The 288,358-nt window shown below is 36.0% G+C and overlaps 1 protein-coding gene across 8 annotated transcripts; it reads right to left on the reverse strand.

The window, feature by feature from the left end:
• Nucleotides 1–23,272: 23,272 nt before the first annotated feature.
• On the reverse strand, nt 23,273–231,916 carry LOC143224777 (uncharacterized). 8 transcript variants are annotated; one of them, XM_076453068.1, is made up of 4 exons: nt 231,431–231,916; nt 225,959–226,104; nt 97,236–97,294; nt 23,273–30,360 (listed from the first exon to the last, which is right to left on the reverse strand). In XM_076453068.1, exon 4 carries the CDS (start codon nt 30,355–30,357, stop codon nt 29,662–29,664), a length of 696 nt encoding a protein of 231 aa, XP_076309183.1. In that variant the 5' UTR covers nt 30,358–30,360; nt 97,236–97,294; nt 225,959–226,104; nt 231,431–231,916; the 3' UTR covers nt 23,273–29,661. The 8 variants fall into 8 exon arrangements, with proteins under 8 accessions (XP_076309183.1, XP_076309179.1, XP_076309178.1 ...); XM_076453064.1 differs by lacking the exons at nt 225,959–226,104; nt 231,431–231,916 and adding an exon at nt 189,254–189,290; XM_076453063.1 differs by lacking the exons at nt 225,959–226,104; nt 231,431–231,916 and adding an exon at nt 177,784–178,198.
• Nucleotides 231,917–288,358: the final 56,442 nt, after the last annotated feature.

Here is a 288,358-nt window from a genome sequence, read left to right on the forward strand (position 1 = left end):
TACTCACTAGTACACACATACATACAGTTGCAGACACATACACATTCACACAGGCACATTCACACAGGCACGCATACATACACCCATAATATCACCTAATGACACTGAACTAACGTAGCACACGTTTTGCTTTGCACCGAAACAAAAATAAATGTAAGAGCATGAAAATGTAATTGATGAAATAAAATTAACGTTATCCCAAGCTTCTTCTAACAAGGCTACGCGACTCCCCTGCCAGGGATTCGCGACTCACCGGTTGGGAACCCCTGCCGTAGACTTACCGCTGTACTAGCGGGGGGGGGGGCGTTTTGCTTCTGAAATGACGAATAATTCAGGCCTAACGTAAGATGTTTAGTTACTGAAGCGCCGCCCTACCGGATAATTTGACAACTGTTTCATGAATTTAACTAACGCACGAGCAGAGAAAGAAGATGCGTTGTTTGCAGTTAAGCACAATGCTATACAATGGGCTATATGTGCTCTGCCCACCACGGATATCAAAATTCTGTTACTAGCGTTGTAATTCTGCAAACGTAATTGCTGTGCCACTGAGGAGCAAAAAGAGAATAGTAAAAAACATACGTTTTGAACGAGATCCTCCATAGGTCTGTGCAGCAAGAGATTTACGTCTTTACATTATGTCGTAAAGGAATCAACTGCAGATAGTTAAAATGTCCATCGAACAGTTTGGTAATGTAGAACTCGAAAAATTCGGATTAACAGCGCAATATGCATTAGTGGAAGTTACACTGTTATTTTCAATATCTTTCCGAGCTTTTAATTATCGTAGTAACACTTTTTGTTTGTGAAATGTTATGATCTAACCCACTATTCGTTGGCAAGAAAGTAATCCAAGAGTTGGCGGTGGATGCCTTTTCTCTAGTCTTTCGCTGCTAAATTAGGGACGGCTAGAGCAGAAAGCGCTCGTGTAGCTTTGCGCGAAATTCAAACGAAACCAATGCATGAAGGCTGGACGTGGTTTAAGTAATCTGAGGATCCGTGGTTCGCGTCTTGTTGTCGAAGAATCTCATAATAATCAGATTCAACTATTCAATTGGAGTAGTCCAACAGTTGGTTGTAGGTGCTATTGACTCTCTGCCTTCTCTCTAGTTTGCTACTTCAAAGTCAGGGCAAGAGTACACAACCCTTCTGTAGCTTAGCACGAATATCCGAAAGAAACAACTAAGTTGGTTGTTTGTTTTTTTAATGGTATCGAACGTTACATTATAACGCCCCCACGGCTGTAAGGGTGAATACGTTTATTATGACGACGAAGACATTTTAACCCATGACCCTCAGATTACAAGTCGAGCGCCCTAACCACCTGACCATGCCGAGTCCAGCTAGGTTGCATAACTTGAACTTAGAAAGGAATCAAACCATTACTTTCAGCGTTTCTCGAATATAACATTACGAATTTTTACCTTTAAGGGCTGATCTTTATGTCAGATAAACAATTTTAACATCACATGAAAAACGATTCAAACATTCCTTCATGACTGCTGAAATAACCACTTTAAAAGGATGACGAAAATATTAGGAGTGAGTGTTTTACGGATAGCAAAGCCACAAAGGGCTATCTGCTCAACCCACCGAGGGGAATCGAACCCCTGATTTTAGCGTTGTAAATCCGGAGACATACTGCTGTACTAGTGGGGAATATTAGGAAGGAGTTAAAACATTCAGTTGGCTGAATATCCAAGACTAGAATATTAAGAAAGTATTCTAAATTCCACGAGTTTCTGCTATTCAAATCACTCACCAGGTGGATCAAAGCACTGAGAAAAGTGTTCCGATGTTACTAAAGGCATTATGTTTGTATAAAGTATATAATCCAACATATAATTTTTTCTTTGTTTCCCTTTTTGTAAATATTATACCAGAGTAATGTTCCATTAATCAAAACGTTATTTACTAACAAGGGGCGAGTGAGGTTCACGAAACAAGGAAGTGGAAAGTAGAGATAATGATTTTAACTACTGCCAAAAATGTTAATAAAAAATCCATTGCTTGTATTTAATCACTCGTGTGAATTTAGAGATGGGAGATTCTGATTAATGACGGGCCCGGCATGGCCAGGTGGTTAAGGCACTCTACTCGTAATCCGAGGTTCGCGGGTTCGAATCCCCGTCACACGAAACATGCTCGCCCTTTCAGCCGTGAGGACGTAACCGATACGATCAGTTTCACTTTTCCTTGGTAAAAGAATTAGCAGTGGATGGTGATGACTAGCTGCCTTCCATCTAGTCTTACACTGCTAAATTAGGGACGGCTAGCACAGATAGCCCTCGTGTGGCTTTGCGCGAAATTAAAAAACAAATTTAAAGTACGGTACAAGCTCTTTCAACTATTTCCCTGCTACTTCAGAAATGTACGTAAGAAATGCTTACGTACCATGATTGATCCTTATTGTGTCGAATTCGTATAAATAAAACAGTGAACTTTCGTAGTCAAAGATCCTCATACGATTTCCTTAAATGATGAATAAGTTATGTCCTAATTAATTACCTTTCCCATTAATTGGATTTAAAGCTATTCCCAATTTTATTTTGTGGATGGCAATAATATAAATAGTTCGTGTGTTTTTTTTTCCGGACTAAATATTGGAATAAAATGGGAAAATACATATAACAAGGTTAACAATATAGCAGGGATTTGGATTCATCATTCTCATTGAATATTTTTACGGATATTCAACCAGTTGTGTTCATATTAGTCTTAACTTATATCACAATGAGATAAATGCTGAAACAAATATACTGTGTGTGATAAAGGTGTCTATAGCATACTGGCGATAATGAAAAGAAAATGATATAATTTACTTTAGTGTGTAAGTGACGTGGTATAAATGTTCATGAAACTAGACATACTGTATATATAAATGGAATGGACAAAAAGAAAAGAGGCCTTCCTTGAAAATGTTGTTACATGTTTTATCATATATAAGAACTATATAAAACTAAATGTTTTTTTTAGAATGCATTCGACGAGATCTGTTTCAATATGATCCTAGATCCTAATTTTATCACTGATTTTTGTAAATACCCGAACTTTTAATGATTTCAGTTACATTTTATTATTAAAATTGTTGTGTACCTGCTATAATACTATAATATATTTCATCTTATTCCAATTGGCCTGCAAAATGATTGGAATGCGTTGTGGAAGGTTTTATTCCAATGTCTGTAAAATTCCTCTGAAATATATTCTCGAGTATAAAGAAGTTCCATAATTCATAACTAGAGGTTGGTTGTATTTTATTTATTTGATATCCAACTGACCCTCAGTGGAACAGTGATAAAGTTGTAGACTTACAACACCAAAATCCTGGATTCGATTACCCTCCATCGACACAGCAGGTAGCCAATTGTGGCCTTGCTTTATAGAAACACAAATCCAAACTGGATCAGTAATTTCTAGGTCTAGATTTCATGAACACAGTCCATAATCCTCAACACTGCATCGGACTATTTTACATCGCAAGTACAGTTTGTTGCAGGAAATTATTACGTTAAAGAAATGAAACCACCTCTCGTCACTCGTCTTCTATAAGTTACAGCTTGACGTATTAGTATTTCATCACACTTTCCCGTGTCTATACTTCCACCGACTCTCGCCAAAGTTTCTACTCCAATTGCTGAGATGAACCCCCAAACCTGAACTGACCCACTTTCATGATTAATAGTTGGTATATGATCTTCTAGTCACGTGCAGCCTTCATAGATTTGAAGTTTAGATTCACAGATATAAAGAACTTGGAGCTGTTCTTATGCTCGTCTCATATTGTCATCTATAGCTTTTACGTAATAAAGGTCTTTTTGACAGCCACTCGTCCTTTCAAGTCATCACTCACTATGGATCCTCATACAATGTAAGAACGGACATCTGATCTACCTCTGACAATTCTTTTAGTTATTACGTGAACTCCTGTTTTCTGTCCCTTTAAGAAAATAACTTTCAAGTATAGTTCATTTTAGTGAGAGACATTTCTTTGGTTCGACCACACCTCAACCTGCTTGCTATTGAGTAAGTTCCTTTATATTTCTATATTGTTTCTTGGACTGCACGTCTATAAAAGTCAGTTTTGCAAGCACGTTGGCTATAATTTTCCCGATGAAATTCTTTGCATTTTAGTGTATAACCATTCTGGACAGAAAAATGTGAAATGTTTAACCATACAACGATAGGGAATTTCATGTGTCAGCAACGTTTTTCATTATTGAAGTTAAAATAACAAGTCCGAAATTATATATCGTATGTCATTGCCTGTACTTTGAAGTTCCACATTATATTCAGACCACATTTCATCCAATTAGGAAAGTAGGACCTGTATACTTTGCTATGGAAAGTTTATTTCGAACATTTACAAGAACAACCACACTCGCAAAGGATTTATACGTGATGCTAAATGAACTCATTTTCAAGTTGATTTGTGCAGACGTTTTAATAATTCGCAACTGTGAAGGAACCTCAGAAATATATAATTATCTCTGTACGTGGAAAGAATAATAAGGGTGTGTGTGTTTCCTTTTAACAAAGCCACATCGGGCTATCTGGAATAATAAGTGACAATCTTGCGTTTCACCAACTAATAGAGAACTAATTCGAATTTTCTCTTTCAACTAAACTGGGCACAGAAGGCATTAAAGAAGTTAACTCTTTGTTAACTTGAAGATGACCTAGGAATGTTGTTCTCTGTTCATCAATAAAACTGTTAATACTCGAACCAGCCGTTCTGAGATACGTTAAATAAGTGTTTAGTAAGCTTCTTGTAAACTCGTTTTACAACGACTCTATATTATAACAAAAGTAAAAAGCTCAAGGTAAAAACTGTAAGCGCTGAAGTTTCGAATTTTGCACAAAGCTACTCTAGGGCTATCTTCTTCAGCCGTCTCTAATTTAGTAGTAATAGATTAAATGGAAGACAGCTAGTTAATACCACCCGCCGTTAACTCTTGAGCTACTATTTTATAACGAATAGCGAGATAGATCGAAACATTATAACGCCCCCACGGCTGAAAGAGCGAGCGTGTTCGGTGTGACTTGGATTTGAACGCGCGACCCTCGGATTACGTGTCGAGTGCCTTAACCACCTGGCCATGCCGAGCCGAATGCGCTTATTATGGAAAATATTAAGTTTTCTTAATATCACGTTTTGATTGGACCGCATTTTGTTTCATGGATATAGATACTCGTCACTGGTATGTTACATCATCTGTTTTATTAGCGATTTGATAAAATTAGAGGGCGCTACATGAATTACATACATACAGTTTCTTAAAGCAACAGAACAGTACAAGTAATAGTTACAACATTTCACTCGCACAGAAAGGTTGTTATATACAGTTCATGATTTTCCCTTTCTCTAAGTCCCCCGGATATCAGAGCGATATCTCTTTGAACTTAAAGCTAGAAATCGGGTTTCGATACCTGTGGTGGGCAGAACACAGAGAGCTCATTGTGTAGCTTTGTGAATAACTACTAAGAAACCCCTGCCCCCAGTGGCACAGCGGTAAATCTGCGGACTTATAACAATAGAATATGGGTTTCGATACCTGTGGTAAGCAGACTACAGACAGCCCAAATTTTTTATAGATCGCACTTGACATAGAGACAGAATAGGTTGAGTCGAGAATCGAATCACAGTAGTTTTTTGTTAAGCTAATGTAAGCAGTTCAATTATTTATTTTTATCTAACGCAAAGCTCTCTCCATTTTAAGCCTTGTGGAAAAGGTAAAATTTAATCCAGGTTGTTCCAATTGCTGGTTTCAAATTGACTTCCTTTGTATATGGTCCGGCATGGCCAAGAAGTTAAGGGGTTCGACTCTTAATCTGTTGGTTGCGAGTCCGAAACCCCTTCACACCGAAACATGCTAGTTTTTCAGCCGTGGGGGTGTTATAAAGCGACGATCAATTCCATTTTTGGTTTGTAAATGAGCACTACAAAAGTTAGCGGTGGGTGGTGACGACTAGGTGCCTTCCCTCTAGTCTCACACCACTAAATTAGGGACGGCTAGCGCAGATAGCTCTCGTGTAGCTGTGCGTGAAATTCAAAAACAAAGAACATCACATTACGTTGCGGAAGAAACGTTAATATGGATTATATAGATGAAGATTTCGAAGCCTGTTGCTGTCGCAAGTCCCTACCATGCGACATTTTCGCTTCCAAAGATAATATTAAAGTTTCTTTCTTTAAAATTATTAAGTTTTGACGTTCTATTAATTAGTTAAAACATCTCACAATACAGTAAAACTTTGTTATACGGTACCTTTTCGCACACATTCATTACGGGTTTGTTTTCTTCTTCGAAGGCCTGGCATGGCCTAGCGCGTTAAGGCGTGCGCTTCGCAATCCGAGGGTCGTGGGTTCGCGCCCGAGTCGCGCCAAACATGCTCGCCCTCCCAGCCGTGGGGGCGTTATAATGTGACGGTCAATCCCACTATTCTTTGGTAAAAGAGTAGCCCAAGAGTTGGCAGTGGGTGGTGATGACTAGCTGCCTTCCCTCTAGTCTTACACTACTAAATTAGGGACGGCTAGCGCAGATAGCCCTCGAGTAGCTTTGTGCGAAATTCCAAAAAACAAACAGAACTTCTTCTTGGAAATTCTGAGAATGGTTTATATAACAGTACAATTGTACTTGTGACCATGGTTCATGCTGGTGAATTTTTTTTCATCATTGTAAGATACACACGCAGCTGCCTTTGTAATGTTTTCATATTTGCGAACTAACGAGTTCAAAATATCCAGAGCAATGATTACTTTCAATGATTAGACTGACAGTGAACGGTTCGATCGATTCTCCTCTAGTCTTTCCTTTGGTCGTCTATGAAACATAGACGACTGACGCCGTTTCTTGTTAATTAAACCATTGGCCACTTTTACCATCGTCCGGTAATATATATACAGTTTCCCAACACATCTATTTCGTTGTATGGAAGACGAGAACGCCGAGAGCTCGAGACTCAATTTCCTTTTCCAACTGTTTTTTTGTGGTCGTCTTGCTGAATCATGTATAATATGTAATGCAATTTTGTTAGACGAATTCTAAATAAGAACAAATTCCGTTTTCTTGTCACGCTGATGAAATTATTATATTTTATGGAATTAACGGCTTCCACAGGTAAACATATCTTCTTTGCCCTTTAACCCCTGGAGAGAAGAAATCTGCCTTTGGACAGATTTAGTTAGTTTGTATTGTAATTTAATTTAGTTTTTATCATTATTATTCAGCACGCATTTTGTCACCTACTGTCATCGAACAAATGAGTAATATTTTTTTTGAAGACTTAAAGGATTTAAGTGTAAACAAGATCACGATTTGTTTCACAAAATGCCCACTGGACTGTTAATAAAACGTATGTGATTTTATAACTGATACAACTGCAAGTAACGAAATACAAACATTCTGTTATGGTTGGTATTTAAAAGAAAAATAAATAAATTCTCGACCTCGCATAGCCAGGTTGGTTAACTCACCCGACTCGTAATCTGAGGGTCGTTGATTCGAATCCCCGTCACACTAAAGATGTTTGCCCTTTCAGCCGTGGAGGCGTTATAATCTTACGACCAATTCCACTATTCGTTGGTAAAATAGTAGCCCTAGAGTTGGCGGTGGGTAGTGATGACTAGTTGTCTACCCTATAGTCTTTCACTGCTAAATTAGAGACGGCTAGCGCAGATAGCCCTCGTGTAGCTCTGCGCGAAATTCAAAGGTAAACAAATCTTTTTTTGGTTCGAATTTCGTGAAATGGACAATATTCTTTACATATAAATATGATATGCATATATTTCCATATTAATTACCCAAACTGTTTCAACTTGAAGAAACCTGCTAGCTGTCAAAAGGTTACTGTTTTATATTTAGTAATAATGAAATGATTAATAATATTAATTAATTGTAATATTAATTACATTAATAATCGTCTTAAAGAGCAATAAAGTGTTGAATAATTAATAGCTTAACAGTCACAAAACTATAACATTTAATGTATGTTAATAGAATTTCTATAGACCTGTTTTAAGTTATTACCACTGCTACATGTATATTATGTCAATTGTTGGTTTTGTTTTGAATTTCGCGCAAAGCTACACGAGGGCTATCTGCGCTAACTGTCCGTAATTTAGCAGTATAATCTAGAGGGAATTGCAGCTAATCATCATCACCCAATGCCAACTCTTCGTCTGCTCTATCACCAACAGAAAGTGAGATTGACTATCACGTTTTAATGTCCCCGTAGCTGAAAGAACGATCAGGTTCGGGATAACGACGATTCGAACCCGCGGCCCTCAGATTACGAGTCGAGCGTCCTAATCACCTGGCCATCCCGGGTTATGGCCAGGTGGTTGAAGCGCTCGACTCCTAATCTGAAGGTCGCAGGTTCAAGTACCAGTCACACCAAACATGCTCGTCCTTTCAGCCGTAGGTGCGTTATAATGTGACAGTCAATCTCATTAATCGTTGGTAAAAGCGTTGGCGGTGGGTGGTGCTGACTAGCGGCCTTTCCTCTTGTCTTACGCTGCTAAATTAGGGACGGCAAGCGCAGATAGCCCTCTTGTAGCTTTGCTCGAAATTCAAAACAAAACCAAAACCAACGATATTGATCAATCATTGATTACGATCAAAATACGCGATAAACGTTTTGTCGATTACACTCAAATAATACAGAGACCTTAATCATTGTTTCGTCAGTTGAACATTTTGAAAAAAAAACTCCTTGCATTTACGTCAAATAATACGTTTAACTTATAATATTTATATTAAGATGAATTAATGCTTATGCAATTTTCCCCTTATTAATGTCATTGAATTATCTCTTCTTTGTATTTCTTTTAAATAAAGTTTTTCAGAATCCTCGTAACAATGGGCCATCTAATAAATAGGTTTTATTACCAAGACCTCTGTTATTTATATAGATATTTCTTTGGATTAGAAAATGTTAATAAAGTAAGTTGTAAAGTCCTAACCGTACATTCCCTGTCACTTTGCTTGTTATGGATCGATTCCATTAATTTCGTATCTCGACAATGCTTACTTTTGAGAACAGGTAAGCCGTAGCACGGTATAAGAATTCGGCGAAATATATGGCTCATCCCCCGAGGCAGAGTAGACATCTTTATGGTGCTTTGCATATTAATGAATAATTAAAGGTTTTCACTACCTATATTTCTATATTAATAAATATGGATTGCGTGACATTAGGCTACAAATGGTATTTTCTACTTTGGAATTGCTACTTAAACTCCAAACGAAACTGGAGTGAAGCTCCTGTCAACTAATGGTCATTGTTGTTCCTCATGCTTGATGACATTTCAACGAAAAGTGTTGTCATATAAACACTGGAGTTACTGTACCAACATCTCCACACTTGTGAAATATGACAACACTGGGGTTACTGTACCAACATCTCTACACTTGTGAAATATGACAACACTGGAGTAACTGTACCAACATCTTCACACTTGTGAGGTATGACAACACTGTGGTTACTGTACCAACATCTCCACACTTGTGAAATATGACAACAATGGGGTTACTGTACCATCATCTTCACACTTGTGAAATATGACAACACTGGGGTTACTGTACCAACATCTCTACACTTGTGAAATATGACAACAATGGGGATACTGTTCCAACATCTCTACACTTGTGAAATATGAAAACACTGGGGATACTGTACCAACATCTCCACACTTGTGAAATATGAAAACACTGGGGTTACTGTACCAACATCTCTACATTCCTGAAATATGACAACACTGGAGTAACTGTACCAACATCTTCACACTTGTGAAATATGACAACACTGGGGTTTCTGTACCAACATCTCTACACTTGTGAAATATGAGAACACTGGTGTTACTGTACCAACATCTCCACACTTGTGAAATATGACAACACTGGGGTTTCTGTACCAACATCTCTACACTTGTGAAATATGAAAACACTGGGGATACTGTACCAACATCTCCACACTTGTGAAATATGAAAACACTGGGGATACTGTACCAACATCTCCACACTTGTGAAATATGAAAACACTGGGGATACTGTACCAACATCTCCACTTGTGAAATATGACAACAATGGGGTTACTGTACCATCATCTTCACACTTGTGAAATATGACAACACTGGGGTTACTGTACCAACATCTCTACACTTGTGAAATATGACAACAATGGGGATACTGTTCCAACATCTCTACACTTGTGAAATATGAAAACACTGGGGATACTGTACCAACATCTCCACACTTGTGAAATATGAAAACACTGGGGTTACTGTACCAACATCTCTACATTCCTGAAATATGACAACACTGGAGTAACTGTACCAACATCTTCACACTTGTGAAATATGACAACACTGGGGTTTCTGTACCAACATCTCTACACTTGTGAAATATGAGAACACTGGTGTTACTGTACCAACATCTCCACACTTGTGAAATATGACAACACTGGGGTTTCTGTACCAACATCTCTACACTTGTGAAATATGAAAACACTGGGGATACTGTACCAACATCTCCACACTTGTGAAATATGAAAACACTGGGGATACTGTACCAACATCTCCACACTTGTGAAATATGAAAACACTGGGGATACTGTACCAACATCTCCACTTGTGAAATATGACAACAATGGGGTTACTGTACCATCATCTTCACACTTGTGAAATATGACAACACTGGGGATACTGTACCAACATCTCCACACTTGTGAAATATGAAAACACTGGGGATACTGTACCAACATCTCCACTTGTGAAATATGACAACAATGGGGTTACTGTACCATCATCTTCACACTTGTGAAATATGACAACACTGGGGATACTGTACCAACATCTCCACACTTGTGAAATATGAAAACACTGGGGATACTGTACCAACATCTCCACTTGTGAAATATGACAACAATGGGGTTACTGTACCATCATCTTCACACTTGTGAAATATGACAACACTGGGGTTACTGTACCAACATCTCCACACTTGTGAAATATGACAACACTGGTGTTACTGTACCAACATCTCCACACTTGTGAAATATGACAACACTGGGGTTACTGTACCAACATCTCCACACTTGTGAAATATGACAACACTGGTGTTACTGTACCAACATATCCACTTGTGAAATATGACAACACTGGTGTTACTGTACCAACATATCCACTTGTGAAATATGACAACACTGGTGTTACTGTACCAACATCTCTACACTTGTGAAATATGAAAACACTGGGGATACTGTACCAACATCTCCACACTTGTGAAATATGAAAACACTGGGGTTACTGTACCAATATCTCCACACTTGTGAAATATGACAACACTGGGGTTACTGTACCAACATCTCCACACTTGTGAAATATGACAACACTTGGGTCACTGTACCAACATCTCCACACTTGTGAGGTATGACAACACTGGGTTACTGTACCAACATCTCCACACTTGTGAAATATGACAACACTGGGATTGCTGTACCAACATCTCTACACTTGTGAAATATGACAACACTGGTGTTACTGTACCAACATCTCTACACTTGTGAAATATGAAAACACTTGGGTCACTGTACCAACATCTCCACACTTGTGAAATATGACAACACTGGGGTTACTGTACCAACATCTCCACACTTGTGAAATATGACAACACTGGGGTTACTGTACCAACATCTCCACACTTGTGAAATATGACAACACTGGTGTTACTGTACCAACATCTCTACACTTGTGAAATATGAAAACACTTGGGTCACTGTACCAACATCTCCACACTTGTGAAATATGACAACACTGGGATTGCTGTACCAACATCTCCACACTTGTGAAATATGAAAACACTGGGGTTACTGTACCAACATCTCCACACTTGTGAAATATGAAAACACTGGGGTTACTGTACCAACATCTCCACACTTGTGAAATATGACAACACTGGGATTGCTGTACCAACATCTCCACACTTGTGAAATATGACAACACTTGGGTCACTGTACCAACATCTCCACACTTGTGAAATATGACAACACTGGGATTGCTGTACCAACATCTCCACACTTGTGAAATATGACAACACTTGGGTCACTGTACCAACATCTCTACACTTGTGAAATATGACAACACTGGGGATCCTGTACCAACATCTCCACACTTGTGAAATATGAAATCACTGGGATTGCTGTACCAACATCTCCACACTTGTGAAATATGACAACACTGGGGTTACTGTACCAACATCTCCACACTTGTGAAATATGACAACACTGGGTTACTGTACCAACATCTCTACACTTGTGAAATATGACAACACTGGGATTGCTGTACCAACATATCCACACTTGTGAAATATGACAACACTGGGGTTACTGTACCAACATCTCCACACTTGTGAAATATGACAACACTGGGATTGCTGTACCAACATCTCCACACTTGTGAAATATGACAACACTGGGATTGCTGTACCAACATATCCACACTTGTGAAATATGACAACACTTGGGTCACTGTACCAACATCTCCACACTTGTGAAATATGACAACACTGGGATTGCTGTACCAACATCTCCACACTTGTGAAATATGAAAACACTGGGGTTACTGTACCAACATCTCCACACTTGTGAAATATGACAACACTGGGATTGCTGTACCAACATCTCCACACTTGTGAAATATGAAATCACTGGGATTGCTGTACCAACATCTCCACACTTGTGAAATATGAAAACACTGGGGTTACTGTACCAATATCTCCACACTTGTGAAATATGACAACACTGGGGTTACTGTACCAACATCTCTACACTTGTGAAATATGACAACAATGGGGATACTGTTCCAACATCTCTACACTTGTGAAATATGAAAACACTGGGGATACTGTACCAACATCTCCACACTTGTGAAATATGAAAACACTGGGGTTACTGTACCAACATCTCTACATTCCTGAAATATGACAACACTGGAGTAACTGTACCAACATCTTCACACTTGTGAAATATGACAACACTGGGGTTTCTGTACCAACATCTCTACACTTGTGAAATATGAGAACACTGGTGTTACTGTACCAACATCTCCACACTTGTGAAATATGACAACACTGGGGTTTCTGTACCAACATCTCTACACTTGTGAAATATGAAAACACTGGGGATACTGTACCAACATCTCCACACTTGTGAAATATGAAAACACTGGGGATACTGTACCAACATCTCCACACTTGTGAAATATGAAAACACTGGGGATACTGTACCAACATCTCCACTTGTGAAATATGACAACAATGGGGTTACTGTACCATCATCTTCACACTTGTGAAATATGACAACACTGGGGATACTGTACCAACATCTCCACACTTGTGAAATATGAAAACACTGGGGATACTGTACCAACATCTCCACTTGTGAAATATGACAACAATGGGGTTACTGTACCATCATCTTCACACTTGTGAAATATGACAACACTGGGGATACTGTACCAACATCTCCACACTTGTGAAATATGAAAACACTGGGGATACTGTACCAACATCTCCACTTGTGAAATATGACAACAATGGGGTTACTGTACCATCATCTTCACACTTGTGAAATATGACAACACTGGGGTTACTGTACCAACATCTCCACACTTGTGAAATATGACAACACTGGGGTTACTGTACCAACATCTCCACACTTGTGAAATATGACAACACTGGTGTTACTGTACCAACATATCCACTTGTGAAATATGACAACACTGGTGTTACTGTACCAACATCTCTACACTTGTGAAATATGAAAACACTGGGGATACTGTACCAACATCTCCACACTTGTGAAATATGAAAACACTGGGGTTACTGTACCAATATCTCCACACTTGTGAAATATGACAACACTGGGATTGCTGTACCAACATCTCCACACTTGTGAAATATGACAACACTTGGGTCACTGTACCAACATCTCCACACTTGTGAGGTATGACAACACTTGGGTTACTGTACCAACATCTCCACACTTGTGAAATATGACAACACTGGGATTGCTGTACCAACATCTCTACACTTGTGAAATATGACAACACTGGTGTTACTTTACCAACATCTCTACACTTGTGAAATATGAAAACACTTGGGTCACTGTACCAACATCTCCACACTTGTGAAATATGACAACACTGGGGTTACTGTACCAACATCTCCACACTTGTGAAATATGACAACACTGGGGTTACTGTACCAACATCTCCACACTTGTGAAATATGACAACACTGGTGTTACTGTACCAACATCTCTACACTTGTGAAATATGAAAACACTTGGGTCACTGTACCAACATCTCCACACTTGTGAAATATGACAACACTGGGATTGCTGTACCAACATCTCCACACTTGTGAAATATGAAAACACTGGGGTTACTGTACCAACATCTCCACACTTGTGAAATATGAAAACACTGGGGTTACTGTACCAATATCTCCACACTTGTGAAATATGACAACACTGGGATTGCTGTACCAACATCTCCACACTTGTGAAATATGACAACACTTGGGTCACTGTACCAACATCTCCACACTTGTGAGGTATGACAACACTTGGGTCACTGTACCAACATCTCCACACTTGTGAAATATGACAACACTGGGATTGCTGTACCAACATCTCCACACTTGTGAAATATGACAACACTTGGGTCACTGTACCAACATCTCTACACTTGTGAAATATGACAACACTGGGGATCCTGTACCAACATCTCCACACTTGTGAAATATGAAATCACTGGGATTGCTGTACCAACATCTCCACACTTGTGAAATATGACAACACTGGGGTTACTGTACCAACATCTCCACACTTGTGAAATATGACAACATTGGGATTGCTGTACCAACATCTCTACACTTGTGAAATATGACAACACTGGGATTGCTGTACCAACATATCCACACTTGTGAAATATGACAACACTGGGGTTACTGTACCAACATCTCCACACTTGTGAAATATGACAACACTGGGATTGCTGTACCAACATCTCCACACTTGTGAAATATGACAACACTGGGATTGCTGTACCAACATATCCACACTTGTGAAATATGACAACACTTGGGTCACTGTACCAACATCTCCACACTTGTGAGGTATGACAACACTTGGGTCACTGTACCAACATCTCCACACTTGTGAAATATGACAACACTGGGGTCAACAATTTTTAGTTTAATAACTAGAGGGGAGGTGACAAGTCAGCATCAGTATACCTCCCACAATCTACGCTTTTGAGATTGACTGACACTCTTATAACTCTCCCAGAGCTTAAAGAGCAGAGAATATTTGGCTGTACATTACAGATTCGATCTTTATGGCACGACCAACCCACGATTTTGTAATCTTAAAGCGTAAATACTTCCAGAACAAAAGAAATTGATTATAAATTAAGACGTGATATTCTACTTGAGAAACTGGCGACAAATCTATTGGTTGGTTGTTATTTTAATTTTCATTCATTCTCCACTTAAGTTCGAGATAAAAGGAACACAGGTAATTAATTTTCTTGCTTTCAATGTTGTCAAATAAGTCTGTACGTTATTCTAAGTCCTATATTCTGAATACCCCTTTTTGCATACGAAGCACAAAAATTTATGTTGGTCTAATATCGGTTTTATCAACCAGGTTTTTTCCAATTGATTTTTTTTATTGTTGTTGAAGACGTATTTTTTCTGCATTTTTGTTATAACAAGAAAATATCTTTTGTATAAAAACAACATTTTAACTACTAGCTGATTAATTAGTTCTAGGAGATACATCGAAGTATAAGCTTTTCAATAGTTTAAGACTTACTTTCATTGACTAGAAACAATTATATTAAAATGACGATCAAGGCCTAAAGTGTTAATTTAAAATCATGTTATAAGGTAGTCTTAATATTTTAATAAAATCGTGTCACAAGGTAGTCTTAATATTTTAATAAAATCATGTTACAAGGTAGTTTTAATATTTTAATAAAATCATGTTACAAGGTGGGCTTAATATTTTAATGAAATTATGTTACAAGGTAGGCTTAATATTTTAATAAAATCATATTACAAGGTAGGCTTAGTATTTCAATATAATCATATTACAAAGTAGGCTTAATATTTTAATAAAATCATATTACAAGGTAGGCTTAGTATTTTAATATAATCATATTACAAGGTAGGCTTAGTATTTTAATAAAATCATATTACATGGTAGGCTTAGTATTTTAAAAAATCATGTCACAAGGTAGATTTAATATTTTAATAAAATCATGTTACAATATAGGCTAATATTTTAATAAAATCGTGTTACAAGATAGGCTTAATATTTTAATATAATCATGTTACAAGGCAGGTTTAATATTTTAATATAATCATGTTACAAGGCAGGCTTAATATTTTAATAAAAATAATGTCACAAAGCACGCTTGATATTTCAATAAAAATCATGTTACAAAGCAAATTGGTTTTTTTAACCAAACGTGCGTAAAAAGAAAGCATTTCATGTTTATCTTTTGCTTCTTAGAAGTTGTATTCTTGGACGCTTATAACTCTTAAAGTTGTGGTCCGATTTATAAGATGAGCACATCACAAATAACTCATTATGCAGTTTTGCGATCCAAAGCAGACAAGATAGAAAACATCACAAATCGCTTCTTGAAAGATGTTTCTTTCAGTGCTGTTCCCTAGAGGATCGGCTATAAATCTATGGACAAACGACGCTAAAGTCCAGGGTTCGATTCCTTGTGGTAGACAGAGAACAGATAGTCAACTCTATAGTTTTGAACTAAAACAAAACACGACTTTCTTAGTACTAGAATAACTCAGTTTGACAGATGTATGAAATACGAAAGTATACCTGAATCTATTTGTATAGATGGCTCTTTCTGACAAAACTTATCAGAATCACCTTATTCTCTAAATTCTGTATTTTGGGAACATTTTACACCCACATTCCATAACTTAAGCTTGTCGCCTCTTATAATTAATTGAAGTTGGACAGGTTTAGACCAAATTAAGCTCCAATAAACAATCCAGTTAGTTACTTTGAGCCAGACCTTGCATGGCCAGGTGGTTAAAGCGCTCGACTCGTAAACCGAGGGCCACGGGTTCGAATCCCCGTCACACCAACCATGCTTGCCCTTTCAGCCGTGGAGACGTTGTAATATGACAGTCAATCCTACTATTTGTTGGTAAAAGAGTAGCCTATAGGTTGGCGGTGGGTGGTGATGACTAGTTGCCTTCCCTTTAGTCTTACACTGCTAAATTAAGGACGGTTAGCGCAGATAGCCCTCAAGTAACTCTGCACGAAATTAAAAAAACAAACAAAACAATACTTTAAACCTAAGTTTTAAGAAAGAACAACTCAAGACGCATACTAGATAAATTTAAGAAAAAAAATTGCGATTTCTTATGGGAATACAAACAAATTTCTCTTGTTTTATTTAAGTTATTCGTAACTAAGTGTAGTATTTGTCATCTGGACGAAAGTTAGTTAAATTCATGTTTAATGAAAGATTATCTTAAGACATGAATAATTCCTTCCATTATATGTAACTGTAAGAGAAAAAAAAAAACTCCCGTCAAAAGTACGAAACAAAACATAAAAGTGAAAATTTGTATGTACCCCTGCATGGGTCTTATAAACATGCAAAGTAGTTACATGGACACGCGATAGACAAATAGTTCATTTATATTTATATATATTATTATTGTACTTTATATGACTAAACTTCATTTGATATAATAACTATTAAATACGATTATCTTTATTAAGTTTGTTTGTTTGTTTTTATTTCGCGCAAAGCTACCCGAGGGTTATCTGTCTTAGCCATCCCTAGTTTAGCAGTGTAAGACTATAGGGAAGGCAGCTAGTCATCACCACCCACCGCTAACTCTTGGGCTACTCTTTTACCAACGAATAGTGGGATTGACCGTCACATTATAACGTCCCCACGGCTGAAAGGGCGATCATGTTTGGTGCGACCGGAATTCGAACCCGCGACCCTCAGATTACGAGTGGCACGCCTTAACACGCTTGGCCATGGCGGGCCATCTTTGTTGAGACTACAAGAAAGATACGAGTGAAAACAAGTACGATTTATTTAAGTACCTAGTAATTGCACAGAAGGACTCATCTAATTTTTTTTTTTTCTGGATGTCTCTCTTTTCTTTTATCTTTTTCCAAAAGCCACGGATCAAAGTTAGTTGCCGTCAGTTCTTTGATTTATTACATTTGATGAAATGCATTAATCAGTTTTGATAATTTAACGAAGTGCTTCGTGGTATGTGTATTTTAGCTGGTAAGTAGTCAGAGTTAATTACAGCTATCTCTCGAAATGTGTAGTGTTAAAGAACGTTACTCCTAATCAATATACGATGAAAATATCTCGTTTTCTTAGTTAGGTTCTCACACACACAGTGAAACTTTCCATCTTTCTTACTTACGGCGGGTTGGAAAGTAACAGTTAATCCCACTATTCGTTCGTAAAAGAGTAGCCCAAAAGTTGGCGATAAGTGGTAATGACTAGTTGCCTTTCTTCCAGTCTTAGACTGCTAAATTAGGAACGGCTAGCGCAGATAGCCCTCAAGTAGTTTTGTGTGAAATTCAAAGCAAACCACACCAATTATTGTTTGCTTTTATGTTTACCACAAAGGTAGCTAAGCCTAAACGTGCTCTTCTTAATTCCTATTAAGAAAGTGTTTTTGATTGTTAGTATTTTTTTATGTTCACTACAAAGGTAGGTAAACCTAAATGTGCTCTTTTTAATTCATATTAAGAGAGTGTTGTTTGTTGTTGGTATTTTTTATGTTTACTAGAGGGATAGCTAAGCCTAAACGTATTCTTCTTCATTCGCATTAAAAAGTGTTGTTAGTTGCTGGTATGTTGTTATGTTTGCTAAAGAGGTAGCTAAACCTAAACGTGCTCTTCTTAATTCGTATTAAGAGAGTGTTGTTGGTTGTTTGTTGTTTTTTAAAGCAAATATAGGTGCCACTTTTGTGTCTTACATATTACATGCTACTTTTTTACTGAGATTAGCGTAAAACTGAAAGCTAACAATTAGAGTTCCCACCCTTTCAGAGAGACTTGGATTAAACTACTTTTACTGTATCCTATGTCTCGTAAATTTCGTTCGGTCCCTTAGTTTACCCCAGGTTCAGTGGACATAAGTGAAATATTGATGTTAGTATAGACGTAGCGTTGAGCTATGCAGCTAAGCTTAGTTGTTAAACTTATTCCCTCGAGATTTATTCGTTACAATTTGCTGTCGGGTTGTTTGATGGTACTGTGGCTTCGTTCACTCAGATCAAGGTGCCTCACGTCGCCACTAGTTTGTTTAGCCAAGTAAATAAAACAACACAATAAAATCACTAATCTCTTTACTCAGTTTATTTTCTAAATAATAATAACATTTGATGACATGGGGTAGTTTTAAGTAAGAACAGTGTCCAATCAATACTGAATTATTTAGATAATAAATTTATTCATGAGGCCTAAGAATCGTGTTATGTAACCTCGAAATAATTATTTGTTAAGCGTAAAGTTACATAATAGGCTATTTGTACCGTGCCCACCACAGAAATACCACCAAATGCTTTAAAAGTAATAAATAAATAAAATATTATACAAAAATAAAACGTTTTAGTTTTTAATCTTTGGTAAAATTTGTTTCTTTGTTTGTTTTTTATTTCGCGCTAAACTACTCGAGGGCTATCTGCGTTAACCGTCCATAATTTAACATTGTAAAACTAGAAGGAAGGCAGCTAGTCATCACCATTCACCGTTAACTCTTGGAGTACTCTTTTAGCAAAGGATAGTAGGATTGACCGTCACATTATAATGTCTCTACGGCTGAAAGGGCGAGCATGGTTTGGTAGGAAGGGGAATCGAACCCCCTTGACCGTCAGACTACGAGTCGAGTGTCTCCTATCCACCTGTAAGGAAAGTCATTACTTTTATTTGAAAGTTGATACAAAATGTTTATATATCCCTTTGACTTTCCCCCCAGAATGTTAAGACAACTCCAAGTGGAACAACAATTATTGCACGTTATGAAGCATTTCGATAGTTCATCCAAAGTGAACACGAATTAAAATTCCCAGTGTGTACACGAATAATGGGACATTACGTCATGAGCACCATTGTGAATCTAGGGATAAGAAACTTCAGTGTCTTAGATACTTTAGAGACAGGATATCGATGTCCTCTGCTCTAGTTAGACAAAACCGACAACCACCATGGACGATCATCATTGATATTCAGAGAGAATGATGATCTGGATGATAAAATAGTGTTTGATGTGGGATATTAAAAAGACGTATGATGAATACAGTAGAACAGTGTACAGTCACCAGTGTAATTCTTTTCTACCTGCTGCAATGAACTAGGCCTTTACAGTGGAGGTCAGAGCCTATTGGAGTAACTCCTAGAATTGTCTCCTAGTATTGAATTAGGTTTATTTTACATTTCTTTTCAGATCGAAGGAAATTTTAAATTAAATCAAAGTTAATTGTTTTTGCCTATAATTTAGGAAACAAATTACAAATAAGCCATTCTTGAAATGTTGAGTTGACGTGTGTTCGGGAAAAACAGAAAATGCCATTCATTATTCATTAAAATAAAAATATCAAAATAGCTGCATTCATAAATTATATGAAAACGTGTAAGTAAGGTATCAACTGACCGACGGCTACACGTGCACAGTAACACAAGGTTGAGAGAAAGAGTATTTTAGTTCCAAAATTGAGTTTAAAAAAATATTAACCGTCGAGTAGGATTAAACTCATCCTGGAATTGTTTGTTTGTTTTTTGTTTTTGAATTTCGCACAAGGTACTCGAGGGCTATCTGCGCTAGCCGTCCCTAATTTAGCAGTGTAAGACTAGAAGGAAGGCAGCTAGTCATCACCACCCACCGCCAACTCTTGGGCTACTCTTTTACCAAGGAATAGTGGGATTGACCGTCACATTATAACGCCCCCACGGCTGAAAGGGCGAGCATGTTTGGCGCGACGGGGATGCGAACCCGCGACCCTCAGATTACGAGTCGCACGCCTTAACACGCCTGGTCAGGCCGAGCCACATCCTAAAATTAAACTTATTCTGATACAAGCACATCCTATGACTACACTTGTCCTGGTACAAACGTATCTTAAATATCTGGATGTAACACAGTCATTAAAGATTATTTTCTGCAACTTATTCAGAGATGTCAGCAAGAGATCGGGGGGATGAAATGTAACATTCAGCTTTGTCCTAAATATGCTCAGTGAAACTGAGCTCCGGTAATTATGCTGGTCAAATAATTCAATGTCGTGTCTCTCAAAGAGATTTGGAAAGACACGAACATAAAAAATTGTTGCATCATCACGTCGACAGATTCCGCTAGGATTACGTAGCACACATGATGACAAAACTCTCATGTAATTGTCTCTGGGTATCATTTATAATTATTGGACAACATGTAAATTATAGAATGAAAGGACTCTTGTCCATCATGGAAATTCAAAAGTATGGAGTAGGCTTAAACGACAACGACATTCAGATACATCCTCTATGATGTTCTGAGGAAATTAAATGACCCAGACACACAAACTATTCCACATGGGTCATCTTACACTGTCGAAACTATTCTGAGCACAACCAAGCGCCCTGTCTATTTCTTGTTTACATTGTTACTCGCACGTAAATATAGAAAAACATATTTTACCCTTTCGTGGTCTTCTTTTTGTTTTCTCTTTCCATTCACAGCTTTCCTGTTTACATCTGATTTCGTTATTTATCGTGGTACATATGGCAGTTTTTGTCATATCCGTATAAATTTGAAGGTGGCTAAGCCCTTACCATTATTGAAAAAAATTTGTTAGTTATAACACAGCCTGATATTTGTTGACTGTAAAATCGTCTTTCTCCTGACTTTGTCTGTCAACAGTGATTTTGAACTAGAATTTTCTGCAAGAAACCTTTCGGTTGACGCTATGAATAGTCTGTCAAAGAAGTTGCTCTCCTTTCCCAGTGGCACAACGGTATGTCTGAGGGCTTATAACGCTGAAAACGGAGTTTCGATACCCTTGGTGAGCTGAACACAGACAGTCCATTGTGCAGCTTTACACTTAACTACAAACAATCAAATAAATTGTCCTCCATATTGACCCTTTTGACCATAGTTGTATCGCATCCTTTTGTAAATCAGAGACAGGGATTTTATCTTGCATAACAACATCTATATGCTTCATAGATCAAATATATTACTTTTATGTTGATAAGTATGTTTCTCTACATCCAATTAAATCAAAAACTGGCATAAGGAACATTTCTATCTACCTTCATAGTTTTCTTTGGGGTTCTGGAACCCTCATATTTAAGTTTAAAAGTCTCAAACCCTTGCTGCAGCTCTTCAGGTTTAAGCCTTTCAGGTAATTTTGGTAAAGTTTTTTTTTCCGTTATTCATCCTGTGTTACGACAAACCCCTTATTGAAACCAAAGCCTTTTCACATATGGCGATGAAGATAAAGTCAGTGTAATAGCTTCTACAGAATATAAAAATGAAATATATTCGATTGACCTCACTAACATGAACTGTATTATATAGCTAAGTATTGGTTATGTCGGTGAATTGTATGTATGCTGTCTTCGAGAAACTCAAATTAATCTCCTTTGTTGTCGATTAAACTCGCTTTTTTTTAATAATCTGTCACATCCAATCCAACAAAGTTTTATGTCTGTGACTTCTTCCTTTCCCATGTACTTCATGTCTATTTCTTTTGAATTTCGTGCAAAACCAGACGGAGGCTATCTGACTAGCTGTCCCTCATTTAGCAGTGTAAGATTACAAGGAAGGCAACTAGTGATCACCACCCACCGCCAACTCTTGGGCTACTCTTTTACCAACGAATAGTGGGATTGACCGTCAAATTCTAACGCCCCCACGGTTGAAAGGGCGAGCATGTTTGGTGCAACCGGGATTTGAACCCGCGACACTCAGATTACGAGTCGAACGCCTTAACCACGTGGCCATGCCGAACCACACTTCATATAATCTGAAGAAATACTGTTGAACTTCATTTCTTGTTAAATGAAGTTGTATATGCTAATTTTGTTCATTTAAATCTTTCTTATTTACAACACGGACATGTGGATAAACGACTTTGGTATAGTGTGACAAATGTTTATAATTTGTGTTTTGCAAGATATATAAACATAGTCCATTAATGCAACATGTATCTATATATTTTATTGACAACATTCAGAAATTCAACATACAGTCTATATGCTGAACAATATGGATACAATAAACATTACACGTAGCACAAAGTTAACTCCTATATTCCCGAACAATAAAAATATATCCATGTTTTTATATATTTACACACAATTATATATATATATATATAGTTTTTTTTATTCAGATTTGGCAATAATTGAATGATCAAATGGAAAAATAAACCCACCTCGACAGTTAAATATAGTAAGAAACAGGTGGAATCGCTTATATTTTTAAGGGCGGGAACCTTGTCTGGTCAGTATTCGAACTGCACACTATACTCATATAAAAATAAGAGGAAAAAATTAGCGGTTTCATTTATGACACGTTGAATTAGAACAAAACAAAGTTAAACCTCTAGACAACGGTTGCTGTATCTAATGGATACGAAGTTTTCAAACTACAGGAGAATGAATATTCTATATTTAAAATTAGAAAACAATCGACAATATTTTCAGTGCGTTATGTTCTATATCTTCTCCTGCCTTTATTATAACAAATTTTGGTATCTAATAATATTCAATAACATAAAATCATTTTAAACTACGATACTTTAAAACGATTTTAGTTGGTTGGTTGTTTGAAACAACAACTGTTATGTGAGAAAGAAATAGACGATATACAATAATCAGCTCTAAGTGAGTACGTTATACGATGTAACATCAAATACAAAGTAAGATAGATCTTAATGAATCCTATCGAGTGTAAAATACTCTGCACTTTGTAAGTGTGAAAGAAATAGAAGAAAAATCTATTTTTTTATGTTGTAATTCTAGTAACTAAGCAGCGAATTATTGAATTATGTTGAAACTGACAACGTGTGTGCTGCTTGTATTATATTTTTGGTCCACGTGTGTGTTGTACAACCAGTTTACCTAACAAGTTGCAATTTTAAGAGTGAAAATTTATTTAGGAATAAAAAAATAAACTTGTATTTAATTCTATAGGTGCTGTCAAATAAATTATACTTTTCTTTAGAATATTTTGTAGATTTAGTGGTTAGTGTTGAAACGTATAGATTCAAAATTTCAAAAATATTTACTAAGAAATAAGAAGATAAACATTTTTTCAACTGAGAAAAAAACATAAAACATTGTTCCATATATGCTAGAAACATTTATATTTATACAAAGTAAATCTTTGTATGAAAATAATGTTCACGAATCACTAAACGATTACTGGAATGTATTTATTAAGCCTAAATTTCGGCAAAAATACCCATGAAGATATTAATACTGCTTTATAGTTAAGTATCTATCAATGGTGAGCTAATATATTTATCGACGCATCCTTTAACGTCGTCCCTTGTTAAACTACCACATATTATAATATTTGAGAATGAAACACATTTTGGTATATAAATTAAATATATTAAAATACTTAATGTCCTCAATCTTATATCTAATCTAACTGAAACACGAAGCTCACTCTTTCACAGCGAGGTTTCTAGGCTAAGAAACCTTATTAACTGCGGCATCTATCGGTAACTGACGATTAAAAAATACGTCAAATATTAATATAATTAGTTAAAAAAAAAACAAATTTATTTACTTCAAAATTGTCAACAGTTTTCACCATATGTTAGAATAACAGCATTTCGAATTCAACAATAACTTAACGATTTTAAAATTGTTATCTCAACACATTAACACAAATAAGAATCATTAACTTTTCAATCGTATAGAAAATTTACAAACAATCAATAAGTTCGCATCTTTACTTGTAGAAAATACAGCTAACCCCCTGACTCCATATAAATTTAAATGGAAATAAGTTATCTAATACAAGATATACAAATACAAAAATGAAGAGGCTGAAAGTACATATTTTTATGGTTCGAATCTCTATATTCCAACTAGTTTTAGTTTTAATAAATATATTATTCCTGTCGATATTAAAACTCTCATTTCAATGTCGTTCATAAAAAACATATAAATAATTACTATAAACCAACCTGACGTATCTCCTTACAATAGAAATAAATTACATAACATAAAACAATAAATAAAACACTGCCACGTGACGTTTAGTCTTCTAGTCTATTTCTTCAAGAGCTAGCTGTATTTAATAACATATGGTACAAGTGAATATCTAATTCAACTGAACTTTGTCCCCAGTGATTTTACCGACCAATTACGTTTTAATATCAAACATGTTTTCCTCAATAATCACAGTTTAATGTCTGTCTTTATGAACAATTACAGTTTAATGTTAAACGTGAAACGTGTTCATTCACAATAATCAAAACACTTGAGTTTCATGTTTGTGTTGCATCTAACCTTATTCTATGACACTAGTGAACTTCTGCCTTTTCCAGTGCTAGATCATTGAACCTATACATAAATGAATCAAACTGAATCTATCTCGAAAACAAAAGTGCTAGAAAATACCTGTGGAAACAGATAACAGTCTAATCCAGGGTTTTCTCTGACATTAAATATATTGTTATTAAGAAATCGAAAGATGAACGTATAAATAGATCTGAATAGTTTCGTATATTAACACTTAGATTACCAACATGGATATATTACACGTATTAATCCAGTTTTATAGAATAAATATACTATTATATTATAGAGAAATAATAACATACTATTTTATAAGAATTATATAACGCAGAGCGGAAGGTCTATGAAATATAAGAGTTGGATACATAACTGAGCCGCGTTGGCTGAAAAAATTAATGTTATCTTGAGAATAAGAGAGTTCACTCTTACAACAGCTTTCATGGGTTGTAATTCATATTAAAACCATTGCATTTCTAAATAAACGTCAGCTGATTCTATCCAATAGTGACATACCTTGAATTAGCAAAAAAATTGATTAGTCCACCATCTTGTCATGACTTGCGCAGAAGGAGCACGAAAATGTCCCTAGTTGTACGTGAAATATATTTTATGTTATAAGATAAGTCTCTTGATTTTGAGTACTCACTGCTTAAGACACGTATTGTGAGAATTAAGATTTATGTCGCTTGGACACAGAACAACTTCTGTTAGAAAGGTGGCAGTACGGTGAAAGAAACAATAGATTCTAGTGAAAAATAAACAACAATACCACATATTATCACTGTTTCGTTTTGGTTTCGGTTTTTGAGAGGGTAACTTACATTTAACTTAGAAATAATCTTAGAACATTATACTGAGAATGGTGGAAATTATCTTACGTGCCATTAAGAACATTATACTGAGAATGGTGGAAATTATCTTACGTGCTATTAAGAACATTATACTGAGAATGGTGGAAATTATCTTACGTGCCATTAAGAACATTATACTGAGAATGGTGGAAATTATCTTACGTGCCATTAAGAACATTATACTGAGAATGGTGGAAATTATCTTACGTGCTATTAAGAACATTATACTGAGAATGGTGGAAATAATCTTACGTGCCATTAAGAACATTATACTGAGAATGGTGGAAATTATCTTACGTGCCATTAAGAACATTATACTGAGAATGGTGGAAATTATCTTACGTGCCATTAAGAACATTATACTGAGAATGGTGGAAATAATCTTACGTGCCATTAAGAACATTATACTGAGAATGGTGGAAATTATCTTACGTGCCATTAAGAACATTATACTGAGAATGGTGGAAATTATCTTACGTGCTATTAAGAACATTATACTGAGAATGGTGGAAATAATCTTACGTGCCATTAAGAACATTATACTGAGAATGGTGGAAATTATCTTACGTGCCATTAAGAACATTATACTGAGAATGGTGGAAATTATTTTACGTGCTATTAAGAACATTATACTGAGAATGGTGGAAATAATCTTACGTGCCATTAAGAACATTATACTGAGAATGGTGGAAATTATCTTACGTGCCATTAAGAACATTATACTGAGAATGGTGGAAATTATCTTACGTGCCATTAAGAACATTATACTGAGAATGGTGGAAATAATCTTACGTGCCATTAAGAACATTATACTGAGAATGGTGGAAATTATCTTACGTGCCATTAAGAACATTATACTGAGAATGGTGGAAATTATCTTACGTGCCATTAAGTACATTATACTGAGAATGATGATATTAGTTTTATTAAACAGAGAAAAGAAACTGTTAAGATTAAACAGCTTTACGTTAGACAAATAAAAATGGAAAAACGTAACATTGGCCTGATATGTTAAAGCGATATAGAAGTGTTTAGATGTACCTGCCACATGAAGTCAAAAAAAAAAAAAAAGACAACACGTGAACGCCTTCACTTGAACACCCAGACATTTGTGCAACAATTACCTTAATAATCAGAGCGAAAGAAAAATTATCTTCCATTCAGTAAAAACCCAATAACCATTTACTCTGTGTTGTTTTTCTCAGAATCTTCTCCAGATGTGTGTCGTTTCTTTGCGGATAAAATATGCTTATCCATATTATTTGAAAGTACGTGGATAAAAAAAAACAAACTGTATGCGCCATATTGTCCATCGTCATCAAGAATATTAATTCTGAACTGTCCAATGTCCATCTTCAAATAACAGAATGTCACAGGACAACGACTAAAGCTAGAACAACAAACCATACAACAATGAACATTCATATGATAATCACATGTGGGGCGCGTGTTCTCTCTAACCTTCCAGCAAATATTTTAAAATAGTAACACTTCATTAAGCTCAGTATGAGCTAATAGTGTCAGCTCAGTGTGTACGCACTTTTTTTTATACCTCCTGCAACGTAAAATATTCCAAGAACAGGAAAAACCAGTCAGTGAGCCATCATTTTCTTCTGTAAGTTTTGTTTCTCTATTTACCGCCCTCTACTGGCTTTTAAACACTTATGCTAATAAATAAAAAAACAACAACTTAGTATCACTTCAATTCAATAATCGTGTTTGAGAAAAAAATGTAAAATGGAACGTGGAACGTTGCGGCCCAGTAATTTCAAACAATACTCTTACAGATACTAGAATATACATTTCTCATATAACGATAAACGCAATTGTTTAAAGGACTAAAAATTCTACAGCATATTGAAACAGATGAAAAATTAACTCAGGAAATGCATTATCAGGACTGCTGATATGGATATTAACACTTTAATTAAAATAAAGTACAGAACAACGTTTCGACCTTCTGAGGTCATCTTTAGGTTAACAATGTGTGCCATTTCTTTGCGAATAAAAGATGCTTGTTCCTATTATTTGAAAGTGTGTGGTAATAAAAACTGTATGCGCCATATTGTTCATGCTTGTTTGGCTTGAATTTCGCGCAAAGCTAAACGAGGGCTATCTGCGCTAGCCATCCCTAATTTATCAGTGTAAGATTAGTGGGAAAGCAACTAGTCATCACCACCCACCACCAATTCTTGGGCTACTGTTTTACCAACGAATAGTGGGATTGACAGGCACATTAGAAAGCCCCCACGGCTGAAAGGGCGAGCATGTTTAAGGCGACGGAAATTCGAACCCGTGACCCTCGAATTACGACCCGAACGCCTTAACCCACCTAGCCATGCCGGGCGTATTGTTCATGTTAACCTGAAGATGACCTAAGAAGGTCGAAACGTTTTTCTAAACTTTATTTTGGTAAAAATGTATTCTCAAGACGGCTGGTATGGGTATTAACACTTACAAACTGAACTTAGTCAGCGAATATAATTTTTTTAATAACACGTATGATATAATTAAGTCTTTATAAATAAACATACGTTATTCAAAACCTGATTACTATTTTCAACTTGTTATTCGGTTACGAATACAATGATGATGGCAAAAAGCTTTCACGTCTAACACGACCATAATGATGTTGATATGTAAATATTGGGTTAAGGACATGAGCTTAAATAATAATTTTATGAAGTTCTACCTCACTCCAATTGTTTTTTCCCTTTCCTTTCGTTCTGATGTTTCTCAGGAGGGTAGCAACCACAATACTTCTACCTTTTAAACAAAACTTAAACCTTCGTTATACCATTGAAAAGAAAGTCAATTTTTAAATTATATATTTCTCACACTCTTCTAAAAGCATGCAACCTATAAAAGTCGAATGTAACACAATGATTTCATTTCCATAACACATTTTTGAATATCAAAATAAATGTGAACGTTAGTCGTGGCATTGAGACTTGACCCTGACGATTCTCATGAAGAATAACCACATATTTATTTTCATTTCTTTTTTTTTTGTAATCTTTTCAAACTGACCTGTGAACCGTTTTGCAGTTAAAGAGTTTGGTAATCCCGAAATGAGCATAGATCTCATAATCAGTGACCTCTTCATATTTCAACTTCATGTTTCGTGTGAAGGATGACAACACACCGTTATTTATTTATGTTTTTTATCCTTTGAAAATGACCCACGAGAAAGACAATTCTGCAACTAAAAAATTTTGTCAGCCCGAGAAGGAACGCCAGCATTGTATTCAGTGACGTGTACTTCCTCTAGCGCCTCGTGATGGTTAGGATTAATTTCTTGAAGAATCAACGTGCTTTGTAATTGAACTTCTGCGTCTCCGTGGTCATCCGCGTTGTTGTTGCTGTCTAAGTTTGTTGATAACAACTTGTAGGGCTTACTCTCACCTCTCATGTCACAAACAACATTTGTTAGGGCCATTATGTAGTTTTTTGCAAGTGTTAGAGTTTCTATCTTAGACAATTTTCTTTCCATAGTAACATGGGGTATAACTTCTCGAAGGGCTTGAAAGGCATCGTTTAAACTGTGCATGCGCATGCGCTCTCGTTCGTTGCTCTCCAAACGCCGAAGGTTTCGTTCCCGTGCATTTAATGTCTGTCGTCGCCTACGTCCGTTCGATGCCGACGTCCTTTGTCGTTTTGGTTTGGTTGGCGTGGCAACCTCGGAACTCGAGTCAGTAGATTCACTGTTAGGGGAAGGATCCTCTGCCGAACCAGATGGCCGCTTGGTGACGCTGCGTGATTTTTCTTCGTTTCGTAGATCGTCTGTAGAAGGATAGTTGTCTATGTCAGTTGTCTCATCTGGCCAGAAACACCTGTCTTGTGTTAGTGATTTTATCTCGCCTATTGCCGAAGTCATTTCTTTGTTTCGAGACTTCACCATTTCCTGCAACACCAATATCAAACATATATGTTTGTTAGTGTAGAAACAGAGAACTGTGTGACATTAATGGATTCATACACATTGAAATGTTTACCCTGAAAAATACGGACAAATTACGAACAAAACAAAGGCTCTAATTTAAACGTTATTTTCGACAGGTTCAAATTTTGCTGTTGCGTGAAGTGTGCATGACATCTGTAACTCTACGCATTCTAACTTAGTCCACAACAAGGTGAAAATGAAAAAACTTAACAATTGGTAAAGTCGCCCTTTTATCCCATATTTAAAAAAGCAAAGACTCAAACTCTGTAAAAGAACTTCACTGTCCTTCCCAGTGGCACAACGCTAGAAACCGGTTTTCGATCCCCGTGGTGGGCAGAGCACAAATAGCTCATGGTGTAGCTTTGTGCTTAATTACGAGCAATAACTTTACGGAAACAAAAGCTGTAAAAGTAACTGGTCACAGTTAAGTGTTTAGAACTCCCTATATGTCAAGTGTTAGCGGTAACTCACCATCCATTGCAAATAGTATCTGTAACAGTTGCCCTATAACTATTCCCATGGTTACTTTGCTGTATATCTGAGGATATATTACACTAAAAATTAGGCACAGCGCAGATTACCTATTTTGTACCTAGCCTTGTGTTTGACAATAGGTAAAACAACCTCGTAGAAGCGAAAACAGTTTAACTTCACAGTAAATGAAATACAAGCAGCATCGAGACTTGTATATCTTTTTAAGATGCCACGGATCACACGACAAGCTGACAGTATTAAAAAAAAATAGGGTTATGGTTAGGTGCTTAGAACTCCTAATATCTAGCGTTGGCCGTATATTATCATCTATTGCAAACAATATCTGAAGCAATAGCTCCATAAACTGCACCCTTGTGGCTGTGTAGTAATTCTGAGGGCCTGTTACGCTTCAAATCGAGCTCCATATTTTGTGTTATTATTGAAAAGCCTAGAAGAAGAAAAAAACATAAAGACAATAACAACTTATATTCGATAATTATTTTCTAAAATTTCTTCTGCTCATTAAACGTCAGTCTCTATGTTAAGTAAACGATGCAAAGAAAAGGAAAAAAGTACCTAAAAAAAAACGGTAAGAAATAAACCCACAAATTCTCATATTTCGTCAGCAAAGAATAACATCAAAATAACACGTTTTATTACAGGAGTTAACCAAGAAAAATTCATGGTGGATCGTGTACACAGACCTTCGAATTTGAACGTGATAAAAATTGTTTTTGGTTTCAATAACGGATTTCAAAATTTCTTCGTTTTGTTGTTTATATCACATAAGGATTTATTTTTTTACAGATCTAGAAGAAGAATAAAAAAACTCTTACTTAGATCAAATTATTATTTCATTTATCATAATGAAAACTTTTATTGTTATTTTTCTGAACAAAATACAAAGAAACTGAAGGAAAGGGAGAACGTTGATGTTAAACGAACACGTATCATCATTCAACCTGATCTGTTTGTGTGAAGTCTACGTCTTTTAGTCCTAAAATTACGTGTTGTGGTCTTTCTTTCATGTATCCCATCACACCAGACATGCTCGCCCTTTCAGCCGTGGGGGCGTTATAATGTTACGGTCAATCCCACTATTCGTTGATAAAAGAGTAGCTCAAGAGTTGGTGGTGGATGGTGAAGAATAGCTGCCTTCCCTCTAGTCTTACACTGCTAAATTAGGGACGGCTAGCACAGATAGTCCTCGTGTAGCTTTGCGCGAAATCCAAAACAAACAAACAATCTGTTATGCGCTGCAGTATAACGTTTTATGAAAACTCTGTACATGGTAGAGAAAAACAGACACCATTTTCAGTTTCAGCGTACAGGAATCAGAGTTGCATGAGTAAAGACTTCAAGAGAATAAAACCATCGCAGATCTGTATTATTAATTTGTTGTTTTTGTAATTTTGCGCTAGCCGTTCCTAATTTAGTAGTGTAAGACTAGAGGAAAGACAGCTAGTCATCACCACCCACCGCCGACTTTTGGGCTACTCTTTCTCTAACTAGTAGTGGGACTGACCGTCACTTATAACGTCTCCACGGCTGAAACGGCGAGCGTGTTTTGATGTGAAGGTGATTCGAGCCCGCGACTCTTAACTTGCGAGTAGAGCGCCCCCTAATCACCTAGTCATGCTGAACCGTCTTATTACTCGTCACTAAAATATGTAAAAGAATCATTAGTTTAATAAGTAATAAGCCTAATAATTACGTATCTAATGTTACAGTTTAGATTAAATTATATAGGGCTAGGCATAGCATTGTGATTAGCGTCCCGTGCTACGAACTGTGAGGTAAAAACATTTTGACACGATGTCTTTGAACACTCTCAACGCTTTCAGTTGTGGGCGCGGTATAGAAGTGGCACTCAGTCAGTTACGATATTCAGATTCAAATGGTTAAATAAACCTCTTGGGGGAGGCGAGTGATGTTTCTGTATGCCTTTCCCTCGAAAAAAAATTGAATTACGAAATAATATTCTTGAATCCAATTGGTCAATTTTCCCACGCATGCGTAATTTTCTCTTCGCTTGAAAATCCCAATTATGAAGCTCATTTGTGAACTAATGTTTATATGAAGTTGAATCAAGACAAGAATATCTTTGTACCTCTGGTCGGCTGGTAAAGATGTTAACACTTTAACTAATAAAGCAGAGAACAATGTTTCGACCTTCTTAGGTTAACAAAACCTGTTGTTAACCTGCTTTAATAGTAAAAGTGTTAATACCCATACCAGCCTTCCTGAGATACATTTTTATTTTAAGTGGATTTCTTATCATCACGAGAATACCTTTTTTGGTGAGCCAATGTTTACATGAAATTGAACCCTGACACCAATATCTTTCTATTGTGAACCAATCTTTAAACGAAGTTGAACCAAGACACCAATATCTTTGAATGGTCAACCAATCTTTAAGTGAAGTTAAATCGAGACGTATAATGCCATTGTACAATTTATTTAACTTTCGTGGTGTATATTAGTGTATAAAAGACCTTTAAGTAACGAATAACTTTATAACACCTAATTTGTTATTTTTATTTTGCCGTTTCGCTTTCCAGCTTCTTTAGGAGACTTTTACTAGAAATGCAAGCCGTATTTGACAGTATAAACCTTTTAATTAACACTCCTACGAAAAGACGTTTCTAGTCCTAATTTCTCCAAGCCCGTTCCCCTGGCTGTGGTTTCGCTAGATAGTAGATAGGGACAGTGGGAATCTCGTTAATCCATTCATTAATGGATTTAAATGGCAATTTCATTTAAATACAAAATTATTAGCCTAATATTAATAACCTTTCAAGTTGCTCTGGGGCCTATTAGGCCCCACTTTTCGTAGGAGTGTTAAAACATTTAAAGCTTTCTACTGTGAATTACGATTTGTGTATTCATGGAAAACGCACCCGGAGATGCTGTTGAGTGAAACGTTTCTACAATGTTGCGTTTATAATTATGTCTTGTGCCGAACATGTTTACAGACGTGTAATTTGCAGTACTTATGCAGTTTACTGATATGGTATAAAGTCTAAGATTGAAAACGTTGGTTTCGTTCGGCGTATCCGAAGTAACAATCCGTTTGATCAAGTTTACGTTTTTGAAACTGGGAGTACTGTGTGTTCCGGTCGACAATGAAATCAAACAAGCCGCATGCGAAATTCTGATTTAAGGCGAAAATAATTAATTATCCTTAATTAAAAATAGGATTTAAATAGTTCCTTCCTCGTAAGAAATGAGTTCCGTTCTTTCTGCCCTCTAAAATTACCATCCTTTACCTCAAAAAATAATGTATTCATAATTTTGAATAGACCAATGAGATTCATAATTTTGAACTGACAGACCAATGAGAAAACAACTAGTCAACAGTACCCACCATTATCTCTTGGTCTGCTTTAGTTTATCGAGTTGTGAGATAAGATGGTTGTTTGTTTAGTATTAAACACAAAGATACACAATGGGCTATCTGTGCGCTGCCCACCCCGAGTATCGAAACTCGGTTTCTCGTGGTGAGATAAGATGGTTACTCATATTAAACAGCTTTAAAAGATGGAGCGTGATTTTGCGGTAATAGGGCTCAAACTTTGAATCTTCGCACTCGTAGTTTCTTAAACTAACTACCAGGCTACATGTATTCTTTATATTCGATTTTAAAATTTTTCACTCACGTAACAAAGTGTTCGCAAAACGCTTAATGTTCTGAGAAAAACTAAACAAAAACGACTTTCATCAAATCCAGAAAACAGAAGCGCAAGTCAATAAGATATAAAATTTATTTTTTAAACTTGAAAGTGACGTGTGTTGAGAACACATGTTCCGAACGTTTGAGGAATACGACATCCTAACCTTTACTTACAGAAAGGTCAACAAACAAGCAACAGAAAGGGCATCTAAAGTCTTATTAACCTAACCTGAGGAACGCAACGTGAGCATATAGACAAGACTACGTGTCAAGATAATCTAACATAATGAACACCGCAGATTCTTTTCTTAGCGCTGATAGCTTCATAATGTTCTGAGGAGGGGGGAAGCGAGGTGAAAGTGATGCGCAGAATTACATCGAGGAATTAATATAATATGCCATTTAAGTGCAAGATACGTTATTATTGGAATCACCTTCTCTGCTTGAAACGACCAGGGCTCGTGCTTACTAATGTCTCTATAATGCGCTGAGCATTAATAATGGTTTAGAATCTAAGGTTTAAGAACAAGCAAGGACAGAGACGATTTATCACTCCATACATAGATACTTTCACGTTTAATAATAGTTCATAAAAGTTATCCTTAAATATTCCAGCTTTACGAATAATTTCTGTCGGGGAGGGGGGTAATGAGAGTGGTGTAAAACGTAACACCATGTTGTCAAATCAAGATAAAAGAGAATAAAAATAATATATAAATAAAATAATATTTTAAGAGAAAAAACAGTCAAACAAAATTACGAGGTAATAGTACAAATAATTTTCTGAATATTGGAATATCTAGTTAGTATAGATATCTGAAGTGTTGGTAACTCCAATAGCTCATAGCAAATTGAATGAAACTAAAATAAGATAAACTTATATCCAATCTGCTAAAGGGAAAAAGGAATACTTGTATATTATCACGAAACTGATTCGGTAACTTTATGTACGTATACAAGCTAGTGTTTCAAAAGAGAATTAGTTTATTTGTGTTTTTATTTCTCCATTTTCCTCTAATTTAGGCCCGGCATGGCCAAGCGTGTTAAGGTGTGCGACTTTTAATCTGAGGGTCGCGGGTTCGCATCCCCGTCGCACCAAACATGCTCGCCCTTTCAGCCGTGGGGGCGTTATAAGGTTACGGTCAATCCCACTATTCGTTGGTAAAATAGTAGCCCAAGAGTTGGCGGTGGGTGGTGATGACTAGCTGCCTTCCCTCTAGTCTTACACTGCTAAATTAGGGATGGCTAGCACAGATAGCCCTCGAATAGCTTTGTGCGAAATTCAAAAACAAACAAACAATCCTCTAATTTAAATTTTCACTTACTGCGCATGTGTTGAAACAAGACAGATACCTCATACATCGGTAATTATCATTTATCGTAGTTAATGCATATGTTTCAAAGCGAATTGAAACAATAATAACTTATCACTAGGTTATTCAATAGATTTTAGCGTTCGAACAAATTAACAGAGACAGTGGTTTCAAACAAACTCGAGTTTGCGAGAGATAAAATTGGTAGCTATATATCTATCTGTGTAAACCTGTTTTTGTTAATCCGAGTTTAAAGCTCAAAGAATATGCTGAAGGACAGTCGAGAATATTACCGTTGTAAAGAAAACAGATCGTATAGTTCTGTAAGAAATGGACATTTCTAAGCTTCCAAAACAAAAGTATGTCGACGTTATTCGTCATAATCCTGCCAGTACACAGCACGCTCTATGTGCTTCCAGTAATCAAGGAAAACTGACACTTAAAACTTAGTTACACATGTTAATAACGTAAACGTGAATTAACACACGTACATACTTAATGTGCGTGTGGTTTTAACAGCAAAACACATCGGGCTGTCTGTTGAGTCCACCGAGGGGTATCGAACCGCTGATTTTAGCGTTGGGAATCCGTTGACTTACTGCTGTACAAATGGAGGGCTTTTACTTAGTGACGACTAGAAAGTATAAATAAATACAATTTTTAGCATTTTTTTAAGTAACTTATATTTATGCAGTAAGAACTATTTTTAATAGCTTTTGTGCCAAGCTAATTGACGGCAATCTATACCTAGACAACCCTAATTCTGAATTGAAAGACAAGAGGGAAATCAATTAGTCAAAAAACCCCATCATTATCTCTTAGGCCACCCTGGCCTTGTTTGGCAGAATAGGGTGATATGAATTTTACTCTTATAGTGTACCTGCTGCCCCAAAAGTGCGTGATGGGACGCAACCCACGAATTCTGTGAGTCACAATCTAAGAACGCTGACAATCAGACTGGTCCTTTTAATATTTCGCATGATGCAACACGAACAGCTTTCTGGTCACTGGAACATTTTCGAAATAAAATCCTAACACCCAATCATATACTTTTGTCAAGGCTATTCAGACAGTTAGAGTAAAAATTACGCTCATAATCCCGCGTCACACGTTATAATTCGCTGTCACCTGTCTCCGCTGCCTAGTACGATTGTTTTGTTTGTTTTGTTTCGCGCACAGCTTCTCGAGGGCTATCTGCGCTAGCCGTCCCTAATTTAGCAGTGTAAGACTAGAGGGAAGGCAGCTAGTCATCACCACCCACCGCCAACTCTTGGACTACTCTTTTACCAACGAATAGTGGGATTGACCGTCACTTTATAACGCCCCCACGGCTGAAAGGACAAGCACGTTTGGCGCGAAGGGGATGCGAACCCGCAACCCTCAGATTACGAGTCACACGCCTTAACACGCTTGGCCATGCCGGGTCATGTGTTTAATCAACTAACGCGAGTATCTGAAGTTAAGATGTTCCAGTTGGAAGATCAGTTTCTACTTTATCATAACAAATAACACACTAAAAAAAAACCAATTAGGCCCAAATTATTCAAAAACTAAAGTTCTAAACATATATTACGTAAAACTCTATCTTAGATCAGATCTATACGTGACAGTTTCCAAGGAAAGTTATACAAGAAACCAAAGCTTACTTGGAAGTTAGTCTAGAAATAATTACTTAAATGTAACTAATGAATGAAAATCATTAAATAATTTAAAAAAAATAACTAAAAGTTACTTAGAATTTAAGTTTTGGTTTTGTTCGTTTCAGCCTAGAAGAAAGTTACGAGAGAACTGAAAGTTGACTAAGTGTTATGAGTGAAGCTGACCTGACTTAACTCATCAACTAAGTTGACTGGAACTTACTTAAAACTAAAGATCAAATGTTAAGTTACTTAATAATTCAAGGTTTAAAGTCACTTACACAGAAATTGTAAATTAACAGCCACTTACTCAGGAACCAACGATTGACAATCACTCACTCAGAAACTAAAAATTAAGAGTCAGTTACTCAGGAAGTAAAGATGGACAGTGAGGAATTCAGAAATTAATAGTTGACAGTTAGCTGTCCAGGGGCTAAAGTTACACGAAGCTGAAAGCTAATTATCAAACATGAATTACATTATTTGAAACTATCGGTTTTCTTTGGAACTTAAATTAGTTTTATAACTCATGAAATAAATTCTAAATATATATTTGTAGTTTGGATTCCTTGAAAAGCTACTCGAAGGATATCTGTGCTATCCATTACTAATTTAGCAGTAAAAACAAACAAACTAGAGGGAAGGCAATTAGTCATCACCACCCACCGCCAACTCTTGGGCTACTATTTTACCGAACAATAATGGGATGGACGGTTATATTATTTCACTGTTCGAAGTTATACACAAAATTACACAATGAGCTATCTGTGCTCTGCTCACCACGAGTTTCGAAAACCAGTTTCCAGCATTGTAAGTCTACAGACATATTGCTGTTATTTTTAACTTCCCTCACATCTGTAAGGGTGAACATGGTTCGTGGAACGGAGATTCGAACTCTCGACCGTCAGATGGGGAATCAAATACCCTAACCACCTGGCTACACCTACATATGTATGATTTAGAAGCCGACTGTATGTAATTATTAAAAACACAGGATTATCTACGAGTGAGTTATTTTAGATTTGAAAGTTTTAGGTTACTGTTTGTTTGTTTTTGAAATTCGCACAAAGCTACTCGAGGGCTATCTGTGCTAGCCGTCCCAAATTTAGCAGTGTAAGACTAGAGGGAAGGCAGCTAGTCATCACCACCCACCGCCAACTCTTGGGCTACTCTTTACCAACGAATAGTGGGATTGACCGTCACATTATACACCCCCACGGCTGGGAGGGCGAGCATGTTTAGCGCGACGCGGGCGCGTACCCGCGACCCTCGGATTACGAGTCGCACGCCTTACGCGCTAGGCCATGCCGGGCCGCATTTTGATTGAAGAAGACGAGTTGGAAACGACAGAGTTCCGATAAATTAATGCAATTTCTCTTTTTTTTTCTTTTTTAAAGCAAATTTTTAGTCTGCCCAATTGATAATTTTTGTTCCGAACAATACTGAAAAGAACGTGGTTTTTATAGACCTGAATTTGTAAAGAACATTCCGGATTCGCTGTGTTCATTTGTTGTTGTTACTAAGCGATGACATACGTTTACTGCGAGTGTCGAAAACTTACAGGAAATCCGCAAAGAGACAACTGTTTTTTGAAATGATTTACGTAATAGTTAGTAAGGCCCACAGTTCCTAAACGTTTCATAATACCACATTAATTCAGTACATCTCTCTTACCGTAGTATATTTTAATTAGTATCAGCAGTATTCTATTAATCAGTAAGAAAGACGACGCGCTGTTGAATATTATTTGTTTCAGTGACATCTAGTGTGCCGCTTAGATCTTTACCACATATAACACACAATGGTTGGTTGGTTGATTGATTTAGAGCAAATCCACGCTGGATTACTTACCGTGTCCACAGCGAGAATCGAACCACACATTTTAGCATTCATTTTAAGTCCGGAAACTCGCAGATTGAGTTCTTCAAATAAACACTTTTGATGCTACGATTCTTTTCCTTAACTTCTTTCATTACGAATAATTCTTGATTTCTATTGTCAAAAATATTTGAATTTAATCTGCCATTTCATCTATGGGGTCGTTATAATGTGACGATCAATTTTACAATTCGTTGGAGAGTAGCTCGACAGTTAGCGGTGGGTGGTGATGACTAGCTGCCTTCCCTCTAGTCTTACACTGCTATATTAGGGACGGCTAGCGCAGATAGCCCTCGTGTAGCCTTGCGCGAAATTCAAAACCAACCAATCAACAACCTTATTGTGTAAGCACTATCTTCAATAAAAGCCAATCAGACTTTGAGGTTTTTCGAAAGTTAATACTCACTGAATAATTAAAAACAAGTTTTTTAGAGTTAAATATGACATAACGTGTATCTGGACAAGCAATGATAATTGTGCAAAAGTTTGATTCATTGTTTCTGTCAGAAATTAAAAGAATAGACAAAACATGCTGTAATTCAGAAATGTATGATGAAATATATATGGTACCAGTAATTATGTATTCAGTTATATACATTAATTACAAGAGTAATGATATTTAAATCAAGCATAAGGGTTATTATTGTTTTCTTAGTACAAAGTTACATAACGGGTTATCTGCATTGTGTCACCGCAGGGAATCGAACTCCAGATTTTAGAATATGAGTCCGTAAACTTATCAACGATCCACTATGGGAAGAAAGAAGCATTTGTTTGTTTGTTTTAGAGCAAAGCTATCTGCTGTATCCACCGTACGGAATCGAGCCGCGGACTTCAGCGTTGTAAATCGCTGGACTTACCGCTGTCCCACTCGGGGACAGGTAAGGGATGTACGACTACCAGGAAAACTTCATGATATGTCCAACGAATTTTATATTTGAAATATTCAATTTTTCAGACATGTTCTGAAGTTTGTTCTCATAACCATAAGTTCACGCGTATCATTCACTCATTCCCTCCCGTATGATCTGCCCCCACCCACCCACCCACGCACCCACCATCACCCTCTACCCCAGCGCACAATTGACTTCTAGGCTTCATCTACATCATGCGGGCGATTTGAAGAAAATATATATATATATATATCAGCTGTTATTGTTATGGTTAGTCAGCTACAGTACTAAAGCAGGTGTCTGTTTCACATGTTCAAATAGAAAAGACATTAAAATCACATTTTACACTGAGGTAAGACCATTTCTCACTGTGTGCGAATGTTATTACCCGACGGTCTACATGTGAAAATTTCGAGATTACATTTTACAAAGCGAAAAATATGAGAAGTGAGCTCCTTGAGAGAAGGCTTATAAGATTATCGTGTACTTTCTTTCTTTTATCATTCTTTATTTGTTCGGCTTAGACATGTACTTGTAGGGATCAGCTATTTAATTCCAATTTTAGATTTTTAAGTATTTTCGTTTCTTTATCCTCCAATGAATGTAGGTCCTTTCCGGTAGGAACATCAGTTATTACTAAAGATTTTGTTGTTGTTTTTTCACTGGTAAAACATTGTTTAAAGTAAAGAAGAAACAATAGCCTCGTGTAATTAGAAAATAATAAAAAAAATCATTTTTTAGAACACTACAAGTACAGCTGATGGTACCGTTAAGAGAAATGAAATCTTAACCGTCATCACATCTGTGTGCTTTTCGATGTTTAAGCCAGTTGATTCACGAAAATTTGTTTGTAGCTTGAGCACAAAGCTACACATTGTGCTTGTCTGCACTCTACCCATAACAAGCATCGAAACCCAGCCTCTAGCATTGTAAGTCTTCAAACATAGCGCTATACCATAACTAACAAAATACATGCATTATACTATAATGGAGTTCTTGCTTATATGATACCGTGAAAACTTTTTTATTACGCGATGCCAGCCCCCAACTTCGCGAAATATGTATTCTGTGAGCATGTAAATTTGCAATAGAGGTCACGATTTTCCCGTTTCCTTTCCGTTTCCCGTCACGGAGAACTTTATTTTTCTCCATTCTTATGGTGCAGATATGACGTCATGAATACGTCATACGCGAATCTAATACATGCACTGGCTCCACGGGAAATTGGCTAGTGTACTTTAAATATGATCTAGGTATCAATATCTAGCTTATAACATTGGCACGTACTTCATATGCCCCGCTATTCCAATTTCCAGGTATTATATGGGCCAAATTTTAACAAAGATTATTCACACTGCATCTACTAATGTACGAATTTTAGGGCCTATCTTTAATTAAGTATAGAATGAATCAATTAGATACAAAATGGTTGATATTTTGTCACGAACAGATTAATATAAAATTTAAATATCTTTACATTTTAAATGTAATAAAACATTGCGTTGCTTTGTGTTCTAACTTCAAACATAGTATATACTGACTTTGCTTGTTTGTTACTTACTCCAAAGCTACGCAATGGGCCGTTTCAGCTCTGTCCACTATGAATATCGAAACCTAAATTTTTAACATTATAGACCCAACTGCTGAACTGCCGAAGGGTATTTGTACTGGTAGATACAAAGACGGAAACGTTTGGAAATGGTTTTAACGTTATTTTACAATTTTTTACACGATGAAAGGTTTGGTCATTTCAAGAAACTTAAAACTGAAATTTAAAAATGAATTTGTACAAGTGCGATCAGAAATTTACGGTCACATTATGCTTCCCCTGTAATTCTAAAAGAAACACGGGCGCTTCTATTTACCTCTCCTGTCTCAGGACATTTCGAGCTCAGCATTTTATTGAATTTCCAATCCAGACACGTGAACACTAACGAAAACTTACATTAAGTGCAAGCTTTTATTTACAGTGCTTCAACCAACTTACTGAAAGGTGTGACCCAGAAAGAATGCTCGAAGCAAATTTTACTGTTCCATATACAAAGGCATCGTAAAATACGTAACACTGCAAAACTGGAAATGTAATAAAAAAACATTAACAAATGCGGAATCTACGAAAGTCACGATCACGCATATATATATAACCTTGTACGTTGCCAATTCAACTCGCCAGTTGAAGGCAGCTAGTCATCACCACCCACCGCCAACTCTTGGGCTACTCTTTTTATCAACGAATAATGGAATTGACCGTAACATTATAACGCCCCACGGTTGAAAGGGTGAGAATGTTTGGTGCGACGGGGATTCGAACCCGCGACCCTCGGATTACGAGTCGAACGCCTTAAACCACCTGGCCATGCCGGGTCGTTTGGTTAGTCAAAGGGTAGCCTCAGAATCGGCGGAGGATGGTGATGACTAGCTTCCTTCCCTATAGTCTTTCACTGCTATATTATGGACGGCTAGCGCAGATAGTCCTCGTGTAGCTTTGCGCGAAGTACTCTTACATTCATCATACGTTATAACCTTCCCCTTTCCTGGCTCAAACGTTTACGACCCCAAAGAAGTTTTACACTCTCAAAAATGTGGTTATTTTCCAACCAAAGCCAGCTTTCTATACAGATAAAGTAAAAGCAAAAGTTAATCCAGTAACAAGTATAGCTAATATAATTTTCCTTTCTTACGTGATGACGAGAAACCTCCTCGAAGTAAAAATATATCTCAAGACGGCTGGTATGGGTATTAAAACTTTTTATTACAATAAAGTAGTGAACAACGTTTCGAGCTTATTAGATCATCTTCAAATTAAAGTGCTAATACCAATAACAGTCGTCCTGATGATACATTTTTACTTCAAGTGGGTTTCTCGTCATCACGAGTTTGCAATTGTTACAAGTAATATTATAAACATGTCCTCCGAGATTTTTTATCGAAATCCAATCACTTTTCACCGAGTTATAAAAGTGAAAATAGTGTGAAAAATTGGGCCCCATATCAGCAGATAAGGATTTTTTTTTATTTAGTCATCTTTGCTGTGACCTTGATCATCCAAAACTACTCACTTCTGAGTTTGGTCATGATCCAAGTATATATCAATTTTTGTTTAAAGCCGTTCAGCTGTTTCCGAGAAATCTTGCTGAAACCACAGCATGCGTGAACTTCGTGATTAAGGCCTTAGATTCGCAACTTACAAGCTACGGGTTCCAATCCAAATGTGTTCGTCTTATCAGTGGAAAAGGCATTAGAATGTGACAGTAATTCTCACTTTTCATTGTTAAAAGAGTGACCAAAAAGTTGGTGATGGGTGGCGGTGTTGACTAGCTACTTCTCTATTCTAACCCTAAGAAAGGGTTATCGCAGACAGCCCTCGAGTAGCTAGCGAGCTTCGCGTGAAGTTCAACAAACAACCAAACTGAATGGTGTACAATGAGAAGTCTAAGATGGTGTGATGTAGTAACACTTACTTTACGTTGATACCACCGCCTAAAACACCATCTTTAAATGTATATCACGAAGCGTTTTCTAAATACCAAAAAGTTTAATAGTTCTGTTCAAATGTATTCGAAAATAGCACCATAGATTCCTCAGCATTTCTGTGTGACGATTGTTCCAGCTCAATAAGTCCCAGGCCCGGCATGGCCAAGCGTGTTAAGGCGTGCGACTCGTAATCTGAGGATCGCGGGTTCGCATCCATATCGCGCCAAACATGCTCGCCCTTTCAGCCGTGGGGGCGTTATAATGTGACGGTCAATCCCACTATTTGTTGGTAAAAGAGTAGCCCAAGAGTTGGCGGTGGGTGGTGATGACTAGCTGCCTTCCCTCTAGTCTTACACTGCTAAATTAGGGACGGCTAGCACAGGTAGCCCTCGAGTAGCTTTGTGCGAAATTCAAAAACAAACAAACAAACAAACAATAAATCCCTTGCTGGTAGAGCGGTTAGTCTATGGATTTACAACGATAAAATCAGGGGGTTGATTCCCCTCGGTGGACTCAGCAGACTACCCGATGTGACTGTGCTATAAAAAAACACACACCCAACTCGATAAATATCAACACCATTATTGTTTGTTCGACATTAAGCACTTGATGTCAAAGTGTTACTGCTTTATTTCCCTTTGATTTCGTAAATAAATCATTCGAGGAGATTGTGATGATTTAGTGATTCTTGGTTAATAACTCTTGGCTACAAAGGCTATGTCAAATACTTTGTTTATTTCTTTGGTTGGGTTTAACGGCACAAAACAAAAACATTTGCGGCTAACAGCCTGGGTCAAAAAGACCTTCCCTTTCTGTAAATAAATGAAAAAGTAGTTTCGCCAAAAAACTTAACTCATAGTCTATGGGTCACAAGTTCGAATCCCCTATCACCAAACATACTTGTCCTTTCATCTGTGGAGGTGTTATAACCGGTTGCCTGACCTTTTGTTTGTTGGTAAAAGCGTAGCCCAAGAGTTGGCGGTCGTCGATATTCACTAGCTGCCTTTACTCTAATCTATCACTGCTAAATTAGGGATGGTTAGCACAGATAAACCTCGAATAGTTTTATACGAAATTCAAAACAAAACAATCTCCCGTTTTTTTCTTGACACTTTACTATCGTCACTTATATTTCAAAATTCTCTCTTTCTTAATTATCACAGAATTATTATACTTAGAAATTTCCACGACTGAATTTTCACTGTAGACGCGCATATTTTGGCAGCATAGAGAATATAAAGTTTATTTATAGCTCGTACTAAAAACAAATCAAAGCAACATTGGTAAGTTTTCATTACGTAAAATTCTATTATTGTCCTTTAGTTACGTGGTTGCACTTACACAAAAGCATTCTGCTTCATGGAATGTATTCTATCCGTTCATGAGCGTTTTCCATCACGTTCGAGAAATTAAGACAGTTCAAACATATACGTTAGCATTGTCTCTGAGACGGACGGTCAGATGCACATAATCATGAACCTCTATTCACCCAGTCGCCCTCTGTTTTTGTGCCACCATATAATCTGTCGTTAATTAATATGGGTGAATCGACGATCCTGGTATTTGTAAAGGGAGCGCTACGTAATTAACATACGGGTCTTAGTCTCACTTAATGAACCAGCCCCCTAAACACAACGCTGTTTTTATTTATCTTTATTATAATTACATTTAAAACCTAAAGTTGAAGGCTTTGTTTATTTGTTGTGAATCGCAAAGCTACACGATAGGATATTTGTGCTGTGAGAACCACGAGTGTCAAAACCTAGTTTTTAATGTCACATATCCAATCACTTACATGCAAGTCACAAGCGTGAGGGAGAACTTTGAAATGCAAAAACGCAATTTTGTTGAGAGATTTTGGTCAACCATTACTGACTTTTGAATTTCAAGCTACCAAAAAGTTAACAATTTAAAAGACTATTCGACAATAAGATAGACCTTAGTAAATGACTCATTTTAGAGAAAACGTAATTTATTGACGTAAAATAAAACTAATGTAATTACAAGTATAATTTATCTAATGTTTTGGAATCGTTAAAAAAGATAGAGGTACTAAATACAGAACTGTAATTTGTAATAAACAAATAACTGAAATACAACAAACAGGAACAGAAGTAAATGAATGGTTTTTATTCCATTCTTTTGAATTTCATGCAAAGATACACGATGGCTATCTGCGCTAGCTGTCCCTAATTTTTCAGTGTAAGATTAGATGGTTGGCATGGCATGGCGTTCGACGCGTAATTTGAGCGTCGCAGGTTCGAATCCCTGTCGCACCAAACGTCCTCGTCCTTTCAGCCATGGGGCCATTATAATGTTACGGTCAATCCCACTATTCGTTGGTAAAAGAATAGCCGAAGAGTTGGCGGTGCCTTCCCTCTAGTCTTACACTGCTAAATTAGGGACGGCTAGCGTAGATAGCCCTTGAGTAGCTTTGGGCGAAATTCAAAACAAACAAACAAAAGACTAGAGGGAAGGCAACTAGTCACCCCATCCCACGCACACACCAACCCTTGGGCTACTCTTTTACCAACGAATAGTGGGATTGACCGAACGTTATAACGCTCACATGGCTGAAAAGGCTAGCATTTTTGGTGTGACGGGGATTCGAACCCTCAACTCTCAGACTGGGAGTCGAGCGCCCTATCTACGTGGTCATGCCGAGCCTGAATAGTATGTAATACAAGTTAAATCAGTCATCTTAAAGTAAACTTAAATCAACTGGAGAGTATGTGTTATAGGTGTAAGAATAGCTTTCATATACACTGTATATTTTATCAGTTTCATTGAGAAGGTTTAGAAGTTTGAGAAAGAAATGAAATGTTCTGTTCCGATTGAATAGGTAGATGTTTTTCGGCCTGTTTTAGAATATTTTCCAAAGGTACAGATATACGCACGAGTTTTGGCTTGTTTTATCTTGTTTTTTTCCAGACGGAACTTATATAAACTCGTGATTAATGAAAGGTTACCTAAGGACATGAAAAATTCCTTCCCTCATTTGTGATGGTCAAAAACGCCCATCGGAGGTGCGAAACACAAAACGTAAAACCACTATTTTTTATGTATCTCCGCACGAACCCAACAACCTTTTGTGCCAAATTTGATGAAGATTTGTCCTTAAGGGAGTTATAATAAAAAAACACAAAACTGAAAAATTGTATGTACCTCGGTATGAACTTAACAATTCTCCATACTAATGATTGTAGAGATCCATTTACACCCTGCGAAGTATTTACTTGGACAAACAACAGACAATATTTATTGAGACACGCAAGTGCACGTGCTTTATTTTTTATCTTCTCCTCACAACACACAGAATAAAATAGTGGAAGGTAAATTATATCGTAAATTAATACAAAAAAAACATTTACAGAAATTGGAAGACATCTAAAAATTCGACATAATCTTAGGCACACGAGATTAGGGTTAGTAATGAAGTTAAAATGAGACGCGCATTAAAAAGACAACGAACATATATCGATGTATCAGCAGATATTAAGTCATTCTTCTAGTGACAGTAACTAATCGTGCTAAAATCACGCTGTGCTTTTGGAAGACAGTATTTGGTTCAGTGTTACGTTCTTCATAATTTATGGATAATATTATTATCCAGTATTTTGGCAAAGAACCAAAAGTTTTACGCGACCATATTCGAACACAAACATCCAACATCCTATCTTCATCAAGATCCTTATAACTACGGAAGTTAACTGACTGGAGACACATCGAGTGTGATTCTCTGTCTGAGTAGAATCATCAAAACTGATGGAAGATGAGAAACAGGACAAAAAAGAGATTGAACAGTAACAAAAACGTGGTTTTGCTAAGGAGAGAATGGACTGTAAAATGGTATTAAACCTCCTTTTGAAAGAATAGAATGTAATCAGCTGATATCTAAGAAAAATTTTGGAAGCAGGAAAAGAAAATTCTTTGCTTGCTTTTTGAATTTCGCACGAAGCTACTCGTGTGTTTATGTTTCTCTTATAGCAAAGCCACGTCGGGGAAATCGAACCCCTGATTTTAGCGTTGTAAATCCGGAGACATACCGCTGTACTAGCGGGGGACGAAGCTACTCGAAGACTAGTTGCTCTGACCATTCTTAACTTAGAGGTGATAGACTAGAAGGAAGGAAGCTAGCCAACAACGCCCACTGCCAATTCTATGGTTACTCATTACGAAGAAAAGGTGGATTTGTCATTATATTATAAAACTCTCAAAGCTGATAAAAAATCGAGTCATGTTTGATGACGGAATTCTCAAACTGAAAGTGCAGGAAGTGGTTCGATTTTTGTTCTTGTGGAATTTTAACTTTAACAGAATGCGTGAGTTTAGGAATCAGTCAAAAGTAATCATGGCTGTGAAAGTTTTCACAAGTATCAAAACCCAATTTTTAGGGCTATAACACTTCAGATCTCTCTATGAGTTACTGGGAGAAAAAAAAACTACAAAAGGCATCTGGAATACATCCATATTTAATTGGTGTGGTTTGACTGAAAGTATTTAAAGAAATATTAAATGTGGGGTTTACTAAATTATGTTTCCAAATTTTCCGTTTACATATTGCAAAAATATATGTTGTTTTTTTATTTTTAATTTCAAATAAAATAAGTAAAAAATTAAAACAGTGTCGCATGATTAACAATACCCTTAATATACCCCTTCGTACGTTTGGTAAGTCATTACGGAATTGTTTGGAATATATGCATATAGTGATCGTTAAGTACACAATTTGGTTCGATATGTTTTCTTTACGGATGATATCTGGTGATAAGCAGTTGTCACAGCTGCTATGATAGAACCGAGGACTAATAATCTATCAGCACTGTACGCATCGTATTATTAATTTCAAGTTAACAGAGATTTTTCAGAGAGTGAAATCCCGTTTAATGATAAAAGGCCTTTTACTTGTGAATGACCGATAATTAATTCGTACAACTTGGTATAGTAGCAAAGTTTGGTCACAAGCAGCGGCAGCAAAGTCACCAAATATTCTAGAATCAGCTTTAATAAAAATCGTAAAACTGGTTGTTGAAGCGTAACACGTCAAAAGGGTTTGCGAAGGACAACACCTTAAAGTATCCTGCGGCATTGGAGTCCTTACCCCCCCTCGAAAAAAAAAAAAGAAAAAAGTAGCTATGAGAACAATATTACGACTGAAATCCGTAAAATTCATCCACTTTCCAAGATTTCGTAAAACGAGTATCTTCCAAGATTGAATGACTTTGATAAAATTTAGTCTCTTAGAGTTTTAGTGTAAACAATTTTCTTTAGTTATAACGAATAACTGGAATTTGAAAATTATAATAACCGAGAAAACCCTACCTAAACTGTATAATACAGCGCCATCTCTCTGATTTTAAGATTGAAACGCAATATAATTAAAAGTTGATCATAATTATCTTATTTTCTTTTACAATTTATTTTGATAGATGTTTATAGTTTGCATAATATATATGTAGTCCCCAGTGGCTCAACGGTGACTCTGATGGCTTATAACGTTATAGATCGAGTTTCGACCCATAGTAGACACAGCAAAAATAGTTCATTTTGTAGTTTTGTATCTAACGACAAACAAACAAAAATATTATGTTAAATGGCTTCGAGATCTTGAAGGTGTGGTTATTCTTTCCCTGAAAGGATATCTGAGGCCACCTGGAGGGGCCATCTATATTAACCACTCGTACCACTGAATAGTAGTGTGTTATCTGTCATTCAGTCAGTCAGTCAGTAAATACAAAAATTACATCACATAAGGGACGCTTAACGTTACAATTTTGTACTATCTTGACGTCAGTAAAACCTGCGCATGTTATGAATCACGAGAAGAATTTTGCATTCTGTAGGGTACAGTACAGCATTACACATGAACTTCATAATCGAGAAATAAATATGCATTTGTTAAACTTAGATGGAATTTTATTTACTTTTGAAACAAAACGGTTTGGAGGATACTGCAAAGAACGTCTAGTTTTATAATGGTAAAATCTGTCACACTTTACTTTGTTTCCATGGATACACTTCAAGATTTGCTTAATACCATATATTGTATCCACTTTCGTTTTCCATCGTTGTTTATCGATTAAATATGCTTACTGACAATAAAGTACTTAACTATCTCTCAGTTTTCAGTTGCAAAAGGTACGAAATTAAAATGTTAAAAGATTTTTAGTTGGTTAGAGGGTGTGGATGGGATGAGTGAGAGGGGAAGAAGATATTTCTCCTTTGGATCTCGTTACGACTGGTAAATTGCCTACATTACTACTGCTGTTAATATGTAAGGGTAACATACCCCCCAAGGGTAAATGTTCTCAATTTTTGGAGTTGGGAAAGGCACCATGGAGTTGAAAAGACACCAATATTGGATGCTTTAAAACTTTTATTCATTACTTTAAGAGCATGGATGGAGCTAATGTCACCTTAACACTCGATAAGTCTCATACTCTCTGATAAGTTGTTGTTTGTTAGTAAGAACAAAGCTGCAGAAAGAGCTGTCCACCATGGGTTGGTTTCTGGCGGTATAAGTCCATAGACGTACCGTTATGCCACTGGGAGAGGGTTACAAGTCTCTGAGAGAACTCCTTCAACCAAAACAGTTGACCATCAGTTTATCTTAGGTATACATGTATGACTTTTTTGTGTGTGAAAATTTATAGCTTTCCAAAACAGACTGGTTACAGTGAACATCAAGTCATCTCCAGTTTATCCATAAATAAGTTTGTTTCTATGCAAGAATTTCCTTTTTTTAACTCCCTTTTGTACTTTACTCCGAAGTTCTAACCTTGGTTTAAAAGCTGGGGTGCGTGAATGGGGCGGTAGAGAAAGATTGCTGTATCCTGTTTAATTTTCCATTCCATAATGCCCCCTGGAGACCATCCGGTGACTCACTGGACAGTTTGAATGCCTTTTACGCAAGATGCAAGGGTTAGATTTCCGTGGAGAAATAGCGCAGATAGCTCTTTGTGTAGCTTTTCGTTTAAGATAGCATTTAGTATTTATAATACTAAATACAATAACAAGTACCGGCGATACTGCTGCTCCCTGGTGGGCAGTTGCATATTCACATAATGCAGATGAGCTGACGTGGACTTATGGTTAGGGCGCTCGACTTGCAATCTGTGGATCACAGGTTCAAATCTTCATCACCGAACAAGTCTTCCTTTTAGCCGTTTAAAAGTGATAGCCAATCCCAGTAACTCTAGGATTGGTAGTGGGTAGTGTTGACTAACTTTACCTGTAGTTTATAATTATTAAATCAGGAACGGCTAAAGCAAGTAGACCTCGAGTAGCTGCAAGCAAAATTTATAAGAAAAAAAAAGCCTTATTCTGTTATTCGTTACCGCTTTGGCAGTTAATATGAAACAAATATGTTTAAACACATGCAAATTAAATATTTGTATACTAAACAATATCTGCTACGTCTTCTAATCACTAAAAGTTCAGAGGTCAGAAATTGATACACAAACCACATCAGGTCAGTTTCATGTAACTCATAGTTAACGACACAGTATCTCTTTTCGTGTTTATTTTTTAGTTTTAATTACAATTACTTGTTATAACATTAGTCTGTATTTCATAATTCGACATAAATCTCAAGGTAACCCTTAATCCTGACAGTAAGAAAACCTGGATAAATTACAGTTCGTTAATTACTCACAGTAAAAACATATTCTTTTGTGGTTGTTGATCCGTCGACTTCGATCTTCTAACTGGATTAGGAAATATATAAAAATCTCTTTTTGTTTTCTATTTACTCATTTCTTGACACATATAATACAAAATTCCTGCATCAAGGTCACAGTAAGTGTCCAGGTCGTCTTATCACTTTATCGGTTCGTTTACCTTTAATACAAAACTCCTGCATCAAAGAATTGTATTATCTCTTGACTCATTGGTTAACACGTGTATTTCAAACTTCCACATGTCTTCCCTCTGTGAATAATAGCCCCTCCCCCACAGGCAAAGCAGTACATCTGCGAACTTACATTGCTATAAATTGAATTCCATACACCTGGTGGGCAGAGCACAGAGAGCCCATTGTGTAGCTTTGCCCCTAACTTCAAACAGCAGCAATCTTCAATAATAATATAGAAATCTTGAAATAAAATTCCATCCTAACAGTTATTTCATATTTCAAAGAACCCTTACTAAACATGCACAATACACTTTCTCCAATAAACAAGCGCACTACATTTTCTTTTATAAACAGGGACACTACACTTTATTCTATAAATAAGCACACCGTATTTTCTTCAGTAAACAAGAACACGACACTCTCTATATTAAACAAGCACACTAGCTTTTCTCTAATAAACAAGCACACTAGCTTTTCTCTAATAAACAAGAACACTACACTCTCTTCAATAAACAAGCAAACTGTACTTTCTTCAATAAAATAGCACAGTATAGTCTCTCACACTTCACAATCTAATCAATGGTAAGTAGTTAAAAAAGAGACTTTAGTTTTCTTTGTCCTTGTTTCTAATCAATACAGATGATAGTTGACGTAAAGAAGGCACGATAAGGTTTACTCCCTTTACAACAACTGATTCTAATCTTAACAGAGGGTATTATGGGTTGTATTATCTTTATTTTTAGATAAATCGATGTATGCAAGAACGTTTACTCCTGTAGCGAATGAGCCGCTGGTTTTACGTTATTTTGATAAATGCTAAGAACAAACTCTACAGGTACATTAATTAATTAGGTTAATCCACGTTTCCTCCTCCAAAGATCAAGGATGGAAAAACGTTTTAAGAGACAAACCATAACCCTCCAAATAAGGCCTGGCATGGCCAAGCGCGTAAGGCGTGCGACTCGTAATCCGAAGGTCGCGGGTTCGCGCCAGCGTCGCGCCAAACATGCTCGCCCTCCCAGCTGTGGGGGCGTATAATGCTACGGTCAATCCCACTATTCCTTGGTAAAAGAGTAGCCTAAGAGTTGGCGGTGGGTGGTGATGACTAGCTGCCTTCCCTCTAGCGTTACACTGCTAAATTAGGGACGGCTAGCACAGATAGCCCTCGAGTAGCTTTGTGCGAAATTCAAAACAAACAAACAAACAAACCCTCCAAATATATACATATTTCATCTACAAATACTGACCCCAAAGTTGCATAGCGGTATGTCTGCGGGTTTACAACACTTGAATCCAGATTTTGATACCCGTGGTGGGCAGAGTATACATAGTCCACAGTGCAACTTTGTGCTTTACAAACAATACTACAACAGCTACAGAGAAGTTAGGTCCAAAAAAGGACAACGTTAATGAGCCAAATCGCTGTTTGAAATGGTATGAAAACGCTAAATCACCAACTAACAGTACGCGTAACAAGAAAACAAAAAAAAATGTTTATATCCTTACTAGATTAGGAACATTTTGGTCTATCCCTGAGATTTAGAATTGTTTGTTTTGAAATTCACGCAAAGCAACAAGAGGACTATCTACGCCAGCCGTCCCTAATGTAGCAGTGTAAGACTAGAGGGAAGGCAACTAGTCATCAACACTCACCGTCAACTCTTGGGCTACTGTTTTACCAATGAATAGTGAGATTGACCGTCACATTATAACAATACCATGACCAAAAGGGTGATCATAGTTTGTTTTAATGGGGATTCGAGCCCGGGACTCTCAGATTACGAGTCGAGTGCTCCATAACCACGTGGCCATGCCTGGCCGTAGTTTATGTGAAATGGATATAATCAAATAAGGCAAGTTAGCAGTGCTTGTTTTTAATTATAATTATTTCTCGAAAGCTAATAATAGAACAATACGATCTTATGCAGTTTAAGCTGTAAACACAGGTGTGTTAAAAAGCAGAGTTATGGATTCCTTTCTTTGTTTTTGAATTTCGTGCAAACCTACACGAGGGTTATCTGCGCTAGCCGTCTCTAATTTAGCAGTGTAAGACTAGAGAAAAGGTAGCTAGTCATCACCTCCCACTGCTAACTCTTGGGCTACTCTTTTAGCAACGAATAGTGTAATTGGTCGTCACTATATAACACCCCCATGGCTGAAAGGGCGAGTATGTTTGGTGCGACAGAGATTCGAACCTACGACCCTCAGATTACGAGTCGAACGCCTTAACCCACTTGGCCATGTCGGGTCAAAGTTGTGGAGTACAATATATACAATATTTAACTGAATATCCGTATATATGTTGTTGTGGATTGTATAAAGAATTGGGCTACTCTTTGTTTTAGGTGGTTACGTGATATACTAATAATAACAATACGTGATATAAAACATTATCACTGCTACGTATAACATAAAAATAAACAAAGGGTCGTTACATATCACAGAGAAAAGTAGACATCCTTATATACTCTTCGAAAAAAGAAACGCAAAAGGCAAAATTTGAGACAAATTGTTAGCAAGTTTATTCCGGGTAGTTCTGTATGACATGTGTGAAACTTTGCACATTCACTGCTGAACATTTAAAGTCTGCAAAGGCGAAGTCCACGCTCACTAGTTGAAGTTTAACGTCACTCAACGTCAATAACGAGTATGCCCCCCGTGAGCATCAATAACTGCTTGACATCTCCTGCTCATGGAAACGATGAGATGACGAATCACATCCTGTGGAATGGCTGTCCACTCAGCTTGCAAAGCTGCTGCAAGCTGAGGTAGAGTCCGCGGTTGAGGTTGTCGCCGTCGCAGACGTCGGTCCAACTCGTCCCAAAGATGTTCGATGTGGTTTAAATCTGGTGATCTGGAGGGCCAGGGAAGAACGTTGATGTTGTGGTGTCTCAAGAAGATAGTGGTGAGTCGGGCTGTGTGAGGACGGGCGTTGTCATGTTGAAAAACGTCGTTGACGTTCACCATGATGGGTTGCACATGGGGCCTAAGAATCTCGTCGACGGTTGCGTATGGTCTGATCGGAAATCCTACGCAGCCCTGGTATGGTTGAGGCAGTAGACGTCGCAGTGGTGGTCCTATCCCGAAGGTGACGTGACCGGATGTAGCGATCTTGTGTGGGCGTAGTCACACGAGGTCTGCCAGATCGTGGACGGTCACGAGTTGATCCATGTTGTTGGTGACGATTCCATACCCTTGTGATGGTGCTTGGGTGGACATTCACAGCTCTGGCAACATCTGATCGAGATTCGCCTGCTTCCAAGCGACCAATGGCGTTGTTGCGTTGTGCTTCAGTCAGTCTTGGCGTAACTGTATTGCGTGTCGGTGGCTTAACACTGAGCTATGGAAACCGAGAACCCGTCACTTTTATAGGGATTTTGCACATGTTGCACTTGCAGAACATGCAGATCTCTCAAACAAATTTATTGGACACGAATGCGTTTTGGCGAAAAATCCGATGTTTTCCTCCGTTTTCAAAGTGCACAACTTTTATTGTCATTTTGGTCTGACAATCAGTGCCTTAACACGTGTAACATCACATACTCTGAGCTTGTAACGTTATTACATATACTTCTCTTTAAAATAACAAAATATCCCTTTTACGTTTCCCTTTTTGAAGAGTATATTTAGCATAAAATTATCAGTCAGTGTGTTTCATAGAGAAATTATCGGGCTTTTTATCAAAGTTAGCAACTATAGACTGTTGTATGTGCATAGAAAGTAGGTCCGTTTGTGTTAGCACAGACACTAACAATCCTTGCGTATAACATAAAAGCTAACGAACTCTTTGTGTATAACGTATAAACCAGATCCTCCTATGTGTAGCATAGAAACTAGCAATCATTGTGTGAAACATGGAAACCAGCGACCACTATTTATAGCATAAAAACTAGCAGGTATTGTTCATAACATGAAAGCTGGCGATAGTTGTATGTAATAATAACAAGCGACGCGTAGCCTATTGAACAACAACTACACGTTACGCAGAAAAACATCGATACATTTGTTTAATGAAATGTTTACAGAATCGGTTAAAATGCTGCAGTATTATTATATCACTCAGAGAAAACGACATGAGGGCAACATTTGTTTTATAAAATATAAGAACAGCTTTTCTGTAAAATTGAGAAATGACAACTGGACACAATGCTTGAAGTCAATACCAGATATTTAATACGATTTTCCACTCTCACGCTATGCTAAGTAAAAATCGGTTAACTTTATTTAAAAAAAAAGTCTATGAACCCTAACTTTGTGGATAGTCTTATGATTTTGATTCTTCTTTTAGAGGTATCTAATAATATCGCTTTAATTAAAATCCACCTACAGAGTCTAAAGGTGGAAAATGTGTCTCCTCAAGCCTTTTTAAAACACATATTTTGCCTACTGCCACCAGGTGGCTGATAAATATATATTTTATTTTGAGTTTAATAAAATCGTAATAAATTTTCATGCGAAAGATTTCAACTGGTTATTTGTTATCCATTTCTCAATGTAAGGGGTTAAAGAGCTTAACCTCAATATGACCTAGGAAGGTCCAAACATTGTTCGCTCCTTATCAGTAAAGGTGTTAATACCCATACCAGCCGTTCTGAGATACATTACTTAATAAATGAGCCTATTCTGTGTTTATTTGCTATCTATTCTTACAAAATTATATCTGTATTTTTTGCATTTTTCAGTGGTGATAGGTGACTAAATCTGTATGTTTCCTATTTGTTCGTATGAAGTCACTTGTAGTTATACTGTTTAGAGACACTATAACAGTAATAAATTGAGTGACTCATACTTTCTACTATTACTAGAACATTTGTAACTATTTAGTCAGTAACCATGTCCACTCAAACGTTATAAAGTGACACTGATAGGAGGAACTCTTCATAAACATGGGTTACTAAGTTCAAACATCCAAACTCTTTAAGGTTGCTACATTATAAACCACGTAAGGAAGTTGTTTGTAGGTTCATGCGTGTGTGGACTTACATCTAACACTGATTGCTGTAAAAACATAAGCTCGGAAACATTTTCAAAACAGAAGCTATCTAAGTGAGCCCATGGCTTCTGGAAATCGCACAAGTACATCTGTACTCAGATAATTAACACAATTATATACGACTGTAACACTGAGTTGAATCTTTCTATTCAATTGCTTAACTAACGTTTTCTCAGACACAATGTTAAACCTTGAGGTCAATTAGACGTTAATCTAAACACATTCTTTATAGAATTAGTATATGGTGAAATTAATCCTGCGGTTTTCTTTGTGGTAAATTGAAAGCAGTAGCCACTGAATAACTATTATTACTGTTATTGACCACTGTTATTCAAACTGTCCAACTTTTCCGCGTGCAATGAACGTTCAGAATTTAAAAATGGAAACTTTTGACGTACATATCAAACTCTTGCAGATACATAAAAAAAGTATAAGCACTCTCTTGAATAAAAATATACTGGCACAGTTTAGAGACACTACATCAGTAACAAACTACTGATACACTTTAGAGACACTACATCAGTAACAAACTACTGATACACTTTAGAGACACTACATCAGTAACAAACTACTGATACACTTTAAAGACACTACATCAGTAATAAACTACTGATACACTTTAGAGACACTACATCAGTAACAAACTACTGATACACTTTAGAGACACTACATCAGTAATAAACTACTGATACACTTTAGAGACACTACATCAGTAATAAACTACTGATACACTTTAGAGACACTACATCAGTAACAAACTACTGATACACTTTAGAGACACTACATCAGTAATAAACTACTGATACAGTTTAGAGACACTACATCAAAAACAAACTGCTGATACACTTTAGAGAAACTACATCAGTAACAAACTACTGGTACAGTTTAGAGGCACTACATCAGTAACAAACTACTGGTACAGTTTAGAGACACTACATCAGTAATAAACTACTGGTACAGTTTAGAGACACTACATCAGTAACAAACTACTGGTACAGTTTAGAGACACTACATCAGTAATAAACTACTGATACACTTTAGAGACACTACATCAGTAACAAACTACTGATACACTTTAGAGACACTACATCAGTAATAAACTACTGGTACAGTTTAGAGACACTACATCAGTAACAAACTACTGATACACTTTAGAGACACTACATCAGTAATAAACTACTGATACACTTTAGAGACACTACATCAGTAACAAACTACTGATACAGTTTAGAGACACTACATCAGTAACAAACTACTGGTACAGTTTAGAGACACTACATCAGTAATAAACTACTGGTACAGTTTAGAGACACTACATTAGTAACAAACTACTGGTACAGTTTAGAGACACTACATCAGTAATAAACTACAGATACAGTTTAGAGACACAACATCAGTAATAAATTACTGGTACAGTTTAGAGACACTACATCAGTAATAAACTACTGATACAGTTTAGAGACACTACATCAGTAATAAACTACTGATACAGTTTAGAGACACTACATCAGTAACAAACTACTGATACACTTTAGAGACACTACATCAGTAATAAACTACTGGTACACTTTAGAGACACTACATCAGTAACAAACTACTGATACACTTTAGAGACACTACATCAGTAATAAACTACTGGTACACTTTAGAGACACTACATCAGTAACAAACTACTGGTGCACTTTAGAGACACTACATCAGTAACAAACTACTGATACAGTTTAGAAACACAACATCAGTAATAAACTACTGGTACAGTTTAGAGGCACTACATCAGTAACAAACTACTGATACACTTTAGAGGCACTACATCAGTAACAAACTACTGGTTCAGTTTAGAGGCACTACATCAGTAACAAACTACTGGTACAGTTTAGAGACACTACATCAGTAATAAACTACTGGTACACTTTAGAGACACTACATCAGTAACAAACTACTGATACACTTTGGAGACACTACATCAGTAATAAACTACTGGTACACTTTAGAGACACTACATCAGTAACAAACTACTGATACAGTTTAGAGACACAACATCAGTAATAAACTACTGGTACAGTTTAGAGGCACTACATCAGTAACAAACTACTGGTACAGTTTAGAGACACTACATCAGTAATAAACTACTGGTACAGTTTAGAGACACTACATCAGTAACAAACTACTGGTACAGTTTAGAGACACTACATCAGTAATAAACTACTGATACACTTTAGAGACACTACATCAGTAACAAACTACTGATACACTTTAGAGACACTACATCAGTAATAAACTACTGATACACTTTACAGACACTACATCAGTAATAAACTACTAATACACTTTAGAGACACTACATCAGTAACAAACTACTGATACACTTTAGAGACACTACATCAGTAATAAACTACTGATACAGTTTAGAGACACTACATCAGTAACAAACTACTGATACACTTTAGAGACACTACATCAGTAATAAACTACTGATACACTTTAGAGACACTACATCAGTAACAAACTACTGATACAGTTTAGAGACACTACATCAGTAATAAACTACTGATACACTTTAGAGACACTACATTAGTAACAAACTACTGATACACTTTAGAGACACTACATCAGTAATAAACTACTGATACAGTTTAGAGACACTACATCAGTAACAAACTGCTGATACACTTTAGAGAAACTACATCAGTAACAAACTACTGATACACTTTAGAGACACTACATCAGTAATAAACTACTGGTACAGTTTAGAGACACTACATCAGTAACAAACTACTGGTACAGTTTAGAGACACTACATCAGTAATAAACTACTGGTACAGTTTAGAGACACTACATTAGTAACAAACTACGGGTACAGTTTAGAGACACTACATCAGTAATAAACTACTGATACACTTTAGAGACACTACATCAGTAATAAACTACTGATACACTTTACAGACACTACATCAGTAATAAACTACTGATACACTTTAGAGACACTACATCAGTAATAAACTACTGATACAGTTTAGAGACACTACATCAGTAACAAACTACTGATACACTTTAGAGACACTACATCAGTAAAACTACTGATACACTTTAGAGGCACTACATCAGTAACAAACTACTGGTACAGTTTAGAGACACTACATCAGTAATAAACTATTGATACACTTTAGAGACACTACATCAGTAACAAACTACTGATACACTTTAGAGACACTACATCAGTAATAAACTACTGATACACTTTAGAGACACTACATCAGTAACGAACTACTGGTACACTTTAGAGACACTACATCAGTAACGAACTACTGGTACAGTTTAAAGAAACCACATCAGTAATAAACTACTGGTACAGTTTAGAGACACTACATCAGTAATAAACTACTGGTACAGTTTAGAGACACTACATCAGTAATAAACTACTGGTACCCTTTAGAGACATTACATCAGTAATAAACAACTGATACACTTTAGAGACACTACATCAGTAATAAACTACTGATACACTTTAGAGACACTACATCAGTAACAAACTACTGATACACTTTGGAGACACTACATCAGTAATAAACTACTGGTACACTTTAGAGACACTACATCAGTAACAAACTACTGATACAGTTTAGAGGCACTACATCAGTAATAAACTACTGGTACAGTTTAGAGACACTACATCAGTAACAAACTACTGGTACAGTTTAGAGACACTACATCAGTAATAAACTACAGGTACAGTTTAGAGACACTACATCAGTAACAAACTACTGGTACAGTTTAGAGACACTACATCAGTAATAAACTACTTATACACTTTAGAGACACTACATCAGTAACAAACTACTGATACACTTTAGAGACACTACATCAGTAATAAACTACTGATACACTTTACAGACACTACATCAGTAATAAACTACTGATACACTTTAAAGACACTACATCAGTAACAAACTACTGATACACTTTAGAGACACTACATCAGTAATAAACTACTGATACAGTTTAGAGACACTACATCAGTAACAAACTACTGATACACTTTAGAGACACTACATCAGTAATAAACTACTGATACACTTTAGAGACACTACATCAGTAACAAACTACTGTTACAGTTTAGAGACACTACATCAGTAATAAACTACTGATACACTTTAGAGACACTACATCAGTAACAAACTACTGATACACTTTAGAGACACTACATCAGTAATAAACTACTGATACACTTTAGAGACACTACATCAGTAACAAACTACTGGTACAGTTTAGAGACACTACATCAGTAACAAACTACTGGTACAGTTTAAAGACACCACATCAGTAATAAACTACTGGTACAGTTTAGAGACACTACATCAGTAATAAACTACTGGTACAGTTTAGAGACACTAAATCAGTAATAAATTACTGATACACTTTAGAGACACTACATCAGTAATAAACTACTGATACACTTTAGAGACACTACATCAGTAATAAACTACTGATACACTTTAGAGACACTACATCAGTAATAAACTACTGATACACTTTAGAGACACTACATCAGTAACAAACTACTGATACACTTTAGAGACACTACATCAGTAATAAACTACTGATACAGTTTAGAGACACTACATCAAAAACAAACTGCTGATACACTTTAGAGAAACTACATCAGTAACAAACTACTGGTACAGTTTAGAGGCACTACATCAGTAACAAACTACTGGTACAGTTTAGAGACACTACATCAGTAATAAACTACTGGTACAGTTTAGAGACACTACATCAGTAACAAACTACTGGTACAGTTTAGAGACACTACATCAGTAATAAACTACTGATACACTTTAGAGACACTACATCAGTAACAAACTACTGATACACTTTAGAGACACTACATCAGTAATAAACTACTGGTACAGTTTAGAGACACTACATCAGTAACAAACTACTGATACACTTTAGAGACACTACATCAGTAATAAACTACTGATACACTTTAGAGACACTACATCAGTAACAAACTACTGATACAGTTTAGAGACACTACATCAGTAACAAACTACTGGTACAGTTTAGAGACACTACATCAGTAATAAACTACTGGTACAGTTTAGAGACACTACATTAGTAACAAACTACTGGTACAGTTTAGAGACACTACATCAGTAATAAACTACAGATACAGTTTAGAGACACAACATCAGTAATAAATTACTGGTACAGTTTAGAGACACTACATCAGTAATAAACTACTGATACAGTTTAGAGACACTACATCAGTAATAAACTACTGATACAGTTTAGAGACACTACATCAGTAACAAACTACTGATACACTTTAGAGACACTACATCAGTAATAAACTACTGGTACACTTTAGAGACACTACATCAGTAACAAACTACTGATACACTTTAGAGACACTACATCAGTAATAAACTACTGGTACACTTTAGAGACACTACATCAGTAACAAACTACTGGTGCACTTTAGAGACACTACATCAGTAACAAACTACTGATACAGTTTAGAAACACAACATCAGTAATAAACTACTGGTACAGTTTAGAGGCACTACATCAGTAACAAACTACTGATACACTTTAGAGGCACTACATCAGTAACAAACTACTGGTTCAGTTTAGAGGCACTACATCAGTAACAAACTACTGGTACAGTTTAGAGACACTACATCAGTAATAAACTACTGGTACACTTTAGAGACACTACATCAGTAACAAACTACTGATACACTTTGGAGACACTACATCAGTAATAAACTACTGGTACACTTTAGAGACACTACATCAGTAACAAACTACTGATACAGTTTAGAGACACAACATCAGTAATAAACTACTGGTACAGTTTAGAGGCACTACATCAGTAACAAACTACTGGTACAGTTTAGAGACACTACATCAGTAATAAACTACTGGTACAGTTTAGAGACACTACATCAGTAACAAACTACTGGTACAGTTTAGAGACACTACATCAGTAATAAACTACTGATACACTTTAGAGACACTACATCAGTAACAAACTACTGATACACTTTAGAGACACTACATCAGTAATAAACTACTGATACACTTTACAGACACTACATCAGTAATAAACTACTAATACACTTTAGAGACACTACATCAGTAACAAACTACTGATACACTTTAGAGACACTACATCAGTAATAAACTACTGATACAGTTTAGAGACACTACATCAGTAACAAACTACTGATACACTTTAGAGACACTACATCAGTAATAAACTACTGATACACTTTAGAGACACTACATCAGTAACAAACTACTGATACAGTTTAGAGACACTACATCAGTAATAAACTACTGATACACTTTAGAGACACTACATTAGTAACAAACTACTGATACACTTTAGAGACACTACATCAGTAATAAACTACTGATACAGTTTAGAGACACTACATCAGTAACAAACTGCTGATACACTTTAGAGAAACTACATCAGTAACAAACTACTGATACACTTTAGAGACACTACATCAGTAATAAACTACTGGTACAGTTTAGAGACACTACATCAGTAACAAACTACTGGTACAGTTTAGAGACACTACATCAGTAATAAACTACTGGTACAGTTTAGAGACACTACATTAGTAACAAACTGCGGGTACAGTTTAGAGACACTACATCAGTAATAAACTACTGATACACTTTAGAGACACTACATCAGTAATAAACTACTGATACACTTTACAGACACTACATCAGTAATAAACTACTGATACACTTTAGAGACACTACATCAGTAATAAACTACTGATACAGTTTAGAGACACTACATCAGTAACAAACTACTGATACACTTTAGAGACACTACATCAGTAAAAACTACTGATACACTTTAGAGGCACTACATCAGTAACAAACTACTGGTACAGTTTAGAGACACTACATCAGTAATAAACTATTGATACACTTTAGAGACACTACATCAGTAACAAACTACTGATACACTTTAGAGACACTACATCAGTAATAAACTACTGATACACTTTAGAGACACTACATCAGTAACGAACTACTGGTACACTTTAGAGACACTACATCAGTAACGAACTACTGGTACAGTTTAAAGAAACCACATCAGTAATAAACTACTGGTACAGTTTAGAGACACTACATCAGTAATAAACTACTGGTACAGTTTAGAGACACTACATCAGTAATAAACTACTGGTACCCTTTAGAGACATTACATCAGTAATAAACAACTGATACACTTTAGAGACACTACATCAGTAATAAACTACTGATACACTTTAGAGACACTACATCAGTAACAAACTACTGATACACTTTGGAGACACTACATCAGTAATAAACTACTGGTACACTTTAGAGACACTACATCAGTAACAAACTACTGATACAGTTTAGAGGCACTACATCAGTAATAAACTACTGGTACAGTTTAGAGACACTACATCAGTAACAAACTACTGGTACAGTTTAGAGACACTACATCAGTAATAAACTACAGGTACAGTTTAGAGACACTACATCAGTAACAAACTACTGGTACAGTTTAGAGACACTACATCAGTAATAAACTACTTATACACTTTTTAGAGACACTACATCAGTAACAAACTACTGATACACTTTAGAGACACTACATCAGTAATAAACTACTGATACACTTTACAGACACTACATCAGTAATAAACTACTGATACACTTTAAAGACACTACATCAGTAACAAACTACTGATACACTTTAGAGACACTACATCAGTAATAAACTACTGATACAGTTTAGAGACACTACATCAGTAACAAACTACTGATACACTTTAGAGACACTACATCAGTAATAAACTACTGATACACTTTAGAGACACTACATCAGTAACAAACTACTGTTACAGTTTAGAGACACTACATCAGTAATAAACTACTGATACACTTTAGAGACACTACATCAGTAACAAACTACTGATACACTTTAGAGACACTACATCAGTAATAAACTACTGATACACTTTAGAGACACTACATCAGTAACAAACTACTGGTACAGTTTAGAGACACTACATCAGTAACAAACTACTGGTACAGTTTAAAGACACCACATCAGTAATAAACTACTGGTACAGTTTAGAGACACTACATCAGTAATAAACTACTGGTACAGTTTAGAGACACTAAATCAGTAATAAATTACTGATACACTTTAGAGACACTACATCAGTAATAAACTACTGATACACTTTAGAGACACTACATCAGTAACAAACTACTGATACACTTTAGAGACACTACATCAGTAATAAACTACTGATACACTTTAGAGACACTACATCAGTAATAAACTACTGATACACTTTAGAGACACTACATCAGTAATAAACTACTGGTACAGTTTAGAGACACTACATCAGTAATAAACTACTGATACAGTTTAGAGACACTACATCAGTAACAAACTACTGATACACTTTAGAGACACTACATCAGTAATAAACTACTGGTACACTTTAATGAGACTATACTACAGCAGTAATAAACTACTGATACACTTTAGAGACACTACATCAGTAATAAACTACTGATACACTTTAGAGACACTACATCAGTAATAAACTACTGATACAGTTTAGAGACACTACATCAGTAACAAACTACTGGTACAGTTTAGAGTCACTACATCAGTAATAAACTCCTGGTACAGTTTAGAGACACTACATTAGTAACAAACTACTGGTACAGTTTAGAGACACTACATCAGTAATAAACTACTGATACAGTTTAGAGACACTACATCAGTAATAAACTACTGATACACTTTAGAGACACTACATCAGTAATAAACTACTGGTACACTTTAAAGACACTACATCAGTAACAAACTACTGATACACTTTAGAGACACTACATCAGTAATAAACTACTGGTACACTATGATTTTACCAGCTTCAACGAGGCCCTTTGTCACTGGAATACTCTATATATGATTTTACCAGCTTCAACGAGGCCCTTTGTCATTGGAATACTCTATATATGATTTTACCAGCTTCAACGAGGCCCTTTGTCATTGGAATACTCTATATATGATTTTACCAGCTTCAACGGGGCCCTTTGTCATTGGAATACTCTATATATGATTTTACCAGCTTCAACGGGGCCCTTTGTCACTGGAATACTCTATATATGATTTTACCAGCTTCAACGAGGCCCTTTGTCATTGGAATACTCTATATATGATTTTACCAGCTTCAACGGGGCCCTTTGTCATTGGAATACTCTATATATGATTTTACCAGCTTCAACTAGGCCCTTTGTCATTGGAATACTCTATATATGATTTTACCAGCTTCAACGGGGCCCTTTGTCATTGGAATACTCTATATATGATTTTACCAGCTTCAACGAGACCCTTTGTCACTGGAATACTCTATATATGATTTTACCAGCTTCAACGAGGCCCTTTGTCATTGGAATACTCTATATATGATTTTACCAGCTTCAACGAGGCCCTTTGTCATTGGAATACTCTATATATGATTTTACCAGCTTCAACGGGGCCCTTTGTCATTGGAATACTCTATATATGATTTTACCAGCTTCAACGAGACCCTTTGTCACTGGAATACTCTATATATGATTTTACCAGCTTCAACGAGGCCCTTTGTCATTGGAATACTCTATATATGATTTTACCAGCTTCAACGAGGCCCTTTGTCATTGGAATACTCTATATATGATTTTACCAGCTTCAACGAGACCCTTTGTCATTGGAATACTCTATATATGATTTTACCAGCTTCAACGGGGCCCTTTGTCATTGGAATACTCTATATATGATTTTACCAGCTTCAACGAGACCCTTTGTCACTGGAATACTCTATATATGATTTTACCAACTTCAACTGGGCCCTTTGTCACTGGAATACTCTATATATGATTTTACCAGCTTCAACGAGGCCCTTTGTCATTGGAATACTCTATATATGATTTTACCAGCTTCAACGGGGCCCTTTGTCATTGGAATACTCTATATATGATTTTACCAGCTTCAACGAGACCCTTTGTCACTGGAATACTCTATATATGATTTTACCAACTTCAACTGGGCCCTTTGTCATTGGAATACTCTATATATGATTTTACCAGCTTCAATTGGGCCCTTTGTCATTGGAATACTCTATATATGATTTTACCAGCTTCAACGAGGCCCTTTGTCATTGGAATACTTTATATATGATTTTACCAACTTCAACTGGGCCCTTTGTCATTGGAATACTCTATATATGATTTTACCAGCTTCAACGGGGCCCTTTGTCACTGGAATACTCTATATATGATTTTACCAGCTTCAACGGGGCCCTCTGTCATTGGAATACTCTATATATGATTTTACCAGCTTCAATTGGGCCCTTTGTCATTGGAATACTCTATATATGATTTTACCAGCTTCAACGAGGCCCTTTGTCATTGGAATACTTTATATATGATTTTACCAACTTTAACGGGGCCCTTTATCATTGGAATACTCTATATATGATTTTACCAGCTTCAACTGGGCCCTTTGTCATTGGAATACTCTGTATATGATTTTACCAGCTTCAACGAGACCCTTTGTCATTGGAATACTCTATATATGATTTTACCAGCTTCAACGAGACCCTTTGTCACTGGAATACTCTATATATGATTTTACCAGCTTCAACGGGGCCCTTTGTCATTGGAATACTCTATATATGATTTTACCAGCTTCAACGAGACCCTTTGTCACTGGAATACTCTATATATGATTTTACCAGCTTCAACGAGGCCCTTTGTCATTGGAATACTCTATATATGATTTTACCAGCTTCAACGGGGCCCTTTGTCATTGGAATACTCTATATATGATTTTACCAGCTTCAACGAGACCCTTTGTCATTGGAATACTCTATATATGATTTTACCAGCTTCAACTGGGCCCTTTGTCATTGGAATACTCTATATATGATTTTACCAGCTTCAACGAGACCCTTTGTCACTGGAATACTCTATATATGATTTTACCAGCTTCAACTGGGCCCTTTGTCACTGGAATACTCTATATATGATTTTACCAGCTTCAACGAGGCCCTTTGTCATTGGAATACTCTATATATGATTTTACCAGCTTCAACGAGGCCCTTTGTCATTGGAATACTCTATATATGATTTTACCAGCTTCAACGAGGACCCTTTGTCACTGGAATACTCTATATATGATTTTACCAACTTCAACTGGGCCCTTTGTCATTGGAATACTCTATATATGATTTTACCAGCTTCAACTGGGCCCTTTGTCATTGGAATACTCTATATATGATTTTACCAGCTTCAACGGGGCCCTTTGTCATTGGAATACTCTATATATGATTTTACCAACTTCAACTGGGCCCTTTGTCATTGGAATACTCTATATATGATTTTACCAGCTTCAACGGGGCCCTTTGTCACTGGAATACTCTATATATGATTTTACCAGCTTCAACGGGGCCCTCTGTCATTGGAATACTCTATATATGATTTTACCAGCTTCAATTGGGCCCTTTGTCATTGGAATACTCTATATATGATTTTACCAGCTTCAACGGGCCCTTTGTCATTGGAATACTTTATATATGATTTTACCAACTTCAACTGGGCCCTTTGTCATTGGAATACTCTATATATGATTTTACCAGCTTCAACGGGGCCCTTTGTCACTGGAATACTCTATAAATGATTTTACCAGCTTCAACTGGGCCCTTTGTCATTGGAATACTCTATATATGATTTTACCACCTTCAACTGGGCCCTTTGTCACTGGAATACTCTGTATATGATTTTACCAACTTCAACGGGGCCCTTTGTCACTGAAATACTCTATATATGATTTTACCAGCTTCAACGAGACCCTTTGTCATTGGAATACTCTATATATGATTTTACCAGCTTCAACTGGGCCCTTTGTCATTGGAATACTCTATATATGATTTTACCAGCTTCAACTGAGCCCTTTGTCATTGGAATACTTTGTATATGATTTTACCAACTTCAACGGGGCCCTTTGTCACTGAAATACTCTATATATGATTTTACCAGCTTCAACGAGGCCCTTTGTCATTGGAATACTCTATATATGATTTTACCAGCTTCAACGAGACCCTTTGTCATTGGAATACTCTATATATGATTTTACCAGCTTCAACGAGACCCTTTGTCATTGGAATACTCTATATATGATTTTACCAGCTTCAACTGGGCCCTTTGTCATTGGAATACTCTATATATGATTTTACCAGCTTCAACTGGGCCCTTTGTCATTGGAATACTCTGTATATGATTTTACCAACTTTAACGGGGCCCTTTATCATTGGAATACTCTATATATGATTTTACCAGCTTCAACTGGGCCCTTTGTCATTGGAATACTCTGTATATGATTTTACCAGCTTCAACGAGACCCTTTGTCATTGGAATACTCTATATATGATTTTACCAGCTTCAACTGGGCCCTTTGTCATTGGAATACTCTATATATGATTTTACCAGCTTCAACTGGGCCCTTTGTCATTGGAATACTCTGTATATGATTTTACCAACTTCAACGAGACCCTTTGTCATTGGAATACTCTATATATGATTTTACCAGCTTCAACTGGGCCCTTTGTCATTGGATTACTCTATATATGATTTTACCAGCTTCAACTGGGCCCTTTGTCATTGGAATACTCTGTATATGATTTTACCAACTTCAACGGGGCCCTTTATCATTGGAATACTCTATATATGATTTTACCAGCTTCAACTGGGCCCTTTGTCACTGGAATACTCTATATATGATTTTACCAGCTTCAACGAGGCCCTCTGTCACTGGAATACTCTATATATGATTTTACCAGCTTCAACGAGGCCCTCTGTCACTGAAATACTCTATATGTGATTTTACCAACTTCAACGACGCCTTAAGCGAAAAATGGGATAAAGGACTAGGTCAGAGATCATTAAGGGTTGTGACATAGTTATCTGTAATTTGGACATGTTGGCCAGAGGGAGGAAAACAAGTTTGTAGCACCTGCCACCTATTGTAAACTACTCAAAATGGAATAGTGAGGTTGACTGTCATACTTCTAACACTCCCACTGTCACACAGTAGTAACTGGGTGTGGTAAGATGGCGAACGCTTTGCTTTAGTGTAGTCCTGGCTCGTTCCTAATAATACCTATGTATATAAATCAGAACTAAAACGTTTACAATGAGACTTAAAAAAACAAACGAGTCCTAGTTATCAATTCTTTCCGTTACGAGCTGACACCAGTTTACAACTAGCTCTGAAAGTTTTTGTTGTTGTTGGATAATGCACTCAGCTTCTAATCTGTAACAGGGCTTAACTGATTCTTTGTTGCTGCTAATTAATTCGGTATCTGCGTTTAGATTATGTCTGATAGATGGAATATCCATCCGCAAAGCTTTTGGAAGCTACGACCACAAGTATTTTCCATAGATACTAACTAGAACTGGTAATGAACAATTTTTGTTTTCTATTATCTTTGTAAGAGTTTTGTCTTTGGTTCGTATTAGTTTCATTAGTGATTTATAGCGCTGCTTTCACGGTCTATTTACAGTTAAGGTAATGTATGCACCAGAACTGATGATTGACTTATGTATATTCGTGTCAGTGAAAGGTATAGACGAGGGCCATCTAACCCAACCCAACTTTTTAGAAATAATTTAGTCACTACTGGGACTAACTTTGTACTAATACACTAGTCACTACTGGGACTAACTTTGTACTAATACACTAGTCACTACTGGGACTAACTTTGTACTAATACACGAGTCACAACTGGGACTAACTTTGTACTAATACACTAGTCACTACTGGGACTAATTTTGTACTAATACACTAGTCACTACTGGGACTAACTTTGTACTAATACACTAGTCACTACTGGGACTAACTTTGTACTAATACACTAGTCACTACTGGGACTAACTTTGTACTAATACACTAGTCACTACTGGGACTAACTTTGTACTAATACACGAGTCACAACTGGGACTAACTTTGTACTAATACACTAGTCACTACTGGGACTAACTTTGTACTAATACACGAGTCACTACTGGGACTAACTTTGTACTAATACACTAGTCACTACTGGGATTAACTTTGTGCTAATACACTAGTCACTACTGGGACTAACTTTGTACTAATACACTAGTCACTACTGGGACTAACTTTGTACTAATACACTAGTCACTACTGGGACTAACTTTGTACTAATACACTAGTCACTACTGGAACTTTGTACTAATACACTAGTCACAACTGGGACTAGTCTAATCTTTCAGTTATTGCAACTTATATCACCTATACAGCGTATTACTGTTTGTTTGTGTTTTACAAACACACTTCGCAAGTTGGCGCAATGTGAAACATGAATAAATAATTAATTCTATCGAATAAATTTAAACCATCGCTCATACTGAGCGAACAAGCAGTAAACTTGTTTTAAAAGTCTTCGCACAAAGCTACACATCGCTATCCCTAAGTTTGTACTAATAAGCTAGATCTAAGGCAGTTAGACAACACCACCTATCATCGACTCTCCACTGATCAGATAATGACGTTTATACGCACTTACAGTCAAAAGTGTGACTGCGAACCGTGTGACATTGGATTCAAAGACCCGAGCACGCTAGCCACAAGATCACACTCGGTTCCTAACGCACGAAAACAACATAAACAAATCTCCCCAAAATACTTGAATTTCAAGACTTTAACGTACAATACAATATGTAACTGTCCTTCAGTTGTTTTGAATTTCATATCCTTTACATCAGTAAGTAAACAAAAAACTAGTACAAAGAAACATGTAAAGTGTCCACCACGATGCAGCCCAAACGTTATCTCATAGACGATGATAGATTAACTTTCGAGTTTAACTAGAACATTGGGTAAAATTCAAATGCCTTTTATATTCGAAACATAATTTCTCAGACTTCACAGAAAAAATACTCTATAATCGTCTGAAAACGTGCATGATATTGAAATGTTTGCCGCCAGACGTGAATATGGATTAACACCACGTGATTGTTACAGGTGGGAAAAAATCTCAATTTATAGCTGGCATAAATGGACTTGAACAGAATACATAATACAAAACATCGCGTCTTTAACGCAAAACTATGCATCACAACATACTGGTAAGAAATGTATCGTGAGAAACATACTAACGGACTAGTCATTAAATCTCAAAGTAACATTTTGACAGTGGAAGTGGGCATTTATTTCATAATAAGTGCAAAGTAAGGAACGACCAGTTCTAAAAGTAACTTATAATGATGAAAATTCCTTGTGTAATTTAAAAACAATAATTAATTTAAGCTTACTTCTGACAATTTTATGACTCATTCTCAGGTTTAAACGAGCTCAAAACGTTAACAGAGGTAGGTTAAGTTACTTTTAGACCGTCATCACTGGATGTGTGAAGTGACAAAATAGTCATTAACATGTGAGGTAATTAGAACGTATCATCTAGCTCAATGACACGCACGTGCTACAAAAACATCCAATTATTCTCGATTCAGTATAGTCTATACTCGTTCAATGAAGAGCGGTAGAAGCTGGCTAGCAAGTTAACCCTAATGATTAGGGTAAGTACTGGTTAGTAAATTAACCATGATTACTAGGGTAAATACTGGTTAGGAAGTCATGTAACCCTGATTATTGGGATAAATACTGGTTAGGAAGTTAACCATGATGATTAGGGTAAGTACTGGTTAGTAAGTTAACCCTGATGATTAAGGTAAATACTGGTTAGGAAGTTAATCCTGATGATTAGGGTAAGTACTGGTTAGGAAGTTAACCCTGATGATTAGGGTAAGTACTGATTAGGAAGGTAACCCTGATGATTAGGGTAAATACTGGTTAGGAAGTCATGTAACCCTGATTATTGGGATAAATACTGGTTAGGAAGTTAACCATGATGATTAGGGTAAATACTGGTTAGGAAGTTAACCATGATTACTAGGGTAAATACTGGTTAGGAAGTTAACCCTGCTGATTAGGGTAAGTACTGGTTAGGAAGTTAACCCTGATGATTAGGGTAAGTACTGGTTAGGAAGGTAACCCTGATGATTAGGGTAAATACTGGTTAGGAAGTTAACCCTGATCATTAAGGTAAGTACTTGTTAGTAAGTTAACCCTGATGATTAGGGTAAATACTGGTTAGTAAGTCAACCATGATTACTAGGGTAAATACTGGTTAGGAAGTTAACCCTGCTGATTAGGGTAAGTACTGGTTAGGAAGTTAACCCTGATGATTAGGGTAAGTACTGGTTAGGAAGTTAACCCTGATGATTAGGGTAAGTACTGGTTAGGAAGTTAACCCTGATGATTAGGGTAAATATTGGTTAGGAAGTTAACCCTGATCATTAAGGTAAGTACTGGTTAGTAAGTTAACCCTGATGATTGGGGTAAATACTGGTTAGGAAGTTAACCCTGATGATTAGGGTAAATACTGGTTAGTAAGTCAACCATGATTACTAGGGTAAATACTGGTTAGGAAGTCAACCATGATTACTAGGGTAAATACTGGTTAGTAATTTAATTCTGATGGCATCGGCTTCAACACCTTTAGTAAATGTCTTTGGGTTAATTCTCTACACATATCCTGAATATATATGTATTCATACATACTCATTACCTGTGTGCGAGCATTCAAAAGGAAAACACTATGGCCGAACAACCTTTATGGTATGAACGACTGAGTAAAATGTGTCTCGAGTAGAAACAGTCATCTATTGGGTTAAGTAATTCACGTGCGGCTTCGCAGTCGTGCTTGGCAATCTCATCTGCGCATGAAGTAGTTGTTTTACACGTGTAGTATTTCGAATCCTAGGCTAAAGTAATGGGTTTCTGACTTACGAAAAACAGTATGTAGTAAGGCTACTATAACGAGTGATTAAAAAAAGTAAGACAGGGAAAGTTATAAAAAAAGATAAACTTGACTAAAGTGTTGGAAGCCATTACTGAACCGATGGTTCCCTTGGCGCTGCGTGTTTATTAATTTATATTAGTTTAGCACGTTTGTAATTTAACTACGAGTTACAATACTTAGTTTTCAAAAGAAGGGAAGACAAGCAGAAGAGGAAACAGCCACGGAATGTGAGAGTAGTGAATATGTAATGACTAACGTGGAAAGAAAGGTTTTAAAGAAAATACTCAAAATAAACGTGAGAAAAGAGAAAATACAAAACATACTATCCATTTAAAGCAAACAAAAAACTGGATGGGAACTAATATCACAAGATCGTGCCACGTGCCGAGAATATGCAGCAGACCAGTGTTCAAATGGCATTTGCTTAGGATAGTACAGACAAAACTTAAGAAAGAAAATCACGTTTTCTTGGCATCTCAGCTTTTCTCTCCTGATTTGTGCACAAAATATATCCATGGTCAAAACTGATTTTTCCCCAAACGTTTCCTTTCTGATCGCGTGTATTTTGTTCGAACAATTTCCTGCAAACTTGAGACTCGGAAGAGTAAACGTTAATAGCATGCTATATTTCTTTGCACACCGTAGTTTCGACAAGAACCCCCTGCAGCGTCTACGTCAGCACAACTGTACACGCGTCCTGCAATGTTGCGTGTTATGGTGACTTCAGCGACTGACGTCACTGTATTATAGCGAAGGTTGTTTACGGTTCTCACTGGCTAATTTAGACGTCTAGCTTTTCGCTAGGAAACTCTTTAACCACGTTAAGACAATATCTGATTTTTCATTTACTTTAGAAATTCCCTCTCAAAGTAATCTTCAATAATAAAATTGACTTCTATACTAGATTTTTTCTGTTAATAATAAATTTCATACCGCACTAAAAAATAAAATTTCCAATTTACATTTAATAAATCGTGTATATCAAGATACTTTAACATATTTAAAGTTATTTATATGTTTTCGCTGATTTTAACGCAAAGCAGCTTAACGATACAGAACCTCAGGAGACGCGCAGGATAAAGAAAATATCTTCTGTGTCTTATCAGCTTGTTCCTCGAGATTTGTGTACAAATTACGGCGATAGTAAGGACTGGATCTTCCAGACACCTATTATCCAACATATATAACCACATTAATTAGGACTAAGCCAGTAACATAATTATAGATACAAAGATATAAGTGTTGTTTTATTCTTATGCCAGTGTTCAAGCGAAAGGCAATGGGTAAAATGGGCTGTGTGAAATTGTTTGTCGCAGGAATCCAACCTCAAATCCTAGTTTAAAAAGCCATCAATCTTACAGTTAAGCCATCGAAGAACATAGCTTATAAGGCAAATCTTAAATAAATTTATCAGTGTATTTTTTCAGCTTTTTCACTAATCAACTTAATTACTGATTTATAATCTCTATCCCAGTGGCTCATGGGCTAAGACTTGTGGTGGGTACAGCACATATTGTCTTGCTTTGCATTTAACAACAAACAAAAATTTATAACACTCTTAATATTTACCTTTTACAATAAAATATCCTTCCTGTACTTGTGCGTTTTTTTCTTGTAGCAAAGCCACATCGGACTATCTGCTGAGCCCACCGAGGGGAATCGAACCCCTGATTTTAGCGTTGTAAATCCGTAGACTTACCGCTGTACTAGGGGAAGGCTGTACTTGTGCAAGTTTTGATAACTTCGAATAAACCGAAATTGAAACCTTATAATCTTACTCAATATCTGCTTCACAAAACATGTTATTCAATGTACGTGAGGCTAGGTTTATAAATCATCTAACAAGTTAACTCTCATATTTTAGATCAGATACAATGAGTTTTATTAGGAAACATGTTTTATCCTTTCGGAGACCCAAAAATAATACTTCGACTCTAACTACGTTCATGTCGTCATGGTACTAATGAAAATAGTAGTCGGTTTGAGTTGTCTTACAATCCATTCTTTGAACGTCAGGACCACGACGATTTTTACAGGAGAAACATCACTCACTAAGCAAATATAATAGCTATTTCTATCACGACGGGATATATGTATTACAAATATTACAAAGGTCGTAAGATATAAACGTATTTCGGGAATGAAAAATATTACTTATAAATAGTGTAAGGTAAACAATAGAAACGCATGTAAAGATAGTGTTCTGAAAGTGGTTATTGCTAACGAATTAAGTAACCAGAAAAACAACGACCACGGATAGAGAACTCATAAAAAATTATAATAAATGATTCATCTCGTCTTTTATTACCTCAAGGTATTAGATATCTGCTCAGAACTTACGTAGTTTTCTTATAAATAAAACAATCTAAGCACAAATTATCCGATAGGTGATCAAATGAATTAAGCCTAAGACAATACGATAATATTATTACCAATATAAACTTAAAGTATTGTTTTCTTATCTCAGTGTTTAAGTAAAGGCGATATATGTATGTATACATATATATGACATTTAATCAAAAAATGTCGTAATTATTAGTTAACGTGTTAATTTACACTGGCGTGTGTTTGTGTGTTTTCTTATAGCAAAACCACATCGGGTTATTTTCTGAACCCACCGAGGGTAATCGAACCCCTGATTATAAGGTTGTAAATCCATAGACTTACCACTGTACTAGCGGGAGGCGTTCATACTCACACGCCTACATTTATCTTTCTTCCAAATGTTTATATTTAGAACAAATTTACTTTTGTCGTCTTTGCTGGTCTCCCTGAATACAGCTGTAAGTCCTCGAAATTACACCCCTAAAATTAGGGGTTCGATTCCCCGCGGTTGGCACAACAGATAGTCTGATATAACTTTACTAAAATAAGAAAAAACCACACACATGTCTTTTCTGAAGAGCCATGGTAATATACGAAAGGTCTCGTCGGCAGTGGATGTAGAAAATGTAATGTAGTTAGAATATTATCACTCGTATTTTCTTTCATTCCGTCCGGCCTGGCCAGGTGGGTTAAGGCGTGCGACTCGTAATCCGAGGGTCGCGGGTTCGCATCCGCGTCGCGCCAAACATGCTCGCCCTCCCAGCCGTGGGAGGGTTATAATATGACGGTCAATCCCACTATTCGTTGGTAAAAAAGTCGCCCAAGAGTTGGAGGTGGGTGGTGATGACAAGCTGTCTTCCCTCTAGTCTTACACTGCAAAATTAGGGACGACTAGTGCAGATAGTCCTTGAGTAGCTTTGCGCGAAATTCAAAAACAACAAGTTTTCAACTCCGAAATTATTATTAATAATTACTCTGATTAGGTATGACAACACGGTCATTTGGTCATTAAGATCGTCATATGATGTAAAGCAAGCGACGTAGTCGATACCATTGAAAATAAATTGACGTAAAACATATTATTGAGTTTTGCAGCCAACATAGTCGCGTACCTCGCCTACTCGCTGAAGTGAGGCTTAGCTATGAGCCACACATCTGATCATAATTAGAGATTAAAGTTCATATCTCTAAGTCTTAAATGTAATATATGATTGTGTGTGTGTGTTTTCTTATAGCAAAGCCACATCGTGTTATCTGCTGAGCTTACCGAGAAGAATCGAACCCCTGATTTTAGCGTTGTAAATCCGTAGCCTATCGCTGTACTAGCAGTAGGGAGGGCGTATGCTTGTGTAACATTAAGATTGCACATTTCTATTTGTAGTGTTCCCGGTATTATTTTGAAAGCTCTAATTAAGTGTATGTGGCATAAGGCTAGACGACAGTGTTAATAACCCCCCTAGAGTTCAGGTATAATTGTTCGTGATTCAGGGCTATTGACCACAGGTAGGTCGGTTATTAAACAGAGCCCTCTGTCACAAGGGCTTGGTTCCGCTGTGTAAACCACAAAACGTAATTGACTGTCACTTTTATAAATCATCCTCAGCTAAAAGCATGGAAATCGCTTAGCAACGTTACTGATCGAACCTTGGACCCTTCGATGCACAACCTAGCACGTGTACCATTTTTCGGTTTAGTACTTCGACTGAAGAATTAGTTGCGTCTTTAAAAACCCTTCAGTATTAAATATTCATTGGGTTATACGCAATAAATTAAAAACACCATCTGTCAGTCATGCTGTAACTAAACTAAATAACAGTGAATTAAAATCTGTTTCAACATTTCCTTCCTGAGCCGTTTGCTATAACAGGAATAACAAAAACTCCAATAAGTAGAACTTAGAAAATTTCATCGATATTAAGACATCATAATTTTTTATATGTATTATATCTGGGAACCACCCAGTGGCAAGTCTGAGAACTTATAACGCTAAAAATCTGGTTTCGATACTAGCGGTAAAATACGGCTCATCTTGTAGTTTTGCGCTCAAAAGCAAGCGAACAAACGTATTTATGAACGTTGTACTGAACTTTCGAGAACCAGTTGGACAAAAGTTTTGGATTTTTCTTTGTAGGTGGCTTGTGTTTGATAGTTTGTTTTTGAATTTTGCGCAAAGCTACACGAGGGTTGGCTACGATAACAGTCCCTAATTTAGCAGTGTAAGACTAAAGGGAAGGCAACTAGTCATCATCACCTACCGCTAACGCTTGGGCTACTCTTTTACCAGCGAATAGTGTGATTAATGGTAACATTATAACGCCCCCACGACTGAAAGAGCGAGACTTATGTTTTATAGCCACCAAACAATTTTAGTAACAAATATTCTACAGTTATAATGGTACAAGATTTTAATCACTTAGGAAAACGTAGAATTCCTTGGATTTCACTGTTGGAAATCCGTACACTATTTTCAATAATGTCGTGATTTGTTTCTGAATATCGTTAGTCAGCAGGGTTGGGACTTGCGTCTAAACAAGAACGTTTCTGACATACGATCTTTGTCAGGCTTCGCCGCCTTACAGCACAGCTCGACTTCATATAAAGAGGAAGGAACATTTAGAACGAACACCCTGAAACCCATTAACTACGTGTTTGATAATAAATACTGTTAGAATCTGCACATAAATAGTAAGTGTAATTTATGTCATATGTATATGTTTCTGTGCATGCGTCGTTAAGAAACAAACAAAAACGTGATTATTTACAAAATCAAATAATATTATAATCGACAATCAACAAATCAGAAAGACAGTGACGTATTATGGTGTTTTGATCCATACAATGTGACGTGTACATTGTTCATAACTAAACAAATACATTTAATTTGGTTTAATATTGAAAAGAAGTATTTGTTAAACTGCTTCTGAACTGGAAAAAAGAGTGTATACAACTAAACAATGTGTAACGTTCAGTGTGTTTCTAAACCAGTATGTCCTAAAGAGGGAGCCACGGTGTGTCTCGGGTGGGCCTTAAGCGTTTTCTGGAAGGACTCCAAAAATAGACCGAAAACAAAGATGTCGAATTAATTTTAATTTTAAGTAAACAATAAGCCAATAAATATTATGTTGAATTAATTAAATAGTAAAGTATGTCGAAAAGAGATATTATTGGTTTTATTACGGTTTCGTGTTTCAATTACCATACTAAACTAATGGAGGGGCATTTTAATGAATTGTTTAGGTTGTAGGGTCTCCAACCTTTTTGTTTACATCAAGGAAACGTCAGATTCAAATAGTTTGGGAACTGTTACTCTAGAGTCTAAAGTATGTTCCGTGAAAAGAACTTTGGGGTCAGAAACAGTGGGGTTATTAGAATTTGAAATGTCTGGACACAGAAAGATCACTGGTACTTAGACATCCACCAACTTGGTCATCTAGCCTTGAGCTACTTTTCTAACATACAGTTTACTAAGTACATTACATTTAACGCTGTAAAGCATATAACCTCGTGTAAATATGGAGCATCTTAGCATGTCCAGGTGGTAAAGGCATTCAACTCGTAATCCGCGGATTCGAATCCCCGTCACACCAAACATGCTCGCCCTTTTAGCCGTGGGGGCGTTATAATGTTACGGTCAATCGTTGGTAAAAGAGCAGCTCAAGAGTTGGCAGTGGGTAGTGATGACCAGCTGCCTTTCCTCTAGTCTTGCACTGCTAAATTAAGGACGACAAGCGCAAATAGCCCTCGTGTAGCTTTGCGCGAAATTTAAAAAAACAAACAAAACCAAACTAAGGTATGTAGCACCCTGTCTCGTTGAAAAGGTAGATGGAGCTATATACTGTAGTTCGAAGATACGTGTAACTGGCTACCCTACAATACACTGGTTTCTGATGACATCCTGATGCTTATCTTATTGTACTTTGGAGTGTACGAAATTATTTTTAAGGTGGTGAAATGGTGGGATAAATTATCAGTAAATTATGAATGTTTTATTCGTTACATTCTTATTTAGGGTTAAGATAATATCAATGATGGGAATTCTGATTATAATAATATGAACGTGTAATTTTTTATTATATGTAATTATATGTAATTGTTTTCATTATATTTGTCAGTTAATAAGACAGCAATAAGGAATATGGACTTATGACCCCTGCTAGGATACCGGTAAATCTTCGGGCTTACAACGTTAAAATCAGGGGCTCAATTCCCCTGGGTCGACACAGCAGATAGCTGCCTCGTAGGTTTGCTCTAAAAAAACAAGGAAGCTTTATAACCAGTTTAGGTCCGGCATGGCCAAATGGTTAAGGCACTTGACTCGTAATCCGAGGGTCGCGGGTTCGAATCCCCGTCGCACTAAACATGCTCGCCCTTTCAGCCGTAAGGGCGTTATAATGTGACAGTCAATGCCTCTATTCGTTAGTAAAAGAGTAGCCCAAAAGTCGGCGGTAGGTGGTGATGACTAGCTGCCTTCCCTCTAGTCTTACACTTCCAAAATTAGGGACGACCAGTGCAGGTAGTCCTCGAGTAGCTGTGCGCGAAATTCAAAACAAACCAAACCAAAATACCCAGTTTATATTGGATTGTTGCCCACAGAAACAACAACCAACCTCTCTAACATTTTTTGCTGAGAACGATGAAAAATGTACAATCTTACCAAGTAAATGGGTAAAACACTACTGCAACTTTGTGCTACGCAAAAGTGGAGCCATGGCAGATCGTATAATGCAAACTAAGCCTTGCGCAGAATTCTTACCTCCGGTGGTATATATTAAGCCTTATTTTAATGGGTGGTATTAAGTGCACTTAACCTTTGACCCAAATCAGGAGAAGCAGGACGTAATTAAAAACTTAACAAGAGTTTCAGTGACCTTTCATGATACTACTAAAATGATATACAGTAGGAATAACGAACAGTTTAACCATTGTGCACCTGTGAGTATCATTCAAAGGGTAACATAACCTTTGTGATTCTTATTAACCATTGTGCACCTGTGAGTATCATTCAAAAGGTAACATAACCTTTGTGATTCTTAGAAATAAATGTATTTCATCCATTGTTTTCTTAAACCGAATACACCAAGGTTTAGATGGAATAATGTAACTCTTTGGTTACTTTTTATGATCGTTTTTCTACAATCCACTGTTCATCTTCCATGACCTATCTATAACCAATCTTGACTAATAAGAACACTATGTTTGTTCCATGAACCATCTAGAGCCAAACATAGTTAATAACAACCTTATCTTGTTTCACGTGATCATCTAACCCAACTGAGATAGTAATAATACTATGTTGACTCATATATATATATATATATATATCTACAGTTTGCAATAACCGAAGCTGACTACATGATATATATATCTACAGGTTGCAATAACCGAAGCTGTTACTTTCTTTGGTATTAAATGAAAGTATTATACGGTTACGTATAAAAACTCAATGCTTCAAAGTATTTTATGTGAATCTGTTTCTATATATACATTTACGTATAACAGAAGCTTTGAATGAGACAGCCATATCCAAAGATCAATTGGATAAGGCCTGGCATGGTTAGATGGTTAAGGCACTCGACTCGTAATTCGCGGGTTTGAATCCCTGTCACAACAAACATGCTCGCCTTTTCAGCCGTAGGGGTTTTATAATGTGACGGTGAATCCCACTATTCGTTGGTAAAAGGGTAGCCCAAGAGTTGGCAGTTGCTGGTGATAACTAGCTGCCTTCCCCGTAGTCTTACGTTGCTAAATTAGGGACGGCTAGCGCAGATAGTCCTCGTGTAGCCTTGCGCGAAATCCAAAAACAAACAAACAATCCACAGGATGTAAAAAAAATCGGTTAAACTATGAACCGTGGATAACATTTGTGTGTTTTATAAAATGTTAAACTTGTTCAGTAATCAAACCTTAACAACATTTTAAGAGCTAAATGTCACGTGATAACTCGTATGCCTTGTTCGTATCGACACATACACATGTAAAAAGGTTTGTACCAACTTGTATATTTTTCGCCACGGCAATATTAAAGTTCCGCGAAATGAAAACTCTTAGAAAAATAACACAAACAATACGCACGAAAGAAATAAACATGGCGTTATGTAGTATATTCTAACAAACAACTGTGTTGCGAAAGTCGAAATTATACACCTTGCTGTTTTGTAGCGATGAATAGAAACTATATAAATTCCGGGAGAAAAATTAAACTTTAGAATGACGTATTTATACGTTTATCATTACGTACTAAATAAAACTAAACCACTACGATTGCCCTTGCAAATTATATAACAAGTACACTTGTCGCTGAGCAACGGCTTTAGTTCTATTACTAGCAATCCAAGATGGGAAACAGTACGGAATGAGGCAACATAGTCCTCTTGGTCGCTAGGGTCTCTAACAGCCATTGTTTCCATAGCAACAGAAAGTGGTGTAGTTGTTGGCAGGAGGATATGTTTATTATTATCTCGAACACAGAGAAAAAAATCTCGAATAGGTTGTTATATCAGTTAATTTGAAAAGCGAGAATTTTTTTATTATATAATCAAAATTGTTGTATCCCGTAGAAAATAAACGTAATATCGAATCATAGGACGTGGTACATACTGGTAATATTTATTTGTGGTGACGAGAAACACATTTGAAGTAAAATCGTATCTCAAGACGGCTGGTGTGGGTATTGATGTAGAATACAACGTTACGACCTTGTTAGGTCGTCTTCAGGTTTACCAGTTTCTCTCTTTGTTAACCTGAAGATGACCTAAGAAGTTAGAAACGTTGTTCGAAACTTTATTTTAATTTCTTTGTTTGTTTTTGCATTTCGCACAAAGCTACTCGAGGGTTATCTGTGGTAGCCGTCCCTAATTTAGCAGTGTAAGACTAGAGGGAAGGCAGCTAGTCATCACCACCCACCGCCAACTGTTGAGCTACTATTTTACCAACGAATAGTGGGATTGACCGCTACATTATAACGCCCCTACGGCTGAAAGGGGCGAGCATGTTTGGCGCGACGGGGATGCGAACCCGCGACCCTCGGATTACGAGTCGCACGCCTTAACACGCTTGGCCATGCTGGGCCCTTTATTTCAATACCTGTACCAATGGTCTTCACATACATTGGTAATAGTTGTGTTTAACCATCGGATCGTGTTGGTTCTAAAATATGAACATGGAACTAAAATGTTCTAGCCTGAGCAGTGGAAACCAAGTTTCATTTCTATGCACAACTATAATGAAAAGGCCAAAGCTTGCACTCTTGGAATATGTCACATGACATACAAGTAGCGGGGATAAACAGAAATCAGATGTCAGTTTCCCAGTGAACTTCGTAACGCCTTGATATCTAAGCCTACACAACAGGACGTAAAACGGAAATATTTTGTTGAAGCTCGAATACACGATCATAAACAAATATGTGGTATAAATTAGAATGTACGACCATGTTTTACAAAAAAAGCTGCCAATTGAAAAACACGTCTGTTTATTATTCTCGTGTATATATACTTTAAGAATATCCATAATTTTTGAAATCGCTTGTTTTAAGATATCTCGAACAATAAGAAACACTCATTCACTTCACTTACTTCCACAAACTTTCAGAATCTCAGATGTATTATAATAATTTATAGCTTTGTCATTAAATGTACAAACTGTTATGGCTGGATGTAGTATATATTCAATACGAATTGTTAGAATCTGACATATATTTTCATAACTTATAACTTTTCTCTTTGAATATATACTGTTATCGTAAGATGTAGTATGTATTCAATACAGAATATTAGATTCTTCGATATATTTTGATGAGTTATACACTGTTGGGCAAAATCTTTAGGCCAATGAACATAAAGACAAAATATGCATTTTGCGTTGTTAGACTCAACCACTTACTTAAATAGAGCTTCGAAAAATGAAAATAAGAAAAGGGAAAATAAAAATAAAAAACTTTTTTAGCATTTAATAGGGAAAATGTGAACACTATGAAATTATCATAAATAATAGCTGGTCAAAAGTTTAAGACCATACTGAAACGAAGCGTTAATCAATAAACACGTAACGAAATTTAGTCATTAGTGTTCAAGCATTAGCGTTGTCAACATCTCCCACTAACATCTCCTGTGTAACATTGGGTAAAAACATGGCAAAGGCTAAAAGGTTGACAGAGTTTGAACGTGGCAGAATTGTCGAGCTGCAAAAGCAAGGTCTCTCTCAACGGGCCATCGCTGGTGAGATTGGGTGTAGTAAAACTGTTGTTGGCCGTATTCAATACAGAAGGCTAGATTTGTAATTATATTTTGATAACTAATAACTTTATCGTTGAATGTATACTGTTATAGTAAGATGCTGTGTACGTTCAATAAAAAATTTTAAAATGTCAGATATAAATTGATGAGTTATAGCTTTGTCTTTGAATATATATTATATTGGTGAGATAGAGAACATATTCAATAGGATATGTTTGAATCTTAGATATATTTTCATAACTTATACCTTATCATTAAATATACACTTCTACGGTGAGATATGCTATATATCCAATATAATATGTTAGAATCTTACATATATTCTGATAACTTCTAGTTTTGTTATACAATATATTCTGTTATGATGAGATATAGTATATATCCAAATGAAAATGTTAAAATATTATATTTATTGTGATTACACAGAGTTTTGTCATTAAATGTATACTGTTTTATCTCCTTATAACAGTACATATTTGATACAAAATGTTAGAATCTTACGTATATTTTGATAGGTTATAGCTTTGTTATTCAGTATATACTATTATGGCGAGATAGAGTATATACTAAATACAAAATGTTAGAATCTTAGATGTATTTTGATAAGTTACAGCTTTGTTACTGAATATATACTGTTATGGTGAGATACAGTATATACTGAATACAAAATGTTAGAATCTTAGATGTATTTTGATAAGTTGCAGCTTTGTTACTGAATATATACTGTTATGGTGAGATAGAGTATATACTAAATTCAAAATGTTAGAATCTTAGATGTATTTTGATAAGTTACAGCTTTCATATTGAATAGAATATGTTATGGTTAGATGTAGTATATATGCAATATATTATTTTAGAATCTCAATCATACTTTTATGGTGAGGTACACTATATATTCAATACGAAATATTAGAATCTCTAATGTATATTTGATGACATAGCTTTGTTACTATATATATATATACTGTTATGTTGAGATATAGTATATACTGATTACAAAATATTAGATACATAGATACAGTTTGATAACTTATAGGTTTGTCATTCAGTATATAGTGTTATGGTTAGATGTACCGTATATTCAATACAAAATGTTAGAGTATTAGATATATTTTGATAGCTCATAGGTTGTCGTTCAAAATACACTGTTATCGTTATATGTAGTACATATTCAAAACACTAGGATCTTAGATATATTTTGATGAGTTATAGCTTTATCATTGAATACATACTGTAATGGTGAAATATGGTATAAATTCAATGCAAAAACGTTAGAGTCTGAGATATACTTTGATAACTAATAGCATTGTCAACGAATTTATACTGTTATATCTCCTCGTAACGGTATGTATTCAATACGAAATGTTAGAATGTTAGAAGTATTTTGAGACCTTATAGTTTTGTTATTGAATATATTCTGTTATGTTTAAATGTACCATATATTAGATACAAAATGTTAAAATCATAAATATATTTCGATAACTTATAACTTTGAAATTGAATAGAATATGTCATGGTTAGATGTAGTATATATTCAATGTGTTATTTTTGTATCTTAGTTATATTTTAATAACTTTGTTATTGGATACATATTATTATGGTGAGATATATTATATATTCAATAAGAAATATTAAAATATTTGATATATTTTGATAACTTATAGCTTTGTCTTTAAATATATACGTTTATAATTAGATATACTATATATTTGATACAAAATGTAAGAATCGTACCTACACTTAATGAGTTATAGCTTTCTCGTTTAATATATACTGTTACGATGATATATAATAATTATTCGATACGAAATGTTAGAATATTAGATTTATTTGGATAACTTTGAGCTTTGTCACTGAATATATTATGTTATCATGAGATATAGTATACATTAAATACAAAAGTTAGAATCTTAGATATATTTTGATAACTTATACCTTTGTCATTAAATGTATGCTTTGATGGTGTTATAGACTGTATATTCATTACAACATTCTAGAATCTTACACATATTTTGATAAATTATGACTTTGTTATGGAAAATATACTGTTCTTGTGAGATATAGTGTATATTGAATACAAAATGTTAGAGTCTTAGCTATATTTCGATGAGTTACAACTTTGTCATTGAATATATACACTTCTGGCCAAAATCTTTAGGCCAATGAACATAAAGACAAAATATGCATTTTTCGTTGTTAGACTCAACCACTTACTTAAATAGAGCTTCGAAAAATGAAAATAAGAAAAGGGAAAATAAAAATAAAAAACGTTTTTAGCATTTAATAGGGAAAATGTGAACACTATGAAATTAGTCTAAATACTAGCTGGTCAAAAGTTTAAGCCCATACTGAAACGAAGCGTTAATCGGTAAACACGTAACGAAATTTAGTCATTTGTATTCAAGCATTAGCGTTGTTAATATTTCCTGTGTTACATTGGGTAAAAAGATTGAGTGCAGTAAAACTGCTGTTGCAAATTTCTTAAAAGACCCTGAGGGATACGGAACGAGAATTTTAAGTGGTAAGCCCAAGAAAATTTCGCCGGCGTTGAGCAGGAGGATTCGACGGGTTGTCCGGCAAAACACCAGCCGATCGTCGAACCAGATTAAGGCCCTTACGAACTCAGAATGCAGCTCAAGAACAATAAGACGGTATCTACGAGAAAAAGGCTTTAAAAATCGTAAACGTTTTCAAAGGCCACGCCTCCTTCCACACCACGAAACAGCTCGGTTAAACTTTCCAGAGAAGCACCAAACATGGGACGTAGAAAAGTGGACGAAGGTTTTGTTGTCTGATGAGAAAAAATTTAACCTGGATGGTCCAGATGCCTTCCAACGTTACTGGCACGATAAGAATATCACACCGGAGACATTTTCTACATGACATAGTGGAGGAGGTTCCATCATGATCTGGGGTGTTTTCTCCTTCCATGGAACAATGGAGCTCCAGGTTATGCAGAAGCGTCAAACAGCAGCTGGCTACATTGGCATGTCGGAGAGAGCATCCTTATTGACTGAAGGCCCTCGCTTGTGGGGAAATGACTGGATCTTTCAGCAGGACAACGCTGCAACCCACAATGCTCGCAGGACAAAGGAATTTTTCATGACGAATAATGTGATTCTTTTGGACCATCCAGCGTGTTCGCCCGAACTGAACCCCATTGAAAATGTTTGGGGTGGATGGCAAGGGAAGTCTACAGAAATGGACGTCAATTCCAAACAGTGCATGATCTTCGTGAAGCCATCTTCACCACTTGGAATAACATTCCAGCCAGCCTTCTGCAAACGCTTATATCGACCATGCCAAAGCGAATGTTTGAAGTTATTCGCAATGACGACCGTAAAACTCACTACTGAGACCTCTTGTTGGGCATTTCCTACCCTGTTTAGGACTTTTTTTTGGTATGGTCTTAAACTTTTGACCAGCTAGTATTTAGGCTAATATCATAGTGTTCACATTTTCCCTATTAAATGCTTAAAAGTTTTTTATTTTTATTTTCCCTTTTCTTATTTTCATCTTTCGAAGCTCTACTTAAATAAGTGGTTGAGTCTAACAACATAAAATGCATATTTTTTCTTTATGTTCATTGGCCTTGAGATTTTGACCAGCAGTGTGCTGTTATGGTTAGATGCAGTACATATTAATTGCAAAATGTTGGAATCTTAGATATACTTTGACAACTTATATTTTTGTCATTCAATAAAATCTGTTTTGGTGAGATATAGTTTATACTGAATACAAAATTTTAAAGTCTTAGATATATTCTGATGACTTATAGCTTTGTTATTGAACATATTCTGTTATACTTAGATGTACTATGTATTAAATACAACATGTTAGAATCCTAGAAATATTTTGATAACTTCTAGCTTTGTTATTAAATATGTACTTTTATGGTGAGATATACTACATATTCAATACAAAGTTTGGAATATGACATATATTTTGATAACCAATTGATTTATCATTGCATATATGCTGTTTTGGTTAGATGTAGTATATAGTCAATGCATTGTGTTAGAATCTTTGACATATTTTGATGACTTATAGATTTATCATTAACTATATACGTTTATAATGACATACATTATATATTCAATATAAAATGTAAGAATGTTACACATATTTTGATGAGTTATAGCTTTATCATTGAATATATACTGTTGTGGTAAGATGTTAGAATTTTAGGTATATTTAATAACTTATAGCTTTGTCATTGAATATATTCTATTATTGTGAGATATATTCAATAAAATATCTCAATTACAAATACCAGTGATCTTTCAACACACATATTTGATCATTTTCATAAACTGGCTTTCTTTTCTAATAGTACGTAGGCTTATTTTACCATTATATTAACATGTCTATTCTCTAAGCATTACTTGGTATTTTTGGAAGCATAAAGTACGAATGAGTTTTATTTTACGATAAAAATTATAATTTCATTGTTATATTTTTCCAATCAATATTTTCTTCTCTTCAATTAATATATTACTTACATGGCCAACTGTTTCACAGGTGTCGTTTATTTTCGGGGCACTTGATCTTATAAAACGTTCCGTTTGTACAATATACGTGACAGAATGTTATATTACGTTAGTAAAATAAATAAGTGATAAAATATTGTTTGTTTGTTTCTTTTAGGCCTGGCATGGCCGAGCGCGTTAAGGCATGCGCTCGTAACCTGAGGGTCGCGGGTTCGCATCCGAGTCGCGCTAAACATGCTCGCCCTCCCAGCCGTAGGGGCGTTATAATGTGACGGTCAATCCCACTATTCGTTGGTAAATGAGTAGCCCAAGAGTTGGCGGTGGGTGGTAATGACTAGCTGCCTTCCCTCTAGTCTTACACTGCAAAATTAGGGACGTCTAGCACACATAGCCCTCGAGTAGCTTTGTGCGAAAATTCAAAACAAACAAACAATTGGTTCCTTTAGAATAGAGCACGAAGCTGCATAATGGGCTGTCTATGGTCTGCCCACCACGGCTATCGAAACTTGGTTTTTAGCGGTGTGAATCTGCAGACATACTGCTGTGCCATTGGGAAGTGATAAAATATGAAAAGACACCCACGTTAATTAATTAAAGTTGTATTCACGAAGAAATGATTTATCTTGTCATCTTGGCCACACAACAGTTTCAAAACGCTACACTCAACTTCACGAATCTTTTATTATGAAGTGAGCTTCTTACATTCTAAATTGTGAATAAACGTTTAGGGTTAAATTAAGAAAAATTGTATTTATAGTCGTAGGACAAAATAACATTTAGAGTAAAAGGTCAACATGAAATAATAATCAGTGATGTCGAGAAAACTCACTTGTAGAGAAATATATATGTAAAAACGGCTCGTTTGGGTTGAGAAAATATTTTACCTACGTGGAGGAGCGAACAACGTTTCGACCTTCTTCGGCCATCGTCAGTTTCTCAACCCAAACGAGCCGTTTTTACATATATAAAAGGTCAACATGCAATATCAGAACTACGCTTCTGTTGTAAAATTAGATCTCGTAATATATTTAACTATTATATATTCATGTATGTATATTTCCTTATTAAAATTCACGCATAATTTTGCTCTTTGTTTAGTTTCAATTTTGCATAAAACTATTCGAATGTTAGTTACAATTGTCCCCAATTTTAAAGTGATAAAGTAGGGCACATGGCAGCTAGTAAACACTTACCCAGCGCAACTCTTGGGCTACTCTTTAATGAACGAACAGTGCCACATTCACCTTCACAACTGAAGGGGCAAGCATGTTTAGTGATGATGACTCGAAACCACGATCAGCAGGTTATGAATCGCGTGCCCTAACAACTAAGCCAGGTCTCACACAGGCCCGGCACGGCCAAGTGGGTTAAGGCGTTCGACTCGTAATCCGAGGGTCGCGGGTTCGAATCCCGATCGCATCTAACATGCTTGCCCTATCAGCCGTGGGGGCGTTATAATGTGACGGTCAATCTCTCTATTCGTTGGTAAAAGAGTAGCCCAAAAGTTGGTGGTGGGTGGTGATGACTAGCTGCCTTCCCTCTAGTCTTACACTGCTAAATTAGCGACGACTAGCGCAAACAGCCCTCGAGTAGCTTTGCGCGAAATTCAAAACAAACAAACAAACAAGGTCTCACATAAAATAATTTCATGAATTAATTTAAAAAAGAGGAAGATAAAGCCGTACGTTTGGCGCACTTATCAATTCTAGTCTCTACTTTTCAGAGTTCTGTGCTTCCAACACTTCTCTTACTGTTTCACCATTAAATACTAAAGTTCTTGTTATTATTTTTGTTTCACTGAGGCAAGAGTTTAATGCAGTTGTACAGAGTAGACTTTATGTTCTCGGGTAGTTGTACAGGTGGCTCTCTGCTGAAACTTCAATACTAAGCAATTATGGAAGTAGTTATGAGGGTGTAGTCACTGGATCTTGTAGAGCTTCTCGACGTCTAAAAACTTATAACGCTAAAAATCGTGTTTCGATGCCTGCAGCAACACAAAACAAATAGTCCATTTTATAGGGTAGTGCTTAGAAACAAAAAAACAAACCCACAGATTCTCCTAGTTTTTTCTTATCTTGGAATCCAAGAATTTGTTTGAAACCTTTCTACTGAAAGCCGTATACAAATGCATATTCAAAAAGATTTTCAACACAATTATAGAATACGTCAAATGAAAATAAACTGCAGGCCGTACTCCAGAAGTTAACGCTTCGACCCAGTTCTACTTGAAGGATATTTGACTACAAAACTGTGCCAAGTAACGTACGAATGTATCATAAACGTGGCGTAGTTTCTTTATGAACTAATATTCATCGTATAATGACGGAAACTGGAAACGTTAGTTTGTAGAGATTTACGTTTAAATATTAATTCACGTACTTACGTAATACAACGTAATACCTGTACACGAGTTCTGTACTGAAATTAGAGAATGTTATGAATAGCCAAACCCGTCAATAAATCAAGCAAGATATCACTATAAGGGACATGAGATTGAGGTATTGGTATATATTGAGGTATTGGTCTATATTGTATAGAAATAGTTACACTGTGAATCAGATGAAAACGTATGATCGTAGAGGTGACTGCATCTCAGATGAAGGACGTATATATTTGTAATGTTGTATTTACGCCACCCTAACAATATGTGTGTTCATAATGTTGTATTAACGCGACCCTAACAATGTGTATTTTCATAGTGTTGTACTAGTGCCTAATGCCACCTTAATAGTATGTAGGTTATTAATATTGTATTCATGCCATCTAAACAGTATGTACGTTCTTAATGTTGTGTTCGTGTTAGCTTAACAGTATTACGTTCTTAATGTTGTGTTCGTGTTACAGTATGAACAGTAGGTATGTTCATAGTGTTCTACTGATGCTACCTAACAATATGTGTTCACAGTGTTGTATTTATGCCACTTTAAATAAAGCTACATCATTGTAAACTGTCAAAACGTGATGTTCTTAAAAACAACATCACAGTGTGAAATATAAAGACATCACGTGCTTGGTGCACTGACTATAGATCTATAACAAAGAGTCCATGTAACCACTTATGGTTACATCAAGAACGTTTACAAACTCTACATTTCAGGGTACAGTATTACAATAATTTCCAAGTTCACTATATGAGACCTTACAACAGGAAATATTTATATTTGGATCAAGATCACAGTAACAAGAAAACTAATTTCATCTTACTAAAACACAATGTATCATTTCGCACATTTCTCCTACATACTGGATGGGAATTTCTCATAAGAAATAATTATACATCAGTCAAGTGCTCAGTAACAAGAAAATGAATTTCATCTTTTAAGAACACAATTTACCATTTCTTACAATTGTTGTAAATAATGGATGGAAATGTATCGCAGGAAATGATCATATTTTGATCCGGATAACGGAAACACGAAACCTAATTTTATCTTTCAACAACACAGTTAATCAATCACTTATTACATTTGTCCCATATACTGGTGGGAATTTATCGTAGAAAATATTTATAATTGAATCAGGTTTACAGTAACACGAAAACTAATTTCATCTTTCAACAACATCCTTTATCAGTACTTTCATTTGCTCTCTCTCTCTATGTTTATATATATCTGTGTGTGTGTGTGTTTTGTGTATACATGAAACTAATTTTATCTGGCTGTCTCTTGAGGGTCAAAGCTTATTTCTATCCAGAAACGTAATCGAATAGATATTCACAAATTAAGAGACTTCTAATTATCTGACTGTTCTTTTTATAAGTCGTCATCAAACGTGTTGTATTTTAGGACATAAAGCCTAAATAACTACAATACCTTATTGTAGGAATTTCATGTCGTACTTAGAGGTACACTTAACGCTATTTAAGTTTCAGTTTCCATTATAACAACACAGTTTGTTTGTTTTTTACGACATGCTCTAATAAACCATTCACAATGTCGTAATATGTATTGTCACACAAAATATCAAAAAGTAAGACTGATATCATTGCATTCACTGTTTCGCGAGTTATTTGTTGTTTTATTTGAGAAAGAACAGGTGTTTATTATTAGTTGACTTTCAGATAAAGCTTAGCGTGTGTATGAAACGTTTGCACTCTATTTTACTAGAATTGCGATGCTAGTAGCGGATATAAGCTTGAATACACACCTACATGGCATGATAGTGGGTATATATATGGTTATATATATATAATATATGTGAATATAGAGGGCTTTTGTAAAAAAAAAAAAAAAACGTACCTTGAAAAACCTTTACATCTAGTTGAAAACAGAAATCCTGTTTCTGTGATAACCACTGTTCCTCTATAGATGTTTATATTGTTTATCGTTGAGTCGGTTTACTCTTACTAAACACGCCACCTGTGATGTTCGTCCTAATTTTTGAACTAATACACTAATGGGAGGGCAGCTAATCAATACTAACCACAGCTAACTTCTGTGCTACTCTAACGAAATAGTGGTATTTGACTGTTACTCTTATAACGAGCCCGTTGCTTCATAGTGGAATCTGAAAGCAAGAAGTGAACCATCAGATTTAGAGAACTCCTTCTACCTGAACAGAAGTTTAACTCTTTGATGTGTATTTCCTCAAAAGTAAAAATAAAATAACAATTCTGTTTAATGATGGAAACAGGGGATTGAATATGATAAATTTCCTGCCAGGACGCACGTGTCAGCACTAGCTCAATATTTATGTTTTCAGAAACTAAGAGTTCCGGCATGGCCAAGCGTGTTAAGGCGTGCGACTCGTAATCTGAAGGTCGCGGGTTCGCATCCCGGTCACGCCAAACATGCTCGCTCCTTTTAGCCGTGGTGGGCGTTATAATGTGACGGTCAATCCCATTATTCGTTGGTAAAAGAGTAGCCCAAGAGTTGGCGGTGGGTGGTGATGACTAGCTGCCTTCCCTCTAATCTTACACTGCTAAATTAGGGACGGCTAGCACAGATAGCCCTCGAGTAGCTTTTGCGAGATTCCAAAACAAACAATCAGAAACTAAGCTGACATTTAAGAGAAGATAAAACTTAGAATACGATAGATCTAGTTATTTATGAAACCAAATCCCAACCAATAGCTTAGCAGTAACTCTTATAAAGCTACAAATCGGGTTTCGATTCTCGTGGTAGGCACAGGACGAGTGACCCATGGTGTAACTTTGTGCTTAACGGGAAACAAAACATGGAAGCAGCGTAAATGTCATTGTTGTTTATCAGTGAATTAACATTAGACGTAAACTCTCCAAATAACTAATTTCCTGAAATGACTGAAAATTTCCAGTGCTCTTTACGAGCTCAGGTTTCTGTCCCATTATTTATCCGTCTGTCTGACAGTTTTTAAAATACCTGTTTTCATTTGTCAATCAACTTTATTTCATTTCTGATTGGTTTAAAAGTGAATAAGAACAACTTCGTCCGACTGTAATTGGTCCATACATTTATAACTTCCTTACTCACCGCCCTCATGAGACTGGAAAACGAAACTAATAAGTCATCACATTTATACAAGGTGTAATAATTTTGTGTTTCAAAATTTCCTGATCTAGTCTTTATTCATCTTGTTTCTGACATAGTTTTATTAACATACGTCAGAATAAAAATGCTCTCAAAAATCTACATTCGATTCAATAGCGTACATTGCAATACGACACCCAGCTTTCGTCTCATATCTACAATTTATTTCATGGTGTTGGCTTCAAAGAATCTACCAAAACGGGAATTTATTTTGCTTTATATAATGTGTATTTTTGTAACTCTTTTACTGAGGGCGAATCGATTTATAGGGTGGAAACGAACCTGCCGCTACGTCTTTCCTCTGAAATGGTTTTTCAAGATAACTCGCCTCTTCAGCTAAATCCTCGTAACTCTTTAACTACGTCCCAGTCTCCTGTCAGAAAGGCAGAGGTTTTGTTTGAAATAAACTGTAGGTGCATAGATCAACAGCGTTTCCTCGAGGTAAAAACATTAATTTAAATAGACCTGATTAAAAAAATGGCAAGTCCCTAACGTCAGTTTCGTGATATACCTACATCACGACGTCTGAAAGAAAATTTTGGTTGTCGGTGATTGAGAAAATAATTATATAAATGTTACATGTTATGTTAGGTATATTAGAGAGATTTCTTTTCCTATATATATTATTTTTTAAAATGGTAATAGGTGCTTCTTTCGGTATTTTTTTTTTTTTTTAAATTTCGCACAAAGCTATTCGAGGGCTATCTGTGCTAGCCGTCCCTAATTGAGCAGTGGAAGACTAGAGGGAAGGCAGCTGGTCATCACCACCCATCGCCAACTCTTGGGCTACACTTTCACCAAGGAATAGTGGGATTGACCGTAATATTATAACGCCCCCACGGCTGGAAGGGCGAGCATGTTTGGCGCGACAGGGATGCGAACCCGCTACCCTCAGATTACGAGTCGCACGCCTTAACCCACCAGGCCATGCCGGGCCCTCTTCCGGTATTCAATTTCTCTTAAAGAATACTCAAGTGAAGCTTACTTATTTGTAATGTAAAACATACATTTATGTTATAAACGATTCATATTTCAGCTTTTAAGGAGAGATGAGGTGAAATAGGAGTGAAAAGGTTATCATAAAAAAAAAAAAAACGCTATGTCCTCAAACAACACTCAAGACATTTCATGTCTTTTGTTTACGCGTTAATTATTGTAGACGCTAGTTAGAAGATAACTGACTTCTCTGTATGTAAACACGTAATGTTTATTTACACGGTTTTATAGCTGAAAGTTATGTTGTTGTTGCTTATTAAGAAATTCATTAATAAGTGAAGTAACTTCTACGTATTTTACGTAAGTCGAAAGGTTAAACCTTGCGTACATCAATCACATCACATTACAGTTTACAAAATGTGATACTCTGCTCTTAGGGCAAGTTTCTCTGATATTTCGAGTTAACTAACGTCCATTGAATGATACTGTATCATACAATCTAACGTCCATTGAATGATACTGTATCATACAATCTCAGTTTAATACGCTATACGATCATCTAAGTCGTATTAGTAAGATTTTCATACAATTAGATACCAATTATTTGTTAGTTTTATCCTACGTTTAGTAGGCTAATGTGGCGCCTATCTTAAGGTAAATGTTAAAAAGAACCATTTTCTGTGTTAGAATTGGCTAGAATTCGATCCTGGGTCTCCATTAAAAGCTATCCTAACAAACGTATTTGAAAGTTTTCAAGAAGAGCATTCAAGTCCCGTTGACTGTTTAATTAATTCTTTTATCAAATCCTGCTGTCTGTGTTATTAATTATTTTATCAAGTTCTGCTGTCTGTGTTATTAATTCTTTTATCAGGTCCTGCTGTCTGTGTTATTAATTCTTTTATCAGGTCCTGCTGTCTGTGTTAATAATTCTTTTATCAGGTCCTGCTGTCTGTGTTAATAATTCTTTTATCAGGTCCTGCTGTCTGTGTTATTAATTCTTTTATCAAGTTCTGCTGTCTGTGTTATTAATTCTTTTATCAGGTCCTGCTGTCTGTGTTATTAATTCTTTTATCAAGTCCTGCTATCTGTGTTATTAATTCTTTTATCAAGTCCTGCTGTCTGTGTTATTAATTCTTTTATCAGGTCCTGCTGTCTGTGTTATTAATTCTTTTATCAAGTCCTGCTGTCTGTGATATTAATTATTTTATCAGGTCTTGCTGTCTGTGTTATTAATTCTTTTATCAGGCCCTGTTGTCAGTGTTACTAATTATTTTATAAAGTCCTGTTGTCTGTGTTACTAATTCTTTTATCAGGTCCTGTTGTCAGTGTTACTAATTATTTTATAAAGTCCTGTTGTCTGTGTTACTAATTCTTTTATCAGGTCCTGCTGTCTGTGATATCGATTCTTCAGCTGGATGTATAATTTTGTTTTGTTTTTCTCATGTGAAATTCGTATCCTGTTATTTCGACATTTGTACAATTTATTGTATGGTCTTATTTGCCGTCTTGGGGTATTGAAGATAGTTGGTAACACAATGTTTGATATATTTATTATGGTCCTAAATTACGCTTAGGTAATCATATAGGCTACTACTAAAGAAAGAGATTCAAAACCAGTCGTGGCAACCTTACAGTAAGTATTTAATACTGTATTAATATATATGTAAAAACGGCTGGTTTGGGTTGAGAAGCTAACAATGTTTCGACCTTCTTCAGTCATCGTGAACCCAAACCAGCCGTTTTTACACATCTATTATTCTCTAAAAATGGGTTTTCTCGTCATCAAAGATTAATACCGTATTACTTAGCTCTGAATTTGTGATTTGGACTAAATGAATCTAAAACACGAATCATCTAATAGATTAAACTGAGGGTACAGTTAACATGCTTAAAACTTTTAAAAGAAAACAGGGCCGACAGAAATGTATAAAATGCTTACGTAGCAAGGCAAATAATATTTTCTTATTTCAGGAAAGACGTTTAGCAATAAAATATTTCGTATTGAAACAAACACGACGATATAAAATAAAGCCTAACTGGAAAACACATCTTTTTATAGGTCTGCGGAGAATAAAAATTAAAAGAAAAATTTTTTTTCCCTCACTCAGATAAAAGTACTTGAAGGACAGTAAACCATCATTGGAAAAAAACCAAAACAAAACTAAAACCTGATTGTATACATTTTAATGTTAAATGTTAACTCACCGTTGGAAAACGATCCTGGTGTTCAAATGAGTCACGCTGTAGGAAATGTAGTAGGAAACCTGCGAAAGAAAACGAAAATGACTCACGTCTTAGGCTTATTTCCTGATAATACGTTCTTGTCCTTTAAAAAAAAAACAATAAATGTACACAACGCGCGGAACACCACGCGATGGCGAGTGTTGTAGTCGTTTTCTGTGTGTGTTGAGAATGAACGGGATTTGGACAAGCGCGTTTGATACTGCTCTCATTCAGGTGCTCCCAACCAATCGCATTGCGTGAAATGATGCGACGTCATCACCTGTGGATTAGCGTCAAAAGGAGGTGTTCGAGAGTGTACTCAATTTATCGGGCGTTTGGATTCTCTTTGAAGAGATAATTGGCTAAAGAAAAGAGAATTTGGTATTCAAGGTAGGGTAATATCTTGGTCCACTTGTCTTCTGTTCCAATAATACACATTTCCTTTAAATACATCCTGCGTTCACAACTATTTATAACTTTTTAATCGGAAATATATGAAAGTTTGGAAAAAGCAGAAACATGAAATTTTAATCATTTAAAAAAAACTGGTATATCAATACGTGATTGTATCAACCAGTTTACTAATCAGTGAATATATCAGTGGGTTTACTAATCAGTGAATAAATCAGTTGATTTACTAATAAGTGATTTATTAACTGGTTTACTAATAAGTGAATGTAACAATTGGTTAACTAAAAAGTGTTTGAATCAACTGGTTTACTAATAAGTGAACATATCAACCAGTTTACTAATAAGTGAACATATCAACCAGTTTACTAATCAGTGAACATATCAACCAGTTTACTAATCAGTGAATATGTCAGTTGGTTTACTAATAAGTGAATGTATCAACAGATTTACTAATCAGTGCTTTATTAACTGGTTTACTAATAAGTGAATGTATCAACAGATTTACTAATCAGTGCTTTATTAACTGGTTTACTAATAAGTGAATGTATCAACTGGTTTGCTAATAAGTGTTTGTATAAATAGGTTTAGTAATAAGTGATTTATTAACTGGTTTACTGATAAATGTTTGTATAAACAGGTTTACTAATAAGTGATTTATTAACTGGTTTACTGATAAATGTTTGTATAAACAGGTTTACTAATAAGTGATTTATTAACTGGCTTACTAATAAGTGAATGTTTCAATTGGTTTACTAATAAGTGATTGTATAAATTGGTTTACTAATAAGTGTTTATATAAACAGGTTATTAATAAATGATTTATTAACTGGTTTACTAATAAGTGAATGTATCAACTGGTTTACTAATAAGTGTTTGTATAAACAGGTTTACTATTAAGTCAATGTATCAGTTGGTTTACTAATACGTTTTTGTATAAATAGGTTTAGTAATAAGTGATTTATTAACTGGTTTACTGATAAATGTTTGTATAAACAGGTTTACTAATAAGTAATTTATTAACTGGTTTACTGATAAATGTTTGTATAAACAGGTTTACTAATAAGTGATTGTATAAATTGGTTTACTAATAAGTGTTTATATAAACAGGTTATTAATAAATGATTTATTAACTGGTTTACTAATAAGTGTTTGTATAAACAGGTTTACTATTAAGTCAATGTATCAGTTGGTTTACTAATAAGTATTTGTATAAACAGGTTTACTAATAAATGTTTGTATAAACAGGTTTATTAATAAGTGATTTATTAACTGGTTTACTAATAAGTGTTTGTATATACAGGTTTATTAGTAAATGAATGTATCAATTGGTTTACTAATAAGTGAATGTATCAACTGGTTTACAAATAAGTGTTTGTACAAACAGGTTTACTAATAATTGATTTATTAACTGGTTTACTAATACGTGAATGTATCAATTGGTTTACTAATAAGTGTTTGTATATACAGGTTTATTAGTAAGTGAATGTATCAACTGGTTTACAAATAAGTGTTTGTATAAACAGGTTTACTAATAAGTGATTTATTAACTGCTTCACTAATAAGTGAATATATCAGTTGGTTTACTAATAAGTGGAAATATCAGCTGGTTTACTAATAAGTGTTTACGTCAAAAGGAGGTGTTCGAGAGTATACTCAATTTATCGGGCGTTTGGATTCTCTTTGAAGAGACAATTGGTTAAAGAAAAGAGAATTTGGTATTCAAGGTAGGGTCCACTTGTCTTCTGTTCCAATAATACACATTTCCTTTAAATACATCCTTCGTTCACAACTATTTATAACTTTTTAATCGGAAATATATGAAAGTTTGGAAAAAAACAGAAACATGAAATTTTAATCATTTAAAAAAAACTGGTATATCAATACGTGATTGTATCAACCAGTTTACTAATAAGTGACATATCAACCAATTTACTAATCAGTGAATATGTCAGTTGGTTTACTAATAAGTGATTTATTAACTGATTTACTATTAAGTGTTTGTATAAATAGGTTTACTAATAAATGATTTATTAACTGGTTTACTAATAATTTAATGTATCAGTTGGTTCACTAATAAGTGTTTGTATATACAGGTTTATTAGTAAATGAATGTATCAACTGGTTTACAAATAAGTGTTTGTATATACAGGTTTATTAGTAAATGAATGTATCAACTGGTTTACAAATAAGTGTTTGTATAAATAGGTTTACTACTAAGTGATTTATTAACTGGTTTATTAATAAGTGTTTGTATAAACAGGTTTCCTACTAATTGATTTATTAACTGGTTTACTAATAAGTGAATGTATCAATTGGTTTACTAATAAGTGTTTGTATATACAGGTTTACTAATAATTGATTTATTAACTGGTTTACTAATAAGTGAATGTATCAATTGGTTTACTAATAAGTGTTTGTATATACAGGTTTATTAGTAAATGAATGTATCAACTGGTTTACTAATAAGTGTTTGTATAAACAGGTTTACTAATAAGTGAATGTAATATTTGGTTTACTAATAAGTGAATGTAATATTTGGTTTACTAATAAGTATTTATATAAACAGATTTACTAATAAGTGTTTATATAAACATGTTTACTAATAAGTGTTTGTATAAACAGGTTTATAATCAGTGCTTGTATAAACCGGTTTACTAATCAGTGCTTGCATAATCCGGTTTACTAATCAGTGTTTGTATAAACCGGTTTACTAATCAGTGCTTGTATAATCCGGTTTACTAATCAGTGCTTGTATAAACCGGTTTACTAATCAGTGTTTGTATAAACCGGTTTTATAATCAGTGCTTGTATAATCCGGTTTACTAATCAGTGCTTGTATAAACCGGTTTACTAATCAGTGTTTGTATAAACCGGTTTACTAATCAGTGCTTGTATAAACCGGTTTTATAATCAGTGTTTGTATAAACCGGTTTACTAATCAGTGTTTGTATTATCCGGTTTACTAATCAGTGCTTGTATAATCCGGTTTACTAATCAGTGTTTGTATAAACCGGTTTACTAATCAGTGCTTGTATAATCCGGTTTACTAATCAGTGCTTGTATAAACCGGTTTACTAATCAGTGCTTGTATAATCCGGTTTACTAATAAGTGTTTGTATAAACCGGTTTACTAATCAGTGCTTGTATAATCCGGTTTACTAATAAGTGTTTGTATAAACCGGTTTACTAATCAGTGCTTGTATAAACCGGTTTTATAATCAGTGTTTGTATAAACCGGTTTACTAATCAGTGTTTGTATTATCCGGTTTGCTAATCAGTGCTTGTATAATCCAGTTTACTAATCAGTGTTTGTATAAACCGGTTTACTAATCAGTGCTTGTATAATCCGGTTTACTAATCAGTGCTTGTATAAACCGGTTTACTAATCAGTGCTTGTATAATCCGGTTTACTAATCAGTGTTTGTATTATCCGGTTTACTAATCAGTGCTTGTATAATCCGGTTTACTAATCAGTGTTTGTATAAACCGGTTTACTAATCAGTGCTTGTATAATCCGGTTTACTAATCAGTGCTTGTATAAACCGGTTTACTAATCAGTGCTTGTATAATCCGGTTTACTAATAAGTGTTTGTATAAACCGGTTTACTAATCAGTGCTTGTATAAACCGGTTTTATAATCAGTGTTTGTATAAACCGGTTTACTAATCAGTGTTTGTATTATCCGGTTTACTAATCAGTGCTTGTATGATCCGGTTTACTAATCAGTGTTTGTATAAACCGGTTTACTAATCAGTGCTTGTATAAACCGGTTTACTAATCAGTGCTTGTATAATCCGGTTTACTAATAAGTGTTTGTATAAACCGGTGTACTAATCAGTGCTTGTATAATCCGGTTTACTAATAAGTGTTTGTATAAACCGGTTTACTAATCAGTGTTTGTATAAACCGGTTTACTAATCAGTGCTTGTATAAACCGGTTTACTAATCAGTGTTTGTATAAACCGGTTTACTAATCAGTGTTTGTATAAACCGGTTTACTAATCAGTGCTTGTATAAACCGGTTTACTAATCAGTGTTTGTATAAACCGGTTTACTAATCAGTGTTTGTATAAACCGGTTTACTAATAAGTGTTTGTATAAACCGGTTTACTAATCAGTGTTTGTATAAACCGGTTTACTAATCAGTGCTTGTATAATCCGGTTTACTAATCAGTGTTTGTATTATCCGGTTTACTAATCAGTGCTTGTATAATCCGGTTTACTAATCAGTGTTTGTATAAACCGGTTTACTAATCAGTGCTTGTATAATCCGGTTTACTAATCAGTGCTTGTATAAACCGGTTTACTAATCAGTGCTTGTATAATCCGGTTTACTAATCAGTGTTTGTATAAACCGGTTTACTAATCAGTGCTTGTATAAACCGGTTTTATAATCAGTGTTTGTATAAACCGGTTTACTAATCAGTGTTTGTATTATCCGGTTTACTAATCAGTGCTTGTATGATCCGGTTTACTAATCAGTGTTTGTATAAACCGGTTTACTAATCAGTGCTTGTATAATCCGGTTTACTAATCAGTGCTTGTATAAACCGGTTTACTAATCAGTGCTTGTATAAACCGGTTTACTAATCAGTGCTTGTATAATCCGGTTTACTAATAAGTGTTTGTATAAACCGGTGTACTAATCAGTGCTTGTATAATCCGGTTTACTAATAAGTGTTTGTATAAACCGGTTTACTAATCAGTGTTTGTATAAACCGGTTTACTAATCAGTGCTTGTATAAACCGGTTTACTAATCAGTGTTTGTATAAACCGGTTTACTAATCAGTGTTTGTATAAACCGGTTTACTAATAAGTGTTTGTATAAACCGGTTTACTAATCAGTGTTTGTATAAACCGGTTTACTAATCAGTGTTTGTATAATCCGGTTTACTAATAAGTGTTTGTTTGTTTGTTTGTTTTTGTACTTATTATTTTAGTGCCTCTTGGATTCATTAAACATTGAAGAGTTTTCTTATATGAAACACGTGACACGCACGGTGAACTAGAACAAGATTTCTACTGATTCTTTTGCTTATTGCAACCTACATCCCAATAAGTTTTCTTGTGTTGACAGAAGTGTTTGAAAGTACTCCATGGACACTTCAAGTAAAACAACTAATCAAACCGTGAACGTTTTAACTAGTTGTAAAGATAAAAGAGTGACAACCAAAGTCAAGATTTATGAACATTACAAGTTACTAAGTCTTTTCTTCTGATTGCTTTCACTTTACCAGAACAGAGTCCCGATATTTTTAATTTGTCTTTAAAATTTCCATAATCAGAATTATAAAAAATGCTTAATGTAAATGAAACCTAATGACAACTTTTAAACCTGCATTTCTGAAAGCTGTTTACGTATTTTGATTTACAAACACGACAATTGTTTTACGAGTAAATTAACATGTGAAATTGCGTCAGACATCAATAAAGTTTCGGCCCGGCATGATAGGTGGTTAAGGCACTCGACTCGTAATTCGAGGGTTACGGGCTCGAATCCCCGTCACACCAAACATGCTCGCCCTTTCAGTCATGGAGGCGTTATAATGTGACGGTCAATCCCATTATACGTTGGTAAAAGAGTAGCCCAAGACTCAGCGGTGGGTGGTGATGACTAGGTGCCTTCCCTCTAGTCTTACACTGCTAAATTAGGGACGTCTAGCGCAGATAGCTCTCGTGTAGCTTTGCGCGCAATTCATAAAACAATTGCATCAAGAAATCAAAGAAGAGAGAAGAGAGATGCTGGAGAAAAGTGTGATCTTTCACGAGGACAATCCCACGAATCGAGAGTTGCTCTGAACGCCATCTTTGATGCTGACTTCGAAATGCCAGCTTTTCTCACCATATTTAGCTTATATGTGTTTGTATAAACAGGTTTACTAATAAGTGAATATAATATTTGGTTTACTAATAAGTGTTTATATAAACATGTTTACTAATAAGTGTTTGTATAAACAGGTTTATAATCAGTGCTTGTTTGACATTTTTGTTTTCACTAATCTTTCTAAAAAATCGAATATTTTATTTTGCCAATGATCTTTTGGTCCAGTCTTGTGTTGAAGACGAAGAAGAAAAGCTCCTGGAGGGAATATTATGTTGAAAAATAAATCATAGTCCAACTTGTGTATCTTTTGTTTACAGGCCAGGTCATGAAATTTTCGGATGTGATGTCATGTGTTTGCAAATACAAAGAGAAATTCACCCTTCATTAGAACGATTTGTGTATGCTAATGAAGCGGCGTGTTAGAACAGTGTGAAAAGTGGTGCCAATATACCATCGACAGACGACATGTTAAGCATATTTCGACGGGGAAATCCGACATGTGTAAACCTACGACTGGAGGTTAATGTCAGAACCCTTTTCGAGAAGGAATATTCGTGTAGTGAAATTACTCAGTTGTTATTATAACGGACGAGTTATGCATTGCGTGGTATTTTATATATAGTTGTCAAAAGATCTGAAGCTATCAGTTGTCTTTGTTCTTAACTGAAGCTCTTTGGCAGTTGTTCATTACATGTAACATTTCGTTATTAGAGCCCTCGAGCTTTCTGAAAGTTTCCACAAAAATCTCGCATAAACAGGAAAAAAAAAATTATATGATATGAAAACGTGTGTAAAGACAAGTCTGAAAGCGAGTCAGAGATGGAAATAATAACACGTTTTATGTTACTGATACTAACAATGGTAACTTTGACTTGAAATACGAACCATATTCAGGGAGCCAACATCATTCAATATCGCTTCATTTTGTAGTTTCAAGAGCATGGCTTTATCAGGTTTACCTTATCGATCTAATATACTAAACAGTTGCGATCGTAAGTATATAGTAAAGCACAGACAGTAGCGATATCGTAAGACCAGTTTTCACACCAGAGACACCATCTGAATTACATTCGCTACTATTCTACAGTTTGTAGTTTTTTTACCTCTTCACTCTAAATTAAAGTAGACGTATTTTGACATGCGGTAACTCAAAATGACCTCTGACTTATTTCATATATAAATAGGGTACTTCTTACGTTCGACTCCTTTTTAATGGCTTCATGGTTTGCTTCCGAGACACTTTGTCTCATTGTTCTAGATTAGAAACACTATGAGAGAGCACTTTTGCGAATATATTTAGCTCCAAGTGCTCACACAAGATTGCTAATAAAAACTCACTGCCTTAGAGAATCAACTGACGATCAATTTTTAACTTTCCTTGAAGACAGGGTACATAGCAAGCAATAACGATTAAAGCGCCACCTATACTAATATCCTATAAGCTTCCCACACGCTGTAAAATCTATACAAGGAATTCTAGATTTTAATCTTATAATTGCTGTGTATACAATCATGGGATTCAATAATCAACTACTTGTTTTGTGTGGGTTATATTCTTCCATGTATTTTCTTCATAATACATGTCTAATATTCCGAATTGTGAATTCCTTTCTTACCATGCTATTATGGACTAAACAAAATATATTTAATTTTAACAATAAAACTCATTTAAACAAGAAACACGCGACAAGTATGTAGACTACAAGGTTTAATTTCTTGCTATATCGTCGTGATACTAACTTAGTCTAGAACAATCCTAGAAGAACTGACACGAACGTTAAAGATCGAACATGCAAAACAAAAAAGGTTTGTTACATTTAGCACAAAATCAATACATATGTGTATGTATACATAAGTCATAACTTAATAATTATACAACTATAATAGCTTCATTACACTACTTAGACCATAATCGTCACACATCCTGTTGTAGAGAATACATATTATTACCATTTTATAGGACTTGGCGTGCTACATACAGTCATTTGTTTTGTCTCGATATTCAGTATCTTAGCAACAGGTCTCCTTGACAGTATTAATAAGTTTGCTGTTGAGATATGAGAAAGATGTGTGTGTATATATATACTCTTCTCTTAACTCTCGAAACTGACAAAACCACGTGTCTTTCATGCGCCACGTTGTTCTTTAACACAACCCTTCCCACATTTACGTCATTTCTTTAATAAATTCATAGCAATATAATTAATGGTTTCTGAGTCAGGATAATATCCTAAAGCTCTTGCTTTTGTGTTAGCAAGTTCCTTTTTACTTCTAGGTGTTAAAAAATGAAGATGTGGAAAACTTAAAAAATGTCTCATATAAACTCCAAAACTGTATATATATATATATATAATAATCATATATTTTTAAGACAAAACGAAACACATTAAAATTAGACAAAATACGTTGCATTTAAAAGAAAAAAATATTATAGGGTCCAAGCTATAACGTGGGATTATAAAATGTATCCTAGGTTTTGGAGGTGATTGATGAAGTAGGACCCACATTGCGGTGGGGATACACTGTTTATCAGTCTTATCCTCCAATTCGCTAGTCTCACATAAAAAATAGACACAATTAGATTAGAAATAGGATAGCGAGATGTGGGTGCTTAAACCCACAATGTCTCACATCTATTCACCTTTCACTGCCTGCACACAATTGTGGAAAGGTGACTGCTCTCCCAATTAAAATAAGAATAACAAAAACATAAAGATAAAAAGTTCTAAATGACCTTATTTTTAGTTTACAACAAGGTCACTTAAGAATTTGGCACTACTTTATGCGGATATCCACCTTGAGCCACATATAAAAGCACGACAGTCACAGTAAACTTTGTATACTGATTTGGTTCAATGTCGTGTTAGTTAGTGCCTCTACCATAACGGGAACAGGAATGCTAACTTCAAGAGGTAAGTTTCATCTAACTTACCCCAAATGGTAGTACCTTATTTTTTTATTTTATTTTATTTTATTTTTTCATCTTTTATGTTTATCTTTTTCTCATTCTTATTTTAATTTGGGAGACCAGTCACTTTCCCACAGCTGTCTGCAGACTGTATGAGACTAGCGAATCGAAAGTTAAGACTGATAGACGGTGTATCCCACCGCAATGTGGATCCTACTTCTTAAGTCACCTCCAAAACCTAGGATACATTTATAATCCCACGTTGTAGTTTGTACCTGAGGATCATTTTTTTTTAAATATGCAGCGTATTTTGTTTCATGTTAATGTGTTTTGTTTTGCCTTGATAATTTATGGTTATAATATAATTAATCAGAGGATGGGAGTTTCTGTTTTTAACGCAGTCCTTTCTCATGATTTTGTATACTTATTTGACTTCATTTGGGTGTAATTATTTAATTTTACTAAAATATATACACTGCTGGCCAAAATCTTAAGGTTAATGAGCATAAAGAAAAAATATGCATTTTGTGTTGTTAGACTCAACCACTTATTTGATTAAAGCTTTGAAAGATAAAAATAAGAAAAGAGAAAATAAAAGTAAAAAACCTTTTTTAACATTTAATAGGGAAAATTTGAATACTATGAAATTAGCATAAATACTCGCTGGTCAAAAGTTTAAGACCATACTGAAACGAAGAGTTAATCGGTAAACACGTAACGAAATTTATTCATTTGTGTTCAAGCGTCAGCGTTGTCAACATCTCCCACTGACATCTTCTGTGTTACATTGGATAAAAACATGGCAAAGGCTAAAAAGTTGACAGAGTTTGAACATGGCAGAATTGTTGAGCTGCAAAACCAAGGTCTCTGATAAGATTGGGCGTAGTAAAATTGCTGCTGAAAATTTCTTAAAAGACCCTGAGGGATACGGAACGAGAATTTCAATTGGTCGGCCCAAGAAATTTTCGCCGGCATTGAGCAGGAGGATTCGACGAGTTGTTCCAAGACACCAGCCGATCGTCGAACCACATTAAGGCCCTTAAGGACGCAAAACTCAACTCAAGAACAATAAGACGGTATCTACGAGAGAAAGGCTTTAAAAACCGTAAACGTCTTTAAAGGCCACGCCTCCTTCCACACCACGAAACAGCACGGTTAAACTTTCCAGAGAAGCACCAAACATGAGAGGTAGAAAAGTGGACGAAGATTTTGTTCTCTGGTGAAAAAAAAAATTAACCTGGATGGTTGAGATGGCTTCCAACGTTACTGGCACGATAAGGATATCCCATCGGAGACATTTTCTACACAACACAGTGGAGGAGGTTCCATCATGATCTGGGGTGCTTTCTCCTTCCATGGAACAATGGAGCTCCAGGTTATGCAGAGCCGTCAAACAGAGGCTGGGTGCATTGGCATGTTGGAGAGAGCATCCTTATTGACTGAAGACCCTTCTTGTGTGGAAATGACTGGATCTTTTAGCAGACAAGGCTGCAATTCACAATGCCCGCAGGACAAAGGACTTTTTCATGGGGAATAACGTGATTCGTTTGGACCATCCAGAGTGTTCCCCCGAACTGAACCCATTGAAAATGTTTGGGGGTGGATGACAAGGGAAGTGTATAGAAATGGACGTCAATTCTAAACAGTGCATGATCTTTGTGGAGCCATCTTCACCACTTGGAATAACATTCCAGCCAGCCTTCTGCAAACGCTTATATCGACCATGTTAAACGAATGTTTGAAGTTATTCGCAATGACGGTCGTGCAACTCACTACTGAGACCTCTTATTTGGCATTTCCTACCCTGTTTAGGACTTCTTTTTGGTATGGTCTTAAACCTTTGCCCAGCTAGTATTTAGGCTAATTTCATAGTGTTCACATTTTCCCTATTAAATGGTAAAAAAGTTTTTTATTTTTATTTTTCCCTTTTCTTATTTTCATCTTTCGAAGCTCTACTCAAATAAGTGGTTGAGTCTAACAACACAAAATGCATATGTTTTCCTTATGCTCATTGGCCTTAAGATTTTGGCCAGCAGTGTATATATCAGTATGTGCTGGAAGAAAAACTTTTGCTGTTCTATAAAATTATACGTTAATGGAACAAACATCTCAGTTGGTTATGAAAAACTCAGAAAGGTTAAATAAGAGTTTTAGTTCCAGCAGAAAACAATATTCGTTATATTCTATTAATATTGCAGTAATAGAAAATAATAATAATAGTGCTTTTCTTCAGTACATACATTCTATTGAGTGGCGTATGAATTTTACAAATTCATTTTATTTTACAAATAAATATACCAATGTTATTTCTCTTGTACCTAAGTATTTTACAATAAAAATGTTAATGTTATTCATGTTGTAGCTATTTATTTTACAATGAAAATGTTTGTGTTATTTATATTGTTGTTATGTATTTTACAATAAATGTGTTGATGTTACTTCTGTTGTAGCTAAGTATTTTACAATAAATATACCAATGTTATTTTTCTTGTACGCATGTTTTTTACAATAAAAATATTGATGTCATTTATTTTGTAGCTACGAATTTTACAATAAAAATTATAATGTTATTTCTATTGTAGCTACGAATTTTACAATAAAAATGATAATGTTATTTCTATTGTAGCTACGAATTTTACAATAAAAATGATAATGTTATTTCTATTGTAGCTACGAATTTTACAATAAAAATGATAATGTTATTTCTATTGTAGCTACGAATTTTACAATAAAAATGATAATGTTATTTCTATTGTAGCTACGAATTTTACAATAAAAATGTTGATGTTATTCATGTTGTACCTATGTATTGTCTCAACAGTAATTTTTAGAAAAATCTACCTGTTCGTCTACCAACCGAAATCCCGAAGTATAAAAATATAAAAATAGAATAAGAAAGAAAAACGTAAAGACATGTAATGCAAAAAAAGTTCTGTTTGGATTAGGCGCCGTAGGGAGACAGAGAAGGTGTCCATATAAAAATAAACAAATCAAAGATCTAACGAAAAATTGGATCAAGAGAAACTGAAAAGCAGCATGTGACTCGAATGCACCTGAAAGTTTTGGTTTCGTTTTCCTCAATGTTCTTGTTTTCTGTGTGTGCAGAATATTTCTTCACATTCAATGGGTTTATATTTAATGTACCATTTGATTTATTTCGTTTATACAGAACTAAAACTGAGATGTTCGTCTATATTCGCGCTGTTTATGCTACCCTCGATACGTAAAACCTCATTAAAAATTGTAGACGTTGAAGTATATGACACTCAATTTAGTTTAGCAGTACGTTAAACAATACCTAAATCGAATTTGTAGCCTCAACTGATAAGCTTATTAGGAAAGGTCTTTAATATAAGAATGCAAGTAATATCCTACTAGCTGATCTCAAACAACTTATTTTCCCCCTCAATTTATTCTGCAGCTTCTGTTTTAACGTTAATATAAGAAAAACAATTCGGTGCTTGTACACTGAAACTGTGTGTATTTGGTACATTACACATTCTGTACTGTAAGGATTTTAAAACCAAAAAATTAAGATTTAATCTCAACACCTTAACGGTTATCATTGGTCTATTATTCGTTTGGCATCCGATGGCCCAACGGTAAGTCTAAGGGCTCATGACGCAAAAAATCGAGTTACAATACCCGCGATGCGCAGATGACAGACGACTCATAGTGCAGCGTTGTGTTTAAAAAAAAAATTAGTTACTTGTATCCTGTTCGTGGATTATTACAAGTTACATTTCCAACACATAAGTATCTTCATAACAGTAGAAAAAGGGCCCACATGGCCACATGGGCTTAGGCGTTCGACTCGTAATCTGAGGACCGCGGGTTCTAATCCCCGTCGCACCAAACGTGTTCGCCCTTTCAGCCGTGGGGGCGTTATAACGTGACGGTAAATCCCATTATTCGTTGGTAAAAGTAGCCCAAGAGTTGGCGGTGGGTGGTGATGACTAGCTGCCTTCTCTCTGGTCTTACACTGCTAAATTAGGGACGGCTAGCACAGATAGCCCTCGAGTAGCTTTGTGCGAAATTCAAACCACACCAAACCAGGAGAAAGGTAATAACAGCTGTTTCTGTAACCCATATGGGAGTCAAAAATCTCAATCTGTAACCCATATGGGAGTCAGTTATCTCAATCTGTAACCCACATGGGAGTCAGTTATCTCAATCTGTAACCCACATGGGAGTCAGTTATCTCAATCTGTAACCCATATGGGAGTCAGTTATCTCAATCTGTAACCCACATGGGAGTCAGTTATCTAAATCTGTAACCCACATGGAAGTCAGTTATCTCTTGTTAGGGTCACTTATCGACTGTGTTAAAGTAAAGCTTGCTTTATAATATGTGAACAGACAATCTGGTGGATAAGAAAGAGCGAATAACATGCGTATATAAGTTTGTTTGTTTGTTTTTTTAATTTCGCAAAAAGCTACTCGAGGGCTATCTGTGCTAGCCGTCCATAATTTAGCAGTGTAAGACTAAAGAGAAGGCAACTAGTCATCACCACTCACCGCCAACTCTTGGACTACTCTTTTACCAACGAATAAGTGGGAGTGACCGTCACATTATAACGCCCCACGGCTGAAAGGGCGAGCATGTTTGGCGCGACGGGGATGCGAACCCGCGACCCTCAGCTTACGAGTCGCACGCCTTAACACGCTTGGTCATGCCGGGCCTCGTATATAAGAAACCGCCATGGCACCAAGCCTATTTAAATCTGTTTTTAATAATATCATGTTTCAACTCTTTTTCTTTGTATGAATAACGTATTAGGTGGTCGTATGTAGGTTATAACAAACAACAAAATAAAGTTCCTGGTTTTTAAACTGGAAAAAAACATAAATTCCTCAAAAAATATTGAGTATTCCCATTCGAATCTCGAAAAGGTTTCACAGATGTATTAATTATAGACCAAACACTCATCTAGTCGAAGAATTATGCTCTCAATTTCTTGTTCAAAGTTTCCTTAGCGACCACTTTGTTTTTTTGTTGAGACTTTCGTAGAAGACCCGAACTTTAAATGATGCTCAGTGTCAAACCCGTTTTCCGATGGCACATTAGCACCGAGTTCCCTGGTTAGCATAAAAATAGCAGAGAGGGTTGAAAATGTCTTACAGACATTACAAATCAATATCTCATTCATTCGAAAACTGCTGCTGTGATAAGATAACAAATAGATCACTGTTTAATTTTAGGAGCGTGCTTCCAATATTTTTAGAAACTTTAGTAAAGAATTCTACATACAAAGATTTTATCTTTTCAGGGTGTGTGTAGGTGTCGCTATATTTCAATCATTTACATGTTTTTTACTCTCATTGTTTGCTGGAAATGTGGCCTTATAATGTTTTATATTTTATATAAATGACCTAAGATAGTCATTTAAATACATCATTATTTTCGAACAAATCACAATAAGAAGAAATGTTTTAAACATTCTCTACGTAAAAAAACGTTCTTGTTTTTTTTACTAAGATGCACTTCAGGACAGATTTTCTGTATATTCTGGGCCGGCATGGCCAGGTGGTTAAGGCACTGGACTCGTAATCTGAGGGTCGCGGGTTCGAATCCCCGTCGCACCAAGTATGCTCGCTCTTTCAGCCGTTAGAGCGTTATAGTGTGACGATCAATCCCACTATTCGTTGGTAAAAGAATAGCCCAAGAGTTAGTCTTACGTTGCTAAATTAGGGACGACTAGTACAAATCGCTCTCGTGTAGCTTCGCGCGAAATTCAAAACAAACCAAACTATATATTTCTTATCGCATATTATATCTTACTGGCAAGTTATTAGCAGCAGGACACAAGACGACGTGTAGTAATGACTGCAGCACGAGAGACACCACGATTCACGTCACATCATTAATAACGAACAAGGTGATTACTACTACATTGTATTCCTCGAAAGTTAAGTGACTTTCTCAATAAAGTAAATGCTGAAGAACAGAAGATATGGAATACGGGTGTTTAAAAAAAGTATCCATTCCTTGTAACTAAATTTCTCTTGTCGTTTAACACTATAGCACAACTTTACAATACAACAAATATTATAGAACATACTGGACTAGGCCTGGCATGGCCTAGCGCGTTAAGGCGTGCGCTTCGTAATCTGAGGGTCGCGGGTTCGCGCCCGAGTCGCGCCAAACATGCTCGTCCTCCCAGCCGTGGGGGCGTATAATGTGACCGTCAATCCCACTATTCGTTGGTAAAAGAGTAGCCCAAGAGTTGGCGGTGGGTGGTGATGACTAGCTGCCTTCCCTCTAGTCTTACACTGCTAAATTAGGGACGGCTAGCACAGATAGCCCTCGAGTAGCTTTGTGCGAAATTCCAAAAAACAAACATACAAAATAAATTAACAACATCATACAAGTGTCAACTATTTCAAGAGACTCATTTTATAAAATGTTGATAAAAGTTTCTAAATTAGAAAATAACCAGAACTGACTGAATTTCTGGAATTTCGGGTAAAACAAAACGAGAAAAGTGAACCAGTTGTTGATTAATATAATTATAAAGATTAAAGGTTGTCGTAGAACTCTATTTAATTAGTATCCATTTACCGAACTGTTGTGAACATGTTTGTAGTTTGTTTGTTTTTAACACTGCTGATTTGCCCATTGACGACCATCTACTATGGTTTGGATAATACATGTCTCACCTTTGTATGTGACATCTGAACATAACTTTTATCTATATTTGTTTTCTTTTGTTAACCATATAAATTCTGCGGTACGTGGGGTACTTCCAACCAACCTATAACATACAGGAAGTATATCAAAATGTCTCGGATTTAGCATAAGCTCTAAATTATATAACAAGTGTGAAATTTTAAAAATAAATCTTAACTATTGTAGGTTGAGGGACAGAATGACAAGAAACCCACTTGAAGTCAAAATGTCGAGACGGCTGGTGTGGGTATTACAACTTCAAATGAAATGGCTGGTGTGGGTATTACAACTTCAAACGAAATGGCTGGTGTGGATATTACAACTTCAAACGAAATGGCTGGTGTGGGTATTACAACTTCAAACAAAATGGCTGGTGTGGATATTACAACTTCAAACGAAATGGCTGGTGTGGGTATTACAACTTCAAACAAAATGGCTGGTGTGGGTATTACAACTTCAAACGAAATGGCTGGTGTGGGTATTACAACTTCAAACGAAATGGCTGGTGTGGGTATTACAACTTCAAACGAAATGGCTGGTGTGGATATTACAACTTCAAACGAAATGGCTGGTGTGGGTATTACAACTTCAAACAAATTAGAGAACAACGTTTCAACCTCCTCAGGTCATCACCAGGTTAACAAAGAGAAACCTCGTTGTGCTTAGTGATAACCATTGTATTATCTCACTGCCGGTTTTATCTTATCACTAATACATAAATATTCACATTTGTACAGAACAACCTATTTTAGTACAATTCCTAATGCTTTCATACGTACGTATTTAATCACTCATATACTTAGTTATACATCTGCTGAGTTTATGAAACACTCTCAGTATTAAAAACTGATATTTTAGGTCATTATTTATACCATATTTCTGTGTAGATTTCGGAAACATACCTTTGCTTTTTACTCTATAAACTATTCTCGGTATTACAAAGACGGGAAAAGAAAGTAAATCGTATATACTTGTAGCAAATAAAAGAAAGAAAAAATCTGCTAGTGGTTGAGCTGACCTGTTTTTGTGGTTTCTCAGCCTGAGGGTCTAAACACGGGAGGGAAACAAATTAGGTTAATGTTGACTACTTACCCATAATTCCGGAAAGCGCATCCTCGAACCATTACCACTTACAAAAAAAAAAGTTAAACCAGAGGTATCAGCAGTTCGTTGGCACCCATACTTGCAACAGATTTATAAAAAAGAAAAGTGCTAATGGGCAGTCCTTAAGCACCCATACTTGCAATATGTTCAGGAAGTTAAGGGTGCTATGTAGAAAATTGGAAGTCCTACAGACGGTTCATATAGCTCTTTACAACTCATAGTTACTAATAGATACGAACGAAACGTTAAGAAACACTGATAACTAGCTTCCAGTGGCACCCCTACGGACGCTAAAAACAACATTCATGGGAGGCAGGACTGAGACGCTAGAAACAGGGTTTGGACATTCATGGTAGGCAAAACACAGATAATCCATTGTGTAGGTTTGTGCTTAACTTGAAAACAAGCAAGCACTCTAGAAAACCCAAGTGTGTTTGTACTGCCAGATGTGGATTATTAATTACTTTTATTCTCTTCGTTCAATATTAACATAAAGAACATAAAATATGTTTAACTTTGGAGAACACCAGATTTAATTTAAATTCTGATTCTAAACCAACATAAACGTTCCTACGAATCCTAAACGAATTAATACCAATAAACAGAATACTAAATAATTTACTTATTTAAATAAATATTGGGCTGCAATCTTTAATATTCCCTGACTCTAAAGTCATGATGATTTGTTGGAGCCATGCGGAGATAAAGAGGAGTTACCGTTTTTGTTTTTAGTACAATTCATATCAGTGAAAAACTTCTTACAAAGCTAGAGAACTTCCATCCAGGGGGCGTGTACTCACTCCAGCTGGTCGTTAAATAAATCATTACTTTGAGACTGTTTGGTTCGTGTTGAGTTTCGCGCAAAGCTATCTGCGCTAACCGTCCCTAATTTCGCAGTATAAGATTAAAGGGGAAGGCAACTAGTCATCACCACCCATCTCCAACTTTAAGCTACTCTTTTACCAACGAACAGTGGGATTGGTCGAACTTTATAACGCCCCCACGGCTGAAAGGACGAGCGTGTTTGATGTGACGAAAATTCGAACCCGCGAACTAATAAAGGAGTAGCTTTAGTTACAAAACTACATTATACATTATATAATTTTATAACTAATATATTAGTGGAAGTTATTTGGTAAACTACACTTTTTAAATGCACTCTGCTCGCATTTGTTCTGAAAAGTGTTCGTAAATTTTATGCTCCGCAAAGATGTTATGAATTAGTAAAAATATTACGTTCGTACACAAAGGAAGGCGTCTAAACACGAAATAAAATAAGTAAAAGAATAGCGAAGAAAGCATGGGAAGGTAACACACGAGTTAGCACTACAGAATATCTAAGTGTCTTAGGATAATTATAGCGGTCATGTACTTTAGAGTCATGGCCCGGCATGGCCAAGCGTGTTAAGGCGTGAGACTTTTAATCTGAGGGTCACGGGTTCGCATCCCGGTCGCAGCAAACATGCTCGCTCTCACAGCCGTGGGAGCGCTATAATGTTACCATTAATCCCACTATTCGTTGGTAAAAGAGTAGCCCAGGAGTTGGCTGTAGATGGTGATGACTAGCTGCCTTCCCTCTAGTCTTACACTGCTAAATTAGGGACGGCTAGCACAGATAGCCCTCGAGTAGCTTTGCCGCGAAATTCAAAAACAAACAAACAAACAAACAAATCATCATGCCAAATTTGGTTAATATTCATTGACGGGGGGGGGGCGAAGTAGTGATAAAGCAACACCCCTGAAACAAGTCTATATGTCTTTCATTAGACCCAACAAAACTCCATACCAAATTTGAAGATCCATCTAAACGGGGAAATGTTGTGGTGAGAAACGACCATGAAAACCTGCAAAATGAAAAAAAAATGAAAATTTGTTTGTGTCCCCCTCGCGTGAAGTTCCACACCGATTGTTGGTGAAGCTCTCTATCCACACTCAGCGAATTAGTTACATGGACATTCAACAGACAGTACTATTACATTTATATAGATTACAAACTTTCAGTGTTGTCTCTAATCGGGTTTCATTGTATATCATATTTTATGTGGTATATTTTAAGGATATTTTCTTTATAATTTATAACTGTACGAGGGCTGTTCAAAACATACGCGGAATGACGTCATAAAACAAAATGTACTTTATTTAGAAGTTCAGGTCTAGGACTCCTTCAAAGTACTCTCCTCCCCAACGCACACACTTATCCCAACAGTGTTTCCACTTGTTGAAACAGTCCTGGTACGCTTCTTTTGTAATGTCCTCCAGCTCCCTCGTCGCATTTGCCTTAATCTCGAGAATCGTCTCAAATCTTCTTCCTTTCAAGGGTCTTTTGAGTTTGGGGAACAAGAAAAAATCGTTAGGAGCAAGGTCAGGTGAGTGGGGGGGGGGAGAACAGTGATCGAGTATTTGGCCAAAAATTCACGAGTTCTGAGGACTGAATTTCGCAGCAACGTGGTGCATCTTCCATTTTTCGGTCAAAATCTCGTAACAAGATCCAACTGATATCCCACACTCTTCAGCAAGCTCCCTGACAGTCAGATGTCGATTTGCCCGCACCAGGGTGTTGATTTTGTCGACGTGTGGGTCGTCAGTTGACGTGGAAGGACGTTTAGGACGCTCATCATCTTCAATGGACTGTCGACCATCCTTAAAACGTTCATGCCACTTGAAACATGCCGTACACTTCATAGCAACATCACCGTAAGCCGTGTTAAGCATAGCAAAAGTTTCAGTCAAAGATTTTCCAAGTTTAACACAAAATTTCACAGCAAGTTGTTGCTCCTTCAGGTCATTCATTCTGAAATCCGCCAAACGAAAAAATCGCACTTCACTTAAAACCGCGTAGCTAATACACAAATAAAGATATCTGCAATTGGGAAATGACATCGTAATCAGCTGATCTGTGCGAACCTAGCGACACCAAGTGGATTCCCCTGGAACCAACTGGAGCCGCGCAATTCAAACAGTCTGCGTATTTTTTAAACAGCCCTCGTATAAGGTTAGAACAGATTCTTGTCACTACTCTGAATAGGTCTTCAAGATAACGTGCTGCCAAATATCACCATTTCTGAGTTCATCTTTTTGACCACTAGGTCAAGATCAATTAAAGTGTCCAGGACTTCAGACATAAGCCGAGCTTGCTTGTACTAATATAGTCATTTTTATTCCTAAAGCAACAAGTTATTAACGCTTTGTTCCAGGATTGTTTTCCAGTGAATTCCACGACAACTTCAAAATGTTGTTGACATAGGCACATAACATGTCACATATTAGCTCATAGAGCACAACGTGTAGAAGTGACACAAGTCCTCATTGGAGCATGCCATAAATATTGAATACACCATAGAGCATAGCGCCTCAAGAGAATGAATAATAACATCGTTCTGTGATGGAACATATCAGAATTTGTGTATCTATTATTTCTGGCTGTTGAATAACATTAAGAGTTTCTTTCTCTTATCCTAAGTAATACATTATCGATTCGTTTCATATTGCTTAGGCGAAAGTGTTATTTGCCATTGATGAAAGTAAAGTGGTAAACGATATACAAAGATTGTGTTTTTGTTAACTCATGAGCGTTAGCTCTTAGTGTGACATGTATCGAACTAAACAAACACCAAACTCTTCGTCACTGGCATGGTGTAATAAGATAGTGTTATAACATGGTGTCATAAGATGTAAAGAGAAAGCAAAACTATTGTTATTTATTGTTTGTCTGACAAAGCAGTTCTTTAGTCCTCGTGGGAAACTTTTCAAGGAACAAAATGTATGAAAAATTTGTCTGTTGAAAAGCATACAAAAACCTATTATTATCAATATATTTTTCGAATAGAATGTCCAAACAACATATCCTTTGTAAGCTGTTTCCGTTAAAACAAGTTGATAATGCTCAGACACGTAATTGGTAATTGGAGTTATTGTAGCCATGGCATTTATTTATCAGAGTACTATGTTAAATTTTCGTGTGGTCGTTCATAAAAGTAAAAAGAAGAAATGATTACATTTTATACTTTTGTTTATATGAAGTTAAGCAGAAAACACACAATGGACTCTAAGTAGGCCCGGCATGGCCAAGCGTGTTAAGGCGTGCGACTTTTAATCTGAGGGTCGCGGGTTCGCATCCCCGTCGCGCCAAACATGCTCGCTCTTTCTGCCGTGGGGGCGTTAGAATGTGACGGTTAATCTCACTATTCGTTGGTAAAAGAGTAGCCCAAGAGTTGGCGGTGGGTGGTGATGACTAGCTGCCTTCCCTCTAGTCTTACACTGCTAAATTAGTGACGGCTAGCACAGATAGCCCTCGAGTAGCTTTGTGCGAAATTCAAAACAAACAAACAAGACTCTAAGTTTTCTGCTCACCATGGGTATCGAAACCCAGTTTCTAGTTAAGAAGCTGGTGATGATTGTCACACCTCTTGTCTGATTTAATCGTATCGACAAATAGAATACAACTGAGGCGAGAGAGAGAAAAAAAAAATAGGTGTGGCCAGATGGTTAGTGTGCTCGACTTGCAATCTGAGGGTCCCGGGTTTAAATTCACATACCAGCAGACATGTTCGCCCTTTCAGCCGTGGGAGCATTATAATGTTACGCTTAAACCCCTTATCGTTGGTAAAAAAGTAGCCCAACAGCTTTTTGCCGTGGTTTGTGATAACTTGCTGCCTTCTGTCTAGTTTTAAATTGCTAAATTAGGGATGACTAGAGCTGATTGAAAAAAAAAAACAACAGACAGAAAAAATATGGCGAAGAAGGTTTACTTTAAAATTATGTTACGTAAAGACTAATTAATGAAAATAAAATTTCAAAAATCAACAAGAAAAAAGAAACTGGGGAAGTTTACAACAGGCTCCAAGAGAGAGAGTTTGGTTTTGGTTTTGTTCTGAATTTCGCGCAAAGCTACACAAGAGCTATCAGTGCTAGTCGTCCCTAATTTAGCAGTGTAAGGCTAGAGGGAAGGCAGCTAGTCATCATCACCCACCGCCAACGTTTAGGCTACTCTTTTACCAACGAATAGTGGGATTGACCGTAACATTATAACACACCCACGGTTGAAAGGGAGAGCATGTTTGGTGCGACGGGGATTCGAACCCGCGATCCTCAGATTACGAGTCGAACGCCTTAACCCACCATGCCGGGCCCTAATGGATAATAAGCCCTGTACATTGTCTAATGGACAATAAGCCCTGTACATTGTCTAATGGACAATAAGCCCTGTACATTGTCTAATGGACAATAAGCCCTGTAGATGTTCTTAACAATCAAATAGTCCTAGTAAGTAGAGACAGAGATCAGAATATGGGAGCAGTGGCAAAGAATTAGAAAAGTTTTCAATAACTTAATTCGAACTTTCGGTTTGTATCCTATAAACGTCGTCATTAGATGCTGTTTGTGTCTCTTTGATTCACTGTTGGGAAGGTTTTTCAAGAAATGCCAAACAAAGTCTTTCAACCCACGACGTAAGAAAAACCTGAAGAAAAAATGCAAAGGAACACGGTACTTTTTTTATCTAATCGCAATAAGACATCCCTCTAACATTTTTGTTAAGTGTGCGAATAATATCTGAGTTATAGAAGTTAGAATAATTCTTTAAAGAGGTAAACGTATACATGGTTATATTGTAATGGAAATAATTATGAAAACACACAACTGATGCACGTAGATGAGCTATAAACAACTACAACTACATCGTATTAGTTAAGGAAGACCATCATTACAGAAGTGGCGAAATAAAAGTAAATACATTGTACAGTCGTACAACACTATGTATGTAATATTCTTTCAACTGTCCTGTATTACTCTGCACAGGTCAGAGAAATTGTTTACTTAACAGTTGACCATTTTGGTTTTTACTCACGCCTACGAAACCTCAAAATGTTCATATCAGAAAGTGTAGACAAAGCCTTAATTAAATGTGTTTCATCAGCACCTTCGCTGTAAGTAAACCGTATCACCACATCTTTGCAAACTTTAGATGATTGGCTCGTAGAAATATGAGCCTCCACCCAATTGGTGGTATTCTTGATTGAACGACATGATAGATCAAAATCTGCCTGTACTTGTCACCAGTCAAGGTGCCATCAATCTTGTACTGACCTCCCTCATTGCTTCACTGTATATGCTGTGTATCGAGTATAATAGTTTTGTCCATCTAACAAAATGGTTGTTGCCAAATACGTGTAATTGAAAGATGTTACTCTTTGTGGTCAGGAACCCATCTACAACTTCTTTCTTAGTTAATTTTTCTCAGCAAGAGTTTTCAAACAGATAAAGAGCAAAGTCGTTGACAAGATCTGTCTGTGCTCGATTGTCATCTTTTGTCTTAATATCGCCTTTGGAGAGTTTAGTTTCTTACCTCAACCACTTCTATTATTACCAAAGTCAGTTTTACCTAGCCTCTTCATTTCTTGAATGTATCTCATAATGAAACATGAGCCTTGCCGCAATTTTCCCAAACAGAACAGCATCGGTCAACCAAACATTCGACTTCTATGGCCTTGCGATGCAGTATTTCATTCTTGATTGGAAAACAAATGGACGTTGTTCGACTTCTTGTACTTGTACACGTTTTATACTAGATTGGCACTTTATAACCAAGTGGGTGGAAAACAACCACAGAGGAAAGTAACAACAACAAATATCTGTACATTATTGTAGTTCATTTTCACACACTATAAGCTTTGTGTTTTATACCCTTTTGTTTCTCAACGAATACATAATTATTTCTAATGCTGTCTCGTTCTGGCATGGCCAAGCGCGTAAGGCGTGCGACTCGTAATCCGAGGGTCGCGGGTTCATGCCCGCGTCGCTAAACATGCTCGCCCTCCCAGCCGTGCATAATGTGACGGTCAATCCCACTATTCGTTGGTAAAAGAGTAGCCCAGAGTTGGCGGTGGGTGGTGATGACTAGCTGCCTTCCCTCTAGTCTTACACTGCTAAATTAGGGACGGCTAGCACAGATAGCCCTCGAGAAGCTTTGTGCGAAATTCCAAAACAAACAAACAAACCAAACAATTAACTAAAAATAAATAGCGTTGGTTCTTTCGCAGAACAGATTTGTTTGTTTGTTTAGAAATAAGCACAAAGCTACACAATGAGCTATCTGTGCTCTGCCCACCGCGGGTATCGAAATCCGATTTTTACGAGTGCGAGTCCGCTGACGTGTCGCTGTGCCGCTAGAGGGCAACGAAATATAGGCAACTAATGCAGAAGAAGTAAGTCACTTCGTTAAACTAAAGATGTGTGTGTGTGTGTGTGTGTGTGTGTGTGTGTATTGATGAGATGCAAAGGTTTTTTTGGTTTGTTTTTAATTTCGCACAAAGCTACTCGAGGGCTATCTGCACCAGCTGTCCCTAATTTAGCAGTGTAAGACTAGAGGGAAGGAGAGTTAGTCATGACCATCCACCGCCAACTCTTGAGCTACTATTTTACTAACGAACAGTGGGATTGATCGTAATATTATAATGCCCACACGTCTGAAAGGGGCAAGCATGTTTGGTGTGACGGGGATTCGAACTCGCGACCCTCAGTTTACGAGTCCAGTGGCGTTATAATCCTCCAAACTTACAACTGAACCAGTGAAAAGAGGGGGTGGTGGCATATTCTAAGATAATAAGTTTATTTTATCTTAATTTATAACCACATCTATAATGGTTACTTCGAGGACTCATAGCATGTTCTATAATCTTAACTTTTGTTTCATAAACGGCATTAATCTAAATATTTCTAGAACTGATTTTTAAAGAATATGATCTGTTTTTTATTCTATACAATCGGTTTTTATTTAACTTGGTCATCTTTCTTTATCCATCAGTTTCATTGTCGTTCTTAAAGTTATGGATGAATATCTGGAAAAAGAAAAACGTGATGAATAAAAATTCCGTTTTTTTTTTCCTTTTTTTTACGTATATTTAAGGTAATTTTGAGCAGAAGGATTAAACGATGAGTAGAATTCTAGATGGCGCCTCTGTAGATAAAATATTGACTAAAAAATGAACCATAATTATTCATGTCACTACTCCGAATGCTTCTCTAAACACGACCATGCACTATTTCCCACAGAAATCTTTGATTCGGTCGGCAGTCTCTTCTTCACTTCATACTTGGCCTAACATCGAGCGATTTTAATCAGCGACGGTTTCTGCATGGCAAAACTTCAGTAGATAAAAATTATTCAATTTTATTCCTTCGCAATATGTCTTTGACAGACGGCGCTGTTATACTCGAACAGCTCTGTAGCAAAGGAACTTGCTCGGTGACCATAATGGCTTCGGTAAAAGCACAATCTATCTCATCAGTAATGACCTGTTACAGAGACACACAGAAACGAATCAATCTTCGTAGCAGTTCAGATGTCTCGTCAGATATTTCATTTCGTGATGACGAGAAACCCAAATGAAGTAAAAATGTATTCTAAAGACAGCTAGTATTGGTGTTAAAATAAAGTACAGAACAACGTTTCGACCTTCTTAGGTTAACTTAAGGTTATATTTTCTCCAACTATACGTTACAACAAATTCGCAGAGAAACATCACATACAACTCTCCATATAATACATCTAGCACGAGCAACGACTACTAGGTCGTGGTATGCAAATTATCTCGTGTTCAGTACACAGTAATGGAAATTGAGCTGTCACGTTGAACACTTCGCTTCTTGTCTCACTCTTCATAGTTAATAAACCGCACGGTAAACATATATGTATCATCTCTTTAGACCATTGTATTACTTTCGTCGGTTGACTACGCTGGCTTCTCAGTAAGCTATGTAATTAATGTCAGTTTGTTTGTTTATTTGTTTGAATCTCGCACAAAGCTACTCGAGAACTATCTGTGCTAGCCGTCCCTAATTTAGCAGTGTAATACTAGAGGGAAGGCAGCTAGTCATCACCACCCACCGCCAACTCTTGGTATTAATGTCAGAGTTCGAAATTAAGATGGGCTAAATAAAATAGGGTTTGGGTTTGGGTCTCGGGTTTATAATGGAGCGTCTGATGCAGGACACCTGATGACCACAATAAACCGCTTTGTTTACACTGTTCTGTCTGATGCAGGACACCTGATGACCACAATAAACCGCTTTGTTTACACTGTTCTCTTCCTGGGCTACATAACAATAGCGCATGAACAGAAACGTAAAATTAAAAATAACATTTAAATGCACTTGATCTACACAGATGTATATAAAAACGAACGAAACATCTATAAAAGTCGGAATACACAAAAATTTAAACTAACAAGTAAACACAATTATCGTCTTAACATGCGAAAAAGAACGCTACGGATACCTCGCCTAATATCGCATTATGGATATCTCGTCAAACAGCACATTACGGATACTTCGTCTATCAGCAAGGCCACGCATGGGCAGGTGGTTAAAGCGCTCAACTCGTAATCTAAAGGTCGGGCATTTGAATCCCTATTGCATCAAACAAGCTCGCCCTATCAGCTGGTAGGGCGTCATAATGTGACGGTCAATCCCGCTATTCGTCGATAAAAGAGTAGCCCAAGAGTTGGCAGTAGGTGGTGACGACTAGCTGCCTTCCCTCTAGTCTTACATTGCTAAATTAGGGACGGCTGGCACAAATGACCCTCGTATAGCTTTGCGGAAAATTCCAAAAACAAGCAAACTATCAGCACATTATGGAAACCTCGTCAGCTTTTCGTACTCTACAAAACGCACCACAGTAGGTAGATGTTTGCAGAGCCCCGACCATCGTAATGACATTCTCTTATTATCCAACAATAACGCTTCTGATCAAGTTACATGAGGCTCTAAAGAAATGGCTGAAACCTCCACATGAGGCACATTAAGGTTTAGTATCACCCCAGAAACTGTTGAGTCCTGCACAACTGAATATCTTATAAACAGTTCACACTTAGCAACAACAAAAGACTATATAATTAAAGTTACAAGATAAAGATCACAATTGCTAGAAAAGATTAAAATGCAATTTTAATTCGAAAAAAAAATCAAATTAAGGAGGTTGAATTCTGTTTCTGAGTCAAATAAAAAACTAAAACTTAATAAATTAATTACTTGTGTTTGTTTTTTCATATAGCAAAGCCACATCGGGCTATCTGCTGAGTCCACCAAGAGGAATCGAACACCTGATTTTAGCGTTTTGAATCCGTAGACTTACCGCTATACAAGCGTGGGGAATTAGTTGAGTGATCAGTAAAAACAGCTGTGTAATTACATCCAGGGTACGATTGACACCTAAAATGTCATACCGAGTTTCTTTATCAATACTGATAAAATAAAAACCACAAATGTTTTCAAAGAAAGCCCTGAACAAAATGAGATCATGAAGTGAAATTAAAGTGATTGTTTGTATTATTAATTAACAATTATTTGATTTCATCTAGCGTTAGGTGGTTAGACAGTGTATAAACTCGCGATTTGTGAACGACGAAGATACGCAAGGCCAGGTGGATTAAGGCGTTCGACTCGTGGTTTGAAAGTCGCGGATTTGAATCCCTGTCACACCAAACATGTTCGCCTTTTCAGCCGTAGGGGGCGTTATAATGTGACGGTCAATCCCACTATTCGTTGGTAAAAGATTAGCTCAAGAGTCAGCGATGGGTGGTGATGACTAGCTGCCTTCCCTCTGGTCTTACACTGCTAAATTAGGGACGGCTAGCGCAGATAGCTCTCGTGTAGCTTTGCTAAAATTCTAAAAAAAATAAAACAAACAAACATATACGCGAAATACACAATCGTTTTATCATTGTTTGTTTACTTCGCGAAAATCAACAAACGGTTAGCAGTGACAACCTGTGAGTGAGTTTAGTAACAAATTATAAAATTGTAACAAAGGAGACAATCTGAATACAATTGACTTAAGTTCTGTAGATACATCTTCACGGCGATACAAGAAATACAAAAGAATTACTCTGAATTTTGTATTCCTTGACATTACAAAGGTCCATTACAATTTGTTTGTTTGTTAGACACATTTGTCGCTAAGCAACTGGAGGAACGTAGGGTAAAATTAGATCTTTAGATCCCCGCCAAATATTTTCTGACCTTACAGCTTGATCCCCGCCAACTGTTTTCTGACCTTACAGCAAATCAAACACTTGGCCACGCCCGGATGTGAAGCGTGATCAGTTGTTCTATTACAATACCAGAAACCAGTTAATCAATGGCCACCATGTTTCCAACCAATAGCGACATTCCAGGCAACTTAAATAAACACTATTAGCCAATCAGTTTAACTGGAATAACTATGGAGTACGTTACATTAGTGTTATATCGAATAACTATCAAGTACGTCACATTAGTGTTATATCGAATAACTATGAAGTACGTCACATTAGTGTTATATCGAATAACTATGAAGTACGTTACACTAGTGTTATATCGAATAACTATGAAGTACGTCACATTAGTGTTATATCGAATAACTATGAAGTACGTCACATTAGTGTTATATCGAATAACTATGAAGTACGTTACACTAGTGTTATATCGAATAACTATGAAGTACGTCACATTAGTGTTATATCGAATAACTATGAAGTACGTTACACTAGTGTTATATCGAATAACTATCAAGTACGTTACACTAGTGTTATATCGAATAACTATCAAGTACGTCACATTAGTGTTATATCGAATAACTATGAAGTACGTCACATTAGTGTTATATCGGCGACTCACAAAACGATTCTCATTGCCGACACCATTTCAAACGTTCTGAATCTGCGCAAACCTATCTGTTCGAAAGCGCATTCCAGTCAGCTTTGTCTCTCAAAGTTCTGACTCCACCAGAGGCCGCCACAAATCATTGTCTGAGATGTTATTTCATAAGTTCGTTGTAAGGTTATGCTGGTGGTTTGTTTGTTTGTTTTAAAATGGCATTTAATCTTAAAATTAATAATACTTTTCTTAGACACCAAATAATTTCTGGATCGATGACTGTTTTGGTCACATAATTTTTTAACGTCATCAACGTTACTTTAAACTGAGATAATAGGCTTAGCTTATTCGTTGTTGTTCTAAGTCTCATCCAGATTCCGAAGCGATTTTCTAAGAAAAACTTAAAAGCTAAGCTTGCAGACGAAACTCTTTAAGTGTGAAAGGCCCTGATTGATCAAATCAAGGTTTAATTATTTATAGAATGGGAAACGAATGCCACTTTATCTTATTTACTTGTCGAAAGGGCAAAGCTACACATTGGACACTGCTCTTCCAAGCGTGGGTATCCAAACCCGATTTTTAGCTTTTTCATTCTCAAACTTATCGCTCTGAGGGGCTATAGTTTAGTTCAAAGATATATAAATATTTACTTTATTCGTGCTCATATCTAAGATATTTTATATGTGTTTTATTTCTTGTGTATATCTAAGTTATATCGGTATATATCTGTTCGTGTTAATATTTAAAACATGTATATATGCGTATGCTTTAGTTTCTATTTATATCTAATATATATTCCTTATTATAATGACGCTTGCGTCCAGAACCTAGATGTAGGAAACTGCTACACCAGTCACCACCAATCATAACTGGGTATTATTCTTATAACTAGGCAGTATATTTATAGCTCACCAATAAATAAAACAATTGAAATTTACCCAGAAATTAAAGGTTTCAAATTTCGCCAATAAAAATCAAAAAAATGGAATTTCAAATATATAACAATCAAAAGCAAACTTTAAAAAACATATTTGTTTTTCTTTAGTGAAAAACTCACGAGTGTTACACCAGAAAAATAAAACCTACTCTGTGACGTAATGGCTCGTTTTTAAACTAAGATTTCAATAAACTCAATTTTCCCATGGATGGTGAACATTACTGAATGTCAACTATAAACACGTGGTTGTAGAACTGCCAGATAGTTCCAGGAAAGCCACAGGTCCAACAATTTGTTTGTTTGTTTTTAGAATTTCGCACAAAGCTACCCGAGGGCTATCTGTGCTAGCCGTCCCTAATTTAGCAGTGTAATACTAGAGGGAAGGCAGCTAGTCATCACCACCCACCGTCAACTCTTGGGCTACTCTTTTACCAACGAAAAGTGGGATTGACCGTCACATTATACACCCCCACGGCTGGGAGGGCAAGCATGTTTATGCGACTCGGGCGCGAACCCGCGACCCTCAGATTACGAAGCGCACGCCTTAACGCGCTAGGCCATGCCAGGCCAGGTCTAACAGACTTCCGCATGAAGGCGGATGGTATTTCTGCTAATATTCTTAAAACTGTTATGTTACGTATTGTTGAAATCGATATGTTGTATCAACACATAGTAAACGTATGTGAAAAAAAGTTACTCCATGTAACATTTGTAATTAGAATATTTTCTCTCTTTAAAATTTCAAAGCATCACATTTTTTCCATTGCAGTGAAGACGAAAAAGATTTACTTGTAACTAGGAAACGAAAATACGTCACGAGTCACCACGGGAAGCCAATTATGTTGTTTTCAATGAACCGAACACACCTTTTGAAGTTAATATACTCAGCTTATGAGGCATAAGAGGATATTTATTCCGGGTAAGAGAGTATATTGACCCCTCGATATAATGCATAAGAATTCAAGTAATACGCTTTAAAAATTCGAAGATTTAGATTGCTTAATCGCACTAAGTGCTTTTCAGGCATTAGCGTATCGATTTTTATCGAAAAAGCTCTGAAGTTCTGTATTTTTCATTACCTTAAAATAAATGGTATCTCATAAAGCATCGCCACGTCCTAGTTGAAAAGCCACAGTAGCCACGGTCGTTATTGTAATCTACGGACGTTTGGTTGAAACCGTTTTGAAACCAATTACGAAGCTTAGTCATTGAAGGAAACCTTAACGTATTTTATAATTATTACTTATTCCTACCTTCTCACCAGGTTTGGGTACTCTAAACGGGTTCGGGTGTTGTTGTTTTTCCCTTCCAGGATTAATTCATTCATTTGTTAAGGGAAAATTTGAAACTGTTCATCAGTGTTTATTATTTCGCTTCAACAGGGCATCGGGGATCCTTATTTCGGGTTCTTATCATCTATTTATTTTGAGATCCTTTCATTTGTATTTATGGCAAAGATACCAGAACTATTTGCCACAGTCTTTAATTTTGAAGTAATTTGGGTCAGATGAAAGGCAAGCACCATCTTGTCACCCAATATTCCCGTTAAAGTACTGACTGTTACTTTTACAACGGATTCACAGCTTAAAGGTGTGGGATTCGAATTCCTCTCGGCTCAGAAGTTCCGACATTCAAAGAGAACTCGCTTCCATTCTTGATGGTCCGGTATAGTCAGGTAGTTAAGGCGCTTGACGCGCAATCTGAGGGCCAGGGGTTCGAATCCCCCATCACACCAAAAATGTTAGCCCTTTCAGATGTGTGGGCGTTATAATGTGACAGTCAATCCCACTATTTGTTGGTGGAAGAGAATCTCAAGAATTTGTCGTGGGTGGTGATGACTAGCTGCCTTCCATCTAGTCTTACACTGCTAAATTAGGAACGGCTGGCGCAGATAGCCCTCGTTTAGCTTTGCGCAAAATTACAAAATACACCAACCATTCTTGACATAAGGAAAACTTATAATACTCGATCAATTCGTAACTTTAAACGCACATTTTGTATAGGACGAATAGCCACTTCATAGCATGATGATCCGAAACTGTGATTTTTGTGTTTTAATATAATTACTTAATAGAAAGGCCTGGCATGGCCAAGCGCGTAAGGCGTGCGACTCGTAATCCGAGAGTGCAGTGGGCTAACAACCTACTCACTTAAATACTTGTTGAAGAATCCGCAAGCGATTGCGACCCATGTTCCTAGATGGAATCTAATGGTGATAACTAACTAACTAACTTAATAGAAACAATAACATGAACAGAGTTCAAAAAGAGTTCAAAGCCACATCCGGCGCTCTCCTGAGTCCACCGAGAGAAGTCGAACCCCTGATTTTAGCATTGTAAATCCATAGATTTAGCGCTGTACCAGCAGAGGACGTTACCCGTCTGTTATAGAGTTAACGTTTCTGTGTTTAGGGCCCGGCATGGCCAAACGCGTAAGGCGCGCGAATCGTAATCCGAGGGTCGCGGGTTCGCGCCCGCGTCGCGCCAAACATGCTCGCCCTCCCAGCCGTGGGGGGCGTTATAATGTGACGGTCAATCCCAGTTTTCGTTGGTAAAAGAGTAGCCCAAGAGTTGGCGGTGGGTGCTGATGACTAGCTGCCTTTCCTCTAGTCTTACACTGCTAATTTAGGGACGGCTAGCACAGATAGCCCTCGAGTAGCTTTGTGCGAAATTCCAAAAACAACAAACAACAAATTCTGTGTTTAGTATGACAACATTAGCTGATCAGTGGAAGAAAACGAACGCTAGGTTATATGAAGTAATCGCCCAAGAAAACTACAAGCTAGAAGCTGTGATAAAATTAATAACTTCATTGTAGCGACAACTGGGTGACAACTCAATACTTACACTGCTGAATTTTATGTTGCACATGTTTCAGTGTAGAGCTGAGCAGGCTGTTAGAAGCTACATTTTATCAGTGTGTCGCTGGACAGTTACGTTATATTTGCGACGGAAGTTTCATTAAGTTTGATGTCTTTCCTTTTAAGTAGAAAGTGTTTTGGCTGGAAACATTAGTTGTTGGTTTTTTTTTGGTTTTTTTTACCAACGCTGTGAATGTCAGCTTCTGGGCCACCTACCGGCACGTCAGGGATTACTACAGTTGTAGCACTGTGAGTGAGTTCAGTTAGCCATATATCATTGTAAGCGACAGATAAGCTAATAGCGTGCACGATAACAGACTCGACAACCGTCATTTAAAATATGTCAGTCTCGTATACAAAACTAAATGCAAGTTCAGAAAGATAAAAAATGCTGATTTATAAGTAATTAAATAAAACATGACAAAAAGCTATAAAACCTGTTTCAAATTTTAAAATACTTAAATTTATGATAATGTATAAAAAGTTACTTTGCCTTGTTTATTTGCTTGTTTTAGTGCAAAGCCATCGTGGACGATTTTGCGCTTTGTCCACAGTGAGAATCTAACCCCAGATTTTAATGTTGTAAATCTCTAGTTTTCCCGCTGGCCTCACTAGAAGACAATATTTCGAGAGCAACGTAACTAAAACCTTGCCTTCAATTGGCTAATAATCGTACACGTTGTTACTTTTAACTATCCATCCCAATAAAGTTCTATGTGTGACTTATATGAGAGAATTAGAAATGTCCTTTGCTGAGAGAGCGGTAAGCCTTTGGATTTACAACACTAAACTAAGAGGTTCGATTCCTTCCGGTGATAGAGCGGATAGCCTGACGTGGCTTTGCTATGCAGCATCGACACAAACTGAGATATATCTCTCATTAATGTTCTGTGAAGTAAACCATGTGACTTCTACACTCAAAAGATAATTTTCGTTGAGAACGTGAGGCATCTACTTATAAAGACATAGGAATATTTTGGAGGAAGACAGAGATTCAGATAGAAACAATCAAACCCACCAAATACAAAACTACGTTATTAGTTCAAACCATCCTTCTCAAGTGATTGGTAGTGGACGATTCTCATAAACGAATATATTTTCCAAACAAGTAGATAAGCATTATATTTCAAGTAGTTATTTGATCATTTCTCACTTAATACTGAACTACTTTTAAGTTATATGATATATTGAAAGTTCTTGGATATGTTAATATTAAGCAGACTTATTTCTTTATTGTCTTCACTCATTTCTCGAAACACACATATAGAACATTTAATAAGTTTGTTATTCGTATCTATCCAAGAGTTTCCAGAAGCTAACATATAGCACATGATATAATCATCCATTAGTAAGTAAATGATGCAGTGACGTAGAACTGGTCATCGATCCTATTAAAGCCACATGGGACTGGTTGTCAGTCCTACTAAAGTCGCAGCAATATTCTGCACACTCAACAGCAGATGTGTTGATGATGTAAACTGTCATTATCCTTTTCCGGAAGGAACAGTGATATCTAGAGGTTACCTTTGATGGACGAATCAACTTCACCAACCACATTATCGCATTGATAACTAGAATTACCAAAGGCATCAATACACGAACAGTTGCAGCAGGAAGTACAGCTGAAAGACAGTTGTGCACTCCATCATGGATTATGCACCACCAATAATTAATGTGAGCGTTACGCAGTCAGATAAGAATAGAAAGACACAAAAGGTTTAAGGCTGCTCACAAGATGCACTTCAGCCACAACTATTAAGACTCCATTATACCATACAACACTCAGTAGTATCACAAAGCACCAAGAATATTACAAACGAAATTCTTTACTAGTTACTAGGTTCTTGCAAGGTAAAGAACCTGTACTTCGTCAATTAACCACTGTTCATTTCAACAGGGAGACATCAGCTCCACAACTAGCCTGCATACACCAATCAAGAAGGAAATTGCTTAATAAGTGTCTCAAAAGATAGTCATGGGTGAGTGAAGGCTTTTAAATCATTAGTGAGGGGCCCGTCATGGCCAGGTGGTTTTGGCACTTGACTCGTAATCTGAGGATAGCGGGTTGGGATCTTCGTCACACCAAACAGGCTCCTCCTTTCAGCCGTGGAGGCGTTATAATGTGCAATCCCACTGTTCGTTGGTAAAAGAGTAGCCCGAGAGCTTGGTTTTAAGTCACTAAATTGCTTATTGCGTTATGGAAATAAAAACAAAGAAACATTAGAATCAAACGTACTAGGATTTTTGATACTATCGGATATTGTCAGAGTACTTAAGTATTGGTATTCATTGATACTTAAAAAATATTTGCGGGTGTTATTTGTTTGTTTTAGGCTAAAGCTATCCACCATTAACCCCACATCTGACCGAATAGTTCGATTTGACTATCTTTCTTAATAGCGCATACAGTTTTTTACAGTAAAGGGCCAAGAACCACAATCCTCTGATTAACAGCCTGAAGACAACAACCATCCGATTACTAAACAAAAGAACATCAACCAGTTTTTACGCCAATTTTCACTCCAGGAACTACAACAATCGGTGTACAAAACAATATAATTTCAGGAATGAAGCACTAAGGAGCCATACAAATGAAACACTATGGAGCCATACAAATGAAACACTATGGAGCCATACAAATGAAACACTATGGAGCCATACAAATGAAACACTATGGAACCATACAAATGAAACACTATGGAGCCATACAAAAGAAACACTATGGAGCCATACAAATGAAACACTAAGGAGCCATACAAATGAAACACTATGGAGCCATACAAATGAAACACTATGGAGCCATACAAATGAAACACTATGGAGCCATACAAATGAAACACTATGGAACCATACAAATGAAACACTATGGAGCCATACAAAAGAAACACTATGGAGCCATACAAATGAAACACTATGGAGCCATACAAATGAAACACTATGGAGTCATACAAAAGAAACACTATGGAGTCATACAAAAGAAACAGTATGGAGCCATACAAAAGAAACACTATGGAGCCATACAAAAGAAACACTATGGAGCCATACAAATGAAGCACTATGGAGCCATACAAATGAAACACTATGGAGCCATACAAAAGAAACACTATGGAGCCATACAAAGGAAGCACTATGGAGCCATACAAATGAAACACTATGAAGCCATACAAAAGAAACACTATGGAGCCATACAAAAGAAACACTATGGAGCCATACAAATGAAACACTATGGACCCATACAAATGAAACACTGTGGAGTCATACAAAAGACACTATGGAGCCATACAAAAGAAACACTATGGAGTCATACAAATGAAACACTATGGAGTCATACAAATGAAACACTATGGAGCCATACAAAAGAAACACTATGGAGCCATACAAATGAAACACTATGGAGTCATACAAAAGAAACACTATGGAGCCATACAAAAGAAACACTATGGAGCCATACAAATGAAGCACTATGGAGTCATACATATGAAGCACTATGGAGCCATACATATGAAGCACTATGGAGCCATACATATGAAGCACTATGGAGCCATACAAATGAAACACTATGGAGCCATACAAAAGAAACGCTATGGAGCCATACAAAGGAAGCACTATGGAGCCATACAAATGAAACACTATGGAGCCATACAAAAGAAACACTATGGAGCCATACAAAAGAAACACTATGGAGCCATACAAATGAAGCACTATGGAGCCATACAAATAAAACACTATGGAGCCATACAAAAGAAACACTATGGAGCCATACAAAGGAAGCACTATGGAGCCATACAAATGAAACACTATGGACCCATACAAATGAAACACTGTGGAGTCATACAAAAGAAACACTATAAAGCCATACAAAAGAAACACTATGGAGTCATACAAATGAAACACTATGGAGTCATACAAAAGAAACACTATGGAGTCATACAAAAGAAACACTATGGAGCCATACAAAAGAAACACTATGGAGCCATACAAAAGAAACACTATGGAGCCATACAAATGAAGCACTATGGAGCCATACAAATGAAACACTATGGAGCCATACAAATGAAGCACTATGGAGCCATACAAATGAAACACTATGGAGCCATACAAATGAAACACTGTGGAGTCATACAAAAGAAACACTGTGGACCCATACAAATGAAACACTGTGGAGTCATACAAAAGAAACACTATGGAGTCATACAAAAGAAACACTATGGAGCCATACAAAAGAAACACTATGGAGCCATACAAATGAAGCACTATGGAGCCATACAAATGAAACACTATGGAGCCATACAAATGAAACACTATGGAGCCATACATATGAAGCACTATGGAGCCATACATATGAAGCACTATGGAGCCATACATATGAAGCACTATGGAGCCACACAAAAGAAACACTATGGAGCCATACAAAAGAAACACTATGGAGTCATACAAATTCACATGTTGGGATAATATATTGAACAAAATGCTATAACCACATCCTTATATGTTCTACCACTAAAGTCCCGCTTTAAGATTCTCAAAGATAAAATAATACAGCAAACAGCCTTTATTCCAGATAAGAAAGCACTTGGATACGACTTTAGTTTATTCCAAATATTACATTCAACAGGATGTTTTTGTGTTTTCACACAACAACCAGGTATAATATTTTTGTGTTTTCACACAACAACAAAGTATAATATTTTCGAAATTTTACAAGAAATTTCTCTTAGTCTTCTTTCAATAATAACTCAAACCACCAGAAAATCATTGAATTGCAACTATGAACAAGAGTGTCTACTATTTCACCATCTCTGACTTCCAATGTAGAAACATAAGGAACATTTAATGCAACCACTAGGGAGGGATACATTGTAGAGATCACTGTCAGGAACACCACCAGCTCTGAGGGTGCTAATATGTTTCAGCGCAAAACCACATTGATGTATCTGATCGGGCCCTACATGGAAAGATAATTAGGGCTGAAGGTTGGAGGTTTAAATCTCCGTCACACCAAACATGCTTACCCTTTTAGCCGTGGAGGAGTTATAAAGTGACGGTCAGTCTTACTATTCGTTGGTAAAAGAGTAGCCTAAGAGTTGGTGGTGGGTGGTGATGACTAGCTGCCTTCCTTCTAATGTTACACCACTAAATTACAAATTTGTAGCGCAAAACTACACGAGGGCTATCTGCACTAGCCGTCCCCAATTATGCAGCGTAAGGCTAGACGGAAGGCAGCTAGTCATCACCACCACGCCAATTCTTAGGCTAATCCTTTACCAACGAATAGTGGGATTGGCCGCCACATTACAACGCTCCAATGGCTGAAATTATTTCCGTGTAGAGAAGTTAATATTAGAAACTAAAGATGAGTTTATCATGCCAGTACAAAACTGAGTACAACCTGGTAGAAGTAAAGGTATGTTTATCATGGTTTATCCCATCTTTAAAGTTTTTAAGTAATTAGAGAACATAATCACTCCTCTACTATATTTTAAAACTTGTAAGCAAGTATTCCTTTAGATGCTGAACAGGTAAACGTACATTTTGATAAATAAGGTTTCATTGTTTGTTTGCTTTAGTGCGAAGCTGAACAATAGGCTCTTTGCGTTATGACCACCATAAGGATGTGAACCTCAGGTTTTAGCGTTGTACGTCCTTAAGAGGCGGATAAAAGTTTATAAAAAGCGTTGCTTCCTCACATAATATTTAGTAAAAATGTGAATCATTTTTCTAACCCACAAAAAGAAAAAATTAAACCTGAACAAGTTGTTATGAACTTTCTAAACACTTTGAAAAAGTCTTTTTACTATTTATACAAAACAAAACAGCACTCCGAAGGTTTTGTTTTTGGTTTCTCTTCATTGGTGAATCAGTTGGAAGTCAAACGCTATGGCTTTAGGTTATTTACAAGCAAATTCCACGTGGAGCCGAGCTAACACCTGTTCAGAAGCTCACGAATTAGTGTTTATTCCAACCACTATCCTGCAATGTCTCTTGGGTTATTTTTCTCCGTGCAGATGTGACGATCACGTGCACAAAAGAGAAAAGACTTTATGTGAACCGTTCTTTACATTTTTTACTGGTTTAAAATTTAGAAGGTAATAAATAGCGTACGAATTGTGCATGAAGTGAATTATAAAAAAAAATCATATATTTTAAAAAATCGAAGCATATATCAGAGAATAAATGTGCATTCTGCTTTGCAAAATGTTCTATTGTCTATATTCACATTGGTACTATTGTCATCCAGGTGGGTTAACGCGTTCGACTCGTAATCTGAGGGTCGCGGGTTCGAATCCCGGTTGCATCAAACATGCTCGCCCTTTCAGCCGTGGGGTCGTTATAATGTGACGGTCAATCCCACTATTCGTTGGTAAAAGAGTAGCCCAAGAGTTGGCGGTTGGTGGTGATGACTAGCTGCCTTCCCTCTGGTCTTACACTGCTAAATTAGGGACGGCTAGCACAGACAGCCCTCGAGTAGCTTTGTGCGAAATTCAAAAACAAACAAACAATCATTTTCGCGCAAAGCTACTCAGGGGCTATCTGCGCTAGCCGTCCCTAATTTAACAGTGTGAGGCTAGAGAGAAGGCAGCTAGTCATCACCACCCACCGCCAACTCTTGGGCTACTCTTTTACAAATAGTGGAATTGATCGACACATTATAACGTCCCCACGACTGATAGGGCGAGCATGTTTGGTGCAACGGGGTTTCGAACCCACGCCCCTCGGATTACGAGTCGAACGCCTTAACCCACTTGGTCATGCCGGGCCCGTACCGGTTGGAGATCTATTGATTCGACACCGATAATTTTGATGTGGGTGGACGGAAATACTTCGAGAAAATGTACTTAAACTACCCGTCTATAGGTACTGAAACCTGATTTCAGCACTATACATCTCCAGACTTACTGCTGTGCCACTGAGAGAGAGCGTTTTAAGTTCAATCACATTAAGCTATCTTCTGCAACATTTTACGATCTACTGTTTCCTCCACTGGGAATCGAACCTCTGATTTTAGCGTTATAAGTCATTAAAACTACCGCTGACGATCAAAATGACCAAAATTAATGTTCTTGTCATCTCAGCAAACGTTTCGACATCTACGATACCAGTCATATCTAAATTGTGGTTTAACTTTGTGATGTTGAACTAAGACTGTTTATTTCAGAACGTATCCATATTAAACTACCCACCGGGTCCGCCGCGGGGAATCGAGCGTCTGATTTTAGCGTTATAACTTCTTAGACTCACCGCTGTATATAAAAAATACGAAGTATATATATTTTTTCTCTCTCTTTCGTGAATTTACATTTAATTAGTCATAAATATGTATTGAAAAAGCATCAGATACAGTGTATGTCCATTTAAGATCAAAAGACAAACTTCTGAGTGATGTCCCGTATACACTTTACATTATTGTCCGTACCCATTAATACGATGAGGAATAAGAATAGACCATGTACAGTTAGAGCTGAAAGTTTGAATGTCTTTACTCCATCTAAACCTCTTTGATTGTATACTCAACATGATTAAATTAACTGTTTTTAAAATATCATTTGCTACTTAAAAATGTATTTTTGTATTTCTGCCCACGGATTTGTAAATCACAAACATGGTAAATTGAACAAAAAAAAAATGTAGAGGGCCTAAACATTAGAGCCTCCTACTAGACAAGCTTGTATTTAATATGTGTAAATTGATTAGATTAGGCGACAGAAAGTGCTTACTGTCGAAAGAGACCGCCATGTAGCTAGATGGCTGCTCCAGGCGGCCCTAGAACAAAGTCCCTGCTGTCTCAAGTGTGAGTGGGCGTGTTTACTCCGTGGCAGGATAAGTAAGTAAATACATGCTGTGGTGGTGTTAGTTCAATATTATCAAGGCAAGCCAGGCGTTTCAAGCATTTGTGTCACGTGACGTCTCTGAAGTAGAGATTATGTTGTGTGAGGCAGCCTTCTTACAGACGGAATAGATCTTTTTTTAGCTACTGAGCAAGTTAGTGGACTTAGGCTATTTAAATACATGTATATATAGAATATAGAATACATACATATATGTATATATATATTTGGAAAAGTTATCTCTTTCGTTTTCAATCTATTTTTTGTTATCAAATAGAATAATAAAAGATGGCTGTGTGTCCGAAACAGAAGAAAAAATGAAAGGAAAATACCACGAAAAAAAAATGAAACACCAGTGAAGTCATATGTACGTTATATCAACCAATACAGTAAGTGTTAGCTCTGAGATCCGTTATTGAGAATGTATAAAATAAATACTTCTTTAGGTAAAAAGTAATTTTTCCAAAATATCTGATGAAAATAAACATCAAAATTACTGAATTTATCTTCTGGTATTCGACATGTCTGCTAACATGTTTACTTAATTTATCTTCTGGTATTCGACATGTCTGCTAACATGTTTACTTAATTTATCTTCTAGTATTCGACATGTCTGCTAACATGTTTACTTAATTTATCTTCTGGTATTCGACATGTCTGCTAACATGTTTACTTAATTTATCTTCTGGTATTCGACATGTCTGCTAACATGTTTACTTAATTTATCTTCTGGTATTCGACATGTCTGCTAACATGTTTACTTAATTTATCTTCTGGTATTCGACATGTCTGCTAACATGTTTACTTAATTTATATTCTGGTATTCGACATGTCTGCTAACATGTTTACTTGTTATCGATGGAGTCTATAGCAGTTATTTTTCAAACAACTGGATTTCTAGTGGTTTCCATTAGCTATAAATTAGAGTTCTAGTGTTTTTCACTAACTGTCGACTAGGCTTCTAGTCACTTCAACTTCCTGTCAACTTCTAGTGACTTCCACTTACTGCCGACTATGCTTCTAGTCACTTCAACTTCCTGTCAACTTCTAGTAGCTTCCACTTACTGTCGACTTCTAGTGACTTCCACTTACTGCCGACTATGCTTCTAGTAGCTTCCACTTACTGTCGACTTCTAGTAGCTTCCACTTACTGTCGACTTCTAGTGACTTCCACTTACTGCCGACTATGCTTCTAGTAGCTTCCACTTACTGTCGACTTCTAGTGACTTCCACTTACTGCCGACTATGCTTCTAGTAGCTTCCACTTACTGTCGACTTCTAGTGACTTCCACTTACTGCCGACTATGCATCTAGTGACCTCCACTTCTGTCGACTTCAAGTGACTTCCACTTGCTGCCGACTATGCTTCTAGTGACCTCCACTTCTGTCGACTTCTAGTGACTTCCACTTGCTACCGACTTCTAGTGACTTCCACTTACTGTCGACTTCTAGTGACTTCCACTTACTGTCGACTTCTAGTGACTTCCACTTACTGTCGACTCCTAGTGTCTTCCACTTACTGTCGACTCCTAGTGTCTTCCACTTACTGTCGACTTCTAGTGACTTCCACTTACTGTCGACTTCTAGTGTCTTCCACTTACTGTCGACTTCTAGTGTCTTCCACTTACTGTCGACTTCTAGTGACTTCCACTTACTGTCGACTTCTATTGTCTCCCACTTACTGTCGACTTCTAGTGTCTTCCACTTACTGTCGACTAAGCTTTTAGTTGCTTCTACTTCCCATTGTTCAGTAGCGTCACCTGTCGAGAAGTATTCTAGTGACTCTCGCATGTTATCGCACGTGATTTTAGGAGTTACTACTTATAAAATAATTACTAATAACTTTTCCTTATCAACGACTGGGGTTCTAGCGGGTTTTACTTGTTATTGACTAGGATTTCAAAGGGTTCTAGCTGCAAATGATAGGCTTTCTTACGTAAAGAGTTATACTTCCTAATGATAAGACTGTATTTTACTTGTTATCGAATTAATTAATACAGTTTTACACACAAGTTTCTGAACGACTCTATTCAACCAAAGAAAAACAGGGAATCCAGAAGGCTTTTTAAACCTAGTTTTCTATGCTGTTTGTGTATCAAATTTCATGTGGATTCACAACTTTGTTACTTACTTCGTCCCGAAAACAAACGAGTTACCATAACAACAACATCGATATTTTAATCAATAATCACTGCTTCATTCATGTAAATAAAGGGGGGAAGAGAGTGATTATATTAACATATTTACATTAAATACATAAAACTGTTCAACATGATACTGACGGGTGTAAGTACAAAACATACAGTAATTTCAGTGTTAGGATGGTTATGTAATACAAACGAGTTGTCAGTCACTTCTATAGGTGACTACAGTACTGTTGGTGACACTTTTGTGAGTAAACTAGGAACATTGAACTAATACACGATGTTGTGTCAATAGTAGTAAAAACACATCTTATTACGTAGGCGTAAGTCTGCCACCGTTATAGGCTACAAATATCACGACAAAATATAGTTCTTACCATAATTATGGCTTCTCAATGTATATAGTTTAGTTTATATAGGTTATATAGTTTCTCTGTCATTGAACAATCTTAGTTTCATATGAAGAACTCAGTTCTGCAGAACTCAAACTTTAAAGATTTGCTTTTATTTTTCTTCTTTCTGTCCATTCAAACAAACCTACACTTCTCCTACGAAGAAATCTGTCTCCTAATATAATGGCGTATCTACACTTTTAATATAAAGTACAATGACGTATCTACACTTTTAATATAATATACAATGACGTATCTACACTTTTAATATAATGTACAATGACGTATCTACACTTTTAATATAAAGTACAATGACGTATCTACACTTTAAATATAACGTATAATGACGTATCTACACTTATGCACGTACATTCAGTTTCATACCATTTTCACTTTTTTTTCTGCTGGTTTCACATCTACTAAAGGCAGAAATTCCGAATTTTTAGCCGAAAAACAAAAGAGTTGGACTTTTAACATTTAAGATGGCCCGGTAAGGCACTCGACTCGTAATGTCGCGGGTTCGAATTCTCGTCGCACCAAACATGCTCGCCCTTTCAGCCGTGGGGGGCGTTATAAAGTGACGGTCAATCCCACTATTATTTAGTAAAAAAGTAGCCCAAGAGTTGGCGGGGGATGGTGATGACTAGCTGCCTTCCCTCTAGTCTTACACTGCTTAATTACGGATGGCTAGCGTGATAGCCCTCGAATAGCTTTGCGCGAAGTTCAAACCAGATTAAACCAATATGAAAAGCACACAAACAAAACAAATTAAGAGTATTATTTAACTTTAAGGAATATGTGTGCATGATAAATATATATACAACTTATAATGAACACTTTAATATTTTAATTCTATATTCGATGTAATGTGACGTCACTGATGGTGTTAGAAATCGCAAACTTAATACATATATATAAGAGGGAGCGTATAAAATAAGAGATAATAGTTACTCAGTAGAAGAGATAAAATGCCCGGCATGGCCAGGTGGTTAAAGCATTCGATTCATAAATGAGGGTCACGGGTTCCAGTCCCCTAACGAGACGCACATGGAAACGTAGGCTTCTCTTAATGTAAATGGCCCGATATGGCCAGGTAGTTAAGGCACTCGACTCGTAATCTGAGGGGCGCGGGTTCGAATCCCTGTCACACCAAACATGTTTACTCTTTCGGCCGTGAGAGCGTTATAATGTGACGGTCAATCGTACTATTCGTTGGTAAAAGAGTAGCTCAAGAGTTGACGGTAGGTAATGATGACTAGCTACCTTCCCTCTAGTCTTACACTGCTAAATTAGGGACGGCTGGCACAGTTAGTTTTCGTGTTGCTTTAAGCGAAATTCAAAACAAACCAACCCAATAGCCAGGTGGTTAGGGCGCTCGACTTGCAATCTGAAGGTTAAGGGTTTGAATTCCCATTACACCAAATTTGAGACCCTTTCAATTGTGGAAGCGTTATAATGTTACGGTCAATGTTGATAAAAGAGTAGCCCGAGAGTTGGCAGCGGGTGGTGATGACTAACTGCATTTCTTTTAGTCTTACACTGCTAGGGACGACTCACGCAGATAGCCCTCGTGTAGCTTTGCGCGAAATTCAAAACAAACCAGTTCAAATTTTAACGTAAACTCACAAGCTAAGTATAAGAAATTTTATTTCGCATATCTGTTTCTTCATATTCACGTTTAACAAAATCCTTTACCAAATATAATAGCAGCATTTGTTATTTAACAAGAAACTGTTTAAAAGATTGAACAACAACACAGAAGAACTGTTAACAAGAGTATTACGCCTGGCGATGTTTGTTTTCACTACTGCTGAAAAAAAATGTTAGTCTGTGATAAAACTCGGGAAAACTGCCTATAGACTTTTCAAGAAATTCGCCATCTCTTCACTAACACGCGCAGATTAAAACGTGCGTAGAAATTCGGATTTAAAATTAAATAACACACCAGAGACACTGAATGGAGAAAGAATAGATAATGTTGAACCTTCTTTAACATTCTCTGGTCGTCAGCTGTCACCGACGTATGAAGGGGATTATGGGAACTTTAATACTGTCTGCGACTGGTTTTTAGTCGGATGCAGATGTTAAACAAGTGTAATAGATACCGACAAATCATTACTACCCTTCCTGCAGTTTTTACAGTAAAATTTACTGGCGTTCTACTTTTTTACTGCATTATTTAAATACTTCTATTATGGATTGAGAAATGCGTTATTATTAGAATAAACGATATGTTCATAGAATCCTAAACGCTTAGCATATTAAGTTCTCAGGCCTAACGACCAGTGAATCAAAGACTTAAATATTATGTAATGGATCATTTCGGGATACCTAACAGGAAAAAAAAAAAGAACCCGAGACTTAAATAAGACACAGTGATTTATAAAGTTGCCATGCATTATTGATTTGTAATTAAGTGGCCGTGTTAACTTTTCTCAAAGGTTGGTTTCGTTGGGATTTGATTTTACGAAACCCAATTTTTTAGCATCTTAAGCCTGCGGGCTTATCGATGTGCTAATTTTGTTTGTTTCTTCCTTTAAAAACAATCCATTCTTTACTGAAAGTGTGTGTGTGTGTATATACTCTGATTACACAAATTACTTCAGTCACTATTAATCACCTTAATATATATATAATTCGTTGTAGAATACACTGTATCCTATAAAGGAATAGCATACCCCCCCACAGCGTAACCAAAAGACTGAATATAGTATCGAGATTTATAAAAAGAAAATCACATCCATGTGGACCTTAATCTTCATACTTTTCTTAAAACCTCTTATTTAGAATTAATTACGATAATCTATATGTATATAATAGGCCTGACATGGCCAGGTATTTGGGCGCTTGACCCACAATCTGATGGTCGTGGGTTCGAATCCCCCTCCCACCAAACGCGCTCGCCCTTTAAGCCGTGAGGGCGTTATAAAGTATCGCTCAATCCCACTATTCGTTGGTAAACGAGTAGTCTAAGTCTTAGCGATGAGTGGTGATGACGTCCCTCCAGTCTTACACTGATACATTAGGGACTGGTAGCGCAGATAGCTCTTGCGTAGCTTTGCGCGAAATTAGAAACAAACAAACAAACTATATGTATATAAAACAGAGATGTCTGTCTGGTTTCGCAAATTATTTTTGAGAACTGGTTCAACTTTCAATTAAATTTGGTAAAAGAATAATCTCAAATATGTCGAGTTTATTTTATGGACGAAATATCTCTCCTGCTGATGTTGGATGGTGTTACAGAAACTATCTGTTTCTCCCATCATTATTTGTTTGTTTGTACTTAAACATGAAGCTACAAAATTTCCTATTTGTGTTGCAGACAACACGGGTATCGAAAGCCCGTTTTTAGAGATAGAATTCCACTGGGGAACGAGGGAATACTCTCATTATAAAGTAATGTAACTCAAATATAGTACACGACTTTCGCGCTGTGTTTGTTTGTGTAATATTTTCAAAACTACTCGAGTAATACCTGCGTTAGCCATCCCTAATTTAGAACTAATCTAGTAGAGAAAAGACGATTAGTCAATGCTATTCCCCGCCAGGTGGCCGAACTGTTTGCTTGTTTTTGAATTTCGCACAAAGCTTCTGGGGGGCTATCTGTGCTAGTCGTCCCTAATTTAGCAGTGTAAGACTAGAGGGAAGGCAACTAGTCATCACCACCCACCGCCAACTCTTGGGCTACTCTTTTACCAACGAATAGTGGGATTGACCGTCACATTATAACGCCCCCACGGCTGAAAGGGCGAGGTGGACAAACTGAGAGTTAGAGTTAAGACTAATCGGAGAAAAAGAATTTCATTATTGTTTTTATATAACACTAAAATTCAGATTTCGCTGCCATACGATACATATAACCCACTGTGAAGCCTTGCCGTATTTATTTCACATGAATATACTGAAGAATGTTCTTCAAGAAATAACAGTAGCTACAGGCAGAATCGATTGTCAATGCTGTCATATTTCTTGTTTGTTTCTTTTTGAACACCCAGACAAACTGCGGTTGGACATCATGAGTAACAGAAAACTTCCACATACTAATTAAGCCAGGATTTGACATAAGGAATAAAAACAACACCCACATTATACTCAGCCGGATCATAGCACCAAAGCATACATCCATATTCTAATTAAAGTGAGTTTTGACAGCATGGTCAACATCATGCATCCACATTCTAATTAAACCGAGTTTTGACATCATGGTCAACAGCATACATCCACATTCTAATTATACTGAGTTTTGACATCATGGTCAACAGCATGCACCCACATCCTAATTAAACCGAGTTTTGACATCATGGTCAACAGCATGCACCCACATCCTAATTAAACCGAGTTTTGACATCATGGTCAACAGCATGCACCCACATTGTAATTAAACTGAGTTTTGACATCATGGTCAACATCATGCACCCACATTGTAATTAAACCGAGTTTTGACATCATGGTCAACAGCATACACCCACATCCTAATTAAACCGAGTTTCAACAACTTACTTTATTACAAATAACTTAAGATAGCGATGCTAATTATTATTAAAATTCTATTTACATTGTAGGTCCACTCATACGTACTCTTATAACAAACTTTTAAAAACCACTGAAATCAAACACAATAAACATTTAGCACAATGACAGAACGAATCGCTGGTACCTTCCTTCTCAAGTTAAAATAATTATGTAAGAGTAGAACACGTTCTGAAGATGATAAAGTTACTTTGTTAGGTGTCAGATAAGTGTGTGTTGATGCGCGGTAAAAACTATAAGGTATCTTGCATTTCCAATGACTATGATCAAAACGCTATTGAAGAAAATCACTTTTACAATTAAACTCAACAGACTGCGAAGCCAAGCTTTGTAACGCCAACGTCTTCACGTAAAACTCAGTTTTGATCATCTGTTTTATAATTCAGCAAACCACTGTCCTACGTTTTGAAAATTCCTTGTTATAATTTATTGATTTTGAACAAATCGCATGATACGCGCAACGTCTGGAACAGTCTTTATTCGAGAAAAGTAAAACAAAGCTAGTATTACAATGATGTATCATTGGTTAACATCTGTCAATACGGCTTTGTTGAGAAAAATGTAAATTTAAATGTTTTACTCACTTAAGAAAGTCCGAAAATCCCAAACAAAATACAGAATTAAAAAATAATAAAGTGAAAGAAAATTATTTTAACACAATTTTGTGATACACTCGAGTTAAATAAACAAGCTAATGTTACGTATTTCTAGTCACATTTCTACGACAACACTAGCGTCATCTGTTATATCAAAATGAAGTTAACAAAATATTCATACTGGTATTCATATTTGTGTAACGATACTTCAAATCTTTATACTTTTATATCACTTCTACGTCAAGTAGACATATATAAAAAGCTATGTCACTTCCCCTTATTTCGCTCTACCAAATGCACATATTAGTTTTTGTATGTAAAAACTCAAGTCATTTTTTAGTTAACTACCATAAACAACCATTCAAGTAATTCAAAAACCTATTACAATAGAGACTCCAAATTAAGCCTACAATACGTAACAATAATTATAATATACACCCTTAGCCTTACTTTGAATGAATTACCACGTTTTCCGGAGAAATGTGTTTGATTTTTTTTTAAATTTGCACAACGCTAATCGAGGACTATCTACGTTAATAAAATCAATTGACTACAGGAAAGGCAGCTAGTGAACATCAGCCACCGCCAACCCTTGGGTCACTTTTTGTTTGTTTTGAATTTTGCGCAAAGCTATACCAGGGTTATCTGCGCTAGCTGTCCCTAATTTAGTAGTGCAAAACTAGAAGGAAGGCAGTTAGTCATCACCACCCACCGCCAACTCTTGGGCCACTCTTTTACCAACGAGTAGTGGGATTGACCGTCACATTATAACTCCCCCACAGGTGAGAGGGTGACCATGTTTGGTGTGGCAGGAATTCGAGCCCGAGACCTCTAGATTACGAGTCAAAATGCCCTAACCACGTGGCCATTCTGGGCCTTTCTGGAAAATTGCACGTAATTTCAATGTAAATCCGAATAAACTGTATTACATTTAGGACAGTAAAATGAATTAAATGTTCTGATGCGCCATATATTGGATGAGAATGTAGGATAGCAAACGTAAGTTACTTATATCGGACTCTTACTGTTCTTTAACTTTACTGTTTTACGCTTCACACTTCTCTTCATGATGTCTTCGGTTTGATAGGATGAAAAGAATGCGGAAGATAAACTCATTCCCTTATCTTTCATTTATCTTCTAATATGATAACAAGAAATGACGTCATACACACAGGTGGGGATTTTATCTTCCAAATCTTCAAACGTTGAAAGACCACCTCTGTTGATTTAAATTAACCTTGTGGTGCTCCTAATCGTCATAGGTGTTCTGTCACAAAGATGTTTATTTACAAGTAGATTTTAAATGTTCAATAAAAACGTGCAGAGATAATTGTTTTCTTCCACAAACAAACACTAATTACGTTTCTACTTATTTCAGCAGGGCGTCACTCTCACATCCAGAGTGATTTTAAAAACTTTTTTTTTCTAACTGTATATTATTTTTTGTTTACCTTTCTGTAGTGCCTCTCCAGATGACCAATTGTAAAAGCGAAGACTTAACGCTAAAAACCAGGTTTGTATACCGTAATAAGCAGAACACATATATCCCATTGAAAAGCTGTACGCTTAACCATAATCACATAAATTACGTTTTCTTTGTTTCGAACTGGTTATACGTCCTGATATGCATTTGTAATCACATTATATTACATCGAGAACATGGACTCAACTAACTAGATAAATAGTATCTAAGAATGGAACGTTAGCCTTCCATTTATGAAGAACCACCACGCAAGTTTTACAGGAAGTTTCTATATACAAATATGTCTCCGTTTCTCTCTAAAGCAAAAGATAGAATAAAATGTGGAATCTGATAAAATGGGGTCGTTATTTGGGTCACTTTTCAAGTTTTTCAACCTTCGTGACTCATGGAACAAACTCGCGAAAAATAAGTTATTTGAAAACAATATCTCTGTTTATCTGTTTGTCCGCTGTTTGCTGTTTAGCAAAAGTTATAGATGTGGTAGTCAACTAACACAAATAGCCTCATCTTTGAACCCCTACTAATTGATTATTATCCTCAGTTTATCATGATGTATTAATACATATTTTTTTAATTTACTAGGACTTATTCAAGTCCACGAAGTAAAAATATTTTCTTATTTTCTACAGTTCCTGTAAACCAAATAATGACGTCTGTAGATTTCACACTTGGAAATGGTTTCACTGTTTAAACACTTGTGACGTCTGTAGATTTCACACTTGGAACCATGGTTTCACTGTTTAAACACTTGTGACGTCCGTAGATTTCACACTTGGAAATGGTTTCACTGCTTAAACACTTGTGACGTCCGTAGATTTCACACTTGGAAATGGTTTCACTGTTTAAACACTTGTGACGTCTGTAGATTTCACACTTGGAAATGGTTTCATTGTTTAAACACTTGTGACGTCCGTAGATTTCACACTTGGAAATGGTTTCACTGCTTAAACACTTGTGACGTCCGTAGATTTCACACTTGGAAATGGTTTCACTGTTTAAACACTTGTGACGTCTGTAGATTTCACACTTGGAAATGGTTTCATTGTTTAAACACTTGTGACGTCCGTAGATTTCACACTTGGAAATGGTTTCATTGTTTAAACACTTGTGACGTCTGTAGATTTCACACTTGGAAATGGTTTCACTGTTTAAACACTTATGACGTCTGTAGATTTCAAACTTGGAAATGGTTTCACTGTTTAAACGCAAGTGTTTGATAGTTCCTTTGTTTGTTTGTTTTTTAAGTACTTAGTTGTCAATAATACACTTCTAAGCGGCATGAGACTGACCTTCTAGTTAAATTATAAAAATAGCTGAGTAAATGTCGAGATATCAAATCTCTTGAAAATTCTATTAAACGTGATACTCCTGCTGATGATGTTAAAAACATGAAACAAAACGAACACAGGTGTTACATTTCAAAGACATCAACCATGCCTAGAAAAGAGTACTTCATTTGTTGACCACTGGAATTAATTGTATAAAACATTACTGGTAAGTAGTGTTTTACTAACTGGCCAATGGAGTTACCAGTGACGTCAATCATGCCTGGAAAGTAGTATTTAACTCTTTGGCCAATGGAGTTACCAGTGACGTCAATCATGCCTGGAAAGTAGTATTTAACTCTTTGGCCAATGGAGTTACTAGTGACGTCAATCATGCCTGGAAAGAAGTATTTAACTCTTTGGCCAATGGAGTTACCAGTGACGTCAATCATGCCTGGAAAGTAGTATTTAACTCTTTGGCCAATGGAGTTACTAGTGACGTCAATCATGCCTGGAAAGTAGTGTTTAACTCTTTGGCCAGTGGAGTTACCAGTGACGTCAATCATGCCTGGAAAGTAGTATTTAACTCTTTGGCTATTAGCGTTATCAATAGAAGGATTAGAAGTTTTGGAAAGCTCTATCCTTATCACTTCATTTTACTTCACATATAAAGTATCTATGTAGGATTTCTCTCCTCATAAACAAAAGCTGATAAAACAAACTACGATGGATTTATGGCACACGGATAAAGATTATAAATTATTACGTCCGTTCAAACATGTATGGCTTACTTGGCAATTTATACCAGACAAATAAATTTATTCTGTTATTAAAACCAAGAACTTCACTCGGATCTAAGCATCCTCAAAACTGACCCAAAATAGTTCTATGGCTTCAAATTCTTACCTCTTACTTTAAAAATATTTTTTTTCAAAATGTGAAGCCTCCCAGTGGCACAGCAGTATATCTGCGGACTAGTGTTGGGCAGAGCACAGATAGCCCATCGTTTAGCTTCGTATTTGACAACAACCGAACCGGAATGTGAAATAATTATTTTTGTGTATATAAAACAAGTTGCATTACTTTTAGTTCTTTACAGTTGCCCGCGTCGGGCTAAACATGCTCGCCCTCCCAGCCGTGGGGGTGTATAATGTGACGGTCAATCCCACTATTCGTTGGTAAAGAGTAGCCCAAGAGTTGGCGGTGGGTGGTGATGACTAGCTGCCTTCCCTCTAGTCTTACACTGCTAAATTAGGGACGGCTAGCACAGATAGCCCTCGAGTAGCTTTGTGCGAAATTTCCAAACAAACAAACAAATCTTTACAGTTACCCTTAAATTATGTGCCGACAAAATCGCAAAAACTATTTAACCAAGAAACGAAATTTGCCATATATACCGGATCACACTACCTTAGAAATACCATAGAAATATAAACATTAAAGTGTGTGTGTGTTTTTCGTATAGCAAAGCCACAAAGGGCTATCTGCTCAGCACACCGAGGGGAATCGAACCCCTGATTTTAGCGTTGTAAATCCGGAGACATACCGCTGTACTAGCGGGGGGCAAAACATTAAATGTAGGTGTTAAAACATGAAGTTGTCTTAATGGGAAATCAATAATAGATCTGAGACAGCTAAAATAAAACGTGGTTAAAAACGTGTACTGACAGAAGTTACACGTAATTCAAAGTAACGATGCGTTGACATTTGTGTAATTTATTTAAGTTGAAATTTTAATTTCAAGGTTATTTTATTATATTACATTGAAATTGCGGTTATAAACAGCTGCCTGAAGAACTACTTTTTGGGGCAAGTTAGAACGAAGTAAAATAATGCATAGCGGGGATCGTTTTCTTTCTCCGATATTTGTATCATATATTACAAAACTATTGACACTTTTAGAAACAGTGCTTTAGCTATTATTTAATGGGACAATGAATTATACTGTTAGATTCACTGCTAACTTGTACACATTAAAAAAATCCACACTCTTCAAACACTTAACTGGGACTATTTTCTTCTTCCGCCAGCCTGTACAGCATATAGAGGACTTCAGATTTCTGACTACCCTCACATATTTGATTTTTTTTATTCATTATTATTCCGAGTTCCTGATCCGAGGGGTAATGAGTGTCACGTGTTATATATTACACCTGGTTTACAAAATATCTACTCATTCCAACCTCGTTACGAAGCCTAGTGTTTTATGTAATTATTGTCGTGGACCCCTGTTGAGCCATCAGTTTCAAAATATCAGTTGCCGTCCTTTCCCCCTTCTTAAAGTCGTATCTGCGTATAACGAATGTGTGTCTATATAATAGAGATATCATCATTAATTTAGAGCAACTGGTGTGGGTCGTTATTACCAACGAGGAGTTGATAGGTTATGGCTCGTATATATGCCATATAGGGTCGTTAAAATTCAACAAGTAGCTTGCCAATACTGCGGGAAAAAAATTATGATTATCCCTGGTGTGTAAGTAACCGAGAGGACGTATTGGACTGATGCTTGGTTGTGTTAGCACACCTGTCAGGTAAGTATAGTTTTAAGTGATATTATATTGGTGGATCTTAGTTAAATGTAGTTATCCTGGGACAAGAAGTGCTCGTATTTATTCTTTATCCACAACAAATAAAAAGTCTCCGTTTGAGTACATATGATTGTACTTGAAATCTGTATCTCTGGTATGTGATTAACTCAGCACATATTTTACACGTCTTTACGAAATGTGGAACGACATTACCATAGTGTGTAATTGGTTGTGGACTGTAATAAGCAATATATACTACACGTTTCTACAGCTAAATTAAATGAGTTATTTTCAATTCAGTATGTTAAGATCGTGAATGACAGATGAATAAGTAACGCTCTAATTAGTGTCCACGTTGTGGATAAAGTATGAATGAGTTATGTGCTAATTACTGTTTACGTCATAGATACAATATGAGTGAGTTATGTGTTGATTAGTATCTATGTTGTAGCGTATTTGAGATATGTTTCATTTTGTGCTCATATTGGAGCTAGAACCTGGGATGAGTGTTTATTTTTTATTTAATATAGGTCTGTCGTGAAAGGAAGTCGGCCTGGGTTATGCTTCATTTAATGTTGAATGTCGTGAATAAAAGACGTCATGTGGCATGTTCGTTTAGTATGTCGTGAATAAAAGACATTTGAATTATATTCATTTAATTATTTTGTTGTGAATAGAAGACATCATGAGTTATGCTTAATTTAGTGTATGTACGTCGGGAACAAAAGACGTCTCGAGTTATGTTTCATTTAATATATGTATGTCGTTAATATAAATCGTACTGAATTATGTGTCGTTTAATGTCTCTATACCATAAACAGATATTGGTATAAATTTGTTTTATTTAGTGTATGTACGTCGCTAATATAAGATGTAGTGAGCAATTGTTCTTACCATAAACTGTTACTTCAGATTCGCTAGTTTTACCACAGGCCCAGCATGGCCAGGTGGTTAAGGCACTCGACTCTTGATCTGAGGGTCGAGGGTTCAAATCCCTGTTACACCAAACATGCTCGTCCTTTCAGTCGTGGGGCATTATAATGTGACGGTCAATCCTACTACTCCTTGGTAAGAGAGTAACCCATAAGTTGGCGGTGGGTGGTGATGACTAGCTGCCTTCCCTCTAGTCTTACGCTGCTAAATTAGGGACGGCTAGTGAAGGTAGCCCTCGTGTATCTTTACGCGAACATCAAACCAAACCAATAATTTTTACCATGAAGTGTATACGTTTGATTCAATAGTTATCATGAACTGTGTACTTGTGATTTGATAGTTATTATCATAAACCTTCTGGTTCTTCGTGAGTCGATATTTTATATTGTTGTATGAATTAATACCACATTCTAAGTTCAATTAAAATAATCTGATTAACGTAATGAACAAGTGAATAGTTTGTAAAACAGACTGTTTGTTAAGAACTTACCGTTTTTAATAATTGGTTTACTTTTAATAGTTCATTTAGTTTGTATTTTTAATAATTCATTCTTACAACTTAAGGATTTGTGCCAGAATGGATTTTTTCTTTAAAAACTTTCGATAAAAATTGATTTTAAAAATATAAATATAACGTATCTAGCTGCTTTAAGGCATTGATTTCCTCACTAGAGGGTGCTATTACACGTTTCCCAGACACTGAAAGTTCAGTAAGTGTACAAAATATTTTTATTGTATTAAAACTTTTAAATTTCACATACATAGTTGAAAATCCAATTTATTTCTAGAAGGCATTTAGATAACTAAGTCGTTTGTTTGTTTTGTTTTCGAATTTCGCACAAAGCTACTCGAGGGCTATCTGCGCTAGCCGTCCCTAATTTAGTAGTGTAAGACTAGAAGGAAGGCAGCTAGTCATCACCACCCACCGCCAACTCTTGGGCTACTCTTTTACCAACGAATAGTGGGATTGACCGTAACATTATAACGCCCCCACGGGTGAAAGGACGAGCATTTTTGGTGCGACCGGGATTCAAACCCGCGACCCTCAGATTACAAGTCGCACGCCCACGCTAAGCAATAGGCTATGCCTAACACAAGTATTTGGGTAAGTGCTGGTGACTAGATGCCTTCCCTCTAGTGAATCAATTGAAAATTAGAGAGAAAGTGAGAGAAAAAACAAACGTTATTTATTATTTCTACGATAGATATTTCTATACTAGATGTTAATAAACGTTTAATTGAAATAATTATTTTCACTCCGAACTATTCTGATGGCTTATTTTTTTATTGACACAATTACCATGGATCTGTTTATGAATATTTCTTATAATTAAAATATTATGATTACAATTATCAAAGTCTTATAAGAACTGACATATACCATTATTGGCTAAAAACATTTAAAACTTTCAACCAACACGAAGAGTCTCCCGCTGGTACAGCAGTAAGTCTACGGATTTACAACGCTAAAATCAGAGGTTCGATTCTCCTCGGTAGACTCAGCGGATAGCCCGGTGTGGCTTTGTTACAAGAAAAACACACACAAAGACAGACACACATGCACAAACACAAAAGGAATTTTCTTCTGAAGATGATATCAAAATTATAAGTAGCGCCATCTTCCGCGAATAAAACATTACAGTACTGTTAATTTCATTTATTGTAAATTACATATAACATTGAGACTTTTTAACTCAGGTAATTCAAATAAACAAGACATTTTGAGAGAGTATTTTTTAATTTAAACTTTATATACATGTTTTCTGTTTTTGTTTCTATGGGTAACTGAGACGCTGTTATAATTATCAGTTCTAATAAACTAATTAATTGTTATATTTATTTGAAATGTGGTTAGTTTTTGTCACTTATTTTTGCTGTTATATTGTTGTACCGATTTACTAATAACCAGTCTATAATTATATCACGATATGTTTAAGTTAGAGGGATTCAAAAGGGGTTTCGATTTCATTAAAAAGTAAAACGAACTGCTGCACGTGTTATAAAATACAACTGTCATGTGACGAATGTATTAAAACTATAAGTCAGTACAATAAGAGGTTTTAACTCATGGCACATACGTATGAGTTGGGGAACAAATAAATCAAGTAAAACATAACTTAGGAAACAATTAATAAAATTTACGAAAAAAATGTAAATTATGGAGACAGTTGAATATATTAATTGAAAGAAAAGCTATTATCTTCCATGTTTAATTTCTTGACTAGGTATTTAAGTTGTTACAAGGGTATAGAAATGCAATTTCACATTTATTATTAAGAAACCTGTATTGAAAGTGCATATCATGTTTCAAATTCCATACAACTGCCAGCATTGGCTGGTGCTAAACATGCTTGTTACGACTTATTGCGCGTGAGTAGAATTTTATGGAAAGAACAAGATTAGAAATGTTTATTCGACACAATATTTGTGACTCTTTTATAAACATATCCCAAACGTAGGAAAAAAACAAACATGTAATTTTAAAGGCATAAATTGTTAAGCCTCTTTAACAACATATAATAATCGTACGTTGAAAACTATGAATTTTTAAATCTAAATTTTCTTGTTAAAGAGATTTTAACGGGTTTTGTAAAACGTGTATATGTTATTTTAAAATCGTGAAGAAAAAATCGGTGATTTTTTTTTTGTACTGCGTGAGTATGACTGAGGGAAGGTTAAAATGAGGAATTCGTGAATTTTAAAGTAATATTATCTGACAATATTCAACCAATTTTGTGTTTTGTTGTTCACTTCCAGATGGAGACGTAAAACACTCGTGCGGAAAACGGCGAGCTTCGCAAAATCCTTACGCGCCATTATTACAATAACACAAAAATTTTTTGTAACAGTTTAAAGATGAATTATAATCAAACGGGAGGACGCATCAAATGAGGCACATGTCATGTGTATTACAGCTATAAATGATTTTGTTAGGATATGAAACAATCACTTAGTTGTTAGGTTTTTGCATTAAAAAGGCTTAACAGTGATAACAGAAAATACAGTTACCTATGTCAATACATTTCAACAGGCTACCTATAATAACCCAGAAATGAGCATACACATTACATAAGGAAGTATTGTAGTTTGAAATTTTAATAGTTAAAAACGTGCTTTAATTGCAACAGCTATGGGGTTAACCCTCCAGGCATGGCATTGCTGTTTGGGTGTGAGGGTTTTCAGGTTCGACTGCAAATAATAATAATGGAATGCCACACATTTAACTAAGAACGTACCGCTTTCTATCTTTTTTTTTTATTATTTTTCGGCTCGGTCAGTGTCTACGATCTTGTAACCTGGAATTAATATTTTATTACCAGCGTTCTGTCACAACACATTAAAATGTTTTAGTTGTAGCTAAACTCGTTAACTTTAAAGAAACATGTATTTCATTAACATACCAAACAGTTTTTGTGCCTTTTCGGTAGAGGGCGTTACATTCTTAAATATTTTGTGAAAACGGCACGTGGTTAGGACTTAACCATACTGTGCGTAATAGTATCAATAAATATATTGATGATGTTATTCGAAAACCTAACGTCAGACATTTTTGAAAACTGCAATATATTAATGTTATTTTACTAGATATTCAATAAATAATATATAAATCCACTTTTTTGTAATTTTTTTTCATCCATAGTGACTTATTCGTTGAGCTTTCCAGTTATCTGGCACAGGCAGAAACTTGCATCGCGTTTTTTTGGGTAACATTCTTACTGCGCATGCTCACAAGGCTCCTTGACAGCAGAATTATCTCGTTACAAGATTTCGGTGTATGTGGTTAAAATTCTTTCGTATTATTCAAGAAATCCAATAGTTTGAGTCTCTGCTACGTAAAATATTCTCTATTTATCGTAAAGTCTTATGGTCGGATGTGATTCAGGCTTGAATCACATTTCCCTAGTTATAATTAATGTTTCTTTGGCTTAGAGACAATTAATGATTATATGACGAAAATAAAAAACTTTATTGTGGAATAGTAAGCACATGTTTCGAGTTATCTCAAAAATTATTGTAATGCTACATTACCAGTTTTACTGTATTTATTACAAGTTTTCCTTAATAAATAGAATTCACGTAAAACCAGTTGTTTTGTTTCTCCAATTACGTTTATTGAATTTAAATGCATTTATTTTTTGTTATATACCTGTTTCTTTGTTTAGTTTTGCGCAAAGCTTCTCGAGGGCTATCTGCTTTAGCCGTTCATAATTTAAAATTAATAAATCAGGAAAGACAAATAGACGACACTATCCACTGTGGCGATTTTTTTTTTATCAACGAAAAGTAGAATTGATCGACACATTATAACGTTTCCATGGCCGACAGTGCAAGCATGCTCGGTGATAGGATTCGAACTTGCGACCCACAGGTTGCGAGTCGAGTGTCCTACCTGCACGAACATTACTCTCTAAATATTCGAATAAATGGTACAGTACAGAATTTTGCTTTGTGCTAAATTAATATAGGGCCACATGATTAATAAAATGCCCCACTTCCATCCTGCCAATCATGCTACTGTTTGACTTCATTGATGTAAAAATTACATCGAAATTAATGTCTCAGTGAATATGCAAACATTTTTATTTTATTTATTTTCCTTCCTTTTGTGCGTTCTGTCTGTAGCAGGTGCCATTCTGCGTAGTTTGTAAGAAAAAAAGCTGTTTTGTAAAGTTATATATCTGCAAATTCTTGCAAATAACTTGATGAATTTACGATTTTTCAATGAAAATGCGATGCTGTCTATTGCCTGTCAGTACTACTAATAGAAGTACATTATGAAAAAAAAATAGAAAGAGACATATCCGTAAGCCTAGTCAGGCACAGCCAGGTGATTAGAACGATCGACTCGTAATCTGAGGGTCGCGGGTTCGAATCCCCGTCACACCAAACATGCTCACCCTTTCAGTCATGGGGGCATTATAAAGTTACGGTCAATAGTTTGTTAAAAAGAGTAGCCCAAGAAGTGGTGGTGGGTGGTGATGACTGTCTATCTTCACTCTAGTATTGCACTGCTAAACAAGGGACAGCTATCGCAGATAACCCTTGTGTAGCTTTGCACAAAATTCAAAAACAAACAAACCTTTTGCCCAAGATGGCTATTATGAAAGACGAACGATTTCAGACGTATCTCTTACGTCACAAATAAACGACAAGTTTCCTCACTAAACGAACATAACAGATGATCATTTGATTACTTAAAAACTGCGCAATATTTTCTTTAATTTTGGCAAGAGTTCTTTGTGGTCTTCTAACCAAATCACGACGATGAAATGGGACATTGCCAATTTTACTGAAATGTATAATACTCAAACATTATGCAATACGTGTTTGTTTGACAATAGCTTAGGGAAAGCTTTGCATAACCTGTATTTGGATTCCTCACCTGAAAAAACATTATAGTTTCATCAAACTTGATGGGAAAATAACAATTCCGTGAAATATCGACCAGAAATAATATTGGATTGACGGGTTTTCTTCTAAAAGGCATGCCTGAGACAGCTTATTAAAATGTGACCTGTTCGTACGTTGTTATTGTTGCCACATGGTGTTATCTGTGGTCCCTGTGTCATTATTAAATTTGTTGCGTGGTAGTTAAACTCTGCAGTTATTTACCACGTGTATTATTTTGTGTACTTCGTACGAAAATACATTTGTTTCATTTGGTTTGTATCTTGCAGAAACCAGCAAATAAATTATTGAATTTTATGATAATCTTCAATTAAAACGCAATATTACTTAACCTACTAATAACACAACCTGTGGGAGGAAGCTTTGTTTGTTGTTAAATACAAATCTACACAAAACACTATCTGTGCTTGAACCCCAGAGATCATTGAAACGTGGGATCGGTATGTATCACACCGAGAAAAAAAAATACATTTGGAATTACTATTGTTTACACCAAAAGTAAAATGACGTAATACCGGTGTGGTCGATATTTAAAATTTTAACACTAACATTAAAATCCATAATCAGGCTTACAATGCAAAAAATCGGGTTTTAATACCCGTGTCGGGTAGAACGCAGATAACACCACTGTGTATCTTTGCGCTTAACACCCGCGATCACAATTTAAAACTTCTTGTATGTATGTTGTTCTTATTGTTAAGCCCCTCCCCTAGTGGCTCAGCGGCAAGTCTGCAGGCTTAAAAAAAAATCGGGTTTTGATACACGTGATAATCAGATGAAAGGCAGCTCACAGTGTAGCTTTACGTTCGGCAGTAAGTAAAACCCAACTAATTATTATAGGTTACTAATGATCTCAGTTCTATGTGATTTTCCTATTGGAAATATTATTGTAAGTGCTAACCAAATAACCACCCCTCCCGTGGAAACTTGGCTTATTCCTCTTGTCTCTGGTTGTCAGCTGGATACTGTTGTAGTTTTGTTTTGTTTTAACGAAACCTAACTGACAACCCTGGAATGTGTACTGAAATAAATCATGAAGGTCACGTTATCTCGTTCATATGAAAGGGTCTTATTCAGTCATAACAGCTGCAAATGCGTTATTGTAGTTCTTATCTGTAGTGTTATACATTCATTTCAAGAACAGATTGGATTAATGAGTTTCTCCGTCTTTTGAATATGGTCACATGGACTGCAATGGAAAACGTTTAAATAACTGGAGGAAAAACCAGAGAAACAACGTAAGTAGGTAAAAAGGTGATAGAAAAAAAATATAAAACAAGTGTTTATGTTCAACCAGAAGGACTGAATGATGAACTATAAAACAAGACAATAAAAACTGTATTTTTTATTGACAGTTTTGTTGTAAACTAATAAATGTTTAAGAAAAAAAAAATCCGACCAGATACCACACAAGCTGTGAACATTTATTGAGGCTGTTCCCTAGATATATATATATATATATAAACAAAGAATGAGAGAGAGAGAGAAAAAAAACAGAAGTAAAATGAGAATTTTATCCCCAAACAACACTTTGTGCACAGAAATGTTAAATGGCGAAAGCAGAGACCTCTAGAGACCAAACAAAATTTTTATTTACTTGGAATTTTTTTTAATTAAAAGTAGAACCCGCCGTAACTTTGGCTCGTCCAGTTCTTTAAGTCGAGGGCCTGGCATGGCCTAGCGCGTAAGGCGTGCGACTCGTAATCCGAGGGTCGCGGGTTCGCGCCCGCGTCGCGCCTAACATGCTCGCCCTCCCAGCCGTGGGGGCGTTATAATGTGACGGTCAATCCCACTATTCGTTGGTAAAAGAGTAGCCCAAGAATTGGCGGTGGGTGGTGATGACTAGCTGCCTTCCCTCTAGTCTTACACTGCGTCGTGTCTGCGGATTTACAACTCTAGAAACCACGTTTCAATACTAGTGTGAGGAAGAATACATAGAGTCCATTGTGCAGGTTTGTGCTTAAGTGAAAACAAACAAACATACTGAATCAGAGGAATGTCTACTACTCCTAAAACGGCCCGCATCTGAAAGTACGGGGCAGGTTCAGTACATCACATCTCGAACCTTGGACTTTTTAATACACAGCTTGATACATTAGCTACTGAAAGATAAAACATTAATATTCAAAACATTAACGAGGTCATTGTCAAGAATTAAACTGAAAACTTGATAAAATTCGTAACCAGAAAAAGTTAACCATTGACTTAGATTGACCTCGATGGAGACGAACCTTATTTTTTTAAACTCATGGGCTTTGGAGTTAAAGTTATAAATCAAATCACACAAACGGTCAGTGACGTTGGTGATTCCCTCGTCTCGAAAGTCATCGATCAACACATACCAAACACTATACGTCATCGATCAAAGCAGACCGAACTTTCTCATTTTCAGTCAAGTCAAATAAAAACGACTGTTAAAAAACGTATGTATAAGATATCTTAATAGAACATTTTTTTTAAATAAAAGTTTATCTTTTGCGTCCATGTAGAAAATCTAACCTTTTCTCTTTCTATCAGGGCAAATAACTTTTCCCTCTCAAAGGGGCTGAATTTCACAACCTATTAATTGGGGAGCAATTATATATTACTTTTACAAAGACCGAAAAAAAAAACTGTTCTCCACTGTTGTTTAACATGATTTTCTTTACATTATCGCAATTTTGCTCATAAACATGTTTCTCATAAAATAAACATAAGCAAATCGCTGGTTAACAACTGTTTATATAAATCTAAATTAACGAAGAAAAACGTTTTTGAAACAACATGTTATTACAAACTCTTGGAATCTAGTTTGGACACTTTCCTGGGTTAACTTCTATCCATGACTATGTAGTTAAGGGTGATCGGCTCGCAGTTTTACGGGGTCGCGGATTCGATTCACCATTCTACAACGATGGTTGCCCTTTCAGCCGTGGAGGCTTTATAACATTCCATTTAGTTCCACTGACTATTGATAAACTAGTAGCCCAAGAGTTGGCGGTGGGTAGTGAAGACTAGCTGCCTTCCCTCTAGTCTTTCACTGCTAAATTAGGGGCGGGTAGCGCAGATAGCCCCTTTGTAGTTCAAAAACCCACAACATTTGCAGGGAGAAAGAGGCCAAATGGCACCTGACCCTTCCAGGTCTTCAGTGACCAAATTTGTACACACGGGTTAAGTAATATATTATTGCGAAATTCCATTAACAACACACACGTGATCGAGAAACAGTTCAGTTTCAAGCTGCCTACACAATCCTTTATTATTTAATTCATTCTTCCACTAATAGTCGTTGAACAAACTTTTTTTTGAGCTTTTGCGCTTGTTATGAAATCAAGAGTGCATGCGAAGCCTAAACATTAACTTCTGAGGTTATCTGTTGATGTTCTAATTTTGAACCACTGACCATTTAGAAGGCAGCTGGCCAGCACTACCTTTTTTGCCAATTATTTACGCTAAGGAACTGATTTTCACTCTTGTAACGCAACAAAGGTCTTAAAGCGCACAGATTCAAACCCGACTGCCAGCTTCGAAATACAGAGCTCTATCCCCAGGACCAACCAGTGCTCTCCTAGTAGCAATTACTCTTGAAGTTTATAAATATTATTATAATTATAATTATTTACATTCATAAATATTATTGTATGCAGAGTTCCATCTGTGTTTTCAAATGTACTCGCACAATATTTTCAATCTAGGTAATTTAATTATGAAACGTTAACGTAAGGTTGAAGAAAGAAGTTCACGTGCGATCAGAAATTCGCGAGAATCGCTACCTTATATAGAGATAATAATCATTTATTCGATCGTGATTCGGGTATTTACTACATTTCAATGCAAATCACGTTTAAGACAATGACCTTTATTTGTTACCTCTCTTTGAAGGCGGTTGAAAAGGGTAAAGGGTATTACTTGCATAATTTCTCGTTCAGATGGCGTCTTGCACAGATAGATCAGATTAGGTGCGGCTGTTCTACGAAACACGTCTGGTTTTGTTTGTTCAAACCCTTGACATTGAATTTGCCTTTCGTTTTATTAATTGGTCACACCATGTACATAGAAAATGGTTTGTTTATGGTGGATTAATCTGCTAAACAGTTATTAAAAATGAAAAAATCCTTTATCAATTTACATATTAATTAACATTATGATAAAGCTTAGGCGAGTCTTCTCAGCTATAAATACAAAAGAACCAAAATAATAATTCTGTAACTGATATTTGGAAATAGTTCATATATATATTACTCAGTTTTAAGAAATTCTGGCAAAGCCTCTGCGCAACATGTGAAATTTATTTGGTTTGCTTCACAGGGATGGCGGGGAGGGTGTGCATGTGTGTCATTCTCCCTGCAGGCCTACTGAATACCTACATAAAACGGTCTATGAGTTCATCCCTATTAGACAGCTCTTCATATTAGTATAACTATTTTCAATATATTATTTAATTTGAAGATATATATATATGATATATGGATATAGGTGCCATACATATCTAAAAACCTCTGAATATTTTGTATTGTTAAGAGTTTGGGGGGGTAAGAATTGTTTGTTTATTTGAATTTCGCACAAAGCTACTCGAGGGCTATCTGCGCTATCCGTCCCTAATTTAGCAGTGTAAGACTAGAGGGAAGGCAGCTAGTCATCACCACCCACCGCCAACTCTTGGGCTACTCTTTTACCAATAAATAGTGGGATTGATAGTCACATTATAATGTCCCCACGGCTGAAAGGGCGAGGATGTTTGGTGCGATCGGGATTCGAACCTGCGACCCTTGGATTACGAGTCGAATGCCTTAACACGCTTGGCCATGCCGGGCCTAGGGGGGAAGGGGAACAACTATGAAGCTTGTAACAATTGGAAAATGAATAAAGTAAGGAGTCTTATAATATCTCTGGGTCTGGAACCATACCTCAGAACATCTGAAGATTTCATGGTGGTCAAAGGTCGAGACACTGGGAAAAATTCGTTATGGGTAGACGGCACACAGACACAAGCCGGTTTATAATATAGATGAAATAGGTAAACTTAATCGATTTATTTCCTTTGGGTATTTACTTAAGCGCATATTTCTGCTGTCTCTAATTTTTAAATGGTAGGCTAGGGCTAGTCATTCGGAATAGTGCCAATTTCTCAAAATAATGGAATTTCACTGTTTGTTTTATAACGCGTCCAGTGCCCAAACTGCGGAGCGCGATTTTACGGCAATGGGACATATACCTTGGACCCTTGGTAACCATCAGACCAAGCCCAGTCTACTTTATTTTTATTAAAGGTATAAAAAAAAACGACAGTAATGAATACATTAACATAGGAATTGAAATAACACCAGAAAGAGTCATCAGTAAGAAGTGTTGATAAATAACACTTATATACAAAAACAATAGACGAAACCGCCGTCATAACCGCTCTTTGTTTTAAACTCCAGACCAGAGGGAATCTAACCTGATACTACTATCCGCTACTCGAGTATCTGGGCGTCCATGAAGAGGGACCAACCCCCTGAGTTTGGCATTGTGAATCCGCAAACTTGCATGATGTCCCACTTGAGAACCACTCTGCTCGAACCCGAGATTCTCTCTAGACCCAAACTCTTGTTTTGAGTTTTCTGCTAATAAGTTATTCAAAAAAAGTGTAACGTTTCTCGGCGTAACAGAAATGTCTGAAAATCGACCATATTTTGTAACACTTATTATGTTACAAAGAAAAAATAACAACACAAAAGGATTATACGATTTAGTATTTTTACTTTCAGTGGAAATAAAGCTACTTTTGGAGCAGTACAGATGGTTCTTTCTAAACATTAATACTGATAAATGTTATATATGAACGGTAATAACAGTCTATACGAACAGTCACCGCAGCTTTGTTTCATAATAAGCTCTTAAGAGCAAACATAAACAATAGGCACCAATGTTCATTGTTCTTGTCTGAGTCTGCCTGCTAACGGGTTCTTTATTAAAATATTGTACACTAACGTCATAGTTCGCGTGTAACCGAAACATAGAGAAGTTGTCTGCTAAGTGGTTCTTTACTAAAAGAATATACACTGACATCACAGTCCTTGTCCAACCAGAACGCCGAGAAATTTTGTCCACTAATTAATCGTTGTCAAACGAGTGGACACTCGGTTCACAGTCCACGACGAGAAGTTTCTTTCTGTCTGTTAAGTTGTTCTTTAATTCAAAGAAGACCAATAACGTCACAGTTCTTGACCAATGAGGATGCGAAGAAACTGTGTCTATAATTAGTTACTTTATCTGCACGAGAACGGGACAACAGAAATATAATACAATTTGATGGGTAAAACGTGATGTATAAATATCATTATGTGTGTCAAGTATCGACTATTGTATTCAAGCTAAACAACGACTATGAAAAAATCCTAGAAATAAACATACAGTACACGTTACAATATGGCACTTAAATATATAAATTACGTAAGTCCCCCGACAAGGAACTGTCCTGCACAGAGATTAAGATAATGTCAGTTATATTACCTTAAGTCATTTGTGTTCTTCGTGTTTCAGAATATATCACTTCACAGAGGGCTTGTGTCTCAAACTGTCTTTATTTGGCTCTCATTCAAATACTTCATAATGAAGCATATAGCTGATTGTTTGAAGGAAGTCTTGAAAATTTATACCAGAAGATATTACACATAATTATTAATTTGTACTGAATATCAGATAATATCGTAAAAGAGAAAGAATGCCACAAATGTGTATATTCTCGTTCTAAGCGTGTAACAAGCATATTATAGTTATAAACATCACAGTCCTTCTCCGGCCAGAACACAGAGAGGTCTTTGTGAATGCCCAGCATGGCTAGGTGGATAAGGAACTCGACTCGTAATCCGCAGGCTCGAATCCCCGCCACGCTAAACATGCTCGCCCTTTCAGCCGTGGGGTATTATAATGTCACGGTCAATTCCACTATTCGTTGACAAAAGAGTAGCACAAAAGTTGGCGGTGGGTGGTGATGACTAGCTGCGTTCCCTCTACTCGTACGCTGCTAAATTAGGGACGGCTAGCACAGATAGCCCTCATGTAGATGTGCGCGAAATTCAAACCAAGCCAGTCTTTGTGAACGCTCTCTATCACATGTGATTATTGTTTAAACAATTTAATAGCCAATGTACGTACATGCTATTGTCTTTCTCTTTAACCATCTGATAAAGCTTCAATAAAGAAGTGTGAAAACCCAGCCGGCTGAATGAGCCCTGGTATTGGACGAATATAGCAAATGTATTGCAGTTAGCGTAACATATTAACCTATGTTTTCCACTCACTGGTTCTTAAAATTACGAACGAAATTTTCTCATTACGATCCGCTCCGAGTTCAAGAAGACAAGGTCGCTGTTTGAAATATTCTTCAAATCAATTCACTAAAATATTAATAATAAGGAACGATAAGAGTCGATATAGAATAAGTAATATTATGTATATAAATTAATATGTACAGATCTGGTATATAGAATATTATGTTATAAATTATTATGTACAGACTGGTATTAAATTATTTAAATAATATATAGAATATTATGTTATAAATTATTATGTACAGATCTGGTATTAAATTATTTAAATAATACTGATATAGAATATTATGTTATAAATTATTATGTACAGATCTGGTATTAAATTATTTAAATAATACTGATATAGAATATTATGTTATAAATTATTATGTACAGATCTGGTATTAAATTATTTAAATAATACTGATATAGAATATTATGTTATAAATTATTATGTACAGATCTGGTATTAAATTATTTAAATAATACTGATACAGAATATTATGTTATAAATTATTATGTACAGATCTGGTATAACATTTATATAATACTGATTATAATTACAATTCAATTATTCAGTCTAGTTTGAACTCTCAAAACTGTTGTTTGTGAAAACTTGTACATGTATAAACCCTACACAACTACTAGGTCTACGGAGGTCTAGAAAACTCAAATAGAGTTTGGGAAGTTACAGAAAACTCTAGAGGTGAAACAAACAATCAAAATCCTCGTCAGCTCTGGCCACGTTCAGAAGGTAGAGTTGTAACAGCAGGAGATAAACGTTGTCCCATATAATGTTCAAATTCTCTACAAATAAAAGCTGATAAATTCCACACAGGTTGTCCACACCTCAGGCATGGGCACAACAGAGCAGGTAAATTACTTGGCGTCTGTTTTGTGAAAGTGGATTTTCTCGGGGATCTCCCAATACCTCCCACAACTAATTCTCTGGCTCGTTCAGTTCATCCTGGATTTATACCTCCCTGGCAAAGGTTCGTTTGTGTTAATTTTATCAAATCTCGCAATATGCATTAACTGAACTTCTTACTGGCTCAGAAAGAAGAAATTTCTCAGCTTTTCAAAAAAAATTTATTCGAGGAGCGGAGCGACAGGGGATAATCTACATCCCTGAACACCTGGGAAACTGGAATATCTTTAATCTACATCCCTGAACACCTGGGAAACTGGAATATCTTTAATCTATATCCCTGAACACCTGGGAAACTGGAATATCTTTAATCTACATCCCTGAACACCTGGGAAACTGGAATATCTTTAATCTACATCCCTGAACACCTGGGAAACTGGAATATCTTTAATCTACATCCCTGAACACCTGGGAAACTGGAATATCTTTAATCTACATCCCTGAACACCTGGGAAACTGGAATATCTTTAATCTACATCCCTGAACACCTCGGAAACTGGAATATCTTTAATCTACATCCCTGAACACCTGGGAAACTGGAATATCTTTAATCTACATCCCTGAACACCTGGGAAACTGGAATATCTTTAATCTACATCCCTGAACACCTCGGAAACTGGAATATCTTTAATCTACATCCCTGAACACCTCGGAAACTGGAATATCTTTAATCTACATCCCTGAACACCTGGAAAACTGGAATATCTTTAATCTACATCCCTGAACACCTGGAAAACTGGAATATCTTTAATCTACATCCCTGAACACCCCAGTTGGGAAACTGGAATACCTTTCCTCAAAACTATATACCTGCCATAGTCGTTTATTATTGTTTTGTGATAGGACTACGGAAACAACTTATCACTTTTCAGGACTTCTTGACAAGCTAACAAAACACATGCAGAACAATCAACTTAAAACTCCACGGGAGAGGCTGAAAAGGAAAAAGGGTTGGGGAGAGTCTCCCGGCTTATCTCTCACCAAATTAGCCACGAACGTATAGTATAGGCTAATCCTATTCTAACGACCTGGTACAGCGGTAAGTCTATGGATTTACAACCCTAAAATCAGGGGTTCGATTCCCCTATTTGTGTTCAACAGATAGCCTAATGTGGCTTTGCTACAAAAGATACACACTCTAGCCGATCTAACAAACGCTGGTATTATCAGAAAGGACTCATCGGTAATGGTTATAGCACATTTGTTGTAATAAATATAATGGCAGAGTATACTATAACATATTTTTATTTACTTTCACGCGGGGTTTTTTAGGGTTGTTTCCAATTCTTATCCATTTTAATGTTACACCGTTTTATCCACATAATTCATTTTTATTACAATTCCTATTTACAGCGTTACAACAAACACAACCGTTCCAAGCTATGTATTCCGTTTATGTGGGCCCGTTGTTTCTCTAATCGGCCAAGTAGTTAGGGCGCGAAACTCATAACATGAGGGTCTCGGGTTCGAATTCTCGTCACACCAAAAACGCTAACACTTTCTGCCGTGGGAGCGTTATAATGTGACGATTAATCTCACTATTCGTTGTATGCCAAACGTTGTATCAGAGGTTTATCTGTACCGTATATTCACGCAAAGCTACATAAGGATTACCTGCACAAGTTAGCCCTAATTTTGAACTGAGAGTTCAGAGAGAAAGTAGCTGGTCAACAGCACTCATCGCTAACGTTTAGGCTACTCTAATTGAATAGTGGAATCTGACAGTCACTCTTATAACGTAATCACGACCTCAAATTGAGAAGCGCAGTTTTGCAACCGGGCACGTTTTCCACTCTGAGATAGTAACTGTGGCTTTTATTCAATTGTTCATCTTTAAATATCCGATAATAATAGTAATAAAAAAACTAAAAGGAGAATTATGGCTTACCTTATATTATAAGTGAAAAACATAACATAAATAGGAAAACATAATTCTAGACAGTACAAAATACATGTTTACTAAATATTGTTGCAGACAAAAGTTGTGGATTTGAGATAAGTATGACGCTACAAGATTGACTGACCATCTGTGCTCTGTCCACCACGTGGATAGAAACCCGGTTTATAGCGATGTAAGTTTGCATACATACGACTCAAGTTTGGAAAATTGATTGAACTAACAACATTTTTTAAAACCATGTTTGTAAATCAATATTCACCTAATTTTCTGTGAATCAGTTATTTTATTGTTTGCTTAATACCTAATAACACAAGTGTCACATAAAAAACATTTTGTGGTTAAAGACCACTAAATACTGCTGGGGTCAACTGAATAGATACATTATTTGTTTTTGAGTTTCGCGCAAAGCTACACGATGGATAGCTGCGCTAGCCGTCCCAAATTTAGAAGTGTAAGACTAGAGGGAAGGCAGCTAGTCACCACCACCGACCGCCAACACTTGGGCTACTATTTTACCAAAGAATTGTGGGATTGACCTGACCATTACAACGTCAGCACGGCTGAAAGGGAGAGTATGTTTGGTGTGACGGGGATTCAAGCCCGTGACCTACAGAGTAGGAGTCGAGTGCCTTAACCACATGGCCCTGCTAGGCCATAGAGTAATAAACATAACTAATTTTCTTAGTACAGAGCTGCACAATAGACTAACGACCAGCACTGTGTCCAAGATGGAGAATAGAACAACAGATTTTATTTCGCCATAGGTTGGAAAATAGAACAACAGATGTTTTTCGCCATAGGTTGAAGAATAGAACAACATATTTTTTTCGCCATATGTTGAAAAATAAAACAACAGATTTTTTTCGCCATAGGTTGAAGAATAGAACAACATATTTTTTTCGCCATAGGTTGAAGAATAGAACAACATATTTTTTTCGCCATATGTTGGAAAATAAAACAACAGATTTTTTCGCCGTAGGTTGGAGAATAGAACAACAGATTTTTGCGTCATAGGTTCGAGAATAGAACAACAGATTTTTGCGTCATAGGTTCGAGAATAGAACAACAGATTTTTAAGTCATAGGTTCGAGAATAGAACAACAGATTTTTGCGTCATAGGATCGAGAATAGAACAGATTTTTGCGTCATAGGTTCGAGAATAGAACAACAGATTTTTGCGTCATAGTTTGGAGAATAAAACAACGGATTTTTGCGTCATAGGTTGGAGAATAGAACAACAGATTTTTGCGTCATAGGTTGGAGAATAGAACAACAGATTTTTTCGTCATAGGTTGGAGAATAGAACAACACATTTTTTCGTCATAGGTTGGAGAATAGAACAACAGATTTTTTCGTCATAGGTTCGTAAAGTTACTCCTGATTCCCGAACGATCACAAAAGTTAAAGAACAACAAAAAATAGGTCGTACCACCTCCCACCCCACCAAAAATTAATATGTGGACGAAGTATTAAGAAATAGAAGAATAATTATTACAAATATTCACTCATCAAATGCGTTCTGTCTTTATGAGGTTAGGCCTATTTATCTTATATATACACACAAACACATATTTCCTTCGTTTAAAACAAGAGTTAACAAATATTTCCATCAATCTGGCTGAGGCTGAGCCGACCGCAACAGACGACTTGCTGCTGGCGAACCGATCGGAGCGACATCTATGTAAAAAGTCTCTAAACGGAAGCAAAATGTTGATTTTTTTTTCAATCAAAAATTGTTGTGAATACTTCTCAGTAGCGTGTTATAGATTTGTAAACACCTTACACATTGTAACTGAAACAAAAAGATGCGACAATGTGTCATTTTTCTATAACACGCACGTGTCCCAAACGTTTTGATTAAAAAGGAATATTATTATTTGAACCTTTTGAGTAATTACGAAAACACACAAATGTTATTTTATTGGATTCACCGACTCTCTTTTTAAAACATCCAGTCTTTCTCTCATTTATCAACCTGTAACTCAACGTCGAAATTATATCTTTGGTAGTATTTACTTAATATAATCGAATTCTACTCACAATCTCATGTGAGCACAACGTGTCTTGTTATACCACACACACACACAAAATAACTCGTCTTTTATGTGTGTGTTTCCTGGATGTTAATGTTCAGAAAATGGATTAAGTTATATTTATTTACGATTATTTAACGAAGGAAAAAGTCGGGTTCCAACAAGTGTGTGATGTGGAAACCGGTTTACGATTCCAGAATATTATTGTATTTCGTTTTAACAGTTCAATCAACTTGATATAAAACATCAAAACAGTTACATGTTTTTTTTTCTATAGTGTTACTTCTTTTTTAAGTACAATTATAAATCATTAATTAACTTCGTAATATAAAACGTATTTGCTTTTCCGATGAATAAATCTTTATTATAAGCGACCAACATTTTTCCGCAAATGTTAGAATTTCTATAACACCTTTCAAATGTCGAGCAGGTAAGTATTTTTTTTATATCACGTGACGTCACGTAAAACTGCGCGGAGAGATACATTTATTACAAAAGGATTACAAAGTGCACTTCTTTTTTAAATCTCACGTAAAACTGCGCGGAGAGATACATTTATTAAAAAAGGATTACAAAGTGCACTTCTTTTTTAAATCTCACGTAAAACTGCGCGGAGAGATACATTTATTAAAAAAAGGATTACAAAGTGCACTTCTTTTTTAAATCTCACGTAAAACTGCGCGGAGAGATACATTTATTAAAAAAAGGATTACAAAGTGCACTTCTTTTTTAAATCTCGCTCACAGTAACAAGAGTAATATCTGTGCTAGCCTCACAAATTTAGTATTGTAAAGGTTCCGGCATGGCCAAGCGTGTTAAGGCGTGCAACTCGTAATCTGCAGGTTCGAAGTCACAGCCAATCACACTATTCGTTGGTAAAAAAGTAGCCCAAGAGTTGGCGGTGGGTGTCACTTTATCTTTACAAACGCTCTCTAAGTTAGGGACAGCTAGTGCAGATAGCCCTCGTGTAGTTTTGCGCGAAATTTGAAAAATAAACAGAGAAACGTTTCGCTATTTAAGATTCGAGGAAGAGGTCTCGTCCACCTGACCAGCCTGGGTATTTAAAAATTAAACATACCCAAGTATCCACAAGGAAGACGCGAAGCTATTCAAAATTTAAACCAGCCTGCGAGAAAACGCTGACGTTAAATTAAACTCGGCCAAGAAATTTGACCAGAAACTTTAAATCCGATATACAACTAGCCATTATCAAATTACTTAACTGTGATATATCTTTAAAAGTGAAATTATTTACGAATACGTTTAAGAGTTTATTGTGATATAATGTCTGCCTTAATTACCTAAAGCTGAAATACTGCACGTGGCTTCGTCATATATTGGTACATAAACCTTCTACTCGTTATAAGCCATTCTATCAATGTTGATTATCGAAGGAATGTATGTCCCACGCCCAACTGACTTAAAATTCGTCACCTATAAATATATATAATAACTAATATGATTAGGACATATATAAATTGAGTGACCCTTAAGCTACACATTATACCATGTGTACGCTGCTCACTAGAGGTATCGAAACACGATTTTTAGCGTGGTAAGCCTACAGACTTACAACTGGTGCTCTGGATGGAGAGAGCGTCTGTTAAAAGAGAGTTTTAAAATTATCTGAACAGTATTATAAGTCCAGAACAAACGTGTTTTATGCCCCACATTAAGTACATTGACCCCTAGGAAAATTACTTCATGGAAGTAAAACATCGTTTTAAGAAAAAAAGTGTTCAGTTGTGGAATAATATCTGAAACAATTGCGTTAATTCTGTATTAAAGGAGTTGACTTATGTTTCCGTACTAGAAGTCTAAAAGTGTTCCATAACATATAAATATTAGCAGAGTGAAGCATGACAAGGAAGTGGTTAACTAATAGAAAGAGAACACTTTTCAGTTCAGAGAAACTCCTGTAACCACAACCATCATCGCCCAGGTGAACAAAATAAAAACAATCGCTTTGACTTTTTTAACTTCTTGATTAGTTTTTACATACATACACGACAGTGTTTGTTAGATTGTCAACTTTACAAATCCTAATGACTCGTAGGTTAGCTGTGCTTACAGCAACATAAATCTTATAAACAACTCGTAAGTTTGAAGTATTTACTGTGACATAACAGAAACCTTACAAACAACTCGTAAGTTTGAAGTATTTACTGTGATATAACAGAAACCTTACAAACAACTCGTAGGTTTGAAGTATTTACTGTGATATAACAGAAACCTTACAAACAACTCGTAAGTTTGAAGTATTTACTGTGACATAACAGAAACCTTACAAACAACTCGTAGACTTGAAGTATTTACTGTGATATAACAGAAACCTTACAAACAACTCGTAAGTTTGAACTATTTACTGTGACATAACAGAAACCTTACAAACAACTCGCAAGTTTGAACTATTTACTGTGACATAACAGAAACCTTACAAACAACTCGTAGGTTTGAAGTATTTACTGTGACATAACAGAAACCTTACAAACAACTCGTAGGTTTGAAGTATTTACTGTGACATAACAGAAACCTTACAAACAACTCTAGGTTTGAAGTATTTACTGTAATATAACAGAAACCTTACAAACATTTCGTAAGTTTGAAGTATTTACTGTGATATAACAGAAACCTTACAAACAACTCGTAGACTTGAAGTATTTACTGTGATATAACAGAAACCTTACAAACAACTCGTGCAAACAAGGTTTGAAGTATTTACTGTGACATAACAGAAACCTTACAAACAACTCAAACAACTCTAGGTTTGAAGTATTTACTGTGATATAACAGAAACCTTACAAACAACTCGTAGGTTTGAAGTATTTACTGTGATATAACAGAAACCTTACAAACAACTCAGAAACCTTACAAACAACTCGTAAGTTTGAAGTAGGTTTGAAGTATTTACTGTGACATAACAGAAACCTTACAAACAACTCGTAGGTTTGAAGTATTTACTGTGACATAACAGAAACCTTACAAACAACTCGTAGGTTTGAAGTATTTACTGTGATATAACAGAAACCTACTGTACAAACAACTCTACTGTAATATAACAGGTTTGAAGTATTTACTGTAATATAACAGAAACCTTACAAACAACTCGTAAGTTTGAAGTATTTACTACAAACAACTCGTAAGTTTGAACTATTTACATAACAGAAACCTTACAAACAACTCGTAAGTTTGAAGTATTTACTGTGATATAACAGAAACCTTACAAACAACTCTAGGTTTGAAGTATTTACTGTGATATAACAGAAACCTTACAAACAACTCGTAGGTTTGAAGTATTTACTGTGATATAACAGAAACCTTACAAACAACTCGTAGGTTTGAAGAAGTATAACAGAAACCTTACTGTGATATAACAGAAACCTTACAAACAACTCGTAGGTTTGAAGTATTTACTGTGATATAACAGAAACCTTACAAACAACTCGTAGACATAACAGAAACCTTACAAACAACTCTAGGTTTGAAGTATTTACTGTGATAACAGAAACCTTACAAACAACTCGTTTGGGTTTCGTAGGTTTGAAGTATTTACTGTGATATAACAGAAACCTTACAAACAACTCGTAGGCTTGAAGTATTTACTGTGATATAACAGAAACCTTACAAACAACTCGTAGACTTGAACTATTTACTGTGATATAACAGAAACATTACAAACAACTCGTAGGTTTGAAGTATTTACTGTGACATAACAGAAACCTTACAAACAACTCGTAGGTTTGAAGTATTTACTGTGATATAACAGAAACCTTACAAACAACTCGTAGGTTTGAAGTATTTACTGTGACATAACAGAAACCTTACAAACAACTCGTAGGTTTGAAGTATTTACTGTGACATAACAGAAACCTTACAAACAACTCGTAGGTTTGAAGTATTTACTGTGATATAACAGAAACCTTACAAACAACTCGTACGTTTGAAGTATTTACTGTGATATAACAGAAACATTACAAACAACTCGTAGGTTTGAAGTATTTACTGTGATATAACAGAAACATTACAAACAACTCGTAGGTTTGAAGTATTTACTGTGATATAACAGAGACCTTAAAAAACGCGTATATTTAGAGTTTTCACAAATAACGCACAATAATGTTGTGTTCGTTCTAACTTACATAAAACATCCTCTGTCTACTGCACGGTTCAAAAGATCAGAGAGGCCCTAATGTACCGTTGAAACTTCACCACTATCACTTTTCCAGCTACCCCAGGGGGGTAAGAATACAACATTCAATGCTATATTTGGGTTCAACGACCCTGAAAATCTACATATGAAACTACATTATACCTAGCTGACCTTTTGATCGCCTTTTAGCCTTCCTTGATAACCCATAGTCCTTGGGTACGAGGACTACACCATATGAGTCAGACGATACACCCGAAGTCCGTCACCCAAGTTTGGTCCTGCTTACTCCATAACTTTGGAGGACTTTGCGGACAAACAGGGCACACGGCGCGAACTGATATATGACACCTACACTTTACAAACAAGCAACGCATACGGTTTTTTGTACTTATTGTAATATATATATTATAACAGTTAGTACAAACAGAATCGCGCAAAGTTATATTTAGTCTAATATATGAACCTCAAAAAAACGACCTTTATTAAAATACACAGACGTTCAAAACAGCAAGTTGTTTCGGTCTATGAAAAGATGCGATATTCTGACGGTTTCGAACCTTAAAACTAAAAGTTACACTTAAACTGACCTTTGACACAATGATATCGACGTGGGCTCGTAACACTTTTAACTTGGGAACTCGAATAATGAACACAACTGGCAAACGACGGAAAAAAACCAAAGCTAAACTCGCAAATGATGATTAACCGTTGAAATGAATATGAATAGCTAACTCGGGAGTTAGCTCACACTTGGACTTGAGTACGCTTTACGCGACAGTCAACGACGCACAGCGGGAATGCTTTTGGCTGTGCTTGTGGAGAGTCTCTCGACAACAAGACAACACCGTAACCGCGAAGAGGAACATAACACACACACACAAAAACAACCAGAGTGACCTTAAAATAGAACTGGGCCCGAAACTTATATTTATGTACCAGACAGTAACTGTCCTTGGCGTACGAAACCAAACGTTTCAAGATTTGAACATCTCGTGATTTAGACAAAAAAAAAAAAAACAGTTTGAAAAATAAAAGAAAGTCTGACAAGCCTAACTCGATATCTCGCACGAGAACCTATCAGGAAATATTCCACCAGGGTACACAATAACGTGATACCTGACTGATAACTATTCAAAGCTCTCTCACGTAGAAAGCATGCTCGCTGGATCAAGTGGCACGGGCAGTTCGGTCCGCTACACGAGATGTCAGCACGTGACAGGTGTACACCACACTTCCGTAAGCACGATGCAGAAAGAACCCGAACCATGTCAGCTGTTATCAACTCAGTACAGTGACTCGCTTCCGGCGTCACCATTTCTTTGTGGGTTTCTTCAAATTATTATGTCGTGTCTCATATAAATTTCATTATGAAAACGTTAAACTTTGTCAGTGGAGTCCCATTCACGCTACAGTAGGTCAGTCGTGGCCCATTTGTAAGCCTACCGTACTGTAAATCCGAATATCTATAGTTTGTATACAGTTGCAGAGTGGATGTGGGTGAGTTGAAGGACTGACAATAGCCCACCATTGTTTGATTATAACAGGCCAACATCGGCAGTGGGTGCTGTTCACTAGCAGCCTTCCTTCTTGAGCTCTCAGCCCAAAATTAGGAACGGATATTGTACGGATAGTATTTGTGCAGCTTTGGCGCGAATAAATACACAAACAATCGTTACACTGTTAAAGTCACGTGTAAGTCATAAGAACCTAATACTGGAGTCATGCTTACAATACGTTACTGAAACTCTGAATAAGACATTATAACTTGTTACTGGACACACGTTAACATTACATTACTAAAACCATAAATAAGGCACTGTAACTTGTAATGGACGCACCTTTATATTACATTACTAAAACCATGAATGAGACGTAACTTGTTACTGGACACAAGTTACACTAATGAAGTAGTTAAAGCCCTTCAGTTCAACGAACTGAACCACATATAGAAAGACCACAAATGTTTCCAAAACGTTTCAAAGGTTTATGTATCTTCAGCTAATCTTTTGTTTTAGTTTTGTTCTTTATAAAAATCAACTCAAAAGACATAAAGCTGATGATAAAAAATAATTATCTAAATGATAATTTATTAAAACTCTCAATTTTGGATAAAATCTCACAGAAATTTATTATAAGAAACAAACGAGTGTGTTATTGTACTTAAACGGTTAAATTAGAATGTTCTAATATTAAGTTGCTATTACATTGTTCTAAGAATGACTTTAATTGCGAGTTAGGGGTAATTGTTGGTTTTAATCCGTAAAAAAAACATTTTATATTGATCAGAAATCTCACACAACTACAGAAAGAAATGGAACAATGTTCAGACAAACGTGTTATTATAATACTTCGAAACTAACTTCAATACTGGTTCATGGATAATTATTAGTTTTAAACAAGAAAACAAGTAGCTTATACGAATATAGAACCTTTTTACAATTAGACAGAAAAAAAGATACGGACAAACATGAAATGAAATGTTTTAATTCCGTATAATAACACGTGAGAACAAAGCGTTGCTGGTCGTTAATTTCTGAATTACGGCCCCCGGCATGGCCAGGTGGTTAAGGATCTCAACTCGTAATCTGGGGATCACGGGTTTGAATCGTCATAACACCAAACTTGCTCGTCCTTTGAGCTGTGGGGATGTTATAATGTTACAGTCAATCCCACTATTCGTTGCTAAAAGAGTAGCCCAAGAGTTGGCGGTGTGTGGTGATGACTAGCTGCTTTCCCTCTAGTTTTACACTGCTAAATTAGGGGTGGCTAACGCAGATAGTCCTCGAGTAGCTTTGTGTGAAATTCTGAACAAACAATTCTAAAATATTGAAATTTGTTCACTAGCCACTAGATAATTTGTATTCGTGAAACAGGAATCTTCCTTTATTAAAACGATTAAAGTTAGGTTTAAGTTAGGCCTTAAAAACCTGTAATTTTTATATTAAAATTCACTTACTGAATTATGTGATTTAAAAGATAATAGGAAGCCAAGATTATTCGTTCTTTTTCAAATTGTTTCCCTGCGAGACACGAGGGAAAGAATTGCACTCAGTTTCGAATTGTTTGTTTATTTTTTGAATTTTGCACAAAGCTACTCGAGAGCTATCTGTGTTAGCCGTCGCTAATTTAGCAGTGTAAAAATAGAGGAAAGGCAGCTAGTCATCACCACCCACAGCCAACTTTTGGGCTACTCTTTTACCAACGAATAGTGGGATTGACTGTAACATTATAACGCCCCATACGGCTGAAAGGACGAGCGAGCATGTTTGGTGTGTATCGGGGATTTGAACCCGCGATCCTTAAATTACGAGTCGAATGCCATAACCACCTGGCCAGGCCAGGGCCTAGTTTCACATTGTGCTCTGTCATTATTTTTGAAACAGGTTTATTAATAAATATGTCAGTGTTAACGGAATAAATGACTAGAAAAATACAGCGACTACAACACCATTTTCAATGCTAAGTCTAAGTTAGCAGAACATAGAATTAAGGGCGACTTTGTAAAAATGTCCTTGTGATATCCACGCAGCAAGATACTTGCTGGGTTGTTTGTTTTTTACCACACCAGTACATTTCGTTGTTTTTATTCATTTAGTGCAGAATTTAAAAATGAACAGTTTCTATAAACACGTTCTGTCTTTTCTAATTTGGACTACATTTCTGAAAAACCTGAATTCAAACAGGAAGTTTACGACGAGAGTAGTTTTCTTGGACCACAGGAGGGTCTGCCGGACTTCCTTTTCATCTCACTGCTATGAACAACTATTATCTATGTCCGGTTCCAGACGTGTCCTACCCAAACTTCATCTGTCCGGAACAACTCCTAAAGCTTAAAAGACGCCCTATTTTCTAGCAGTAAAAACCCTTCATATATACAATATACAATAAGGAATCCACTTTCTAAGGAAATTCTGCCTTTCTTTTGTGTGTGTCTGATGTCAGTAACCCACATACGAAACCGTCTCCTTGTGTTAGAGCGGTTTGTTTGCAGACGTAAATCGCTAGAGTCCAGATTTCGATACTCATGGTGGGCAGAGCACAGATAGCCCATTGTGTAGCTTTGTGCTTAATTACATACTACAAGGACATACCAAACCCTGGCATGTTCACGAAATCGAGTAAGCTTTGAAATATATTAGCTTCATGTGGCAACTGCAGGTTATAAACCGAGAACATTTCGAACACTTTATTGACTTAATTAACTCTGCTCATAACGGTACAGAAGTTACCCACAATCTGACTCACGTAATTAACTTTTCAACCGTCTCAGTCAACACTTTCTCCAAAACCGCTGTTGGTCAAGAAACATTTACGCCGACACCTATTCAAGCTCGTTGGGTTTGGAACAAAAGTCATTTGTTACATTTAAATGTTACACCATGTTATTAACATCAATCGAGAAATAACCATAGAACAACATCTGATAGTCTTCATGTTATATTAATTGACTAATCATAACCATGGTGATCGACTGTTTTCATGGTTGTATTTGACTGTTGTCATGGTTGTTTTTACTACACTTTAAACAGGATTACTGCGAACCAAGGCTATTCACAGATACGTTCCGAAATAACACATAGCAATTTATGTTTTAATTATTCCAATCGAAACTACTTGTTTGATCGATTAATTATTTTTAAATGAAGTAAATTATTAATTTTTTTGTTTTTGCATGTGTGTTTTTTTCACTTACAGGAATATCACTACCACAAAACGGTTTCAGTGATGTATATATATAAATAAATATATACAATAAAATAATATACATACAAATATATTACACGTACTTACGCCTTCTCTATAGATGCTCATGAATTAGGCTCGATAAAGGATCGTTGTAACTATCTTTTCATTTCCAAGTAATCCTAGTGTAAAAGACTGCACAAAGATCTTCGAGTTAAGAAACGCGTTACAAATAAAACTCTCGTTGGCAGCAGTCCGCAGCCGAAAAGCCAGAGTGGAGATAAGAAAAACTCGACTCACTCATCACTGGCCTTGGCTACACGTAGGAAATACGTAGAACTAGGATGTTCCAGAGAAATTAAGACGTTCTCCGAAGTATTGATGTTACATGCGCATGTGGATTTACGGTTAACCTTTCCAAATTTCATGCAGCATGCAGAAAATGCGTAGCTCTGCGCACGTCACACTTGAAGCCATTTAATATCAACAGTAAATGAAATCCTGTATAACAAGATACACAGTTTTTGTTCTTCTGTTTTTCTTATCCGAGTTAAGAGTCAAGGTAAATATACTTAACGAAGAAACCACGTGGTAAACATTCACCTGAGCATGCGTTCTCACTCAATCAGGCATTGTACATGATCTGCATCAGTGGTTCCCATCCAGAGGTGCGAGATAGCGTTCCAGGGGGTGCGAGATAACATTTCAGTTTTTTGTTGTTTATATTAAGGGTACTGTCCTATATATTCAAAAATTACTGTGAGGGGTGCGAGAACATATTAAAATTTTTTTAAGAGTGTGGGGCATAAAAAAGGTTGGGAACCACTGGTCTACATATAAGATTCTTAAACGTTTCGGGCTTGCGTATCACTGTTTTAATTACAAATCGAGGCCTAATCTTTAAAAAACAAAACAAAAAACTAGTAACAAAAATTCACGTTTTTAACACTAACGCATTAACGGAAAGTATGAGGTTTGCCAGCACTGTTGAAGACCATGTGGTACCATTTTTGTCAATTTGAAAGAAACGTACTGGCGAGACCATATAGGTCTCTAGAGTGTGGGTCTGTAAGTAAGGAGAGGTATACGTTTTGTTGTTGTTCTTGTTTGTAGTTAAGCCCAAAGGCCATCAGTGCTCTGACCATCACGGGTATGGAAACTTAGCTTTCAGCGGTGTAATAACGTACCAACAGAATAAGTTTGATTGTTTTATTTCTCCAGCAAGGGTCAATGTAAACCAACAGTGATCAGGGTCAAATTCCTGGTGAAGAGGCGTCTGACCCACTTGATAGTAATGGCACGTGGCCGCTCCACATGTTTACAGTTAACGTAGTACACTAATTTCTTATAATTAAATTTTTTAATGAACACCAGCTCAAAATAATTATTACTCTTACAGCCAAGTGACACAGCGGTGTGTTTGGAGACGTTAAAAATCAGTATTACATGGTGGGAAGCTCAGGGGTGACCCCTTGTATGTCTTTATGATTAATAGCAATCAAATCAAACCATTATGTGAAATCCTCATATGTTACCTTTTTGTAAATAAATACACATTTAATCTAAAAATAATATAAAGTACCTTTAGTTCATAAAGCTGTTTCTGTTTCTTTTGAATTTCGCGCAAAGCTACTCGAGGGCTATCTGCGCCAGCCGTCCCTAATTTAGCAGTGTAAGACTAGAGGGAAGGCAGCTAGTCATCACCACCCACCGCCAACTCTTGGACTACTCTTTTACCAACCAATAGTGGGATTGACCGTCACATTATAACGCCCCCACGGCCGAAAGGGCGAGCATGTTTGGTGCGACCGGGAGTCGCACGCCTTAACACGTTTGGCCATGTCCGGCCCTTATGAAATTACACCAATGTTTTCGTATGCGTTCAAAACCTCTTAGTGGTCTAGCGGCATGTCTGCGGACTAATTACACAAGAGGATAACCCATTCTGTAATCTTGCATTTAACTACAAACGTAATACAAAACAAAAATGCGTTTATTGGCTTGTATCATATTTCAGATAATTAAAATACAGCGTATTTATTTTCCAACTTCTAAACTCTGAATGTGTCATTTTATTTTTTTACACATTCAGAAAAATGTTCTTGGTTTTGGGAAAATGCTTATCGTGTTTTACAGGTGGCGTTGCAATCGCGTATTAAACAACTTTGTGGACATAACATATTTAGAATTTCTAAATTTATAAAAAAATGTTCGTTTGTTTGAATTCAAGCGGGAATTTAAAATTCATTATAAACGAATGATTATATTTGTTGGATACGAGGTGTCGCTGTGATCGCAAATATTAACTTTATTTTCTAATTGTTGGTGTATTTCTCCGACTTTGACGAGGATTCATACATTTATTATAAACATCAGTGCATTACTTTAAGCATCGATTGTGTTCTTCCATTATATTCCAAATATCTTAGCATATTTTCTTCTGGGCAAGAAGTGGGTAGGTAGGTGTCGCTGGCGATCTGCGCCTCTGGACAAGAAATACAGTGCTTCCTCCATTATAAATTATTATTAGTGGTGTAAGTTGGTGTAGGCCCCGCATGTCCAGGTGGTTAAGGCACTCGACTCGTAACCGTGGGTTTGAATCCCCGTCACACCAAATATAATCGCTCCTTTCAGCCGTGGGAGCATTATAACGTGTCGTTTAATCCCACTATTCGTTAGTAGAAAAAGTAGCCCAAAAGTTGGCGGTGAGTGGTGATGACTAGCTACCTTCCCTTTAGTCTTTCACTGCTAAATTAGGGACGGCTAGCGCAGACAGTTCTTGTGTAGTTTTGCGCGAAATTCAAAACAAATCAAATAAATTGTTCTCAATACATTACTGAGTTGGCGCAATGTGCTTCCGCGTGTAAACATAGTATTAAATGTTACTTCAAAAGTAATTAGATAGCCGATCATATTTCCTTCGTATTCTAAACCACACCCGTTGAAATGTATATAAAAATTTCCTAAATATTTCTATTATTATCGTAAAACTAAAAGTTTAATTTTCAACTCAGAACATCGATCTTTAAATACTTGTGTATTGAATGACGTCACACCAGTAATGTTCTAAAATTAAATATATATATATATATATATACACTTATAAATACACTCTTTTGGTTTTTGTTACTGATTATTTAATAACGACATGTGGAATTTAGTTTTTAGTTTGTTGTAGATAGCCTTCGATCGTGAGTTAATGGATCGTGGAAAAGGACAGATGGCGTTGGTTGAATTTTTACCTCAGCAGAGTTCTGATAAGCTCAGGTTGTTACGCTTGTAGCTAAGTTTGTGATTTATTCTGTCAATAATAAGGTTCTATCATCTGGTGTTCATTTTGTGAATATCTTTAAGGCTCAACTCAAAACTGAAATTTATTTCGATTTCTTACGGTTTCGATTACACGACAAACTGTCAGACTTCTCGAAAATAATCGCGACTCTGGAATTGTATGCTGTGGAGCGATTTGGAATAATGATTGTGTTATAATAATGTTCAGTTCTTCTGTAGTTGATCTTATTATTAATGTTACAATTACTTAATATTACAATTATTAATGTTACAATAACTTAATATTACAATTATTAATGTTACAATAACTTAATATTACAATTATTAATGTTACAATAACTTAATATTACAATTATTAATGTTACAATAACTTAATATTACAATTATTAATGTTACAATAACTTAATATTACAATTATTAATGTTACAATTACTTAATATTACAATTATTAATGTTACAATAACTTAATATTACAATTATTAATGTTACAATAACTTAATATTACAATTATTAGTGTTACAATAACTTAATATTACAATTATTAGAGTTACAATTACTTAATATTACAATTATTAGTGTTACAATTACTTAATATTACAATTATTAATGTTACAATTACTTAATATTACAATTATTAATGTTACAATAACTTAATATTACAATTATTAATGTTACAATAACTTAATATTACAATTATTAATGTTACAATTACTTAATATTACAATTATTAATGTTACAATAACTTAATATTACAATTATTAATGTTACAATAACTTAATATTACAATTATTAGTGTTACAATAACTTAATATTACAATTATTAGTGTTACAATAACTTAATATTACAATTATTAGTGTTACAATTACTTAATATTACAATTATTAATGTTACAATTACTTAATATTACAATTATTAATGTTACAATAACTTAATATTACAATTATTAATGTTACAATTACTTAATATTACAATTATTAATGTTACAATTACTTAATATTACAATTATTAGTGTTACAATTACTTAATATTACAATTATTAATGTTACAATTACTTAATATTACAATTATTAATGTTACAGTAACTTAAAATTACAATTATTAATTTTACAATTACTTAATATTACAATTATTAATGTTACAATTACTTAATATTACAATTATTAATGTTACAATTACTTAATATTACAATTATTAATGTTACAATTACTTAATATTACAATTATTAATGTTACAATTACTTAATATTACAATTATTAATGTTACAATAACTTAATATTACAGTTATTAATGTTACAATAACTTAATATTACAATTATTAATGTTACAATAACTTAATATTACAATTATTAATGTTACAATAACTTAATATTACAATTATTAATGTTACAATAACTTAATATTACAATTATTAATGTTACAATAACTTAATATTACAATTATTAATGTTACAATAACTTAATATTACAATTATTAGTGTTACAATAACTTAATATTACAATTATTAGTGTTACAATTACTTAATATTACAATTATTAGTGTTACAATTACTTAATATTACAATTATTAATGTTACAATTACTTAATATTACAATTATTAATGTTACAATTACTTAATATTACAATTATTAATGTTACAATAACTTAATATTACAATTATTAATGTTACAATTACTTAATATTACAATTATTAATGTTACAATTACTTAATATTACAATTATTAGTGTTACAATTACTTAATATTACAATTATTAATGTTACAATTACTTAATATTACAATTATTAATGTTACAGTAACTTAAAATTACAATTATTAATGTTACAATTACTTAATATTACAATTATTAATGTTACAATTACTTAATATTACAATTATTAATGTTACAATAACTTAATATTACAATTATTAATGTTACAATTACTTAATATTACAATTATTAATGTTACAATTACTTAATATTACAATTATTAATGTTACAATAACTTAATATTACAGTTATTAATGTTACAATTACTTAATATTACAGTTATTAATGTTACAATAACTTAATATTACAGTTATTAATGTTACAATTACTTAATATTACAATTATTAATGTTACAATAACTTAATATTACAATTATTAATGTTACAATTACTTAATATTACAATTATTAATGTTACAATAACTTAATATTACAATTATTAATGTTACAATTACTTAATATTACAATTATTAATGTTACAATAACTTAATATTACAATTATTAATGTTACAATAACTTAATATTACAATTATTAATGTTACAATAACTTAATATTACAATTATTAGTGTTACAATAACTTAATATTACGATTATTAGTGTTACAATAACTTAATATTACAATTATTAGTGTTACAATTACTTAATATTACAATTATTAGTGTTACAATTACTTAATATTACAATTATTAGTGTTACAATTACTTAATATTACAATTATTAGTGTTACAATTACTTAATATTACAATTATTAATGTTACAATTACTTAATATTACAATTATTAATGTTACAATTACTTAATATTACAATTATTAATGTTACAGTAACTTAAAATTACAATTATTAATGTTACAATTACTTAATATTACAATTATTAATGTTACAATTACTTAATATTACAATTATTAATGTTACAATTACTTAATATTACAATTATTAATGTTACAATAACTTAATATTACAATTATTAGTGTTACAATTACTTAATATTACAATTATTAGTGTTACAATTACTTAATATTACAATTATTAATGTTACAATTACTTAATATTACAATTATTAATGTTACAATTACTTAATATTACAATTATTAATGTTACAATAACTTAATATTACAATTATTAATGTTACAATTACTTAATATTACAATTATTAATGTTACAATTACTTAATATTACAATTATTAGTGTTACAATTACTTAATATTACAATTATTAATGTTACAATTACTTAATATTACAATTATTAATGTTACAATTACTTAATATTACAATTATTAATTTTAGAATTACTTAATATTACAATTATTAATGTTACAATAACTTAATATTACAATTATTAGTGTTACAATTACTTAATATTACAATTATTAGTGTTACAATTACTTAATATTACAATTATTAATGTTACAATTACTTAATATTACAATTATTAGTGTTACAATTACTTAATATTACAATTATTAGTGTTACAATTACTTAATATTACAATTATTAATGTTACAGTAACTTAAAATTACAATTATTAATGTTACAATTACTTAATATTACAATTATTAATGTTACAATTACTTAATATTACAATTATTAATGTTACAATTACTTAATATTACAATTATTAATGTTACAATTACTTAATATTACAATTATTAGTGTTACAATAACTTAATATTACAATTATTAGTGTTACAATTACTTAATATTACAATTATTAATGTTACAATTACTTAATATTACAATTATTAATGTTACAATAACTTAATATTACAATTATTAGTGTTACAATTACTTAATATTACAATTATTAATGTTACAATTACTTAATATTACAATTATTAATGTTACAATAACTTAATATTACAATTATTAATGTTACAATTACTTAATATTACAATTATTAATGTTACAATTACTTAATATTACAATTATTAATGTTACAATTACTTAATATTACAATTATTAATGTTACAATTAATTAATATTACAATTATTAATTTTAGAATTACTTAATATTACAATTATTAATGTTACAATAACTTAATATTACAATTATTAATGTTACAATAACTTAATATTACAATTATTAATGTTACAATAACTTAATATTACAGTTATTAATGTTACAATTACTTAATATTACAATTATTAGTGTTACAATAACTTAATATTACAATTATTAATGTTACAATAACTTAATATTACAATTATTAATGTTACAATAACTTAATATTACAATTATTAATGTTACAATTACTTAATATTACAATTATTAATGTTACAATTACTTAATATTACAATTATTAGTGTTACAATTACTTAATATTACAATTATTAGTGTTACAATTACTTATTACAATTATTAATGTTAAAATTACTTAATATTACAAATATTAATGTTACAATAACTTAATATTACAATTATTAATGTTACCATTACTTAATATATTTTATTATATAGATAAGTACAATGGTATCATGAGAAATCTTGAAAGATTGACTTATTTTTGTCTATCTTTCTTTGTGAGGGTGATTTAATAAAGTAAAAAAGAAAAACCAACATCATAGGATTAATAAATTACAACAAACGTTTATGTTTCGAAAGAAATGTTACAAACAGTATGAATTACAAATAGAATAACGCTATTTTTATCTACGCCTTTAGAATCTATTAAACTTTGAAGTTAGCTACCCTGTGATAGACATAACGGATATCCCCATATGGCTTTTCTTTAGTTAGCTACCCTGTGATAGACATAACGGATATCCCTATATGGCTTTTCTTTAGTTAGCTACCCTGTGATAGACATAACGGATATCCCTATATAGCTTTTCTTTAGTTAACTACCCTGTGATAGACATAACGGATATCCCTATATGGCTTTTCTTTACTTAGCTACCCTGTGATAGACATAACGGATATCCCTATATGGCTTTTCTTTACTTAGCTACCCTGTGATAGACATAACGGATATCCCTATATGGCTTTTCTTTAGTTAGCTACCCTGTGATAGACATAACGGATATCCCTATATGGCTTTTCTTTACTTAGCTACCCTGTGATAGACATAACGGATATCCCTATATGGCTTTTCTTTACTTAGCTACCCTGTGATAGACATAACGGATATCCCTATATGGCTTTTCTTTAGTTAGCTACCCTGTGATAGACATAACGGATATCCCTATATGGCTTTTCTTTAGTTAGCTACCCTATGATAGACATAACGGATATCCCTATATGGCTTTTCTTTAGTTAGCTACCCTGTGATAGACATAACGGATATCCCTATATGGCTTTTCTTTAGTTAACTACCCTGTGATAGACATAACGGATATCCCTATATGGCTTTTCTTTACTTAGCTACCCTGTGATAGACATAACGGATATCCCTATATGGCTTTTCTTTAGTTAGCTACCCTATGATAGACATAACGGATATCCCGATATGGCTTTTCTTTAGTTAGCTACCCTGTGATAGACATAACGGATATCCCCATGTGGCTTTTCTTTAGTTAGCTACCCTGTGATAGACATAACGGATATCCCCATGTGGCTTTTCTTTGATAGAAAGTAACAAACTTTCTCTCCCCCCTGCCATCACTAACGGGTAGGTCATAGGTTAACAGATTTATAATGCTGAAGAACAAGATTCGATTTCTTGTGATGAATGAAGCTAATGTAGGATATTATACTAAAACAAAACACAAACAACATATCTGTTTGTTCTTTTCAGATTTTTCTTGAAAAGCTACACAAAGGGCTATCGTCGAATAATAATACCCAATTTTGGACTAATAAACTACAAAAAAAAAAAAAAAACAGCGAGTTAGTATCACCCGCTACAAACTCTCGGGCTATACTTATCCGACCGATTAGTGAGATTCGACAGTCACTCTTATAACACACCTCAGGCTCCAATGTGCAGAGCACGTTTTTATGGAAACGTGTTGCGAATAAGGAATCTTCGAGTACCCAATCCATTTAAAATATATATTTAAAAAATGTAGGCTTAATAATTTACTAAAATAAACCTAATCACAGATTGAAGCTCGCGCGTGGAGAGTCTATTTGTTGATTTGTTATTAAGGTATTTGTATTTATAAAATATCCACATAAGGTTTAAGAGGTAATTAAAATTATATATAATTATCACAATCTTTATATTTTAACTCTCTCTTCAATCATATCAATCGGTTGATTATTGACTTCCACTCCCAGTGACATAGCGGTACGTCTGCAGACTTCCTACTTTAAACACTGGTTTCCGATACTCTTGGTGGGAAGACATAACTCATTATGTAACTTTGTTATTAACTACAGATAAAACTTTAATTAATTTCAAATCTCTCTTCGTTCCTATGAATCTCTAATTAATCTCCATATTTATTTGCATCAAACATTTATGTACGCATGAAAGGAAAATATTCGAAAGTTTTATAGATTTTCAAAAAATTGTCTATCTTATTTTATTCATTAAGCAACATTTAAAATCGCTAAAAATTGTTACTGTAAAAAAGCGCTTTGTACGCCTTCCTTCTATGGGCGTTACCCTGGAGGTTAAAAACACCTAGCTAGATTTATTCTCGCTAAGTGAATGATTACGGAAATAAAACTTCAGAAACTGGTAAGAGGGCGTTGCCATCTCGATGCTACAAGTAAAGGGTAACAAAATAATCACAAGACTGAACAACTTTATATTGCGCCGATATAGTAAAACGGTAAAAATAAGAACTTGCGCTTAAAATGGTAAAGTTTAACCATGTTTTCTCGATATTTTTTTTTTAGAAAGACGATTAAGGAACACTAGATGGCGCTATAAATTATTCGCAAGTAAATTTATTTTATCGCTCTCTCTTTATTGGAAATACGTAGGTAAAGTTGTTGTTTTTGAATTAAGCACAAAGCTACACAATGAGCTATCTGTGCTCTGCCCACCACGGGTATCGAAACTCGATTTTTAGCGTTGTAAGTCCGCAGTCATACCACTGAGCCACTGAGAATTTGGTATAAATTGCTATCATACGATTAAACCATTAGAAATCTTTTTTTTTAACTCCAACTTACTTTTGTTATTTTATTTCTTTCGTCTTTAAACAAAATCAACGCGATATTTCACTTTGCTACTTTAATTTATAAAACACGAAAACAAAGAAGAATGTACCATTAACATAGATTGAATGTAAATGCTGCAGTTAAGATGGGCCCACCATGGCCAAGTTATTAGGGCACTTGACTCGCTTTCCCAGAGACGTGGGTTTGAATCCCCGTCACACACCAAACATGCTCGCTCTTTCAGCTGTGGGGGCGTTATAATGTGACGGTCAATCACATTATTCGTTGGTGAAAGAGTAGCCCAAGAGTTGGCGGTGGGCAGTGAAGACTAGCTGCCTTCCCTCTGGTCTTACACTGCTAAATTAGGAACGGCTAGCGTGAATAGCCGTTGTGTAACTTTGCGCGAAATTCAAAGCAAACAAACAAACGCTCACTGAATGTTAATGAAGACAAACATCTGAGAGTTAAATTATGTTAAATGGATAGATTATAAATTGCTGAAAAAATATGGAAGGCCGATAGGCTCGGGGTCGCGCGCGATTTAGTATGCGTGCTCAACTATACTTTGGTTTTACATCAGCTCTGAGGTCAACCAGTTTAACTTACACTTGTAAAGATTTGGTGAAAACAGTTCAAGAATTTTGCGATTACTTTAATACATTGATTGTCGATACGCTTCAATAACCATCATTTTTAATGGCGTTTGCTGCGATTATAAGTGTTTTGAAAATGCTGGAAATGCAAAAAAAAAAAAGGGTTTCATCTAAAAAGAAAAGCGCTATTTGGCTTTAGCTTGCTGTAAAGTCCTTCGTGATTGGTGGTGAGAACCGTTTCGCCCACTTTCTGTGATAAACTGTAGATAAACAAGTCGAATGCATGTGTTGTTGTAAGTCGAGACATTAGTTAGTTTGTTGTGAAGTTGCGCAAAGCTACACGATGGATATCTGCGTTAGGCGGCTCTGATTTGATAGTGCTATAAAATGGAGGAAAGGCAGTCTTGGTCTGTTACCAATAAAATGATCATCACTTTATAACGCCCACACAGCTGAAAGGGCGAGCATGTACGGAGACTCGTATTGGAGCTCATGAACCATAGATTACCACCAGGCCTGGCTTGCTTTATAAATTACGAGAAACTGTAATAGCAGTGTTAAAGTAAAAGTTACATTTTAAGAACTGAACGTAATATTAAGTAAACATTATTAAGTGCCTCTAACGGGATTACGTGACAGAGCTGTATTTTTTATTCTTCAGCAAGCAAACTAATACACTTTTATGGTATTTACATTTCTTTGTAACACAAAGTATAACTTATTGTAATTGCTAGAATACCAATATATTAGAAAGGTGTGTCCAATGCCCAGGGTATAGTCCCATAAAATATCTACAAGACTCTGTGGAGGAATTATCTCGAGTGATTTCAGTTGGCGAGGCTTAGTTTAGAAACGAAAATAAGAGCAAAACATAAAAACTTGATAACACGTACCTCTTAGGATAACAGCGGCCATAGGCGGTACTACAACATACTAGGACAGAGTTAATTGTGTCTCTCCCCTCTGTGCCTGGGTGTCCAAATACTTCTGGCACGATAGAGTGTAGCATGTTATTTGATAACCATTGTTTTTATATTTTCTGGTCCTGTTACTGTCACTAGTAATTTACATATTATCTTTCAATCAGCAACTCATATTTCTAAGACGAATTCAAAGCGATTTGGATATAACAAACACCTCTGTATTTCAGAAGTATCGCATTTAATATTGAGTTTAATAATACATACATTAAATTTTGCATTGCCACGTTGAAAGACCTGGCACAGATTAGTGGTTGCCCTCCAGTGGCACAGACTCACATCGCTAGAAACCGGGTTTCGATACCGGGTGTGGGCAGAACACAGATGACCCATTGTGTGGCTTTGTCTTTAATTCCAAACAAACAAATGAAAGGTTGGTAGTTAACATTCTGGAGTGTGAATTGGAAGTTACACAGCTCGAGTCCCGTTGCCAAAAGAAAAAAAATTCCTCTGTACTATTAGGTCATAAGTGTATTATAAGAATGATGATTCTTATCATCTATTCGATCACAGTAACCGAAGAGTTGGTGGGTTATACTGTTGACAAAGTGCCTTCCCTATAGTCTGTCAGCTTAAAATAAAATAAACTTGTAAAAATATCCCTAGTTTGTTTTTTAGTTTCGCGCAAATACATTCGAGATCTATCAGCGCTAGCCTTCTCTAGTTTAAGTGTAAAACTAGAGGGAAGGCAGCTAATCATTACCACCCACCGCCAACTCTTGGGCTATTCTTTTACCAATGAATAGTGGGATTGACTGTAAAATTATAACGTCAGCTGAAAGGGCGAGGATGTTGGTGTGACGGGGTTTCGAAACCGCGACCCTTAGATTACGAGTCGAACGCTCTAACCACATGGCCATGCCGGGCTGTGATATTTTTTCTCTAGCTTTGAGTAAATATTCAAAACAATAACAACACACAACCTAAGAAATATATCAAAATTCACCACGGTCGTCCCTCATTCTTCAGTGCTTACAAACTAAAAGATTCAAAGAACGGTTCTAACAAATTTTTGGCCCAGTAATAACATGCATTATCTTTAAATGATTTTTTTTCTTTCAAAGCCCAGCACCTTCCATATTGTCATTCTTTTTAAGTGTTTAACGGGAACCTACTATTAAAAACAAATATCACCTTCATGGCCAACGTAATTTTATGTTGCAACTCATGGTAAAGTGGGCGCCTCTTAAGAAACAACTGTAGACAACTTCATGTTTTGAACACATCCATCACCATCTAGCGGCAAATTACTGTTTAACAAAATAACAAAGCTTTCCTGGCTGGGCATGGCCAGGTGGATAAAGCATTCAACTCGTAAACCGAGGGTCGCGGGTTCGAATCCACGTCACACAAAACATGCTCAACCTTTCAACCGTGGGACTGTTATAATGTGGCAGTCAATCCTCCTACTCGTTGGTAAAAGAGTAGCCCAAGAGTTAGCGTTGGGTGGTGATGATTAGCTGCCTTCCCTCTAGTCTTACATTGCTAAATTAGGGACGGCTAGCGCAGATAGCCCTCGTGTAACTTTGCGCGAAATTAAAAGACGAACAAACAAATATTTGGACAAATGTTTGTTTTGAATTTTGAGCAAAGCTACACGAGAGCTATCTGCGTTAGTCGTCCCTTATCTAGCAGTAAAAGACTAGAGGGAAGGCAACTAGTCATCACTACCCACTGCCAACTCTTCAGCTACTCTAACAACAACAAATATTGGGATTGATCGTATCATTATAGCGCATTCACAGCTGAAAGAACGAGTATGTTTGATGGAACAGAGATTCGAACCAACGAATTGCGAGTCAAATTGCGAGTCAAGCCTGGCCATTTAGACGGAAACCATGACTACTGAAAGGCGTCAACCGACCACAGATATCAGAGCATTATTATTCCATGTTATAATTAACAAATAAACACTTACAATGAATACAATCAAAGTTTACCTCGCCTCAGCTTCGAAAAAGTATTGGGCTTTATTGTTTTGGTTGTAGATTTATACTCACCATGCATATTTCTCTTTAATACAAATATTGTAATTTAATATAAGGTTAAAATTCGAGATTTGATTCCCCGCAGTAAACTCAGTGCAGATGTCTCACTGTGTAGTTTTACGTGACGAAAACGACTGTCATGTTGAATGTTTTTCTCCCCAATAAGATAAATTATTCACTCAACCAAATATAGTTTTAAGAAATGAAAAATGGTTATTAGTTACTCTTAAATGAAAACATAAATTTGTACACCTATCTCGAAGGTATGGTATAAACATATTGTAATGTAAGATTAAGCTGTACAGGACTCTTTCGTTAATACAAAACGAACAAGTATAAACAATTGAGAATTTTATTAGCGGTTGTGTAGGAATACCGTAAGAGATGAGATAAGTATCTTATTTTAATACCGTAAACAGCACGAGGGCTGTTTAATGAATAATTGAGATTTTATTAACTGTAAGACAACTATATTAGATTAAAACTGTGCACTTGTGTTGCTGAAAATATAGGTAACTAACCACCATATTTCAGAAAGCCCTCGTTAAATATGATGTATTTCCTGTTTCGTCATATCCGTTCGGTTAAATATATTTGTAGTGTTTCAAGTACGGTTGTTAACCGTAAGATCATCGAATGTCAACACGAGTTTTTCTTCGAGAGACCAAAACGATGAAAATCACAGGGTGATACATCACGCATATATATATATATATACATGGTGCGGATGGGTTCCTCAGCACAACTGATATCAAAAACATGTGGCATTATTATAATATATGCGCTATCTTCTAGCAACTAAAAGACATCGAATATTAACACAATCGTTCGTCGTCCATTGTATGGGGGGTGTATGATATGTTCAATGAATATTTTCTTAATGTCTACAAATATGTCCACCACGTTAAGTTGGTTTGTTTTTTGAATTTCGCGCTAAAACTACACGAGGATTATCTGCGCTAGCCGTCCTAATTTAGCAGTGTAAGACCAGAGGGAAGGCAGCGAGTCATTACTACCCACCGCCAACTCTTGGGCTACTCTTTTACCAACGAATAGTGGCATTGACCGTAACATTATACGCCCCCACGGCTGGGAGGGCGAGCATGTTTGGTGTGATGGGGATTCGAACCCGCGACTATCGGATTACGAGTCGAGCGCTTTAACCACCTAGCCGTGCCGGGCCGCAGGCTAGTAAAGTGCACAAAAAAAACATTGAGTACTATACTTTGAGGTTTCCATACAGAGATACTAACTGTCTGAGGGTAAGCTATTAGTGTTGTAAAGTCAGCCGATTTTTGAAAAGGAACCAGATTTGTATTTTATGTGTAATTAAACAATTTTTTTTTTATTAGTTTGAAATAATCAATCTGAAATATTGACAAGTATATTATATTAAATTTGATTGATTAAATGGAACTTATAAGTAATCTTTGCACGGGTTTACTTTAAAGGAAAAGAAACAACAAAATATTTCTATTGTTATGTTCAACACATTAAAATGGAAGTTTGGTTTTGCTCGGCATGGCAAGGTGGTTAAGGCACTCTACTCGTAATCCTAGGATCACGAGTTCGAATCCCGGTCGCACCAAACGCGCTCGCCCTTTCAGACATGGAAGCGTTATAATGTGACAGTCAATCCCACTATTCGTTGGTAAAAGAGTAGACCAAGAGTTGGCGGTGGGTAGTAATGATTAGCTGCTTTCCCTCCAGACTTACACTGCTAAATTAGGGACGCTAAATTAGCGCAGATAGCCCTCGAGTAGCTTTGCGCGAAATTCGAAACAAACCAAATAAGGTTTAGGCTTAGATTCCGTAGGTTGTTGTTGTTTTGAATTAAGCACAAAGCTACACAATTGGCTATCTGTGCTCTGCCCACCACTGATATTGCAACCCGGTTTTTAGCGTTGTAGTCCGCAGACATACCGCTGAGCCACTGGGGGCCCTATTCCGAGAGAGAAATGAAAGGCAAAAATAGAGGATGTAACACATTCATAATCAATCACTGTAAGTTTACACTTAACGCAATCAAGGCTAATATAATTCGAGTACTGTATTTTGTTTTAAGTTATGAAAATATGAAGAATTGTAGGTAAAATAAACTCGTTATAAGCAACATAAATTTTTTTCTAAATGGAACGCTACCTTGATTTTAACACATATGGACCAAAACCATATTTCATCGGCATCTATACTTTATAAACCGGTCTATAAATTCCATTACCGCCCAAAACTAGAACTCTCTAAAATGGTTAGGAATGTTCAGCAATGAAATATGTAAAAAACCAATAAAAATAATGTGCAGTTAGAAATGGGGGGAGTGTAACAGAACGTGTCATGATTCACATGGTTCAAATTCTGTGTTCAAATTAGTCAGCACTAAATGAAAATCATTGACAAGAAAAACTAATGTAATTCTGTTTTAGGGTTACTATGATCGGATTGTGGATCCGAAGATATACGATGCGCGTCCGATTGCCACAAGAACGCGCTCCGCAATTTTGATGGTCAAATTCCAGTATGCGGGCAGAGAACAGAAGCTCAGGTTCTGACCAGTTACTTTCCCTCTAGCATAGCAGTTCGTATTTGAGAAGGGCTATGTGCAGGTAGCCCCTGTGTTGCTTTGAATGAAAAATTAATGGAAAATCAAGATCACGTGACTACGTGATTGCTCGTTTTAACAGGTGGTGGCTGGGCCAAGTATTTTAAGGTAAATCATGGACAATGTCTTACTGGATTCTTAACCCTAACAGGTCTGGAAGGTAAGAAGAAACCACACGAAACTAATCCCACAGTTACTGCGGAAGTTGTGAAGACATTCGTTTAATCAATGTTCATTACACTGCCCTTATGCATTAACCTTGTGTGTTGGAATACTGTTATTTTTCAAGTTGTCACCGCCGGCAAGTCTCATGTTAATCGGATTGCAGTATGGCCCTGATCTATTTAGTGTAAGTACGTCTATGCGTCACCGAGTGGATAAATAATTTTAAAATATTTGAATTTAATTTCTAAAGTAAAGACTTATGCATCAACCTGAAGATGACCTAAGAAGGTCGAAACGTTGTTCTGTACTTTATTTTAATTAATGTTTTGATAATACGTTTCTATTTCAAGTTGGTTTGTCGTCATCATGAGAGACTTATACTGTAAAAAAAAAAATCACTTTAGGTTGTTTTATGTAGCTCGCTAGTACAGCGGTAAGTCGACGTATTTACAACGCTAAAATCAGGGATTCGATTCCCCTCGGTGGACTCAGCATATAACCCGATGTGGCTTTGCTATAAGAAAACACACACACGTTGTTTTGTACTAAATATGTACTTCAGGCGTTGTTATAACTCGAGGATTAGACCATCTAAATGTGGATAAAATTATATATTAAACCTCACGAGGTGAGAACATGTCACTGAATACGATACGTATGTGTATTAATCGTTTTTTAGTAATGCATGAGTTATAAACGAAACACTGGACGCCCTAGGAATGATTTCACTAGTGCCTTAAGGTGAGTTATTTGTAAATAATGAAGAATATTTCTACGAAACTGAAAAACCGTTTTAAGAGTTTGTTGTTGTTGGTTTTTTTTTTTAATTTCGCACAAAGCTACTCGAGAGCTATCTATGCTAGCCGTCCCTAATTTAGCAGTGTAAGACTAGAGGGAAGGTAGTTAGTCATCACCACCCACCGTCGACTCTTGGGCTACTTTTTAACCAACGAATAGCGGGATTGAACGAAACATAATAACGCCCCCACTGCTGAAAGGGCGAGCATGTTTGATGTGACAGAGATACGAATCCTTCTTGCCCTTCCTTGTTATTTCCATGATTATATTCATTAGTTAATAACAATCCATGCTGATGATCCAGCTTAAATTCGAGGATCGAGGCTTGCAGTGGGCATAGCGTAAATAGCCCGTATAATGAGTAAAACAAAGATATGGACAAATTTAATATTAAAAAAAGACCATAAGATAAAGTTTTATGTGTCCAGTATTTTAAATTTTAATATATTATGCCACAAGTAAATTGTCACTTTCAGCTGAACAAACGTTTCACGTCAGTACGTATACATGAGACTAGATTTTCATAACATCTCACGTTTCACTCATACAAATAAAATTTGTTAGTTGATACTTACACCAATAGATGGCAGTCAAGTGTGACCGTTTATTTGTTAGATTTCATGCTAACTGGGCTAGCTGTCCCTAATAACATTGAAGTGATAGACTATAGCCACTCTTTATGAACAAATATTGGGGTATGAGTTATATTATAACGCTCCTACGAGGGCAATCTTATTACTAACCCCATCGCTTAGTTGGGGCCTCATTCTTGGTCCTAATAAGGCAATTAAATTGACATTGGTGCCAAATTCTAATAATTCTCTTCCAATTGGTTATTGAATTAAACTAGATCACAGGGGAGTCCACGCGCGTTTCTCAAGAAATTTATTTAAAAAATTGTTGAACCAATTAGGTTTCCAAAATAATTTGTCACGTGACACCAGACAGCCAACTCTGGGTGAAATGTCTAAGCACAAAGTCTTTGATTCAGAACAGCCTGAAAAGCTATTTTACGCTAGTTAGAAACTACCAGATGCAAGACCAGCTAGAATCCTTTGTTGTGAGAGACAGATAATAAAACTATTTTAATTTTTTCGATCAAGTCTTTCCTGAAAAATGGCGGACACAGCTCTGTGCCTAATAAGAAATCAGTAATGTTTCTTTTGATAATTCTCCTTTTTGTTAATTATAAATTATTTATTTAATTATGTTAATTATTTAATTATCACTTAAAAACATTGGGATTTATTGGAATTTACATAAACAAATACAAAAACATAAACGTAAGCAAACTGACCCTAACTGACCTTGTGACCTTTAAATGACAATGGACGGTAAACTTGATGCGATGTAAAATACACAATTTATGAAGAGAGGATAAAATAATCAGTTTAAAAATCACAAAGAAATGTATTCAGAAATGTAACCCTAACAGCTATGAAAACTGATTATATAAATATTGTGTCTCAGACCACTAGTATAGTTGTCGGTTCCGAGGCCGGTTTGATGAGACATAACATTAATGAAAAATCTTGTCGTAACTAGATTTGACAAACGTAGTATGGTTGACATATTCTCCTTTGTTTTCACTCGGACCCGGCATGGCCAAGCGTGTTAAGTTCGACTCGTAATCTGAGGGTCGCGGGTTCGCATCCCGGTCGCACCAAACATGCTCGCTCTTTCAGCCGTGGGGGCATTATAATATGACGGTCAATCCTACTATTCGTTGGTAAAAAGAGTAGCCCAAGAGTTGGCGGTGGGTGGTGATGACTAGCTACCTTCCCTCTAGTCTTACACTGCTAAATTAGGGACGGCTAGCACAGATAGCTCTCGAGTAACTTTGTGCGAAATTCAAAACAAACAAACTTGTTTTCACTCATATATTTTTATCATTTGAAATCTGTATATACACACAAAGATATATTGGTTTTTGACCGTTGAAAGATGTAGGTAGAGTTGCATCATTTCTCAACTTATTTTTAAGTCTAATTATGCACACTGTCAGCTTCTTAAGCCTAATTATGCACACTGTCAGATAATAAGGTTAAGGATACCGATTTTTTGGTTGATGTTAGACAGAAATGAAACGACATTTTATGTATCACGATAAAAGAAAAATGATTCTTTTGTTTTGTAAAGAACACTTCTTTTGTATTAGAACCTGCAAGATATAGGTCAAGTAGAAATACCAATGTATACAAAGAGATTATTTGTGTCGGTCCGAGTATGACTACCGAAACAACAGGCTTTCGATTTCGTTCTAGGAACTTTGTTAGGATAAGCGATGATCCCCGCCTTGGTTAGGTGGTTAAGGCACTTGGCTCCTAATGTGAAGGTGACAAGTTCGAATCTCCGTCACACCCAACATGCTGGCCCTTTTAGCCGTGGGGACGTTATAATGTGACGATTAATTCAACTATTCGTTGACAAAGGAGTAGCCTAAGTGTTGGCGGTGGGTGGTGATGTCTAGCTCCCTTCCCTCTGGTCTTACACTGCTAAATTAGGGACGGCTAACTCTCATGCAACTTTGCGCGAATTTTTAAAAAAAAGCAGAAACTATGATTCTCTTATCTTCTTAATCTTAAATAAATAAAAAGATAACACGAGTTAATTTATTCTTTTCTATATATATATATTATTCACATCTGGAAATGATAGAAACTGGTTAAGACTTTCCACAATAGCTTGTGCTCTAAATGACATCCTTAAAACGTATCTTTGGAAGAATGGTTAAAGAATTCACCGCCGATAAAAAAACATTCACTGACTACTTATTTATAACAACTCTATAAATGTCAAATATCTAATCGTAAATGGCATTAGTATAAGACGTATGAAAGGAGCCTAACTTATTTAACAGGTTGTTCTGATAATTTGCTTTGAATTATTACATCATAATATAACATTATGCATCGCGCTACAAGAATATAACTTAAAACGTTTTCATGATTTATTTTATTGAAAATTATTCTTTTATATTTTACTCATAGCCCCCTAGAATAACTTCACGTTTATTTCCTTGTTTTAAAGAGATAAACACTTTTAGAAACATGAGGAATTTTATTTTATCTTATAACATAACTTTTAGTTTCAGTAAACTATAACAAGTTTCTCAGACCATTTGCTTATTATATTAACTTCCTAGTTATTCCAGAACATGGTTATAGCAGACATTGTATTGTCTGTTTTTTTATTTGTTTATACTCAAGTACTAAGATATAGTATGGTAGGTTTTTGTTTGGTTTGTTATAAATTTCGTGCAAAGCAACACTGGAGCTATCTGCGCTGACCGTCCCTAATATAGCAGTTTAAGACCAGAGGGAAGGCGGCTAGTCATCACAACCCACCGCCAACTCTTGGGCTACTCTTTTATCAATGAATGAATGGGATTGGTAGTTACATTATAGCGCCCCCACGGCTGAAAGGGCGAGCATGTTTGGTGTGACGGGGATTCGAACCCGCGACCCTCAGATTACGAGTCAAGTGCCTTAACCACCTGGTCATGCCGGGCCTAGTATAGTAGAATGGTAACAAATAATTCATCAAGACCGGCCATGTTTACGAGTACGTCTGCTTACTTGAAATACATGTTTTATTCCCTTATTCGTTATTCCAGTTTTGAAATAAAAAAACACTACTTTTTTTAAACTTAGATAAAAATTACTTCTGTAGCAAATAACAAAAATTCACAAGACGTTATTTTGATATGCTTGATAACTGAAGCAACATTTGATAGAAATTTTTATGGGTCCTTATATGACTGATGAACCCTGGGCTGATTATTACGGATCCCCTGAAATACTCTTAGATTCCTACTCCTAGAGATAACATATGTTGTTTTTTTAGCGGGCTATCCGCTGTGTCGACTACAGGGAAATCTAACCCCGAACGCTAGAGTTGTAATTCAATAAACTTACCACTAATCCATTGAGGGAAAGTCACATAGAGAGACCAGTTCCGAACATCGACATTCCTGTGTTATTCCCTTGGTCTCTATCTTCCACTTTGCGTTCAAACAACGATGTGCTTATATATATATATATATATACTTTCTTAAACAAAATATACACAAATAATATTTGTGAGATAAAAGTGCATAGCGACATTTTACGTCCACTGACAACTTCGAGGGTTCTAACCTTAACATCTTGAGTCGGACGAGCTAGTGCCGCCCCTTAGTCAAAAAACCGTGATGTTTTTTTGTTGTTGTTTTTGTTTCTTGTTTTGCTTTTAGCGCGAAATTGCACGATGAAATACCCGCGCTTTAATCGTCATGATAAATCGTGTCTTGTATTTTATACGAAACACTACGAGAGTTCGAAATTTGTAATCTGCAGTAGCTGGTATTTTGATGTTCATAAGTATAGTGTTTTTTTTTTTTAGAAATATTTATTTTCATTTAAGGATAATTTTCAAAACTACAAAACACAGAAGGCACCTAATAAATAGCACACACCGCCAACTGTTGAGCTACTCTAATCAAATACTTGGCATCGAGAAGAGAATCATGAAATTCCTAGCATGCAAACTGCTCACTGTTTAAACTAAATAACCAAAAGAATTATTGTTTAGTAATACAATCCCCTGCTAATATAGCAGTGAGTTTACAGATTTACAGCGCTAAAATCAGGGGTTCGATTCACCTTGGTGGACTCTGCAGATAGCTCGATGATGCTTTGCTGTAAGAAAACACACACACTCATTAGCAATACAAAATGGGATATTCCGTCGGTGCTGCCCTCAGTGGCTCAGCGATAAACCTGAAGACTTACAACCACGTAATTCGACACATGTGGTGAGCACATGTGTAGCTTTGTACTTAACAAACAAACAGTAACAGAATAAATATAAAGGCCCCGCTAGTACAGCGGTATGTCTGCGGATTTACAACGCTAAAATCAGGCGTTCGATTCCCCTCGGTGGACTCAGCAGGTAGCCTGACGTGACTTTGCTATAAGAAAACACAAATAAATATAAAAGCTCCCTCTCTCGGAATTATTTAAATTCAAATAACACCAACATTACAATAAATAATAATTGTATATGATAAATTATAAAAAACTTTAAAGTCGAGAAATATTATTACGATGCAGTTGTTATCGAATTTTTAAGATGTACATTGTATTTGACTGGAATTATAAAATCGCGATACACAGGAAACCCCAGTAGTACATAATGTCAAGCAATTTCCACTTTAGAAATCTGTGGTTCGTGGGCTTGAGTCCTGTCACTGAACATGCTCACCATTTCAACCGTAGGGGCGTTATAATCTGACATTAATGCTGTCATTCATTAGTAAAGAGAGCCCAAACACTGGTGAAGTTGAATAGCTGCCTTCCGTCAGCCCCTGTGATGGGACAGCAATAAGTTTTCGGATTTAAAACGTTAAATCAGTGGTTCGATTATCCTCGGTGGACGTAGCAGATATTGCGATGTGACCTTCCTGTAATAAAACACGCACGTCTTCCCTTAAGTCGATCACTTCAGAATTCGACACAGAGCTAACGCAGGTAGTCTTCGAATAACTTGGAACAAAATTTCATAAACAAATCTTCGGTCAGTCTTCATCATTACATAAATTTAGATTTATTTCAGAGGTTTTTTTAGGGACATTCTGTTGAAGAAAATACCCCTTTCTTTGTTGTTTTACAGAACCTTTGTTTACTGTAACCAAAGTTCAGTACTTGATTTATGTCTGAAAACCTGACATTTTGACCAATCCCTTTTCAACTGCCGTGTTGTTACGCTGACATGATATTCTTGGTAGTCGAGTATAACGTTTGGTCACGGTTGCAGTAGACAAAAGAATTCATGTTTGCTAACAATATACTTTGCTTTGTGTCCGAGCATTCATGGAGTTGCATTACAATAACAAGAAAGACAGCATTAGCTTGTTGTAAACTCCAGTATAAAGGACGAGTTACAACAGCCATATACGTGTCACGTTTTCTATATATCACTTTAGGAAGAGACACATAGCCGTGATCCGAAAGCTTTTAATACCCTATGAGACTTTGACTATTATTTTTTTGCCTGATGTTTTTGTAAGGTTGTGCACGCTTGCTAGAAAGATTTGTTGGGTGATAAATAGCTTTACAGAAGTAAGTAAAAGGAAAATAAGTGGATGAACGCAGAAAATAATATTGTTGTCGCTGTCCACAAACCATTTATCTTTAGTGGTTATGTACATATATCCCAAGCTTAGAATAATTGAAACCTCAAGGAAAACGTATCATGCTAAACCTAGCAACGCCAACCTTATCATTATGATGAAGAAAGAGCATAACACATTTTCAAATATACATTCGACGAATAGGTGTTCAAATCAAGTATAGATAAAACAAGGGTTCGAAGAGAGATTCGAAACCATGAAAGATGTATCTTTCAGAGTGTGGGGTATGTTCGTAGGTAGGTTCCATACAGCAGTGGGTGAGGATATATTCACGGCTAGAACTTTTTTATGTAGAGAGAGAAACAATTTATGAAGTGAATCCAGTTATTTTTAACCGTTTTATAGTCTTTACTATTTTACATCCAATCATAAATAATTTTCGTTTGAAATTATCATAAGAAGAATCTTTCAGATATATGGCCAACTGGTAATCAGAGTTTTAGTCACGTGGTCGAACAACACTTGATGAGATGTAGTCAAGTTCAGGGAAACAGTCGAGCGAGGGCAGATAAACAGCTTTAATTTTTAATGTGCCGAATTAGCCGAGTACAAAATGCTAAAGTTATATCACTCCTAGGACACACTTCATAGTTAAATTAATGCATATTTACTAAATATGTGAAAGCTTTCTCAAACAATCTTCAAACCAACGTACTGGCTGCCATCTTGAATTTCGGCGTGCCTCATTGGTACTTCAGAGGTGATTGCAGAAGATAGTTTTAAGGCGTAGAAGCGACGCTTAACGTCAGATTCCGTCATTAAAAATTTAAATAAATATTACGACTGAACTTGATTGAGAATTTGTTATGGTTTTTGATTTAAAAAATCAAATAAGATGAGCTACTTCTGAAGAAAGACATTAAAAAAATTCAACCACAATTTCTTAATGATTTACCCTGTAAAAAAAATCACCATTTGCATTCTATAAAGGGCACACAATGTCAACAACCTGCGATATCTCGTGCATAAATAAAAGCAAGTAATTTTTTGTACCAAAAATGACTTCTAGTTTACTAATAAAATCACAGTCCGAGATAACGTTTTGCTGAACGTAATAATACTTCTACACAAAACTGGCTCAGAGAGAGAGAACCGGTTTGAAATACCAGCTCAACAACTTCTTTTATCAAAATCGGGCTTTTGATGTCTTGAATATTTAGTGTGGAATAAAGATGCTATATTTCTTTGATTATATATCGTTATCATGTAAGGTTCTACTATCGTAGAGTTCTTTTAACTCATAAGATAAAATATCAAAATAGAATTCAGCCATCTTTAAATAATTTTAGACGTAAATTGTTCATTTGATGAGTTAGCTTTCTCTTAATTATTAAATAGTACTTGTATTCAATGTTCTATGAAACTATCGGTGTATACAAGTGTAACCAAGCTAAAAATATATAATGGCAGGATACAAATCAGGTATGTATGTCTTTTAAACATGGTGTGATAGTATGTATAGAGGTTAGCTTGTGTGAAGTTGCTTAGATTGTAGTGAAAACAGTATTTGCCATTGCTTTGGATTATATGGTCGACAGCCATGACTTATTTCTTTCTTTCTAATTATGTCGTGCGTAAGAAAAATAGATTATTTTATATTTCCAAGTTCACTTCTTTATGGTGGCTTAGCATGACCAGGTGGTTAAGGCACTCGACTCGTACTCTGAGAGGCGTGGGTTTGAATCCCCGTCACATCAAACATGCTCGCCCTTTCAACCATAAGGACGTTATAATTTTACGACCAATCCCACTATTTACTGGTAAAAGAATAGCCCAAGAGTTGGCGGTGGATGATGATGACTACCTTCCTTCCCTCTAGTCTTACACTGCTGATTAGGGATGGATAGTGCAGATAGCTCTCGTGCAGTTTTGCGCGAAGTTAAAAAAAATAACTTTTTATAACTGTGCGGATGAATACTAAGTGATTATTCATTTGTATTAAATTGTTTGATTTGTTTTGAATTTGGTACAAAGCTACACGAGGGCTATGTACGTTAGCTGTCCCTAACTTAACAGTGAAAGACTGGAGGGAAGGCAACTAATCATCACTACCCACCGCCAACTCTTCGACTACTCTTTTACCAACGAATAGTGAGATCGACCGTCACATAATAAACGCTCCTACGGCTGAAAGGGCGAACATGCTTGATGGGACAGAGGATTTGAACCCGAGATTGCAAGTCAAGCGTCCGAACTAGTTATGTTGTGCCCTTTTCATATTAAAAGACGCTTATGAAGTAGCCAACAGCAATAATAACGTGTCAAGTATTAAAAAACATGCGTTTATAAAATGTAATAATGTTTTTTTACCCCTTCTGAAGGCTGTGAATCATGTACTGAATGAAAAAAGGTTGGTCTTAACTTCAGAATAAAATCGATTCTATTACTTCCTTTCGAACTGGAAGTCAACTTTGTACTAACTAAGCTAATTCGTTTTCCACCACGTTGAACTGAACACTTTTTCAAACATAAAATAATTATGGTTGAATTCATGGGAAAAAATTACAAAATTGTGATTAATATTTGTCTTGAAAAGTTTTAGATGACACTATTTATTTATTTCCTAGTCACGTTATATGTAACTACCCATAACTTCTTATAATCATGAGCCTTGTTTTAAAGCGATTCAAACATTGGTCGTGGCTTGGTGGTAAGTATACCGAGTTGCGTAGCAAAAGGTCCAAGGTTCGTATCGCGAAGCCGCCGTATACACTTTCATCTTCAAAAATGTGACAATCAATTCTTTAACAGAGTTTAAAAACGAACAGGTCTAACTGCCTTCCCTCTGGTTAGCAGCTCGAAATTAGAAAGGGCTACTCCAAAACCCTAGAGGTCGACATACGACCTGCTGTTTAGTCAATGCATAGTGAGATTTCAGATGAAAATACCAGTCAGTCAATATTATCTCTTCACATACGCACGTTATGCATGCACACAACAGATAGATCAGTTCTTGTATTACTGTTAACATGTTCACAGAATATTATACTAACTTCTGCGTTTACAGCAGATCATAATTATCAGATAACTTAAACATCTGTATTTAGCCACACAAAATAAGGGTTTAAAGTGATAAATAGACAAAACCGTGATCATGTAGGTCCAATTTATATTTAACGATATGTCCGTTATTTCATAACTCTTATTATTATATTTTTACACCGTGATAGAGTTTAGTTATATATGTTTAAGGACTTATTGAACTTGGTTGAAATAATAAACAAACCGGGTGCGATTCGTAAATAAATAATCGATGAATAAAATATTAATCCAGAACGTTACTTATAACACTTAATACATGTTTCAAAGCCTAAAACAAATCACCGTCATAATTTAGTGATTTAGAATAATCTCTTTAAAAACTGAAATACTGGAAGGTCCTGTGTGGAAATGCGCAATAACCGATTCTCATAAAAGAAATGGGCATTTATACAAAACAAACACCTTAAAATATCAATTACAAGTTCCTTCGCTGGCGCAACGCTAAAATCAGAAGTTCGATCCCCCTGTTTAGACTCAGCAGATAGCCCGATATGGCTTAACCATGAGAAACAACACCCAAACCAATTACAAAATTCTGAAGTCTAAAATAGAAGTATTTTGTTTGTAACTAAACTATACGGTGGGCTATCTGTGTTCTGCCCATCACGGGTATCGAAACTGGGGGGGAGTGAATGGAACTGGACAAACATGTAGATAACCTAACCCGTCTGCCCTAACTCCCACACCTCCCACCCACCGCTTAGAAATACAATGTCTCGTCGTTTGATAAATTCCTCCGGTGGGGCAGTGATGAGCTAACGGACTTACAACCTGAGATTCGGGTTTCGATTCCCTGCGGTGGACACAGAAAATAGCTTTGTTTGTTGTTGTTTTATTATTACTATGAGCTTGAACATTTTGCTGTAATGTTAACCTAAGCAACTGGACTCTGAATGACTAATCATTTGACCCAGTTTAACCAAATTTCAAAAACACGTCATCTCATTCATTGTCGTGTAACCACGCACGTAATTGGTAAAACATAATCCTCACCAGTTCTGCGAATGTCAGAAAGGAATTTAAAAAAAAAAGCTCGTAAACTAACAAAAGAAATTAGTTTTATCTACCAAGAATCGCATGCGCAGTTTGACACGTCTGACACTCTTTATAAAGCTGTCATCGGTAAATATTTTACCAGTCTCTGCGTAAAATACGTGTGATAATGTTATCATTTTCCTTCAAAAACGGGTCGTTAAGGAAGCGATTATTGTTCTTCACATAAGCATGAGTAATTCCCTGATCGTAGAACTTTCTAGAGCCTGTCGTGAGGTGCTTCCAGTGGCCTCTCCTCTCGTCTAAACTGGGCTACTGCCGTGGGTTTTCAAGTCATTCAGTAGTTGTGGCAAAATAACTCACGAGGAGATTGCTAATAGTCACGACGTTGCTAGGTGATCATATTTAAAACTTCATCAATATTGCCAGTGGGAAGTTAATTACACTTTTCTCTGACTTATAAAGGTGGAGAAAGCCACGAAATTTGTGGCTTATTACCTACAAAAGATTCTTCGCCACTGCTGTCCGATAATGGAACGTTTTGTTAAAACACTACCAGGTGCAGATATTTGATGACATGGGACTCATCAAATTGCGTTACCACGATTCACAGCGGTAGTGAATATAAATATGAGCCTCAGCTAAATGAATAACGTTACACAGTAATGGCTAAACAGAAATATGGCACAGCGGAATGTCTGCGGACTTATAACGCTAAGAATCTGGTTTCGATGACCGTGGTGAGCAAAACACAGAAAGTCCTTTGTGTAGCAAACGACAAAGAAAATGGTAAATTATACAAATGGATAAACAATTATCCCAAGAAACTGAAGTATGTAAGCCTAAGACATTGTTACACACTAAAAATTGAAACCTGAGGTTCGCTTTAATCGAACCGTCACCTTTAGGCTCTGAATTAAATTATCATTTAATGAATACTTCCAGTCTTTAAAATATTCCTAAAACGTTAACATATATAACAATCTGACGGAATCTGACACATTATTAACATTAATATAAATAGAAACCCTGTAGAAGTAATTCCTTCTACAACCGTTGGGCCTTTTACCTTTGTTAGGCCCCCCTTGCTGGTACAGCGGTAAGTCTACGAATTTACAACTATAAAATTAGAGGTTCGATTCCCTTCGGTGGAATCAGCAGATAGCCTGATGTAGCTTTGCTATGAGAAAACACACACAAATAAATTGGGAATCAAAAAGTTCAGTCGATATTTTCACACACTAATAAATCTAAGTTAATCACGCGATTCACTAGACTGTGAAATAAGGCTTAACCACCAACTAGGTAAACAGAAGGCTAACTGGGAAAAAAACTATCGACTTCTTTCGTTAAATTTTCGTGCGCTTTTACGCATTAGAATGTCGAACGTACAATCCAATGACTGAGTAGAACTGAGTGGTTAACAGTTCAACTAGGATTAGGACGTGGTGTTAATATCTTACTATTTTATTTATTATATAGATCTGGAAATTAACATGTTAATCGGTAGGCCATGACTTGCACTCAAGAACTCATGATTGTGGAGTCATAATTCAAGTGTAATGGTGACAGTCAAGTCCTACTATTCAAATAGAGTAGCCAAACAGTTGGCGGTGAGCATTGTTTATTACCCTATTTTCTCTTGTCTATACTTTTAAAATTATGGACAGATATCCCAGGTAGCTTTTAAACAGCTCAGCTCCAATATCCGTAAACAACTAGTTGTATATAGTTCAGTGTATCTTCAAGATACATAAATATAAGTTACATATCGTAAAGGAAAGAAACAAAACAAATATTAATCAGAATCTACAATAAGTAAAACATTTAACAAGCCTACAGTGTAAACATTATGTTAAAATGGACAACTTCATAAATAAAAGTCTTGTAGTATCTTACGTTATACGCCAGTTTTAATCTATCCACTTGACACGGACCAAAGAACCACCTAACTGACCGTAAAGTTAAGAGACACCTAGCTTGTACTCGAAGTCGGTTTAAAGAGTAACTTCCATGGTTTAAAAGACGATATATATTTCATGATGTTTCAAAGTGTTGGTACAAAAATTCAGTTTGAATGACAAATTTCAGACTGGATAACCAAAACAAGAGTCGATAAACAGATCCAAAATCCAGATTTAGAATGTGTTAGGAAAGGTTGTATCAAAACCTGAAAACTTGACTTCAAGGTAATTAAAATCAAGTAATGTTTGCTGTATGTAAAGATAAGGTGCTACATAGTGTATAAGTTGTGCATACTGTACGAGGTGCTACATAGTGTATAAGTTGTGCTTACTGTACGAGGTGCTACATAGTGTATAAGTTGTGCTTACTGTACGAGGTGCTACATAGTGTATAAGGTGCACATGTAGTACGAGGTGCTACATAGTGTATAAGGTGTACATGTAGTACAAGGTGCTACATAGTGTATAAGGTGCACATGTAGTACGAGGTGCTACATAGTGTATAAGGTGTACATGTAGTACAAGGTGCTACATAGTGTATAAGGTGCACATGTAGTACGAGGTGCTACATAGTGTATAAGGTGTACATGTAGTACAAGGTGCTACATAGTGTATAAGGTGCACATGTAGTACAAGGTGCTACATAGTGTATAAGGTGCACATGTAGTACAAGGTGCTACATAGTGTATAAGGTGCACATGTAGTACAAGGTGCTACATAGTGTATAAGGTGTACATGTAGTACAAGGTGCGACATAGTGTATAAGGTGCACATGTAGTACAAGGTGCGACATAGTGTATAAGGTGCACATGTAGTACAAGGTGCTACATAGTGTATAAGGTGCACATGTAGTACAAGGTGCGATATAGTGTATAAGGTGCACATGTAGTACAAGGTGCTACATAGTGTATAAGGTGCACATGTAGTACAAGGTGCGACATAGTGTATAAGGTGCACATGTAGTACAAGGTGCTACATAGTGTATAAGGTGCACATGTAGTACAAGGTGCTACATAGTGTATAAGGTGCACATGTAGTACAAGGTGCTACATAGTGTATAAGGTGCACATGTAGTACAAGGTGCTACATAGTGTATAAGTTGCACATGTAGTACAAGGTGCGACATAGTGTATGAGGTGCACATGTAGTACAAGGTGCTACATAGTGTATGAGGTGTACATGTAGTACAAGGTGCTACATAGTGTATGAGGTGCACATGTAGTACAAGGTGCGACATAGTGTATAAGGTGCACATGTAGTACAAGGTGCTACATAGTGTATGAGGTGTACATGTAGTACAAGGTGCGACATAGTGTATAAGGTGCACATGTAGTACAAGGTGCTACATAGTGTATAAGGTGCACATGTAGTACAAGGTGCTACATAGTGTATAAGGTGCACATGTAGTACAAGGTGCTACATAGTGTATAAGGTGCACATGTAGTACAAGGTGCAACATAGTGTATAAGGTGCACATGTAGTACAAGGTGCTACATAGTGTATAAGGTGCACATGTAGTACAAGGTGCTACATAGTGTATAAGGTGTACATGTAGTACAAGGTGCTACATAGTGTATAAGGTGTACATGTAGTACAAGGTCTACTCTCTGACCTTCGAGTAACTTCATCTCAGGTAAGGAATTGTGAACGAATTTATATTTGGGGGAAAGTTGCTACTGTTATCTATTACTCATCACAGTTGGCAGCCCCCTGCCATTCACGCTAAAGAACTGACTGTCACTCGTATAACGCACCCATAGCTTAAATAGAGGGGAATATTTTGTGATATAGAACCAATTCGAACTCGGCTTACCAGTCTTGGTGTTCAGAGCTCTACCACAGAGCCAACTCGCAATCAACATAAAGGTGTGAAAACTTGTCACATGAACTTGGATTTCTGACACCTGGTTTCATAAAAGGGAAGTATATAGCAAAAAAAATCGTTATATGATAAATATTAATTCACACAATAAAACAAATAGTCTAAAAGGTTTCCGATCGGCAATAAATATTATAAAGCCTTTAACTACGCTATTCCAGTTCATGTGCATTAACTACGCTATTCCAGTTCATGTGTAAATGGAATTACCTGTCTCCACCCCCAGCGGCACAGCCTGCGGACTTACAACGCTAAAATCCGGGTTTCGATGCCCGTGATGGGCAGAGCACAGATAGCTCTTTGTGCTTAACTTCAAACAATAAACAACAAATTAAATACGTAACACACTCACAGTTCTCTAAACCATTTTAAAACCCTGATAAACCCAACATGTTTATATAGAGCAGCCCAATACATATCCAAGCGTCATTTGTAATCTTCAAGAAATAGCGAACGACGCTAGTTTTAATACAAGTAATAAACAAAATTTGAGTACGATGTAGGGTTGGCAATGCCAGAAAACTACAGTAACAAGAACACACAAAACTATTTTCTTTACCCTTTCAATGAATGACACGATCGTAGGAGATGTGGGAACTAGAACGGATTATTAGGTCAGGTACAGTTTGGACCTCCACAATAAGAGATTTTTCGTTTTTTACTTTTATTGCTGAATCAGATGTTTCAGGTTTTGGGTTTAAGTTGTTTTTTCTTACTAAGAAGAGTTTGATACTTTTTTATTTTTTAAAAACTATTGCTTCTTATCATAGTAGTTGGGTCCGAGTATCCACCGCAATATGTCGCTACGGTTGCTGGGGTTTTATTTAGTTCAGATATAATTTTCCAGGTAGCACCTCCCACGCTTACACAATGCTACTTTTAATTACATAGCATCTTTGTTTTGGAATTTCGCACAAAGCTACTCGAGGGCTATCTGTGCTAGCCGTCACTAATTTAGCAGTGTAAGGCTAGAGGGAAGGCAGCTAGTCATCACCACCCACCGCCAACTCTTGGGCTACTCTTTTACCAACGAATAGTGGGATTGACCGTCACATTATACACCCCCACGGCTGGGAGGGCGAGCATGTTTAGCGCGACGCGGGCTCGAACCCACGACCCTCGGATTACGAGTCGCACGCCTTACCTGCTTGGCCATTACATAGCATCCATAAACAAAATTTCGCACTGCTCTTTTAAAGTCTTGTCCATATTATCCATGCATATTATCCAGTTCTAACCATAATTATCCAAACTATACCTCCAGTAAACTAGCCATTTTCTCGGTAATTAAACTTCGGTTCGCGTAGTTTAATAGCGCGTGCAAGCCCTCAATCCTCTTTTATAATTGGCTGCATTTCTCCATTCTTTGCAAAACGTTTCGAAAGTGTCCTTTTTTTTTAACTTGAGCGTTTTCGAGCGTTGTTCAGTGTCATATTAAAATAATCTTTATTGTTATCTGACATCAATAAACTTTACGTGATATAGTTAGTACTATTCAGGCCGCGTTGAGTGGGCCTCTTTTTTTTTATAGCTTCAGGACAGATCTCGTTCTTAACATTGGCAAAATCTCAGAAGATAATGTCAATCATAAGCAAAGTTACTTAAAAAGTTTGTTGTTGTTTTTTAATTTTGCACAAAGCGACATGAGGGCTATCTTCGCTAACCATCTTTAATTTAGGAGTAATACTACAGAGAAGTTATCCCCACACACCGCCAATTCTTGGGCTACTCTTTTGCCAACGAATGGTAGGAAAGATCACCACATTAGAAAGCCCTCACGGAAGAAAGGGCGAGCATGTTTGAAGCGATGGGGATTCGAACCCGCGAACTAATAATGAAGTATAAGTTGAGCGCTCTAACCACGTGATTACGCTGGACTCGTTACGCAAATAAAGAACTAATGCTTACATGAGTTATTATGTCGTTTATACACAGTTAAACTTCTGTTTCTTTTGTTCACAACGTTTCGTCATTAAAATGGTATACAAAAAATGACAAATGGCTTTAATATATATTAGACCAGTTATATGAACACTGATAAACAACTCTACGCATCAGGAGTCCAAGGTATCACTAATATAACCTTACGAACCAAACTTTGTCGTATAACATTGCAGTAGAAATTGAACTATATTCGAAGCCGGTTAATTTTAGGTGCTCCGAGATTAGTGAATGGAAGATTTTACAAACCCACAAAACGTCGGTTCTTGTACCTCTGCTGATGCTTGGTAAACCTCTGGCGAAACTTTATGAACAAATTTGTAGTATGTAGAACCGATTTAAAAAAAAAATGTGAGAATTTAAAAATAAAATAAAAAATATAATTATTTCTAACTTTAGATTAACGAACTGATGGTTTATTCAATCAAGTGTTCAATAAAAGACATCGTGAGTTACTACTACACCCCAGCAGAGACCAGTGTGCAAGTTCTATATTATTTTTCGAGACACTTTCTGTTCTTAAAGTAAGTGTTCAAAGTGTTTGCCGTCCTACTTTACAATACAAAGAACCCTTTGCTCCATGATCTGTTTTAGCAGTGGGCAAATGCGATAATCAACGGGTTCTAAGAAACCGAACTTTGGTCAACAGTCAAACTTTGGTACAGCGTATTTATGGAAAACGCAACGAGGTAAGTTTTCGCCCTTAGGGTGCGACCCTCTAGGAGGCTGCCCTTGAAGTAAATTGTTATATATCTTCTTGCATCGGCCTGAGGTTAAAGCGCATAGAACAATATTCGCCAGGAGCGGCCACCTCAAAGCTGCCCCAGAAAAGCCAAAGAGAAAAGGCGAAACGGCACTCTTGAATGACGTCACCAGAATAGTGACATTTTTGCAACAGTTAATGATAATGAAAGTTAAGAGAGCAGAACGCACAAGAGCCCGAATCTAACGAAAACACATTTGGGGTGTTGTGTTCAATCTGGGGCTCTTTATTTAGGAAAACATTAGAAAGGTCTCAAATAATGGTGCATGGGGTTGTTGTAAGATGAGAGGTCGTGAAATCTCTCAAATTGCTTCCTTTAAGAAAAAACAAAAAGGTTAGGTGGGATTTGATTGAGGTGTTTAGGTTTGCAAGAGGGATTGATAGTGTCTACACATTTTAATTTTTCATATTTAACAGCGAGAATACTAGGACGAGGGAACACAAATTTTGGCAGTGTAGGATCCATCTTCAGATAAAACAATAATATTTTTATAACAGGCTAGTAGGCCTTTCGAATGGATGTTGTAGAGGCAATAAGTTTCAGTTAACTTGATAAGTATATGAACGGCTTTAAGATGTTTTAAGTTACGGTTTTAGTTTAATTTAGAGAATGGGACAGCCCAGATGGACCAATAGGCCCCATTTTATCCCTAAACATAGGAAGGCAACTAGAAACAATAGTCGAAGACCAGATTTGGTTTTACAATTTGTATTCAAAGCCACAGTGAATTTCTCAAGTTCTGAACAGGAAGCTAGAAAGAAAGCAACTTGTCAGTGGCACCTACCATGTCTGATCAAATAGTGTGATTTGACATGTCACTCTTCTAACGCATCAAATAGCTTGCGGTTTTATGAGTTTCTATTTTTTGTGGCAACGGGACGCAAACACAGAATCCTCGGATTGTAGATAAATAATAAAAATGTTTTCTTGCGATTATTTCCTTAAACAACTGATATCCATACAAGGACAAATAAAATCAGTAGGTGTCACATTATGTAATGTGTTTAAATTCCTCCAGGTGGCAGTAACAACGAATGATTTAAGGTACGACAACAGTAGCACAAAAGCCTACGAAAAAAGGTAGAATCATCGACTAATCCATATCTTCACGTGCAGTTCTTCACTGTCGCTGAATTGGGCTTATGAATGGTCAGTTCTCCATCACCGATCACGACGGGTGGTCAGACAAGTAAAACGTCGGAACAGAACTTCACGTAGTGTTTAGTTTGGGTGGAATGTTTCCGTGTACGTTTGTCACGAACTAAGAGTCTCTTCTTTTGCAAACATCCGCCCCATCTATAATTCACATCGCTGTAGCTTCTGAAGATTATCTTGTTAACAGTTCTCGACACACAACTGAGTTAGGCTTAAGAGATCCTGAATGAATGCGTTGTCTCCAAACCCATGATTTCGGTTTAAACACGACTTGATTACTATGGATTGTATTGCGAGAAAAGATAAAAAAAAATGTTTTCTCCGATAGCTTTTAAATTGACTAGATCAACATCAAATTGAGAACGTAAGTTATACATGTAGCTGAAATATGCAGATTGCAGTTGTGGCTTTAAGCAACGCTGTAACCCTAAATATGTATTTCCTGTACGAGTATGCATAAGAACCCAACCAGTAAAAGTAAAAATAAATATATATATATATAATTTAATAATATCTCAACCACATTATATCTGCTGCATCCACTGCCGACGAGGCCTTTCGCAACAGTGGTGAAGATGTTATTTAAACCATCAGTTATAATGTGATGGCCAATCCCACTATTCGTTGGTAAAAGAGTAGCCCAAGAGTTGGCGGTGGGTGGTGATGACTATCTGCCTTCTCTAGTCCCTTCTCTAGTCTTACTCTGCTAAATTATGGACGGCTAACGCAGATATCCCTCGTGTAGATTTGCGCGAAATTCAAATACAAACAGATATGTAGAATTGAGCCATTAAGTTTATCACAGGTAATAATATATCATAAACTGCACTACTTTTTTAGGCTTCACTTTGTTGCCTAGTGTTTTCTCCGTGGTCTCTGAACATGCGCAAAGGATCCGAACCCGCGACCCTCAGAGTACGAGTTGGGCGCCCAATCTACCTGTGATTATTAAAATTACTTACTGAACAACTGAACCATTTAAGTTATTACAAAATGACGAAACGTCTGAAATATGTACACAAAATGATTTATCTTTCGTATACGAACATCTGCAATTTATATTACATTTATATTACTGTATATCAATTTATATCAATTCGAAATAGTGACATTTCCTATCTGCGGACAAACGTATAACATATATCATGCTAAACTTCCCAAAACAAACAAAAACGTAATAACGTTTCTTGTCTATATAGACAGGGTGTGCCTGATTTAAAACACGTTTGTGCCAAATCAAAACAAGACGTTTCGCTCTTTGTAACAACGCAACACATCGATTAGACTACAAAACATTGAGTTTTAGCTGAAAACACCAGTCGTTTGAAAGACAGGTTCCCTTTATGTGGTGTAGTACACCGCAACTGGTGCTGTACCTTCTCTGTAACACCACCAAGTTCTCGTAAGATTGAAACTTGTTTTAAAACCGAAGTATTTCCAATGAGATTGTTTTGTAGTATTTATCTATTGTCTGACACTGCTTATAAGACAGGTCTTTATCTATTGTCTGACACTGCTTAAAAAAGAGATCTGAAGCCCTATTGATATCAAATGTTTCTCTGGTGGTAAGTTCAATAGTTGTGGCCCGGCATGGCCAGGTAGTTAAGGCGCTCGACTCGTAATCTGAGGTCGCGGGTTCGAATCCACGTCCCACCAAACGTGTTCGCCTTTTCAGCTGTGTGGGCGTTATAATGTTACAGTCAATCCCACTATGCGTTGGTAAAAGAGTTGGCGGTGGATGGTAATGACTAGCTGCCTTCCCTCCAGTCTTACACTGCTAAATTAGGGACGGCTAGCGCAGATAGCCCTCGTGTAGCTTTGCGCGAAATTCAAAAACAAACAATAAAAGGTTGTAAATGGTTTCGGTTGTAATTTCACATAAAGTTATTATCTTGCCCGTAATTTGGCAAAGATAGACCAGGCAATTAGTCATCACCTTCAACTCTTGGTATAAATTTTTACCAATGACTAGTGGAATTGACGGATACATTATAACTCTTCTACAGATGAAAGGGTGAACATATTCGGAGATTTGAACCCGCAACCCTCACATTGAAAGTAATGCATTCGATAATCGCTTGGTCATGCTGGGCTAAATATTTTATTGACCGCTAACATCCCAAACACATATTCAGGTATGAAAATATATACCTGATATGGTATAGATACCATATTCTCTTAACTTGTACCTACTCAGCTAGATATGTCGGACAAAAAGAAGTTGGAAATTGATATCTCTTTCACATGTATAAAAGGTCCAAATTACCATTTTAATACTTTATGGCTTGATTTGAATTTCTTGCAAAGTTACACGAGGGCTAGTTACACCAGTCGTCACTAATTTAGCAGTGAAAAGCTAGAGTGAAGTTAGATAGTCATCACCAACTTTTGGGTTACTCCTCACGGCTGAAAGGGCGAGCCTGTTTGGTAGTACGGAGATTCGAACCCATGACCTAGAGGAGTCCCCTAACCATCTGACTGGTCCACACTGATAATAATGATTTAAACACTATTTTTTTTTAATATTATGGGAGTATTTTGACTATTTATTATGTTATATTTTAAATTATTATCTTAAAATAATCGAAATAGACTAATGGACTAATCAGATTTAATTACATCTTATTTTTAATAGCTCTAAAGCCTTTCAGTGGTTAAACGTACGTATGTCGTGTTTTTCCCTATGGTGTTTTATTGTTTGTTTGTTTTGAACCCGCCACCCTCAGATTACGAGTCGAATGCCTTAATCACCTGGCCATGCCCAGCCAGTGTTTTATTGAATAATGTGTTGTTTTCTTATTTTTGTTCGGTTTTGTTAGATTCATCATGGTCTTTTTTCTTTTGAACTGGACTCACATCAAGTACAGAACTTGGTAAAAGTTATGTTTTTTTTACCTCTTCAGTTATTTTTTATGGGAATACCTCAGTTGTTGTTCTCAAATCAGGCCCTCCCGGTGCCATTTTTTTTTTGCAATTTTTTTTAAACAGTAATTTGATAAGGCTGTGTCTGTAAACTAGATAAACTAGTCATGAGAAAAAAATGACCCACTGAAGAAATAGATTTTTTTCTCGATCGTGTTTTTTTTTAGTAATACTGCTGGCCAAAAAAAAAAAAGACACCGATTTAGCCAAATTTTAACTTCACCGCACCACATATTGCTCCAAATCGATGTATCGAAATTGGTGATAACCGCTTTAACTACTGTCTTAAAACTTTTTGCAGCTCTAGTTTAAAATGGAACTTTAGTTTATAGATGTAGAAAGCCTAGTCATTCAAAATGCTTAGCATGTTCTAGTTCTGGTTGTGCATGTGATGGATTATCAGTTTCTGGTAGATTGAATGGTTGATTTGGTGAAGTCAGCCGAGAAGGATCTTGGAAAGTACTGATAACGCAAAAAGTTGTCAGAGAAAGTAACAACAGTCAAATTACAATGAAAATATTGTATCAGAGATGAAAGTTTACATAACGAAAATTTTGATATAAAATGTATTGATGATGAAGGCTTGGTCTTCACTTAAGACAATAATGACGACATTGAAAGTGAATACGTCATGAATATCAGAAATATTTCCAGACGAGATCAAGTTCAAAGTCGTCGTTTTGAATCAAGCACAAAGCTACACAATGGGCTCTGCCCACCACGGGTATCGAAACCCTGTTTATAGCGTTGCAAGTCCGCAGACATACCGCTGAGCCACTGGAGGGTAAGTTCAAAGTCATAAGAAAGTTAACTCCTTTGTTCTCCTAATAAAACACGTCCTGTAAGTGCTTGCAGGATTTTACTACGAATACGTTATATTGTCTCACCAAATGATTCAAACCAATTAGTGATTAATATAAATAAATTATATCTAGGGTCAATTTAAAGAAAAATATAACTGAAATGCAGTCAAAACTTCCGCTGTATTCTGACCAGTAAAGAGTGTTATTGACCTCATTGTATTCTCGGTCAGAAAGTGATGAAATTTTCCTTTCATATAAAATGGATATCAAAACCCAATAGAGTGTCCTCTTTTTGTTTTGAATTTCACACAAAGCTACACGAGGGCTATCTGCGCTAGCCGTCCCAAACTTAGCAGTGTAAGACTAGAGGGAAGGCAGCTAGTCATCAACACCCACAGCCAACTCCTTGGGCTACTCTTTTACCAATAAATAGTGAGATTGACCGTCACATTATAACGTCCCCCACGGCTGAAAGGGCGAGCATGTTTGGTGCGACCGGGATTCGAACCCATGACCCTCGGATTACGAATCAAACGCCTTAACACACTTGGCCATGACTGGCCAGAGTGTCCTCTAAACGAGTTCCACACAATGCTTTTTACGACTACAGTTTCAGTTACTTAAGATTCCTAATATATAACTAGTATTTGTTGAGACCGATCTTTGCGCAGACATATCTTTATCTGTATTTAGCACTATACTCGCTAATAAGCTGTGAAACTCTTATCTTACACTTTCGTTTAGTATAAAGGTCAGTTTGTGGTGACCTTATCTCTAGTACAAAATCTTAGCGATCTTCCCGTACAAAAGGTTTCTAAAATTTTCAAATAATAAAATTCCACGTGTACGTTACACTTTTCTATAAACATCTATGTATTTAAATATTTACTGGTACTTTCTGCCTAAACAATTCACTGAATATGTCAATTTCGTGAAAGAAATGCTTAGAAGAACCAGTAAAATAAAATTATTGGGATAGTTTTAAAACATTTTCACATTGACGAATGTACATAAAACAAGTGAAAGGTGACCTTGTGTGCTTTGTAACCACAAAAATTGTGATGCAGCCTGTCATTGATCAGTTTATTTGTGGTCACTTAACCACTCGCATTACTCTACAGTAGTGTCTTGTCTGTCAGTTAGTAGACACTGAAATGACGATCCTATAAGGGAAGCTTAACATTTTAAATTGTAGTGTCGTGATGTCAGTAAACGTGCGTATGACATGAATCACGAGAAGAATTATACACACTGTAGGCTACAACACAGTTCGACGTACGAACTTAGCAAGCAGGTAGTAAAGATATTTGTTACTCTTAATTTTAGATTTTACTTTCTGGGGACCCTGAGGAAGTACATCTAATAACCCCAGTCATATTTATCGTCGGTAAAAGTTCAGATAGTAATAATCGTGAATCAAAAGCTGTTAGCTCACTCAGAAATCTTTACTATTCTTATAGTTTGTATTTTGATCCAACATTTAACTCTCGGCGAACTCAGCCCGATGTAGCTTTGCTATAAGAAAAAAACACACAGTCAGATTTAACTCTCTTAACACAAAGACCTGATTTGTTTAAACTTATCATGTGATTTACGCGAGAGGTGTTGAAAAAAACAAACTGGTGGTTAATATTTAATTAATTACTGTGATAAATTCGACAAAACGTGTAGCCTAGACACCTACAAGTACTTAAGAACCAAGTTGGTGATCAAACTAGGAATAGAAAGATGTCCAGTGTTTAGAGAAAACAACTTTCTCAATGACGAGAAACTCACTTAAAATAAAACTGTATCTCAGAACGGCTGGTATAGGTTTTAACACTGTTATTGATAAGGGGAGAACAACGTTTCGACCTTCCTAGGTCATCGTGAGGTTAAGAGAGAATTTGAATGCGACCATTGACGGACTCATGTCTTAGGGACGAGAGTATAAACAGGTACGGGATAGTAGGGGGCGTTGTAGGTGAATGTTAGGTTATTAATTAGTATAGGTTTAACGGTGTTCCTTTATACTGGTTTACTTTATTTTCTCTGTCCCTTTAAAATTTTCGAACAACTAACACAAAGACTACCGCCGCATGGTTGTCCCTAATTTTCAGCTGGTATACCAGAGTGAAATATCACACACCGCCATCTATCGGATTATCCGTGTCTGTCCGAATAAGGTAATTAAATCGGCCCATCTCTGAACATAACGTTACACCCAATACATTATTAACACAATATGTTTCAATCTCTCCAGACAACCCTGTTATTGATGCTAACATAATGACGTTTGCTTGGAATATAGTATTTCAGTCCACTGACTTCAGGCCCGGCATGGTCAAGCGTGTTAAGGCGTGCGACTCGTAATCTGAGGGTGCGGGTTCGCATCCCCGTCGCGCCAAACATGCTCGCCCTTTTAGCCGTTGGGGCGTTATAATGTTACGGTCAAACCCACTATTCGTTGGTAAAAGAGTAGCCCAAGAGTTGGCGGTGGGTGGTGATGATTAGCTGCCTTCCCTCTAGTCTTACACTGCTAAATTAGGGACGGCTAGCACAGATAGCCCTCGAGTAGCTTTGTGCGAAATTCAAAAACAAACAAGCAAACCACTGACTTCAAGAAGGAACGAAAGAGCCTTGCGGTGAAAAGTTAATGCCTTCTAAGGTCATAATAATCCGTATGTCTGAGGTTCTAGAAATTAAACCTAGTAGCTAAGACACTTTCAATTCCATGCATGCTTGCCTGGCGAACTAGAGCAATCTAGCCACTCCTTCTGGGGCTTATGAGTTAAACTTTACGGAGTTTTTGTCAGTAAGAAAAGATAGAACAAAGCTATCTATTTTCAAGGATGCCAAATCTAACTATCAATCTAGAAGGTGCAGTAAAACTGGTTTTTCGTGGAATTACGCTTTACGAACCAACTGAAGAGCATTCTTAATGTATATAGAAGTTTAATGTGACATTTTTTGGACGCGCTGATGTATTTCACTTTTATAACTTTTAGTTTTTACTAAACAAACATACTGCTCATAATGAAAACGTATATATTATTTGATAGATTGTTTAGGCAAAGTATATATACTGAAACGTATATACATGATTTTAATAGTCGTTTATCTAACATAACTAGAACTGACAGTTTCAAACCGTTTGCTAAATCCGTCAATGTCCTTCGATGTAAGTAGCCTTCAGCCTAAATCAAAGAATGTTATGTTCACATACGTTTCGAAACGAATACTGTTATTTTATACATTTTTAAATTTATGTTTCAATTTGTAGTGTCGTGACGTCAGCAAACGCGTGTATGCCACAAATCAGGAGGAAAATATCCACTCTGCAGACTGCAAAACAACATGGCGTACAAACTTAAAAAATATATAAAATAATATAATATAAGAAACAAAATAACAGTGCAGACGAGCTTTAGAAAAGCACCCTCATTAAACTTTCTTTATACGATTATTACTTTCCACTTAGATAATATAATTACACTGATTTAGATGAAAAATGATTCATCTTGATAAAATGATTAAACTGTTCATCACCAAACAGCGGTTTCTAGAAATTTAAAATATTGCATGTTCTATTTGAATTAAAAGATACTGTTTCTGCATTTTCCTTCTTCTGAAATCTGTGTCTGTGTTTTCTTATAGCAAAGACACATCGAACTGTCTGCTGAGTCCACCGAGAGGAATCAAACCCCTGATTTTAGCGTTGTAAATCCGTAGGCTTATCGCTTCTGAAATCTAAAGGGTAAAGTTGAATTTCTAAACGTGAGCTACAATAAAATAGAAGAAAGGTGCTCCGGTTTTAGGGTTATTGTGTATTTCCACAGAATATTTGAAGAAATCTTGCTTTTATAAAGAGGAAGTTTTGTATTTACATCTTGTATATTTCTAACAGTACACTGCTGGTACAGCGGTAAGTCTACGGATTTACGATGCTAAAATTACGGGTTCGATTCTCCTCGGTGGACTCAGCAGATAGTTCGGTGTGTCTTTGCTATAAGAAAACACACTCACATGTTTCTAACACTGTGAAAACTTTATCTTCATGTAATGACCTTTAGCCTAATAAATAGTGACCAGTACCTGGCATCTGTAATACAGTACATAATATACCCACAACGTAATATGTGGTCATCAAGGCACCATTAGGCTGTAATGAACAAATTAATGAATGTGGCTAGCATCTTCATTTCTAAATGAATTGGTCAGTGTAACTTTATGTTGATATGTAATAACCTTTGCTCTGTTATTTATATATATATATATATACATACAAGCGATCCAAAAAGTCTGGACCTGTAGGTTAGTTGGATGCTTTCTTAATTTCAAATAAATGATCGATTATGGCGCTGCCAAAGTACAAGAAAGTTGAATTAATTCTTCTTTGTGGCAGAGAAGGTTGGTTCCAGAGGAAAGTTGCTGGATAAATTTAAGGTTAACCATTTAGAACGGCACGAATACACTTCACAGTATTCGAAAAGAACACTACGAGAATTCTTTCACTTGTTTCGAATTAAAAAAGGACACCGTGTGGAACACATTCGGTTCCAGATTTTTCAAACACCCTGTATATGATGAACAAATTACGTCTTCAATTCATTACTCAGGGAACGAACTCTGATTTAATGGCTAAAATGTCTTCGATCTGTCAGGGACAAATTGGTTTGGTTTGTTCGGAATTTCGCGCAAAACTACTCGAGGGCTATTTGTGCTAGCCGTCCATAGTTTTGTAGTGTAAGACTACACGGAAGGCAGCTAGTCATCACCACCCACCGCCGACTCTTGGGCAACTCTTTTACCAACGAATAGTGGGATTGACCGTCACATTATAACGCCCCCACGGCTGAAAGGGCAAGCATATTTGGTGCGACATGGATTCGAATACACGACTCTCAGATTACGAGTCCAGTGCCTTAACCACCTGGCCATGCCGAGCCGACCAGGGACTAATCCTCGAGCTCAGAGAATTGCAAGTTTGGAGAAGCAACAAAGGTCGTTCCACTAAAAGGGCGCATTTCTCAAACTTAAACACAGTTCACTTATTTCTTGAAACAAACATTTCGTCAGGTGGCTAGGGCACTCGACTACTAATCAGAGGGTCGCGGATTTGAATCCCTGTCACACCATATATGCTTACCCTTTCAACCGTGGGAGCGTTATAATGTCAATCCCACTATTTTTTAGTGAAAGACTTGGTGGTGGGCGGTGATGACTAGCTGCCTTCCCTCTAGTCTTACACTGCTGAATTAGGGATGACGAGCGCAGAAAGCCCTCGAGATGCTTTGCGCGAAATTCAAACCAATCCAACTCTGAGTAAAACTGGTCTGTCAGTTCGAAACTCTGGGCAAAAATCTGAAACAAAGAATATTATTCTGCCCTGAAATTAGTTTGAAGATTAAATAAAATTCTTAACGTACTTTGGGCAATATATTTATGGATATGCTAATGTTAAACGAAAAATTTAAGGTAGATATAGAACTGTTTCTATATATATATTTCTTTATGTAAAGTACACCCTTGTGCAAATTAATTGAAACAAATGGTCATTTTACAATATTTTCAGCATGGTGGCCGGTGTAGTCTTGTTCGACCTGCTGATTTCCTTTAATAGTCATTTTTTTCACATAGACGGCGTGATTAGCTGTGTTTTGCAGTACGGTCAATGTAATTTTGGGATATATGACGAAATTTTGAGGAATATTACGTCATTCGAAATTGCGTAAGAAGGGCAAGGAGACCAGTCAAAAAACAACTTTTTACCAACTCAATGAAGAAAAAATGGTATCAATGGGGTCTGAAATACAAGAACTGGACGCAAGAACAATGGAGGAAGGTGTTATTCAGTGACGAGACTCATTTCTTTGTACAGGGTCAAAGAAGTCTGCGTGTTTGCAGATCTCCAGATGAGAAACTTCGAGAATCTCACATCAATCAGTTCGTAAAACATCCCTTGAAGAAGATGTTTTGGGGATTTTTCAGCTACTATGGCGTCGGAGGCTTACATATCGTAGAAGGTATGATGCGAGGACCACAGTACATCGAAGTTTTGCAGAGAAGAGTCGTTCCAAAATTGAAAAAGAGATTTCCAGATGGTTCTGGCATTTTTCAACAAGATTTGGCTCCGTGCCACACATCGAAACTTGTGAAGAATTTTATGACTACAACGCAAATAAAGGTGCTGGACTGGCCTGGAAACTCTCCGGACTTAAATCCTATTGAAAATCTTTGGGCGATTTGTAAAGAAAGACTTCGGGAAAAGACTGTACTAGGAAAGATAAGCTAATTGAGGCCATAATTGAGGTGTGGTACCACGATCCAAAAATGAGTAAAGATTGCAGTCAACTCGTGAACTCAATACCAAAGCGGATTAATGATCTTCTGAAACATAAAGGCAGTCATATCATGTATTAATTTGTGAGTAATTTTTGGATTCCAAAAAATAAGACGCAAAAAAATTGAAAAATTCGTAATTTTCCGTCTTGTTTCAATTAATTTGCACAAGGGTGTAGGATGAAGTCCTGACGTATCATTATATCTCTCTAATGAACCAAACCCGCAAACACGTATATACTATTCTTTGCACTGCGATATCTTTATTACCGAAAGCGTTCAATATATCTTGGTTATCTACCTCCGGACACCCAAGGCCGATTGGTCAAGGATTTTTGTCAACGCAAAATTGTTCAATAAACTATGTCGCCAGTGTTACATATACCGAGACAAAGGAACCTAACTCACGACTTAAACCGGAACATAAACAGGAGATGTCTAGTTGAAAGGTTGACCAAAATCTCGTTCGATTAATTAGTTTGCTAACAAGGCCAACCAGTCAACCCAAACACTTCCTCTGATACAAACAACCGATAACATTCTTCGCAGTATTTTATATTAAATTTACACTGGGTTTATTCTGTACCCCCTTCCCCTCATCTCCTCAGGCTTTTTAAACTCTTGATGCAACAACAGGCAGATCCAGAGCGGACCAGAGAACAGTCTTTAATTTCCGAGCACTTCCCTGTTATATGTAACTATTGCAATGAAGAATCGATCAAATGCAATTGGTGTTACAGATCTTCCATGACAGATTGTGACAAAATATACATATATATATATATTTGTATTATTTTACTACATGTAAGTTTGTTCTTTGCATAGAAATTACATCCAAACAGTGTTATCTTTTCAGCCATAAAAAAGTTTCTCTGTAAAAACATGAAATCTGACGAAACTTATGTTCTAAACAAGACTATGTGATTCCTCCCGAACCCTAAATCTAGGTGTTTTAGTGCTACCAGCCTTTTTCATTTCCAACACAACATACAACAGCACCTAATGCATCTTGGGATGCTAAACACCGGTATGAAACCCACACCAGTATTCGGCTCACTACTTATAACTGCTGCATCTTCTTCAGATAAGGCCCTGGCACGGCCATGTGGTTAGAGCACACAACTCGTAATCCAAAGATCACGGATTCGAATTCCGTTATACCAAACATGCTCTACCTTTCAACCGTGGAGATGTTGTTATGTTTCGATTAATCCTACTATTCGTTGGTGAAAAGAGTAGCTCAAGAGCTGCCTTCCCTCTAGTCTTACACTGCTAAATTAGGGACGAATAGCGCAAATAGCGCTCGTGTAGCTTAGCGTTAAACCCAAAAACAAATTTCTTCAGATCCTAGTTAAATATTGTGATTTTATTTCGAGCAACAGTTGCAAAAAAACTTCGTTTTCTCGCGAAGTATTGAGCAATATTACAAGTTATATTTAATAATTTTTTTATTGTGCCAAAAATTTGATTTTTTGTAACTGTTACTCAAACTTCTAAGTTTCTTATCGAATTTTCCGAAACAAACAAATAAAAAATTACAACTTTTACAATAACAACATCAAAGAAAATTGTTCTTAATTTGAAATAAAAACAGATAAATAAAGAAACCTAAACTGAAAATCGATTTCAAAAGCTTTTATATCAGTTTGAATTTCGCGCAAAGACGTTATCGGTGATAGACTACACGGAAGGCAACTAGTCATCACCACCCACCGCCAACTCTTGGGCTACTCTTTTACCAACGAATAGTGAGATTGGTCGTAACATTATAACACCCCCATGGCTGAAAGGGCGAGCATGTTTGGTATGACGGGGATTCGAAGATTATATACTTAAAAACATATAAAAGCCATGAAATATTATGTAACATATTGTACTACAATACGTTAGTAAGTGTATTTATGTTAAAAAGATAAACTATTGTACTACAATACGTTAGTAAGTGTATTTATATTAAAAAGATAAACTATTGTACTACAATACGTTAGTAAGTGTATTTATGTTAAAAAGATAAACTATTGTACTACAATACGTTAGTAAGTTTATTGCTGTTAAAAAGATAAACTATTGTACTACAATAAGTTAGTAAGTGTATTGCTGTTAAAAAGATAAACTATTGTACTACAATAAGTTAGTAAGTGTATTTATGTTAAAAAGATAAACTATTGTACTACAATACGTTAGTAAGTGTATTTATGTTAAAAAGATAAACTATTGTACTACAATAAGTTAGTAAGTGTATTGCTGTTAAAATGATAAACTATTGTACTACAATAAGTTAGTAAGTGTATTGCTGTTAAAAAGATAAACTATTGTACTACAATAAGTTAGTAAGTGTATTGCTGTTAAAAAGATAAACTATTGTACTACAATACGTTAGTAAGTTTATTGCTGTTAAAAAGATAAACTATTGTACTACAATAAGTTAGTAAGTGTATTGCTGTTAAAGGATAAACTATTGTACTACAATACGTTAGTAAGTGTATTTATGTTAAAAAGATAAACTATTGTACTACAATACGTTAGTAAGTGTATTTATGTTAAAAAGATAAACTATTGTACTACAATAAGTTAGTAAGTGTATTGCTGTTAAAAAGATAAACTATTGTACTACAATACGTTAGTAAGTGTATTTATGTTAAAAAGATAAACTATTGTACTACAATAAGTTAGTAAGTGTATTGCTGTTAAAAAGATAAACTATTGTACTACAATAAGTTAGTAAGTGTATTGCTGATTCTTATTTCTCCCATATTATCCTCTGTATTTTTGACGAAACTATAATAGTGTATAACTCTAGTATATGTCAGTGTAAGTGGGATTCGAACCCGCGATCTACAGATTGCGAGTCGAGTGTACTAACCACCAGGCTACACAAGGCCAAAATAAAGAAAAGAACTTGTATGAACACTTATGGTTATTCATATATAAAACAGATAATCATTCTTTCTGTTGCTAAGCGCTGATATAAACTTAAAAATTTGAAAACAATGATTTGTGTATGTAAGCGATGATTTAGCCAATAAAGTGTTAAAAACTTGTTGAAGTGAAACGTTGTCTTAATCTTATACAACAAAACCTACACAAGAATAACTGAGTTAGATCTACTTACGTTGTGCAGAGATTGGTTATGGCGTAACAACGCTGCCTTTAGAATCCCTTAGGCCATAAAAGTTGCAGCCAGTTGTTCAGGTGGTTAATTGATGAGGTGTGGTCGGTTGTTCAGGTGCAGGTGGTTGTAGAAAGAAAGCAGGATATCTGTTTTTTTCAGAAATTGGGTGTTAATTAAACGATCCAAGACGTATAGAATGAAGTGAGAAACAATGTATTTAAATATAGTTCGTTTTGAATTTCGCGCAAAGCTACACGAGAGCTATCTCCGCTAGCCGTCCCTAATTTAGCAGTGTAAGATTAGAGGGAAAGCAGCTAGTCATCACCACCAACCGCAAAATCTTGGGCTACTCTTTTACCAACGAATAATGGGATTGACCGTAACATAATAACGCCCCCACGGCTGAAAGGGCGAGCATGTCTGGTGTGACGGAGATTCGAGCTCGTGACTCTCGGATTATATTTAGGTTCCTGTCCCTTCGGATGGTATTGGCTGAGTTGGTTCTGTGAAGGCAGATAATGGTTATTATTTGTCTCGCACCAAAGACGCCTGATAAAAGATGGTGAATTACCATGGTAAAATATTTACTTTCCTTCCACGTAGAATTATATACCGTCAACATGTGCAGGGTAGCAACATCCAGAACATTATCGTGTGACAAATTATTCAATCTTCGTTCAATTCCAGGGAACCAAACACAAACCGGTTAAAATAGCAATCATGACAATATTAACCGATAATTCTTCGTGGTTCGGGCGATACGGTTGCTTCCAAAGTGTTCTCTATCCAGATTAGTGTTAATTCCAGATTTATCCATTCAAAATACACAGTGAGTAGCAAGTGTCATATGATAGTTTCCTTAGATTTTTGCCCTAAGTTTTACACTCACAGTGCTAGTGCCACGAACACGTACATTTATGACTGTTGAGAGGGCTATGAATTAAACCAATCCGTTAAATATCGCAAAATAAAAACTTCTTGTTGTCCTGAAGTGTGGGGTGAGTGGGAGTGGATGGATTAAATCGCGAATATTTTCATTTTTAACGGTTTTTCAAAGTTAGATGAAATAAGCAGTGATTCAATTTGGAAGGCTGAGCCAACATCTATATTAGACGGTTCAGTGGTCTTCCATAAACCAGAATGAATTTAGGTTAGACAAATTGGTTTAATTTTGGAAGGCCAGGCCAATATTAAACAGGTCTTGTGGCCTTCCATAAGCCAGCGTAGATTTAGGTTAGGAAAAGTGGGTTAATTTGAGGTGGCCAGACAAACATTAGACGATCCAATGCAGCCTTACACTAACTAGCCAGAGTATATTTAAGCTGGAGAAAACGGTTTGATTTTGGAAGGCCAAGCCAACATTAAACAGGTCTTGTGGCCTTCCATAAGCCAGCGTAGATTTAGGTTAGGAAAAGTGGGTTAATTTGAGGTGGCCAGACAAACATTAGACGATTCAATACAGCCTTAGACTAGCCAGAATATATTTAAGCTAGAAAAAACGGTTTGATTTTGGAAGGCCAAGCCAACATTAAACAGGTCTTGTGGCCTTCCATTAGCCAACGTGGGTTTGAGTGATGGAAAGAAGATTGAAGTATTTTAAACGCTCGTACCAACAAGAATGTCTCAATAACAATTTCTTTGATGTCACCGTTGCTTCAACTCGCTCTGTGTCAGTTGTCGAATTTTCTAGAATCTACGCAATATTGCGAACTCAGTGAGCATGAATCCATTAACACATAAAGCTTAGTTATCCAAGCCTCAAGACTTCCAGTGTGAAGAACAAAGTTATTTATAAATTGTTTAGTAATTTCACAATATTCGCGCCAATATCAAACTATTTATACTGTTATCTGTTGCAAATCCATGTTTTGCATACACATTTGTTATAGATACTAAAGCAACAGCAGCCGAAAACAGTCTGAAGTCTTATCACGACTTAACCCTCTCAGTAATACTAATATTCCAAGCTAAATCTATTTCTTTGAAAAGTTAAAACTATCACATTAGTCAAACGTCATTGTAAAGGTAGATTCCTTACAAGAATATGCTGAGAAATAAATTTAACTTTAGTAAAAGAAGCGTGATAACCACATGCTATATACACACATACATCTGCCTATATTTATGTTTATTAATGCTTCTGGACTACATCTTCAATTTTGTATGATGTACTTGGTCTCATGCTCTTCAACCATTATACCATCTTTACCGAGTCCAATTTACGATCTTTGATATATATTGTAAAATGTTCGACTTAAAGTCTTAAGTTAGCCAAAGGAAAAGAGAGAGGATGGGAGGTAGGCAGGCGGCCAAGTGTATAATCAGAAAATGACTACAACTGTGTCTTTTGTTTGTTTGTTTGTTTGTTTAGAATTAAGCACAAAGCTACTCAATGGGCTATCTGTGCTCTGCCCACCACGGGTATCGAAACCCGGTTTTTAGTGTGTAAGTCCGCAGTCATACCACTGTGCCACTGGGGGGCGCAACTGTGTCTTCTACACAAACTTATTAATGCGACAATCGGTCTTTTTTTTCTCTTTAAAAATTAAATCAATTGTTCGTTGTCTAATTATTAAATCATCTAAACTGTTAATGAGTATGCAATCTTAAAAACATTTAACTTTTCAAGTAAGTCTTAAATAATTCTTAGAATCGAAAACGTAATCAACTGATATTAAAATATTCAGTTAAGTTGATGGTTAGGTAAAAAAGAAATTCACTTTTCACTTGTTAACGTAAATAGGAATTGTTGTCCAAAGAACTGATAATTAATAAAAGCTAACAGAAACTTCTCAGAAAAGAAACATTTTAGTAATTGGGAAGACCTTGAGAAAGATTACAAATACTGTTGACTCCGAACTAATTCTTCAAGGGTTTCTTAGAAAAGAAACATTTTAGTAATTGGGAAGACCTTGAGAAAGATTACAAATACTGTTGGCTCCGAACTAATTCTTCAAGGGTTTCTTAGAAAAGAAACATTTTAGTAATTGGGAAGACCTTGAGAAAGATTACAAATACTGTTGGCTCCGAACTAATTCTTCAAGGGTTTCTTAGAAAAGAAACATTTTAGTAATTGGGAAGACCTTGAGAAAGATTACAAATACTGTTGGCTCCGAACTAATTCTTCAAGGGTTACTTAGAAAAGAAACATTTTAGTAATTGGGAAGACCTTGAGAAAGATTACAAATACTGTTGGCTCTGAACTAATTCTTCAAGGGTTTCTTAGAAAAGAAACATTTTAGTAATTGGGAAGACCTTGAGAAAGATTACAAATACTGTTGGCTCCGAACTAATTCTTCAAGGATGTCTTTGTTTTTATGGTTTAAAGTTCTTATTTTAGCCTACTGGATTAGAAGTAAGTTACTCGCCAGCAGACATTATTATTAGAGATATCTTATTCTATACATAGTCCCTCAGGGGTTACCAAGAACTAGGACAGTATTTAATAATAGTATTCCAATGATACTGTGTTCACTTTTCGCTCAATCCAAAGATCTTCAGGTCGTTTAAGACACAACAAACACCGGACTTGTTCTTCCGTTGGGCGACGTGTGCCCCTGCACAGGATGCCCACGTTAAGGGGCGCAAAAATCGACATTGCAATTAATTGTTTACGCAGGTTCCAACTTTGCCCAAAACTGACTCTGACAACAGTGAACGGAATACCATTTATATAATATACAGCATTATATAATAGGCCTAATCCTAATTTCTAATGACAAATACCATATAATAAGTCTCATATTAGATAATATTATATAATAGACCTAATCCTAATGTCTAGTGACAAGTAAATTAAATACAAATAGGGTTCCTTTTTTTATCAACGTTTTATTATATTAAATATTTTTATTTTTTCACAAACAAAACGAAATACTGAAGAAAATGGAACAAATTTCTTTTAAAATTATATACGTTTAAATTACGGTGAAAACTTGTCAGGTTTTTACAGTGACATCTATAATATAAAATCATTATAATTAGAACAAACACACGAGTTTCTTAGAATAATTCTGTGCAGTAAAAACAAATTTCGTCTTGGAAAATAAGATGTATTTTAAATAAATATAATAAATATAACATAATAAGGTGTTTTTATTTTAAAAAACTCTTGGTTTCATGATGATTATTTGGAGATAAATCGACTTATTTATTTACCGGTACAACCATTTTTAAAGTCCCCTAGTTCAGAGGTAAATTTGAGCTCTTGTTACGTTAAATTTGGTTTTTGATACTGACCGCTGTAGGCAGAGTACAGATAGCCCTTTGTGTAGCTTTGTGCTTTAAAAAAATGAGGAAATTATTTAAAGAGACTGCAGAAAAACACTGTTCGAGAATTTCTTACGAACACTCAACCACGTAATCACAAAAACATGTTAAACATTAATCTCTTCTGGATAAAACTTGTTACGTCACATTTATTAAACGCGTACATCACTGTCATTGATTTTAACGTCACCAAATATTCTGTTTCCTAAGTAGTACAAATATTCTAGAAATAATACAAGTTTAACATTTTATAAACAATGCAGAAATATGTATTTTTATATCATAATTTTTTGTTTATGTTTGAATTTCGCGCAAAGCTACTCGGAGGCTATCTGCGCTAGCCGTCCCTCATTCAGCAGTGTAAGACTAGAGGGAAGGCAGCTAGTCACCACCACCCACCGCCAACTCTTGGGCAACTCTTTTACCAACGTATAGTGGGATTGACCGTTACATTATAACGCTTCCACGGTTGAAAGGGCGAGCACTTTTAGTGCGACGGGATTCGAACCCGCGACCCTCAGATTACGAGTCGAGTGCCTTAACCACCTGGCCATGCCAAGCCCTTGTTTTTTCCGATTTCTTCTAGGAATCGAGATTTGCTTTAACTTTAAAAGGTACGTAAACAGTTTTAGATGCTAATCCCAGTGGTACAGCAGCATCTCTGTTGACGCATAACGAAAGAAAGTTGGTTTCGATACCCGTGGTTGGCACAGCACTGAGATCCTACTGTGTAGTTTTATGTTAAATTACAAACAAACAGGAACAGTTTGATAAATTTCCTGCTAGAATTTTGATTGAAAATTTTAACCTACAAGCGGATTTGGCCCGGCATGGCCAGGTGGTTAAGGCACTCGACTCGTAATCTGAGGGTCACGGGTTCAAATCCTCGTCGCGCCAAACATGCTCGTCCTTTCAGCCATGGAGGCGTTGCAATCTGACGATCAATCCCACTATTCGTTGGTAAAAGAGTAGCCCAAGAGTTAGCGGTGGGTGGTGGTGACTAGCTGCCTTCCATATAGTCTTACACTGCTAAATTAGGGACGGCTAGTGCAGATAGCCCTCATGTCGAGCTGCGCGAAACTCAAAATAAACCAAACAAGCGAATTTTATAATATATGAATATCCTACATTGTCCCAAATATTTGAATCGATTTCGTTTCTATCTTATTCTTTTTGCCCTTAGACCTAAGTAAGCACACTTACTTTTTAATCCCAGTTCCAGGCTTCGGAAAGTACAATCTCCCGCTGGAAGAAACACTAAAGAAATCCCAGAAGTTACAGTTTAGTGTAACTTAAAAAGCGCTTAACAAATAAGAAGTGACTGCATATCTCTTTGACCTTTGAACTCGCAAATATTGTAAAGAAAATAGCAGGTCTTGCGTATAATTCTTCAGAGCACGTGCTTCTGTCTCACGCACTGCAGGGTAATAATGTGGGACATAAAACGAAGGGGGTTTGACAAGTAAAGTGGCAAGCAGAAAGCTGGACTGAGCACGTGCTGTTCATTTCCCTCCAATGAAACTACTAGTTTTGTATCGCGCGTAGAAACACTCGCTACAGCAACTCCCTTAGACATTAATTAAATCTGCAAAAATAAGTTTTAAAAATTCCATTTAAAAAAAACTGTTAAAGTCTGTGCTCAAAACTAAGTTCGAGTTGTCAATAAATTTTACAGAGTCGAAGTTACAAACGCTACCTAGCCTCTAGATATCGCTCATACGTGTAGACGGAGGAAGTTAGTGTTAGTTGAAGCAGCACCCAGTAATTGCTGTCGACCGTGATAAGGTGGGGAGGCCCTGAAGCAAAGGCGTGGCTACAGGCTTGTGTTCAGGCCACGACTTCTTCCACACCCACTAAACAACGAGGCATTGTACTCGGTAGAACAATAGAAGACGATCTCGATTCACTGGTACAAGCTAAAAGAGTTTATCTTGGTGATCGTGAGGAGGAAAACGAACCGACCCTTGTGGGTCAAGATGACTATCAATCATCTACAAATAAGTAGGAAGTGTCTGGTTTGAGTTCTTTTCTTTTACAACTTCCTAGGCAGAAGTAGAGAACAGTTCTTTGAGTGCACGCGAGGAAGGAAAGCTGAGAATCGAAACTAGTATGAATGCACTGTCTTTGATTGCTTTTTCGCTTTTGAATTTCGCGTAAAGCTACACGAGGGCTACCTGCGTTAGCCATCACTAATTTAGCAGTGTAAGACTAGAGGAAAGGTAGCTAGTCATCACCACCCACCGCAAACTCTTGGGTTACTCTAACTAACGAATAGTGGGATTGACCATCACATTATAACGTCCCCACGGTTGAAAGGGCGAGCATGTTTTTTGTGACGGAGATTCTAACCCGCGACCCTCGGATTACGAATCGAGTGCCTTAACCACCTGGCCAAAAGCAAAGAATAGAATGTAATAGTATAACAGCAATACTCCAGCTGTTCCGGACTGAGTAATTCGCCCAATATTGGGGCTTATAATACAAAGCAATTCAATCATACTGCACTATCCGCATAAGAAAAGTAATACGAAACCCTAGAAAGAGAATTCATTTTCAGATATACTGCGCTGTCACAATTCATTACCTGTAACTCTAATCGATTTATGTAAAACAAGTGAGTCAGTTTCATCATCGTATGTGTGTGTGTTTTTCTTATAGCAAAGCCACTTTGTGCTATATGCTGAGTCTGCCAAGGGGAATCGAGCTCTGATTTTAGCGTTGTAAATCCGCAGACTTGCATACCGCTGTACCAGCGAGGAACATCACCGTAAATCCGTCAAGCAAATGAAAATTTGTATTTTGATGTTCATACATCTGTAAGTATGTATACATCCACGTATATCTTATTCTGTTAATAAACTACATGGTAATAACAAAACCAATACATCTATAAGTATGTATACATCCACGTATATCTTATTTTGTTAATAAACTACATGGTAATAACAAAACCAATACATCTATAAGTATGTATACATCCATGTACATCTTATTTTGTTAATAAATTACATGGTAATAACAAAACCAATACATCTATAAGTATGTATACATCCACGTATATCTTATTTTGTTCATAAACTACATGGTAATAACAAAACCAATACATCTATAAGTATGTATACATCCATGTACATCTTATTTTGTTAATAAATTACATGGTAATAACAAAACCAATACATCTATAAGTATGTATACATCCATGTACATCTTATTTTGTTAATAAACTACATGGTAATAACAAAACCAATACATCTATAAGTATGTATACATCCATGTACATCTTATTTTGTTAATAAATTACATGGTAATAACAAAACCAATACATCTATAAGTATGTATACATCCACGTACATCTTATTTTGTTAATAAACTACATGGTAATAACAAAACCAATACATCTATAAGTATGTATACATCCACGTACATCTTATTCTGTTAATAAACTACATGGTAATAACAAAACCAATACATCTATAAGTATGTATACATCCACGTATATCTTATTCTGTTAATAAACTACATGGTAATAACAAAACCAATACATCTATAAGTATGTATACATCCATGTACATCTTATTTTGTTAATAAACTACATGGTAATAACAAAACCAATACATCTATAAGTATGTATACATCCACGTATATCTTATTTTGTTAATAAACTACACGGTAATAACAAAACCAATACATCTATAAGTATGTATACATCCACGTGTATCTTATTTTGTTAATAAACTACATGGTAATAACAAAACCAATACATTTATAAGTATGTATACATCCATGTATATCTTATTTTGTTAATAAACTACATGGTAATAACAAAACCAATACATCTATAAGTATGTATACATCCATGTATATCTTATTTTGTTCATAAACTACATAATAATAACAAAACCAATACATGTATAAGTATGTATACATCCACGTATGTCTTATTTTGTTAATAAACTACATGGTAATAACAAAACCAATACATCTATAAGTATGTATACATCCACGTGTATCTTATTTTGTTAGTAAACTACATGGTAATAACAAAACCAATACATCTATAAGTATGTATACATCCATGTACATCTTATTTTGTTAATAAACTACACGGTAATAACAAAACCAATACATCTATAAGTATGTATACATCCATGTACATCTTATTTTGTTAATAAACTACACGGTAATAACAAAACCAATACATCTATAAGTATGTATACATCCATGTATATCTTATTTTGTTAATAAACTACATGGTAATAACAAAACCAATACATCTATAAGTATGTATACATCCATGTACATCTTATTCTGTTAATAAACTACATGGTAATAACAAAACCAATACATCTATAAGTATGTATACATCCATGTATATCTTATTCTGTTAATAAACTACATGGTAATAACAAAACCAATACATCTATAAGTATGTATACATCCATGTACATCTTATTTTGTTAATAAACTACATGGTAATAACAAAACCAATACATATATTTGAGTCGAATGAATCTTAGTAGTTAGCTTGTCGGATTATAGATCGAATGTTTTGATGTTCGAGACATAATATCACTGAACACGCTTTCCACTAATGACTATGGACCCGTTATAAAAGTCTCAATGACGGTTACAGTTGAATCATAAGCGTCAGTCTAGTCCACGTGCCCATAAGTAGCCGAACAAGTCGGATATTGCAATTCATAATTTTTTTTAGGAATGTAATGTTTATGACAAAATGGTTACACTGTTGTTACTTTGTTAATGAAAAATACGGAATTTTCCTCTTAGAAAAACAGAAACGCTAACCGTTTCACAAGAGAAGATACAATAGGTTTTATTCAATCAAGCTTCACAGAACTGATCTTCTTCGGACCAAAGAAGCGACTGTTTTCTTCACTGAGTCGTATCCCAAATTTGTATTAAAATGATCTTGTATAAATTTGTAATAAACCTAAATGAATGTAGATTAATCAAAGATAGATAATAGCTAATTAGGTCTTGGCATGTTTACTAAGGAGTGATCGAATTTAATTTGGGTTTATAATTCGTAATGGAGTAATTAGTAGAAATGTAAGAAAACATCAACGTTCGTACGTTATATCTATTATTTTTGTTAGACCTACGATTTGTAGGGCTTTACAACCATAAAACTTACTTACTAATTGACGTCATATTTTCACTCGCTGTATAAGGTTTCACTTTTGTTTTGTTTTTTTTATTATCGTAATCATCAGTATTATTGTTACATTTGACATCTCACAGACACTTACATTCTTGTAAAACTATAACAGGGCTTCAACAATCTTTAAATATAGAATCAGTTATTGAATTTTGTTGTGTTGTGGGTAAGCACAAAGCTACACAATGGGCTATCGGTGCTCTTCCCATCACGGGTATCGAAACTCTAATTCTGACGTTGTAAGTCCGCAGACATACCACTGTGTCACTCGAGGGAGTGGAAGGTATGTGTGCGCATGTAGATAAGTATGCATGATATGTACAAACATATCAGTGGAGAATATTTATTCATGTAACTATTACATACGTGTAATTAGTTATATTTGATAACTGTTATTTTGTATTATCGATAAAAATAATTATGATATCCTTATATTTTGTTCTTCCACTCCATTTGTAATTCATTTGGTCGAAGAAAATATAATTTCTAAAGTGTCATCTATTAAAACATTCGTTTCGAAGTTTCCAGCTATTCAACTTTCTATTCGTATTATTCTATGTTCGTATTTGTATAAAAAGACGCCAAATTACACAAAGTAACATAAAAAACGCACTCATATTTTTATCAAAAAGATTCGGAGCCTACTGTCGTTGCCATAAGTGCACGAACATATTTCTCTAAAATCCGGAGTTCGATTCCATGCGAAGGACACATCAAATAAACCAGTGTGGCGTTACATTAAAACAAAGAAACAAACAAACAAAACTCATTGATTTTCCAGAGTTGAAAACAAAAACCGTTAGAAGGCTAATCATTCTTTGTTATAAGTAAAAAAGAAATTCATAAAAAACGTATCTGACCCCCACTGGCCCGCCATGGCTATGTGGTCAGGGGCGCTAGACTCGTAATCTGAGGGTCGCGGGTTCGAATCCCCGCCGCACCAAACATGCCCGCCCTTTCAATAATTGGCGGTGGGTGGCGATGACTAGTTGTCTTCCCTCTAGTCTTACACTGCTAAATTAAGGACGGCTAGCGTAGATAGTCCTCGTGTAGCTTTGCGCGAAATTCTAAAGAAACCAAATCATAAGCATGTTGGTTTTAGTTTTATTTTTCCAAGACGGCAAGAAAACAAAAAGCCAGAACGCGGAATTAATTATATTTGTAACAGTTAACTTTAGCTACTAAGTGATGGTATAAAAACCAAAACGAAAACAAACTTACCCCCACCCGAAAAACCTTAAATCTATGAACCTATGTTAAAGATACAAACACTATGCTCTGTGTCAGTGAAATCAATTGATATAGTCACGTGTTTAGATCGAGCACACTATGGAAAATGTGAACCCTTTCTGAATTACTAAATATACATATATACATGTTTCATACATTTTCTTTAACGCTTTTTACTAGTACATATACTACGTACTGGTTCTGTTAGACACTGTCTCTGCAATACTGGAGCAGTGAAAATGGATTCTTCCTCAATCGTTATATTTGATAAATATGTGACTAGTGAAGCAAAATAGGGTCAATCAAATGCAACCAGAGCTTAGGTGCCTCTCTCTTCTAAATCTAATTAGTATGAACGGTAAGTAACAAGTGTTTCTTCAATGTTGTTTAATCGGTGCAAAATTAGCAAGGCATAAAAGATGTAACCTAAATTAAAGTAATTTATCTGTACATGAACAGCTGATCAATTTTGACTCATCATGTCTTGGTTGTGATAACATCTCCAGACTTAGCTGTATTAAAAATACGTTGTAAACAGGACCATTAGTCTGATTAGGTTTGTATGCTAATCTCTTCAGCAACATCATATATACAGCAAATGCCAGATTTACTGTACACGTGTATTCGAATTACAGGTTTTTTTTAAGACACACCTCTGATATCCTTCTAGGGCTAGGCGTTGATTAATGTTTAGTGTGCTCGGACTTTGAATCTGTGTATTTGTGGTTCGTGTTCCATTTTGAAGTCGATTTTGCACGACTTGGTCGAATCAGACTAGCCCAAGAGTTGGCGATAGAGAGAGCTACTTTCCCTCTAGTTTTTTTTTTTTTATCGTTCATTTTAAAACTGGGTACGGCTTTCCGCGAAAAATCTTAAACAATCTGACGGCGGGTCGTAAGTATGAGGCCTGGCACGGCCAAGGTTAAGGCACTTTACTCCTAATCTGAGGGTTGCGTGTTCGATTCCCCGTCGTACCAAACATGCACGCCCTTTTAGCCTTCAGAGCATTATAATATGACGGTCAATCCCACTATTCGTTGGTAAAAGAGTAGCCCAAGAGGTTGCGGTAGGTAGTGATAACTAGCTGCATTCTCTCTAGTCTCACACTGCTAAATTAGGGACGACTGGCGCAGATAGCCCTCGAGTAGCTTTGCGCAAAATTCTAAAGAAACCAAATCATAAGTGTTGTTTTAAGTTTTATTTTTCCAAGACTACAAGAAAACAAAAAGCCAGAACGCGGAATTAATTATATTTGTAACGGTTAACTTCAGCTACTAAGTGATGGTATAAAATTCTTTTGAAGTCTTTTTTTGTTGTTGTTGTTTAACAAATGTTAACATGTTAATACAATTTGACTTTAAATGATATTTTGAAGACCTTACTTATTCGTAGTTGAGGTTATTATGACGTAAAAATTACGATTGCAATAAAAATCAAATATATTTGCAGTGTTAATCACATAGTTTGATTATAATCCAAAATATCGAATCAGTAGGCTTAGTGACTCATATATGTCTGTCTCGAATTCAACTTTGAAAATGTGTGGTAGTTGGAACTGAGAGAGAAAAAAAATATGTTTTAGTTGGAGTTTATGTGGCTGAACAATCTAAACTAGTTGGTAGAGAACAATCATACCGTGTTCGTAACCCTAGCTTCACTAGTTGGTAGAGAACAATCATAGCGTTTTTGTAAATAATCCCAGCTTCAAATCTTCTTTGAGATATATAAAAAAAAAACACTACTCTAATCCGGGTTAGTTCTTCTATTGATACTTTAAGAATGACATATTTTACTTTAATCCTGTGCGATTAAAGTATTAAAGTTACTTCAGTCTTGAACTACACCATTCTTGTTTGTTTGTGAATTTCGTGCAAAGCTACTTGATAGTCTAGAAGGAAATCTGTTACTCAACGTCACCCACAGCCAACTCTTTGTCCAATCAGAATTCCGCTGACAGAAAAAAAAAAAAGTTCAAGAATGAATAGGTGTAGGAAATTGAAGTCTTCTTGACCAATTCTGTTATAGTATCTCTGATGTGATTCAAAGCCGATTCAGTTACGCCCTTCGAGGCGACATCTATTATTGCAACACTAAGATCAGAGGTTTGATTCCCCCCTTGGTGGACTCAGCAGATAGCCCAATGTGGCTTTGCTATAAGAAAACACAAGAACATCGGCATCTATTGACGTGCATCATACTCCAAAAATGCTAATTACAAATTTCTAAACAATAACAATAAAGCATTTTACACCAACAGTTGCCAACATCGCTATACAACAACAACTGTCATATGCATAAGTATAGACGAAGCAAACAGTCAGTAGCTGTGTTCCAAGTGAAACCCAAAGACACCAGCGCCAGTGTGGTGGTTCCATTGGTGTATGTGGCGTGGCTGGAAGGCGTCTACGTGTAAATAAGCCTGTGGTACGCAGCTACTGACACGTGCTTCCTGTATTCTGACGTAATGGTGGCGTTGATGTGGTATTCGCCAAGCATACTCTTGAGGTACCCTTCATACAGTAGGAATATGTTTAACTCTTCATCAACTGGATACTGAGACAGAACTTATCTGGGGTCATCTGAATCACGATACTTGTGTGTTGTCTCATGTAAGAGGCCTCTATGTTAATATTTCTTTAACCTTTTGATCATTTCAAAGACCTAATGACTTCTTTATGTAAAGTTCTGACCTTGCACCTCAAACCTAGAATCTTTAATACAGATGGATTTCGATCTTCTAAGTCAAAACACCGTATACCAAAAACTGTTGCTCTCGAGAAGAGATTTTTAGTAACTTGTGGTCCAAAATGTTTCATTTGTTATCGTCTATATCTTTGTCACTGACAAAAGGAAAACAATAATAAAAATAATATGAGAATTCTGGTACATTTCAAAAATAACTTTCTTGTTTTTTATGAATATTTTTGGTAAACAGTCTGGGGGATCTGGGGACTAGGATTTTGTAAGATTACAACTATAATCTTACAAACAGATAGCCGTCCCTAATTTAACAATGAAAGACTAGAAAGCTAGTCATCACCACTCTCAATCAATTCTACGGTTACTGTTTTACCAAAGAATAGTGGGATTAACTGTCACTTTATAACGCCTCTACGGCTGAAAGGGCAAGCATATTTGGTGGGACGGAAATTCAAACCCTCGGCCCTCAGAATGTGAGTCAAACGCCCTCTAACCACCTGGCCCATAATCTTAGTAACTGACTGAAAAGCTCTCTTAATAATTCAGTAATTAATTAGATACACTTTCCCAGTTTTCCAACTGGGCAGTGGCACGTTTACGGACTTACGACACTAAAATTCGAGGTTCGACAGAGCGCAAATGACATATTGTGTAGTTTTGAGCTAGAACAAACAAAAATGTATTAGCGATCGTAATATATTGGAAATAGTTTCTACATTTAATGAAATCGTATGAGGAACTTTGACTATGAAGATTCACTGTTTTATTTATACGAATTCGACACAATAAGGATCAATCGTGGTACGTAAGCTTGCCGAAAAACGAAGTAGCAGGGAAATAGTTGAAAGAGATTGTACCGTACTTTAAATTTGTTTTTTAATTTCGCACAAAGCCACACGAGGGCTATCTGCGCTAGCCGTCCCTAATTTAGCAGTGTAAGACTATAGCGAAGGCAGCTAGTCATTACCACTCACCGCCAACTTTTAGGACACCACTTTACCAGCGAATAGTGAGATTGACCTTGACTTTATAACGTCCCAACGGCTGAAGTGGCGAATATGTTTGGTGCGCCACCGGGATTCGAACTCGCGACCCTCGGGATTAGGAGTCGAACGCCTTAACACGCTTGGCCATGTCGGGCCAATTTGTAAAGCGTCAAGTAACAATATTATAAAATACAACTCATAAAATATATCATATTAAATACTTCGCTGTTTCAGAACAGTTACGAGTATTATTTTTAATAAGACAGAAGAAATGACACACCGAAACGTCCGTAGTACAGTTCACTGATTTAAGTAAATTTGGAGAAAATTATATTTTCGTAGTAAAACTACTACTGTAAATAAAATATTGCGATAATACACCGTAAACATTATTTACTGTTACTTCACTGTAAAACATTACTGTCGAGATGATTTTATTTTTTTTACATGCTTTATATTTTACAGTTTACATTAGCAGTTTCCCTGTTAGTGATTTTAACGTCAAAATGATTTTTTACTAAGCAGTACCCTGAACTCTGAATTTTAACGTTATGAACCTCGTAACTTATATAAGAACCATCGGGGTGTGTTGGTGTTTTTCTTATAGAAAAGCCACAGCGGGCTCAGACCACCGAGGGGAATCGAACCCCTGATTTTAGCGTTGTAAATCCGGAGACATACCGCTGTACTAGCGGGGGACGCCAACGGGGAACTCGACAAAAGACAGTATATTTTAACAGTGTATATTTATGTATTCTGCTGATTTTTATGCACGAGTAAAATAGAGACTTTTAAATTTTATTTATTTTAAAGCTATCCTTATATTTTAAAGTATTGTCTAATCGACACTTAAGAACATAGGGCCTTGTTTGTAAGCAGAGTATATTTCGTATTTCGATCTATTCAGTTCTATCGATGAAACATCTTTATTGGCGTTTTAATTTTAGGGAAATCAGCTAATTATTAATTGTTTTTTATTATTCATTTACTGTAATATTCCTTATTATTCTCTTTCCTGCCTGAATTATTAAGTATTATTATCTATAAGTCAACGGACTTACAATACTGAGATCCGAAGTTCGATTCCCCGCGGTCGACACAGCAGATAGCTAAGTTTGGCTTTGCTCTACCACAAACAAATTCTTAGGCCTATTAATAGGAAAATATGACAGTGATATTACCTTAAACTGATTTAACATTTATTATATAAACGTATTGATATGAATACCCAAAGAATAGAACTTTTTGTTATTTAAGAAGTTAATTTGTAACTGTATTAACCTGATCAGACTTTATCAGTTATTGTTTTTTAACCATGTTACCTTCATTCTTAGATACATTACTAAACATATCGAACATTCTCGGTTTTGCTGACGTCTGCGCTGAGTTCCCCGAGTGTGGTTGTCGGATAAAGAAGGCTTCTGATGCAAACTATTTTCTTTACTCGTGTATGGTTTGGTTGTTTAAAGTTAAACACAAAGATACATAATTGGTTCTCTGTGCTCTGACCATCACGGGTATGGGGACCCGGTTTCTAGTCTTGTAAGTCCGCAAGCAGGTGGGAGTGGGGGGGAGCATAGCACTGAGTATGAAGTTAGACAAACTTGACTGTCAGGTAAGTAAAGTCTACCATCTTAATCACAAGAAAATGGGTAGGTTTGGACTACCATTTTAAGCTAAGCCTAAATGGGTACTTGTTTCGAAGAGAAAATTACTGGAAGAAATATACCGCTGTCTCGTGTGTGGTTTATATCCCATAATTTTTAGCATTTTCGTTCTATTTCACAGTGTTATTATCTTACATGATAGGCTATTGTAAAGCTACTCAAATATTTTCCCTTAAGTATTGCATAACTTGCTATAAATATTGTTCGATATGACCTATTGATTTTATCTAACTATTTATTAAGGTGACATTACAGACTGGCCTATATTTTGTAAATGAAGTGTCTAGGACACACTTTAACCTTGTAATTGTTAGCATGTGATTACGTAAATATAATAACTGTAATCAACATTTTTCTTAACAACTGGCTTCTGTTGAACGCTTCAATGTTACCGTATAAAACCAACTCTTTATACAAATACCAGCACGATTTGAGTGGAAACTCACTTTACACTGTCATGTCCAAGCTTTATTTATATAGAATGTAAGTTGTATTTAATGTTCCAAAAATATCGTATCACAACTTCAAATTTTAGTGTGTTATTTATTCAGTGTGATCGTTGTCTCTCTCTTCTTTCTTTCTCTCTCTCTGTCTAGTTTTACAAGAGAAAAAAAAAGAACGTACATTTTACTTATTGAGCGAAGTAGTTTAAATCAGTTATAACGTTGGTTTGTTTTTTTGAATTTCGCGCAAAGCTACACGAGGGCTATCTGCGCTACCCATCCCCTAATTTAGCAATATAAGACTAGAGGGAAGTCAGCTAGTCATCAGAATCCACCGCCAACTTGTGTGCTACTCTTTTACCAACGAATAGGGGGATTGGCCGTAACATTATGACGCCCCGACGGCTGAAATGGCGAGCATATTTTAGTATGAAGGGGATTCGAACCCGCGACTCTCAGATTACGAGTCGAGCGCCCTAACAGAGATCGTTTAAGTTAATCATATTAACGTTATATGTTTTGTAGCTATAATTAACTTACAGTTACATCAAGATAAACAGTTATTCAGGATCAAGAAATCGGTGTATTGCTTTATATAAGTTAATATACGTTTATTTAGTATTTTTAAAACTTTTTATTTACTTCACTTTTGAGCCTCCCAATGGCTCAATGGGCTTTGATACTTGTGATGGGCACAGCAAAGATAGCCCATTATATAACTTTATGTTTGATAGCAAATAACAGTTCCAAATACATTTCAAACACGTACAGTATTCAACTTTCTACACAATCTTACCAAAAGAACTATACGTAGTGGCATCGCCATCTGGAGTTTAAAAAATATTTGTTTAATAACTTCATAAAAAACTTGTTTTCAATAGCTTACTGACACTGCTCGTGTGTGTAGGAAATGCGAGTACGACCACTGCAATGGTCATCATACCAACAAGTAGAAACCTTGCTCTATCATTCATTGTTGTCTGCCCCAAAGAGCAGAGAAGCCTTTTTTTTTTGGCGTAAATTGGTCACGAACCTTGAATTCCCGGATTCGTAGTTTGTTTATATGCTAGATCAAATCGAGCAAAGCCCCATTGGACTCTCTATTGGTTCAGCCGCATGAGTGGAATACTGGGTTTTAACTTAGTAATCCCGTGAGAAGTGACCGAATTCGCAGTCCAAGCATGTTATACACTAACCAATAGATCATTCCCTGCTCGGCCCAGCATGGCCAGAAGGTGAGGGCGCTCGACTCGTAATTTGAGGGTCACAGGCTCGAATCTTCTTCACAACAAACATATTCGCCACTTCAGCCGTTGGGACGTTATAAAGTCAAGGTCAGTCTTACTATTCGCTGGTAAAGGGGTGTCCTAAAAGTTGGCGGTGAGTGGTAATGACTAGCTGCCTTCGCTATAGTCTTACGCTATTACATTAGGGACGGCCAGCGCAAATAGTTCTCGCGTAGCTTTGCGTGAAATTCAAAATAATCATTCCATGCTCATATGTTATTTTCTTTTATCTTTACAATCCCAGAATTACGAAAATACTTGGACTAACTTTATATTTTAAAATATTTTCATTAGAATAAACGTTTCGGAACTACGATAAAAATCATACAAATTACAATTTTGAAGAACCTTATGATTCAATGTTCTATGAATTTTGAATTCAGTTATGAATAAATCAATCAGGCTATTGAGGGTGAAAATATTATACCTGAAAGTTGTTCGTGAAATATTATAGATAAACACATCGTTTCAAACTGTGTTTCTTCCAGAAATTTCCTCTTCGAAACAAGTATTAATTTAGGCTTAGTTATAATGGTAGTCCTAACCTACCAACTTCCTTGTCATAAAATAAGACAGTTTACTTCACTTATAATGGTAGTCCTAACCTACCAACTTCCTTGTCATAAAATAAGACATTTTACTTCACTTATAATGGTAGTCCTAACCTACCAACTTCCTTGTCATAAAATAAGACATTTTACTTCACTTATAATGGTAGTCCTAACCGACCGACTTCCTTGTCATAAAATAAGACAGTTTGCTTCACTTATAATGGTAGTCCTAACCTACCAACTTCCTTGTCATAAAATAAGACAGTTTACTTCACTTATAATGGTAGTCCTAACCTACCCACTTCCTTGTCATAAAATAAGACATTTTACTTCACTTATAATGGTAGTCCTAACCTACCGACTTCCTTGTCATAAAATAACAGTTTACTTCACTTATAATGGTAGTCCTAACCTACCCACTTCCTTGTCATAAAATAAGACAGTTTACTTCACTTATAATGGTAGTCCTAACCTACCCACTTCCTTGTCATAAAATAAGACAGTTTACTTCACTTATAATGGTAGTCCTAACCTACCAACTTCCTTGTCGTAAAATAAGACAGTTTACTTCACTTATAATGGTAGTCCTAACCTACCCACTTCCTTGTCATAAAATAAGACATTTTACTTCACTTATAATGGTAGTCCTAACCTACCGACTTCCTTGTCATAAAATAACAGTTTACTTCACTTATAATGGTAGTCCTAACCTACCCACTTCCTTGTCATAAAATAAGACAGTTTACTTCACTTATAATGGTAGTCCTAACCTACCCACTTCCTTGTCATAAAATAAGACAGTTTACTTCACTTATAATGGTAGTCCTAACCTACCTACTTCCTTGTCATAAAATAAGACAGTTTACTTCACTTACTTACTTTCCTCTCCCTTAAGAAGTTTCTTACTTACAGACTACAGTCAATATTGTCCCCTCCAGTCCCCCCCCCTCAGTTTGCCTCACCAATGGCACAGCAACATGTCTGGGGACTTATAACGCTAGAAACCAGATAGTCCTTGGACTAAAACAGAAACTTCATCGGGCTATAAAAACATATGAATTTGGTTCATAAGAAATAGCAACTTGATAATGTTTATAACTAAAAACAAGGATTTTCAGTACGTCATAAGAAAGCAAAATTATCTTAAAATTGGAACTGGGCTCCTTAATGTTAATGTCAGTTGGATTGTAAAATGGCTGAGACTTCGATTAGTTTCTTTTCTTCTATTTCTTCAGACAGTGCTAACAGTGACCTAACGTAAATATTGTAACGAATCAGAATCCTGTATATATTAATATCTTGGTAATTGGCTGAAAGAAAACCAAGAGTTGGTATTTATGGGGTGAAATCGATCTGAATGTTTGTTATTAGTGGTGGGCTTCAGGGACCAGAGTTAGGCCTTTGCTTTCTCTTATTTATATTAATGGTGTTGATGGAGGTGAAACTACTCAGTTGGTACAAGTTAGTAATGATATTAAATTTTTCATGATCTCGACCAATTGGTACGATGAACAGACGTAAAATGATGGCTTCAATTGTAATACGTTCAAGGCGATTTATCTGGACTATTACAGTTTGGGTCACGTGTTTAATACAGATAAGAACCAACTGAACAGCGGGACCAGCATTATAACAGTGGTGCTGAAGGTTACTTAAGAAAATTGTGAACTGATTGAAGCTCTGTAATCGATGTTAAAACTTCTTCATAAAACTGGTAGGTGCTTCATGTACTTCAAAAATGGGAGTTTTTATGCATCCATATTTCCCATGTCTTGAAGAATAGGATTTGGACACGGTGTTGGATAAGTTGCGAATTTTATCCAAACAGTGCTCTGTAGCTAATGACAAAAAAAAATAATGTAATTTTGGATGTATTTATATATATCAATAACTAGGCTTCATTTAGGAGTCACTCCGATTTCCAGAGGAGTTAGTTATATTAGTAAACCGAGTTACTAAGATCAGTGGCCATGCGATTTCACCTACTTAGATTTAAATATCCGTGAATCAAAGCTAGAAACTCATAAATCAAATCTAAGGTAGAGTTAACAAAAGAATGCGCCCTTATAGTATGTTAAAATCAATAAAATTATTCTATCTCTGAGTTAATAGAAGTGACCTCTCTTGTAGTTCGGACCATTGAGATTAGAAAAATAAGTTTCATAGCCCTGAGTTAATAAATAAAAGTATACATGTGGTTCAGGCTGTTAATGTTAGAAAATACATTCTCCTAGCCCTGAGTTAATAAATAAAAGTATACATGTGGTTCAGGCTGTTAATGTTAGAAAATACACTCTCCTAGCCCTGAGTTAATAAATAAAAGTATACATGTGGTTCGGGCTGCTAATGTTAGAAAATACACTCTCCTAGCCCTGAGTTAATAAATAAAAGTATACATGTGGTTCGGGCTGTTAATGTTAGAAAATACACTCTCCTAGCCCTGAGTTAATAAATAAAAGTATACATGTGGTTTAGGCTGTTAATGTTAGAAAATACACTCTCCTCGCCCTGAGTTAATAAATGAAAGTATACATGTGGTTTAGGCTGTTAATGTTAGAAAATACACTCTCCTAGCCCTGAGTTAATAAATGAAAGTATACATGTGGTTCAGGCTGTTAATGTTAGAAAATGTACTCTCCTAGCCCTGAGTTAATAAATGAATGTATACATGTTGTTCGGGCTGTTAATGTTGGAAAACACACTTTCCTAGCTCTGAGTTAATAAATGAAAGTATACATGTGGTTTAGGCTGTTAATGTTAGAAAATGCACTCTCCTAGCCCTGAGTTAATAAATTAAAGTACATGTGTGGTTCAGGCTGCTAAGGTTAGAAGAATTATTCTCCTAGTCCTGAGATAATAAACGAACACATCCTTGTAGCTCAGACTCCTGAGGTCAATAAAATTACTTTTTATTCAGCAAGAATTAGTGCCAAGAATAACTAATCAAGCAGGCTTATTTTAACAAAGACAAGTCTTTAATTTATGAGACACAAAATACATGCATCATGTGACCTGAGTCTGATTAACAGTGAAGTCATAAAACACTTGTGATTTACGATAACAGATCATACAGTCATGATTGAAAGGAGGAAAGGGAAGGAGTCTGCCTCACTTTAACTTTAATCATTAATTTCATAAAGTCCTACTGTCTTATTGTTGGAAGACAGGAACCTGCAACATCTGAGACGTTCTATTATGAAATGTATATATCGATCCAGCACAGGAGAAACATGATTTGATGTCGATTAAAGCTATAATTCACTTTGTGACACGTCATAAATATACAACGAAAGAGAAAGGTTCTTCTGTAACTTAGAAGCTGCTATTTCAACGACTGTTAACAAAAACAAACCTTTTTGTTGTTTTGTTTTATCATTTTTCGGATGAGGCTATGAATAAATGCGTTTTTCAAAGGACATTTTTTTTAGTACCACAGAAACTACAAATCAATTAAAAAAAAAAGACATTTTTAATAAAGTCTGCCTCAAAGAAGTTAATTAGTTAACCAGGAGGTGTCTCCAGTGGCACAGCGGCATATCTGCAGACTCTAGCCGCTATAAACCGTGTTTCGATACCTATGGTGGGTCGAGTACAGATAGTCTATTGTGTAACTTTGTGCTTGATTCCAAACAGTCTATGAAGCCGGTTCTAATACTTGTTTTTCCTTTTATATCATTAGTCTAACAATAGATGTGTCACCTAAAATTACAATAATCGCTCGAGTTATTGTGAGTTAGAAATAAAACATGCTCGCGACTTTTGTGTGCGCGTGTAACATCTTATAGTAATTTTTTATTTGTTAGATTCCGTTATCCGATATTTGTCCACAATACTGAATGAAGAAAAATATTAAATGTTAAAATATTTTTCTCCCGCATTTCAAAACATCCGTGCGTGTGTCTTTAGCACTTAAAATACAGGTATAATATATTTATAACTACTGTTTATGTATTAACTTTTAAAAGATCATAGATGTATAAGGACTTTCCTCGAAAAACTGTTACGTTTTCATAATATATATTATCGTATTTTTGTTTCTTTATCCTTTACTTTTCTACATAGTTCGCGAGGTATGTAAGGAACGGGTTCAAAAAAATGAGAGAGAAAAAACACACCAATCAACCTAGACTTATTTAGCTTGGAACTGTATACGATTATTTTACTGGCGCTAATTACACATTCCGAACATCGAAGCTAACCGTATACAGAATTTATTTCGCCGACAACGTGTGACAAACAGCCACACAAGACGTCAAAGTTAAATCTTAATGAGAGGGGGTTAAAAACTAGGCCCGTTTCTGGTTTTGGATCCTGTATAAAAGCAGTAACTAATAACCAGTAATTACTTTTTGCTTTGAAATCGTTCAAGTACCAAATTTACGAAGTTTTTTTACTTTGCATTTCTAAAAAAAAAAAAAAAGAACAGGAAACTACACATGTGTATATGTGGCAAGCATCTAGGTTGACACACAAATAAATTATTAACTGAAGGATATTCGTATAAGAAACTCGATTTAAAACATACGAGAAGTATTCATCCAGAATGAAATGAGATCCCGTTTCTCTATTGGTCATTCGTATCATATTAGCTCCAATAAAATCGTATGCAAATGGTTTTTATTACGTAAGTAGTTTAATAACATTTATTACCGTGTGGGTTTTTTTTTTTTGTTCTATAATTTCGTAGGTTTCAACAAGCCTGGTTCGAATTGTGCCTTACCGATCCACATGTGTGATTCATCAGTCGTCTTAAAGCCTTGTCTGCCCATAAAAAGACCAGAAAAACTGGGAGTCACAAGACGCTAGGTTGAGAATAAATATATATTTCTATATATATAGAGAGTCACAAGATACTAGGTTAATAATATCTATATATATTGAGAGTCACAAGACGCTAGGTTGGTAATATATATATACAATGGGAGTCACGAGACCTTAAGATGGTGATATATATATATACAATGGGAGTCACAAGATCTTAAGATGGTGATATATATATATATACAATGGGTGTCACAAGACCTTAAGATGGTGATATATACATATATATACAATGGGAGTCACAAGACCTTAAGATGGTGATATATACATATATATACAATGGGAGTCACAAGACCTTAAGATGGTGATATATATATATATATATACAATGGGAGTCACAAGACCTTAAGATGGTGATATATACATATATATACAATGGGAGTCACAAGACCTTAAGATGGTGATATATATATATATATACAATGGGAGTCACAAGACCTTAAGATGGTGATATATATATATATACAATGGGAGTCACAAGACCTGAAGATGGTGATATATATATATATACAATGGGAGTCACAAGACCTTAAGATGGTGATATATATATATATATACAATGGGAGTCACAAGACCTTAAGATGGTGATATATACATATATATATATACAATGGGAGTCACAAGACCTTAAGATGGTGATATATATATACAATGGGAGTCACAATACCTTAAGATGGTGATATCTACACAATGGGAGTTATATGATACTAGATTGATGATATCAATATATAACGGGAATCACAAGATACTAGGTTGAGATAGAGCTTGTGGGATTGCGCACAACCCCAATAGTACGTTCGGGCAAAAAAACTTTGTTTGTTTGTTTGTTTTTGAATTTCGCACAAAGCTGCTCGAGAGCTATCTGTGCTAGCCGTCCCTAATTTAGCAGTGTAAGTCTAGAGGGAAGGCAGCTAGTCATCACCACCCACCGCCAACTCTTGGGCTTCTGTTTTACTAACGAATAGTGGGATTGACCGTCACATTATAACGCCCTCACGGCTGAAAGGGCGAGCATGTTTGGTGCGACCGGGCAAAAAGCACGTTAAACAGTAAAAATTCGCTTTAAACAACACTTTAAGTCTTCATCACTCACTGCTGAGACTGTACATTTACAAAATACGCAAAAAGAGCACGCATGTTAGACTTTCAAGTAAAAGAAAATCCGCTGGAAACCGACCGTTTCTAATGTTTCATATTATTATTACAAACTGAAATACACCCGTCAACTGACAAGAAATGTATAACATTACATTGTTTATGTTTAAAAATTTAAAATTATAACAAAGCTTCCACATAAACAGCATTTCCAGTTTACTTTCCACCTACCATGAAGTAAAGATTTTTTAAATGATTCCACCATTGAACACCTACGTCTCACTGACCACAAGAAAGACATGGTTGTCTGAGAAACAGCCACAAGTTTCATACTTTGACCTTGAATGCAATACGAGTTTTAAACATTTTCTGAAGCGTCGCCCCGACGTGGCCGAGAACTTAGGGCGCTTGGCTCGTAATCTGAGGATAGCAGGTTTGAACCACCGTCCAACCAAACATACTCGCCCTTTCAGCCGTGTGGACGTTACAACTTACCATCAATCGCACTACTCGTTGGTAAAAGGAGTAGCCCAAGAGTAGCGATTGGCGGTGATGACTAGCTGCCTTCCGTCTAGTCTTACAATGCTAAATTAGGAATAGCTAGCGCAGATAGACCTTGTGCAGCTTTGCGTGAAACTCACAACAAATCAGAAGTCTAAAGTGTCAACCTGTCAAGAATGTTTGAGATTGACTCAGTAGGTTAGGAACAAAGAACAAGAGGCTTACAACATAAAAATAAAGTTCAATTCTAAACCACCTAGGACATTCTCCATAGTTCATATGGTTTACATACAAGTTTTGGTTCAGACTATTCCACATATTTAGTCTTTATATATGCATATAGATATATACATATATGTATATATGTATGTATAATCCTCTTGCCAGCCTTCAACAAAAACGGTTTAGTATAATGTACCCAAACCATTTGTAGAATAGTAAATAATGTATTGTACAAATCATAGGAGGTATTGAAAAGTCTGTTTGTTCCTTCTATACTTTATATATGCTAAAAGTCATCAGAATTCTATTGTAAACGACAATACCCTTGCCCCTTGAGGTTAGCCTTTTTGCATGAACATGGTCCTTTAGAAAGCTTAAGTACAGGATGAAAAAGGAATTACCAGCCTATAATAGATGAACATTAGATAACTATAGCATGTAGATACTCAATACTTTGTACACTGTACAGCTGATGTCTTAAGGGAGCCAATCTTTATATTACGTATTAAGTGAATGACTTTAAAAAAATTCTATACACATAACATTAAATTTTCTTAAACAAACTCGTGAAACATTTACTTTAAGGGACACAAAGGTTTATTTAAAGCGATATCCATGTTTTATATGACAAGACTACCTTTCTACTGGTAATTTTGTTTCGCTCATATGACGTATTCTTTCGCCCATGGTTGAGAATACCAAAAGCCAACAAACGAGATAAATAACAAAAATAGTAATTTAAAAACCCGCAAAACAAATAAAAAATGTAAGGAAACAAGGCTGTCGTTCTACAGTGACACAGCGCTATATCTGCGGACTTACAACCCTGGAAACCGGGTTTCGATACTCGTGATGGGCAGAGCACAGATAGTCACATTTGTACCTTTGTGGTTAATTTCAAACAAGCAAAACGATGGAGTTACAAGACGCTGCAGAATACATATGTGTGTGTGTGTTTGTAATGAGATTCAAAAGCTGCTAAGTTGGTAATATATATATAGAGAGAGTACCATATATATTATATATATATATGTGTGTGTGTATGATGGGAGTCACAAGATGGAAGGCTGTCAATATAAATGTATATAATGGAAGCCATGAGATGCTACGTTAAATATGTATATATATATAATAGGAGCTACAAGATGCTAGATTGAATATATATGTATATATAATGAAATTCATAATATAGTAGACTGCAATGGTGCAGGTCCACTACTATTTTCAAGGAACTTGATGCATATGGCGACACGTGACGGTAGTAAAATGTTTCAATAATACCAAGAAATCATGCAGTAAATAAACATCTTACAAGGTGTGTTTACAGTTCATGACATTTACTTTAATTACAGAGTGTGGTTTTTATGAACAATAAAAATTGTTCTTGCATATATATATATCAACTTCATTATATATTTATTGCAATTAAAAAACACACTTAACAATTAATTGAAATGTTCCTTACACGTCTAAATATAAGCTGAGAAATGCACATCTTTCTAGTTGTTCTGTAGTGTATGTGATTATAGTTCATCAAAACAATCCTCCTTGCTATGTTTCGTTAAAGACTAAAGCCTAAAGTCAAACTTCTGAGAATTGGAATTCATCAATGGTACTTGTTAAAGGTGCACTTGAGAACTACATTTTCTGATAACACACTGTGTAACATTAACGCACAAGAAAGGTATGAATATCTGATGATAATAATAATAATAAATAACGCGAACTTAAGAGAAATACATATCAGTTTAGGGTAAATCTCCGGTCCAGCTACAACAATAAAGTAATCAGACTAATTTCTTTTCCACTCATTGCGGAGATAAAAGAAAGATTAAAAAAAAACAACACATCTCGCCTTTTCTTTCTTCTGTTGTCAAAATATTCCCGCCTTTCTTGTTAAGCCTAACCACCGAGTGAGTGTCATAATTCACTTTTAGTACCTATTTTATCTTTCCACTGAGCGAGTTATTACAGTGGCAAAGATTGTAAAAGAACCCAGCTTTTATTCCCCTGCCCTAGTACCGGCCACTTACCATGTAATAAATTCCATTTCAAATGTACCGTCAGTAGAAACCACAAAACCTATAGTAAACTTTTTACAATATTTGTAACTCACCCACTTGAAAATTACGACACATTAAAACTGTGCATACTTTAACAAATGATGGTTCGAAGGGTGAGGATTCTGACGGATCGCATTGTATAATCACTGTCGAATTTGGAGTGGTTCTTTAAATTCGATTAGTTGCTGTATTTTGTTTTTTTTTAGCTTAGTGGTCCTGTTTATGAATATTTATTACGAAACACTAGTAAAAATCTAAAATAATTCTAAGTATTTCTAGCCCAAAGGAAACGTTTTTATAATAAATATCGCAACACTGTTAATGCCTCTTAAAGGGAAGTCCCAGAGCCAGCTCTCGTCCAATTAGTGATCTGGCAGATTTTATTTAAATTAGGCCACACAACGACACCTAACGTTTTACATTATTTATAGCGACCATTTAAGTAAGATACTACCATAAAAAAAAAGTTATATGTTGTATTATTTGGCAAAGTCTGTGCGTGCCTGTTCATAAGTTACTGACCGCTGGACCGCATGCCACAAAGTCCAGCATGTAATCTTAAAGTCCACCAAAAATTGGGACTGAACCCCCTATGTCAGGTGTCTGGGGGTCCATATATCCCCTTGCGTTAAACCGAGTAAAACGAACTACTTTGGAATCAGCCAATCTCTCAGAGATTATTGAAACTGTTGGAACGATTGTTAACAGTTAGATCATTGGAAAATCAGTAAGTCCGGTATGAAATGGACAACCAGAATAGGTTTTTTTTCACACCAGTAAAAATTTAGTAACCCTTTAAAAACAGGTCCACGTTGGCTGCCATGCACTTGTGTTAAAATATATTTTATTTCGAATTATATCTGGACATTATTCGAGCACAGAAAACATTCGGAACAGTGAAACTTAATGCTTAGATATCTCGCCAATAAACATAACTTTAAACAAAGTAATTGAAATATTAATTTACATTAATACTATTATTAATACTATTAATACTATTCATAACAAATAGAGAAAATTCAAAGTAAGCAATTAATCTCGAAAAGAAACAATATTTTTCTATAGTGGTTGTACTGGTTATCTTGATATGAACAGAATTATGTTGGAACTACAACTTTTGTTGTTTGTTTTAAGCCAAAGCCATATATAGCAATCTGCTGTGTTCTCCACAGGAAAATTGTGCCCCTGACTTTAGTGCCCTGAAAACTGACCGCTCACAACAACAAGTTAATAATTTATCATACACAGCGTACCATAGTTAGAAAGTTGAAATATTAACAACTCGTACCAACTAGTTGTTCCGTCATGCCCCTGAAATTGTGTATATTACAAACAGCATCCCGGTATAACTAGGTGGTTAGGGTGCTTAACTCCCAATCTGAAGGTCGTGGGTTCGAATCCACATTTGACCAAACATCTCGCCCTTTCAGCCGTGGGGGCGTTATAATATAACGGTCAATCCCATTATTATTGGTAAAAGAGTAGCCGAAGAGTTAGCGGTGGGTGATGATGACTAGTTGCCTTCCCTCTAGTCTCATACTGCCAAATTAGGGGCAGCTATCGCAAATAGTCCTTGTGTAGCTTTGCGCAAAATTACAAAAAAAAACAAACACCAAAATCTACAAAGAGCGTTTGCCTCCCAGTGGCACAGCGGTATGACCACGAACTTACAACGCTATAAACTGGATTTCGAGGTTCGTGGTGGACAGAACACAGATAGCCAGTTGTGTACCTTTGTGCTTCATTACAAACAAACAGCATCATCTTGGTTGTTCTACATGTTCAAATTTACTCTCAAATTACCAACAGGGTTTATTTACCCCATCAGTGTTATATATACATCTTTTTAAAACTCCTACGAAAAGACGTTTCTAATCCTGATTTCTCCAAGCCATTTCCCCTGGCTGTGGTTTCGCTAGATAGTAGATAGGGACAGTTGGAATCTCGTTAATCCATTCATTAATGGATTTAAATGGCAATTTCATTTAAATACAAAATTATTAGCCTAATATTAATAACCTTTCAAGTTGCTCTGGGGTCTATTAGGCCCCACTTTTCGTAGGAGTGTTAAAGTATTTGTGCTACAAATCTCTCAACAGTCAAACGTTTCGCTGGTTACATAGTCTATAATATTATATGATCATACAAAAAAATTAAACAAAAGTGTCATCATTATTATGCTTCTTAATCTACTTTAGTTCTCTGTTTATTTTATGTAGAAAATAAATTACCTGATCTTAACTCAATTTTAGTCTCTGCTTTACTTTGAGTAATATAACGGACAGGATTCCATAGTTAGTGAACGTTATGTAATTTAAGAGTTAAAACTGTATGATTTCAAGTATCTCCTCTTATTAGGCCAAAGACAGCCTACAGGTGCCATCTGTTTTAACCACATTCATTAATAGTGCGATGTTTGTCAGTCAGTCAGTAGACACTAATGTGACGTCACAAATGGGACGCTTAACGTTTCAATTTGTACCATGTAGGTTACAACCCAGTATGACGTATGAAACTGAAAAGCAAGTAATAGACATAGTTATCACTCTTAAGTTTGGTTTTATTTACTTTTGAAAGATAACACTTTCAGGTATCCTCCAGAAATATCTTTAGTTTATATTCTTTCCGTTATTAAACAGTCGAAATTCAGATTATATATTTGATTATTAAAATAAAAATCGGAATCGAACCTAAGCTCCTAATTCTTACCATCTCGATTTTCATTAGTGTATAAAAATTCAGCGATGTGTTTACTTGTTTCCAGACAGGTTTGGTTTGTTTTGAATTTCGCGCAAAGCTACACGAGGGTTATTTGCGCTAGCCATCCCTAATTTAGCAGTGTAAGACTAGAGGGAAGGCAGCTAGTCATCACCACCCACCGCCAACGCTTTGGCTACTCTTTTACCAACGAATACTGGGATTGACCATAACATCACATTGCAACGCCCCCACGGCTGAAAGGGTGAGCATGTTTGGTGTGACGAGGATTCGAATCCGCGACCCTCATATTACGAGTCGAGTACCTCAACTACCTGGCCATGACGGGGCCTTGGAGACAGAGAAGCCCCAAAAGCCCTGCTTTTGTCATTATCTCGTCTGGTGTTTACATATTTGACAGGAAAAAAAAAAACACAGGCATCTCTTTCATTTCAATGTTGCACTGACCAATAAAACAATATTAAACAAACATAACGCCTGTGAGCTGTCATATAAGATTCCTTGTTTCGGCCACCTTAATCCCCATGTATTTTGTCTTCTTAAAAAAAAAAGCCCTGCATGGCCAAGCGTGTTAAGGTGTGCGACTCGTAATCTGAGGGTCACTGGTTCGCATCCCGGTTACGTCAAACATGCTCGCCCTTTCAGCCGTGGGGGCGTTATAACGTGACGGTCAATCCCACTTTTCGTTCGTAAAAGAGTAGCCCAAGAGTTGTTAGTGGGTGGTGATGACTAGCTGTCTTCCCTATAGTCTTACACTGCTAAATTAGGGACGGCTAGCACAGATAGCCCTCGTGTAGCTTTGTGCGAAATTCAAAAACAAACAAACAAAAACAATCTTCTAAAAAAACGAACTAATTAGAATAATCAGTAATTGTGATTACACATCGAACTGTGCTAATCGCTAATCAGTGATTCTCGCTAATACATTATTAGATATTTATAAGAGTTATAGAAAGAGGGAAAATAATAGAAACATTACGGGTTGAGAATCAAAATAAATAATGGTTTGTAACCTTGACTAAGTAAACATTTATACAACACTTGATACAACTACAAGCGTGTAGCGCTTTGATACGAATAATTCTTTGATGAAGCTATGATTAGGTATTCTGGACTTTACACTAGTCCGTACTTAATGGACCTCCATCCCATTTAACTTCAAGAATCTCATCAGGCTGAGGCTTTAGCTAAACAATTATCTGGCATTTTATGTCATAGAAACAATTAACGAAGGATATAACATATATCAGCCTTACTCTACGCGTTTGATAAAATTCTTAGCAGTCTTTGCCTTATAAATATATACAACTATATTCGCGAAAAACCCCATAAACAGATTAGAGAAATTACACCCATTATAGAACGACGCAAAGAGTATAATTTAAAAAAGATTATTGTAGTGATAATATCCGAAACAAGTGTTGGAATATATTCCTTTTATCCAATTATCTTCTAATAGGACAAGGAAAGAAATAGAAAAAAAAAATCATGATAAAACGGCTTAACTACGGTAGTAACCATATATACGGTGTGATGGAACCACTTATCCATCACCTATAATTAGGATTTTGAAGATCTAACTGTTATGTAGAAACACTGTAAAATTTTTAAAAAAGTAATATATCTCCCCCTATAAAATATAATCAACCAAACGTTAATAATTCTTAGGATAATATCGTTTCTGTTATCGTGTTATGTGAATTTACTTTTAATGTTCATCTGCTGTTTACGTTCTGATCCTTTCGCCCACGTGCAGTTCGTGATGCTTTATTTTTGTGTAGTTTTATTCGGTTTGTTTTGAATTTAGCGCAAAGCTACACGAGCGCTATCTGCACTAGTCGTCCCTAAATTAGCAGTGTAAGACTACAGAGAAAAAGCAGTTCGTCATCACCACCCACCGCCAACTCTTGAGTTACTATTTTACCAACGATTAGTTCGGTTAACTGTGACATTATAACCCCTTCACAACTGAAAAGACGAGCATGTTCGGTCACGAGCGCCCTAGTCACCAAACGTGCCAGACCCGTGTAGTTTTGTATACATACATAGGTTTACACCGTTTTATAACTTTTCGAGTATAGCTCGATTTGTTTAGGTCGAAGCATGTTTCATAGCAGGATTTTTAATTCGAATAATTCTTTTTAAAATTAAGCACAAAGCTATACAATGGGCTATCTGTGCTCTGCCCACCACGGGTATCGAAACCCGGTTTTTAGCGTTGTAAGTCCGCAGACATACCGCTGAGCCACTAGGGGGCAATTCGAATAATACTTCCCATCTTGGGCCGGCATGGCCAGGCGGTTAGCGGGCGCTCGACTAGTAATCACAGAGTCCCGGATTCGAATCCCTGTCATACTAAACGTGCCAGCCTTTTCAGCCGTAGGGGTGTTACAATGTTACTGTCAATCCCATTATTCGTTATTTAAAGAGTAGCCTAAGAGTTAGCGGTGACTGGTAATGGTTAGCTGTCCCTTCCTTCTAGTCTTACACTACTAAACAGCGACGACTATCGCAGATAGCCCTCGTATAACTTTGCGCGAAATTCCAAAAACAAAGAAACAAACATATCCGTATCTTTGCCAATTCCGCCATATTACATTACGTGTGACTGCAATTCTTTTAAAAAGCCACAAACAAAATACTTTTTTTCTTTAGATTTACCAAGCAGTGGTGTGGGCGTGGCTTTGATGAAAGGTGTACACATTAGTAATCGTTATATATTAAACCTATGTGTGATGGTGGGACTCGGGTTTGAACCTGGATTTTACTGTTCTTCAGAATAAAAACAAAACACTTGATACAAAATGAGACGAAATAAGAGTTTCAGTCAACCACACTAAAAACATGTTTCTCAGCGGTCTGAATTTTCGAATATAATTCCTGCTTAATCTAAATATTCCAGTCACTAAGTAATGACCTTCAGCCATTACACTGTTCTTTCGTGGCTAGTATAGCCTACATAACCATCCGAGTTAACTATTAATTAGTTTTAATTTACTCCATAATGCTAGAGACGAATTAGTTTATATCTATCACTGTCCTCAAGAAAACAAGGGATCCATGCTCTATGTTTATGTAGTTTTATTTGTTTTGTTTAGAATTTCAAGCATAGCTACACTACACGCCTCCTGATTCATCGGTGAGTCTGGAGGCTTGTAATGCTCAAAACAGAACTTCGATACCTGTAGTGGGCTTAGCACAGATAGCCCATTGTGTATCTTTGCTCTTGACAATAAAGAATCCTCCGTCACGCCAAACATGCTCGCCCTTTCAACCGTGGGGGCGTTGTAATGTGGCAGTTAATCCCACTATTTGTTGGTGAAAAAGTAGCCCAAGAGTTGGCGGTTGCTGGTGATGACTAGCTGCTTTCCCTCTAGTCTTGAACTACTTAATTTGTGACGGTTAGCACAGATAGTCCTCGTGTCGCTTTGCGCGAAATTCAAAACAAACAATAAAGAGACTTTCCTTTTCCCAAAAGTAAAAAGTTCTCAAACCTTTCCTGAAGATGACACAAGTAAACAGTTCTCGAACCTTTCCTGAAGACGACAAAGGGAAACAGTTCTCGAACCTTTCCTGAAGACGACAAAAGTAAACAGTTCTCGAATCTTTCCTGAAAATGACAAAAGTAAACAGTTCTCGAACCTTTCCTGAAGATGACAAAAGTAAACAGTTCTCAAACCTTTCCTCGACAAAAGTAAACATTTCTCGAACCTTTCCTGAAGACGACAAAAGATTAGTAGCCGAAATATACTAAATGAGTTAACTATTAATTACTGCGTAGTGATCAAGAATCAGTTATCTAATATATAAACTTATGATTAACGTAATATCTGTTTGTCGCGATTTTCCACGTAAATATAAGTGGTTTCTGCATGTCTTTTAGAATCTCATTTTGCCTGTTTCTAACTGTATGTATTTATTGCTTTATGTCAATTAAATACGCCCGTACGAATAATAATTATTTAGTTTAGGGTATATTTTAAACTACATTACGATTTGCGTAGAAGCAATTGGGATATGAAAGTAGACGTCCTGGCGTCAACTTTGAATGTTATACATCAGATGATTTCTTTTTCTTTAATATAACCTTACGGCCAATGATTACAATAAAAAGTATTTTTATCATTTTAAATTAAACTCTTAACAAGCTAATGCAGTAAGTTACACATACGCAAGCCAATACTCTGTTACAATAGCTTTAGATGAAAACCGGTTAGTGCCAGGATCTTCTAAGCACGTCGTGAGAATCTTCCTGAGTTAGTAGTGCGTCCCGGTGTCGCCTGGATAGCCCTCTGGCGATATTAAAAACATCAGCCCTCTGGCGGTATTAAAAAACATTCCAAAAGCAATTGACAGTCCCGTGTTATCGTTTAGCACAGCGACGATTAAAAAAAAATGAAACACCACATCATTAAATACAAAATAAAAACGGCAGCTGATGTGGTATTTATGAATCATTAGTGGGTTTCCTTATATTTTCCTTTAATGGTTTCTCTCATTTTACAGCAGAAAACACGGGTTATTAATCGACAAAAAAACCTCGCCAATATACATATATAATTCAAGCAGTGAAGCTACACAAACGGGTTTGGTTTGTCTCGAATTTCGCGCAAAACTACTCGACGGCTATCTGCGCTAGTCGTCGCTAATTTAGCAGTGTAAGATTAGAAGTAAGGGAGTTAGTCATCACCACCCACCGTCAACCCTTAGGCTACTTTTTTACCAAGGAATAGTGGGATTGACAGTGACATTATAACACCCCCACGACTGAAACGGAGAGGATGTTTGAAGTGAGGGGGATTCGAACTAGCGACCCTCGGATTACGAAGCGAGTGCCTTAATCACCTGCTCATGACAGGCCTATCTAAATATGAGTTTACAAATTACACTCTTAATTTAAACAATCTACAATTATAAACACACATACGCTCTCTCCCTCTCTCTCTGTACATATATATATACTGTTAATTTCAAATAATCATAGGTCTTTAGTGTTTCTGAGCTGAGAGTGGTATGTAAGGCGATTTGTCACAACGAGTGTGGTATGTCTGAAAGACTAAACATACGCGACTATGTGCGTTACGTTTACTTGTTGTTGTTTTTTGCTGCCTTGACAACTGTTTAGGATCTTGTAAAATAGGAGGGTATATAATACTGTCATTTTTTACGTTGGTTTTCTAGTTCTTTTTATAATCCTTGAAAGCAATGTAATATATAGTTGGTTTGGCCGAACAAGGCTTAATGTGCCTTTGTTTTGTAACCGAATTTTCACCTTTGATGCCTCAAGCCTTAACCACCTCGTCATGAAGATCTGTTTTAAGAAATTTCATTCGTAAGAGATAAAACAAATGTATCTTGAGAAAGAAATAATTAATTTATTTTCCAAAGTTCCAAAAGTCATGTCCGAAAGTTATTATTATATATATTATTTGTTCTGAATATAATAATAATAATTTTTGCCCTAAATGGCACAGTCGCATATATTCGGATTACAATGCTAAAAACTGGCTTTCGATATCCGTTGTGTATCTTTGTGCTCAGTAACAAACAACCAAAACATAAATTTTCACTTGTATCTCGTAGGATAAAATGTTCTAAAAACAATAAGAAAAAGAAGTTGTTATGGATTTGGACAAAAGTTTAGCTACCTCTGAACAGTTATAATGCTAAAAACCAGCTTTTGATACCTGTAGAGGGCACAGTACAGATAGCCCATTGGATGGACGTGCCCTTAACCTCAAACCGCTGATGAATACTACATATAGTATTTTGTCAAGACAGCTTATTCTTTGTTGTTGAGGCCCGGCATGGCCAGGTGGGTTAAGGCGTTCGACTCGTAATCTGAGGGTCGCGGGTTCGAATCCCAGTCACACCAAACATAGTCGCTCTTTTATCCATGGGGGCGTTATAACGTGACGGTCAATCCCCCTATTCGTTGGTAAAAGAGTAGCCCAAGAGTTGTCGGTGGGTGGTGATGACTAGTTGCCTTCCCTCTAGTCTTACACTGATAAATTAGGGATGGCTAGCGCAGATAGCTCTCATGTAGCTTTGCGCGAAATTCAAGAAACAAACAAACAAACTTGTTGATGTCTGCGGACTCACACCGCTAAAAATATCGTTCCGATACACGTGGTGGGCAGAGCACAGATGGCCCATTGGGTAGCTTTGTGATTAATTCTAAACAAACAAACGTCGTTGTTGAAGTTTGTAATTATTACTCTCTTAGTCGGGAAAACTAACACATGAGAAATTACCTTATAACAAATAGCCTTCTGCGGCGAAATCGTAAACTATTTACTTGTAATTTGTTATATATTAATATATATTGCTATGGTTACGTATATGTATATATGTTGTAAAGATCTCCATTAAGTGGTTTCTAACTTACACTTTATGCTGTGAAACTTTCCAGTAAGTCGTTTCTGGATTATTCTTTATGTTATGAAACTGTCCAATAAGTCGTTTCTGCCCTACCCTTTATGTTGTAAAACTGTCCGGCAAGTCGTTTCTGGCCTACACTTTATGCTATGAAACTTTCCAATAAGTCGTTTCTGGATTATTCTTTATGTTATGAAACTGTCCGGCAAGTCGTTTCTGGCCTACCCTTTATGTTGTGAAACTGTCCAGCAAGTTGTTTTTGGCCTACACTAATGCTGTGAAACTTTCTAATAAGTCGTTTCTGGATTATTTTTTATGTCATGAAACTGTACAATAAGTCGTTTCTGCCCTACCCTTTAAAACTGTCCGGCAAGTCGTTTCTGGCCTACACTTTATGCTATGAAACTTTCCAATAAGTCGTTTCTGGATTATTCTTTATGTCATGAAACTGTCCGGCAAGTCGTTTCTGGCCTACCCTTTATGTTGTGAAACTGTCCAGCAAGTTGTTTTTGGCCTACACTAATGCTGTGAAACTTTCTAATAAGTCGTTTCTGGCCTACCCTTTATGTTGTAGAACTGTCCAGTGAGTCGTTTCTGGCTTATACTTTATGATGTAAAACTGTCAAGTGAGACGTTTCTGGCTTACCCTTTATGTTATGAAATGTTTAGCATTTAAAATGTTAATTTGTTTCACTTACGTTACTTTTCGTTAAATTGGCCCGACATAGCCAAGCGTGTTAAGGCGTGCGACTCGTAATCTGGGGGTCGCGCGTTCGCATCCCCGTCGCGCCAAACATGCTCGCCCTTTCAGCCGTGGGGGCGTTATAATGTTACAATCAATCCCACTATTCGTTGGTAAAAGAGTAGCCCAAGAGTTGGCGGTGGGTGGTGATGACTAGTTGCCTTCCCTCTTGTCTTAACACTGCTAAATTAGGGACGGCTAGCACAGATAGCCCTATTGTTGTTTTGCACGAAATTCAAAAACAAACATATTTCTCGTAATTTAACACTTTCTAGACTAAATGTGTATATTTTTGCAAACTGTATATATCTGACTAAAGAAATTTAAAGAATTGCGGGAGATTTAATTATCCATTTTTTGTTACGTGAAAAGAGGTAGGAAGCCCATTGTGGCAAAAAAAAAAAAAAAAAACAGTAAACAGTAAAGATTTGGTGTATTTGAATAAAACGCATAAGCGTCTTTCATCCAGAAAACAAAAGGGAATCCTCTATAACCGCGTCACTAGAAAATATTTCAGGTAGCATCAGAGTTAAGTAATCTAGGAGACTTTTTTTTTTACCATTTTATTAGCTATATTTTTTGTGCTAGTAACACGAAGTGTTGGTCACGAGTATATCAGAGGTCACGAGTATATCCGTGGTGACGAGTATGTCCAAGGTCACGAGTATATCAGAGGTCACGAATATATCCGAGGTGACGAGTATATCCGAGGTGACGAGTATATCCAAGGTTACGAGTATATCCGAGGTCACGAGTATATCCGAGGTGACGAGTATATCCAAGGTTACGAGTATATCCGAGGTCACGAGTATATCAGAGGTCACGAATATATCCGAGGTGACGAGTATATCAGAGGTCACGAGTATATCCGTGGTGACGAGTATATCCAAGGTTACGAGTATATCCGAGGTGACGAGTATATCCAAAGTTACGAGTATATCCGAGGTCACGAGTATATCCGATCTGATATTGCTCGGTACAATCTCTATCAGCCTACTCTCAAATTTAAATAAGTTTAAGTAGGTTTAAATTAAATTAATCTATGAGGTTTTGGACGTGGCTAAGTATGTCAATCGAAAGAGTTTGACCTCCTGAGTCCAAAATTGTAATCAGTTCTCAAAACGGTCAAGAGATGACGAACCTACGAGCTTATAGTTCGTACTTGAAAAAATTCAGAGCAGTTTTATGGGAGGTTAAAAGGAAAACAAAACATCTTAAGGTACTAGTTTATTTCTTAAATAAATTAAAAGCACAAACAGTTTTCCTTGCATGTTTTAAATGTTCACTTTGATAAAGCTTTCAACTCCAACACTAAGAGGACGTATGAAAAAATACTGGTTATTTTATTGTATTTTTATACCGCATTAAAAGAGTGTGTGTGGTTTCTTATAGCAAAGCCACATTGTACTATCTGCTGAGTGTACCGAAAGGAATCAATCCCCTGATTTCAACGTTGTAATTTCGTAGACTTACTGCTGTGCCAGCGTGGGACCTCTCATTTAAAGAACGTGTGGAAAACATCTAGTTACGTTATTTTATTGTATTTATGACGCTACGTTAAAACAACGCGTGGGAAAGTTTCGATTACATTATGTTATTGTATTTATGATCATTTGTTTAAAAGGTTATTTAATGTGTTTCTTTTGCTGTGCATTATTTGATTTTGTTACAAACATTTTACGACAAGTGAAACCAGCTATTTAAGAGCACAATAGCTAACTAGTGAGTCCAAAAACCAAAACCAACAAACGAAATTTAAAATCAACACGTGCTTTCAGTGTCTCAATTCCAGCCTATTGTCGGTACTGAATAATAAAACACAAGTTCGTACCGGGTGTTGCGTTAGCAAGTATGATCACCACTGTCAGACCGAACTATCTTCAAAGTTTTGATTGATCGCATGGAAACTTAAGAACGAATCGCTTTTACATAGTAGAGTAGCATAGATTTAACTTCATCGAATTTACAATTAAACTGTTCAATTAAATATCTTCAGAAAACAGAACCCAGTTCAGCACGTGCTACAAAACTTCGACTTCACTGAAATAGTCATTGAAGGTGGTTGAAACATTGGGTGGGGTTACTGCGTAAAAGACAATCACACCATAAGGTAAACCCAGCGGGTTATTAACCACTACTGGATTTTGCCCTGTTATGAAATAAAAACGGATCAAACAAATAAAAATAGGAATGAATTATAGAGTACGTGGTCATTGCCTTGAAATATAAAAACAAACACATTCTTATGTCTCGATTTTCTTTAAAACAGCTGCACTTGCCAACAAAGATTATTATTATAGTTGAAACAATCTTAAATGTATCGAGAGAAAAAATATTAGTTACAAAACAAAGGCACATTAAGCCTTGTTCGACCAAACAATAGAAATGACTGATTCTTTATTTCTTTTTATAATCCTTGAAAGCAATGTAATATATAGTTGTTTGTGATATAAAAAATGACAGTATTATATACCCTCCTCTTTTACAAGATCCTAAACAGTTGTCAAGGCAGCAAAACAAAACAAGTAAACTTAACGCACATAGTCGCGTATGTTTAGTCTTTCAGACATACCACACTCGTTGTGACAAATCGCCTTACATACCACTCTCAGAAACACTAAAGACCTATGATTATTTCAAATTAACAGTATATATATGTGTACAGAGAGAGGGAGAGAGCGTGTGTGTGTTTATAATTGTAGATTATTTAAATTAAGAGTGTAATTTGTAAACTCATATTTAGATAGGCCCGCCATGGGTAGTTGATTAAGGCACTCGACTCGTAATCTGAGGGTCGCTGGTTCGAATCCCCCTCACTTCAAACATCCTCGCCCTTTCAGCTGTGGGGCGTTATAATGTTACAATCAATCCCACTATTCATTGGTAAAAGATTAGCCCAAGAGTTCACGGTGGTGGTGATAACTACCTGCTTTCCCTCTAGTTTCACACTGCCAAACTAGGGACGGCCAGTGTAGATAGATCCTCGAATAGCTTTGCGCGAAAATTTAAAACAAAGAAATATATTTAGATTTATTTTTAAACCAAACTGTTTGCCTGGTGCTCAAAATGTCTGTTTAGAAACAAAACACACTAGAAATAAAAATGTTTACACGTATTGAAAGCATTGTTATTTAAGAATGAGAGCCTATTCTACGTTTCTTAAAACACAATATCTACTTGATATGCTTTTGTATCTTAATGACATTTCACTTAGAATAATGTTAAGAAACCATAACCTGAAGCAAACATTTTATAATTCCAATTATCTGCGTCTATTTCTCTTTCATAATATGTATGACCGTACGTAAGAAACACGTGTTATTGTGCCTGTCGTTCAATGGAAACTCTTATGAATCTACACAACTAGGCCCGGCACGGCCAAGCGTGTTAAAGCGTGCGACTGAGGGTCGCGGGTTTGAATCCCGGTTGCGTCAAACATGCTCGCCCTTTCAGCCATGGGGGCGTTATAATGTGACGGTCAATCCCACTATTCGTTGGTAAAAGAGTAGCCCAAGAGTTGGCGGTGGGTGGTGATGATTAGCTGCCTTCCCTCTAGTCTTACACTGCTAAATTAGGGACGGCTAGCACAGATAGCCCTCGAGTAGCTTTGCGCGAAATTCAGAAACAAACAAAACAATCTACACAACTAAAAAGTAACAGAAGATGAATCTTGTCATATATTATTTATTCTTATGATGTGTACTCTTCTAATGCAGTTACTATATTATTTCAATGTTCTTGGGATGTCAGTCCAATGTAAACGTAGGATGCTATTGTATAAATCACACAACTATCTTTTGAGTCTAGTTAAACTCTTTTTCTAGCAACACTAAGTTTCATTTACCTCTTTCTTTCTTTGTGAACCTGACGATGACCGAAGAAGGTCGAAACGTTGTTCGCTCTTCTATGTAAAATATTTTCTCAACCCAAACGAGCCGTTTTTGCATATAAATTTCTCTACTAGTGAGTTCTCTCGACATCACTGACTAAGTTTTTTTGATATGTATGCGCCCTCTATTGGCTCATCGTTAACTCTTGAGGCTTATGACTTTAAAAGTTTTCACACTCTTAGTGAGCACGGCACAGATACCCCATGATGATGCAGCTTTAGAGACAAAGTTATATGAAAAATCAGATGCACGTTGTATTCCGATATTTAGAAAATATGCATACACAAAAAACGTATTTCAAAATAATCAACCAAAGTGATTATATATTTAAAATAATATAACAATGTCATCTGTTCACATGTCAAAATAATATAACAGCATTTCTGTCTTTAAAACAGCAGAAAAAATATAGTTACTTCCAGCTTACGTAATTAATATTGTATTAATTATCTGTAAAATGGGTCAAGAACAGAGAACTGAACCTAACGTACACGAATTGTTCTTTGTTTTATGCGTTTGTTTCATGTTAATATTAATTGCGTGTCTAACAGTAAAACAAATGAATAGTTTGATAAGCTGTGTGTGCGTGTGTTTAATTTTTCTTGTGAACAAGATAAAATGTCACATAACTTATAAAACTTAACAGCCGATTTCAAACGAATTCGTGTCACTGACAAAGCTTTAAGGTGCGTTTTTTTCTACTGTTTTGTTACCCACCCTTCCTAATTAATATTTGTATTATCAAATTCTAGAATCAGATAAAGTTTTTAATGTTTATTTGCACAGATAGAAAAGTGTCTGTAAGAAACTTATAACCCAGCATTTTGTTCATCGGTTTATCATTATAATATTAGAAAAGTATTAGAAACTTTCAATACCCCCCCGCCCGGATAATAATCAACCTGCCTTTATTGTAAGAGCTTTTGACATTTTCTCTTCAGTTATTCTGAAAGGTTTGTTTTATTATTAGTCATCACGGGTATCGAAATCCGGATTTTATCTTAAGAAGCCATTATCACTCAGGCTCTAGGGAGCATAATTTTTTGTTTGTTTGAAGTTCAGCACAAACCTGCATCATGTGCTGGCTGTCTGTGCTCTGTGTACCACTGGTATCGAAACCCGGTTTCTAACATTCTAAGCCCGCAGGTGCCACTGAGAGACATAAAGCATTAAGAAAGGCCTTTAGTTTTTGGAAATGTTCAAATTACTGTGTTTGTTTAACCGTGTTTTACCATAATTTATATTCTTTGGGTATCTCACATTATATAGTAATTGTTGTTATATAATAATAATTATTATATAATAGATCTTTATGACACTGGCCCGTATTGTATCCTAATTTTTCTCTTGTCTGTTTGTTCTTAAAGCAAAGAACAATGGACTATCTCATGTGTACACGGCGGGAAATCGAGCCATGTATTTTCGCATTGTAAGTCAATAGACTTACAGCCGTCCCACAGGAGAACAGAAATCTTTGTAATGAAATTTCTGAATGTAGAACTAATTTTATAAAACTTTCGTCGGGGTTTTAAAGGTTTCCCACAAAATGACCTAATTTATATCACAAGGTACAGGGTGTTCGGAAAGTCACTGTGCACTTATATATTTATTAACAGACATGTTTCAATATAGAATACAGGAGGTAAATATGAATGACAATTATAAACAATGTTGAAAGTGACCCCTGTTGGCATCAATACAGACCTCGATCCTTCTTACTTTGTTTCTAAACACCGCTATCAGTTGCTGGCTTAAAATAGACTGAATAAAATATGATTACAAAACTGCACAGTGACTTTCCGAACACTCTGTACATCTATATTTGTAGAACAAATCTGTAGACTTGTCCCAGGGGATGACAGATTTTCACTAAAGTTTTAGGTAACAAAATATTTTTATTACACAATAGTTGATGTCCAACGTATAATTTTTGGTTAATCATAAAAATTTTATTCTGGAATTATCGACATAAAAACAATAAACAATTATATACTAGTTACAACTAGAATTTCTTGTACATACGGCTTGTTTTATTTCCAGCAGCCATACTGTATTGTATGAAAGACATTATATATATGAAAATCCATATAAATCAGTGGTTTTCAACCAAGGGTGCGAGATAGCGTTCCAGGGGATGCGAGATAACATTTGTTTTGGCCACCTTCACCTTTATTCTTAAATAAATAATTACTGTGAGGGGTGCGAGAACATATTAAATTTTTTTAGGGATGCGGGGCATAAAAAAGGTTCGGAACCATTGATATAAATGATAAAGGTCTAACCTTTCGACCGAAACGTCGGTCATTTATAGAAACTGAAACTAAAACGTTTAGAGACCTGAAATATCTCATTTCAGGCATATTTAATAAAGAAAGCGTGGTGATTTAACATATTTCACCATTCAGCTAGGCTATACATTTTCTATTGTCTATGTGATTCGTAGATGCTGTTTGTCCTAAACTCGAGCCATTATAAAAAACTGTAGCGCTCGTTACTGAAGTACCGTATATCTACTGACCGTATTATTATTCCGAACTTGAAATGCAAATATCCTTAAAATAAATAAACTATGAAGACGTTAAACGAAAGATTTGTTTTATATATGACTTTCAATGTGTATATTTCCACCCCTAGGGGCCTGACATGACCTGAAGATTAGGGCGTTCGAATAGCAATGTGCAGGCTCTAAAACCTTTAACAGACGCTCTCGCCCTGTTACTAATATAATGTGACCATTGTTGACAATGGATGGTATGGACTGGCTCCTTCCCTGTGGTCTATCGTTGGTAAACTAGAGATGATTTCCGCAAGTAGTCCTCAAGTAGCTTTGCGCGACATTCAACAAGCAAACAAATCCAAGTACAGAACTAATATATTCACAGACGTCATATAAGTTGGTCTGTATATTCAGCGAATGTGTACAATAAATAAAGCTTTTCACGTGTTGTTTGCAGCCTATATTTTCAAATAATATTCTGAGCGTCCGTGTACTATTTTATTAGGCCCAGCATGGCCTAGCGTGTTAAGACGTGCGACTCGTAATCTGAGGGTCGCGGGTTCGCATCCCCGTCGCGCTAAATATGCTCTACCTTTCAGCCGTGAGGGCGTTATAATGTCACGGTCAATCCCACTATTCGTTGGTAAAAGAGTAGCCCAAGAGTTGGCGGTGGGTGGTGATGACTAGCTGCCTTCCCTCTAGTCTTACACTGCTAAATTAGGGACGGCTAGCACAGATAGCCCTCGAGTAGCTTTGCGCGAAATTCAAAAACAAAATACAAACAAACAAGGCCTTATAAGCCACTCATATTATTCAGATTTTTGCCAAATGCTTTGGGCATTGCTTAATATCTGTACGAACACTTTTAGATACAATTACGTTGAAGAGGTATTACACTTGTAAACAAATAGTGGATAAGTTATGAACAACTAATGTGGATCTTATAAACAGTTCATAGAGGACATGAGGAACAGTTAGTATAAACAACTAGTGTAAAGGTCGTTAATAAGAATGTAGGTCACCATCCATCTTTAATAGAATTAAATTACGAACATGAATAAAGACGTCCGTCCAACGGGATTATTTTTAATAAGAAAAAACTCATATTAAAGTGTTTTAGTGATGAACAATAACGAAAACATGATTCATTGCTCTCTTAGCAAAGCCAGATTGATTTGTATACTGTTTATACTGCGGGGAATCGAACGCCAGTGTTTAGCGCCACAAGTCCTAAGACTTACCTCTGTCACCCTAGGTAGACCTCAACAGTGGGAAATAATATTTATTTCAAATTGTATCGCTTCCATGGATCAGTTTTTGAAAAGGTGAAGCATCATATTTGTCAGATTGTCGAATATAAGCACAGAAAAACAACATGACCGGAACTGACGTCAGAAACTGACGTCATCTATCATTAAATTATAAGCGGACTCTTGTTTTTAACTTGGAATTAAATACGAGATTGAACAGTATTACAAGACTATGATATCGTCAAACTATACGACAAATCACGATTATGTCAAACCTTTCAACGTATGGAGGAGAAAGTGGGGCCCGGCATGGCCAGGTGGTTAGAGCGCTGGACTCGTAATATGAAGGTCGCAGGTTCGAATCCCTGTCGCACCAAACATCTTCGCTTTCTTACCCGTGGAGACTAGCTGTCTTCTCTCTAGTATTAGCTACACTTATAGCATTTATAATAATGTTACAGCAAATATTTATTCATTAATTAGCCAGGCCGTTTTACTTCGTTTGGTTTGGTTTGATTTCAATTTCGCGCAAAGCTACACGAGGGCTATCTGCGCAATTAAACCTTAAACAGTAATTTAATGCTCACCTAGAACCAAATCACTTCATTATGCTTATAAATCGTTGTTTGCCAACTTATTAACGTAGTAGCATGCATAATCATTATACTGTTGACTTCTTTAACTCTATCGAAGTAACGTGCCGTATGAGAGATCGTTATATGGTGATTACGAACTTAAAAAACATATAAAAAGCCGTGAAATGTGATGTAGCATATTGTACTACAATAAGTTAGTAAGTGTATTACTGTTAAAAAGATAAACTATTGATTATTATTTCTTCCATATTATCCTCTGTATTTTTGACGAAACTTCGGTTGTGTATTATCACGGTATATGCCAGTGTTAACGTAAAGCTTTATGTGGAAAAGTGACTGAAGGTAAATATAAACCGCATTTTGCGCATCAGAATTGGTCCTACATACCTTGGTGGATATGGGTCACTCGATTCGCAATCTTTATGTCTCATTTTTGAATAGCTGTTGCCAAAAGTGCTCGCCCATTAACTTTCAGCCGTGTGACAGTGTGACGATCAATCGCGCTGTTCGTTGATAAAATAGTTTGTTTGTGTGTTTTTTATTTCGCGCAAAGCTACACGAGGACTACCTGCGCTAGTCGTCCCTAATTTAGCAGTGTAAGAGTACAGCCAGTAAACACAACATACTGCTAAATTAAGGACGACAGACGAAGCATCAGAATGATCAAACTTAGTATTATGTTCAACATTCTTCTAGCTACCGACAGCAGAAGTAGTCATTTCACAAAATATCACGACATTTATAAAACTCTCACGGATAGACCTTAATTTTTAAGTGATTATTTTACAGTATTATTGAATTACTAGCGACCGCCAATAGTTTTATTTCCCTATTATTATGAAAATTACTCCAATATGAATTCCTTATATAGAATAATAACATCACGTCATTATTTAGGGCCTGGCCCTGGCCGTGTGGTTAAATCTCTCAACTCGTAATCTGATGTTTGAGAGTTCGAATTCCCGTCGCACCAAACATGTTCGCCCCTTCAGTCGTGGGGGCGTTATAATGTGACGGTCAATCCCACTATTCGGTGGTAAAAGAGTAGCCCAAGAATTGGCGGTGGGTAGTAATGACTAGCTGCCTTTCCTCTAGTCTTGCACTGCTAAATTAGGGACGACTAGCACAGATAGCCCTCATGTAGCTTTACACGAAAGTTAAAAGCATTAGTTACGCTAGTTTGTGTTTATACATTGTCGTATTCACAACTGTTGCTACGTTTTATACATATTATTATAATTACAGAAATGTTTATCCTTTGTTCATATGGCTTAACTTTACGATTTTCGGCTTTCAGCTCTGTAACTTGCCCATTCTAAAGTCGTACTGATTGAGCTAAGTGTGTTTAGTTAATTAATTTTTACTCAACATAATATGCGATTCAGTAAGTCTACGGATTTACAACGCTAAAATTAGGAGTTCGATTCCCTTCGATGTGCTCAGCAGATAGCCCTTTGTAGCTTTGCTGTAAGAAAACACACACACTCTTTTGTTCGGTTCTGCTACACGACTCTGAAAAGTAAGCGGTAACGTGCGTTATAGTAATTTATCTTGGATGTTAATTTCTCTGAAGCAACATTGTCATTGGTCATTAAGCGTTGTTAGGAAGTGCTATAGAAAGTTGTGCATAGACTGATGACTTGCTTTTCAATGAAGGGAAAGTCGTTAACGCGCACGAAAAAAACAAAAGCACACACCCACTTTAAACGTTGTTCCATTTTCAGCATTGGTTTGTTTGTTTCTTTAAAACTAAGCACAAAGCCAACCACGAGTATTGAAACCCAGTTTTCAGCGTTGTAAGTTCGCAGATATTCCGCTGTATCACGTGAGGGATGGGGTGTCTACAACATTCGTACAAGGTGTTTAACTAAACCGATAATTCAATGCACTCATTGAATTACCCTGAAAAGGCAGCGAGTTCCTTTTTTTAGTTTTCACATATCCAGACAACGTGCTTTGATCAGATGTTAGTGATAGATAATTAATTGTACTTTTAAAAAGTACGTCAGAAACATCAGTAACTGGTTTCAAGTTCCTACGAGAGGAAGTAAACACAGTCCACTTAAATTAATATATGTATAAAAGTATAAAGTTAATTAAAACTGTTTTTTATTGCTTTAATTAAATATGTAAATTTGTTTTTGAATTTCTTTATGGAAGGTATTGTTGTGTATTAGAGACCAACAACTGGTAGCAAATGCGTTTTTCTTTGCGTGTTAAACATTCCTTTTTATTACTATTACATCAGTGGCACATCACTTACAACACCTCTAATAACTCGTTGCATTGTGGCCGACTCAGTGGCTTAGCATGGCCAGGTGGTTAAGGCATTCGACTCGTAATCTGAGGGGCGCGGGTTCAAATCCCCGTCATACCAAACACGCTAGTCCTTTCAACCGTGAAGGTATTATTATGTTACAGTATATCCCTCTATTCGTTGGTGAAAGAGTAGCCTTAGAGCCAACTCTTGGCCTTCCCTTTTACCAACAAATAGTGGGATTGACCGTCACCTTTCGACGTCCCTATGGCTAAAAGGATAAGCATGTTTGGTATTACGGGGATTCGAACCCGCGATTTTCAGATAACGAGCCGAGTACCTTAACCATGTGGTCATACAGGGCCTGCAATTCTTTATCACTAAACAGTTAAAAAGTTCATGACATAAACGGGCTATATTAATACATTACGCTAAAACCTAATAGTAGTAGACATGGAATTTAGATTTAAACTATTACTACAATTTGGTTTCACAACGAAATCAGTAGACTTTAAGACAAGTTGAAATAACATCAGAATATAACGACAGATGGCGTATAATTACCATTGTTTTTGCTGGGATTTCTGTTTTATTGCACTGAGTATGAGCAATACTCATTGTACTCAGTATAATACTGAGTAATTTTAGTATTACTTACTATTCATGTTTTAATATATACTATCAAATGAAGTTGTTTTGAATTGAAAGAAACGATATATTTTTTAACAAAATTGGATATTTATCAACAAACACAAAACGTTTTCTCGTTCAAACATTTGTTTCTTACGTTATCTATTTAAACTTCTGCGTTAACCGTTAAATCACATAACGCTATTGAAACCCATGTAACCGTAAATAACTGTTTTAGTTTACGATAGACTAGTCCTGCAGGAGATTTATAACAAAGTTGTATGTTTTTGTTCGTAAGTTTCTGAATCATATCATTTATAAAAGGTGGAACAAACTTACCACGCGTTAATACAAAGCTATTATAGGTTGAAAAAAAATATTAATCCGAAGACAGTTGAAACAAATTAGATCATAGTTTGTTTCAGAATAATAGTTAGAAATTAAACTACACTGTAAATGGGACTTCGCATGGCTTGGAGGTTATGGAGCTAAACTCGCAATCTCTGATGATTCGCGGATTCGAAAACTTCTCGCCCTTTCAACAGTGTGGGCGTTATAATGTGATGGTCAATCCCACTATCCTCTAGTAAAAGAGTAGCCTAAGAGTTGACGGTGGGTGATGGGTGATGACTTTACATCTAGTGTTAGATCTTTCAGATCAATGACGGGGGGAAGAAGTTTAAACGGGAGAAAGAGGGGGCAGCTGTACCACCCACTTTCAATAGAATACTGGTTTCTTCAAGGTCGGTTTGAAAGACGGATATATGTTTTTGTTTCTTTATATTTCATACTTCGTTAGAATAGATTAGTTTGAGTTAATAAGATTACTTTTCTCGTGTGTTGGCACGTGGGTTTCATTGCAATTATTATTAATATCAACCTTCTACCATCCAACACTTTACACATTACGAACGTTTGATTTTAGTTCAGTTCTATTACTTGTAAAGGTAAGGCTTATGATTTATCTCAGTATTGAGACATCTGATCAGGAAAGGAAATTTGCACTTAAGGCTAAAAGAAAAATGACATTTTAATTTCTCAAAGACATAAAATAGCTTTAAAACGGAGTTAACCCGGCATGGCCAGGCGGTTAAAGCACTCGACCCGTAATCCGATGATCGCAGGTTCGATCCCTTTCACACCAAACATGCTCGTCCTTTCAGCCGTGGGGGCATCATAAAGTGATGGTCAATCCTACCATTCGTTGGTAGAAAGAGTAGCCCAAAAGTTGGCGGCAGGTGGTGATGACTAGCAGCTTATCCTCTACTCTTACACGGCTAAATTAGGGACAACTAACGAAATTCGAAACAACAGGAACAAACAATGTTCAGATAATAACAGATCAAATTAATCAATATAGTTAGTAGATAATATCTAATGTTTATAAGCTTTTATTGTAAGGGTTATTGTAATTAAGCACAAAGCTACACACTGGGCTATCTGTGCTCTGCCCACCACGGGTATCGAAACCCGGTTTCTATTGTTTTAAGTCGACAGACATATCGTTGTGCTACTAGAGGTGAGAGACATATATTCTAATACAAGTCAATCTAGTTCAGGTTGACAATCGACGACAGTTATGTAAGATTGCTTTAATGTTTATCAAATAAAAACTATTTTTCCGTCGTTCGTTCTAGGAATTCAACAAGCAATCTTAAATATCATATTTCCTATTTCGGAGTCTTTTAATGAGTTTTCAGCGTTATCCACCACGAAGTATCGAGCCCCAAATGTTTGCATTGTAAGTAATGAAACTTACGGCTGATATACCCTGGTCTCTGTAATTATGGTTTATCTCTTGAAACTTAATAAAAATAACAGTAAAACACATACTAATTTATTACGCCTGTTCGATATCTTTCGCGTTTTGTTTTCGTATTTTTAAAAAGAACAGATAAATAGAAAAGATAATAATCAGTAACTATCACGTGCTTTGCATGTTGATGTCCAACAATGTTTTCTTTTTTGTTTGATTTTTGAATTTCGCGCAAAGCTACTCGAGGACTATTTGCGCTAACCGTCCCTGATATAGCAGTGTAAGACTAGAGGGAAGGCAGCTAGTCATCACCACCCACCGCCAACTCTTGGGCTACTCTTTAACCAACGAATAGTGGGATTGGCCGTCACATTATAAAGCCCCTCGGCTAGGAGGGGGCGAGCATGTTTGGTGTGACCGGGATTCGAACCCGCGGTCCTCGCATTATGAATCGAACGCCTTAACACACTTGGCGATGCCGGGGCTGGTGTCCAACAAACTGTAACGACTACACACACACACACGCAAAGTGTGTATAAAATCATTCATTAAACACAAGAGCAGAGGCCTAAGACTAACATCATATATTATCAACAGAATTTATATTTTAGTGTTTTTTTTGGTTTTGGTTTTGTTAATCAAGACCTCGCCGATACTAGTTTGTGAAATTGATAAAGCTATTTTGAAAAATTGCCGGCAAAAATTTCATTATGAGAAAGCAAAATGGAGTTGGTATGGAGAGTTAGCAACCCGAGATATAAGGAAAAGATAACACCGAAAAACTTAATTGTTTGATTGTGTGAAAAATATATTATTATTGATAACGAACTGATAGGCTGTGCCCTCGTCGTATGATATCTTTATGACCTTCACTGCACGAATTATTTGATGGAATTACATGCCTATTTGTTTAGCGCACGAAATTCAGTTTGTTGATGGCTGACAATTTCCACCGAGTTTGTTTTAATTGTTTTGTTTCCTTAGTTCACTTAAAAAAAAAAACACAACAAAAAACAAATATACAGAAGGTGACATAAATTATAAAACTATTCTATTACAAGTTAGGATAACTGACAACGCCCTCTTGTCAGCGAGAAAAGTCAATGGATAAAATGACTGATAGTTTTAAAAGATCACGTTGTACTGAAACTAACCGCCTGAAATTTCGCCGATCATTAAGTCTAGTCTCATTGCTTGAATCGGTTATTTTATTTGTTCTGTTTTTGTTTTTTTTAGTTAATGTTGTTTTACTAAAGGTCTGCGATTATATGTTAAAATCTTTTTTTGGGGGGCCTTTTTTTCTTCCTCAAGCGAGGTCCCGGCATGGCCAAGCGTGTTAAGGCGTTCGACACGTAATCTGAGGGTCACGGGTTCGAATCCCGGTCGCACCAAATATGCTTGCCCTTTCAGCCGTGGGTAAGTTATAATGTGACGGTCAATCCCACGATTCGTTGATTAAAGTGTAGCCCAAGAGTTGGCGGCTGGTGGTGATAACTAGCTGCCTTCCCTCTAGTCTTACACTGCTAAATTAAGGACGGCTAGCGCAGATAGCCTTGCTGTAGCTTTGCTTAAAATTCAAAGAACAAACAAACAACTCTTATAATTGTTTATTTACATGAAGCTGAGTTCACGTGCAGTTTATTTTATAAGAGTGTACGTGTGTTTAAGCTCCTATAAGGCTGTAACAGCATTATTAGTAGTCATACGTTAAACTCTGTAATATTTTTCACTTAACCACGTTTCTCATTCGTAACGGAATTCAAAGTTTCCGACCCGTATATTCTGTGTTATAAGGAGAGAATAATTGATATAATCTGAACTACATTGAATACAGTTTTTCTGTGTGTGATACGTACCCTACGTCAGGGTACTTGACACTTATATTGGTCAGTTCCCCCTCTCCGTTACTATCCTACCTGAACAGATGACACTTTAAAGTGGTTTTCTCGTCCAATTTTGATTTAGGTCTTCTTACTTTAAACAATAGTAAATCTATTGTACGTTGATGTTATGAAAGTAGAAGACATTTCTAAACACACAGAACTAGACAAGTACAGAATAATGTACGTATATGTAACAATTTACTCTTAAAATATATCCTGTAAATCACAAACAAAAATTTGACAATTTTTAGTGCCGTGCCTGAAATCAAATAATACAAGTATATGTAAATAAAGAAACAATACGTGGCTTTAAATATGTTTGTATGACACGTAATATTGATTAACAGTTTAATTTGATTTGTTATTCGCTTAACAGCGAACAAACAATCAAGAACATGGTGCTTAACAGCAAACAAACAATCAAGAACATGGTGTTTAACAGCGAACAAACAATCAAGAACATGGTGCTTAACAGCAAACAAACAATCAAGAACATGGTGCTTAACAACGAACAAACAATCAAGAACACGGTGCTTAACAGCAAACAAACAATCAAGAACATGGTGCTTAACAGCAAACAAACAATCAAGAACATGGTGCTTAACAACGAACAAACAATCAAGAACACGGTGCTTAACAGCAAACAAACAATCAAGAACATGGTGCTTAACAGCAAACAAACAATCAAGAACATGGTGTTTAACAGCGAACAAACAATCAAGAACATGGTGCTTAACAGCAAACAAACAATCAAGAACATGGTGCTTAACAACAAACAAACAATCAAGAACATAGTGCTTAATAGCGAACAAACAATCAAGAACATGGTGCTTAACAGCAAACAAACAATCAAGAACACGGTGCTTAACAGCGAACAAACAATCAAGAACATGGTGCTTAACAGCAAACAAACAATCAAGAACATGGTGCTTAACAACGAACAAACAATCAAGAACACGGTGCTTAACAGCAAACAAACAATCAAGAACATGGTGCTTAACAGCAAACAAACAATCAAGAACATGGTGCTTAACAGCAAACAAACAATCAAGAACATGGTGCTTAACAACGAACAAACAATCAAGAACACGGTGCTTAACAGCAAACAAACAATCAAGAACACGGTGCTTAACAGCAAACAAACAATCAAGAACATGGTGCTTAACAACAAACAAACAATCAAGAACATGGTGCTTAACAACGAACAAACAATCAAGAACACGGTGCTTAACAACGAACAAACAATCAAGAACATGGTGCTTAACAACGAACAAACAATCAAGAACACGATGCTTAACAGCAAACAAACAATCAAGAACATGGTGCTTAACAGCAAACAAACAATCAAGAACATGGTGTTTAACAGCGAACAAACAATCAAGAACATGGTGCTTAACAGCAAACAAACAATCAAGAACATGGTGCTTAACAGCAAACAAACAATCAAGAACATGGTGCTTAACAGCAAACAAACAATCAAGAACATGGTGCTTAACAACGAACAAACAATCAAGAACACGGTGCTTAACAGCAAACAAACAATCAAGAACACGGTGCTTAACAGCAAACAAACAATCAAGAACATGGTGCTTAACAGCGAACAAACAATCAAGAACATGGTGCTTAACAGCAAACAAACAATCAAGAACATGGTGCTTAACAACAAACAAACAATCAAGAACATGGTGCTTAACAACGAACAAACAATCAAGAACACGGTGCTTAACAACGAACAAACAATCAAGAACATGGTGCTTAACAACGAACAAACAATCAAGAACACGATGCTTAACAGCAAACAAACAATCAAGAACATGGTGCTTAACAGCAAACAAACAATCAAGAACATGGTGTTTAACAGCGAACAAACAATCAAGAACATGGTGCTTAACAGCAAACAAACAATCAAGAACATGGTGTTTAACAGCGAACAAACAATCAAGAACATGGTGCTTAACAGCAAACAAACAATCAAGAACATGGTGCTTAACAGCAAACAAACAATCAATAACATGGTGCTTAACAGCAAACAAACAATCAAGAACATGGTGTTTAACAGCGAACAAACAATCAAGAACATGGTGCTTAACAGCAAACAAACAATCAAGAACATGGTGCTTAACAACAAACAAACAATCAAGAACATGGTGCTTAACAACGAACAAACAATCAAAAACACGGTGCTTAACAGCAAACAAACAATCAAGAACATGGTGCTTAACAGCAAACAAACAATCAAGAACATGGTGCTTAACAACGAACAAACAAGCAAGAACATGGTGCTTAACAGCAAACAAACAATCAAGAACATGGTGTTTAACAGCGAACAAACAATCAAGAACATGGTGCTTAACAGCAAACAAACAATCAAGAACATGGTGCTTAACAACGAACAAACAATCAAGAACACGGTGCTTAACAGCAAACAAACAATCAAGAACATGGTGTTTAACAGCAAACAAACAATCAAGAACACAGTGCTTAACAGCAAACAAACAATCAAGAACATGGTGCTTAACAGCAAACAAACAATCAAGAACATGGTGTTTAACAGCGAACAAACAATCAAGAACATGGTGCTTAACAGCAAACAAACAATCAAGAACATGGTGCTTAACAACAAACAAACAATCAAGAACATGGTGCTTAACAACGAACAAACAATCAAGAACATGGTGCTTAACAGCAAACAAACAATCAAGAACATGGTGCTTAACAACGAACAAACAATCAAGAACATGGTGCTTAACAACAAACAAACAATCAAGAACATGGTGCTTAACAGCAAACAAACAATCAAGAACACGGTGCTTAACAACGAACAAACAATCAAGAACATGGTGCTTAACAGCAAACACACAATCAAGAACACGGTGCTTAACAGCAAACAAACAATCAAGAACACGGTGCTTAACAGCAAACAAACAATCAAGAACACGGTGCTTAACAGCAAACAAACAATCAAGAACATGGTGCTTAACAACGAACAAACAATCAAGAACACGGTGCTTAACAGCAAACAAACAATCAAGAACATGGTGCTTAACAACGAACAAACAATCAAGAACATGGTGCTTAACAACGAACAAACAATCAAGAACACGGTGCTTAACAGCAAACAAACAATCAAGAACACGGTGCTTAACAGCAAACAAACAATCAAGAACATGGTGCTTAACAGCAAACAAACAATCAAGAACATGGTGTTTAACAGCGAACAAACAATCAAGAACATGGTGCTTAACAGCAAACAAACAATCAAGAACATGGTGCTTAACAACAAACAAACAATCAAGAACATGTTGCTTAACAGCGAACAAACAATCAAGAACATGGTGCTTAACAGCAAACAAACAATCAAGAACACGGTGCTTAACAGCGAACAAACAATCAAGAACATGGTGCTTAATAGCAAACAAACAATCAAGAACATGGTGCTTAACAACGAACAAACAATCAAGAACACGGTGCTTAACAGCAAACAAACAATCAAGAACATGGTGCTTAACAGCAAACAAACAATCAAGAACATGGTGCTTAACAGCAAACAAACAATCAAGAACACGGTGCTTAACAACGAACAAACAATCAAGAACACGGTGCTTAACAACGAACAAACAATCAAGAACACGGTGCTTAACAGCAAACAAACAATCAAGAACATGGTGCTTAACAGCAAACAAACAATCAAGAACATGGTGTTTAACAGCGAACAAACAATCAAGAACATGGTGCTTAACAGCAAACAAACAATCAAGAACATGGTGTTTAACAGCGAACAAACAATCAAGAACATGGTGCTTAACAGCGAACAAACAATCAAGAACATGGTGCTTAACAGCGAACAAACAATCAAGAACATGGTGCTTAACAGCAAACAAACAATCAAGAACATGGTGTTTAACAGCGAACAAACAATCAAGAACATGGTGCTTAACAGCAAACAAACAATCAAGAACATGGTGCTTAACAACAAACAAACAATCAAGAACATGGTGCTTAACAACGAACAAACAATCAAGAACACGGTGCTTAACAGCGAACAAACAATCAAGAACATGGTGCTTAACAGCAAACAAACAATCAAGAACATGGTGCTTAACAACGAACAAACAATCAAGAACATGGTGCTTAACAGCAAACAAACAATCAAGAACATGGTGTTTAACAGCGAACAAACAATCAAGAACATGGTGCTTAACAGCAAACAAACAATCAAGAACATGGTGCTTAACAACGAACAAACAATCAAGAACACGGTGCTTAACAGCAAACAAACAATCAAGAACATGGTGTTTAACAGCAAACAAACAATCAAGAACATGGTGCTTAACAGCAAACAAACAATCAAGAACATGGTGCTTAACAGCAAACAAACAATCAAGAACATGGTGTTTAACAGCGAACAAACAATCAAGAACATGGTGCTTAACAGCAAACAAACAATCAAGAACATGGTGCTTAACAACAAACAAACAATCAAGAACATGGTGCTTAACAACGAACATACAATCAAGAACATGGTGCTTAACAGCAAACAAACAATCAAGAAGATGGTGCTTAACAGCAAACAAACAATCAAGAACATGGTGCTTAACAACAAACAAACAATCAAGAACATGGTGCTTAACAGCAAACAAACAATCAAGAACATGGTGCTTAACAGCAAACAAACAATCAAGAACACGGTGCTTAACAACAAACAAACAATCAAGAACATGGTGCTTAACAGCAAACAAACAATCAAGAACATGGTGCTTAACAGCAAACAAACAATCAAGAACATGGTGCTTAACAGCAAACAAACAATCAAGAACATGGTGCTTAACAACGAACAAACAATCAAGAACACGGTGCTTAACAGCAAACAAACAATCAAAAACATGGTGCTTAATAGCAAACAAACAATCAAGAACATGGTGTTTAACAGCGAACAAACAATCAAGAACATGGTGTTTAACAGCAAACAAACAATCAAGAACATGGTGCTTAACAGCAAACAAACAATCAAAAACATGGTGCTTAACAACGAACAAACAATCAAGAACACGGTGTTTAACAGCAAACAAACAATCAAGGACATGGTGCTTAATAGCAAACAAACAATCAAGAACATGGTGTTTAACAGCGAACAAACAATCAAGAACATGGTGCTTAACAACGAACAAACAATCAAGAACACGGTGTTTAACAGCAAACAAACAATGAAGAACATGGTGCTTAATAGCAAACAAACAATCAAGAACATGGTGTTTAACAGCGAACAAACAATCAAGAACATGGTGTTTAACAGCAAACAAACAATCAAGAACATGGTGCTTAACAGCAAACAAACAATCAAGATCATGGTGTTTAACAGCGAACAAACAATCAAGAACATGGTGCTTAAAAGCAAACATACAATGAGTAACATGCTCTAAAAAGCTGTTTTTTACATTTTAAAAACATCTTGATTTCCTGGTTAAAAGACATTGAATAAATAGAATTATTGCCAAATAATTGGTAAATATTAAACAGAAATTACAATATTATTTTTAAAATGTTGTATAGATGCACAGTTTGTGACAAAACCACTAACTAATAAATGACATGATAACTCTCTAGGTAGCTCTCATTCTCCTATTAACTCTAGATTTAGAGTTTCACGTGAGTTGAACTTGTTATAACGGTCTTGAATAACGTCTCTGTCTTTCGTTTCTTTTCTCAATTCAGTTTGAAAACAAACATATAAATATATCAATTGAAGTTATTTTTATTCTGAAGGAAACTTCAACGAACTGATCCATGCATAGCTGCTGTATTTCATTTTTCAATTTTGAGCAAAACAACACAAGGACTATCTGCGCTAGCCGTCTCTAATTAGCAGTGAAAGACTAGACGAAAGGTAGCTAGTCATCACCACCCACCCCAACTTTTGGAGTACTTTTTTACTAACGAATAGTGGGATTTACCGTGACATCATAAAGCCCCACGGCTGAAAGAACGAGTTTGTTTGGTGTGGCAGGGATCAAACCTGCGATCATCGGATTACGGGTCGAGTGCCTTAACCGCCTGGCCATGCCGGGTTAACTCCATTTTTAAGCTGTTTTATTTCCCGAAGAAATTAAAATGTCATTTTTCTTTTAACCTTAAGTGCAAATTTTCTTTCCTGATCAGATGTCTCAATACTGAGATAAATCTTAAGCCTTACCTTTATAACTAATGGAACTGAACTAAAATCAAACGTTCGTAATGTGTAAAGTATTGGATGGTCGAAGGATGATATTAATAATAATTGCAAAGAAACGCACGTGCCAACACACGATGAAAATAATCTTATTAACTCAAACTAATCTATTCCAACGAGTCGAGTGTCTTAACCACCTGGTCATGTCGGACTTAATAAAGTCTCTCTTTATACTCTGAGACGTTAATTTCGTAACATGAGTAAGTGAGACGTCTATTCTCGCAGATAGTGCTAAGCCTCGTTAGTTAAGCATACCTGTCTGTTTATACCAGCATCTTATTTATTTTCGTATTGTTATCTGCAGTGGTATGTTCGTTTATGACTAATTAAGGTTTATCATATTCCTTGATGGATAAAGTAGTAACTTCACACAGGCACCGACATTTGTTTGATTTATTTTTTTGACGGAGAACTGTAAGTAATTGTAAGCTCTAAAAACTGACACAACACAATAAAAAACAACATTAAGAATAATGACCACGTCTCTTTGTTTTGAATTTTGTGCAAAGTTACTCGAGGGCTATCTCCGATAGTCGTCCCTAATTTAGCAGTGTAAGACTAGAGGGAAGGCAGCTAGTCATCACCACCCACTGCCAACTCTTGGGCTACTCTTTTACCAACGAATAGTGAGATTGGCCGTCACTTTATAACGCCCCCACGGCTAGGGGCGAGCATGTTTGGTGCAACCGAGATTCGAACCCGTGATACTCGGATTACGAGTCGAACGCCGTAACCACCTGGCCATGCCGGGGCCTACCACGTCTCTTTCTTTGACTCGTTCCTCTTTCTTTCTTGCAGTATTTAGATATATATAATTCCAAATCAGCTGGAACAGTTACCTTGTTTTTATGTGGTCAAGCACAAAGCTACTCAGTGGGCCGTCTTTGCTGTGACCATCACAGGTATCGAAACTCAGTTTCTAGAGTTATAATCCCAAAGACTTTTCGCTGTTCCACTGGGTGTCAAACAAACTGCTCATTAACTCATGAAGTTGGACGAAAACAGTAGTCTTAAAAGTCCAGTCTCATAAAAAACTTTTAAGGATTTATTTGGACTGGGTCATTGAGTTTTTTATGATTCTTTCCTTCCAGATCAAAGCACAGCCGAATGTATTCAAGTCAAGACCTCTTTACAACATCAAGTATTCTACCTACAATTTAAACTGACACAAAAAATGACTTATTTCCTGCTCCCAATGGATTATAGTACTTAAAACCGGGTTTCGATACAAGTGAATGGAACAGTACACATGTACCATTTTGTTACCTTGCACATAACCAGAAACAGGTTAGGGGCATTCGACTCGTAATCTGAGGATCGCGGGTTCGAATCCCCGTCGCACCAAAAATGCTCGCTCTTTCAGCCGCGAGGGCGTTATAATGTAACAGTCAATATCACTATTCGTTGGTAAAATAGTACCCCAAGATTTGGCGGTGGGTAGTGATAACTAGCTGTCTTCCCTCTAGTTTTACACTGCTAAATTGGGGACGGCTAGCGCAGATAGCTCTCGTATGATGATTTGCTTGATATTAAAAAACAAACAAAGCATCTTGGACCACACTTTCGTGTGTATGTGTTTATGAAATGGTAAAAGTAGTTTTAAAGATGGAGTTTATTACCATATAAACAATTTAAATCTAGAATTCTATTTAGAAGCTTTGAAAGAGTCTTACAGTTTCTACTGGAACTTTCACTAAGACAAATATGAGAAACAACATTAAATAACAACATCTATTTGTATTTCTTTAAACCCAAACGTACACAATGGGCTAGCTGTGTTCTGCCCACCACGAATATCGAAACCAGGATATAGTGTAGTAAGTCCGAAGATATACCGCTGTGCCACTAGGGGGATTTAAAAAAAACCAGAAAGCTTAATAGGAAAGAAATAATCAAATTTTAAATCATTTTAGTTGCCATGAGTCCTTAACTAAACCGTTTTATTAATCTATGTGTACCCGATAATATTTCATTGGTCAACATACACATCATGACAACTTACAGCTTATGACGAAACACACAATAACAAGGTTTGGTTTTGGTTTGGATTTCGCGCGAAGCTACGCAATATCTATCTGTAATAGCCGTCTCCTTATTTAGAAGTGATATACTAGAGGTAAAGCAGCTAGTCATTATCACCCACCGTCAAGTCTTGGGCGACTCTTTTACTAACGAGTTGACAGTGACATGTTTGGTGGGACGGAGATTCGCATCCGTGACCCTCAGATTGCGACTCAAGCGCCCTAACCTCTTGGCTGTGCCGGGTCCCCAACAACCGACTTGTTTAGTATAGAATTTTATTGTTATTACTAACACCGTTTCTGTTAAGTTTCATTTCTTAACCTTAACATGTCAAGTACTGACTTAATATCTTCAAATCGTTCATCTGAATTCTCTCCTAGCCCTTTAACAATCTGAAATAATTCATCATTCACTCAGTGTCGTACATATGATTGTTTGTTTGTTTCTTGAATTTCGCACAAAGCTACTCGAGAGCTATCTGTGCTAGCCTTCCCTAATTTAGCAGTGTAAGACTAGAGGGAAGGCAGCTAGTCATCACCACCCACCGCCAACTCTTGGGCTACTCTTTTACCAACGAATAGTGGGATTGACCGTCACATTATAACGCCCCCACGGCTGAAAGGGCGAGCATGTTTGGCGCGACGGGGATGCGAACCCGCGACCCTTAGATTACGAGTCGCACGCCTTAACACGCTTGGCCATGCCGGGCCCGTACATATGAATTTAAACATTCTGAACATTTTCTAACCATTATAGTATAATGGAACCAGATTATAAATCGCTAATGTTTACGAAGTATCCAGTTCATGTGAAAAACAAAATACTCTAATTTCGGCTCCAACAATGTGCTTCAACATAATTGTAATTAGAGAAATCGTGACAAAAGTAAACACAGCGTTTAATCAAGTAATATAGATACATGGAACGGTCTGTCTCTTCAATGGCTCCACCCAATCTTTCTGAGTTATTTGTTTCTAACTGACACTAAGAGCAAGAAGTTAACCACATGAAGCCAACTTATCAGATAGTAATAACACGTTTTATCTGTTAGATAAATGAGATTAAATAAATATTCGTATAATATTTATTTTCCTTTTTTCCTGTCTCTGTCATGGTTAATACAGTCCAGTAGCTGGTATAATTTAAAAAAAAAAAAATTGGCCAAAGGTCGTGACCTAATGCGGGCTGAAATATTGGTTGTCCGTAGTGATACAGAAACCGATTACGTTGTAAGACTCCTAATGATTCTTATCGTTGAGTGGTAAGACACCAGTTCGCTCGTTCGTTTAAATGTCACGTGTCACTTCTTTAAAGAACAAAGTATAGTTATATCATTTTGAAAGGTGGGTCTGCAGGCGAGGGTGGAGCTGATGGAAGGGGTGGACAAGAAAGGTGATCTGTGTTTAAGGTTTAAAGTAATCCTAGACTGAGGGGAATCCCAGTCATGAATTGTCATTCAGAAAACGAAGACAATGCTTTAACTTTGGAATTACCTATGCATGTGTTTGTATAAATGTCATCAGATAACTCGCATCTGTTGTTGTTTTAAATGTTCGTTAAAAGCTCTGTTTCAAAAACAACGCTTCTATTAAATAAAAAACATTATTGTTTTTTTTAATTTCGCGCGAAGCTACACGAGGGCTATCTGCGTTAGCCGTCTCTAATACAGCAGTGTCACACTAGAAAGAAGGCAGCTAGTCATCACCACCCACCGCCAACTCTTGAGCTATTCCTTTACCAACGAATAGTAGGATTGACCGTTACATTATAAAGCCCCCACAGCTGAAAGGGTCAGCATGTTCGGTGTGACGTGGATTCGAACCTGAGACCCTCAGATTACAAGTCGAGTGGCTCAACCACCTGGCCATGGCGGGCCCAAAAACATAATTTTAAGTTACATCAATTTATAAAGCAAAAACATATTCTACGTTGAATTTTAATGTGTTCTGTTTTTTAATTATGCGCAAAACTACACGAGGACTATCTGCGCTAGCCGTCCCTAAGTTAGAATGCAACGCTAGAGAGAAGGCAGCTAGTCATCACTACCCACCGCCAACTCTCGCACTGCTCTTTTACCAACGAATAGTTGGATCGATCGTCACATTATATAACATCACCATGGCTGAAAGAAAGAATATATTTGTTAGGACGTGGATTCGAACCCCTATTCTACAGATTGCGAGCCAAGCACCTTAACCACCTCGCCCTGCCGGGGCCTTTGGAAACATCGCGTTCAAGTGAAACTTCTGAATCAATATTTTAACCATTGTATATTTACCTCATTTACCATTAAAAACATGTTTTACTTATAAAATCCTTCTCTTTACTAACTGCTTAAAGCAAAGTAATAAGAAACCTGCTATACTTAAAATATTGAGTACCTTTTTTAAACTGCCCATATTTTCAGTTAATTTGCGAATAAAATATAATCTTCATTTGTAAATAAATATATTTTCAGATCTTTTTGTTTCTGTAATTACGTTATTAAAACGTGCTTGTTCACTATATTTCACAACTGTCCAAAAATCCAAATTACGGAGTT

This window comes from Tachypleus tridentatus, chromosome 9 (genome assembly GCF_004210375.1).
Source record: "Tachypleus tridentatus isolate NWPU-2018 chromosome 9, ASM421037v1, whole genome shotgun sequence".
Taxonomy (NCBI): domain Eukaryota; kingdom Metazoa; phylum Arthropoda; class Merostomata; order Xiphosura; family Limulidae; genus Tachypleus; species Tachypleus tridentatus.

Excerpts from the sequence above, each read along its gene's own strand:
- LOC143224777 (XM_076453063.1), bottom strand. The coding sequence starts at position 177,808 with ATGAGCATCTATAGAGAAGGCGTAA. Across the intron at positions 97,295-177,783 it reads CATCTATAGAGAAGGCGTAA|GTTTCCTACTACATTTCCTA; the intron begins GTACGTGTAATA and ends TTTCTTTCGCAG. Across the intron at positions 30,361-97,235 it reads ACCAGGATCGTTTTCCAACG|GAAATGGTGAAGTCTCGAAA; the intron begins GTGAGTTAACAT and ends TTGGTGTTGCAG.